The following is a 288,358-nucleotide window of genomic DNA, read 5'->3' as shown; positions in this document are numbered from 1 at the left end:
CCTGCCAGTTCTCGAATGACAATGTGACTTCCAGTGTTTTGCCGATTATGCCATTTAAATGCAGAATGGCTTAGCATTGTCAGCACTCTGAGGTTTCTGACCCCACCAGGTTTGCATACATTGATTTATTTATTTCAGGTACTTATATAGTGCTGTCAATTTATGCAACGCTTTACATATATATTGTACATTCACATCAGTCCCTAACCCTCAAGGGGTGTACAATCTAAGGTTCCTAACTCACATTCATATACATACTAGGGCCAATTTGGAAGGGAACCAGTTCACCTACCAGCATGTCTTTGGAGTGTGGGAGGAAACCAGAGTACCCGGAGGAAACCCACACAAGCACAGGGAGAACATGCAAACTCCAGGCAGGTGGTGTGGCTGGGATTCAAACCAACAACCCTAGTACTTACAGGTGGAAGTGCTAACCATTTAGCCACTGTGCTGCCCATAATACATGTCAGATGCTTCCTTTAATGCCCATGGGCAGTCACTCCAGAAGAAGCTCTAACAGTGCCCAGTTGGGATCAGCCCTGTACAGCACGGGAGCTTGCCACTTGCAGGCTTGTTCACAGTCTCTGTCTACCACCCACAGAGTGAGACATATTATTTGGGGGTCACATGACTGCAAATAAAGCCATTAAAAAAGCTACTTAGTTAAAACGGTAGTGAAGTTTAAAAAAAAAATCCCCCTGCAAGGTAAAGGCATAATGTAAAATAATATGTCTCACTCTGTGGGTGGTACGTGTTACATACTAGCACATTATGAAAGACTTACCTTGAAATAAAGCCCGCACTGTCACCGCTGCAGAGGCTTCCATCTTCACTTGGTCTTCCTTCCGGGTTACCAGGCTGCAGCCGCTTGAATGGCCGTCACTCCCACGCATGCGCCCAGGAGTCACAACCGCGGCACAGAGCTCTAAAGGAACGGCACAGGTATGCACGTTTAGGAGATATTCATTTTACCTACAGGTAAAATAAATAAGCTTCCCTATAAGTAAAAACAAAAAATAGAGTTTAGTACCACTTTAAGCACTTGCCCTCCTGAGGATTTACCCCCCTTCCTGGCCAGGTGATTTGTTTGTGTTACGGCGCTGCATTACTTTAACTTACAATTGTGCGGTGCCCGAGTACCCTAATGGTCAGTCCGCCCCTAGTAGTAAGATTACAACGTAAAAACAATATGACCCGGTTTACACTTAAATGAGCAGAACCACATGGCAAAATATGCGGCTAGCTCAGTGTAAATCAGCCTCTCTCAACCAGGGTGCCTTGAGGTTTCTTCAGGGGTGCCTTGGCAAAATGTCTAAAAATTGCCAAAAACTTGTATACAAGCCAACCGATGGAACAAGCCTGTCTGTTAGTTACACAAAGCCACAGGTTTTCATTGTGCACCATTACAACCTTCTAGCTGCCGGCATCCTGACAACCAACAACATTATCAGTTGATAAGGAGGATGTCAGCTGCCTGTACAGTATCCTAGTTTGACCCTTCCCTGCCCCTCTCCATCAGGGCTGGAGTCACATTAGCTTAGTGATGGAGAAAAACTGAGGGAGAATAGAAACATGGGGATACTAGTCAGTACCAGTGTGCAAAGGTGCATTTGCTTTGGAAAAATAAATCACCTCTAATGTTGGGCGTCCTCCATGTGTGGATGTTTTGCTGAGTTATATACAACTATTAGAAAAGCTTTTCACATTTTAGAATGGGGTGCCTCAACACTGTCTATAATTTTAAAGGGTGCCTCGGGACTGTCCATAAATTTAAAGGGTGCCTCGGGACTGTCCATAAATTTAAAGGGTGCCTCGGGACTGTCCATAAATTTAAAGGGTGCCTTGACTGAAAAAAGTTCGAGAAACACTGGTCTAAACTTTTGAGGAAAGCTGAAACGTTAGATTTGCAAGGAAATGAATTTTCGCCGAAGTCACTTCACTCATCCCTTATACCAACCTATACAGCTTTCATAATTGTATGTTTAGATTGCTGTCCAGACAGATGGTTATCTTTGTGTGTTCTCTGTCCTGTCCAGGCCACCAATGCAATGCTGCTAAGTTCTATTTTTTGCCTACAAGTCACCCTCCACCAGATGGGAGAGACATTGTGTCCTGCATCTTTGCATGTCCAATGATGTCACGCATTAAATAGGTCGTTGCTGGTTCGCAGCCAGCCCAAGCCCTGTGCAGAACACACAGCCTTTATGAAATTCTTGGCCCGGTCAATAGACAGGAGGTAGTCATTGTGACGGGTGACTTTAATCCCTGCTTACCCCCAGGATTTCACTCTCTTCCTCGCCTTTCAGCACGCAGACGCTCAGAGAAAACACAGAAAGCCGAGATCACAGCATTTGTCCCGAGAGTAAAATTTTCAGGAAAAAAAACTTTTAGGAAACAGCGTCTGGCAGAGGGTCCCGCAGTCGCGGCCAGCCGCCTGGCGCTGCCAGGGTGAGGGCAGACAGAAGCCGCGTGTTAGTCGGCTTTCAGTCTGCGTCCCGGACGTATCACTGATGGATTCATAAAATTGCAGAGACTTTTCATCTCCGCTGCAGAACCTTTTGAAGGACATTCTTGAAGGGGAAGGGGACATCATTTGACCTCTAATTGAATAATTAGAAGACACTCAAAGCTGATCTTTGGTGTAAGTGACATAGTTACATAAACAGCAAAAGGCCAATTACAATATAAATGGATACAAAGTAAAACTGAACTTCAGAATAGGCAAATATTAAAGCGGAAATTCACCCTAAAAGGGAAGTTCCGCTCTTTCTGATTCTCCCCCCTCCTGTAATATTTTTGGCACTTTATTGGGCCTGCTTGTGGCAGGTACCTGCACCCACTTCCCACCTACCATCTAGCTGATCGGAGTGGAAGTTCACACTCAGGCCCCCCCCATCCCCAGCCACAAGCTCCTGGGATACGTCACCGGTCCCAGGAGGCTGTGAGTTTATTCACAAAGTAGGACTTGTGCATGCACAGTGGGTAGTTGGCTGTCAAGCCGCAGGGAGTGAAGAACCTGAGAAGAGCACTGGATCCCTAGACAGGCGAGTGTCCTTTTATTTAAAGCCGGCAGCTTCAGTATTTGTAGCAGTTGACTTTTATTTTTTTTTACTGACTGAAGAGCCTATTTAAATACAAAAGACTTGTGTGTTCCTACTAGTATCTTCAAGTGGGCAGCACAGTGGCTAAGTGGTTAGCACTTCCACCTGGCCATACTCGGGTCATTGGTTCAAATCCCAACCACAGCACCACCTGCCTGGTGTTTTCATGTTCTCCCTGTGCCTGCGTGGGTTTCCTCCCACACTCCAAGGACATGCTGGTAGGTGAATTGGATCCTGTCTAAATTGGCCCTAGTATGTGTATGCATGAATGTGAGTTAGGGACCTTAGATTGTACCAGGGGCGGACTGACCATTTGGAAACTCGGGCACTGCCCAAGGGCCCTGGGTCAGTAGGGTACCTTTTTCATAGGCTTTTTTGAGTTTGGTCAAGGACACAGAGGCCCCATGATCCCCTATTGCCTGGGGGCCCCATAAGTTGTCAGTCCGCCCTTGGATTGTACGGCCCTTGAGAGTTAGGGACTGATGTGAATGTACAATATATATGTAAAGCGCTGCACTATATAAGAGCTTTGTGTATTTCTTCTAAATCTGTGCAGTAATCCAGTGTGAGAGTTTGCCTCTGTGTAGGAGCTTCCTGTAAGGGCCACTCACTGCTTCTCTCTCTCTTCTTGTGCAGGGTGACTGGTCTTGTCTCCACCCCCTCCTATAGTTTTCTATAGACAGCTTGTAGTGGGTGGAGACTGCTGGGTCCCTCCCACAGCTCTACTCACTTCACAAACTATGTACAACACTATGATGATATTATGTCTACATTTACAAGGTAATATCTGGTTTTGTAAAGGTATTTGGTGCACGCAAAGTGGATGTACTACTGTATATATCCCTTAGAATCCTTCAGCCACCCTTACTTCCTCAGGACCCCTCTTAAAACCTTTGGTTCCATGCACCCCACAGAGAACATCTCCCAGTTCCCCTCCCCTCTGCATTCATCTGACATAGATGCTATGGCTGTCCTCCTCAGACTGACATCATGGACCCAGGGACATTTTTTTCCCCCACTGACACTGATACAGCACCATTTTTCCTTTTAGCAACAATACATTTTCCCTTCCAGTGACACCACTAACACAAGGATATTTTTTTCCTTTTAGTGACACCACTAACACAAGGATATTTTTTTCCTTTTAGTGACACCACTGACAGGGATATTTTTTCTTTACATGTCACCATAAGCCAGGAACATTTTTTTTTCTAGTGACACCAGTAACGCAGGGACATTTTTTCCTTTCACCAACACCATTGATGCAGGAACATTTTTCCTTCCAGTGACACCACTGATATAGCCACATTTTTTCCTTCCAGTCTCACCACTGATGCATGAACATTTTACCTTTCAGTGACATCACTGACGCAGGAATATTTTTACTTACAGTGTCACCACTGCCACAGGGACATTTTTTTATTTCACCGGCACCATTGACGCAGGAACATTTTACCTTTCAGTGACATCACTGATGCAGGAACATTTTACCTTTCAGTGACATCACTGATGCAGCAACATTTTACCTTTCAGTGACATCACTGACGCAGGAACATTTTACCTTTCAGTGACATCACTGACGCAGGACCATTTTTCCTTCCAGTGTCACCACTTCCACAGGGATATTTTTTCCTTACTCGTTGTACTGCATCTATGGAGGAGCAGTGTTGTCATTGTAAGGTAAATCTATGAAATATTACTCCTCTCCTCCCCTCCATTAAATGGGTGTGGGGTGGGGGGGGGGGGGTAGTCCCAGCACACTTCCTAATAACAAATTAAAGACTAATTGGTGCTGTATTATCTCTAGGTGATAAATAAACTCCTGTGATGTTAATACCCCACACAGTGTACAAACTTGTAAATAAATATACATAAACCAAAAAGTATTGAATAGAATGCACATGAAAACATCCAAATTGTGGATAATAGTGAATACCACCCAAATGTAAAAAGGTGTAACCTAGGTACACCACTAGAAATAAAATAGGTGACTATGGGTAAACAAAACACATAATTACACAAAACCAAAAAATTATTGAATAGAATGCACATGAAAACATCCAAATTATGGATAATAGTGAATACCACCCAAACGTAAAAGCTGTAATCTAGGTACACCCCTGGAAAGGACCTAGGTCACACCTTTTTACGTTTGGGTGGTATTCACTATTATCCACTATTTGGATGTTTTCATGTGCATTCTATTCAATAATTTTTGGTTTATGTATATTTATTTACAAGTTTGTACACTGCGTGCGATATTAACATCACAGGAGTGTATGTATCACCTAGAGATAGCGCAGCACCAATTAGTCTTTAATTTGTTATTAGGAAGTATGTTGGGACTACACCCCCCCCACCCCACACCCATTTAATGGAGGGGAGGGGAGGGGAGGAGAGGAGTAATATTTCATAGATTTACCTTGCAATGACAACACTGCTCCTCCGCAGTACGAGTAAGGAAAAAATATCCCTTGGTTTATGTATATTTATTTACAAGTTTGTACACTGCGTGGGGTATTAACATCACAGGAGTTTATGTATCACCTAGAGATAGTGCAGCACCAATTATTCTTCAATTTGTCATTTTCCATCGGGTATATGGTAAGGTGCTAGCAGCTTTTTAGTATAAACTAATAGGGGACCCAGAGCGCGGGAGGACCATACAGACACTTCCTAATAACATGACTTGAGACAACACAGGCAAAGTGTGTAGAAAACAACAGATTTTAGGCAGGATCAACATTTATTGTGCTTATAGAACAGATATAACAAAATGCATTTTATGATAAATTTAACATATCAAAAGGAAGCAAATAGAAAAATTTCATTGTTGGGGTATAAATACACTTTGGACAGAACTTTATCCTGACATAAAAGAATTACTTAGTGTAAAAATACCATTTTTGGATCATGGAAAGATTTATGTAACCAGAAAACTTTGATTTCATCGCCTCGTATCCTTTGCATTCTCATATCCACAGTACTTACTGAGACCCGCTTCAGTGACTCAGTTTCGTCTGGGACGGTTCCGGTCCTTGTACTTTTATCAGCAGGTGCTCAGAATCCCAGGAATTTCTTCTAAAAAGATAACACAGGAATTTGGTCTGAAAATATTTAATATATTTCTTTGTTTACATAAAGAAATATTTTTAAACTTATCTCTCATGGAGTAAATATGGTGCGATGTGTCCAGAGTAGAAATGTGTGAACTCACCTTCCTCGCATCGGGGTGTGCATCTTCCCGTGCTCTCATCTGTCTGTTATTTTGCTGCAGGTTACAGAGTACCTGTCACACCGGCTGAATGGAGACGGTCCTATTGCACTACAGTAGCTGAATATTAGTAGCTGGAGCTGAATATTTCAGAGGAGTGACACCACCACTTCACTGGGAACGTAAAGAATCCACTTATAAGACTGAAAACTAAATTTGTTTAGTTCTGTCTTACGTATCTGGGACATTGCTAGGATTATAAAAGGCTCGGGGACCCTTTGGGCACCATGTGTAGTGCAGTTGGCCACAAAGAATGTGGACAAATTTCGTTAGCATTGGGAGGGACCTCATGTTTAAATACAACCCTCACTTACACTCACCAGCCATTATATTAGGTATACCTTGGACCCCCTTTTTCCTTTAGAACTGCCTTAATTCTTCTTGTCTTAGATTCAACAAGGTGTTGAAAAAATTCCTCAGAGATTTTGGTCCATATTGACATGATGGCGTCACACCGTTGCTGCAGATTTTTCAGCTGCACATCCATAATGTGAATCTCCCGTTCCACCACATCCCAAAGGTTCTCTATTGGATTGAGATCTGGTGACTGTGGAGGCCATTGGAATACAGGGAACTCATTGTCATGTTCAAGAAACCAGTTTGAGATGATTTGAGCTTTGTGACATGGTGCATTATCCTGCTGGAAGGAGCCATCTGAAGATGGGGACACTGTAGTCACAAAGGGGTGGACATGGTCAGCAACAATACTCAGGTAGGATGTGGCATTTAAACAATGCTCAGTTGGTACTAAGAGGCCCAAAGTGTGCCAAGAAAATATCCCCCACACCATTACACCACCACCACCAGTCTGAACCGTCTACACAAGGATGGATCCATGCTTTCATGTTGTTTACGCCAAATTCTGACCCTACCATCTGAATGTTGCAGCTGAAATCGAGACTCATCAGATCACGCAACATTTTTCTAGTTTTCTGTTGTCCAATTTGGTGAGGCTTTGCAAATTGTAGCCTCCGCTTCCTCTTAGCTGACAGGAGTGGCACCCGGTGTTGTCTTCTGCTGCTGTAGCCCATCTGCTTCAAGGTTCTATGGGTTGTACATTCAGAGATGGTATTCTGCATACCTTGGTTGTAACAAATGGTTATCTGAGTTACTGTTGCCTTTCTATCATCTCAAACCATTCTGCCCATTCTCCTCTGACCTCCAGGGCTTTTTTTTAGCAGGAACGCGGGGAACGCAGTTCTGGCACCTCCAGTATTGGATGTATGTAATGGCAAGGGGATCTGGGATGTGCTGGAAAGTCTATTGATGCTGGCTGCTGGGGAGGGTCTATTGTCACTGGTGGGGATCTATTTTTGTGTGGTGGTCAATTGTTGCAGGGGAGATATATTGTTGCTGGCAGAGGATCTATTGTTGCTGGGGGTCAATTGTTGCTGGAAATGGTATACTGTTAAGACAGGGGTCTTTGCTGCTGTCTGCTGGACAGTCTATTGATGCTGGCTGCTGGGAGATCTCTTGTTGCTGCTGGGGTATATTGTTGATGGGGTGCTATTTTGTTGTGAGGCTCCATTGTTGCTGATGGATCTATCGTTGCTGGGTTAATTTTACTGCTTATCTTGTTATCATTAACAAATTCCATGCAAATTACACCACAAAATGATACTTTTGTATCTCTCCAAATGGAGCGGTACTGGAAGGTGGGTAGGGGGTGGAACCAAGGGACGTTGCTCAGAGGTTGGTGGGGAAGAAGGGGAGACAAGAAGTTACTCAGAAGGGGGGAGTTCCTGCATCTATTATCTGGAAAAAAAAACCCTGCTGACCTAAGACATCAACAAGGCATTTTCATCCCCACAACTGCCACTCACTGGATATTTTCTCTTTTTCGGACCATTCTCTGTAAACCCCAGAGATGGTTGTGCGTGAGAATCCCAGTAGATCAGCAGTTTTTGAAATACTCAGACCAGCCTGTCTGGCACCAACAACCATACCATGCTCAAAGTCACTGATAACCCCTTTTTTCCCCATTCTGATACTCGGTTTGAACTTCAGCAAGTTGTCTTCACCACATCTGCATGCCTAAGAGTTGCTGCCATGTGATTGGCTGATTAGCAATTTGTGTTACCAAGCAATTGAACAGGGGTGCCTAATAAAGAGGCTGGTGAGTATTCTATGCACAGCACACATGTCAGAGTCTTCGGCCCATAAGATATGCTTTAATTGTAGTGCCACAAATGACAGTCTCACAAACATGTATAAACCTCAGAACAATCATTTTATAAAAATTCAACATTTCCCTTGCCGGTGCCAGTATCTTCTCCCTGGCTTCTTCTGGGTGTCTATATTCGGTAATCTTGATTGGCTGGTGTAGGGTGATGTCATTCATCCCTGTACACTGGCACTGTGCCAGAAATGTAAATGGATGTGCCAATGTGCAGCTCTGTGTATATTCTTCAGAAGACAGCAAATAGACAGGTAAGTGAATTTTATTGTAGAGGACACATCGCATGACTCTACCGCAATAAAACCTGCCTGCTTGCATTTTATTTGCAGCTTAACTCTACTTTGAAGCCCCACTCCGGGCAAAAACTTCTTATATACCAGCTCTTCCTCCCACCCCCCTCTAACCTATTCTATTCGTTTTTTCCCCTTACATCAAGCCAGGTATGCTCAGCTAAATCTCCCATTCAGGTCCCACACTGTCACTGTTTCTGGGTCAGGGGACTGCTGTGCCAGAGCTGCAATGCACCCCTGAGACTGCTAGTCTTCTCCACTGAAATCTGTCTTTTCTTTCATCCTGAGAGGATCCTGCCATGGCCCATCCAATAGGAGACCTTTCAGGGCTGGAGCATCATGCTACCATGGCTACAGGTAAGTAAAAAGGGCTTTTAGGTTGTGTGTGTGTGTATATATATATATATAAAGGCCTCTTTCACACTGACGTTATGTATGTCCTTTTTCATCTGTCCGTTTATGGAAAAAAAACAGACCCCCATGTATTTCTATGGACTTGCAGTGTAAACTGATGAACATCTTTTTACATCCGTTAATGTCCACATCCGTTGACATCTGTTTTTTTTTTAAAGGAATTAAACCATATTTTTCTTCTGCAAAAACAGGGAATGGATAAAAAATGGATGTAAACGGAAGTAAATGGACCAAAAACAGATGAAAAAACGGATGTAAACTCATTTGTTTTTCCTTTGAAAAAGCGTGACTGAACTGAAGAAAAAAAAAACGGAATGCCCGTGTGAAAGGACTTATATAGAGAGAGAGAGAAGAGAGGGAAAGAGAGAGAAGAGAGGGAGAAAAGAGAGAAAGACGAGAGAGAGCGAGAAGAAAGAGAGGGAGAATAGAGGGAGAGAGGAGAGATAGGGAGAGAAGAGAGAAAGGGAGAATAGAGAGAGAGAATAAGAGGGAGAAAAGAGAGGGAGAGAGAAGAGAGGGAGGGGAGGGAGAGAAGAGAGAAAGAAGAGAGAAAGAAGAGAGAGGGAGAGAAGAGAGAGAGGGAGCGAAGAGAGAGAGGGAGAATAGAGAGAGAGAGGAGAGGGAGAGAAGAGAGGGAGAGAAGAGATGGGGGGAGAGAAGAGAGTGAGGGAGAGACGAGAGGGAGAGAAGAGATGGAGGGAGAGAAAAGAGAGGGAGAGAAGAGAGAGAGAGGAGAGAGAGAGAGAGAGATTAGTTAGACGCTGGTGGGCAGTAGGAGTAGGAATGGGGCTTCAAAGAAGAACTTCGTTAAGGCCCCATTGATATGAGCATTTTTGATATGGCAAAACCAGGTGGTTAAGGTGGCACTGCAGCTGCCAGTCAGAACCCATCAGCAGCCACTGGACTCCTCCATACTCACTGTTCCCAATAATTCAAAGCCCTAAAGCTCAAATGCCATTTTTAAATCTTCAGCCTTCAGTAAGATAATCCCTGGTGATCCTGCCATTGAAGGCCTTTGTTCAGACACTTACTGTTGTAGTGACAATGCTCTGTCCCTGTCTCCCAATTGTACTCCTATGTTGTCAACTTGTCACATATGATTTCAGATGGAGACTGCAAGTGACCATTTCACCACACATCACACAGGCATGGCCCACTGTTGTCACCATCAGAAAATACACCCTGAGAAATGCCATACAGACATACATGTGAAAGAGACTCCAGGAGATCACCGGTGCTGAAAAGCCACAAGGGATGAATAAAATTGGAAACTAATTAATTTAAAAAAATTACTATCATTTATGACACACGGGGTGGTTTACTAAAACGAATGCACACAGAATCTGGTGCATCTGTGCATAGTAACCAATCATTTTCTAAGTTTTACTGTCAAAACTTAGAGTGGAAGTAGACCCTCGTTTGTATCTTTTACCTACAAGTAAGCCTAAAATAAAGCTTACCTGTTGGTAAAATGTCTCCTAATTTGCACCATTTAGGAGATATTTGCTATTTTGCTATTTATGACAAGTGGTGCATGCATTTTGAAGAAGTGGCTCCTTCAGAGCACTGTGTCGTGGCCTGAGACTCCCACGCGCATGCATGGGAGTAACATCATTGCGGCTCGACCAGTCAGATGACCAGGGAACCCAGAAGGAAAACCAGGAGAAGATGGATAATGTGCTAGTATGCGATGCGACAATACCTTGCAGGGGATTCTGTTTTTTTTTTTTTAAAGTTGCAGTTCACTACGGCTTTATTTGTACAAGTTAGAAGCTGATTGGATACCATGCACAGCTTCACCAGATTCTAAGCGCACCAGTTTTTGTAAATCTCCCCCATAGTGAATAAAGCAAACTTCATGTCATTCATTTACGGTTTACATCTGCTTTAATTACATCAACTTTGATCAAAGCTCAAATATGTGTTCCTATTGCTTCTGGCTCATCACCTTCACTCTGCAGTCCAGAGCCATGTAATGGGAATAATATTTCCTGTTTTTGACTGCAAAATGATAAAGACTTTCTTTTCTTTTGTATCTCTGATCTGCATGTACAAGGACAGGATGATACCAAAGCAAACACCCCCTCCAATGAAAACTGAGCACCTTTCTAAGAGACTGTCCATGTGTCATTGCACACAATCCTTACTGCATGTTCTCAGGAGCCCTGGAGGACTTTATGTTCCCAATTTCCTGTAACAGAACATTCAATGTATTGTGCAGAACATGCAAAATATTTTCAGATTAATCTTATGTGTAGACTGCAACATAAAGACAAACTCTGCACAACTGCTGTGCCAATTATGAGGGGGTTCCCACCCTCCCTGCATTGAGCTGAAGATTCTGCACTCCTGTTATGACCATCATGAGGGGTTCCCACCATCCCTGTTAGATTTGTATTTATTTTATAATATGCAGAATGTAACATCTGGAAGACACAAAAGGGTGGAAACAAGCCAGGGACTATGGAGGGCAGCTCTCACTGTTGCAGTCCATAAAGATATGTGCAAAGTCAATGGGTAACTTGGCCTACCAAACCTTATAAGTGTCTGAGAATAAATGTGTTTACTAGCACTCAATGTTCATCCACTGGTATTAATCAGAAAAAAATAATATCTTAAAGATTAAGTTTAATCTGCATATATTTTCCTTCACTGCCCCCCCCCCCCCCATGCTGTTTACAGTGCTAATAAACCCCGGACCCTGCATTCACTATCTCTGGTCTCCCACAGTACACACAACATGGAAATGCAATTATCTTAGTAATAATAAACTGATAAATACCTTTTCTCATTAGCAGTATATAGCAATCTTGTGACTTCTATCAATGTCCAGCAGAGCACTGATTAAAGCTTGTAGGAGGAGTTTTCTTTCTCCCCTCATTGTTCTATGAGACTGCAGCACCCCGGACCCTATGTTAGGACAGTGCTTATTGGCCCTGTGTTGATCACATGCACCCCCCCAAGAAAAAAAAACCTCTCTAGCAATACACACCAAACTGAGAATGTGCAGCTTGCCCCCAAGGCTCTGTTCTATCAGCAGATGGATTGGGGACAGTAGAAGAACGCCACTGGGAGACTAAGTCAGCTGCTCCCATCCCCTTCACAGCCTGGGGCTCTATGTGCACTGGAGGGGCAGAGCAGAGAGCTGGTGACTGATAGTCACCGATCTCTGCTCAGAGAAGACTGAGAACTGAGTGATCAGCGGCCATGTGATTGATCGATTCTCAGTCTTAGAGCCATCGGGGGACAAATGTAGCATCAGACTGATACTGCAGCCACATCGGTGAGTATGTGTGTTTGTTTTTTTGATATCTCAAACTTCTCTTTTAGCCACTTCAATACTGGGCACTTTCACCCCCTTCCTGCCCACGCCAATTTTTTAGCTTTGAGCGCTATCACACTTTGAATGAAAATTGCACGGTCATGCAACACTGTACTCGTATGAAAATGTTATCCTTTTTTTTGAGACAAAGATTTCTTTTGGTGGTACTTAATCACCACTGGGTTATTTTTTTTTCTAAACAAACTAAAAAGACTGAATTTTTCTTCTTCAATGATGAGGCTACACTGATGGGCACTGATAGACAGCACTGATGGGCACTGATAAGCTGCATTGATGGGGCTGCACTGATAATCAGAGCACTGATTCACAATGTAGATGTGTGCTTTCATAGGATTGCCGGTCATCGACTTTTCTTTCCTCACACAGTGACATTGCGTGAGAAAAGGAAATAGGCCAATAACCAGCATTTGTTTACATATGATCAGCTGTGATTGGACACAGCTGATCACATGGTAAAGGGCCGTTGTGATTTGCCCTTTACCTCAATCTGTGATCAGCTGTGTCCAAAGGATACAGTGATCACAGAGCGCTCCCTGGGGGGCGTGCTGGAGAGTGGGGTTCTGGAAAGACGTCGATAGATGCCCTCCCAGAACTAGATGACGTCATTGTAGCCGTCTTTCGGCTATAGTGCGCTTGGCAAGTGGTTAACCTTTTAAGTCTGTATAAGAATCTCAATCTTTTAAATATCATTAAAAAGAAACCCTTTAGCTCCAGTCAATGACTGTCTAGGCTGAAATGATGTCATCAGTCTGCTGCAGGAAGGAAAGAACATTTCCACAGTCTCCTCTCCCCCAATGATCACACTGCAACATTGTAGCTTTGTAGTAAATAACAAAGTGAGAGGCTACAGGGGCTGATCTGTCCTTGTGCTTATGCTTGTGAACATAGTCAGGAACTGCACAGGCACCAGGATTTACATGATTGTGCCATCTCTGAGCCAACATCTCCAGGAAGTAGAAGGTGACCCTGGATGATGCCTGAACAAAGATGGCTCTGTCCTTCTGGTGAAAAAATGTTTTACTGAGTGAAGACTGAGGGACGTTGAAGCCAGGCATGGTGTTTCATTTCATAACTATTTTATATTGAGAGAAATCTATATCACATAGTGTGTCCAGGTGCTGTATGGAAACAAACAGAAATTATGATTTCCTAGGACAGTGGTGGTGAACCTGTGGCACTCATGCTGGCACTCTATCGGCACGCTAACCCAGCAGCTGAGCATCGGATAATGGCACACATAGGGGCTAATGCGCATGCTCGGAAAGGAGTAGCAGCACCAGGCGATGACGTCATGAGCCGTGACTCATTAGCCGCAACTCATCTGGTCACTGCGCTGCCAAGTAAATTATATATATATTTACTTTGCCCCTTGTGCTGGTGGTCAGTGGAATATTGCCTCTCTGTGCTGGTGGTCAGTGGAACTTTGCCCCCTTGTGCTGGTGGTCGGTGGAACTTTGCCCCCTTGTGTTGCTGGCCGGTGGAACATTGCCCCCTTGTGCTGCTGGTCGGTGGAACTTTGCCCCCTTGTCCTGGTGGTCAGTGGAACTTTGCCCCTTGTGTTGGTGGTCAGTGGAGCTTTGCTCCTCTGTGCTGGTGGTCAGTGGAACATTGCCCCCTTGCGCTGGCGGTCAGTGGAACATTGCCCCCTTGCGCTGGCGGTCAGTGGAACATTGCCCCCTTGCGCTGGCGGTCAGTGGAACATTGCCCCCTTGCGCTGGCGGTCAGTGGAACATTGCCCCCTTGCGCTGGCGGTCAGTGGAACATTGCCCCCTTGCGCTGGCGGTCAGTGGAACATTGCCCCCTTGCGCTGGCGGTCAGTGGAACATTGCCCCCTTGCGCTGGCGGTCAGTGGAACATTGCCCCCTTGCGCTGGCGGTCAGTGGAACATTGCCCCCTTGCGCTGGCGGTCAGTGGAACATTGCCCCCTTGCGCTGGCGGTCAGTGGAACATTGCCCCCTTGTGCTGGTGGTCAGTGGAACATTGCCCCCTTGTGCTGGTGGTCAGTGGAACATTGCCCCCTTATGTTGGTGGTCAGTGGAACATTGCCCCCTGATGTTGGTGGTCAGTGGAACATTGCCCCCTTATGTTGGTGGTCAGTGGAACATTGCCCCCTTATGTTGGTGGTCAGTGGAACATTGCCCCCTTATGTTGGTGGTCAGTGGAACATTGCCCCCTTTGCCCTCTGATATTAATGTATGAGTAGTTTTTTCCAAACTAGAACCTCAGTATTGAGGTTTAATTGCAGTGTTGGCACTTTGCAATAAATAAGTGGGTTTTGGGTTGCAAATTGGGGACACAGTCTCTAAAAGGTTCACCATCACTGTCCTAGGACAGTGGTCGGCAAGCCGCGGCTCGCGAGCCACATGCGGCTCTTTACCCACTCTAATGCGGCTCTTCTGTGTGCCGGGCGCCTGCTCCCCTCCCTCCTCTCGGTCGGCCGCTCCCCTGCCTCCTCTCGGTTGGCAGCCCCAAAAGTCCGCGCGGACCTTTTAATCTGGCCCGCGGATGTGGCTGTCAGGATGTGTGTAGGCGGGGCAGCGTGCCGAACGTGAGGGGAGGGGAGCTAGGCTCCTCTCACAGTCCGCCCTGAAGACCCGAACGGCGCGGGAAGACAGCGAGAGGAACGCAAAAGGTAAGTGAATTGACACGGGGGACTTGGCTTACTAGAAGGGGGGGGGGGGAATAGTACTGTGGGGGATGAAATACTATATGGGGGGATGAAATACTATATGGGGGGATGAAATACTATATGGGGGGATGAAATACTATATGGGGGGATGAATTACTATATGCGGGGTGAATTACTATATGCGGGATGAAATACTATACGAGGGATGAATTACTATACGGGGGATGAATTACTATACGGGGGATGAATTACTATACGGGGGATGAATTACTATACGGGGGATGAATTACTATACGGGGGATGAATTACTATGGGGGATGAATTACACTATGGGGGATGAATTACTATGGGGGATGAATTACTATATGGGAGATGTATTTTCAGTTTTAAAAATGTGGCTCTCAAAATAAATTTCAATCATGGTTTTGGCGAGATTTGGCTCAGTTGAAAAAAAAGGTTGCCCACCACTGTCCTAGGACATCTCTGCTGATACAATGTATCACTGCACTACTAGCTTTTCCCTGATACTTTATCATAGCTAGACCCCCACTCAAGAGCTCCCCCTAGGGAACAAATTTGTCAAAACAAAGAATGGAAAAGAATATACTGTAGTCAGTTTACCGTTATATACTGTATAAGTGTGTTCAGATTAAACTAAAGCAAGGGTCTGCAAACTACAGCTCACGGTCCAAATCAGGCCTGCTGCAAGATTTTATCCGGCCCTCTGATGTAAGAGAGAACTCTGACCTGTACCCTGATGTAAAGGGGGCTCGCAGACTCTGATGGGGACCCTGATGTAATTGGGGACTCCGATGGGGATTCTTATATAAGAGAGCTCTGATAGGGACTCTGATATAAGTGGGGACTCTAATGGATTCATGTTTATTTGGTTTTTCTTTGCTTTGCTTAATTAAGTTTTTTCTCCGTTGTTCTAAATCACATCATGCTAAATTAAAAAAAAAACTCCAAGTAAAACATATTATTCTTTTAAATTTGATTTGTACATTTATTAAAAAAAAAATTCTTGGCCCATGAATGTTTGTATAATATATGATGTGGCCCTTTTACTGAAAAGTTTGAAGACCCCTTGACCTAAACAACCTCACTAATAAGTATCAAGATCCATTTAGTTTTGTGTGGTGTGTTAATGTGTGTTATATCACACTTTTATGTACAGTGCATTAAGGGGGCCCATTGAAATCAATGGACTTCCCACGCACCAAAACATTTAAAAAAAAAAAAAAAAGGACATCACAAAATATTTGCCTCAAAGCACACGGTAGTGCTTTGCCATGCATTTCTCAAAATAAATGGCACCTCAAAGCATCAATGCATGTAACATGCCTTTCTATACAGGTGAAACTCGAAAAATTAGAATATCGTGCAAAAGTGCATTTATTTCAGTAATGCAACTTAAAAGGTGAAACTAATATATGAGATAGACTCATTACATGCAAAGCAAGATAGTTCAAGCTGTGATTATCATAATTGTGATGATTATGGCTTACAGCTCATGAAAACCCCAAATCCACAATCGCAGGTTCGTCAGGTAATAATAAAGGGAAAAAAATTGTTAACAAAGAAAATGAATGCATCACCACATTTAAGAACTGGTAAGTCACAATATAGTACATTGTTGTTCCTGGACTTAAAGTAGATGTGCTTTAAAAATGTAAACTAATGTAAACTTTGTATTCTAACAAAATGTTCCAGAAGCCATCCACACCATCCAGTGCTGGTCCTCTTCCAGATTAAGTAAGGTCCACCATCATTCAAACTGCCTCCCATTTGCCAAAGGTATTAGGAATACACTACCTATGGTGCATCATCATGTGACTTTGGGCTCACAGTACAATGATTCAGAGACAGGCACTGATGCCATGGGATCAACGATGTTCTATTAGGCATAGAGACCTGCCCACCACCGCTGCCAGAGGAAAAAAAGAAAGGACCCAGAGACTTCACGTGACCAGCCAGCAGACAGCTGGGAAAAAGGTAGTTATGAAAAATGTTATGTCAGGACTGAGGGCATTGTAAGGGGCACATAGGAAGACTTTTGTAGCAGCATTTAATCGCTGCTAAAAATACTAATGCCAGAGATCAACAGCAATTTGTATTTGTATCAGCTAAAGTTGTTGACGATTTTTTGCTAAGAAGCGATTTGTCGCTGCTATAAATTAAACTAGTGGTACAGCATAGGGTTGGCGTGCTATGCTACAAATCGATGTCTTTCAGGCATTCGTTTAAATTCTATAGTTGGGAAGTTACTAGAGATACTGGAGAGTTTAATACCAGACCACATAGATGAGTTCTTGCTGGAAAAAAATATTTTAAGCAACAGACAGCATGGATTCATGAAAAACAGACGTTATCAAACCAATCTGATTTCTTTTTATGAAGAGGTGAGGAAAACCTTGGACAGAGGGGTGGCGGTGGATGTGGTATACTTGGATTTTGCAAAAACGTTTGACACAGTTCCCCACACACGGCTAATATGTAAGGTAAAGTCTACGGGCTTGGAAAAATCATTATGTAAATGGCTATAAAACTGGCTAAAAGATCGTATTCAGAGAGTAGTGATTAATGATTCATACTCTGAATGGTCTAGGGTTGTCAGTGGTGTACCCCAAGGTTCAGTGTTGGGACCCTTACTTCTTAATATAGTTATAAACAATATAGGGTCTGGAATTGTAAATCCCATTTCAGTCTTTGCAGATGACACCAAGCTATGCAGTGGAATAACGTCATTACAGGATGTCTCCAATTTACAAGCCGACCTCAATGCACTGTTTAATTGGGCAACTATGTGGCAAATGAGGTTTAATGTTGATAAATGTAAGGTTATGCACTTGGGGGCTAAGAATATGCATGGCTCATACATACTAGGGGGGTACAACTGGGGGAATCAATGGTGGGGAAGAATCTGGGAGTTCTGGTAGATCACAAGCTTAATAATGGCATGCAATGCCAAGCCGTGGCTTCTAAAGCGAGCAAAATCCTCTCTTGTATTAAAAGACTCCAGAGAGAGAGATATCATCCTACCCCTGTACAAATCATTAGTTATACCTCATCTGGAATATGCAGTTCAGTTTTGGGCACCAATTCACAAAAAGAACATTGGGGAACTGGAGAAAGTACAGAGAAGCGCAACCAAACTGATAAGAGGCATGAAGGAGCTCCACTATGAGGAAAGATTAGAGGAACTGAATTTATTCTCGAGAAGAGGATATTAAGGAGGATATGATCAAAATGTACAGTATAAATACATCAGTGGTTCATATAGTGAACTCGGTGTAGAGTTATTCACCCTGAGATCATCAGAGAGGACAAGGGGGCACTCTTTACGTCTGGAGGAAAAGAAATGTAATCTCCAAACACGGAAACGTTTCTTCACAGTAAGAGCTGTGAAAATGTGGAACAGACTCCCTCAAGAGTTAGTTCTGGCCAGCTCAGTGGATTGTTTTAAAAAAAGCCTGGATTCTTTCTTAGATACACAGAATATAACTGGATATAACATTTATAGGTAAAGTTGATCCAGGGAATATCCGATTGCCTCTCGGGGGATCAGGAAGGAATTTTTACCCCCGCAGGAGAAAATTGGATCATGCTTTGCTGGGGTTTTTTGCCTTCCTCTGGAACAACTGTGGGTATAGGATTCTAACTTTTTTTTTTTCTAAATGATTGAACTGGATGGACTTTTGTCTTTTTTCAGCCAGACTAATTATGTAACTATGCCATAGAGGTGAAAGAGGAGAGATTGTTGCTGGTAAGTTGATTGGTGATATGAAATGCTACTCAAACTCAATTGCTGAGCTACTGAACTACAAACCGCTGTAAAAAGATTGGATTAGTGATTCCATAAATATCTATGATTTCCTTAGTGAGAACTCACTATTTAAAAAATGGATGATTGCTGCAAATAAATCACCTGTCTGACATGGCCTAGAGGCTATCTGGACTTATCTCAGTAGTCTAATATAAACGTCCATTCAAGCGAAAAGAATAACCTGTGCATGTACTTTTTACTTCTTTTAACATTCTACAGAGTTTTTCTGTACTTTAAAAAAGTTGGGTGCTTGGTTCAGGGATGTTGGGTAACTCAGCTATTAGTGTATCTAAAACTAAAACCAAAACCAAAAACACAATATAATGCAGCGTACCTGTCCTTAGATGTGATGGCTGCATTATTTTTTTTTCAGGCTCGTTTCTTTCATTTTCACCTAGTGATCCTGCCAGTAACATACTTCTTGTCCTAAAATGACAACACTCACTCTGAATTTATGGAGAAACGGTGTTGTCACTACAGAACACCTCCAACTCTCCTCATCTCCCATAACATAGAGGACCCATCCTGAATACAGGTTCTTTTTGAACAGTATTGCCAGGCAACAAATGAAACCCACTGACAGGGATTACTATGAATCAGCTTTTAATCCTGATCATATAAAGGTTTTCTGTCTAATGACATAGTATTAGAGAGGGCGAGCTATGTGCAGCCCAGAATGCTCTCTTCCTAACATTCTTGGAAGTATTGATTTTGTAGTAGGATTTCAATACAGATATTTCTGCTGATCGAGGCACATCAGGCAGTGTTTTCATAAGTACTCCTGCTTAGCTTAGAAAAGCCATTTTAATATAGAAAGTGTTCACATGTCTCATTCCATAACATATCCCAAAAATAAAAGGATTATCCCCAAACCCTACTTCATAGAAACAATGGGTTCTGTTCACCGATAATGGCAAAAAAGCCTGAAACAGATATATGCAGTTTGGAAAAAATACTTCTGTAATATTAGGGCCCTTTCACCTTGCAAGAAAAACGCAAGAAAAAGGTTTCCCTTTAAATCCTATGGGACTCTTCACACCACTGTGCTGCGGTTGCAGTGCATTTTGAAAAGTGCTGCATGCTGCATCTTTGGTGGGGTTTTCAAAACCTCACCAAAAATGCAGCCCCCCATTAAAATAAATGGAAATCAGGGCAAAAACATAAAAAATGCACCACTCTTTTTTAATCACATGTCCATTTTTCACAGGTGCAGGCAACCAGAATGCGCACCAAAAACACACTGGAAATGTAATTAAAACGTGGCAAAAACACATAAGCACTTTTACCACAATTTTGCTACAGAGCAGTGTGAAAGTAGGCTTAGGCTAGATTTACACTATATGTCTGTGGTTATGGATTGTGCATCTTGCTAATGGGGCAGAAAGGAATTATTTGCAAGGCTCTGTGCACTGCATTGAAATAAGGAATAATCCTCTTATTTTTGAATATGTGATGGAATGAGACAGGTCAATACCTTTACTGCAATAGACTTTACTGCGCTATGCACAGATCCATTTGTAGGGTTTTTGATTCCTATAATCCAGCCTTTTTTAAACTTTTTAACATGGAGGAACCCTTAAAATAAGTTTCTGGGCTCAGGGAACCCCTGCTGATAATTAATATATCTACAGCTCACAGTACATTAGTAGCTTCTTACATTTGTGGCAATTGAGAAGAATCCCCTCTTACAGATAGCTACAAATACAATTGCTTTAGTGGTTACCAGGGGCGGACTGACCTTTTGGAAACTCAGGCACTGCCCGAGGGCCCGGGGTCAGTAGGGGGCCCCATGAGATGACCCTGGTACCTTTTTCATAGGCTTTTTTGAGTTTGGGCTAGGACACAGGGGCCCCATGATCCCCTATTGCCCAGGGGCCCCATGAGTTGTCAGTCCGCCCCTGGTGGTTACTCACCTTAGAGATAGAAATGGCTAATTTCTTAAGGAAACCGTAGCAACCTAGAGTTCCACGGAACCCTGGCTGAGAAAGGCTGTTTTAGTCCTTTTTCATCATAACCTGTATGGTAACAAGTAGTCCTGATACAGATAACCTGCTTGTTTGAGGAGTACCAGTGGTAACAGGTACTCCTTTAAGCACCATTTAGCGCACCTTAAGTGCAATTGCAACTTAGTGAACCTATGAGCACTAATAGAGTGAATATAAACTATTAACAGAAAATAACAAATATATATACACTATACAGCCAAACGTTTATGGACACCTGAACATCACACCTATATGAGTGTGTTGGATATCCCATTTCAAAACTACAGACATAAAATAAGCACATAGCCATGCAACCTCCATTGAAAACATTAGCTTACAAGGACATTTTAGACAGTTGTGTTCTTCCAACCTTGTGGTAACTGTTTGAGGGAGGCCCTTTTTTGTTCCAGCATGACTGTACCCCATTTGTACAAAGCCAGCTCCATAAGGACATGGTTTGAGCAGTTTGGCATGGAGGAAGTCGAGTGGTCTACACAGAGCCCTGACCTCAACCTTACTGAACTGTGATGAGTTAGAACACCAATTCTGAGCCAGGTCTTCTCCGCCAACATCAGCATTTGACCTCATATATGGGCACTAATTCCCACAGTATTGTGGAAAACCTTCCCAAGAGTGGAGGATATCACCACAATGAGAGGGGAGGAAACACCATATTAATGCCATGGGTTTTGAATAGGATGTCCAACAAGTTCATATAGGTGTGACTGTCAGTTGTCCACCAATTTTTGGCCATAGCAAGCTAAATTAAATATTCTGTTTCCACCCTTGTAAGACTAAAGTTCCACAGTCTAGTAATTTATAGTGGGGAGCACACAGCCTTCTGGAGGCTTTACTTCCAGAGCAATTAGGCATGTGGTGAAACAAACCTAAAAATTAACGTGCCACGAAAGAGGGGGAACTCCAAGTCTCTGGCTGGTTGACATTTATCGTCCACCATTAAACCCAAGATTAAAAAATTCCCCCTAGGGGCCCCCGGCCAGCATTTTCCAGGATCTTTCAGCGCTGCCCTGTGTATTTATCTGTTATATAACTCGGTAACTCCATCCCCGCAGCGTGTGTGTATAGTGTATGTAACCCGTCCCGGCAGGCCGCGCACAAGTCTGTATATATTTGTGTGAACCGTGTGCTCTCTCTCTCTGCACCGTTGTTTGTTCTGGACGCCGGGGCCCTGGCACAGCCGCCTGTAAGTGATGAGAGGTAAAATTGTGTCCAACACACACCTGGGGAGGAGAAAAGACAACATGCAAGCACTGCCAGGAGCCAGGAATAGATTCTATAAATAGGGGCAAGGCCCCCCCTTACACTCGCTATATACACAGCGCTATTTATCGTAGGCTGTGAGGTCACCCCTGGGAGGGAAGGTTATAAATCACGCAGAACGGGATTTCCTGATGGTACTGCTCCGATTTCCTCTCCCTCCATTTGTGGATGCCATGTTGCCCCATTCCCCCGGGCAGCCCCATCGCCTGTTGGAGCTCCAAGCCCCCTTGTTCGATGCTCTGCAGCTCGGGGGGCCTTTGCATGAGCTGCAGCCTATAAACTTGTGTGAGTTATTAATCCTTGCTTGCAGAGGCCGCCTGGCCTGTGGGTGGCTGCAAATAACTTCTTCACTGGCCCAGCAGCCGTGCCAGCAGAAGCCTCACACTTCAACTGTGTACACAAGCTGGCTTGGATAAACACCCCCCCACCCGTTCACTCTGCAGAGGCAACCTTTTTGGAAGTGAGGGAATTCAGCTTCTGCAAAGTATTGGAGTTAAAGGAGGACTCTAAGAGAGAGAAAAAAACTTTGATTAGTGGCCTTTTCATGCTTCTGTACTTTAGGCACACTTTGCCCAAGCCACAAGCACCACAGAGAGTACTGTACCATGTACATATCTATCCAGTGTGGTTTGGTGAAATGTGTCTTTAAAGAGACCTTGCTTATTCAGGGCAAAGTAACAGGATTTGTTTAAAGCTCACTCCGTTACAACTTTCTACTAACCATCAGAGCATTTCTGTGCCATTCCACCCACCTTTGCAGGAGCTGCAAAATACAAGGCGTTGACTGTGTTAACGGTAGCACAATACGATGATGTTAACACCTTCAATATGTTACTGTGTTGGGACTTAACAATTCGCCCAACCATTATATCATTGTCAGGGTAGGAGCCGAGGAACGGCCAGGCAGGCCTAACAATGTAACGCACTGGCTGACGACAACCACCACCCACAGACCAAAGTCCCTCAGTGCGCGGAGTCTAAGTCCCAGGCTGCCCTTCACCAGGGCCCCTGATGGTGGGGATGGACTTGACGCAGCCAGGAACCAGGTCGCGGCCCCCGAGACACCTCAGCTGCGGTAATGGCCGCCGCCAATGGCGTGTAGCTGGTGGAAGAGACAAAAGAGTAGTCAGACAGGCCGAGGTCAACAACAACAGGACAAAACAGTACAGGACAGCAGACGAGAATCACAGGTCACGAGCCGGGTTCAGCAACAGAGGGTCAGATCAAAGGAGAATACAAAGAATAGTCAAGTCACAAGCCGAATCAGATACCAGGAGAGTCACGAGAGTCAGAACAGAGTAATAGCAACACAAAGACACAAGACACAAGTGCAAAGAGCATGTGCGGGCCACAGGCTTATATGTCATCAGCCACGCCCCTCTGGGGGGTGGACCTCAGAGACCTGAAGGCATAAAAGGATTCCCACCATGCACAGCAGAATCCAAGATGGACGCCAGCACATGGAGTAACATAACCTCAGGGAAAAGGTAGGACCTTGACAGTACCTCCTCCTCAAGGGCCCCTCCCCCTCCACGGCTCAACAAAAGGTTTCTGAGGAAAGCGGGTATGAAAAGCGCGGAGGAGGGCAGGAGCATGGACATCCGCGGAAGGAACCCAGGAACGCTCCTCAAGACCATAACCGCGCCAATGACCCAGGAACTGTAATCGACCGCGCACCAATCGAGAGTCCAGGATCCGGCTCACCTCATACTCCTCATGACCGTCAACCCGGACAGGACGGGGCCGAGGCAGAGAGGTAGTGAAGCGATTGCAATCAGAGGTTTCAACAGGGAAACATGAAAGATATTGGAGATCCGCATCCCAGACGGAAGGGCAAGGGCATAGGCCACCGGATTCACTTTGCGGAGAATGCGGAAAGGACCGACAAAACGGGGAGCTAGTTTGGATGTGGGCACCCAAAGATTGAGGTTGCGAGTAGACAACCACACCCGATCGCCGACCTGGTATGAAGGAGTGGGCAACCGTCTGCGATCAGCCTGGAACTTCTGGCGCTGAGCTGAGTCCCTCAAGGCCCTCTGGATCTGCCCCCATGAAGAACGCAGGGCAGCAAGATGGTTCCCCACAGCCGGAATGTCCTGTGGTGAGAACCTCTCAGGTAATACCGTGGGTTGGAACCCATAGTTGGCCATGAAGGGAGACATCCCGGAGGAGGAGTTGACCGCCGAGTTCCTGGCAAACTCTGCCCAAGGCAGGAGATCGGCCCAATCGTCCTGATGGTCTGAAATATAACACCGAAGGAATTGTTCTAAGGCCTGATTGGAACGCTCCGCAGCCCCATTGGACTGCGGGTGGTAGGCTGAGGAAAAGGAGAGACTAATACCCAACTGGGAGCAGAAGGCGCACCAGAATCTGGACACGAACTGACTCCCGCGGTCCGAGACAATCACCTTAGGCAACCCATGCAGGCGAAAAATCTCCCTGGAAAAGACCGTGGCCAGTTCTTGCGCTGTTGGTAATTTCCTGAGTGGAATGCAATGGCACATCTTGGAAAACCGATCGACGATCATGAGCATGACCGTATGACCCCGAGACACCGGGAGGTCTACAATAAAGTCCATACCTAGGTGTGACCAAGGACGCTCCCCATTGGGAATGGGTTGCAGAAGACCCAAAGGGAGATGCCGTGGAGACTTATTCTGGGCACAGATCAAACATGCCGCTACATAAGAGGCAATGTCGGCACGGAGGGTTGGCCACCAGAATAAGCGAGAGACGACCCAACACAGCTGGTTCTTCCCCGGATGCCCGGCAGTTTTGGCGTTATGGTAGGTACGCAGCAGGCGGGTGCGCAATCCCTCGGGTACAAAACATCTACCCTCCGGCCTCCCGGGAGGAGCATCAGATTGAGCCGCCAAAATCTGCTCCCCAAGAGGAGAGGTCAGACTGGTGCGAATGGCAGCCAGGATCTGATCTGGAGGAATAACTGAGATTGGCTCAGAGTCTTCCCTGGACAACTCAGAGTATTGCCGTGATAACGCATCAGCCCTGACATTCTTGGAACCAGGCAAATAGGAAACCACATAGTTGAAGCGTGACAAGAACAGAGCCCATCTGGCCTGGCGGGGTGTCAATCTTTTGGCCTCCGAAAGATAAGTCAGGTTCTTATGATCGGTAAGAATGAGAACCGGAACCGCGGAGCCCTCGAGCAGGTGCCTCCATTCCTTGAGAGCCAGAATGATTGCCAACAACTCCCTATCTCCAATCTGGTAGTTGCACTCTGCAAAAGAAAGCTTCCTGGAGTAGAACCCACAGGGAAGTAGGGGTCCATTGGGCGACCGACGTTGAGACAGGAGAGCACCTACTCCCGTCTCGGATGCATCAACCTCAAGGACGAAGGGCAATCCAGGATTGGGATGAGACAGTATCGGAGCCGACGCGAAGGCGGATTTCAGAGCCTCGAAAGCTACGATGGCCTCGGGTGGCCACTCGTGAGGATTACTGCCCTTCTTGGTTAGGTCTGAGAGAGGCTTTGCCAGCGTGGAGAAGTTCCGGATGAACTTCCGATAGTAGTTGGCAAAACCCAAAAAGCGCTGAATGGGCCGAAGACCATTGGGACGAGGCCACTGCAGAACCGCCGAAACCTTCTGAGGGTCCATGGAGAATCCCTCCGCAGAAATGATGTAGCCTAAAAAGGCAACTTGGGATCGATGGAATTCGCACTTCTCAAGTTTACAAAAAAGTTTGTTCTCACGTAATCGTTGCAGCACCTGCTTGACATCCTGGATATGGGACTCCATGGAGGCAGAGTAAACCAGGATGTCATCCAAGTAAACTACCACGCACTGCTGCAACAAGTCACGAAGGACATCATTTATGAATTCCTGAAAAACTGCGGGCGCGTTACACAACCCGAAGGGCATCACCAGGTATTCGTAGTGACCGGTTCTGGTGTTAAACGTGGTCTTCCACTCATCCCCCTGTTTGATCCGTACGAGGTTGTACGCCACCCTAAGGTCAAGTTTGGTAAAGACTGTTGCCCCCTTAAGGCGGTCGAACAACTCAGTAGTCAAGGGAATCGGGTAGGCATTCTTAGTGGTGATTCGATTAAGACCCCTATAATCAATGCAAGGCCTCAATTCACCACCCCTCTTTACAAAGAAAAAGCCCGCTCCTGCTGGGGAAGTAGACTTACGAATGTGCCCCCGGGAAAGCGCATCCGCAACGTACTCCTCCATGGCCTTATTCTCCGCAACCGAGAGAGGATACACCCTGCCACGCGGAGGAGTGGCACCGGGTTGCAAGGATATGGCGCAGTCGTAAGGACGATGAGCAGGTAAGGCACCAGCGCGTACCTTATCAAACACGTCCTGGTACTCCCCATAATCAGTGGGCAACGCAGAGTCCGAGGAGGCACACAACACCTTAACCGGCCCACGGATGCACCCGGCCCCACACTGTGGAGACCACGAGAGAATCTCGGCTGTTTGCCAATTGAAGGTTGGATTGTGCATCTGGAGCCAGGGATACCCCAAAACCACCGAATAGTGCGGAGAAGAAATCACCTGGAAACAGGCCAACTCCCTGTGAACAGCCCCAATAGCTACTTCCACTGGCACAGTCTCGTGGGTAACCTGCGGTGGTTGCAGGGGCCTGCCATCTATCGCCTCGAGAACCAATGGGGTAACTCGAGCCTGCAGGGGAATGGAGTGCTGGGCAGCAAACGAGCTGTCCATAAACAACCCGCCGGCCCCAGAATCTACCAACGCCTGGGCCGTCACCGAGCCCTCCGCCCAAGAGAGGACAACGGTGATCAGTTGCTTATTTCTGCGGAACGCCGGGGACGAGGAGACTCCACCCAAGATCTGTCCCCGACAGGATCTCAGGTGCGAGTGTTTCCCGGACGGACCGGACAGGACTGCCGAAAGTGCCCACCAAGACCACAGTACAGGCAGCGACCCTCCCGACGCCGAGCGGCCCGCTCTCCCTCGGAAAGGCGAGCAAACCCCAGCTGCATGGGCTCACCACCAGACAATCTATCCCCAGGAGGCGTGGGAGGAGAGGGAGGAATGGGTGGGACAGAAAACGCAGGTGCCAGTCGATTGGAAGGCCTCCGCAGGCGTTCCTTGAGTGAAGGCCTCTCCCTGAGCCTGGTGTCAATCAGGATCAGGAAAGAGATGAGCTCCTCCAACACCACAGGCAGTTCCTTAGCTGCAATCTCGTCCTTCAGTGTGTCAGAAAGACCATGGGAAAACGCAGCCACCAGAGCCTCATTGTTCCAACCGACCTCTGCCGCCAGGGTACGAAACTCTATGGCGTACTCGGCCACGGTCCGTGAACCCTAATGCATGGTCATGAGCAGCTTGGCCGCCGAGGCGGAACGAGCCGGTACGTCGAATACCCTACGGAAGGCATCGACAAAACCGGAAAAATCTTGAATCACCAGGTCGTTCCTCTCCCATAAGGGATTTGCCCAGGCCAAGGCCTTGTCTGAGAGTAGTGAAATTAGGAACCCAACCTTTGACCTCTCAGGCGGGAAGGCGTGGGGTATTAATTCAAAATAAATACCCACCTGGTTGAGGAACCCACGACACTGACTCGGCTCACCCCCAAAGCGCTGTGGAAGAGGGGCAGAACCAGTCATACCTATGGGTGCTGCTGATGCAGCCGCCGAGGTGGTGGACGCAATAGGCGGAGAAGCAGCGGGAGAGACCACCGGAGTGACTACCGGCCTAATAGCACCAGGAGCAAGGTGTGCAGTGCGTGCAAGCAGAGTTTGCAACGCCTGAGCGAACTGATCCAACAGGTGATCCTGTTGATCGAGTCTGGCGACTAGCGTTGGGAGCGAAGGCGTGCCTGCACTTGTGTAATGTCAGGGCAGGAGCCGAGGAACGGACAGGCAGGCCTAACAATGTAACGCACTGGCTGACGACAACCACCACCCACAGACCGAAGTCCCTCAGGGCGCGGAGTCTAAGTCCCAGGCTGCCCTTCACCAGGGCCCCTGATGGTGGGGATGGACTTGACGCAGCCAGGAACCAGGTCGCGGCCCCGAGACACCTCAGCTGCGGTAATGGCCGCCGCCAATGGCGTGTAGCTGGTGGAAGAGACTAAAGAGTAGTCAGACAGGCCGGGGTCAACAACAACAGGACAAAACAGTACAGGACAGCAGACGAGAATCACAGGTCACGAGCTGGGTTCAGCAACAGAGGGTCAGATCAAAGGAGAATACAAAGAATAGTCAAGTCACAAGCCAAATCAGATACCAGGAGAGTCACGAGAGTCAGAACAGAGTAATAGCAACACCAAGACACAAGACACAAGTGCAAAGAGCATGTGCGGGCCACAGGCTTATATGTCATCAGCCACGCCCCTCTGGGGGGTGGACCTCAGAGACCTGAAGGCATAAAAGGATTCCCACCATGCACAGCAGAATCCAAGATGGACGCCAGCACATGGAGTAATATAACCTCAGGGAAAAGGTAGGACCTTGACAATCATGGGAGGAGGTCACATGCTTCCCCATACTCCGAAGCCCTGGGTATTTTGCATATGTAGAAGAAAGGGATAGCTGAGGGGAGGTAGTTATGTGAAGGTGAGTAAAAGTGGTTGGGATTTAAACCGACTGTCAAAATTCCATAAATAGGCAAAATGACAAAGTCTCTTTCAAGCGTATTTCCAACTAAATCTGTTTTGTTTTAGTTGTGGATGAAGTGTGCTAGGGTTAGAACCACTGTCAGATTTTTATTGTTCTCTTTTTCCCCACTGGAGAGAGTTGGATTTCCCTTATTTTGGAGATTTTCTGTCACTTCCTGTATGGTCTCTAGGACAGGAAGTGAGAGAAAATCCCTTCATGGGGGGACAGCCAAGGACCAGGGAACTGAACACTATCCAAACCAGGCCAAAACAGCAGAGGTGCCTTTTGAAGTTAAGGTGCGCCTGTCTGCAAAATACAAATTTTCCAAATCTTGGAAGAAGGGGGTGCCTCAGATGTATTGATCCAATTCCGGCCTGTTTGTTAGCAAAAAAATTAATTGACACGTCACAGGTGCTTAGGGCAGGGACGGAGCACTCGGGCACTGCCCGAGGGCCCAGGGTCAGTAGGGGCCCCATGAGATGTCCCTGGTACCTTCCATTGGCTTTTTAATAGGATTTTTTGGGTGTGGGCTAGGACACAGGGGCCCCATGATCCCTTATTGCCCATGGACCCCATGAGTTGTCAGTCCGCCCCTGGCTTAGGGATTTAATGCATTTGTTCCATATTCACACTGCAAGAACCAAACAAAAAACAGAGCCCCACTGTTGCTAAACTTAATAGGTTTGTAGTTTATTCAAAGAATGAGTATATCTTCTGCCAGACACAGGTTCCGCCTACAATGCATTTCACCAGTGATTGGAAATATGGGTAAAATGCGTTAGAGCTTGCATCAGGCAAGAGATGTACTCATTCACTGAATAAGCTACAGACTTGCTACATTTAGCAGTAGGATCTATATTTCTTGGTTCATGAAAACAATTGGCTCTTTCCATATACAAATGTCCATAAATGATGGCATTACTCACTAGAATTATTCCTAAATTTCTGATGAATTCAGAAGGAAGCTGAGCCATCAGTTTTGGATAAAATATGAAAAGCTAAATAAGGCCTCAGATGTAAACCTTTAATCAGTGATCATGCTCAAATGTGTTTGGATGAGTATTTGGATTCTTGGATGAGTTCAATTACAACAGATTCTCTTTAAAGAAAATCTATCATCAGATATATTTTTTTCGTGTTAAAGCGGAGTTCCGCTCACTCTGTAAAAAATAAAAGTCAGCAGCTACAAAAACTGTAGCTACTGACGTTTAAAAAACAGCCACTTACCTGTCCAACGATTCTGCGTTGCCCCCCCGCCACAGCCTGTTTCACCGGCCGTCCTGTATTCCAGGCGCTGGCATCTTCAGTGTGGGCACCCGGCTGTGACAGCGTTCGGCTTCACAGCCGGGTGCCCACTGTGCATTCCTGAGTAGCGCTGCGTTTCCTCAATGGCCCCGTCGTCTTCTGGGACCTGTCACGTGTCCCACAAGACTTCAGGGAGATAGGGTAGGAGGACAACTTCTGTTTCCGATCGCCTAGGCGATCGCAGAGGAAGTGGAAGCGGGTACCTGTCAAATTCGGGTACCCCTCCCCCCCCCCCTGCTCCCCAAAGGCGCCAATCCTTAATGGGGATCGGGGGACCAATCTTTAAAGCGGAACTTCCCCTTTTGGGTGGAACTCCGCTTTAAGTGTATCATGCTTAGTACCGTCTGAGTGTAAGGCTTCCAGGTATTTATTACGGAGATCATAGTACTCTCCGACAGTTTATTTAACTGCTTTTCTCTCTAGAAGGATGGTGCCATCTTTACTCAGGCTTCATCTAGGGTCAGCATCAATTTCCTGGACTACAATGCTGGCTCAGAGATGCTTCTGGAGCTCTTGGCCGTGTTCACAAATGTCAACAGTGCCACAGATAAGCCTGTGCTGCCAATTTTCACCTTGTGACATGCAATAATGTTACAATGTCTGGTCTGGTCCCTAGGGGAGAGGAAACTGAGGGAATGCTTCCTCTTGTCTGCAGCAAACTGATGACATCATTGAAGCCTAGGCAAATGTACTGGACTAGAAAGTTAGGATGGCTTTTTAATGATAAAAGGTGGAGCTTTAAAAAGAAAATTATATTGGTGCATATTGTGAACTGTATTCTGACTTTATTCATACACATCTAGTAAGTTTATTAAAAGGTCCACTTCAAGTTAGAAGAAGATGAAGAGTTAAGTTAGAAGAAGGAAAATCCAATTAAGGAGTCTAGAGTTTCAGGCCACGGTGAGTCTGCGACCTTTCTTTTGTGATGGAGTCATATGGAGTTGTTGTTTTGGTTGAGTCATGGAGTCTGTGGCCATGTTCCTGCGTACTTATTGTTTTATGTCTGTTTGGGTTGGTGAGGGAGAAGAGGGTCACTGGGAGGCGAGGTGTGGACCTTCCCTGGTGATGTCATGTCAGAAATAACAATTATTTCAGATCGCACACAGAGTCTGTTTGTTCGGCACTATCAGGAGGATTAATATTACCGCTATTACGCGGCATTGGAAGGAATTGGGAGGCCTATCTCACGGTTCCTCTGTTCATGTGTCATCCTTAGGAGGGACAGACCAGATGGCCATAGACAGACAATGAAAGCTAATTTTGAAGGAGGTGTTCAAGTTAAAGGTCATTGTGTGTAAACCCTGCCAACACGTCAGTGTAATTTTATTAAAAAGCTCATTACGGGACATGCTGTAATCCAAGGGTCACCCTGAGGCTGAGTGTCACCAGGAACCAGCCATATGCCTCAATATTGGCTCCTGCATTCTACTGCTGGACCACTGGCATCATAAGTCAAGGGGGAAAGCAAGGTGTGACTTAAATCCATGTAAACTAACATACCATCTTTATATGGACATTGTTGGTTTATATCTCCTGCACGTTTTTTCTTTAGATCAGGTCCTCCAGTGGCGAGGTTTCCCCATGGTAATCCCGTCCCACAATCAGTGTTCATTTTGATGTCAAATTTCGATCTAATTTTATACATAGACTTTTGACTAAAATGCCATTTTAGTTCTAGTCGCATTTTAGTCATCTGAATCGTTTTAGTTAGTCATATTTTAGTCGACTAAAATCTCCAGTACATTTTAATTGACTAAAATCTAATGGGTTTAGTTAAATTGCAATGCATTATTTAAGCATTTCTATAGAATTTCCAAACTCCTGGAGTAAAAATCTAATAACATGCTGTTGTTTATGGTATTAAGCTTTGAACATGCTCTACAGAAACAGATTTAGTCATTGTGATATATTACCAATGTTATTTTTAATTTAATTTTGTTGTAGTCATAGTCTTTTGACTAAAATGCTACAACGTGATGAATGCTGAGAGCAAGGCTTGGATTAATTCTCTTAAGACAATAAAGCTTCCCATCTGGAGTGGATGGAAAGGTGTAATATTAATCCTGTACAGTTTAATAGTCAGAGGAAATATGGTTTTCCTCCTGCAGACAGGGTTGAAGAAGTTCCTCCACCTGGGACAGAAATATATATCAACAATCTCCCTTAGGAAATCTATGAAGACAAATTATTTCCACTTTTTCAGACTGTAGGAATATATTAAATGAGTTTTGTCTTTTGATGACTTTTCTAGTGGACAGATTATACAAGTGAGAGTCAAACACCGGAAAGACAGCATGTGTAATGTACTTTTTGTATTCAGGGTTGCGGTTGCCGTACTTTCTCAGGTGGACTTCCTGACTGGTCTGGGTGCCTGGCTGTTGATTAGCTTATTGTTAATTAGATCACTGTTTAATTAGGTTACTGTTAGCTGCCAGCTGTTTATTAGCTGTACTGTTAGATATACTGATGATAAAAATGGATAAAGTTTTCATTGTTTAGGATCATGTTTTGTGTGGTTTAAATTTTGTGTGAATTTTCAATAAAAGGGCTCGTGTTTGCACCTAAGTTAGTGTTGTCTTGTTCTTGGGTGCAGTTCTCAGCTATAATACCTAGTTCTTGTGTTCCAACAGTGAGGAAGCAGTTCTCTGATGGAAGTACCTAGGTGGGGTACCAGACGGTCCGTAAAAAATGCCATTTTAGTTTTAGTCGTATTTTAGTCATTTGAATTGTTTTAGTTGTATTTTAGTCAACTAAAATAGTGTTAATTTATTTGAAGAAAATGTTTTAGTCGACAAAATTAACACTGCCCACAAGACTATAACATAGGTTCTACTATTTTCCACAAATTAGTTGTGGAGAATCTATGTGGGGAGAATAACACCATCAGTAGTACACCCAGCTTGTGGGTAGGTGCAGTCTACATTCTCCACTGCAGGTGGCACTTGATCAGAATGCAGCTGAAGGAGGAAGTCAGGAGAAACTTGATTTCTCTGATTCCTTTGATCCCCTGGCGCAGAGTTCTGGTTGGCTGTGCTGCATCCAGGTGACCCTGGAGGACATCTTGGGTCACACAGAGTTTTTAAAAGTACCAGACTCCGGGTTTTAGCACACAGTTGTGAAGTGGCTAGTGTAGGGACAGGACACCCGTCTGTCAAGGACAGCATTAGTGGCAGGGAGAGGTTCCAGTGCTGGAGGGAAAGCTTATGGCCTTCGTCTGCAACTGAACAAGCTCCCTTTTGGGTTGGACCGGCCAGGCTGCACTCTGCTTTCCTTGACAGGCGCTGTCTCCAGCTTGGGTCTATTCTCTGCTTACTCTCCACTGTATACTGTTTTGCAACTTCTATGATACATCGTTTGCTGCAATCCAGGACTCTATATGTGCTCTGCCGCTGCACCACGCTGTACCCACCTAACAAGCTGGCTTTGGAACAGCGGTTAAATTTTTTTTACATTCTTTAACATGAGGTTAGGGGCCACACCAGCAGTAAATGTTTGAAATTCACATAAAAAGTATTTGCTTGATTGCTCAGTTATATTATTGGCGATCTGGTCAGTAAGAGGATTGAGAAGAGTCCTATAACGGGCAGGAGCCCATAATTCACTGGACTTAAAAATATTGTAGCACTGGTAAAAGGATTAAAATCCTAATTTCTTTTGCTGTAAAAGTGAAACATAGAGAAGGATCAAGGGTGATAGGTTAGTGAATCAATGAATAAAACCAATGGCTGAAAGTGGCTATGGCTCCAAAGTGACCCAACACAGCAAATGTATCATTGACTGAACTATATAAATACAACCAATGTTATTGAGACTTGAATTTGCCATGAAGAATGGGAAATTCAGACATTTGACAACTGTGAATATAAATATAGCAATTCTACTGAAAAAAAATTGGTGGCAAAAGAAAGAATAAACTAATCGAAGAATAAATAATTCACTTATTTTTTACAGTTTATCTAAACCCATTTACTATGTGGTGGGGTTTAGAGTGAAAAAATAGGAGCACTCAAGGAGTTCTACAACAGAAGGGGAAACTGGGAAGACCAGTGCGACCTTATGGTATAATATTGGGATATTGCAAATGCACAAACACATAAGGCACTCGTGACAGTTTTATTTTATGAATGTTATTATTCATAGGGAATTTTTTCTCAATACCCTATGGTTCCCAATATTATGTAGCAAATCCACCAATGGGTACCTCTTCTACACAAAGCTTCTGATTTGTTCTACTGGTTTAAAGTGGATCCTAACCCAATGACTAAAATCTCACATAAACTTCATGGTAATGTAATTCCAAAAACTGCCTTCATGTGCAGACATGGTCCATTTGATCCATTGTTGGCACTTAGATATGAAAATGCCAATTCATTCACTCAGAAATTAAATGATTAAAGATTTTTGTTTAGTTGTTATGTCACATTGCCCATTCAGAGAAAAAAATGATAGGCTGTTTTGTAACAACCCCCCCCCCCCATTATCTAATACTCATCTTTGCTGCATGCCTCATTGCTTCACGGTAGCCTTCATTAGCCATTTCCCCCCAGGTATGACCTCCTCCCAGTATTCAGGGCTCGAGCAGCCAAATGCAAGGCCAAAACACCAATGTGTGATGATGATCAGGATGAATTTTTCCTTGTGTAGGCACTGGCACCATCTGATATGGGGCTTTCACAGAGTTAGGACTGAGAGTTCTACCAGATGAATTGGGAGGTGGGATAGCATAGGGAGCACCTGTCCCTTTACCCTGAATAAGCAGGATGATATGGACTCTGAGTGTTTGATATCAGACCTTCCACACAGCAGTACCCAATCTGGTAGAGGGAGGACAGCACTAAGATCCAATCAGGTGTCCTACATGCACATGTTTTGCTGAAGAACTTACTGAGAGGAGGATGTATGTGCAGTCACAAGTTGGTAATGGGGAGGTGACCAAGCTGTGTTACATACCTGTGCAGATAAATGTCAGCTCTTCAGTATGGCTCTACTTTCTAGCAGGGGTTTACTGGCTGGGCAAAATGACAAATCCTTCAGCAGGTAAAACAGCTCCATCATTTCCTGCAGATTTGGTGGGAGTGTCCCAAACTACGTCCGTTTTTGTCGATATTAGGGCCCAATTTAAACTTATCCTAGAAATAACATTCCTGATTTACCAATTCTCTTTTGTTGATTGTTCCATCCATTCCTACCAGTAATTATAAGAAGTGGAATTTGCCTCAAATAGAAAAGAAAAAATGGCTGATCAAGGGTGACTAGCTGGCAATAGAGGAAAAGGTTACACGTATAAAAAATATAAATGTTTATTTACAAAAAATTTGTTGTCACAATGTCCATGTCAGTAGAATAACAATCCATATCAATCCCTCCTAGATTGTAAACTCCAAGGAGCAGGGCCCTCCTATCCCTCTTGTATTGAACTGTATTGTTGCTGTATTGTCTCCCGTTATATTGTAAAGCGCTGAGCAAACTGTTGGCGCTATATAAATCCTGTATATTAATAATAATAATCACATATGTATTAACAATAAAAAACTTCTGTTATATTGCATAAATCATGGGTTTACTGTCAACACGTTTCGCGGGGAGAAAACTTCTTCAAGAACTTACGTTTCCCTATGACAATTATTGTATACAGATCATTTCTAAAAAATAAAAACATAGACATTACAAACAAGCATGGATAAATATGCAAATACACTTAAAACATAAACATTCAAAATCTAGCAGTAGAAAGCTCGGAATGGGATTGAGGGAAAAAAAAACCAAAACCATAACAAAAACCACTATTGATATTTACAAAAACACCACACAGAAAAGAAGGCTAGGGGGTCATCATGTCTCTCCAGGCTGTGGGGAGGCAGTTGGCAACCAATTAAACAGGGGAAGAGTATTGCATATGTCTTTGAACTCATGGTCTACTATCGTATAAGGAATAAATATACAATTAGATGTAAATATGTAAAAATATATAAATAAAGCAACTGATCTAAGATACAGGGGGAAAAAGAATCCTCTGCAGAAAAATAACATTTCTAAACATGGTTATCCAGGTTTGAAAGAAACCTCAGGTCCCTAGTAGCACAGACTGGATGAGGTTGGTGTTTGAGATAATGGAAGCTAAGGAATGATAGCTTCTACTTTATTTGGGCTGCTTGGATCTATTGCAGTTCTGGATCATCTGGGATTTTGTCAGTAGATCCCGGCCAATGATTCACGGCCAGGACCTGCTGATCAGCTGTATCCAATCACAGCCCAAGGCAAGGAGAAGGAACAAAAAGATTTTAAGTAAAAAGTAGCACACATTACACAGTAATTAGAACACAGTATGGCCCGTGCACACAATAAGAAAATTGTACGAAAGTGTTTGTACGGGGACTGATTGTTCGATAATCTAATTGTCAGTACACAGCTTTTGAGAGCCGATCACAATTAATGCGACAATATCTGAAGGGACAAGTTACCAGATCGTACTATTTTAATTTAATCAGTACAGTAGTCGTCCGAAAATAAAATACAATACATTACATCACTTTCTAAATGTTTTTCTTTCATAAGAGAATTTTTGTAAGTATAGTACCCTCTTCATTTTTAATATGGAGACTAGCATGCAAAAGAAAAAAAACGGATGATCATTCATCTGACATTTTTATCGTGTGTACATATAACACTGCTTAGACACACACTTAAACCCCTTGATTACCCCGAGATGTTAACCCCTTTCCAGCCAGTGTCATTAGTACAGTGACAGTGTGTAGTATTATCACTGATCACTGTATTAGTGTCAATGGTGATTTCAGTGTCAGTCAGTTCTCACCCAGTGTCAGTGTTAGATTTCCTGTCGCACTATCACAGTTCCACTATAAGTCTCTAATCACCACCATTACTAGTATTAAAAAACAAAATAAATAAAAATTCCAGTTAATACAGTATACCATAGTTTGTAGACGGCAGGGGCGGACTGACCATTTGAAAACTTGGGCACTGCCCGAGGGCCCGGGGTCAGTAGGGGGCCCCATGAGATGCCCCTGGTACCTTTTTCATAAGCTTTTTTGAGTTTGGGCAAGGACACAGGGGCCCCCATGATCCATTATTGCCCGGGGGCCCTATGATTTGTCAGTTTGCCCCTGGTAGACGGTATAACTTTCATGCAAACCAATATACACTTATTGGAATTTTGTTTACTAAAGACATGTAGCAGAATACATTTTGGCTTAAATTCATGAAGATTTGATTTTTTTAAAAAAATTTTATTGCATAGTAAAAAATATTTTGTTTTTCAAAATTTTCAGTCATATTTCATAAAAAAAATTAAAAACCTAGTGGGGATCAAAAAATACCAAAATTAAGCTCTGTTTGTGCGCTAAAAAAATGGTATACGTTTTGTTTGGGTACAGTTGTTGCATGACCGCGCACGTACCAGTTAAAGTAGCACAGTGCTAAATAGCAAAAAAAATGGCCTGGTCATGAAGAGAGTAAAACCTTCTGGAGCTAAAGTGGATAACTTGAGATGGTCTCTGCAACTCCTCATAAGATTGGATTCATGGCCTGTTTTGTTTTGACTTATTAGTTGTATGTTTTGCTTTCTCTATGGTTTTAATATTTCCCCTCCCTTTTACCACCTGGGTGTCTCATGGAGAGACGCAATGGCTGTCACAGGCCCACGTTTACACCTGGGTTTGATATGGTAGCCAAGGGTGCAATTAGGTGCAATTAGACAAGGGGCAAGCTCCTTCGTAGTTCATACTAATGTTGTTAATAATCGTCCCCACATGCCAGGGTGCTAAGTGTAATTCTGGACTCTGAACTATCCTTTCGGAACCAACATTCAATCCCTGTCTAAAGCTTGCAGCCGCAACCTCCCCAACATCTCCAAAATACGCCCCTTCCTAACCAATGACACCACAAAGCTTCTACCTCACTCCCTGGTCATCTTCCACCTTGCCTACTGCAACTCCCTCCTCACTGGCTTGCCTTTGCATAGGCTATCCCCCCTCCAGTCCATCATGAATACTGCTGTCAACCTTATCAACTGTTCAGTGTCTGCTACCCCTCTCTGCCAATCCCTCCACTGGCCTCCATTCAGTGTCCTCCACCCCTCTCTGCCAATCCCTCCACTGGCCTCCATTCAGTGTCCTCCACCCCTCTCTGCCAATCCCTCCACTGGCCTCCATTCAGCGTCCTCCACCCCTCTCTGCCAATCCCTCCACTGGCCTCCATTCAGCGTCCTCCACCCCTCTCTGCCAATCCCTCCTCTGGCCTCCATTCAGTGTCCTCCACCCCTCTCTGCCAATCCCTCATCTGGCCTCCATTCAGTGTCCTCCACCCCTCTCTGCCAATCCCTCCACTGGTTTCCACTCACCCAACGAATAAAATTTAAGATACTTACAATTTATAAATCCATCCACAATTCGGCCCCTAGTAACATCACTAACCTAGTCTTAAAATACCAACAAAATAGTTTTCTTCCTTCCTCCCAAGACTTCCTTCTCTCTAGCTCCCTTGTCACCTCCTCCCATGCTTGCCTCCAGGATTTCTCCAGAGCCGCTGCCATCCTCTGGAACTCCCTTCCCCAATGTGTCTGGATTTCTCCATCTCTGTCCACTTTTAGACGATCCCTGAAAACGCATCTCTTCAGAGAGGCCTATCCTGCCCCCACCTAATTTACTAACCTAATTTATTCTCTCTTGAGAAGAGGAGATTAAGGGGGATATGATCACCAAGTATAAATACATCAGTGGTTCATATAGTGAACTCAGTGTAGCATTATTCACCCTGAGCTCATCACAGAGGACAAGGGGGCACTCTTTACGTCTGGAGGAAAAGAAATGTAATCTCCAAACACGGAAAGGTTTCTTCACAGTAAGAGCTGTGAAAATGTGGAATAGACTTCAAGAGTTGGTTCTGGCCAGCTCAGTGGATTGCTTTAAAAAAAAGCCTGGATTGTTTCTTAGATACACAGAATATAACTGGATACTAACATTTATAGGTAAAGTTGATCCAGGGAATATCCGATTGCCTCTCAGGGATCAGAAAGGATTTTTTTCCCCTGCAGGAGCAAATTGGATCGTGCTTTGCTGGGTTTTTTGCCTTCCTCTGGATCAACTGTGGGTATAGGATTATAACTCTTTTTTTCTTTTTATATGGTTGAACTCAATGAACTTTTGTATTTTTTTTCAGCCAGACTATGTAACTAAAAACAGTACATGTATTTTGTCCATCAGCCCATCCCCCAGTTACTACCTTTTGTATCTCTCGACCCCTCCCTCTTAGATTGTAAACTCTAACGAGCAGGGCCCTCTGAATCCTCCTGTATTAATTTTTATTATAATTGTACTGTCTGCCCTTATATTGTAAAGCGCTGCGTAAACTGTTGGCGCTATATAAATCCTGTATAATAATAATGATAATAATATCACCCAGTCTAGGTTTAGCTTTTTTCCCTTTTTTATTTTCTGTACTAATACCTCATTTGGGTGTGCCCTTAACCTTCTCCAGTCTTGCGGGGCACTATTAATATGTGGTTATTATCAGTGTATTTACCACAAGGCATTTGCCTAGGGCAGCATGTTTCAGGGGGGCAGCAGCAGCTTTCACGGGGGCAGCAGCATTTTTCAAGGGGGCAGCACCACCTCCCCAAAAGAAGGGATGGAAGAAGGGACACACGCAGCCAGGGGCGGACTGACCATTTGGAAACTCGGGCACTGCCCGAGGGCCTGGGGTCAGTAGGGGGCCCCATGAGATACCCCTGCTACCTTTTTCATAGGCTTTTTTAAGTTTGGGCAAGGACACAGGGGCCCCACGATCCCCTATTGCCCGGGGGCCCCATGAGTTGTCAGTCCGCCCCTGCACACAGCATAGGGACCAGGTGGGATCTGAAAGAGACTGCGTGCTGCTTTATGGGTTATGCAGAGCCTGACTCTTGTTCCTGGGATGTCCTGAGCCATGGGGGGGTTGTCAGTGTATGGGGGGGGCAGTGTAAGGCTATCTCGGGTGGGGTGGGGGGGGCTGGGGTGTTGCTGGTCAATGTCAGGCTCTCTTCATGGGGTGGGGAACCAAATTTTGTGTTGCCTAGGGCAGCACAAAAACTAAATACACCACTGGTTGTTATTAGATTTTGTATACAGTGTGCAGCTGCCCAATGTTATTCACGCTCTGTTGGGGGTACCTTCTTGTAGGTTCTCTGATAGTCTCCCTTTTATGTTTATGTGTATTTTTTGTATGAAAATATTTTTCTTAAATAAAGATTATATGAAAAAAAAAACAGTCCATCAAATCTACTTAGTGGTTTGCCTGGAGTACAGATTTAAAGCCCAGTTGAATATTCAGTTTAAATCAGCTAAATGCATTCTAGGTGCAATAAAAACAGAAGGTACTCATTATCTTACAGATCAATTTTATTCTAAAGTAGCCACAGCTGGAGTAGAAAATCCTGTCCCCCAATGAGTCAGGCCTAAGGCAATCAGCAAAACTCTTGCTCCCTGCTGATTGGTGTGCTGTATCTCTGACACAGGCAGGGATCATATCAGACCTCTACGAGGGGACCACTGCTTCCACACAGAGAGCAAGGGTCCTTCTTTGCAGCATGCAGACAGGGGACAGGCTTTTCTACTCAGGTTATGCTTTCTAAAGCGAACATACAGTAAGACATTGCACACCTTTTCCTTTGATGCACTTTTAAAAGTTTTTAGCTGATTTAAACTGAAACTTCAGTTTTAAATCTGAGGCCCTGGGGTTTTTTCCCCCTTGCATGCTGTGACACACAGCGACACTGGTACACTGAAATGCTTTGCGCAGAGAGCAAATCTCTCCCACCACCCCCCCAGCCAGTTCCACGAATGCATAGCTCAGCGCTCAGCGTTCCAGGACCGCTTCCACGGGCAGCGCACGGATCCAATGGCTCAGGGCTGAGCCCTCTAACAAGCACAGCCTTGTTGTAACCCCCCTGGCAGGTTGTGCCGAGCGCCCAGCGCTGTCAGCGGTGCCGAGGGGGCTCCTTCTCCACTGACGCGCGCTCCTCTCTGATGTGGCGGCTGCCCCGCGCCTCTCTGGTTTCGCTCTCGAGTTTCTCATTTATTTTTCCACAAATTCTCCCATGAAATAGAATCATTCTTGACGTTGTCCCGCTTCTATACCTAGAACCCAAATTATGCTGATAAAACATTCGTGGCACACAAGAGCCTCACTTGAAGGAAGCACAAAAAAAAAAAAAAAAGACGAATCAGCCTCCTCTGTGCGCAGACCCTTTACAAGCTGCCTCGCAGGGGCTGTTTTGCTGAACAAAAATTCTGTCATTCCATCGTATGTCAAGTGGAAAACTTCACAAACGAGGAGCTGTAGAATATTCCACAGCATGGAGCACAGGATTCTCTGTTTTGTTTTTTTTTGTAGAAACACAAAAATTCTGATTCAGAGCTGAAGTTCTTGAAAAACACTGGGCACTTGGATTCTTATGCCAGCTTTAACAATAAATGATTAATCAAAAAGAGTCAGTTGTTTTAAAGTCAATCACTAAAATCTCATGTAAGTCTTAGAATGTGATCTTTCAGAGGCAATTCTTACTGCCCTCTGAAAAGCAATCCGTGGTGGATCACTTTTCAGAGGGCAGTGTAGCAGTGGCTGACAGATCTTCAGGAGCAGGTACTGCTGCTCCCTGGTGCCTGTTTTTTTTTCCTCTTCTTACTTTCATTTTTTAAATTGCCAAATGGCAATTTTACTTAGCGAGACTATGCCACAACTGCAAGCTGAGCATATGGCTCGTGGTTGCAGCGTGGCACCATTAAAATCAGTGGATGCATCTTGAGTTAAAAAGGCCATGGGCTTGAAGCAAAGACGTGGCATTTACACAGTCCTATCCAGCTGTATTGTGACAGTTCAGGTGTGTGGCCGAGAGCTTGGTAAAACTGCGTCAGAGACCATGTGTGTCCAAGACGACTATGTGGCTGACCATGTGTGTCCAAGATGGCCGCCAGTGGCCGCGTGACATCAAGATGCTGTAGCTCCTCCTTGACCCGTTTCGTGCTCTAGCACATAGTCATAGGGGGTATGCACACCTCCTACGACTATGTGCTAGAGCACAAAACGCATCAGTCCATGTGTGTCCAAGATGACCATGAGACTGACCATGTGTGTCCAAGATGGCCGCCAGCGGCGGCGTGACATCAACATGCTGTAGCTCCTCCTTGACGCATTTCGTGCTCTAGCACATAGTCATAGGGGGTATGCACACCTCCTATGACTATGTGCTAGAGCACGAAACGCGTCAGCACCATGTGTGTCCAAGATGACCATGTGACTGACAATGTGTGTCCAAGATGGCCGTCAGCAGCGGCGTGACATCAAGACGCTGTAGCTCCTTACTGACGTGTTTCGTGCTCTAGCACATAGTCATAGGGATATGCATACACGTCAGGGAGGAGCTACAGCGTCTTGACATCACGCCGCCACTGGTGGCCATCTTGGACACACACGGGCAGTCTCTTTTTGTTTCTGTTTGTGCACCCTGATTTGGGAATAAAAATCCTCTGATAAATACAGTAACACGCTTTGTGGCATCCTTTCTTGGGCTCTCTGTGAGTCTAACCATTCACGGAGCCTGATGAGGAAACCTGATGTACTGTTACCAATTGGAGGACCCTGAAGGGAGCAGGAACCTGGCTATGCACACTATTGGATGATTTGGCTGACCTGATGAGACAGTTGTAATCTCAAATGAGTGATTAAATCGCACATCTGGTGAGTGCGCAATTTACTTATTACCAGTCACACCATCCATCACTCTGGAATAAGAAATTGGAACACCTATGCTGAGATCTTTTATGATCCCCACGTTCAATAATTGGACTTTCACATATCTATCACTTGAACCACTTTGTGTGGTTTTATAATTTTGCACTTTATATTTAATGAATTTTATATGTGCTATATCGTCGACACCTATGTCACTGTTTTGATTTATTATTTGCACTATTGGTATTTTATGTCTGTTATGTGATTTTGAATGAGCCATCATTCTCCATCCGCATTAAGCACTTTGCATATATTTATTTATTATTAGCGCTGCACCCGTTTCTATTTCATTTACTCCTAGGAGGTTTTATGGTTACCTTTTGGTGTCTCAGCAGCTTTGTTTTGTAGCACTCGCTTAGTCCTTCTTTTAGATACCATATATGTGTATGTTATTTGTTATTTGTACCCGTAGTACAGCCCAGAAACAAGAGTGCACATTTTGTTTTTGTCTTTTTTTTTTTTTTATACCTAAAACACACTGACACTGACATTAACTGATACCAATTTTTTTTAAATCCTGACCTTTGACCTTGACATTTGACCCTGACCTTGATCCAAACACTAACCCTGGCACTGAACTAGATCAAACCTTGATCTAGGTATTTATCTTTATTTTTTATTTTATTTTTTAATATTTATTTATTTATCTTCTATTTTTTTTTTTTTTACAAACATTTTTTTCTCTCTATGCCAGGAGTTAGAGATACAATGTATCTCTCTTCTCCATTCATAGAGATAAAAAAACAAGGGGGCCAGGCTGTACAGTGACTGATCACTGTGATAGCCAATCAGAGGCTATCACAGCAATCTTGTGACCTGGAATTGGGAGTCCTGGGTCCCAATCGTTAGAACGGGACACGGGGCTCTCAGTGACACCACGGTCTTTGTGCTGGGAGCACGCCAAGTGGCGCGCTCCCAGCACAAAGACAGGTACGTAAATATGCGGCCCCATGGAAAAGAGCCCAGTTCCACGAGGCCCCATATTTGTGTGACGTCGGTGTCAAGGGGTTAAACCTAACTCTGGGTTTATTTTCACTTTAAAAAGTAGAGTGTTTGAGTCAAGTTCTCCTCTTCTAAAAGATGTCAGAGCTGTATAAACTGCATGTAGCATCAGCCAGTGCCACCTTAATAGCATCATGGGCTCCTGGGCAAAGTAATGCATTGGGGCCCCTACCAGGGAGATGGCAACCTGCGGCATGCTACACGCTTCATGGCAAACAATGGATGTGGCTAAATTATGCTACATAATGATGTGACTTTTTAGTCTGATTACACATTTGACAATTTTTACACTTCTTTATTTATTTTTTCTTAAATAATTGTTTACAATTTTTTTCACAATGTTGTTGAGGGGTCTATGGTGAGATATCAGGGGTCTAAACAGACCTCTGAAGTCTCACTTTTGAGACAGAAAGGGACTGAGGAAGCTCCTGTATATGGCTTCTACTATGCTTCAGTTATGAATGAACTCAGTGAGTGATCAGCAGCAATCACTCACTGTGTTCATTTAGAAAAGGAAGGGTCCAGTAAATGACAAGAAATGGCCACTGCTCCAGTCTATAACTGGCCTCACAGCAAGGAGCACATGGAAAGGCGACACATATCAAACAATAAAAGAGAGAAATAACCATCTCAACTAACCAACCAGCCTGCAAACAACCCGAATTAACCTGTCTAACTGTATGCGTTAAAAAACGGGTTTAGTTAGCACACATTTGCAAATACATACGTAAGCTGCAAAGCCTCGCCACGGCATCTTGATATGCTGTAGTTCCTAACTCTACAAATTTTGAGAAACCCCATAGTAGAGGCACTTGTATTTAATGGATAGACTGAGGGCAGGTGAACCTGAGGGAGCCCACCCCTCCTTAAAGGTACAGGAGCGCACTGGACACCCAGCATGTAGCACAATGGCAGCTAAGGTATCCAGTACAAGAAATTCCCCCTACTGGGGGGGGGGACTGCAGTGGCTACCTAGGCACCTGGGGCCCCTGGGCAGTGACCAGTGATACCAGTGTGAAAAGATGGTCGTGGAATCAGCTATATACAGTATGCAGAGCTGTATTCCTGGAGCAGTACATGGACTCCAGTCTGCTGCCAGAAAACAAAATTGAGTAAGGCTGAGCGCCTCTCAGCCATTCACAGGAATCCTTGCATTTTATCAGTGAATACAAGGCTTCCAATGATTCCACGTTGTGACTGAGCGACTTCTCCTCTTCTACCCTGAACACAGGGGGTCACTTGTTCGTCACCTCTGCCATTTAAAGAATGTTTTATATTTTTTTCAACGACTATGGTGTTCTTTGATTGGATAAGGCCTCTTCTTTCTGCCTCATAGGTCCATTTAAGTCCTGTAAGTTGAGAGGTGGAGCCACTATGGAAAGGACATGGATCCAGCATATCACACGGATGCTTGATTGGACTGGGGAATTTTAAGGCCAATACAACACCTCAAGCTCATTGCTGTGTTAATCAATGTACTCTTGAATGATTTTTGCAGTGTGGCAGGGCCCATTATCCTGCTGAAAGATACCATTTCCATGAAGAATGTACTTAGCCAGCAACCACGTTTTGGTGTGTAGTACATCCAATCAACATCCACATGAATAGTAGGAGACCCAAGGTTTCCCAGCAGAATTTTGCCCAAAGCCCAAAGCATCACACTGCACATTCACCCGGCCATCCACATGATGTGATTGATCAGACAAGGCCATCTTCTTCCATTGCTCCATGGTCCAGTTCTGGTGCTCACATGCCCATTGTAGGTGCATTTGGCTGTGGACACCGATCATCATGGACCCCCTATGCAGTCTGCGGCTATGCAGTTCCATATGCATCAAACTGTGATGCCAATTTTTCTGCTGTAAATACATCAACTTCATGGAAAACATGTTCACCTGCAGCCTAATATATCCCACTGACTTTCAGATGTAATGAGATAATCAATGTTATTCACTTAAATTGTCTGTGATCATAAAGTGATGGTTTATCATTGTATTTTTTTTAATACGATTTTTTATGAGCCCCGTTCACACCATAATGCTGGTGTGCAGTGTGGAAAAAATGGAGGAATGCTGCTGTGCAGAGACGTGAATATTTGTTTACTTCAAATAAAGTTAAAAAAAAAGTAAACAGTCAATGTGTTGAAACGGTATTTGCACCACCCACTGCTGGACCTCACAGTAAAACACTGTTTTACTGTACAAGCTAGTAAAAACGAGTCTTAGAAATGGACTTCCATTTGTGTCTCTTGTACTTACAGTACATTTCATTTCGACAGCATGTCCATCTAAGAATCCCTGTCCAAAAAATAAAGAAATGGGAAGCAGTGTGACGTGCTGAAAAGAGCATTAGATTGCTGCCTTTACAGCAACTTACTGTGGGGAAAAGCTGACAGCTGCCTGCACACTGAGCCTTTAGCATGTGGACAATGCCATTTTAACCACTTGCCCTCCAGAGGATTTACCCCCCTTAATGACCAGGCCTCTTTTTGCTACTCAGCGCTGCACTAATTCAACTGATAATTGCGCGGTCATGCAATGCTGCTTCCAAACGAAATTTATGTCCTTTTTTTCACACAAATAGAGCTTTCTTTCGGTGGTATTTGATCACCTGTGCGCTTTTTATTTTTCACGCTATAAACAAAAAAAGACCCAAAATTTTGAAGAAAAACTATATTTTTTACTTTCAGCTATAAAAAATATATAGTAAACTCAAAGTTAGTTATAAATTTAGGCCAAAATGTATTCTGCTACATGTTTTTGGTAAAAAAAATCCCAATAAGTGTATATTGATTGCTTTGTGTGAAAGTTATAGCGTCTACACACTATGGTATAGATACTGCAATTTACGCCATTTTTTTGCTATACAGCGCTGCGCTAGTTTACCGGACAATTGCACGGTCATGCAATACGGTACATAAATGAAATTTACATCCCTTTTTTCCCACAAATTGAGCTTTCTTTCAGTGGTATTTGATCGCCTGTGCGGTTTTTTATTTTTTGCGCTATAAAAAAAAAGGCTGACAATTTTGAGGAAAAAAAACAATATTTTGGACTTTTTGCTATAAAACATGTCCAGTAAAAAAAAAATTTAAAAATCAAATTTAGTCATAAATTTCTGCCAAAATGCATTCTGCGACATGTCTTTGCTACAAAAAACCCAATATGTGTAAATTAATTGGTTTACATGAAAGTTATAGCGTTTACAAATGGCGGGAAAGATACTGGGATTTTTAATTTTTTTTTACACTAATAATGGCGGCGATCAGCGACTTATGGCGGCGATCAGTAACTTATGGCGCCGATCAGCGACTTATGGCGGGACTGCGACGGACATTCTGACACTGTGGGGGAACTGACTTGGGGTCACTGACATCCCCAGTGACACCAATACAGTGATCAGTGCAAAAGAAAAACACTGACACTGTACTAATGGCACTGGGGAGGAAGGGGTTAACTTTATTATTCAGTGACAGGGTTAACTGTGTGAGGGGAGTGATTTACTAGGGGGCGGGGGTGTGTACTGCAGGGAATACCGCTGATCACTGATCGGGACAGATAAACTCTTCTGTCCCGATCAGCGTGTCAGGAGCTGTCAGGGAACTGACAGAAAGCACAGCTACTGCAGCTGTGCTCTCTGTCACTGATTGCCGCTAATCGCCGGGACATAGCCGGTAATGACCGGCTGTGACCCGGCGACTGACATCCGCGGCCGTGATCGACGGGACAGGTAGGGCGGCGGCGCGACTCACGCACGCCCCCTACCTGTTTTAAAAACATGTTTTAAAACATGGTTTTGCCCAGCCGTGCCGCCCTTTCGCCGTATTTCTACAGTGGCTGGGCGGCATGTGGTTAAAAGTGATTTTAAATCTTTAAAAATCTTTACCTTTCCTTAAAATAATACCTGGTGATCCTGCCATGAGTATCTTTGTTTAGGCACTTCCTGTTATGGGGTGATAATGCTCTGTCCCCAGTTGCACATCCTTGTTGTCACCCTTCTACATATGCCCCCACTGTAGATTATAAGGCTGCATGTTCACGGGACATTTGGAAAACACTTCTGAACGATGGAAACTGACTGCTGGAAAACGTAGGTTAAAAACAGTCTGTTTAGCCGCGTTTGCATACCGCGTTTATGCACGTTTATGCGTGTTTGTGTTTAGAAGCGCTTTTTAAAAATAACCTCAGGAGACCTTCCAAAATGCCCAGAATGCACTAAAAAACAGTAAAAAATGTACTATTTCAGACATTTTGAGAGAAATAGAGAGAGCAGAAGCAGAGAGAACAGTATGTGTTGAGATGACCTGTCTTTTCTGGTTGTATTTACTATGGATCCCATCATGAGCAGAATGCGGCACGTTCTACCATTTTCTCCTTCATGCAAAACCTGGAACTGACTGCGCTGGTGTACCGGGACCATTTGAATACATGGAAAACGCTTTGCATGCATTTCTGATGATGAAAAAAGGCTCTGGACAGCATCAGGACATGGAACGGTTAAAAAAACGCTACTAAACACAAATGCTTATAAACACGGTTAGCCACGTTTACACGCGTTTGCAAGCATTTGGCGTTTGAAACGCTGATAAAATCTACTCCTGAACGCAAGTTTGGTGCGTTCAAAAAAACGACTGTAAACTCAACTGCCTGTAAACGACTGTAAACGACATAATGTACATGGACACATAGGAAAACATTAGGGAGCGTTCAGGGGCTGCTGAAAAAAACTCAGAAAAGCTCCTGAACCTCAGTTTATCAGCTGCAGAGTACATGAACCCTAAGGAGTGTGGTGACTCCTACCTTGTGACTTGCTACAAAGTAATGTTGCAGTCTAATCAGGGAAAAGGAGACCAAGGAAATGCTTTCTCCTGCCTGCAGCAGACTGATGACATAATTTCAGCCTAGGCAAAGTCACTTGAATGAAGCTGCTAATAATAGCTGTAGCTCTATTGAGAAAGTATAGTTATGTTTTTACATCAGGAATGTATTCATGAAGACTTATAAAGTTACTGAAAGGTCTACTTTAATGTTTTCCGCAGGCCTTCCTATTGTATTGCACAGACTCCTCCAGGAGTATCCGATGTGCTTCAGAAAAATTCCAGATGTCTCAACTATTCAAAGAATGGGCAAGGTGCATTTGTCAAAAGCTATTTTTGAACTCTTCTGGAAGAAGGCAGGTGGGGATTAAGAAAACAGGAGAAAAACAACTACAACATGTGGAAATGAGAAATGTGGAGTGAGAATTTTGAAGCATCTTAGACCCACAAAAAACTGGTTGCAACCCTTTACTCACCATGATAGAAATAGCTAGATGTTACTTTAAAGCAATAACTCCAGCCATAAATAAGATAACATGAATAGTCCATTGTAAGATAACACAAACGAGTGTCTGCTGCAATATTCAGTTTCCCCCCCACAGTTCTTTTTTACAGCCACTAGATGTCACTAGATAGCCAGTTTATTCAGCCCAGTTCCCCTGAGCCCAGGACATCCTGATCCAGTCCCCAGGCTGTGACTGTGCAGTGAAAGAAGAAAAAGCACAGTGATGAGCTCATTTCTCTGTCACTCTGATTTCTCCAGCTATCAGCATGCTTCTTGCTAGATTACAGTCCACATTGCTCCTAGTGTGGCTGCTTCCTCTTACACCCAGACCTGCTGTACAGGGAATGCATAAGGATGATCCCAGGTCAGGTACTTACAATGCTTGCGGGACCAGTGGTCCTGCATTGTACATGAGAAAGTTGAGGGCTGGAGCAGGAGTGAAGAAAAGTGCCACCTGGAAAAAAGTAATAAGTATTCCTCTCTATTATAACCTTCTAGACCACAGGTGTCAAACACAAGGCCCGCGGGCCAAATCCGGTCCTGCAGGCAATTTCATGTTGCCCTTGCACCTCTCCTGAAGGCACCCCCTTGTCTTCGCCCCCACCTTGTCTCAGCAGTCGGCAGCAGAGAGGAGAATAGAACTCCTCTGTCAAATCCTGCAACTCTCAGTGCAGCTGCAGCACCCCCTCATCTCTGCCTCCCCTGGTTTCAGTGTTCAGCAGACTCTGGTAACTGACTCCACTCCTCTGGTCCTCCTCCAGACCCTGCACTTTCTGCTTTCTAGCTCTGCCCCCAAAGGGGGTGCACGGTGATGTTAGGGAGGGTGTGGGATTCTTGACATCTGATGTAATGGGGGGTGGGGTGCTCTGGACATCTAGTCTTACAGATACAACCGGCCATTTGAGGGCAACCATAATGCTGATACGGCCTGCCATGAAAAGGAGTTTGACACCCCTGCTCTAGACTAAGCATTGTACCATTACTATACAAGGGCACATTACTTGTCAACACATTTGTAGGCAATACACATTACTGGCTCATAGTACTGCCCAGGGGTGGACTGACAACTCATGGGGCCCCCAGGGATTTAGTGATCATGGGGCCCCTGTGTCCATGCCCTCACAAAGTACACCCAAAAAAGCCTATAAAAAGGTACCAGGGGCATTTCATGGGGCTCCCTACTGACCCCGGGCCCTCAGGCATTGCCGAGTGCTCAAATGGTCAGTCCGCCCCTGGTACTGCCCCTCTCTCTTTGAAGCGAAGCTCTGCTGTACAGGTATTACAAGAGGTACTTACACTTGTTGCATGTAAAAAATACTCTTAGATGTAGTTTACACCTGCAGCAGCCTTTGAAAAGCGACTCACAGTTAATCACTTTTCAGAGACCAGTACAGGAGCGGTTGACAGGCATTTTTTTCCCACAGGCTATATCACACTGCAACCACAAGCCTGTGTTTGGCTCGTAGTCGCTGCTTTGCTCCAGTCACTTCAATGGGTCATGTTCAGGGGCAGTACTTTTATTTATTTATTTTTTTTTATTTCAGGTACTTACATAGCGCCATCAATTTACGCAGCACTTTTTACACATCGTACATTCACATCAGTCCCTAACCCTCAAGGGGAGTACAATCTAAGGCCCCTAACTCACATTCATACATACACATACTAGGGACAATTTAGACAGGAGCCAATTAACCTACTAGCATGTCTTTGTAGTGTGGGAGGAAACCGGAGTACCCGGAGGAAACCCACGCAGGCACAGGGAGAACATGCAAACTCCAGGCAGGTGGTGCTGTGGCTGGGATTCGAACCAACGACCCTAGTACTGCCAGGTGGAAGTGCTAACCATACTTCCCACTGAATGTGACAGGAGGTATAATTTTGCTGTGGCATGACATTTGTAGAACCCCGTGGAGTCGCTGTATGGTAAGGTAAGAAAAAGTCCCACAGGCAGCATAGGCTCCTTCTGCTGTCAGTCAAATCTTATTGGTAGGAAGCGGGGGGCATGGCCAAGCCATGTTGTTTGTAACTATTAATGAACACAGTCCAGCTTGGGAGTGCGTGCGCATGGGGGCCCCCTCAGCACAGGGGCACTCGTAGAGGGAGGAGCAGAGAGCACCGGTGGGGGCCTTCAGAACAGAAGGTTAGGGACCACTCTGTGTAGTACCATTGCACAGAACTGGTAAATATAACATGTTTATTATTCTAAGAAGAAAAAAATGTCCCTTTAAAACCACTTTAATTATTTTTTGTAAATGGACTGGAGTTTAGCATTAACCAGTTCCCCTGCAGAGCAATTCTTTGATTTTTTGCAGATGTTAAAAATCTGCATTTTTGTCAGTAAAATTACTTAAATCCCTCAGAACATTACATATTTTCTGGAAGCAGACGCTCTTTAGAATTAAAAGATGGTAAGTGCAACTTTTTATTTGTGCAACTGTTCCTCAAATCTATATTTTCAGGAAAAAAAACCCAAAATGAATTAAATCGCACACAAACACAATTTAACCCCCTATTGTTTGTACAAAGTAAATTATAAGGTTGTGTGGAATAAATATGTACCAAATATGTCAGGCCTTTAAACTGCGTGTGTGCATGAAACTACGCAATATTATTAATAGGTGATGCTTTAAATGCCTTTACAGCTCATCAGTTTACAGTAAAAGTGATGGTGAAAGGAAAAATATATATTTTTTTAAAATATGAACATGATATATTTTTCTGCTCTGTGCACTGGTTTTGCACCAAGCAGCCACCTCTTCTTGGGTCCCCTGCCAGTGCGCCTGGCGCTCCCTGTCTTTTCCTGCTGAGTGCCCCCATAGGAAGTCATCTGCTATGGGGGCATTCATGTGGGCTCGCTCCCCAGCCACACTCTGTGTGTCCATTGGCACACAGAGTGCAGCTTGGCCCCTCCCCTGCTCCCTCCTCACTGGCTGTGATTGATAGCTGTGGGGGCCAATGGCTCCCACTGTTCCCTCTGAGCCAGTGAGGAGAAATACTGCTGGGGGGGGGAAGCTGCACACAGGTTTTTTCCCTATTGCAGAGAATGTATTCTCTGCATTAACGTAAACGGTCTTTCCAATATTTGTTTCCCCCAACCCCCTCCCTAATACCCAAGTCCTGTATCTATCCAGTGCTGTGCCCTTCTGCAGCTCTTCTCTCCCCTCTCTCTGCTCTCAAATGTAGGCAGGAGGCAGGTGCCTACAAGGGGAATGTTTTGTGGTGATAAGTTAGTCTGCCCAGGTTGGGAGCGGATTATACATGAAATGCTGGGTACCTGGACTTTTTGGGTCCTGCCTTCTTTCCATATAGTATAAATAGGGGGATTGCTGGAGTAGAGCTCCTGCCCCACAAGGAATCCAAAGTCCCAAAAGGAGGTCACTAGAACTGCATGGCACCATTATGGATTTGCACCTTTATAGGTATACCTGGGCAGCCACCATGTAAATGTGACAGCACCCAGATATTTCAGAGTTTCCCTTTAAACTTTAACATTTCTAACAGCCTCTGTTTGCAAGGTTATCAGCTCACTTCCCCCCTCCCTTATTTCCTGTGAAGTAATGTGTTCCAGTCTGTAGCTGGTATTCTTATCTGTAGCTTGTATTCTTATCTCTAGGCCATATACTGCACAGTTTAGAAAGTCTTTTGAATGCACACAAAGTGAAAGAGGAAATATATGCATTGTGACGTAATTGTTGGTATATACATAATGTAAGAGGCTTTTCAAGGCACTTAGCTTTGCAGACATGAGTCTGGCTAGGTCAAACTAGCTGTTGAATAAAAGGTTTGTTTTCCTCAAGTTCGTGTCTGGAGTTTTACCTGGTATTCCCAAAGTTGAAACTACATAGCTAGTTAAGAATGGGGACTATGTTGCACTTAACTCTGTACTGCTACAGAAAGTTCTAGTAAAGTTGGTTAAATTGTTCCTAAACCTGGTCTGAAGTTATTCTAAAGAGGTGGTTTCTGGCGTATTGGAAGAACAGGGCCTGTAAAGCACATATGGGTTACAGAAGTTAGGTCACTACAACAGGTTGGCAAAAGGTGTGGAGAAAGAACAGTTGTCACGGGTAGCCAAGAACTGTTGGAGAGTGAACAGCAGCCTGTCCATAAGTGTGGCACCTAGCTTAGGTGACAGGTCTTCTGGTAGCAAGGGGGTCAGTTTCCCAAAGTAATTGGGACAAAACCTGCGGTACCAAACCTCCGAGACCCACAGCCTGGATGCATGGTACAGGAGAGCAGAAGGAGTAAACCAAGTGCACACATGAGGTCCGCGCTAGTGCACAGTGGGACCCAATTCTGTCACTAGGAGGGAGGTGGCAGGGTTACGCTGGATGGGTGGAGAGGACCTGGGCTCAGCGGTGTCCCTCCTAAAACTCTATTGGTCACACAACTGCACATGGTGTACAGCTCATCTCTAAGCCGGGGTACCTCCATAATGTTGACTTTCATATGAATTCATCCCCGCCTGGTCCCAAGCATTGATAAGCGAAAGGTACCTCCACGTGCAAAGCGAGAAGGCCCTGCCCACACAAAGGCTTTGCTGAGAGCAACAGGAGCCATTGGCTCCCGCTGTTGTCAGTCAAATCAAGTGAGGACGAATCGGGGTGGCACTGAGCCACACTGTGTGTGTCTATGGATGCACACAGCCTGGTCGGGAGCAAGTCCACTTTTTCTGGGAGCATACACAGAAGAGGAGGGGTGGAGAGTGCTGGCGGGGAACCCCAGAAGAGAATGTAAGCAACTGTTCTGTGCATTACAATAGCACTCAGCAGGTAAATATAAACCTTTAAGTTTAATTTAAAAAAATAAGGGTTTCACTTTACGCTTGCTGACCACTTAATGATTTAATGCGTCAGGGCTGTGTGTATTGCTACTGAGAAAGCGTACACATACCCGTGCCCAGTCATTTGTTGAAAAGCTTGCCCTCCTCACATCCTCTCCTCTCCTGCCCGTCCTTTGCTCTCTAATCCCTTTTCCAGGCCTCCGAGCTCTCCCTCGCTCACTCCGCTTTGGCCTGCATCCACCCTTGCTGCGTAGACACAAGAAGCACCTCATTGTCCGGCTGCAATTTTACCTGGAGCGGGTTTTGATCGCTAATTGAAAAATTGAGGTTGAAAAGGCCAAAGCACACATGAGGCGCGGGCAGCAGCGGGCATCCTGGCTTGGTAATGGGTACAATCTGTCACTACCTAAGCCGAGTGGGGGGCAATCGCAGCCCCTCGGCTCCAGTATGCCCGGGATGGTTTGTTTTCACCACTGCTATCTCGTCAGTCGCTGGCTCTGCTTTGAACTGCTTTGCCAAACAATAGGCACTGTATCAAAAGATCAATCGCAGCAACGCCCTCCGAAATGATATCATATCATTTGGGGAGGGGGCATAAAGCTATTGAGCCCGAACAGGAGAAGTGCCAGGACAGATTTTTTTTATAACAAAAAAAGGTGCAGGGGTGCAGGGGTTCTTCACGGGGGTTTGGGGGACAGATTAAAGTTGGGCTCTAAGGTTTGCATTTACTTTGGCCGACTATGCCGAGATCACAGTACTCCTCAGACGCTGCTTTCATTTGTTTTTTCTCTCCAGAAGCACAGCACCATCTTCCAGGGTTTCCATCTACTTCATGGACTGCCAACTCAATGGCGCAATCAATAAAATGTATATAATTATGGGATAACCTACAATAAAAAAGGAATACTCATCTAGGTGGATGCAGCATTGGTTCAATGCTGCATCTGTCCCCTGCCACCTCAAAGACCACTGATCACACCATTCTCAGTCATCATTGAGCAGAGAGCCGGTGACCTCAGTCACCGCTCTCTGCTCCTCCAGTGCTCACTAGAGCACTGACCTGTGGAATGGGTGGGAGCAGCTGCCAGTCCAGGCATCTGGGTGGATCCCAACTGTAAAGGTGGGATCTTTCCTGAGCCCAGACCGGCTGAGTGATGTCTGAAAAAGGGTCATAGGGATGCAGAACAAGCTGCACTCCTGTGATCCATAGGAGGAGTATAGCCAAGAGTGCCTGTGCAGTTTTTGGCTGTGTTCACAAATGTATGACACAGATAAGCCCCTGACGTAGCTTTTCATGGTGAGACCTGCAACACTGTAACTTTGTAGTAAGCCACAAGGTAAGGGCTTGCAACAAAGTTACAATGTTGCTGTCTGAAAACTGGGTGGGAGGAGACTGAGGAAACGGCAGACCACTGATATTATCTTAGCCTCATAGCCTAGGCACAGTCCCTGGACTAAATCACAAGAACATTTTTTAAAATGATAAATGGTGGAACTTTTACAAACGATATAAGGAAATGATTCATATAGACTTGCAAAATTACTAAAATAGTCCACTTTATCCTTTCCTAGTACCTGCTGTTAAACTTGGGTCTAACCCTTTGAAAGTATCCATATCCTGGTTCCCGCCTCGGCTGGTTCCCCCTCTGACTTCCACTCATTCCATGATATAGTAGAAACATAGAGGTCAGAGGAAAGAACCAGTGAGAGCTGGGGTGAACCAGGAGATTAACACTCTCGAAATTGTCAGTTTCAGTGTGGACATCACCATCACATGAAGACTTCTCAACATCAGAGCAGAGTTCAGAAGCGTGGATAGCAGAAAAGGTGAGTATTTCTTGTCTTCTTTTAACCACTTGCCCTCCAGAGGATTTACCCCCCCCCCCCCCCCCCCGTCCTGACCAGGCCATTTTTTGTGATGCGGCGCCGCGTTACTTTAACTGACAATTGCACGGTCATGCAATGCTGCACCCAAATTAAATTTATGTCTTTTTTTTCCTCATAAAAGGAGCTTTCTTTCTGTGATATTTGATCACCTCTGCGGTTTTTTATTTTTAGTGCTATAAACAAAAAAAGACCAACAATTTTGAAAAAAAAAACATTTTTGACTTTTTGCTATAAAACATCCAATAAAAAAATGTTAAAATCAAATTTCGTCATAAATTTGGGCCAAAATGTATTCTGCTACATGTCTTTGCTAAAAAAAAATTCCCATATGTGTAAATTAATTTGTTTACGTGAAAGTCATAGCATCTGCAAATGGTGGTACTGTAGATATACTGGAATTGTTTTTTTTTTAAATACTAGTAATGGCGGCAATCAGCGACTTACAGTGGGACTGCAACGGGCATTCTGACACTGGGGGGGAACTGACTAACTGCCAGTGACATCCCCAGTGACACTAATACAGTGATATGTGCTAATAAAAAGCACTGACACTGTACTGTACTGACACTGTACTAATGACACTGGGCAGGAAGGGGTTAACATCTTGGGGCGATCAAAGGGTTAACTGTGTGCTGTGTGCTGGTTTACTATGTGTGCTGTGTGTGTTTTACTATGTAGACATGCTGCTTTGTATTGCTCTGCTATTCAGAGCAATACAAAGCAGCATGTCGGTACTGACAGGGGAGAGATCTGTGTTGTTTACCTGTCACTATCCCTCGGCGATCGCTGGGAACTGGTAGGGAATTTCCAGCCGGGACCCGATGATCAACAGCTGTAGCCACCAATGGCGGCGCGGGTAGGGCGGTGCGCGCTCCGTACCCGGAAATGCAAAATCACACACACACATATACACGTGATTTTGCGCATCTCTGCCGCCCTTTAGCAGTAGTTCTGCTATAAGGTGGCCGGGAACCGGTTAAAGATATGGCTGCAGTAGTGCAATTTTAGTCTTCTCCTCTAGTGATCAGAATGTAACATTGTAAATTTTGTAGCAAATCACAAGGTGAGAGGCTGCAGCAGGGGTTGCTTTGTGTCAGGCATTTGTGATCAAGCCAAGAACTGCAGAGACGCCAGAATTGACATGATTGTGCCAACTCTGAGCTGGCATTTCAGTCCAGGAACTAGATGGTGGATGATGCCTAAACAAAGATGGCTCTGTCATTCTGGATAAAAAAGCAGATAGATGAAATTGTCATAAGAAGTACAGTCATCTATGTGAGAGGTGATAAACACCTAGAAGTATTACACTGACACATTCCATAGCATCCATGCACTTAATATGATAAAATATATCTGGTGACAGGTCCACTTTAAATCTCACAAAGACATTAGCGGGGAGATTTCTCTGTGGCATGTCTATGTCTCTGCCCCTCCAAACTGACCATAATGGGGGTGTCACTCTCATGTAACTGAATTCCCAAATCATTTGTTCATTCTGCGCTCTGGAGCCTCACTTGGCTTTGTAATTGTTATGTCAGTTGTGCAGATTTGGCAATTGTGTTGGATATACTTCACTAACGGAGACCTCAAAAGATATAAAGGGTCACCATGTGATACAGCTCACCAACAACTGAGCAAAATTGAAACATTCATTTTGGGGGACATTAGCCTTAAATTTACCTATATGGGAAATTCACCACTAGATTTCTATCCATGGTTGTAGAAAGACACAGTACTGGCAGTACCATCCATGACGTTTAGGATATTTCCTGGAATGGGCAATGCCTGGCACCACATGCCTCAGCTGTGGCTATTCCCAGAAGGTGATAAGTCACTTGTAACACATTCTAACATTTGAGGATTAGAATTGGCACCCACAAAGACAGACTTGGGTACTTTTATACCATGCCCACACTTGGTCAGCACAGTTTATAGACGTCGTTTTGCAGAGGTGAATTCAGGTGTCTGGAATGCCTGCTTGCCAAAAGGCTTTAAAAACAGAAACTTCTAACTGAACCTTATTTAGAAAGCAAGAGAAGCTGCTGTATAACTTGTGACCAGCAGATGGCAGAACTGAGCTACTGAAGATCCCAGATTTCTACAATGTAGACTGGGGTCTCCAATCTTTCTATACAAAGGGTCAGTTTACTTTCAGACATTAGGGAGGCAGAAAATGCCCCATCATTGGATTTAGTGAGAGGAATAGTGCCCCATTGTTGGTATCATTGGGAGAAATAGTGCCCCATCCTTGGTGTCAGTGGCATTAAGCGTGCCCCATCTTTGGTGTCAGTGCGGGAAATAGCAAACCATCGCTGATGTCAGCAGGAGAAAGAATGCCCCATCATTGAATTTAGTGGGAGGAATAGTGCCCAGTTGTTGGTATCAGTGGGAGGAAGAGTGCCCCATTGTTGGTGTCAGTGGGAGGAAGAGTGCACCTTCATTGGTATCTGTGGCAGGAAGAGTGCCCCATCTACTAACTGCTAAAACCAATGGCCACTACTCTGTACTCTTACTACTTGACCTCCTCAAAAAACTCCACTCTCTTGGCATCCAAGACTCTGCTCTCTCCTGGTTCTCCTCCTACCTACTGCAGCACTCCTTCAGCGTTACCTATAACTCTGTCTCCTCCTCTCCACTTCCTTTTTCTGTAGGGGTCCCTCAAGGTTCCGTCCTTGGACCCCTTCTCTTCTCCATCTACACCTCCTCCCTTGGTCACTTGATAAACTCCCATGGCTTTAAGTACCATCTCTATGCTGATGACACACAAATCTATCTTTCCACCCCTCACCTCACCCCTTCAGTCTCCTCTCGCATTACTAACCTACTAAGTGACATATCGGCATGGATGTCACTCCACTTCCTCAAACTCAATCTTTCCAAAACTGAGCTCTTAGTATTCCCTCCAGCCCGTGCCCCCTCCCCTGACTTCTCCATCAAGGTTAATAACACAACCATCAGTCCCTCCCCTCTTGCCAGGGTACTAGGTGTAAGATCCCCATCTGTCCTTTCAGCCCCAAATCCAATCACTGTCCAAATCTTGTAGACTTCACCTCCGCAACATCTCCAAGATACGGCCGTTCTTAACCTCGGAAACCACTAAGCAACTTATTCACTCCCTTGTTATATCTTGCCTTGACTATTGTACCTCCCTCCTCATTGGCCTATCTCATCGCAGGCTATCCCCTCTTCAGTCTATCATGAATGCCACTGCCAGACTCATCCACCTTACTAACCGTTCCATATCTGCCATCCCTCTCTGCCAATCCTTCCACTGGCTTCCAGTTGCTCATCGCATAAAATTCAAAACATTAATCTGCCCCAAATTACATCACCAATCTTGTCTCCAAATATCACCCAAACCATACTCTCCGCTCCTCGCACGACCTCCTGCTCTCTAGCTCCCTTGTCTCCTCCTCCCATGCTCATCTCCAGGACTTCTCCAGAGCTTTCCCCATCCTCTGGAACTCTCTACCCCAATTTACTAGACTATCGCCTACTCTGCTGACCTTTAGGCGATCTCTTAAAACCTATCTCTTCAGGGAAGCCTATCCTGCCCTCAGCTAATAATGGAATCTTCTACTCCTCCTACGAGTCCATCCCCCACAGTTCCTACCTTTTGTACCACCAGCCCCTCCCTCTTAGATTGTAAGCTCCAAGAAGCAGGGCCCTCCTATCCCTCTAGTATTGAACTGTATTGTTGCTGTATTGTCTCCCTTTATATTGTAAAGTGCTGAGCAAACTGTTGGCGCTATATAAATCTTGTATTATAATAATAATAATCATTGATGTCAGTACGAGGAATTGCGACCCATGGTTGGTGTCAGCAGGAGAAAGAGCACCCCATCAGTGGTATTGGTGGGATAAATAGTGCCCCATTGTTGATATCAGGGAGAGGAATAGCGCCCCGTCATTGGTTTCAGAGGAAGGAATTATGCCTCGTCATTGATGTCAATGTGAGCAATAGTGCTTCGTATTAGTCAGAAATAGTGCCCAAAGGACCAGACAAAGGCAAGCAAAGGGCCACCACAATTAGAAACTGCTAATGTACACCATTCTGGGTTAGGATACATGTAAGATTTAGCAGTGCCATGTTTATGATTGGATTTTTTATTTCTGCATCCCACTATATTGGCAAAAGTATTGGGAAACTTGCCTTTATACGCACATGAACTTTAATGGCATCCCAGTCTTAGTCCGTAGGGTTCAATATTGAGTTGGCCCACCCTTTGCAGCTATAAACAGCTTCAACTCTTCTGGGGAGGCTATCCACAAGGTTTAGGAGTGTGTCTATGGGAATGTTTGACCATTCTTCCAGAAGCGCATTTGTGAGGTCAGGCACTAATGTTGGATGAGAAGTCCTGTCTCACAATCTCCGCTCGAACATCCCAAAGATGTTCTATCAGGTTGAGGTCAGGACTGTGCAGGCCAGTCAAGTTCCTCCACCCCAAACTCGCTCCTCCATGTCTTTATGGACCTTGCTTTGTGCACTGGTGCACAGTCATGTTGGTACAGGAAGGGGCCATCCCCAAACAGTTCTCGCAAAGGAACATGAAATTGTCCAAAATGTCTTGGTATGTTGACGCCTTAATAGTTCTCTTCAGTGGAACTAAGGGGCCAAGCCCAATCCCTGAGAAACAACCCCACACCATAATCCCCCCTCCACCAAACATTACACTTGGCACAATGCAGTCAGGCAACTACCGTTCTCCTGGCAACCACAAAACCCAGACAAGTCCATTGGATTGCCAGACAGAGAAGCGTGATTTGTCACTCTGGAGAACATGTCTCCACTGCTCTAGTGTCCAGTGGTGGCGTGCATTACACCACTGCATCCGCTTTGCTGTGCACTTGGTGATGTAAGGCTTGGATGCAGCTGCTCGGCCATTAAAACCCATTCCAGGAAACTCTCTACGCTCTGTTGTTATGCTAATCTGAAGGACACAAAAAGTTTGGAGGCCTTTAGCTATTGACTCTGCAAACAGTTAGTGACTTCTGTGCACTGTGCACTTCAGCATGCACTGACCCCGCTCTGTCATCTTACGTGGCCTACCACTTCATTGCTGAGTAGCTGTTGTTCCCAGTTGCTTCCACATTGTTATAATACCACTAACAGTTGACCGTGGAATATTTAGTAGCCAGGAAATTTCATGGATGGACTTATTGCACAGGTGGCAACCTATCACAGTACCACGCTTGAATTCACTGAGCTCCTGAGAGTGACCCATTCTTTCACAAATGTTTGTAGAAGCAGTCTGCATGCCTAGGTGCTTGATTTTATACCCCTGTGGCCATGGAACACCTGAATCACATGATTTGGAGGGCTGGCCCAATACTTTTAGCAATATAGTGTATTTCAGGACATATAAGTATAGCTGTTGAAAATTTGGAAAAAATGGGCAAATAAAGTTAAACCGCAAAATGAAAATCACACATTCAATTTTTAACTTATGTGATAGTTACACAATCTTAAGGACCTTTAACTATATTACAAAATTCAGACGTTTCCCAGCACCCAGCACTGTCATCCTGAAAAAGAATACTTATTTAAACAGCCTTTTTTCAATGAAAAGAGATCTAGGTCTTCAGACTTGACAGATATATAGGAATGCCACACACCAGGATCAAGGCACCTCCATACAGTGTTGTCCTACAGCAAGCACACCTAATCTTGAGATAAACACTGATCAGCCATAACATTAAAGTAAAACTATAGGCCAAATTTTTTTTCCATTTAGGATAGAGTAATGGCGGGTTATTATCCCTCTCAGTTTATTTTTTTGCCATCTGAGTCCCATTGGGGAGATTTAACTTCACTTCGTGTCCCATAAGAAAAACAGGAAGTGAGGGAAAATCCCTGCAAATTAACGGAATTCCTTGGGGACCCCCAGGTCACCAGAACTAGTTTCCGCTCTATTACTTTTCTGGGGACAACCCAAAATTTGGGGTTTTTTGCTTTCACTTTTGATGATATTGGTAAACAGGACAAATAAAGAGGGGGAATCTTCCTAATGGGGACACAGACATTAATAAAAACCTAAAGGTGTTCTAATCATTCTCCACTCTATCCAAAACTAAAAAAAATGTTGCCTTTAGTGATACTTTAAGATCACTGAATGATAAAGTGAATAACATTTACCTTGTTACAAAGGCGTTCAAAAGTCAGTGCAATATTTAAGGCAGCAAGTAAACATGTTGTCCCTGAAGCTGTTGAAAACAGAAAAAATAGACAATGCCGTTTGTTGTGTATGAGGCTGTGTAGCCGCAGACCGGGGCGGACTGACAACTGATGGGGCCCCCAGGCAATAAGGGATCATGAGGCCCCTGTGCCCTTGCCCAAACTCAAAAAAGCCTATGAAAAAGGTACCAGGGGCATCTCATAGGGCCCCCTACTTACCCCGGGCCCTCGGGCAGTGCCCGAGTTTCCAAATGGTCAGTCCGCCCCTGGCCGCAGACCAGTCAGGGTACTCGCTGAGTCGCGTCCATAGGTAAAAGGGCCTACAATGGCCAAGTGAGCATTAGAACTGGACAAAGGAGCAATAGAAGAAGGTGGCCTGGTCTGATGAATCAAGGTTTCTTTTACATCATCGCTTACTTGGGAAGAGATAGCACCAGGATGCAGAATGGGAAGAAGGCAAGCCAGTGGAGACAGTGTGTTGCTTTGGGAAATGTTCTGCTGGGAAAACTTAGGTACTGCCATTCATGTGGATAATACTTGACATGTACCACCTACCTAAACATTGTTGCTGACCAAGTACACCCTTTTATGGAAATAGTATTTCCTAATGGCAATGGTCTCTTGCAGCAGGAAAATGCACCCTGCTACACTGCAATGGACACACACATCTGGCCTCGGAGGTGTGCCACCATAGGCAACAGCTTCCTATGGTGGCACACCGAGAAGAGGGGGAGCCAAGAGCGATGGTGGACCCCAGAAGAGAAGGTTCTAGGTTACTCTGTGCAATACCTTTGAAGGTAAGCAATGACAGGAGAGGGTAAGTATACCATGTTTATTAGTTTAATAAAAAAAGAATAATCTTTACGACCGATATAAAGTTTCATGGTTGCCCAAGACCAGTGCAGACTTTAGAACCCAACTCTAATGGGATCCACCCCCATGCAGTCCCCACACTCTCCTTGGAACACCCCTTCCCCCTTTTTGATTAAGAAAAAGTTATACATACCTTTCTTCTTCCTTCTCTTTTGTACTAAGGCTACATTCACATGTCTGAAGGGGCCCAACACCAATTACATGAAGAACCCGAGCGGGGGTTCCTGGTGATTAGCTCTGGAAGGCAGGCCCATTGAAAGCAATGGGAGGCTGCCAGCTCCTGCAGCTAATCACAGTTGCTTGCATGTAATCGCTCATGCAGCAATCACTTGCAAGTGATTGGCCCTGGATGCAAATGGGCAGCTGTGCCAGTGAATGTGGCCTAAATGCTGCACTGCTGTAATGTGCCACTCTGTACAGCTCTGTGAGCCCTGAGTACATGGACAGGGGCGGACTGACAACTCATGGGGCCCCCGGGCAATAGGGGATAATGGGACCCCTGTGTCCTTGCCCAAACTTAAAAAAGCCTATGAAAAAGGTACCAGGGGCACATGGGGCCCCTACTGACCCCAGGCCCTCGGGCAGTGCCCGAGTTTCCAAATGGTCAGTCTGCCCCTGTACGTAGATAACATTCCTGACACCCTGATCTCAAAGGATTTAGGTTGAATGATGCTGAGTGTCATTCAGACTGGAAGAACAGCACCATCTTCTGGTGTGAATAATTTATTACGGGAACAGGAGTATCAGGGTAATCCGTTTTTTTTGTTTTTCTTTTTAATAATGCATTAAACTGTAGTTGAGCTGCATGTGCCAGTGCGACAAAAAGACAAGTGCCCATCTGTTTATAATGCACATGGTGCCATAAATGAGTCTCGCCCTTTGCCCCCATTTTAAGATGCTCCATTTTCCTTTTGATCCAAGCTAATTTCATGGAGATCTCCACAGATGTGGAACCCTTAAATCCAGGGAACAAAATGGTTTTCTGGGATTTCCCAAACCTAACTGTCAACAGCCATGCACAATGCAGCTCAAAGCATCCTCGGAAGTAAAGCAGCACTTAGCTCCACCCACAAAAGAACCACACCTGTAAATGACAGAATCATATAGCCGTGTAAAACAACAATATCATATTAACATAAGGGATATATCCAAATAAAATGTGTGAGATCAGTTTCAATTTAAGGATCTCACCCCAAGGGCACACAGGCTCCCTCCTCCCCCCTTCTGTTGCCCATAGAAAGGAGTCACTTATTGCTCCTTGGCGTCTTCTCCCCTAGCCTTCGGCCATCCCTGGTCATAAATCCAGAGCTTGGGGCCACTCCTTCAGGCCCCTGACGCCCTCCCAAGACGACGAGCGAGAAGAGACTTGGCAGAGGCCTCACCTGCAAATCCAGTTGCGCGGCTCGGCTCCCGTGGGAGTTGGGAGCTTCAGGCCTCTGCGAGAAGCCACCGTGTGAGCTCAAAGTCCCGCTACATAAATTCTACATACGTGTGAAATGATTCTTTTCATCCAATTCCTGCTCTGTGTTTTTTTATTTTTTCACTTCTCGCCGTGTTCTGAAAAGCAGCCATTGATAAAAAAAAAAGTCACGCAGCCCAAGTGCTGTGTGTGCTTGTGGGGGGCCCGTGCTGTAACACGGCTCTTTATACGCCGCGCCGTTCACCTGCCCTGGGCACCTAGGGCCCGCCACCCCCGTCCTGTCGTTTTTTTGTCGACCTGCCTGTGTCATGTGATTTCCAGACACGGAGCTGGAACAAGCATCTCTATTAACCTGGAAGAGAGACTCAAACATTCGAGGGAACAAACACGCTGAGAAATATTTCAACATTTATGGCAAATAACGGGATCCCAGTTATAAAACGTCTTTCCAAGAAATGAAGCGATCTTTTAGAGCAGGGGTAAAGACGAAGGCCATCTGGCCTGGTTAAGGAAGGACTCCAGTATTAAAGGAAAATAGATATATAATAACTTTTATTCATTTTTGTTTCTTAAATATGAACTCCAGCCTTCCCTTCAGTCTTGCATAGTTGTACAGATTCCTCTCCTGTACTAATATTGCTTACTCTGATGTTGCTGCACACTGTAATCTTCTCACAATGTGCATTAGAAGCTGCAGAAAGTCAGATAGAGCCCATCTCCTAGCTGGAAGACACCCAGCATCATCTAACTCTTTCCTCACCAGTCTGACTTTCCCTGGCCCACTCCTTTCATTCACTGAATGTCAAGTTCTTTTTAATCAGCATCACACATGGCATTACCTAGGGTGGTCTACGTGCAAAGGAAGCCCACTCCTCCAGAGTGACATCCACACATGAAAGCATTGGGCATGAGTCCTCCAGCCCACTGGGGTCCATCAGCGTTCAGGACCCTTAGGAGGACTCTCTCTATGCGTTGCATAGAGAACTGCACAGACCCAGTGATGATGTTGTTGGGTATAAAGCAAGGTATGTAAAGAAAATGTAAAGTTTTTATTTAATAATGTCAGTAGCATGTTGATGAAATGATTTAATATGATTTAATATAAACTTTTACTTCAGCTTTAACTATATCTACATCTAAACCCATGAACAAAGATGTAATATATTGCAGCTTACTAGTTCATAGATGTGGGGCTGCATTCAATGTTTTTGTAGGCTAAGTACATTTTCTGCAAGTACAGATTACCAGTTGATCCTGCCAGAAAAGCAGTGCACTTTTCAATTCCTGTAAACTGAAATTAAATGTCAGTGTTATCTTCCTTCCAAGATATTTTCTGGAAACTTCAAATCCCCCACTTCTCTGTAATGGAGATGAGGAGAACGGGACAAGTTAGTAGACTAGCAGGTTGAACCAAAACAAAAAAGAAAGCTCATGGATTCTGGCATCCGCACAAGTGACAACTAGGAAAGAACAATCTCTCCAGGGCTCCGGACTATTTATCACCTTCCCAGCTGCCTTCTGGACACTCTCCTCCAGGGATTGGCTAGGGAAAAATAAATATTCAGACTGGTCATTTGACTCTCCAAGCCCCATTGTCAGGGCAGGGCTGTGGAACGGACAGGTAGGCCTAGTGGCAGGGTAACGCACTGGCTGACGACAACCACCACCAACAGACCGAAGTCCCTCAGGGCGCGGAGTCTAAGTCCCAGGCTGCCCTTCACCAGGGCCCCTGATGGTGGGGATGGACTTGACGCAGCCAGGAACCAGGTCGCGGCCCCCGAGACACCCCGGCTGCAGTAATGGCCGCCGCCAATGGCGTGTAGCTGGTGAGAATGACAATAGCGTAGTCAGGCAAGCCGGGTCGACAACAACGGGACAAAACGGTACAGAACAGTAGACAGAGAATAACAGGTCACGGGCCGGGTTCAGCAACGGAAGGTCAGATCGAAGGAAAACACAGAGAATGGTCTTAGTCACAAGCCGAGTCAAATACCAGAAGAGTCACGAGAGTATACACAGAGCTGTAGCAAGACCAAGACATAAGACACAAGTGCAAAGAGCATGTGCGGATCACAGGCTTATATGTACTCAGCCACACCCCTCTGGGGGATGGACCACAGAGACCTGAAGGCATAAAAGATTCCCACCATGCTCAGCAGAAATCCAAGATGGATGCCAGCACATGGAGTAACATAACCTCTGGGAAAAGGTAGGACCTTGACACCCATATTCTAGAAACTTCAGGGGGAAGCAGTCAATCTCTCAGCCTGTGATACCCTGAACAGACCAGAGCAAACAATGAATGCTCCTTGCATTGATTTGACTGCAGAAGAAGACAAAATCTAAATTTGCCTAGCATCCCATGCTAGGAGGGTACTACATCTTAATAAGGTTTAGAGAGTGTAATGACATTAAATATGTTTTTATATTTGCATGCCACTGAGCAACTGAAAATTAGAATCAGGCTTTGTAGCTTTGTCATTGCCCTACAAAGGAATACTGTACTATACAGGCCCTAAGTAAGATCTACACTCATTCCTTAACCACCTGCCCTCCGGAGGGTTTTATCCCCTGCCTGACCAGGCCATTTGTTGCTACTCAGCACTGCGCTACTTTAACTGACAGTTGCACGATCATGCCATGTTGTACGCAAATTAAATTGATATAATTATTTCACACAAATAGAGCTTTCTTTTGGTATTTGATCACCACTGGGTTTTTTTTATTTTTATTATATAAAATTAAAAAGACTGAAAAAAACAGTATTTTTTACTTTCTGTGATAAAACACATCCAATAGAAAAAATTTCAAAATCAAATTTCTGAAAACATTTAGGCCAAAATGTATTCTGCTACATATTTTAGGTTAAAGAAAATCCCAATAGCTGTATATTAATTGGTTTGCGTGAAAGTTATAGCGTCTACAAACTATGGTATATATGCTGGAATTATTTATTTATTTATTTATTTATTTTATCAAGTTTATATAGCGCCAAAGGGTTTGCTCAGCGCTGTACAATAGAGGGGGGGACAATACATGAAACAGTACAGTAACAGCATACAGCACACAAGGGGTAAGAGGGCCCTACTCTTTCGAGCTTACAATTTATTTTAGCAATCCTAGTAATGGGGGCGATCAGCGACTTATAGCGGGATTGTGATAGTACGGCGTGCAATCTGACACTGACAGTTTGTAGGAACTGACACCACCAGTGACTCTAATACTGTACAGTGATCAATCAATGCTAATAGTATACACTAACACTGTACTAATGACACTGGCTAGGAAGGGATTAAGATCTAGGGGCAATCAAAGGGTTAACTGTGGGCCTAACAGTGCTTAGTGTGTTTATTGTGTGCTGATTTTACTATGGCATGTGTCGGTTTTTATTCTCTGCTTCGCAGGGAAACAAAAACCGGCACATCCCCAGAACTGTCTTTTTTACAATCAGTCTATTGACCAGGACCTGCTGATCGGCTGGTGCTGTAACTAATCACAGCACAGCCAGAGCAGCTAGCGCACGTGTGCACGCCCCCTACCTGCAAGAGCTGGATCATGTATCAGAAATGTGATCCAGTACAGAGAGACAACTTTGCCGCAGTTCTCCACTCCGTAATAAAAAATCCTGTAGCTGCTGACTTTTAATAACAGAACATTTACATGTCCATGGATTCAGCACCGTCTCACCCAGGCTAGTTCTTCACTAGCCTTCGGGTTACTGGTGCCAGCATTTTAAGTGTGGGTACCTGGCTGTGGCAGCTTGTGGTTTCACAGCCGGCTGCCCACTGTGCTTTGTGAAAGGTCCAGCAGTCTTCTAGGACCTGTGATGTGTCCCAGAAGACCGGAGGCGGAAAGGAGAACGCAATCCTAGGTGATCCGAGCAGAAGTGGGAGTGGGTACCTTTCAAAACTAAGTGCCTGCTCAAACCGTGAATCCCAACTGGGGTGGTTGTGTTCACTCATCACCAAAGTTTTTGCTGTATACCCAGCTAAAATGTTTTGGGATTTCATTCTATCCTCATTCTATCCCATGTTATTTACAGTGCCTTGAAAAAGTATTCATACCCCTTGAAATTTTCCACATGTCATGTTACAACAAAAAACATAAATGTATTTTATTGGGATTTTATGTGATACACCAACACAAAGTGGCACATAATTGTGAAGTGGAAGGAAAATGATAAATGGTTTTCAAATTTTTTTTACAAATAGATATCTGAAATGTGTGGCGTGCATTTGTATTCAGCCCCCTTTACTCTGATACCTCTAACTAAAATCCAGTGGAACCAATTGTCTTCAGAAGTCACCTAATTAGTAAATAGAGTCCATCTGTGTGTAATTTAATCTCAGTATAAATACAGCCGTTCTGTGAAGCCCTCAGATGTTTGTTAGAGAACATTAGTGAACAAACAGCATCATGAAGGCCAAGGAACACACCAGACAGGTCAGGGATAAAATTGTGGAGACCTTTAAAGCAGGGTTAGGGTATAAAAAATATACCAAGCTTTGAACATCTTACAGAGCACTGTTCAATCCATCATCTGAAAATGGAAAGAGTATGGAACGACTGCAAACCTACCAAGACATGGCTGTCCACCTAAACTGACAGGCCAGGCAAGGAGAGCATTAATCAGAGATGCAGCCAAGAGGCCCATGGTAACTGGAGGAGCTGCAGAGACCCACAGCTCACATGGGAGAATCTGTCCACAGGACAACTATTAGTTGTGCACTCTACAAATCTGGCCCTTATGGAAGAGTGGCAAGAAGAAAGCCGTTGTTGAAAGAAAGCCATAAGAAGTCCTGTTTGCAAGAAGCCATGTTGGGGACACAGCAAACACTGGTCAGATGAGAACAAAATTGAACTTTTTGGCCTAAAAGCAAACCATTATATGTGGCAAAAAACTGCACACCACCCTGAACACACCATCCCCACCGTGAAACATGGTGGTGGCAGCATCATGTTGTGGGGATGCTTTTCTTCAGCAGCAACAGAGAAGCTGGTCAGAGTTGATAGGAAGATGGATGGAGCCAAACACAGGGCAATCTTAGAAGAAAACCTGTTAGAGCCTGCAAAAGACGAGACTGGGCGGAGGTTCACCATCCAGCAGGACAACAACCCTGAACATCCAGCCAGAGCTACAATGGAATGGTTTAGATCACAGGTGTCAAACTGGCGGCCCTCCAGCTGTTGCCAAACTACAAGTCCCATGAGGCATTGCAAGATTGAAAGTTACAAGCATGAATTCCAAAGCTAGAGGCATGATGGGACCTGCAGTTTGGCAACAGCTGGAGGGCCGCCAGTTTGACACCCCTGGTTTAGATCAAAGCATATTCATGTGTTAGAATGGCCCAGTCAAAGTCCAGACCTAAATCCAATTGAGAATCTGTGATAAGACTTGAAAATTGCTGTTCACAGACGCTCTCCATCCAATCTGACAGAGCTTGAGCTATTTTGCAAAGAAGAATGGGCAAATATGTCCCTCTCTAGATGTTCAAAGCTGGTAGAGACAACAACAAAAAGACTTGCAGCTGTAATGCAGGGAAAGGTGGTTCTACAAAGTATTGACTCCGGGGGGGCTGAATACAAATGCAGGGCACACTTTTCACATATTTATTTGTTAACAATTTTGAATACCATTTATCATTTTCCTTCCACTTCAGAATTATGTGCCACTTTATGTTGGTCTATCATAGGGGTCTCCAATCTTTTGAAACTGCCCTTCAAACTTTAGGGAGCCGGATTGTGGCCAGTGGGAGTAGAAAATGCCCTGGCATCAGTGGTAGTAAACAATACCCTAGGCTTGGTGGCCAGTGGAAGGAACAGTGCCCCATCATTGGTGTCTGTGAAATAATTAGTTCCCCATTTAATTGGTTTAATTTAATTTGATTTAATTGGCATTGCTGAATCTTGGCTTCATTCTTCGCATGACTGGGCCATTAATATTCCTGGCTATGTTCTCTTTTGGAGAGACAGAGTAAATAGGAAAGGTGGTGGTGGCTGTCTCTATGTGAGAAGTGATCTCAGAGCGATTGTGAAAGAAGATCTAGTTGATTGAGAGTGTGATGAGGTTTGCTATAGGCCTCCCAGTGTTAATGGGGAGGTGGAAACTCAGCTCCTTGCACAGATCGAAAGGGCTGGGACAGTGATAATAACGGGGGATTTTAACTACCCAGAAATTGACTGGAGCAATGGTAGTGCAGGAACAGTTAAAGGGCAAACATTTTTAAACCTACTACAGGACAATTTTATGGTACAGTTCATAGAAGCCCCTACTAGGACTGATGCTCTGCTGGACCTGGCAATCTCAAACCATGCAGAGCTTATTATGAATGTCCATATTAAAGAACATCTGGGTAGCAGTGACCATAACATGATTTAATTTATTGTTAGCTGTAAACAGCGAGCACATACGGGAAAAATAAAAATGCTCAATTTCAAGATAGCTAATTTTCCAAGGCTGAAAGCTGCTCTCCAAGAGTTAGTCTGGGAGGGAATATTGGCATCGATGAACACAACACAGAAATGTGTTCTTCAAAAAGACTGTATGTGAACACACTGCAAAATATATTCCCATGGGCAACAAGTTTAAAAGGCTAAAAAATCAAACCTATGTGGCTTACGCCCAAAGTTAAAAAAGCTATAGATAATAAGAAAAGAGCTTTTATTAAATATAAAAATTAAGGCACACTATCATCGTTTAAACATTACAAAGAATATAACAGAATATGCAAAAAGGAAATAAAGGCCGCAAAAATTGAAAACGAACAACATATTGCAAAAGATAGCAGGACCAACCCCACAAAATTCTTCAAATATATTAATAGTAAAAAGGCCCAGTCCAAGCATGTAGGCCCTTTACAAAATAATCTAGAGTGGGTGACTGGGGACAAAGAAAAGGCAAATTTATTTAATACCTTCTTCAGCTCTGTCTATACAAAGGAGCATGAGGGAGCTCTTGTCCATAATGGGCATAATATTGACACAGCTCCAGATGATCCACATTGGCTCACAACTGATATGATCCAAAAATATTTAGACAGAATAAAAGGTGAATAAAGCACCTGGACCGGATGGCATACACTCACAGGTCCTTAAAGAATTGAGCTCTGTCATTTCAAAGCCATTGTTTCTAATTTTTAGGGACTCTTTAATGACTGGCATAGTACCACTGGATTGGCGTAAGGCCAATGTGGTGCCAATATTTAAAAAGGGATCAAAATCTTTACCAAGTAATTATAGACCTGTTAGTTTAACTTCTATAGTTGGGAAGATACTGGAGTGTTTAATAAAAGAGCACATAGATGTGTTCTTGCTGGGAAAACATATTTTAAGCAACAGACAGCATGGATTCATGAAAGACAGAAGTTATCAAACAAATCTGATTTCTTTTTTTGAGGGGGTGAGCAAAACCTTGGACAGAGGGGTGGCGGTGGACGTGGTATACTTGGACAGAGGGGTGGCGGTGGACGTGGTATACTTGGACAGAGGGGTGGCGGTGGACGTGGTATACTTGGACAGAGGGGTGGCGGTGGACGTGGTATACTTGGACAGAGGGGAGGCGGTGGACATGGTATACTTGGATTTCACAAAAGCGTTTGACACAGTTCCCCACACACGGCTAATGTGTAAGGTAAAGTCTACGGGCTTGGAAAAATCACCATGTAAATGGATAGAAAACTGGCTAAAAGATCGTATTCAGAGAGTAGTGGTTAATGATTCATACTCTGAATGGTCTAGGGTTGTCAGTGGTGTACCCCAAGGTTCAGTGTTGGGACCCTTACTTTTTAATATATTTATAAATGATATAGGGTCTGGGATTAAAAATCCCATTTCAGTCTTTGCAGATGACACCAAGCTGTGCAGTGAAATAACGTCCTTACAGGATGTCTTCAATTTACAAGCCGACCTCAATGCACTGTTTAATTGGGCAACTATGTGGCAAATGAGGTTTAATGTTGATAAATGTAAGGTTATGCACTTGGGGGTCTAAGAATATGCATGCATCATACATAGTAGGGGGGTACAACTGGGGGAATCAATGGTGGAGAAGGATCTGGGGGTTCTGGTAGATCATAAGCTTAATAATGGCATGCAATGCCAAGCTGCAGTTTCTAAAGCGAGCAAAATCCTCTCTTGTATTAAAAGAGGTATAGACTCCAGAGAGAGATATCATATTACTCTTGAACTAATCATTAGTAATACCTCATCTGGAATATGCAATTCAGTTTTGGGCACCAATTCACAAAAAGAACATTGTGGAACTGGAGAAAGTACAGAGAAGGGCAACCAAGCTGATAAGAGGCATGGAGAAGCTCAGTTATGAGGAAAGATTAGAGGAACTGAATTTGTTCTCTCTTGAGAAGAGGAGATTAAGGGGGGATATGATCAACATGTATAAATACATCAGTGGTTCATATAGTGAACTCGGTGTAGAGCTATTCATCCTGAGGTCATCACAGAGGACAAGGGGGCACTCTTTACGTCTGGAGGAAAATAAATTTATTCTCCAAACTCAAGACAGGTTTCTTCACAGTGAGAGCTGTGAAAATGTGGAATATTTATTTATTGCTTGCAGGTACTTATATAGCGCTCTCAATTTATACAGCACTTTACGTATATATTGTACATTCACATCAGTCCCTAACCCTCAAGGGGCGTACAATCTAAGGTCCCTAACTTACATTCATATATACACATACTAGGACCAATTTAGACAGGAGCCAATTAACCTACCAGCATGTCTTTGGAGTGTGGGAGGAAACCGGAGTACCAGGAGGAAACCCACACAGGCACAGGGAGAACATGCTAACTCCAGGCAGGAGGTGCTGTGGCTGGGGTTTGAACCAATGACCCTAGTACTACCAGGCGGAAGTGCTAACCATTTAGCCACTGTGCTACCCTCAAGACTCCCTCAAGAGTTGGTTCTGGCCAGCTCAGTGGATTGCTTCAAAAAAGGCCTGGATTGTTTCTTAGATACACAGAATATAACTGGATACTAACATTTATATGTAAAGTTGATCCAGGGAATATCTGATTGCCTCTCGGGGGATCAGGAAGGAATTTTTTTCCCAGCAGGAGCAAATTGGATCATGGTTTGCTGTTTTTTTGCCTTCCTCTGGATCAACTGTGGGTGTAGGATTATAACTTTTTTTTCTATGTTGAACTGGATGGACTTTTGTCTTTTTTCAGCCAGACTAACTATGTAACTATTTCTGGTATCATTGGGAAGAACAGTAAACCATCACTGGTGTCAGTGGGAGGAACAGTGCCCTATCACTGATGTCAGTGGGAGGAACAGTGCCCCATTACTGGTGTTAGTGGGAGGAACAATGCCCTGTCTTTGGGGTCAGTGGGAGGAAGAGTGCCCTGTTGTTGGGGTCAGTGGGAGGAACAGTGCCCGTTGTTGGGGTCAGTGGGAGGAACAGTGCCCCATCAGTGTCAGTGGGAGGAATAGCGCCCCATCATTGGTTTCAGTGGGAGGACTAGTGCCCCGTCATTGGTGTTAGTGGGAGGAATAGTGTCCCATCATTGGTGTCAGTGGGAATAATCGCTCCCCATCATTGGTGTCAATGGAAGGAGTAGTGGTTTGTATCAGTGGAAGGAAAAAGTTCCCCAAGGGTCAAATAAAAGCAAGCAAAGGGCCACATCTGGCCCACGGGCCGCAGTTTGGAGACCCCTGGTCTATCACATACAATCCCAATATAAATTTACATTTTTATTTTGTAACATGAAAAAAATGTGGAAAATTTCAAGGGGTATGAATACCTTTTCAAGGCACTGTAAAAAAAAATGTTTTGGCTGGATAGATTAGCTGTAGATCTATGTCCCGAAAGTGTCAACCAAACAGTTAGATCCACTGTTCAAATACATATATTATATGCCAACAGTTTTGACTGCTAAAATATAAGACAATCTGTTCAGCCAGTCTTGTGGTTCACACCCCCCCCCCCTTTCCTTGTGTATTCGCTGAAACAGTATAATATAACTGTCAAAGTTCCCCATTTGATCACTAAACTTCCTAAACCCTTCTCCTCCATCTCCCAAGGTATTAGAACAAGTTTGATTACCAGCACTGTTAAAGTGGAACTATGGGAAAAAAAAACACATAATGCAGTATGTAAGTAGCATTAACACAGTATAGTATACATAAGTCTTTCAGTGGAATTGGGCTTTTATTTTTTGTGTCTCTTACTTACAGTTCAGTAAGTCCACACACCTCTGCCCACAGGGTGACAACAGTTGTCACCTTGATACAGAAAATGGAAAACTAATAGATCTACTGGCAGAATTCACTAATAAAACTATGCCAGTGACAGATCATATAATACACACTGCTCAAACAAATTTAAAAAACACTTTGAAAACACATCAGATCTCAATGGGGAAAATCTCATGCTGGATCTCTATACTGATATGGAGTGGGTAATGTGTTAGGAATGTAAGGATGCCCCATCGTTTGATGGAAATGAAAATTATCAACCTACAGAGGACTGAATTTAAAGACACCCGAAAATCAAAGTGTAAAAATGATGCAGCAGGCTAGTCCATTTTGCTGAAATTTCATTACAGCAACTCAGAATGGTACTCAGTAGTTTGTATGGCCCCCATGTGCTTGTATGCATGCCTGACAACGTTTGGGTATGCTCCTAATGACACGACGGATGGTGTCCTGGGGTATTTCCTCCAAGATCTGGACCAGGGCATCACTGAGCTCCTGGACAGTCTGAGGTGCAACCTGGCGGCGTCGGATAGACTAAAACATGTTATCCCAGAGGTGTTCTATTGGATTTAGGTCAGGTGAGCGTGGTGGCCATTCAATGGTATCAATTCCTTCATCCTCCAGGAACTGCCAGCATACTCTCTCAACATGAGGCCGGGCATTGTCGTGCACCAGAAGGAAACCAGGAACCACTGTACCAGTGTAGGGTCTGACAATGGGTCCAAGGATTTCATCCCAAATCCTAATGGCAGTCAGGGTGCCATTGTCTAGCCTGTAAAGGTTTGTGTGTCCCTCCATGGATATGCCTCCCCAGACCATCACTGACCCACCACCAAAACAGTCATGCTGAACCATGTTACAGGCGGCATAACGTTCTCCACGGTTTCTTCAGACCCTTTCACGTCTGGTCACGTGCTCAGGGTGAACCTGCTCTCATCTGTGAAAAGCACAGGGTGCCAGTGGAGGACCTGCCAATTCTGGTGTTCAATGGCAAATGCCAATCGAGCTCTATGGTGCTGGGCAGTGAGCACGGGGCCCACTAGAGGACGTTGGGCCCTCAGGCCACCGTCACAAAGTCTGTTTCTGATTGTTTGGTCAGAGACATTCACACCAGTGGCCTGCTGGAGGTCATTTTGTAGGGCTCTGACAGTGCTCATCCTGTTCCTCCTTGCACAAAGGAGCAGATAATGGTCCTGCTGATGGGTTAAGGACCTTCTACGGCCCTGTCCAGCTCTTTTAGAGTAACTGCCTGTCTTCTGGAATCACCTCCATGCTCTTGAGACTGTGCTGGAAGACACAGCAAACCTTCTGGCAATGGCATGTATTGATGTGTCATCTTGGAGAAATTGGACTGTTTGTGCAACATCTGTAGGTTCCAGGTATCACCTCATGCTACCAGTAGTGACACTGACCCTAGCCAAATGCAAAACTGGTGAAAAACAGTCAGAAAAGAAGAGTAGGGAAAAAAATGTCAGTGGTCTCCACCTGTAAAACCATTCCTGTTTTGGGGGTTGTCTTATTGTTGCCCATCTAATGCACCTGTTGTTAATTTCATTAACACCAAAGCAGCTGGAACTGATTAACAACCCCCTCTGCTACTTAACTAACCAGATCAATATCCCAGGAGTTTATTTGACTTGATCCTATACTCTGACTAAAAAGTGTTCCTTTAATTTGTTTGACCATTGTATGTATTTTTTTATTTTGTCCATAATTCCACTTTACCTGAGGTAGAGCGCCATTGGCCAACAGTACGGAAACCGCCACTCGCAGTGATTTGTACTGTGCACATTGTGGGTCAGTGAAAACAAATTTCAGGCAGTTATTTTTACTTCCGTGTGATGGTTTTGTGATAAATATATGCAGTAATTGGACTGAAGGGTGTTTCTGATATCAGCCCAGAGTTCCGCTTTAAGAGCTACCAAAAAATGCTCTAATTGTTCATTTCTGTGCAGCAATTTTCTCTTACCGTCTGCATAGATCTGACTGCACAGAGACCTCTATAATCTCAGCCCTGTCACCCCTGGATTAGGGGGTGATTTACAGCTCCGCCATGAAGTGTCACCTCCCACTGAGATAGAAATCCAGACGACAAAGGGCCATTGTCTTTCCTATGTTTTGATGATAGGTGGCAGAGGTGCCAAGCCACTCCGCCGCAGTGCTGGCACGGGGCCCGACGTCACCAGACTGCAGGTGTGCAAAGCGCTGTTATTCCACTGTGTGGTCACATTGCCAGGACTGCAATAATCACAATATAATGAGGGTGTTTGGAGGATGTCGTTGTTCAGGGTCACCAGGGGATCACAGCAAGAGAGGCAAGCATAGAGGTCTGAATAACAAGCGCAGTAAGTCAGCTGGCAGCATGCAATGTCCACAAAGGCTATCAATATTACGAAGTCAAATGGTGATCATCACACCATCCACTACGGATTTAAGGGTCATCTATAACAAAAACATTTTGCTTTAAAAGTCCTGTCATTTAGTTTTTTGCAGTTATGTCCTTTTGGGGAGATTTCCAGCTCACTTTCCATACTTGCCAACTTATTCGCACAGTTCCCTGGGCAATGTCACCCCCACCCACAGCCCACACTGAAAGTAGCGTTAAACCCTCAGCCTTTTTAGGTTTAGCCCACTGAGCACAATAAGATAAACATTCCCCAGTTACCTCTATGACTAGGCCCTGTGGACAGGGCGAAATGCATCAGTGGATGTGGCCTAGGAGGAGCCAGGCTGAAGCCACATCTCAATTCCTTGTACATGGGCTGTGTTTCTGGTGTGCAACATTTCACTGGCTGTTTGTGTATATTCCCTAGTGAACTATTTATTAAAATTATCATTCGAGCAGTTGCAGTTTACAGCTTTTAATGCTGCTGGCTCCTGCTCTCTCAGTGCTACTTTCCTTAACTTCCAGTCTTCACAGGAAATGGTTAACTGTAGACAGTGCAGTCTGAAGGCAGTCTGTTAGCTTGGAGGAGGAAGAGAAGAGCAGGAAAGTGCCTTGCCATCTTAAACTACAAAAGTTGTGTTTTGCTTGATGCACACAATCTAGGGAGACACAGCTGTAGTCCCTGCATACAAGACTGGCTCCATAGGATGCCACAAGTGACTGGAGCTACCCTGAAAAAAGAAACATGTAGCAGTGGTCATGGCACCTGCTCAATGATAACATAATCAAGGATTAAAAGATAAAGAAGCTGCATACTTAAAACTTGATTAAACCAACCACTGAAAGAGGTGTAAAACAAATGAAGGTTTATTATGACTTTAAAACGGTTGTAAACTTAACCAAAAAAGGGGTCCCCCTGCTGGTTAAAGCCATAATGTGCTGCACCGCATACTAACAGATTATGTCAGACTTTCCCATAGAATAGGTCCCTCCAGCCGCACGCTGTCACCGCTCACAGCAATATTATCTTCACCCAGTCTTCCTTCCAGGTTCACAGGTTCTGGCCATTTGAATGGCCGAGCCCGTCGTGGCTGCAGCACAGAGTTCTAAAGGGACAGGCATACTCATGCCATCCCTTCAGATCGCATATGATGATGATATCACCGGCTGCTGCTCACCGAAATATCTCCTAAATGGTGCAAGTTTAGGAGATATTCATTTTACTTACTGGTAAGCTTTATTATAGGCTTACCTGTAGGCAAAAGTTGCAAAGTGAACTTTACTGCCGCTTCACCATGCCCGCCTTCTGGGTGGTAACATTCAGTTCATGCCCACTTTTCAGGTGGTCTTGCCCATGTCATGCCTACTTTCTGGTCAGTCCTGCCCCTAATTATGGTGAAACTGCCCACTTGTGGCTCGTGATCTCCTCAGTAATACCCTTTTTGAGTTACTGTGCATGCTCAGTAACCAGGGGCAAACTGACCATTTGAGTACTCGGGCACTGCCCGAGGTCTGTAGGCTGCCCCATGAGATGCCCCTGGTACCTTTCATTTGCTTTTTCAAAGGCTTTTTTGGGTGTGGGCAAGGACACAGGGGCCCCATGATCCCTTATTGCCCAGGGGCCCCATGAGTTGTCAGTCCGCCCCTGTCAGTAACTGAAATAATAGTGATGCTGTGATCTTGGGACATGACATAATTGGTGCAAGACACCTAGATATGGGACTATCCTATCAATAAGCAGTGACAAAACACAGAGTGAGAGGACATCTCTTCAAACTGAGGGTCAAAAATTAAGAGAAAAAAAACAAACTGTAAGTTGTCAGCAGATGAGGAATAGAGAGAACCTCTTCCAGTGATAGATAATATAATCCGTGAAAAAACAATAATTAAATCTACAATAAATTCCTACTTCCCATTCAATATTTAAAGTGAAAATTAATGATCAATAATTTAAAGTGAAAAAGTGTATATGACAAACATAAACCTTTCAATGTGCATATACAAAAAAATATATATATAAAAATTATATATATATAAAAGGTCCATGCAGGTGTAACTTGTGACAAAACGGTGATCTTCACTTCTAGTGCTCAAACAAATCCTCAAATGGCAGCAGTGCCTGCTCACCTCCCCGCACTGACCCTCAAGGGGCCAAAAGGCTACTGGTCTCCTCTATGGCCAATCTTTATTTCCAGGTAGCTCAGCAGGGGATCACAGGGTTTCCACTCCACCTCCACTCACACGTCATATAGGACACAAACAGAGCTTCCCATAGTGTAATATTGTTTAATACAAAACACTTCTAGAACATATTGGTTACACTCACATTTGTTTCCTGGTTACAAAAGCCTTCCACCTCATCCCATAGGTGTATCTCATGAAACAAGGGAAACCAATATGGCCGCTACGTTCGGACATGCGTCCCCACGTGACCGGAAGTGACGTAATTCCAAACCGGATATGGCGTACCGACGCGTTGCGTCACGTGCGTCGTGACTTCATCAGGGTTAACGCCCACCCGTGTCAGAATGCATTTAAATAGGATCCAGCCTAATCACTATTCCCAATTAGAGGGCGGGCTCCCGGCGGCCATTTTCCCGAAGCCCGCTAACCTCACTATTTGGAACGGAGGAACTTTATTATAATGTCCCCCTATGGGAATGTACATCAACCTGTACCACTATTTAATACCGCGGTTCAAGTATCCTGTTAGTATACAATAATTTTATGGAGTATAACAATATAATTTAAACCCAAATTAAAACCTACATTAAAAATCTCTTTATTTATTTAAAAACCCATCACTTTAATGCACATATATAAATAAATAAATATACTATATAAACAAAACCAAATTATAAAATTAAATAAAATGAAACCCTAAATAATCGTATATAAAAAAAATATATATATATAAATACATATATTTTCCTCATCTTATAAAAATGCCAATATTTTAATAATTAATATCCTTTAAAAATCCCTTACTATCATTCTAACCTCCTTTAACCTAAAATTCCTTCATATAGACCATCCTAAATTTTAATTTATCATATATTAGAATCATGCATTACTCAAAGATTTCCCGTATATATTAAAACCATAAAAACATTGTTAATTAGCCCCTAATAGAAACATCTCTACTATATATAAAACTCGTATCGTATATATTATTACTATAAGAATCATTTTAATACACCTATGGCTTGAGTTTACAATATTTTCATTTTATATATGTAAACCTTATATTCATCCCTACCATTAAATCCATATATAATATAAATCTATTAAAACTAAAATAATCATGTTAATATACTCATAATTAATATACTCATAATTAATACATATTTACTAAATACATATATCCAAAATATTTTGTGCCCATGTCTATTATGTTAGTACACCCATAATTTGTATTATCAAATATTTCCATAAAAAATGCATGTATATGTCCATAACCAGACTACCACCACTAGGGGCTTCCTAAAAAAATAAGTTTGATTTATCTCACTAATTAAAAGTCACTAATAAAACAATTTAAATCAAATTCCACATTGAGTCCATAAGGTGCCTGCGTATGCATAATAAAAATCCATCGAGATTCTGCCTGGCTCAAGGATTTAATCTTATTACTTCCTCTCCAGTGTTTAATATATTTTTGGATCCCCCAGAATCTCAAACCCGAAGGGTCCTTATTATGGTTTTTTAGGAAGTGTTTAGAAACACTGTGTTTCGGGAAACCATTTTTTATGTTCTGAACATGTTCCCTAATACGCTTCCAGAGCGGTCTCTTTGTTCTTCCTATATATTGGTAGCCACAGTCACACTCCAAACCGTAGACTACACCTTCCGTACGGCAAGTAATAAAATCTTTAATTTTAAACTCCATTCCATCAACATTACATTTAAAAGTTTTACGTTTACCATTTTTTCCTTTCGTTTCCCTGCATGCATAACACTGCTTGCATGGGAAAAAACCTGTTTGATCCAAAAACATTGATTTCTTCTAGCACACTCTTAACCAACCTCATCCTCAATGTAGGTGCTTTTCTATAAATAAATTTTGGACAGTCATCTAATATTGAATTCAACACAGGATCTGATTTTAAAATTGACCAATGCCTCCTAAATATTTTTTCTATTTTTTTATAATGGACATTAAAATCCAGAACAATGGCCATCTGACTATCAAAATTATCATCTTTCTTTTTATCCAATATTAATGATTTCCTCTCCAAATTCCCAACTTCATTAATATTTCTTTCAATTTCCTGTTTTGAGTACCCTTTATTTATAAATTTATTCCCAATCTTTGGGAAAATGGCCGCTGGGAGCCCGCCCTCTAATTGGGAATAGTGATTAGGCTGGATCCTATTTAAATGCATTCTGACACGGGTGGGCGTTAACCCTGATGAAGTCACGACGCACGTGACGCAACGCGTCGGTACGCCATATCCGGTTTGGAATTACGTCACTTCCGGTCACGTGGGGACGCATGTCCGAACGTAGCGGCCATATTGGTTTCCCTTGTTTCATGAGATACACCTATGGGATGAGGTGGAAGGCTTTTGTAACCAGGAAACAAATGTGAGTGTAACCAATATGTTCTAGAAGTGTTTTGTATTAAACAATATTACACTATGGGAAGCTCTGTTTGTGTCCTATATGATGTGTGAGTGGAGGTGGAGTGGAAACCCTGTGATCCCCTGCTGAGCTACCTGGAAATAAAGATTGGCCATAGAGGAGACCAGTAGCGTTTTGGCCCCTTGAGGGTCAGTGCGGGGAGGTGAGCAGGCACTGCTGCCATTTGAGGATTTGTTTGAGCACTAGAAGTGAAGATCACCGTTTTGTCACAAGTTACACCTGCATGGACTTTTTATATATATATAATTTTTATATATATTTTTTTTTGTATATGCACATTGAAAGGTTTATGTTTGTCATATACACTTTTTCACTTTAAATTATTGATCATTAATTTTCACTTTAAATATTGAATGGGAAGTAGGAATTTATTGTAGATTTAATTATTGTTTTTTCATGGATTATATTATCTATCACTGATATATTATGGATTAAGTTTGATTTTTATATATATTAATATGAGTTTGTTAATTTGGTAAATATCAGTTATAGTGTTTCATTGATTAGTAAGGAATTATTAACACCAAAGCACTATTATTCACTGATGGCACTTTAAATATATGTATAGATTTATTAATTTAGCGCTTCACTAATTTAAGTTATATAATTGGTTACTTAATGGTTTAAGATAGAGTGACAGCAGCTGTCAATTTAGGGACCTTGCCTGTATTAAGCGCAGGAGGACATTTCCATTTTCAACCTCTTCCAGTGGTGTCAACTGTTCTGGTGAAAACTGTTTTAGGTTGGATACACATCTTTGCATTTTTGCTTGATGTGTTTTCCATTGAAATCAATAAAAATGCATCAAATTACAGCTTAATACATGCATTAAGACATCCGTCAGCGCATACCATAATGCACATAAATGCATCATGATACTGTAGGGAACTGTTATTTTATACACTAGTTGTGGTTTGTTTACATTCATATACAGTCACTACCATAGAGGTCCCATTACAGACAAGTCCCTAGGTGTGCTTCCTGCCCCTACAATGAGGTCAAGAAACCCCAGGATGTTATATAGTTTGTTTTTCCAGGAAGTATCAGGCAGAGGGTGCCAGCCTGCCATGTATCTGGGGAGAACTGTATGGCGATTCTGTGAGTAATGATCCAGATTAACAAGGCTGCTATCTATCCAGTTGTTACTGAAGCAGATTAGGTCTGCCTCTTTTATATTTCAATTTCTTTATAGGAACTCTTAATATCTCTGTAAGAGAGAGATTTGTGGTTCATTATCATTATTCTATTTACACACTGCAGGAGAGAGAGAGAGAGAGAGAGCGAGAGCGAGAGCGAGAGCGAGAGCGAGAGCGAGAGCGAGAGCGAGAGCGAGAGCGAGAGAGAGAGAGAGAGAGAGAGAGATCAGTGTTTTCACCTGCATAAGACTGTCAGGTGAACTTTCTGTTAATTGCAGTGTATCTTTGCAGCCTCTTTGCTTAAAGCCATAGCACCCTTATTGGTCTGGATCTCCCTTTAGCTAGGATTAGCATAGGGAGCGTTGGATAGACTAGGCTAGAGGTAGGTTAGGCATCCGACGGCCACTTAGACAGATAGAGGCCCGGTTGCAGTGACAGCCCAGTTTAGGGATAGGGACTAAGAGTAAGGAGAGATAGGGCATTTTATCCTTTTAGGTGATGCATTGCTGATCTTCAGACAAACAGTGCATTCATCCGCATAGAACGTGTTACTTGGACGCCATTGCAGCATCTGAAGTAGAAGCGTACATCTTATTGACTCTCACCTCTCCAGGGGCCCATGCAACCGGACTGCGCTATAACCCATAGTTGGAGGTATTCTGTATACTACATGCACATATACCCGGGTATAATTGCAACCTCCCAATTTATGGTAAATTGTAATTCCTGAATGTTATTCTTATGCATCCTGTTTTATGTGGCTGGTTTATATAAACTTTGCATTAATCTCATACAGGTGTGGTGACATGTTTTCATGTTAGAAATATAAGCTGGGTGCATTACTACTGCTACAGTGGGGATCGAAAGTTTGGGCACCCCAGCTAAAAATTTGTATTAATGTGCATAAAGAAGCCAAGGAAAGATGGAAAAATCTCCAAAAGGCATCAAATTACAGATTAGACATTTTATAATATGTCAACAAAAGTTAGATTTTATTTCCATCATTTACACTTTCAACAGAACAGAAAACAAAAAAATGGCGTCTGCAAAAGTTTGGGCACCCTGCAGTTAATATCTTGTACTGCTCCCTTTGGCAAGTATCACAGCTTGTAAACGCTTTTTGTAGCCAGCCAAGAGTCTTTCAATTCTTGTTTGAGGTATCTTTGCCCATTCTTCCTTACAAAAGTCTTCCAGTTCTTTGAGATTTCTGGGCTGTCTGTCACGCACTGCTCTTTTAAGGTCTATCCATAGATTTTCAATTATGTTGAGGTCAGGAGATTGTGAAGGCCATGGCAAAACCTTCAGTTTACGCCTCTTGATGTAATCCCCCATGGATTTCGAGGTGTGTTTAGGATCATTATCCATTTGTAGAAGCCATCCTCTCTTTAACTTCAGCTTTTTCACAGATGGCATCAAGTTACCATCCAAAATTGCTGAAATTTTATTGAATCCATTTTTCCTTCTACCTGTGAGATGTTCCCTGTGCCACTGGCTGCAACACAACCCCAAAGCATGATTGATCCAACCCCATGCTTAACAGTTGGACAGAGGTTCTTTTCATTAAATTCTGTGCCCCTTCTTCTCCAAACGTATCTTTGCTCATTTCGGCCAAAAAGTTCAATTTTAACCTCATCGGTCCACAGAACTTGTTTCCAAAATGCATCAGGCTTGTCTATATGTTCATTTGCAAAGTTCAAACGATGATTTTTGTGGTGAGGATGTAGAAGAGGTTTTCTTCTGATGAGTCTTCCATGAAGACCATATTTGTACAAGTATCTCTTTATAGTGGAATAGTGTACCACAACTCCAGTGTCTGCCAGATCTTTCTGGAGGGATCGTGCAGTCAAACGTGGGTTTTGAATTGTTTTTCTCACAATCCTGTGAGCTGTTCTGTCTAATATTTTTCTTGGTCTTCCAGATCTTGCTTTAACTTCCACTGTTCCTGATGACTGCCATTTCTTAATTACATTCCGAACAGAGGATATTGACATCTGAAAACGCTTTGCTATCTTTTTATAGCCTTCTCCAGCTTTGTGAGCGTCAACTATTTTCAGTTTCAGTTTTCTAGACAACTGCTTAGAAGAACCCATGGTGCTGATTGTTGGGGCAAGGTCAGATGAGTCTGGGCATTTAAAACCTTTGAGATTGACATCACCTGGTCTTTCCAGATGATGATTGAGAACAATCCATGACACTGGCAGGTCTCAGCTTTGTAAAGGGGGCAGTGCATGCTATAAATTCTGCAGGGTGCCCAAACTTTTGCAGACGCCATTTTTTGTTTTCTGTTATTTTGAAAGTGTAAATGATGGAAATAAAATCTAACTTTTGTTGACATATTATAAGAATGTCTAATCTGTAATTTGATGCCTTTTGGAGATTTTTCCATCTTTCCTTGGCTTCTTTATGCACATTAATACAAATTTTTAGCTGGGGTGCCCAAACTTTTGATCCCCACTGTATGTATAGTTACTTTAAGTTGTCTACCTGTTACATTCCTAGAAAGGGGTGAGTCTCCTCAATTGCAGGATCCCTATTCTAGGTGGAGGCACTGCCATTTGTATTATCACAACCACCTCTTCCATATAGCGAAGGCTCAGGATTGCCTACTCATATACATGTTAGCGCCATAGCTTGTTTGGTGTGGGCCATTTCACATAACCCACCCCCCAAAACAGGGCTACAATACATATCATGATTTGTGTTGATATTCAGGGCTCATCCACACTTGGGTGTTAAGATTCGTTGCATTAAGGCAGACCATTGCAGAAAAATGTGTATAGCCTTTTTTTTTAACAATGCGGGACACCACAACGCATGGTATACAGTATGTGTTAAATGAATGGCACTGCACATAAAGCAGATGCATTGCCATGGGTTGTAGCAGTTCAACAACTATTAAGACATTATAATTTTCAAAACTTCTCCAAAAACAAGGGCGCTGTTCATCAATGTACCAGAATGGGTGAAACTGTGCAGATTGTAACAAACAGATACCATGATGTCTTTCCAGGAAAAGAATGACACAATGTCAACTTAGCACGAGAAATAAACCTCATTTCACATAGAATCAACTATGCCCTATTCATGCCTGAGCATTTTGTAGCACAAAGCTAGAAGCTCCAAAGAACTTGCCTGAAGCTCAAATACATTTTGGAGCTACTTTTTGGGCAGGTTGGTGCGTTTTTTAAGCATTGTTTCCCCATAGAAATTCACTGAATTGTGCAAACTGTGCATGTATGCATATTTTTGCACATTTGTCACCCGTTTAGGTGCGTTTTTCTGCTCATACACTATATTGCCAAACATACTGGGATGCCTGCCTTTACACACGCATGAACTTTAATGGCATCCCAGGCTTAGTCCGTAGGGTTCAATATTGAGTTGGCCCACCCTTTGCATCTATAACAGCTTCAACTCTTCTGGGAAGGCTGTCCACAAGGTTTAGGAGTGTGTCTATGGGAATGTTTGACCATTCTTCCAGAAGCGCATTTGTGAGGTCAGGATCTGATGTCGGACGAGAAGGTCTGGCTCGCAGTCTCCGCTCTAATTCATCCCAAAGGTGTTCTATCAGGTTGAGGTCAGGACTGTGCAGGCCAGTCAAGTTCCTCCACCCCAAACCAGACTCGCTCATCAAAAAGCTACCTTTCAAAAAACAGATTTATAGAACGGAGATACGAAATGGAACTAATATAGAGAGTGGTTGTTGAGTGGTGTTGGAATACAATGCAATGTATTTTTGTAAAACAACTACATCAGTCAGTGTTCAGTAGAGATATATATTCTTCAACCAGATGTTTATACAGTAGGTTTGTAGCTGCATCTATGGGTAAATTCTTCTTTTCTCTATAATAAAGTTCCTGTTTGCAGTGAAGAAGCAAAAAAGTACACGTGGACTGTGCACTGTCTGTTCTGTAGGGCTATATACAGAATTTCTAACACCAAGATCTTTATCTGGATGATGAGGGAGCACCCCTGTCTGTACAGTCCTCAGAACTCACATTACAAATCCAGAGTGAGCAAGATTCTGTGGTGGTGGTGCTGACCAATCAGAAGATGTCTAGGCTGTACAGTCATTCCTGCAAGGAGAGGAGGGGGAGTTGTGGGGATTTCAAATCCCCAGACATGTGAATGAGCTTGTTGTGTGACAGCATGGGATCGGTGCAGGGGTTTCCCGAACCGCTCCTGTGTGAACTCAGACTATGACAAGCCTGGGTTCACACAGGAGTGGTGAGGAAACTGCCAACGATTCGGACAGGAATCACACCACATCCCTATTCAAAGTGCATTCTATTCTTTGCAGTGCAATTTGCGCCTATTCATTTTGTATGGACACAAATAGCACCGCAAAAAGTATCAGTGAGTACTTGACTGAAAGTATCGGTACTCATACTGGCCGATTAAAAAAAAAAAAAGAAGGGTATCAGTGCATCCCTGGAAATAGGAAGAAATTTACATCTAAATGTTATATATAATATCTATAAACTTTTTTGTGGTAGATTTCTTTTGATAATAAAAAATAAATAATGAGATACAGTATCTATTACCGCCAAATGAAAGCCAAATTTATGATGATATGTACATTGTTACTAATACATGTGAATGCTGCCAAAATATGTTCAGGAGTTTGTATTTTTTTACCCTCTTCATAAAGGGGTTAACATATTTTTAATACAACAATAAAAAACAAGAAGAAAAAAAAATTAAATTGACATTCGAGTGAGTGTAGGTTGTATATGACCCAGAACTGGCCTCTCTGTTCTCGATCAGCAATGACAGGATGGACCCAGTATCTTCATGTCCTCCTCATCTTTTTCCAAATATGAGGTTACTGCTGCTGCCACCATTAAAAATCCATTTCATCTGTCATTGTTTGGAAAGCAGCACAGAACATAGCGCAAACCAAGAAGATGAAAATAACTCAGGAAACAAAAATACATAGCAACGAATGATGTCACAGATGATATTTTTCTCAATTACATAGTTAGTCTGGCTGAAAAAAAAGACAAAAGTCCATCCATTTCAACCATTAAAAAAAAAAAAAAAGTTATAATCCTACACCCACAGTTGATCCAGAGGAAGGCAAAGTAACCCTGCAAAGCATGATCCAATTTGCTCCTGCAGGGGAAAAAAATCCTTCCTGATCCCCCAAGGGGCGATCGGATATTCCCTGGATCAGCTTTACCTATAAATGTTAGTATCCAGTTATATTCTGTGTATCTAGGAAAGAATCCAGGCCTTTTTTTAAGCAATCCACTGAGCTGGCCAGAACCAACTTTTGAGGGTGTCTATTCCACATTTTCACAGCTCTTACTGTGAAGAAACCTTTCCGTGTTTGGAGATTAAATCTCTTTTCCTCCAGACGTAAAGAGTGCCCCCTTTTCCTGTGTGATGACCTCAGGGTCACACCGAGTTCAGTATATGAACCACTGATGTATTTATACATATTGATCATATCCCCAACTTAATCTCCTCTTCTCAAGAGAGAATAAATTCAGTTCCTCTAAACTTTCCTCATAGCTGAGCTCCTCCATGCCTCTTATCAGTTTGGTTGCCCTTCTCTGTACTTTCTTCAGTTCCCCAATGTTCTTTTTGTGAATTGGTGCCCAAAATGTAACTGCATATTCCAGATGAGGTATTACTAATGATTTGTACCGGGGTAATATGATATCTCTCTCTTTGTAGTCTATACCTCTTTTAATACAAGAGAGGATTCTAAGTCTTCAGCAGCCAACCTGGCCAAGGCAAAGAGCATGCAGGCCCTGAGCACACTGTGATGTAAACCCCACCGGGATACGGACCACCGTCCCTTTTAAAATGCCACAGGATCAGTCGGTTGGACCTCAAAAGCCTACCAACAAATTCTGAGAGCTGCGTCAAAAAGAATTAACCTCTTGCCTCCCGCTGGGGCAGCCATACTAGCTTACTACCATATGCAACCTGCCTACAAACGTAAGCTTTATATGCTACCACTCTATGGCAATACACAGAAAACAGGCCACAAACAGCTGGTGTTAGATCAAATGGATGTATTAAGGCAATGCAGTTAAACAATGCATGAACAGAAAAACAGGCAAAGAGGTCTAAAGATGCTGTACTAGATAAATGAGCACAGACCCATAAACTGGCAATTAACTGAACTAAAGCAAAGTTCAACCAACAGGGTTAAAGTACTGACATCAACTAACCCAGAAAAAGATATAAAAGGCTCCTTGTGTGCACACTACGCATACAGCCCCAATAGCGGGTGGGCATATGCGTTCCTGACAAAAGGGTACCCCTGAAGGTGTTTGCTCGGTACCTGGTGCCTAAATGTCAGTGTTGGCTGGCTTTCAGTGGGGCCCTTCTGTAAGGTGGTGCACATGAAGCTGTCCCTTTAGGAGTGTGTAATAGATTGCTGCTGGGCTGCTAAGTAAAGAGCAGTCTCTGTTGCACTAACTGTGTGTAACAAGGAATTAAGTGTTGTATTTCCACTCACCAGTCCTGGCAGGCAGAGAGTCTGATGTGGCAGTCAGCTGTTCCAGAAGTCACAGTCCTCACGATCAGTTCCTCGGTGGCTCTCACCAATTGTAGGCCCACACGGCAAAGAGTCCCTCCAGCTTTGGGTTCCGGAAAAGCAGGAGAACTCTCAGTGTCTCAGTTCTTTGATCCTGGCACAGCAGTGTACACTATTCCAGGTTCACGCACACAAGAGGCTCACAGTAACTCAGTCTCTCAGCACTCTGGTGTGTATGCATGCAAACAGTCCAGGTAGCAGGTCCTCACAAGGCTCAGTCCTTGGATTCTCTCTCTTTCCGAAGCTGGCAGACAGGTGCCAATAGCAAGTCCACTCTCTCTGTAAGTGTGTGCAAAAATGCTTGTAGAAACACACGAAAAAGCCTGAAAAATGACCGAAGACACTCAAGTGTGAATGAATGGGGCTTAAGGGGACCCCTTACTAGTTCACTAAACAGAGTGTGGATTTGGCCTGGTGTATTCGATCTCAGCCACCACTCTTCCAGATCGTTGGTGTAATGGCTCAGTTCAGATAGCACTGACATCCAATCGGATACGGCACAAAGTTTTCAAATCTAAAAAGTGCAGTCATATAAACCAGCAAGGGTTCAAGGGAGAGATCACAAGACTGCACTCACTACTTTACAATGCTCTTGGCTTTTCAGACAGCTCCATTCTATGTGTATATTTCAGCTCTGTTTTTATCTGTTTGGCTGCAACCGACCTTTTCTCTGCCTCTGCTGGCTGTATGCGAAAGGCTCTCCAAGTCATGGAAAGAGCACCCACCAACTGCAGGTCAAGAGTTGACATAAAACACAGCTTTTCTGTTACCTGCAGCCAGTAAAAATCAGCCTAGAAAGGAGTGCGGTCAGCCTGAGGTTCTGCAGAACAGGTTTCCTCTAAATTACACTTCCACTTAGAACCTATCTCATGGCGTGGAGTAAGTGTACTCACGACCATCAGCCTGCACAAAGAAACCTGTGTGCCAGCAGCCAAAAAACCCCAGGCCTAAATCTGCTGACAGTCAGCGGGCTGGGAGAGCTACAGAATGTTACAAGATGGGGCCGAGGGACTTACATCAAGATTTAGAGGACGCTTGTTTAGACGGACTTATAACACAAGTCATAGGCCAGACCTGCAGGCCGTCCACAAGGGAGGAAGTGGCAATTATCAGGGGTTTCATCATAATAAACACACTTCATTTCTCCTTTCATGTGGTCTCCTTTAATGGCTCACGTGAATCTTTTTGTAATACCATTTTTGTGCTTTACCCTAATAGGAACATTTTTTACAAGACCATTACTTATTTCAGAAGCGACCTATGCTCCGTGCAAGTCATGCTAAAAATTGAAAAGATACAAGAAACAAGGGTGCTTCCAAGAGTATTGATTCACAGATACATCCAAATAAATTTGTACCGCGTATATCGCGTATTGTACCGCGTATATCGCTCACCGTGGTGTGTGGCCTGGATCACACCTAACTTTGTATCGCAGCAATCACACTTTTTGACCATGATAACATTAAAGTGTACTAGGGTATTCAGGATGGTGAAGACCGTCTCCCGCAACGGATTGCTTCACGTTCATCTTCTGGAAATATATATATAGTGATAAATCTTAGGCTCCATGTACACGGGACATTTGGAAAACACTTCTGAACAATGGAAACTACTGGAAAACGTAGGTGAAAAAAACGTATGTTTAGCTGTGTTTGCATACTGCATTTATGCGCATTTGCGTTTAGAAGCGTTTTTTAAAGATAACCTCAGGAGACCTTCCAAAATGCCCGGAAAACTATAAAAAAATAACTGGAAGTTGAAAATAAGTGAGCGCTCAATCAACACAGGGAATAGCAACCATGCACCAAAGGCACCATATAAGACCTTCAGGTAAACCGTAATATACTAAAAGGGTGCAGCGCTGGTAAAAATCACAAATATAATGTATATATGCTAAATTCATATATAGATAATTAATCATCAATAAGGTGACATTGTGCAAATTCATATGCAACTAGAATCTGTGACTAATATTGCAAAAAAATAAAAATTTGAGCATACCAAAAGGTGACAGTGTGGTTGAAATCACAGACGGATGCATAGACGTCCACAAATTAATGAGCCTTGTATATAAATAGATAAGTAAGGTGACATTGTGCAAGCATATATGCCACTATATTATGTGGCTAATATCGTGAAAGATCTATAACCAATCTAAATGAGTCCAAAAAATGAGAACAAGATCGCTGATGATCTTCAGGCGTCCAATAACCGGAAACGTGAAAAAGGTGCAATATTAGTCACAGATTCTAGTTGCATGTGAATTTGCACAATGTAAAAAAATAACTATTTCAGACATTTTGAGAGAAATAGAGAGAGCAGAAGCAGAGAGAGCAGTATGTGTTGAGATGACCTGTCTTTTCTGGTTGTATTCACTATGGATCCCATCATGAGCATAATGCAGCACGTTCTACCATTTTTTCCTTCACGCGAAACCTGGAACTGACTGCGCTTTGCATGCATTTCTGATGATGAAAAAGGCTCTGGACAGCATTTGGATATGGAACTGTTAAAAACGCTTCTAAATGCAAACACTTATAAACATGGTTAGCCGCGTTTACAGGAGTTTGGCGTTTGAAACGCTGAAAAAATCTACTCCTGAACGCAAGTTTGGTGCATTAAAAAAAAATGACTGTAAACTCAACTGCCTGTAAAGGACGATGTGTACATGGACACATAGGAAAACATTAGGGAGAGTTCAGAAGCTGCTGAAAAAAATGCAGAAAAGCTCCTGAACGTCAGTTTATCAGCTGCAGTGTACATGAGCCCTTACTGGAAATAAAAGGAGATCTTCTTTTTTTTTTTTAATGTGTTTACACACTTTTTTCAGCATGCGTTTTCTGGAATCGTGCTCAGCATCTAGGGAAGTGTGAGAAGAGCCTGTCATTTTCCAAATGTAATTAGGGTGAGAAGATATGACCTGTTTCCTGGGTTGCATCTTTGTAACCATGCATTTACAGTGCATGAAAACGCACGTGTCGTGCATTCTCATGCACTCCAATTGATTTCTATGGGCCCAACAACACACAGCAATGGATAAAACAAAATGTGTACTTGAACTATTTTCTATGATATGCCAAAACACATATATATATGTGAGCCAGGCCCATTAAAAACAACGGGATGCTAAGCAAAATACATATTGATGCAGTCAGGTATGCGTTTGACGCATAGGTAAGAACAGGTCTAGGTAACACCAAATGCGCTGACCTGCATTTATCAAGGCAGACTCAACACATGGACACAAAGACAATAATTGTTTTCTTTGTGCCCTGTTCACCCCATACATTTGCATTACATAAAATGCATTAAAAAAATGTGTATGAATGCAGTGATTTGCAATGTACTGTTTTCATAAATTTGAGAAAGTGTCATTTTGTCTCATTTCAATAACGTAACAACATAAACATGTTTTAACAACATATCACACCATCCCTATACAACACACACCATCACACATGCTTTATATCAGGCATAATGTGTACCTGCTGGTGTTAACACTACGTTCACACCTATGCGATTTCTGCAGCATTTTGCAGAAATGCAGTACAGTCCATTTAAAATTATTTCCTATAGGACATGTTCACACCTGTGCGTTTTCACCCGGTGCATTTTTTTGGAAAGGGTCAGGGACTTCTTTGAACACAAGTTGCGTTTTGGTTCTATAGACTTCAATGGAAACGCTGCAGAAAAGCATGTAGTGTGTTTTTAATGTGTTTTAAATCTGCCTAGCAACAAGAAAAATAAAAAAATGAAAAAAAAAACATGCAAAATGCATCAAAAACATGGCAAAAATGCATCAAAAACACAAGTGCAAAAACGCTACGCAGAAACGGCTCAAACGCAACCTGCATAGCTGTGAACCTAGCCTAAAGAAAGGGCTGCGCATCTACAAGAAAAGGCACACTTGGACACTTGGAAGTGATGATAATTGATGTGGTGGTAGCTTTTGAGGACTAAAGCCGGCCATACATGGGTCGAATTATGAAATAGTTTTCTTTCGAAAATCTTTTCCAAGAACTTTCTTTAGAATTTCGCATCATTAGTGGGCCACAGTAACGGCCGATTTTCAAGCGACCATCAAATTTGAGTGATCGGGCATGCAGGAAATTTTTGGAAAGACTAATGAATTTCTAATTAATGATGAGAGAATCGTTTAAGAAGTGTAATTGAAAAAGAAATGAGCATGAGCTGTGACCTGGAAAGAAAATTCTTTTCTGTAGCAACATGAGATGAAATTAACGGCTTGGTTGCTCGAATTTCGAAACCAATGGTGGCACCATCAGATTACAAAATGCACGAAATTTCAGTTTTTCTAAAGAAAATTCGTACGGAATTCAACCCATGTATGGCCTGCATAATTGTGGAGAAAGACTGCCCTAATTTTGGACTACCCTGCTCCTCCAGTACAACAGCGGTTTTTATTGTAGTGGACACAGGGGCGGACTGACAACTCATGGGGCCCCCGGGGAATAGGGGATCATGGGGCCCCTGTGTCCTTGCCCAAACTTAAAAAAGCCTATGAAAAAGGTACCAGGGGCATCTCATGGGGCCCCCTACTGACCCCGGGCCCTCGGGCAGTGCCCCAGTTTCCAAATGGTCAGTCCGCCCCTGAGTGGACATTAACCACTTGCCCTACAGAGGATTTACCCCCTTTCCTGACCAGGCCATTTTTTGCGTTACAGCGCTGCGTTACTGTAACTGACAATTGTGCGGTCATGCGACAATACACCCAAATGACATTTATGTTCTTTTTTCCCACGAATAGAGCTTTCTTTCGGTGGTATTTGATTGCCTGTGTGGTTTTTATTTTTTCTGCTATAAAAGAAAAAAAGACTGACAGTTTTGAGGAAAAAAACAACAATATTTTTGACTTTTTGCTATTAAACATGTTCAGTGAAAAACATTTTAAAATATCACATTTCATCATAAATTTAGGGCAAAATGTATTCTGCTCCATGTCTTTGCTAGAAAAAAAAAGCCCAATACATGTAAATGAATTGGTTTACATGAAAGTTATAACGTTTACAAATGGCAGTGTATATATACTGGAACATTTTTTTTTTTTACTAGTAATGGTAGCAATCAGCGACTTATAGCGGGACTGTGGCGGGCATTCTGACAGTGGGCGGAACTGACGTGGTGTCACTGACATCCCCAATGACACCAATACAGTGATCAGTACTAAAAAAAAGCACTGCCACTGTACTAATGGCACTGGGCAGGAAGGGGATAACGTGGGGTGATCAAAGGGTTAGCTGTGTGCTGTATGCTGTTTTACTGTAAGCTATGTGTGTTTTCAACTGTAAGCACACTGCTTTGTATGGCTCTGCTACGTAGAGCCATACAAAGCAGTGTGCAGGAACTGACAGGGAAGAGAACTGCATTGTTTACATACAGGTCTCTCCCCTCATCAGTAATGCTCGGCAAACACCAGGTGTCGGAGAGTAATCACCAGCTGGGACCTGGTGATTGACAGCCGAGGCCGCAAATAGTGGCGCGGGTAGGGCACGCGTGTGCCCCCTACCCAGAAATACAAAATCATGTATATATACGTGATTTTGTGCACCACGCACAAAGTGGTTCATGCTAAAGATAACACAGACATTCCTGAATTGCCAGCGTTTTTGCTGCAACACATTTCTTGGAGTCCTCTTCACCATGATGATATCTCAGTTCTGCCCTGTCACGCTATACTGATGCACAAGCCAAGGCATCTACAATATATTTGTCAACATTCCTGAGTAACAGCCCGAGACAATTCCATCATTTACCCGTATCACTCATCAATTGGTCCCTATTTTCTGTAAAGGGGAGAAACAAGTTACAGTTGAACTCCAGGCTAAACTTGTATTTTTAAAGTGGCCCACAGGACCTGTGCTTAAAGTTGGACTTCAGTCAGAAAATGAAGTCCTACTTGGTCACTTCATGCTGGTCACTTTTCAAGGTATAGGCAGTGGTGTATTTAGGTTTTGTGCTGCCCTGGGCAACACAAAAATCTGCACCCCCTGCAGAGAGAGTCTGACATTGACCAACAACACCCCTGGGTCCCACCCGAGAGAGCATTCCACTACCACTGTCCCCCATACACCAGCCATCACCCCCATGGAAAGAGAGAGAAAGACACTCACCTTCACAGCTCCGGACATCCCTAGGAACGAGAATCGCGCTGTACATACACTGTCATGAAACTTGCAGCCTCTCTCGGAACCCACCAGGTCCCTATGCTGCGTGTCCCTTCTTCCATCCCTTCTTCCAAGGGGAAGTGCTGCCCCCCCCCTTGACAAATGCCGCCCTAGGCAAATGCCTTGTTTGCCTTGTGGTAAAAACACCCCAGGGTTTAGGTATGTAAACATTAAAAAATAAGTGCCTATACTGTTAAAAATCCAGTAATATACTGTCTCGCCCTTCTCTACACAAGCTCAGTCATTCTCAGACAAAATGATTTACTGCTGCTGAAGGGCTCTGGGCTTCAGCAAAATGGCAGCCTCCAGCAAGAAGAAAAAGGAGCAATGCTGGAGGCAATTTACAGCACACACTAATTTTGGTAGTAGAATGATTAATGTGGAATGAATGTTCCTTGTTAAAGAACACTATTTTGAATCATGTTGAAAAGTTCAACTTTAAAAAAAAAAAAAAAACAGCTCAGGCTTCAATACTCATCTTTGATCTGGACCTGTGTGCCACAGTACCTCTTCTTAGGCACAAGATGTCCTCAGTCTTCCAGGTTGAATGATGCTCAGTGTCATTCAACCCACAAGACCGAGGACTGTGTTGAGATTGTAGGGTTTCATGGCCCATGGACATGTCACCAGGACACTCTTCATATACACTGTACTGGTGCAGAGAATGACGCTGACGTCATCATGTAAGCACTGCTCAGCCCAGAGAAGAGGCAAAGTTCAATAGGGCCCTGCATAGTTACATGACTGGCCTGGAGACTCTGCAATAGGCAAGTATTCAAGCAATAATGGTTCAAACCCCTGCCCAAGGGAACAGAGATAAAAACAACTGACAGAGTTTAACATGAAGTTAGAGTAAAGGAAGGAAAGGGAAATCTTCTCTTCCATATTTGGCACTGCAACAAAATTCCCCATTGGAAGATTTCCCCCCTATTTATGTCCTGGTGAAAATTCAAATATTTGTTTGGTTTTTTTACTTTCAGACCCAATGATGGTCACCAGAGCACATAAACAGAGTAAATCTCACACCTGCAGCAATAAAGACTTGACAGTTGTGGTAACCCCTTATCACTCCATTGGAAAAAGAAAGTGTTGCTTTTAACCACTTCCCATCCGGCCCATGTACATAAACGGCCGGATGGGAGCAGTGCAGGAGTGGGTGGCCATTGATAAACGTCCTCCCGCATTCCCTGCCTGTGCGCGCTCCTTGGGAGAGTGCGGCACCGTGATCGCTGTACAGGACCTCTGTGTGAGGTCCAGAACGTGTGATCACCGATTGGGCCAATCAGTGATCACATGAATAGTAGTAAGCAAGATGTAATTTCCTGATATCATTGCTTACTACATGTGAAATCTGAAACGATCACAGAGGTCACATGGTACAAGGCTATTCACATGTGACAAGCTGTGACCAATCACAGCTCTCACAGTATTTTTCAATGGCTGCAAGAATGCAGCCAGACAGAAGGAGAAATTATTGTTTTTAAAAGCAATCAGTGTAAAAAAAAAAAAAAATCTACATCACCCCCCACAAGTAGTATAGTGTCACTATGGTGACACTGCACTGCTAGGGTGACGGTATGTTAAAAAATATATATATAAAAACATTTTTGAAAAATTATAATTTTTGGTTATAAACTAATTTGGGTTATTTTTTTTTACTAAAAAGATAACTGAATACATTTTGGCCAATATTTATGAAGAAAGATTATTTCTTTGCAAAATATTACAAGAAAAACACTTTTTTCCCAAAATGTTTGGACTTTTTCTCTTATACAGCAAAAAAATAAAGTTTTATCTGTCTCAAAAAATGCTAAAAAATTCATATGGGTACAGTGTTGCACGACCGCGCAATTGTTAAAGTGTGATAGCACGGAAAGCTGACAATTGACCTGGACAGGAAGGGGTAAAAGTGTCCAGACTTGAAGTGGTTAAATATACTTTAATCCTACGTTGTGTTTTCCAGAGTTAAGGCAGAACTCCAAAAATATCAAGATAAAAATGAAAAGCACATTGCTGCAATATTCACCTGCAATCCAGAGATCCCCCCCCCCCCCCTCCAGTACTTTCTCTGTCATTAGATGTCCTTGGTCTGATGGTTACTATCATTCATCCAACTTCCCCAGGTTGTCCTGGACCTGCCCCCAGCTTGTGACTGGACAGGTAAAGAGCTCATCCCTGTCACTGTGCTTTCTTCTCCTATCAGCGTGCTTCTTGAGCAGATTAGCTCCTTGTGCTGCAGCTTCCTCTCATACTCCAGGCTTGATGTACAAGACCTTTGAGAGGCTGATTCCAGTACTTATACTGATGGCATTAAAACAAAGAAATGTAATGGTGTATTAGTGGTTAGAGAGCTGTATTAGTCTGTGTCTTTTAAATCTGCCTAGGGTTCAACTTAAAATTCAGAAGAATTCAAGGCAAAATAACATGAAATTGTCAAAGCTAGGGGTGCTGGGACTTGTAGTTCCCCAGAGGTTGGAGGAACAGATTATTGCAGCCCGGTATAAGGAGCTTGCAGCTTGCATTTGTTAGGATATATAAAGTGAATTAAAATACACGAATTAAAGAATATTCTGAGATCTTACATTTGTTTGAGGAGCTCACAGTCATCATCACTTTAATGTAGCAAGACACAGAGAGCACAGAGACGGAAGTGTACGGGGCTGCACTCTGCTCCCTGCCCCCAGTTTTGTCCCCAGGGGGAGGCTCTGCCGCTGATGTGGAGGCGGCTTCTGACCACGTACCACAAGTGGTTAGGAGGGAGAGAGGCAAAGATCCACAAGTATCCGTGTGCTCGACGGAGCCTGAGAAACCCAAACACACAGCGACCGCAGCCAACGCCACTGACAAAGTGTGCGCACCGCAGAGACACCCGAGCATATGGGACCAAGACAGAGACTTACCCATAGCCACCAACCAGATGTCACTGATCATTTCAAAAGAAGCTCCACTTTTGCAGGTTTTATGACCGTCACATATATTGACCTCTCCGAGACGTAGATACTGTATTTAAAAACCTTAGTAACTGGGATGACGGAAACAGCAATAGAAAAGGTGTTTCCCATATTTCAGCTATGGTAAAAGCCTTGCTGGGAAGAATAAAGAGTAATGGCAGGACTGATATACTTAACTTTTCTAGGAGAACATGCTGCTGCATGCTCCCTTCAATTGCTGAATCCAGTGGTTGTTACAAGATATATGTAGTGCCCTCTAGCTAGATGAGATTTTTTTCTGTGAGTCAGAGGCTTACTAGCAGCCCGGGATGAGTCAGTCTGGGAGTGAGGCAGTGAGGTTACCTCAAGTCAAGCTGGAAGGCTGTACTGGTCAGGGCTTCTGGAGCCCTCCCACCCTTCTAGAAACTGCTGAAACTTTCTAGAAGGCGGGGTGGAGGAGGGGAGGAAGCCTGGATTTAAGGCTTGTCTTGGCCACTATGCCAAGCCTCCTGCTTGGGTGCTGGATGCAAATCCAGACCTCCTCCCCACCTTCTAGAAAGTTCAAGCAGTTTCTAGAAGGGTGGGAGGGCTCCAGAAGCCCTGTGGTTCTTACAAGGTATATGTAGTGCCCTCTAGCTAGATAGGATTTTTGTCTGTGTGTCACAGGCTTACTAGAAAATCTGGGATGAGTCAGCCTTGGAGTGAGGCAGTGAGGTTACCTCAGCCAGGCTGGGAGGCTCTACTGGTCAGTACATTTGGAACCCTCTCACCCCTCTAGAAATGGCTGGAACTTTCTAGAAGATGGGGTGGAGTTGGGGAGGAAGTCTGGATTTATAGGTTTGAGGAAACCTGACCAATTCCCAAACATGAGGCTTGGCATGGTGGCCAAGACAACCCTTAAATGTGGGAGAGCCTAATCAGCAGTTGTTAGAGTGGAAGATGGAATGTGCTGGTGTGCGGGAGGGGACCCCAGTGGAGGGAGGCCTACCTACAGGCTGAAGCTGGACAGAAGAACCTTCACTGTCCCACAGTCTATTGGGAAACACAGAATGTCAGCAGGGAAGCAGCCAGCCCAGCAGAAGACCTGAAAGCAGTTGCAACCCATTAGGCTACAGGAAAAAGACAGCGAGGGTACTTCTACACCCCCTGGGTCAAGAAGGGAGAGGGCGGTCAGGTGCAATACCCAACTAGTTCTAACCGGGACTATTTCACTGACGCTTTTGGAATCCCTTGCTCAGGGACACCCTCAAGATGGCCAGGTGGATGAGGAGAGTTTCATCTGGGGTCTGCTGAGGTTCACCAAAGGGGACTCCGTGCTCCCTACTAAGACTGTTGCTGATTTTTTGTACCTTTGCTAGGAAGTTGTCCTCTAAAGTTGTCCAGTTCCTTGGGTATCCCATATACCCCTAGACCCCACCCTAATAAAACAATAAAAACCAAGCTCAAGGACTGTTTTACTGACTTCAGATGAGAATGCTGGAAAATGCGTGTTGCCTGGCTGTGCAGAGCTTAGGGGGGGCCCAAAAACTCAGCGGCCCTCAAGAGGGTAGCACTACATATAGGTGGCCTCAGATGTGGCCCCTGATGTCTCCAAAGGGCTGCATCTAATATTTCTTATAAGTAATGATATAGAAGACTGTCATAGACTGAAAGCTTACTGGAGGAAATGGTCGGCAACTGTTCTATAGAAAGATGTGGAGTCATTCATGTATTTATTACAGGTACTTTCAGTATATAGAGATGACAATTTACACACTATGTAAATTATACATTCACATCAGTCCCTGCCCTCAAGGGGTGTACAATCTAAGGTCCCTAACTCACATTCACACCTGTATAGGGCCAATTAACATACCAGCATATCTTTGGTGTGTGAGAGGAATCCAGTATACCTAGAGGAACACCACACAGGCAGAACATGCAAACTCCATGCAGGTAGTGCTGTGGTTGGGATTCAAATCAACTACCCTGGTGCAGATGGAAGTACTAAACATTTAGTCATTGTGCTGCCATGCTTTAGGAGACAGAGACTAGAGGACATGTTACATGAAACTTCTAGAGATTAAAAGTTTCCATACACACCAGTATTTTTGTTAGCTGGATATAAAAACGCTGGTAATAGCATTTTTTTTAGTAGAATTTTAGTAGTGTTTTGGAGCGTTAGCATTTTTACAGTACATGGGGGGGGAAAAAAAAGCTAGAAAAAAAGCTGATAGGAGCGTTTTAGTAGCGTTTCGTAGCATTTAGGGGCTTTTGGCGCTTTTTTTTCTGCTGGCAAATCACTCCCAAAAATGCCAAAAAAAGATTTTTTTTTGCTGCTAGAAGCTGAAGCTTGATTAACTCTTCTAGCCTACAGTAGTGTGCATGGACCCATAGGATGACACTATTTGCTTCTAGGGGCAGAAAAGAATGCTAATAATTACCGCTTGGAGCTTAAAAATAAGCTAGTGTGCATGGAGGCTAAGTAATAAAAGGCTGTGGCCTGAGAGACACGCATGGAGGCTAAGTAATAAAAGGCTGGGGCCTGAGAGACACGCATGGAGGCTAAGTAATAAAAGGCTGGGGCCTGAGGGACACGCATGGAGCCTAAGTAATAAAAGGCTGTGGCCTGAGAGACACGCATGGAGGCTAAGTAATAAAAGGCTGGGGCCTGAGAGACGCATGGAGCCTAAGTAATAAAAGGCTGGGGCCTGAGGGACACGCATGGAGGCTAAGTAATAAAAGGCTGGGGCCTGAGAGACACGCATGGAGCCTAAGTAATAAAAGGCTGGGGCCTGAGAGACACGCATGGAGCCTAAGTAATAAAAGGCTGGGGCCTGAGAGACACGCATGGAGCCTAAGTAATAAAAGGCTGGGGCCTGAGAGACACGCATGGAGCCCAGGTAATAAAAGGCTGGGGCCTGAGAGACACGCATGGAGCCTAAGTAATAAAAGGCTGGGGCCTGAGAGACACGCATGGAGCCTAAGTAATAAAAGGCTGGGGCCTGAGAGACACGCATGGAGCCTAAGTAATAAAAGGCTGGGGCCTGAGAGACACGCATGGAGCCTAAGTAATAAAAGGCTGGGGCCTGAGAGACACGCATGGAGCCTAAGTAATAAAAGGCTGGGGCCTGAGAGACACGCATGGAGCCTAAGTAATAAAAGGCTGGGGCCTGAGAGACATGCATGGAGCCTAAGTAATAAAAGGCTGGGGCCTGAGGGACACACATGGAGCCTAAGTAATAAAAGGCTGGGGCCTGAGAGACAAGCATGGAGCCTAACTAATAAGGCACCCTCTCAGCCTAGGCAAAGTCACTGAGTGGAGACTGAGGAAATGCTTCCCTCTGCCTGCAGCAAACTGAGGACACCCTCTCAGCCTAGGCAAAGTCACTGAGTGGAGCTCCAGGATGGCAGCCCTTACCGCACCTCTGAAAAGTGATATTCAGTGGGCAGTATATTGCCTCCTCTCATCAATTTAAATCTGAAAAGCTCACACCACAACCGTGTCCATTACATGTGGTTGGTTTTCAATTGAGTGGGTCACGTTTGGCAGCAAACGTGACAGGGGGTAGAATTCTTTATGTGGCCTCCAAAAGCATTATGGCTGTGGCGTGTCCTCCTTTCAGGTTGGTGATTGGGGCTCAGTAAAATGTGGCTGGACCACCTGTTTTTTACTGCCATCCCCAAGCCGCCCATGTGAACAAGGCCTAAGAACTGATTGAAATCTCTCCTACTGAGCTCAAAAAGAAATAATATTTTTTGTGAAGTGCTGCTTTAATCCACTCAGTTTAGTTTTACTTAGACCACAGTGTAGCCATCGACCGTTATCGCTCCACCTTTGTAACAGCAGCGATTTATCCACTTGGCTAGCTCTGCACCCTAAAATAACGCACCACGACCAAGAGGATGTGGATGTCAGTTTAAAAGGCCTTTAAAACCACTTGCGCCCTTGTAAATCTTTCCAAATGTGTTTATGCAGATCCAGAGCAAGCCATATCTGCGGAATATCACGCACTGGCATCGGCAAAGCTCAGCTCCATCCAAAAAGTGTCACTCCAGAATGAAGAAAAAAAAGAATATTTATGCCTGTAAAAATAGCACCGTAGAGTCAGAAAACGAAATGCCCGGCCTGCATTAAAAACCGCAGGGCGTACAGGGGCCTCCGTGATCCTGTGGACTGAGCCTGACGGATTAGAGCAGATCATTCAGGCTGTATTTAACGTTTGATTTATAGCGGAAACAAAACACCTGCAGCCACCTACATTGAGGAGATCAAAGCTGCCCTGAGGGGGTATTTTGCCTCCCAGAAGAAAAACGAGACCCCCAAATAATGGCGCATTGAAAACACCAAATGTTTTACCGGAGGTTGGCAATGACAAGAGATGGATACATTGGTTATTTGCAGCGCTAGGGTCATGCCTTCATTTCCCAATAGGCAAACTATGTACATGAAAGTTGCAGGTTCTCCAGTAGACTGATGGATTTCCTCCCACAACCAAAAAATACTTCTAGACCACTTGGTAGTTTCTGGCCAGCCAGGGACCAAATAAACATCTAAGAAAACGTGTAACTTTGCAAGAATACATTCCTGATATGGAGTAACAGTATAGGTTTTCAGAAAAGCTCCATCTTTTATCAATTAAAAAAAAAAAGCCATCCTTGAGTTCTAGTGAAAGGATGATCAGTCAGCTGCAGGCATTTCCTTTTCTCTTCCAGAGATCAGACTGCAACATTGTAACTTTGGAGTAAGTCAAAGGGAGAGGCTGTGGCAGGGGCTGATCTGTGTTACACATTTCTAAAACACAATTAAGTAAATAAAGCCCTGTATACACGATGAGAATATCAGACGAACAATCGCCCGTTTTTTTTCGCCTGCTAGTCTCACATCAAAAGTGAAAAGGTTATTAAATATATTCTCCTATGAAAGAAAAGAATTGCGAAAGTGATGTCATGTATTGTATTGTATTTGTATTGTATTTTCGGATGACCACTATACCGATTAAATGAAATACGCACGATCTGGTATCGTCCCGAGAAAAATTTTTTGCGCTTGTTCCTTCGGATTTCATCACACAAATTGTCGTGATTTGCTCTCGAAAGCTGTGTACTAACGATTCGATTATCGGATGATCAGTCCCGTACAAAAATTTTCGTACAATATTCTTATAGTGTGTACATGGCATAACTGAAATAAATAAAATTTAAAAAAAAATTTAAATTAAGACCTGCACAGGCACCAGGATTTACATGACTGTCATCTGCGAGTCTGCATCTCAGTGAAGGAAGGAAATGGTGACCTTGGAGTATGTCTGAACAAAGATGGCTGCATCCTTCTCGAGAGAAAAGCAGATGAAGGCATTGTTAGGGGGAACACTGTGATCTCCGTAATAAATAGCTGGGCATACCTTAAAGTGTTACTAAACCCACAACAGTAAAATCAGTCTGTATATGCAGTAAAGCATGTTTGTTATACTCACTGTGGAACCTAAGGGGTTAATCCTCTGCATTGTATAAAAAGGCATTTGACACTGTTTTCTCTGCCCCTCCTCTTGATCAAATGTCCACCTGACTGAACTCGTAGCTACATGCTCAGTTTAGTGCGTATTGCTAGAGTTTTTTTTCTTGGGAGAGTGCATGTGATCAGCACAGGACCAATCAGCACTGTCCAGACAGAGGTCAGGGGTTCTGCATCCTCCTAGAGCAGAAAGAAAACTCCTCCTACAATGTTTAACTAGGGCTCTGCTGAACACTGATAGAAGTCACAAGCCTGCTCTAACTGCTGATGAAAAAAGGTATTTAGCAGTTTATATTTACTAAAATAATTGCATTTCCATTTTGTGGTTACTGCGGGAGACCAGATATAGTGAATGCAGGGTCCTGGGTTTAGTAACACTTTGAAGTGTAAGCTCCTTAGCAGTCAGGGACTGATACACCCATTCCTATATACTAATGCAATAGCACTAAAAGTAAAATCTTACATGAGTACCTTCCTGACAAATGCCATTTTCACCAGTACTGCTTAATATTCCTGAATGGCTGCACATGCTTTTGAAGTTCCCAATAAGACTCAAAGTGACGCACCATCAAGATCAGCCGGTGATTCCAACCCTACTGGGTGCTAGTTTCCCAAGGCCCCGTCTTGACCTTGAAAAAAAGGAAAAGTGAAAGCACACATCAGGAAGCCGCAGTTCAAAGTGTATCAGAAAGGCTTCAGCTTTGCCTGTGCCCAAGCCACACCTCCCTAACGCATTTCACCCACTCATGGGCTTAAAGTGTCACTAAAGTTTTTTTGTTTTTTTTTCTAATTAACCACTTGCCCTCTGGAAGATTTACCCCCTTTCATGACCAGGCCATTTTTTTGCTATTCGGCATGTCACAATTTCAACTGGTAATTGCGCGGTCGTGCAATGCTGTACCCAAACTAAATTTCTGTCCTTTTTTTCACACAAATAGAGATTTCTTTTGGTGGTATTGATCACATCTGCGTTTTTTACTTTTTGCACTATAAACAAAAAACCGCCGAAAATTAAAAAAAAACAGAACAATATTTTTCACTTTTGGTTATAAAAATATCCAATGAACTCAAAGTTAGCCACAAATTTAGACAGAAATGTATTCTGCTACATGTCTTTGGTAAAAAAAATCCCAATACGTGTATATTAATTGATTTGTGCGAAAGTTATAGCGTCTACAAACTATGGTATATATATTGGAATTTACACAGCTTTTACTTTGACTGCCTATCACATTTCTTGAGGTGCCAAAATGCCAGGGCAGTACAACCCCCCCCCCCCACGTGACCCCTTTTTGGAAAGTTGACACCCCAAGGATTTTGCAGAGAGGCATGTTCAGTCCATAGAACATTTAATTTTTTGGCACAAATGTTTCAAAAATGATTTTTTTTTCTTTTTTCACACAAAGTTATCACTTTAATGATATATTGCTCATGCATGCCATGGGTATATGTGGAGTTACACCCCAAAACACATTCTGCTACCTCTCCTGAGTATGGGGATACTACATGTGAGAGACTTTTTGGCAGCCTATCCACATACAAGCCCCCAAAATCCAATTACCACCTTTAGGCTTTCAAAGGGCATATTTCCTCATATAACTTCCTCACTACCTATCATAGTTTCGGAGGCCCTAAAATGCCAGGATAGTACAAATTCCCCCCCCCCTCCAAAAGACCCCTTTTGGAAAGTAGACACCCCAAGGAATTTGATAAGAGGCATGGTGAGTATTTTGAGTATTTTACATATATTTTTTGCCACAGGGTTTTGAAGAAAAAAAACAAGAAAGGAAAAAAAACATTTTTGTTTCCTTCATTTTCCAAAAATATGTGGCAACAATTGAGATCTGCAAAACACTCACTATGCCTCTTAGCAAATACCTTGGAGTGTCTACTTTCCAAAAAGGGGTCATTTGGAGGGGGCTTCTACTATCCTGGCATTTCAGGGTCAACATTAGACGCTTATGCCACACATCACCCACTCTCGAAGACCAAGCCTTTTCTGACACTTTTTTTCACATGAAAAACAGTTTGTTTGTTTTTTGCTAGAAAATGACTTTGAACCCCCAAACATTATATATTTTTTTAAAAGCAGAGGCCCTAGAGAATAAAACTGTGGGTGTTGAATTTTTTTATGTCACACAGTATTTGCGCAGCAATTTTTCAAACACAAATCTTTTGGGAAAAATACACTTATTAGAATGTTAATGCACAAAAACACAATATATTGCCCAATTGTTTGATATAATATTAAAGATGATAGATACCAAACATGACATACTTTAAAATCACGCATGGTGCATTGTGCAATGGCGACAAAATGCATACATAGGCGAGGGTGCTTTATTTTGATTTTTTAAATTATTTTTACACTGTCCCTTTCATTTTTTTTTTTATCACTTTTATTGCTATCACAGGGAATGCAAATATCCCGTGACTGCAATAGGCATTGACAGTTTTCTTTTTTGAGAAATCTAGGTTCTATTAGACTCTAGATATCCCCTCTGCCCTTACATCATCTGATCTCACCTAGATTGGTGTGATTAGATGCTTTCCAAATTCAAAAATGGCGCTGTTAAAGTCCGGCGAAACAGAAATGATGAAATACTTGTAGTTTCTGGTCTCTTAAACCATAGAGATGTTTGGAGCCATTCTGGTCTCTGATCAGCTCTATAGTCAGCCAGCAGAACTACCGCCTGCATTCTCAGATTCCCCTGTATGACAGGAGAGCCCAAGAAAACTGTGGAAGGTGGCAGGAGGGGGATGTCCCTTCCCACTACTTGTAAAAATAATTCAGCAGCTAAGTGGTCACTAGGACTTCTTTTCCTTGAAAGCTGACTGCAGGCTGAAAAAAAAATGATACCAGGATGATGCCTGCTCTACAAAGTTTTAAATTCTGAAACCGTGATAAGTTTCCATGCAAATTGTCTGGTAAGAGCTGAATTTGGGTAGGTGACTATGTATTGTGTGTATAAATTTCCTTGGCCCACTTTCAATTGGTACAAATCTTCTGTGAAAACCAGTGGAGGGGCTAAACGCTAGTTCTGGCAGCCAACGGGGCCAATCCTGCTAACACTGCGTTTTTGGGGACACTATAAAAAGGAAGTACTAGTATAGTTCTGTTCATGATCATTATATTGATCCGTACAAACACTATACTAGTAATGGGGGTGATCAGCGACTTATAGTGCGAGTACGATAGTGTGCGGGCAAACACTCGCTGACCCTGGCTGGGAGGGGTGCTAACTGACCCTGATGCCATCTGATGTCGCTAGTGGCAGGAATACAGTGATCAGTGAACAATTCTATATACTGATACTGATCAAACGGTTAAATGTGCTAATCTAACGTGTGTGTGTAAAATGTAGTGCTTTTACTCGGTGTGGTGTTCTCTCTTCTCTCCCTGGACTGAGCGAGGGGCACAGGCGTGTTCACACATTCCGAAATAGGAAGCGACATAAGATTATATCGCTTTACCCAGAGCCGCTGCTCGTCCGCAAAGTAGTTAAAAACAAAAAAAAACCCTTAAAATGTTTTTTTTTGTAATTCTCAATAGGGTATTTTTTATTTTATTTTTGAAACTTAATATTATTATTTTTATACTTTTATCAGAATAGTAACATCATAGTAACATTGTACTACTGTGGGGGGCGATCAGAGATAATTTCTCTTGCAATGCAAAGCTTGCTGTCATGAACCTAACTCATCTATGAACTGTCATAAATGAGTTAGGGTTTTGACGGCTGAAGATAGTGATCTGTGATTGGCTGGAGCTGGTCACATGGTACAGGGTACTGTGATTTGCCCAATATATCATATGACAGCTGTGGGCCAATCACAGCTCACTAGGAAGAGAAGCAGAGCTGTTATGAATTAGATTGATTCATAACAGCTTTGCTTACATTGTGATCATGTGATCACATAATCACCGGGTCACATTCACCGGGATCTTCATTCCGCTGTCCCCCGGACACAGCAGTCGCTGGTGGGGAGCACTGCATGCTGTGTTAGTACGGCCAGAGCGACATACCTGTACGTCGCTTTGCCTGTAGCAGCTGCCCAGCCGCAGTACATTGCAGGAGGGCGAAAAGCGGGTAAAATAACAAACATGTTATACTGGTATTGCACAGAGCGGTCCCAATCCTCCTCTTCTCAGGTCCCCTGGCTACGATCTTGGGTCCTCCTCTTCTTAGTGTGTCCCCATAGCAAATTACTGCTATAGAGGCATATGGTGACGCCCCCATGCACTCTTCACTGCATTTGATTGTCAGCAGCAGGAGCCAATGGTTCTTGCTGCTGCTTGAGTCCCTGTATGAAGAGGAAGAGAAGGCAGAAAAGATGCAGCCATGCACAGCGCTGGATCTACTTGGCCCTCTCTTGCCACTCCCACGGGGAAGGGGGAGGTCAGAGAAACTAAAAATGTTTGTTTACCTTATTACAAGGAATGCATTATGGTAAAAAAAAAACATTTTTAGGTTTAGTATCATTTTAATTGTAGAGACCAAGAGTGAATGAAACACATTAGGGGAACATTTCACGCAATAAGAACTGTTCGCACTGGAACCTGCTGCGAGAAACCCGTGTTTCATGCACATTTTCCGCACTGCATTCCAATCACACTGGGTGTGCAATCTGCTGTGGATGGCAAAAGATTCCCATCGACACCCCAAACGCAGAGCAAAGTGTGTATATGGTCAAAATGTAAAATCATATATTCATCTCCACATTGTATTTCAAGGATTTCTAGCCTACTCCTATTAATCTTGAAGTTTGTAAACTTACTTTGTAAAGATCCTAACACATTAATTTCCTTGAATTCTGTGACAGGTAGTCACTATGTCCTGTGAGTAGGCACTGCAGTGTCACACATTTCACAGAGCCTGCCTTCTGAGCTACAGAGGAGCTAAACAGGAGTCGCCTCAAAAGGCAGAGTCAGTACAGGAATGCATACAGCAAGGTACCATGGGACATATAGTCATTAAAAATTGAAAGTAAGCATATTCAATGAAAATAAATATTTTGTCTAGAATTCTGTATCTGTTCCCTACTCTGCCAATAATGATAAACATGCCTGACTTGGGCATCTTTCAACAGAAGATACTAAAATACATATGGGGAAATAAGAGACCCAGGGTGAACAGACATATGCTTTTTGCCCCGAGATTGAAGGGAGGATGGAGTGTCTCGGACCTATCCAAATATTTTTATGCGGCACAATTAGTCCCATTGATAAGCTTTCACTCCAAACATAGCTGCCCGTGTGGATGCAATTAGAATCATCACGTCCCCAATACTCCAAATAGCCATATGATGTGGCTGAAAGCAAGGGACAGACCTAGAATTTTGTGTCCCATGTTGTCTTTTTCCCTTACCCCATGGGATAGATTAGTGAGAAAACATGCTGTAAAAGGAGAAGCATCACCTCCCCACTAAGGAGCCACGTCGATTCTTTCTACCCACCTCCTCAATACTCTTAGCCACACCAGTGACAACTCCATTGGAACATCTTTGGAGAACTTTAGATAAGCATGAAGGTCATATATCTAAGATATATACTATCCTGCATGAAGACTCCACCAAATTGCTCTATATGGAAAGATGGGAATGAGACCTAGGGGAAGTATTGGAGGAAGCAGAGTGGAACAAGCTGGCTCAGCTTAACTCTAAAAATTATATCAATACATCACTGATTGAGGCTAATGATAAGGTCTTCCTACAGTGGTATTTGGTACCATCCAGTCTGGCGTCCTTTGTTCAAGGGGCTTCCTCCAGTTGTTTCCATGGATGGAAACAGGAGGTTCTCACATGTGGTAGACCTGCAGCAAAGTAAATCTATTTTGGATCTGCACCTATAATTTTATATATTCACTTACCCAGGTGAATCTTGCCAAGTCTCCACAAAAGACCCTTCTAAGAAAATCGGTGGAGAGAATACCTTAACATGTGAGACGCCTGATTGCATTTATATTTACTGCTGCCAGAATATCCATTGATTGATCATGGAGATCCCCCGCAGTTCCCTTTGACCTCTTAAAGGCCAAACTGACCTGGATAATGGTCAATGAATGTCTGACCGCTATTCTCCATGATAGGGTGGCCTACTTTAAGAAAGCATGGGACCCCTGAAAGGAATATCTCTCAGGACCCTCCTAGGTCAGACTAAGGGTAACGTGTAGAACCCACAGAGGGTGCACACTCTACGTCCTAAATTCTTCTCCCCCCCTCTTTTATGTTTCTCTCTCTCTACACTTTTCTCTCTTTTTTAAAGCGGAGTTCCACTCACCCCGTCAAAAAATAAAAGTCAGCAGCTACAAAAACTGTAGCTGCTGACTTTTAAAAAACAGCCACTTACCTGTCCCTCGGTCCCGCGTTGTGTCCCCCGGAGCTTGTTTTACCGGCCGTCCTGTATTCCAGGAGGCCGGCATCTTCAGTGTGGGCACCCTGCTGTGATAGCTTGCGGCTTCACAGCCGGGTACCCACTGTGCGTGCGCGAGTAGCGCTGCGCTTCATGAATGGTCCTGTAGTCTTCTGGGACCTGTCACATGTCCCAAAAGACTACAGGGAGGAAGGGAGGACACCTCCCGCTTCCGATCGCCTGGAAGTGGGAGCAGGTACCTGTCAAATTCGGGTAACCGCTCCCCCGCCCCCCAAAGGTGCCAATCCTTAATGGGGAGCAGTCCTTAAAGCAGAACTTCCCCTTTTGGGTGGAGCTCCACTTTAAGTTTTTTTTATAGGTGCAGTTAGCATAAGGCCCCCCCAATACGCCATACAATGTTCCAACAAATGTTCTATTTTTAGTTTCTTTTTGTTGTTGACCTCGCATCCTCAAGTCGCATTTGGGACCCCATTTTGCTGAGCAAAAAATGCTCTCTGGTCATGAAGGGGGTAAACACTTCAAGCGGGTAAAATGACACACATTGATGCACAATATAATGCAAAATACAACAGTCTGCACCATCCTGGAAAATACTAGGCAAAGGCAGAAAAAAAATACTTACCTTATACCCCGACTTCTGGCATGCTCGCTAAGTGAAAACTCCAAAACAAACCATCCAAAAGCTGGATGTAAGGTTTTGTGTTTTTTTTTTTTTTTTTACTTTTTTTCTTCCTGATTTAAATTTTTTTTTTCTCTAACATGGCATTTTTGAAATTGGGTTAGGTACTATTTAATAAGGGGACCTTGCATTTTCATGCATGGCTGTCTTTAAATCCCGAAGTCAAGCGCACAATCACAGCTAGTTTTAAAGGTCTTTTTGAGGTGAGCAGCGCCCCCTGGTGCCACCACACAAGCCTGATCACGTCAGGCAGGAACACCGTGTGCACTTAAAGATCAACAAAGCGTTGTGAAAAATATTTCAGAGTAATCCACCATCTGGGTGGGCTTCCGCCCCAAACACCGTATATTCACAGCTGCACTAAGAGAGTTGAAAACACAACACACACAAGTCAGAAAGAGTGCGGAGAGCAAATTACCTGTCATTCTCAGATTTGTATTTTAAATTCTTTGACTGCTGCTACAAATAACAGATTATTAGAATGTCGATGTTTAAGGATGGAGGTCGCCCACCTTGTTCTCATAGAAAGTCACAACTAAATGTTAAAATCTTGTGTAACAGGAAAGAATAAAAGAAGGTACTTGCTCCATGCAAGTATGACCAGTTTAAAAAATACTCTGCTAAGGAAAATGTATTAATATCCTTGAAAGTTCATCTATGTCAACCTAAGGACCCAGATGCCATTTCTCTTTTTAATGGGAATAAGGAGTTCTTTTTCTTTTAAGCCAATTTGCCTTCCTTAGTTCCTTTCTTTTCCCTCCTCATCAACATGCTAATGAAGGTTTTAAATAAAACATTTCCATTTTCATTACATACCTTATTTCGGCCCAGTGATGTCATCACCAGGTCCCTGTGCCTCTCTATGCAATGGGCAAACTATGGCTGGTGGGAGGGGACCAGCAAAATACTGTACGCAGCTTAACATGCGAATTACATTTTTAAAGAACAGCTTAATGTATCCAAGCCAGCAGGGTATTGTACATAGATTCCTGAAACATCCCAGCACCCTACCTCAGTACTCCTCTCAAGAACTTTCAGCCCTGATTCAAGCAGTGAGCTGACTCCTGGGAGGAGTTAAGTAAATATCAAAATACCTTGATGAATGGATGTCAGTCTGGAGAAGTGGCTGTTCCTAGGCATACTGCATTTGCATACAGATAACATCCACACATGATGCAGAGCCTCCATAACTGAAGGAACCGAAATCCAATAAATTAAAGGGGCGGGTCAGGGACAGTCAAGCTGGGGAAAAAGTCCTAAATGATGCTGGAGGTCCTCCAGGTAGAAAATGAGGCATGCCCTGACTTGCTGCAGCTTCTAATGCACATTTTAACCGCTTGCCCCCCACCATATAGTAGAAGTACTGCTACAGAGCAGCAGGGCTGTGCAAAATTATGTATATATACACGTGATTTGCATGTCCGGGTAGGGGGTGCGCGTGCTGCTATTAGCGGCTAGAGATGTCAATCACTGGGTCCCATCCAGCAATTCCCAGCTAGCACTCGGCGATCACCGGGGAAAGCTGACGGGGAGAGACCTGTGTGTAAACAACACAGGTCTCTCTCCTGTAAGCAAGGACATGCTGCATTATATTTCTCTACACAGCAGAGAAATACATAGCAGCATGTCTCTGTAGTAAAACACACACAGCACATAATGTAAACCACACAGCACACAGTTAACCCTTTGATCTCCCCAGATGTTAACCCCTTGCTGTCCAGTGTCATTAGTACAGTATCAGTGCTTTTTATTAGCACTGATCACTGTATTAGTCTCACTGGGGATGTCAGTGGCAGTTAGTCAGTTGCCAGTCAGTGTCAGTATGCCTGCCGCAGTCCCGCTAAAAGTCAATGATCGCCACCATTACTAGTTAAAAAAAGTTCCAGTATATATATACCGCCATTTGTAGATGCTATAACTATCACATAAACCGATTAATTTACACGTATTGGGATTTTTTTTTTTTTTAGCAAAGACGTAGCAGAATACATTATGAAGAAATTAGATTTTTTATTGGATGTTTATAGCAAAAAGTCAAAAATATTGTTTTTTTTTCAAAATGGTCGGTCTTTTCTTGTTTATAGCGCAAAAATTTAAAACCACACAGGCGATCAAATACCACCAAAAGAAAGCTCTATTTTTCGGAAAAAAAAGGACAAAAATTACATTTTTGTACAGCGTTGCATGACCGTACATTGTCAGTTAAAGGAAAGCAGCGCCATATCGCAAAAAATGGCCTGGAGGGCAAGTGGTTAAAAAGCTCACAGTGTGCCGTGAAATCAGAGTAAGCAATTTTCGTACAGAAGAGGAGCATGTACAACTGTGGAAGAGTGAAGACAATGCTGGAGTTCAGCTTTAACATACTTATGATCTTTGTCCCATTTGTGGATATTCCCATTACTTCCTGTCCTGCAGGAACAACAGAATGAGAAAGGAAGACTCTTCAAACTGAAGGTAATCCCCTCTTTGGCAGTTGTCACCTGTACAAAATGTCCTCACTGGACAATTTCTCCTATATCTCTGTTGCAGTGACAACTCAAACTTTTAGGCCTCATTCACACAAGTGTACTAAAGTGTGCACCCATGTATGGGCTGTTTTACCTGCACAGGATGCGCAAGTGTTCTGTACACTGGAAATCCGCCTGTCCCATTCATGTCAGCTTGGACACAAACACAGCTGCTGCTCCATAGCTGACATCTCTGTGACTCCCCAAAAACAGACTGTGTGTTCGGGGACCCGCACCTGCACAGATCTCAAATTGGGAGCAGCTGCCTTTTTGCAACAGTGCACCACAAGAGGATTAGCATTATTTTCACACCGCTGCATTCCATTGGCATGTCTTGGATAAAAATAAAAAAAAAAAAAAATACAGGTGCTTTTTTGGTGCGACAATGCACATTTTTAGAAAGCAGTCTTATTGTGAATGGAAAAACCTTCCCAGAAGCCGGCTGCTGCAATTAGCAGGGAGTATGAGCTTTGCTGATTGCACAGCTATAGGTCTGACTCCGCAGAAATGGGGAGCTTTAGGTGAACATACTTACCTCTACCCCTCTTCACCAAGAACTTCAATGTGCAGCCTGCCCGACACCTCTTCTGCAAAACTCCTCTAGGTCAGCCAGTGATCCTCCAACAGATTTGTGTACTGTGGGCTCAATTTATATAAAAAAGGAAAAATACCCCATTCCTCTTCCCTCCACATCCTATTTCTCCGTTCACTGCCATGCTGCTGCCTTGGCTCCTAAGAGACTGCCCATATACTCTGCGTAGGGAAAGGGTTCTTGGGAGTGTTGGTAATGTAGTTCTGGGGGCATGTATATGTCAGTAGCAACTGCCCTCCCAGCAGCTGTCTCTGGTAAGATATTTCTTAAGTTTGCTGATGTCATAGGGAGTAATAAAAGATGTTTCTTGCTGCAAGAAAAAGGCACAAGAGAAAATAAATGCTGGGACATGATCTAGGAGGAGGGAGGGGGTTGGAGGCTAAATTTGGGTTCTGTCTGGCCATACAATAGAAATCTCCCAGTACTGAGGGATTAAATTGCCTAGCAGGTTTTCCTGCTATACTGGAATTAGATATTCAGCATGCTTCCTTACACGTTCTGAAGGTAGACCAATGGTACCGAAAAGGATACATTTTAGTTGATACCCTTCACATCACTGAAGGGAATACCACAGACAGATACGGATGTCTTAAAGCTGAACTCCGATTCTATATCTAAAAGCAGTTTTGCAGAATGTCACGTCTTGCTTGCACTAATATGGCGTGCTTTTGTCAAATAGCGCTGTAGCCACTGAAAAATGTGTTTCTGCTTTCCATGGTTCACTCTCTTTCATGTTTGTCAGACTCATGGCCACTATGCCCTCTCCCGAGGCCACCAGTCTGGTTTAGCCCAGCAATGTCATTTCTGCAGTGGGAAGAGCTGGTTTGCTCAGATTCCTGGTCTGTCCAGCCCACCCATGCTTGATTGTCAGGTTTTGCCAACCCACTTGAGCACACTGTAAATGCCCATGATTCTGCCCACTATATCGCTAGTATAGCGATGCATCATGGAACTTTTACTAGTTTACTTGGGCACATGAATAGGAAATGGATGTGACCACAGGCATCTCCTTCCAGCGGCTAGTGACATTAGTGCTGTAAAATAACAACCGATGACATCACAAAAAAAAAAAAAAGATTTTACCTAAAAGAACTGAAAAACAATTGTTTGTCGTATTTGAGGTAGGGAAGTTTAGAGTAATTTTTCAGAGCATCTTGAAGTTCAGCTTTAAAAATAAAAACTGCATTTCTGAAGATTGTTCTTTGCTCATTGTAGCTAATCATTCATTAGCCAACAATGACAACTCACACATAGATCCAGATACAACGTATATATAAAACACCAGATATGTTTATTATAACAAAAGTCCTGATCATTTACAGAGGAGGGTCTGGTCTCAAAGTCTCTGAGCAGTGGTTGGAGGAAATGTTGTGCGCGTGGTTCTCCTAGCAAAGAAAGATTTAAAAAAAAAACACACATTTAAAATAGTTCAGTTCTGTTGAAGGGAAAATGCAGAGAGCAGGTCTAGGCATACATCAATGTTCTCTAAATGTCAGCTGGAGATCCTGCCAATAACTACATTTCCTGTTGCAGGCTGACAATGCTAAGCCACTACCTTGCAATAAACAGCAGCATTGTCAGCCTGCTGTGGCAGCGCTCCCAGTTGGCTGTTGGGCTCCTTACCTGATACATATAATACACAACCAAACAGTCAATATCTTACATTGCATCAATAAGGAGTGATTTTTTCAAATTGTGATGCAGCCACTGAATAATCAGGTTCTTATTCTCAGCTTTTCATGGCTCACCATCTAATTATCTGTTTGTAAGACCAGGAGCCACTATGAACTCTCCTCCCCCCAGGCCACATGGGAACGAGTGCACAGGACAGGCTGACAATACTGCTACCATTCAAGAGGCAGTGGCTTTGCATTGTAAACCTGCAACAGGAAGTGCCATTACTAGAAGGATCTCCAGGTATAAAACTTTTCAGTAAATTTACAAACAATCATTTACTTAGGAAAGCTCTACTCAATGACACGTGTTTACATCTTTATACACTTTAAAGATGGCCTACCATGGCCAATGAAAGGTCCACATTTTTTGACAGTCACCTTCCCTGATCAACAAAAAAGGCTTTAAGAATCCATTTGTGAATAAACCATTTGGACAAAAAAAAATACCTTTGAGTGGCAGGGACTGTGAAAAAAAAAAAAAGGGGGACTTTCCGGTTGCTGTGGAAGGTCTACTTTATGATTACATTTTGCCTTACAGCCAGATGGAATTGTCAATCCATTTATACAAATATTACTTTGTTTTGTTTTAAAATACGCCAACAGTAAATCAGAAGATGTAATTTCTGTCCAAGCAAAAATATTTTAGTGGTAAGTGGTTTTGCCCTAATATCAACGGCTGGATAATCTATTTTTTGTGTGGTCATAAGGTCTGAACTCACTTCAATGGGCCGATATGCTCCCAGCCTGAAACGACAACATACAAGGTCCACAAAGAACTCAGCTAACCCGTGGATCATACCTGCAACCAAGGAGAAGCACCAGTGAGTGTGGGAGCGACAATATGTTTAATGCAACTACAGACAAATTTTTTCTTTTATGCCACATGTAAGCCTTCCGCAATCCAGATACAGGCAAGCTCAGACTAGGAGAGAGAGAAGCAGGACAAGGAGCCAATCAGGTGTGCCATAGTGCAGAAAGCATGTCGATAGGATTAAAGAGCAGAGTGACAAAAAAAGATGAGCCTTCAATCAGGGACCTGATTTTTATTCACTGCAAGTAAGTAACATCCATGGGTTGCTCCCCAACCCCGTGACTGGACAACAATAGAAGCAGGACACAAATGAGCTCATGTCTGTCACCCTGCTCTCTACCCCCTTTTGCCCCTTGAACTGCAAAAATCTGGCTCCTTGTGCTGTTTTAACCTCCTGTAAATGGACTGAGAGGCTGATACTTAGATTCAGATAGTAACACTGCATGCAGTAACAAAATACATTTAATGGATTCCTTCATACACAACTGCATTCATTTCTGTCTGGAGGCTAGTTGATCAATTCCATTTTCAAAACTCACCTGTGGTAGTGAATATGCCGCCAATGATGCCACAGAGCTGCACAAGGAACTTCCACAGTGGCATGTGATCTTCTGTGACTGTCACCATCAGGGAACTGATGTCATACTTCATGAATATACCGGAAACGCCGTGGCTGCCCGTGGCATGATTGATCACACGCTCCTGTAGGGGAAGACACAGATAACACAGAGTGTCAGTGAGTCTATGATTGGTGTGCACAATAGATGTTACCAAAAAATTGGATGAAAGGTAATTCTGTTACTCATGATGACCAATTACATTCCTCCTTTTATGTATTATCCTTCAACAACTCCAATTAAATAAAGAATTCCAAATTATTCACTAAACAATTTCTAGAGTCACTTTTTTAGATTTGTTCTGTGCAATTATTTGATTTAAAGGATAAATTCACCTTTGGAAAATGTTACATGCTCCACCCGTTATTAGCCGCTTTCTGTCCGCCCTATATCAGAAATACTGCTACAGGGCGGGGCGGGTGTGCAGAATCAGGTGTATATATATATATATATATATATATATATATATATATATATATATATATGTGATTTTGCATTTCCAGGTTGGGGGATGGGCACGAGGCGTGCCCTAACGATGACGCTGTCTGTGGCAGCGGCTGTCAATCACCGGTTCCCAGCCGGTGATTACTCGCCGGCGCCCGGTGATTGATGAGCATCTCCGACGTGGAGGGGGGGGGGGTTGATGAGAGAACAAAACAGTTCTTCTCTCCAGTCAGCTCCTGCACACTGCTTTGCATGGCTGTGCATAGCACAGCCATGCAAAGCAGTATGCTTACAGAGAAGCACAAACACACAGCCCCCTAGGAAAACAGCACACAGTTAACCCTTTGATCACCCTACATGTTAACCCCTTCCTGCCCAGTGCCACTAGTACAGTGTCAGTGCTTTTCATTAGCACTGATCACTGCATTGGTGTCACTGGGGATGTTCAGTTCCCCCCCTGTGTCAGAATGCCTGCCGCAGTCCCGCTATAAGTCGCTTATCGCCACCATTAATAGTAAATAAAAAAAAAAAAATCCCAGTATATATATACCGCCATTTGTAAAAGCTATAACTTTCACATAGTGTCCTTAGGTGATGGACCTCTTCTCCTTTAGAGAAGTTTATGTTTTTAACCATTCCTTTTGTCTTCTGACATTTCTATTAAGATCTGCCTGCTTATTGTCCTAGGCTATCCAGCAGTTTCCAGTACTGCTCAGTGCTATACCTTGGGGACTATACCAGAACCTCACTGTTTGGGGCCAGCCTGTAATCCTGCGTTAGGCACTCAACCTTGGCATGAAGTGTAAAGTGTGCAGTCAGCTATACAGTTGGTCCATTTTTATGGTTACCAGACCCCAACTACCCCTTTGGGGGTATGACCTCAGTGACAGCAAAGCCTGGAAACCTAACAGTCCCAGCAACATGGATAAAGGCAAGACAGAATTACCATGTAATTTTGAGACCGGTTCCTGGTTAATAATTGACAGCCCACAAGGCTAAAGAATAGGGAGTTATGCACTTTGTGTTACTCCATGTTTTAAATTGCCTGTAATGTTTTTGTCACAATAAGTAATATCTACCAAATTTTACATATGGCATTTTCCCCCATTTGGTCTCAGGATGATGATGTAGTTATGACATGCCTCCCGGCTGATGCACTTCCACCTGCCATATCTGCCGAAAACACACAGCACATTTGCTGTACTTCCCTGCTGCCTTCTGGGAAACCCCATTCATTCCATTTCCCATTCTTTGAGTACCCCACCGGGGATCCCCTCTTTTTAGCAGCCACAGATTGCTGCACAAGGGAGCTGGGAGAAAAAGGGCTGAGAATGATGCATTCTGGTGATGGCCTACAAGAACACTCGGTACACCACTGTCACCCTCCACACAGGGGGATTCCTTTTCCCTTGTCCCAAAGCAATGTTCTATTATGAGAACACTCCCTTCCTCTGACTCCCTCTCAGTCACACACAATGCACAGCCTTTCAAAAGCTGATTTCTTTTGTCTGAATTATTTGGAAAATTTTCCCAACCCATAGCACCTTTAGTAACCAGGTTCCAGAAAAGCAACACATCCGCTCTTCATAAATTATAGTTGGAACCATCAAAACTGTTTGAGGATAAAACAGAAAACAGCGATGGAATGCAGATTTTGTAGCAGAAGCAACAATGTCTTTTTTAAACCCCTGCATTTTATGAGCCACAGGCTATGGCTAAACAAATATTCTCCACTGTTGACACACTAATCAACGTGCTGCAAACCTGCCTTGAAGCACCCTATTCTCCACAGTGAGAACAGTTCCCTATGGGCACAAAGAGGGTGGCAAAAAAGGATAAAAAAAGGACTTCTCATCTGTGCACAAATTGAATGTGCACTACACAAGGACCAGCCTTATCCTGAAAGGATATTCACTCCTAAACTGAAATTAATCCAAAGGAAAAGAATTTTAAGAAAAAGGAGTTTGTTCTGGTAGTGGATCCTGCAATTTCAGTCCTCAATAAAACAGCATACAGTTCCTATTTTGAAGTCCTCTTGAAGACCACTAATCAGGTCTAGTCCTGCAGCCGAAAATTGCTGCCATATCTATTTGCCAGAGTTCTGCTAACTGGACAAGGCAAATAAATAGAGAACTGGTCTCTGATGATCCTGCTCTTTTAGAACAACTGCAGATGAGACCCTCGACACTATTGTTTTGTGTGGATGATCTAGAGCAGGGGTCTCCAAACTTTTCATTCAGAGGGCAAGTTTACTGTACTTCAGACTTTAAGGGGGCCAGTCTGTGGTCAGTGGGGGTAGAAAATGTCCGTGAGAATAAACATGGCCTTATGGTTGGTGGTCAGTAAAAGGCTGAGTATTGCCCCATCATTGGTATAGGTGGAAGGAATAGTAACCAGTTGTTGGTATCAGTGGAAGAAATAGTGCACCATTGTTGGTGTCAGTGGGAGGAATAGTGCCTTGTATCATTCAGAAGAATAGTGCCCCAACGGCTGGTTAAAGGCTGGCAAATTTGGAGACCTCTGATCTAAAGTATGTACTAGTCTCTAGGATGTCTCTTTTGTAGTTAAAAGCTTAGTCTGCTGAACCTGCTTGTAAAAGAGTCTTATAGACATGCTTTTTGACAGTGAAAGTCTATATGGGTAATTCCTTGATAAATGTAAAGTACTCTTAGCTCACAATAAACAATCTAAGTCACCAAGTTCTAAGGCTTCTACCTCTACTCAGTGAAATAGGTATTTTTGTCCCCCCCTCTCCCCCATGGCATCATTTCAAAACCATGGCTTAGTGCTTCCTTTCATCAAGTCTTGGATCCACCAAGCCTGCCCACAAAGCCTAAAGTTCCACTTTAAAAATGTCACTAGCAGGTTTTCTCTCTCTGTTTGCCATGCCCCCCCCTTAACCAACATCCTTTTTATTCCAACTCTCCCACATAGTTTGCTTTATAGCCTCAGACTGTCTTGTGCTCGGGCCTCTTTATTCCAATTACACCACCTAGTTCAACCAGTTACCTGTAAACTGCATGATTTCAAAGACCTACACTCTTCCAAGCACCTACCTGCTAATTACCATTATTTCTATCTACAGGTTAAACTTTTATTAATGTCAAAAGTGCAATCTCTTACCTTAGATAAACCTACTGCCTTTGAATGCCTATGCAACCAAGGACCCACCAACCACCCCTTATCACTGCTATTTACATAATTTTGCAGGAGTCTTCCCCAAAAATGGTATATTCACACTTATATATGCGTAAATAGGCCCAGACTATACAACGTCCAATTTCTCTCAAATGTTGGGACAAAATCTGGGAGTCGGTCTCGTAATCATATTGACGAGTGGTGCGCAGTGAGAACACATACAAAATCTTTATGCACTGGTACCAAATGCCTGAAATGCCCCATAAGCAATGTCCCTCACTATATGGCTTTTGCTGTCACTGTGTTCGAGAACAAGGCTCGCTATTCCATATTTTCTGGCAGTGTAGGTTTATTCAACCCTTTTAGTCTCAAGTAGTTCACAATGTTTTTGATGATTTTTTCCACTTGCTTCTATCCATCTTCTGCTTGGCCTTATTATCCAGACATTTCTAAACACTCCAAATGGTTGATTTCCCACATATTAATGGCTGCCAGGAGAGTCCTTCCCCCACGCTGGCTTTCTCCTAGAGTTATATCTTACAGAATTTGTGTCAATTGTTTCAGACGTCAGAACTATGGAGCATCTTAATTCCTTTGGCCACTCTCCTTTTCAAGGTTAAAATATTATTAACATACTATATGTTTACACCTTTTGAATATATAATGTCCTATTATCTCTTCCCTTACCCTCATGGTCACTTATGTGTTTGTCAGCAGATTATTTCGGACAGCTGGTTGGAGGAGTTAGGACTAGTTCCCCCCCTCATCCATCTGTCTGATTTATTATATACTGAAATGCTCTTCTCTAAATGTTTTTTTGCATTTTTATCTATTTCTGGATATCTATTTTGTTATTACATTTGTCGGTTCCCCGATTGTATGGTACAAACATGCAACTTCAGCAACTCTTATTGTACAGAGATGTTTATTTTACTGTACACTGACGGTATTTTCTGATGTACCTTATGTCTGGATTTTTACTTCTTTTTGTATTATTTTGACTGAAAACTTTCAATAAAAATACAAAAACAACGTCACTAGTTTGTTGATGAAGAGGATGGATGGATTAGGAAAAATATTGCATATTGGAAATAAGCAGATTTGGCCTTAACATTTAGACACCCTCTCCAGCCCATATAAAAAAAAAAACAAAACAAAAAAAAAACACACAGAGTAACATACAAAAAAAAAAAAAAAAAAGATAAATCGAACCTACATATTAGTGAAAAAAAAAAGTATACTTACATTACATTTGTATTTGATAACAGTTCCATTTCAAACTTTAAATAGATGCCCTAAATGATCATATGTGAGGAAAAAAAAGGGGCCAGCCCTTCTGACTTTCCTGAAGTTAACATTTGCATATTGGAGCACCCCAAGATTCAGGAAAGGGTTGCTTTCAACTGTCCCAGAGGAGTCAAACTTTCATGGTGCGATAAAACTTGGGTGATCGGATGCTCTCCTCCCCAAATCACTATGATGTCTTCTAAGCGGCCTTGTATCTGAGCCTGTGAATATGCAATTGGGGAGTTCTCTGGTTCCACCTCCACTTTCCACTCAGCCCCGCCAAGCCCACTACAGCTGCCCTTACAAACATTGGAGCATGAAAGCGAGTTTATACAAGAAGCTGCAACCCCCATCAAAAAGCCACATAGATATTCTGTGTCCACTTATAAACAATTGCAGAGATTCAAATTTTTTTTGCACCACTTTACTGCAGGCATAACAAAAGTGCAATCTGAATGGCTGCCACACAAACTTTTTACTTCAATTTTTTTTGTTCAGCACTTGACATCCTAACTGAAGAAACACCTTTTTTCAAACTCACCCTTTCTGACACTGAAAACTGGTGGGTGTCTCCATAAACTTTGCGAGTGTGCAGTTTGGTTGGGACGATGGTGATGAAATACTGGTACATTTGGTTACCTGCAAAAACCAAAAATATTTAGGAATTCCGATCCCAGACATCATTTCTCCAGTGCAGGTTAGACTACTGAAGCACAGTGAAAGAAGATATACCACTGTCAAATCACCTACTTTCAATTAACACATTTCATTCCAGGAAGCACCTAATCGTACTGCTATATTTGAAGTCACATCGCCAGCTGAGAGTGCCAAGGCTACAGGGGACCTGTTCTCATCCCAAATACAGATACCGAAAGAACCGAAAGTCACATTTGGTTTGTGTACTTGGAGCTAGGATGTGTCCCCTGAAGCCTTGGCACCCATAGCTGGTGGTGGGGCTGTAAGCCTGCCTTGAGCAATTCCCCTTATTACTGAATCCTAGATTATTGGAGGTTATTCTGGTTTGTCTGGTAGGGTCAGCCCTGCTACTAGTCCTATCCACCACCCATAAGAGCTAGTGAAAAAACTTTTGATCAGAAAGCAACACTTTTCCAGCTGCTTACCGTTGCATGCTACTGGTCTGAACGCCTAAGTTACACTAGTGATCCCACTGCTAGTGACAGCTGAACAGCATCAGGATCACTAGAGAGGGCAGAGAAAGCACTCTTAGTGACAAGGGAGAATATGCTGAATTGAGGGAGTGATATAGCAACAGGTGACTAGTTTCTCTGCCCTGCTTAGTGTGACTATCACTGGTGAGTTTTGCAAGACCCACAAGTGTGATAAAGGCCTTAGAATACAACTTTTCATTTTTATCTCCTACACAGGAATGATCTGTTTAGAATTGTGCCTGCACCATCTAGTGGCCTTCATTAGGTACTGCAGTGCCTTGTCCTGACATCAGACACCAACTCTCCCAGGACTGAGCGTCACTCACGTAATGATGTGCAAATACTGCTCAGTCCTGGAGCACATCCTATGTGATGAAGTGCCCCCTGGGGGTAGGTGTTGGCTGAGCTCTCAGGACATGGACAGAATGACTGTCATTACTGGTACTGAAAAGAGAAAGCAGCCGGAGACATTGCTGGTGGGTGGGTGTTTTTATACATACAGTTTATATTCAGGAATTGTATACTTATTATTGCTTAACGTGTGAAAAATGTATTTGTGGTACAGCAGATGGCCAACAAGAAAATTTACTTTATTAAAAAAAAAGATCCACTTACTTTCTTGTGCAATTTTTTCTGTACCATCCAGGGGGTTTATAATTCCCGGCATGAGTTCTCCAAAGGACAAGTGGTCGATACGATGAGAGAAGTTGTAGCCTAAATTAGGGAAGGGACATAAACAATCAGCAGATTCAGTTTTCACATTAAAAAAGTGTACCTGACACAGAAGTCCAGGGACTGCTATTGTTGACTCCCCTGGTTGACCCTAGTTGCCTGGTTGTCATGTTTTTGGCTTCAATATTCAATACTTTGAGCCAGCAAGAATAGTAATAAGGAATTTAAAATTTTCTCTGAATTTCTGCTGCTGCATATTTATTTCAGGCTTGTGTCTCATGATTTTTAGGAGACCAAAATTTGCAAAAAAGGAGACCAAAAATTGCAGCCCATATATACAGTGGGGAATATAATTATTTGATCCCCTGCAGATTTTGTAAGTTTGCCCGCTTACAAAGAAATGAAGGGTCTAAAATGTTTATCATAGGTGTATTTTAAATGATAGAGACAGAATATCAACTAACAATCCAGAAAAAACACGATACAAATGTTATAAATTGAGTTGCAGTTCAGTGAGTAAAATAAGTATTTGATCCCCAAGCAAAGTAGGACTTAGTACTTGGTGGACAAACCCTTGTTGGCAAGCACAGAGGTAAGACGTTTCTTGTAGTTGGATACCAGGTTTGCACACATCTCAGGACGGATTTTGGTCCACTCTTCTTTACAGATCTTCTTTACATCCTTAAGGTTTCTTGGCTGTCGCTTGGCATCTTGAAGTTTCTGCTCCCTCCATAAATTTTCTATAGGATTAAGGTCTGGAGAATGGCCTGAATGTGCTTCTTCTTGAACCACTCATTTGTTGCCTTGGTGGTATGTTTTGGATCATTGTCATGCTGGAAGACCCATCTTCAGTGTTCTGGCTGAGGGATGAAGGTTCTCATCCAAGATTTTACAATACATGGCCCCGTCCATTGGCCCCTCAATGCGGTAAAGTTGGCCTGTACCTTTAGCAGAGCATAATGTTTCCACCTCCGCGCTTGACTGTAGGGATAATGTTCTTATGGTCATAGTCAGCATTTTTCTTCCTCCAAACACGGCGAGTCGAGTTAACACCAAAGAGCTCAATTTTGTTCTCATCTGACCAAAGCACTTTCTCCCAATCCTTCTCTGAATAATTTAGATGTTCACTGGCACACTTTAGACATGCCTGTACATGTGCCTTCTTGAGGGGGACAGCAGGATTTCAATCCATGGCGGTATATTATGTTACCAATGGCTTGTTTGGGGACTCTGGTCCCAAACTACCTTGAGATCATTCACAAACATCTCCTGTGTAGTTCTGGGCTGATCCCTCATGATCATCCTTACCCCATGAGGCAAAATCTTGCATAGAGCTGCAGACCGAGGGCGATTGATGGTTATTTTGTATTTCTTCCATTTGTTGAGTTTTTCTATTATGGGCTCCGGATTTATCATTTTTTTGGCTCATCTTGCATGGTGCAGGGCTTGTTCACCAGTTTGGTTGTTGTTCTCAAAATTGAAATAAACACAAGCAAACCAACAAGGTGAAAAAAAGGATCATACTTACTGTCATGGCTCACAAGAGCTGCCAGGTGGGCGTGACCCCTAGGATGCGGGATTGCTCTGCAGATAGATTAAAAGGTAAGTGATGAGGTGTTCAGTAAGAACTGGCCAAGCACTGACAACAGATTAGAACACACAGGACGTCACCAGGAATTCAGTATATGGACTTCACAATTACATTTTATACACAGCCCAATAGTAAAAAGTTAGATAATTCTATGAATTAGTAATACTAGTCATAAAACTCTGCAGCTGTGCTAAACTCATCAGAAGGATCACTCAGTTTACTGGTAATTGCAGCTCTAAATTATCTACTTCAGCTGTTCAGGGGGTGCTATGCTGTGAAATATTCCTGAAGTACTTGACCTACACATTCACATAACTCAGCAACTGGTTTTCCAGGCCACCAGATTGGTGCAGTGAAGTGCACTGATGCAATAGAGCAATACCTATAGGAAAACAGAAGCTCTAATTCCATGAGATTGCTGCCTTAATGCATTTCAAGGTTTAACTGTGACCGCAGGCCAACACTGAACATTCTCTATTAACCCTCTGCACACTGCCATAGACTCTTCCATACCTCTAACAAACCTTTCCATATATTGTAATACATGTTCATGCTTGATGACTATGTCAAAATAATCAATCTCAGTAGCTACTCTGCTGTGCAAAATGCAGAGTACCTATTTGCTTATATTATACTTTAAGGTATAACTAAAGGCAAAAGGTTTTTTTCCATTTTGGATACAGTGCAGAAAGATTAGAACCCCATTAGCTTTTTATTACGGTCTGTGTCCCTATTAGGGAGATTCACCCTCTCCATTTGTCCTCTTTACCATTATCATTGAAAGTGAAAGTAAAGAAAACCCCAAATTTTGGGTTGTCCCCAGAAAAGTAATGGAGGGGAAATTTTCCATTGGGGACACTAGTTCTGGTGACCTTGGAGTCCCCAAGGAATTCCCTTAAGCACTTGCCCTCCAGAGGCCTTGCCCACCCCCCTTCCTGACCGGGCCATTTTTTGCCTTACGGCGCTGCGTTATTTTAACTGACAATTGCGCAGTCATGCAGCGCTGCACCCAAATTAAATTTACATCCTTTTTTTTCCACGAATACAGCTTTCTTTCGGTGGTATTCGATTGCCTGTGCGCGTCTAATTTTTGCGCTATAAAAAAGACCGACAATTTTGAGAAAAAAAAACATTTGACATTTTGCTATTAAACATGTCCAGTAAAAACAAATTTCCTCATAAATTTAGGCCAAAAGGTATTCTGCTACATGTCTGCTAAAGAAAAATACCAATACGTGTAAATTAATTGGTTTACGTGAAAGTTACAGAGTTTACAAATGGTGATATATATACACTGGGCTTTTTTTTTTGTTACTAATAATGTTGGGACATTAGCGGGACTACGGCGGGCATTCTGACACTGGGGGGGGGGGGGGGGATTGACTTAGTGTCACTGACATCCCCAGTGACACCAATACAGTGATCAATGCTAATAAAAAGCATGGACACTGTACTAATTACACTGGGCATGAAGGGGTTAACATCTAGGGCGATCAAAGGGTCAACTGTGTGCAGTTTGTAAGATGTTCTGTGTTTGTGCAGTGTGCTGGAGCTGATAGGAAGGAGAACTGTTTTGTTTACTAACAGTTCTGACTCCCCCCATCGGAGATCTTCGGCTATCACCCAGCAGCGGTGAGTAATCATTAGCCGGGACCCACTGACTGACAGCCGCGGCCACGAACTGCGGTGCAGATAAGGCATGCGTGCGCCCCCTACCTGGAAATGCAAAGTCACGTATATATACACGTGATTGTGCGCACAGTTGCCGCTCTGTAGCAGTATTTCTGCTATGGGGCAGAGCTGAAGCAATTAATTTGCGGGTATTATCTTTCACTTCCTGTTTTGGCTATGGGACAGGAAGTGATGGTAAATCTCCCCAATGGTACACAGATGGCAAAAAAAAAAAAATATGACAGGGGTTATGACCCTCCCTTACTCTATCCAAAATGAAAAAAAGTTTTGCCTTTAGTTCTACTTTAATAGACATATAGGGGTTTATTTACTAAAGCTGGACAGTGCAAAATCAAGCTCACTTCTACACAGAAACCAATCAAGCTTCCAGGTTTTATTGCCAAAGCTTAATTGAACAAAGCTGAGGTTAGAAGCTGATTGGTTTCCATGCAGAAGTGATCCTGATTTTGCACTCTCCAGCTTTAGTAAATAAGCCCCATAGTGACAGAATTGCTATTGTGGAACAAAGCTTCACCTGCTGGAAGCATGTGATAAACTTAAAATATTCATGTTTGCTTAAAGAAAGAAAATACATAAAAGCCTATAAACCCTTTTAAAATACCTGCTAGTAAAGCTGAAAACTGAAAATGATGAAACGTCCATCAGGCTCACTAGTGCAACACAGGTCTTCACATTTTTAGGTCTACTCAGGCTTGTTCTATCTGGGTGTGTGCCTGAACTGTCTAGTGGCCTTTATTAGATACTGCAGTACCTGGTTCTGACATCAAAGACACCATTATAAGAATCCCTACGCACTTGAATATTGCCTCAGCCTCAAGGTCACTCATTGCCCTTTTGTGGCGTTTTAATATTATTGCTAATTTCTGTCATTTCTAGTTATAACCTCATCCATTCTTCTGGATTCTGCTGTTTGACTGCTTGCTGCTGGCTCTAATATATGCTTGAGCTATGACTCTGCCTGACACTAGCTAACCATACCTTGTTTCCTTTCTGTGACATTAGTTCACCCTTCCCCTGCGTCTAGCAGATATGAGAATTAGAGCCGCCTACCAAAAAGCATGCAGATGGTGGTAATATTTCTTAGAAAGACACAGAAACTACCTATAAGCAATGTTTATTTATGAAATAAAGATTTTATAAGTAAATTAAACAAAAGAAATATACAAGATATTTATAACTGTGTTTGGGCACTCCACTTTCTTGCCATATCAGCAAATGAAAGCCTGAACTAGGAAAATACTCATCTCTCTCCATCCAATGGGAACCAGCCCTGGTCTGCTCGGCACTAGAAGGTGAGCAGGATCTTTATATAGGACAGGCACTAATACACATTCTGAGAGTAACAAAAAAAAATAAGTACATTTCTTTAATAATCCCTCCATCACTTCCTCTCGGCCTCTGGTGACATGCAACACAGATAGACATACTTGCCCACAGTGATGTGGAAATTTCCAGCCACTTTATTAATTTCCAGGTGCCCATGGATCCGGCAGGCGCTCAGTGGCTCTGTAGGAGGGTATTCCCTGCAATCACACGTGAAAACTATTAGTCTGGATCTTAGGCCTTATATATTAACATGGCGCAGTTCTCCCCCACCAACCAATTGGCTTCTTTAGTCAGCAGTACATTAGGTGTTTAGTTTTAAAGTTCATACATTTTTAAAGTACTGACCCAAAACCTTTAGTTTCCCTTTCAAGGGAAAAATGTCCTTCCGGTCAGGACTCTGCATGTTCCTCCATGCTTTTCATGGCCTCTGCCTCCATCAGAGCCACCACCTTGCTCCCAGACACACTGCATCCTCTCCTTACCCAGCTCCGCCTCTAGCAGGGGAACCTCCTCCTTGAGTTTTAGAGAATCTGCTGCAGGGGCTTGGACACCTGCCCTGCTGTAGGGAGGCAATCACTGTTCTCATGGTGAGCACAGTCAGGACCCTGCACATTTCATCAAGTTTTATACCGCCTCTTTCTACTACACATCACACCCTCTTTATGCTGCTTTGCCACCTCCAGCGACAGAACCCCAATTAAAAAACCCTGCTGTAGGAGGTTGGAGACCTGCCCTGTAGGAGGTCATACACCTACCCTGTACTTCCTCTGAACTTCACACTACCTTCATTTTCACCGCCCAAACCACTAACGTCTTCCATTGGAGTTGATTTACTAAAACTGGAGATTGCAAAATCTGGTGTAGCTGTGCATAGTAGCCAATCAGCTTCTAATTTCAGCTTGTTCAATTAAGCTTTTACAAAAAAAAAAAAAAAATTGATTGGTTTCTATGCAGAGTTGCACCAGATTTTGCACTCTCCAATTTTAGTAAATCTGCCCCATTGTGTCCGCTTTTCATTTTGCTCTTCCAGCTCCAGCAGCAGAACCCTGGTTGAGATTCTGTGTTGTAGGGGGTCAGACACCAGCCCCTCACTTCCTCTGGGCTTTAGCCCTGAGTTACCGTGGGGGGGGGGGGAGGCATAGTCAGGACCCTGCACATTTCTCCAGGCTTCATACTGCCTCTGTTTCTACCACACATTGCATCCTATTCTCAGCCTGCCACCTCCATTGATTTAGAAGCCATACTGTAGGGGGTCAGATATATAGCATCCCCTCCCCACTTTGCTCTGCCACCTCCAGTGGTGAACCACCAGTTAAGAAGCCCTGTTTTAGGGGTTCAGACCTTTGCCATGTAGGGGGTTGGACACCTGCCATATAGAAGGTCAGCCACCTTTCCTGCACTTCCTCTGAGCTTTAAATTACATCTGTTTGAGCCAGTGCAGCCACCATCTTCCTCCTGGACACATCACTTCCTCTCCTCATTTTCTTTCTGCCACCTCCTGTTTTGGAACCCCTTGAAGAGCTCTTGCAGAACTCAAGGGTTTTGCGGAACTCTAGTTGAGAAACTCTGCTGCAGGTTGATCAGACCACTGTCCTGTTGGGGGTTGCACACATGCCAGGTCACACAACAGTCCTGTAGGGGAGGGTCAGACACTTACATTGCAGGGTGTTTCCCCACTTTCTGGCTCCTCTTGGAGGAGAGGAGGATGTCACTTTTCTCACAGGGCACAAGCACAGTCAGGCCTCTGCAATTCCTCCAAGATTTACACTGCCTCTACTCTGCCAGCTCAGCCACCACCTTCTTCACAGATACATTGCAACCTTTTCTTACCCTGCTTGGTCACCTGCAGCAGCAGAACCCCCATTGGGAACCCTGCTATAGGTCAGCATAAAAGTCAGGTGCTAGCATTTTCAGTAAGAAGTCAGCAATGACAGACTACATAGTTCTCCCCTGACAGACCTGATTTAAACAAAAATGATTTGAAAAGAATGATTCGGGTGTTGATTTGGATGAGTTTTTCACATTGGTCGTTTTCTCACCTGGGTGGAAGGGCAGTGACCGAGCTCTTCATAGCACTTTTAAAGAGAAGATCCTGTAGTGAGATTTCCTCTTGTAATCGGTTCTGGATCTGCTGCAGCATCCTGCATACAGAGACAGGGGATCTCAATGTGACATCACTCAGCAGCCCGTCATCATAAATCCCTCCTTAGTCCCTCCCCATACTCATCCTGCAGTTTTTCCAGATCCTCGACTCACACAGCAACCCCAAGTTTTGCAGGTCCTTCCCCATACGCTCCCACTCATACATCCTTCCTGCAGTCCCCTCTATACCCCCCAATACACTTCCCCATACTTTTTCCCTGCTGCAGCCCCTCTCTATACCTCCCCTACCCATACATTTTCCCCTGGCAGCTCACCCTATACTCCAACCCCTGTATACCCAGTCTCCGGTAGCCCTTACACACATAGTTAACTACAGCCCTTCCTGTAAGCCCCATACTGATCCCTTAGCCTCCTGTCTCACCTCTGCCACAGCCGCTGCTGAGGGGTCAGCTCAAAGATCACCTGGAAAATGAGAGGTTTACAGTTGTTGAGTTTTATTGTCTTTGTGAAAGAAAAAAAAAAAGAATGTGCAATTTTAGCTTCAGATTTTGAGAATTACAATTAATTTACATAATTGTATACTTCTCCTCTTTTGGCAAACTGTAGATTAGACAGTGCAATCACCATCAGTGCTAAAAGTCATGATAAACTTAGTCGCACAGAGATTCTATTGTTTACAGTTTAGGTAGATTACTATGTTTGTACTGAAAATTTGTGCAACAGATTGCTTGTACTGTGAGCCTGAGCAAAATGTCACAGAGGAGCAGAATTATTGCCTGCATTATGTATTTTAGGAGAGACAGCCCCATTGGTGATCAAACATTTTTTTTGTGGTTTGGTTAAGTAATGGTCACCTCCCTGCCCCCAGCATAAGAATGAACAGTGAAGGAGCAGCAGAAGACTGATAAGATGATCCCTCTCCTCCTGTCAGCATGCTTTCTGCCAGCACTTGTGCATGCCTCAAAGCCTGATTGACTGTCAATGCTGGCCCTCCCCCTCAAAGTCTTCTAGTTCGAATGTACAGTACATGAGAATCACTGGAGGGTGAAATAAAGGTGAGCATCTGCTGCTGGGAGGAGGCCATCAAAGGGAACCTGTTGCTCTGCCCTAGGTTTGCTTTAAAGTAGCCATTCCCAACCAGGGTTAATCCAGAGGTTGCTAGGGGTTCCTTGAGCTGTGATTGATCGGCCTCCCCTTTGATTATGCCCACATAGTTTCAGGGCCAACACCACTTGTCCCAGACAAAGGCATGACATCAAGGATCTTTAGTGGTGACATTCTGACCACCACTGTAGGGCTTTCTTCTGACCCTTGATGAACTGGTTTAATGGGGTTACACCCAAGGACTAAACATTTTTTTCTAGAGTAAAAAGGTTGGGAAAGGCTGTTTTAAGGTGTCCATTCACCAAAAACTGACATCTCAGTGTATAGTAGATAGCCCTATTCATAACAAAATGCTCCTTGTCCAATAACTAAATAAAAATTCTATGAGCCCGATAGTTTATACAAAAAAACACGAAAAACAAAACACATTGCATTTACCGGCTCATATACAAGCCCCTCTGCTGACGTCACCATGGTCTCAGCCAGATCTAGGACATCGGCACCAACATCTAGGGAACATGAGAGATATCATAAGCAGGCAGAAAGAGGACAGAACAGTGCCACCTGCTGCCAAAGACGATACTTACACTGACACCTCATTGCTACAGTGATGTCAATATTCAGCCGAAGTTTACTGGAAGAAAAAAACAGAGTACTAAGTACATATTAAACACTCATTTTGGAAATGAGACCAATGGAAAAACTTGATAATGGACACAAGCGAAAAATGTAGAGAATTAAAAATGCTGGTGGCATGCCATGAATAGCTTTATTGTTATGGACAAACAAATATGAAGACTAGGAACTCCTCCTTTGACAGGTTTCACCCAAAGACTGGGCTTTATTGTAAGAAGGGAGAAGCAGATATATATTCAAAAACCTAATAAAGGACCCTGCGTAAATAATACAAAATGTAATATATTATAAACAATGTTGCTGGGGCTTGTTCACACTGTTGCTGATCTCTGAAGAGTGATCCACATTTGTTGTATTATCTGCTCACCACCTGCTTTAACCCACTGATCCCCACACTAGTGCACAAAAACTGCATGCACTGCACGTGGTTGCAGGGCACTTGAAGGGGCAAAAGAGACAGGGGGTATAATTCGTTACAAGGCACAGCAACAGCATGTGTACACCCCGGGCTGCTGCCTCTGCATTGTACTGTGATTTGGTTGTAAAAGCATATTTTACATAAAGGGGACTGCGGTGGGCATTCTGACACGGGGGGGGGGGGGGGGGGGACTGACTGTCACCGACATCCCCAATGACACCAATACAGTGATCAGTGCTAATAAAAAGAACTGACACTGTACTAATGACACTGGGCAGGAAGGGGTTAAAATCTGGGGCGATCAAAGGGTTAGCTGTATGCGTTTTACTGTGTGAGTAAGCTACATTGTATTGCAATACAAAGCAGTGTGCTAGAGCTGACAGGGGAGAGATCTTTATTGTTTACATACAGACCTCTCTCCCGTCAGCGATACTCGGCAATCACCAGGTGCCGGCAGGGAATCACTGGCTGGTGATCGACAGCCAAAGCCAGCACGGGTAGGGGGCGTGTTATATATTTTACACATACATACACACGTGTTTTTGCCCAGCCCTGCCGTCCTGTAGCAGTAGTTCTGCAATAGGGCGATCGCGAAATGGTTAAAGATATTATAATCAACATATATAAAAACATTTAAATATGCTAATACAAAAACTAATATTATAAAGGAAATATATAAAAAGGGGAAAATTAAGGGAAAGGAAAGGAAGAGGGGGGGGGGGGTTCTGTATTCCACAAAGAACTGGGCAAGGTTGACGTGAGCTTTCGCGGTCTTCTTTAAAAAACACACTGAGCTGCACATGCGCAGCTTAGGGCACATTCTCGACAAGGTACCAGGGTGTATGAACTCCTGTATGTGTGCAAGAGTTACATCAATCTATGTCAGCCTATCAAGACAGCTGAAGACCCAGCACATAAGAGGAAGCAGAGGAGAAGAAGCCAGCAATGGTGAAGAACCTCACAGACTTCATATCAGAGGAGGAAGGAATTATTTGTAGAGAAGTGTGTACGGAGTGCAGAGATTTACTGCAGAGGTTTTTTCTATTGCTCTGACATACACTTTTATCCAATTGGTAAAAAACGAAGTACAGTGACCAATCCAGATTGATTACTCTTAAATTTACATAGACTTAGCAGTTTAGGCATGCAGAAAAAATCATCCCTATTGATAGCCAATCAGTCTTAAACCCAACATTTCATATTCCTGTTATGTGCCTGCTGTACCATGTACTTGTATAAAAAAAAAATCCTGTTCCGTTCCTGACAGACCCTCAACTATTCTATTAAAAACTGACTACACTAGGCATGAGAGCACATTGTGGTCAGGTATCTACCTGTGCTGGGAACTCAGTGTGCTCTCTAATAATCTGACTTCTGTTGACACCCCCCCCCCCCCCCCACACAGCCATTCACTGTGAAGATCCATGTCCTGCTGTTTCTCCTTCCCCAACTCTTATGCAGCTGAGAACAGAGGGTATGTAATCACTTATAAAACAACACTATATACATATTTTCCCTTTTTATATCTATACAGAGATATTTTACATTTCATTTCTATTTTAAACTAATTGGGTTGTTTTACAAGGTGAGGGTTTACAACCACTTTACTGATTAAAACTGATCTATTTTGATGGATATCTGATGGAAATAAATAGTTTTATGCTGAAAATCAAACTTTGAAAATCATTCTAAATCAATTGGCTGTTCTACAGCTGACCATTATCTGTATGTTCGCTATTACAAATGCATGTTTCATACACTGGCACTGCACATGCAGCCCACAGCCACCAACCACATTTTGACTTTTAGAAGTTTTACCTTGATTAAATTGTAATAGTGAGTGTCTGTTCAGATATAGTGCAGTGACCAGTGTCTTTCCACACTGGAAGAATGCAAAGTAACGACGGAACACACAAAAAACAAATAGTTTTCTATGTGTACTATTCATACTAGAATGTAACCTGGAAATGCATTGCAGTGAGTTGTGATAAAATGAAGACATGCGGTTTAGTGTGTGGGCAGTGTGAACTGGCTTTAAACCTGAGGTGTATTTTGATGTACAGAGATTTCTGTCACCTTGTAAAGTCTTTATCCACTTCATACTCGTATCTCATCCAGGTCTCTCGATACACCAGGAATTCCAGCACTGTCAGAATACCCATGATAGTGAAGGCCAGGAGGGATACTGGGATGGGTGATAAGAGATACCAAGTCAAACAAGGGAAATGCAAAACAATGATCTATTAAGAGAGCAAAATTCTATCTGCTGAATGAAGATAATACAATAATCCAGGGGTCAGCAATCTTGGCACTCTAGTTATTGTGGAACTATAAGTCCAAGTACAAGTGGGCAAGATATATCTTAGTATATTAGTATAGATGATGTCCAGGGTCAATTGTTGGGGTTTTTTTCCCCTTTTTATATTGTCCTTGATGGAAGTCCAGGATGGGTGTGCCCAGGATCCTTGACGTGACCCCATTTCTTTACCCCATCATCGCTGTTGGCAACGAGACTGGACTAAATTCTACACACACTAAATTATATACACACTGCTCAAAAAAATTAAATGAACACCTTGAAAACACATGAGATCTCAATGGGGAAGAAATCTTATGCTGGATATCTATACTGAAATGGACTGGGTAATGTGCTAGGAACGTAAGGATGCCCCATCTTTTGATGGAAATGAAAATTATAAACCTACAAAGGACTGAATTCAAAGACACCACGAAAATCAAAGTGAAAAAATTATGCTGCAGGCTAATCCATTTTGCTGAAATTTCAGCAGCACAAAATGGTACTCAGTAGCTTGTATGGCCCCCACGTGCTTGTATGCAATGCCTGACAACGTCGGGGCATGGTCCTAGTGAGACGACGGATGGTGTCCTGAGGTGTTTCCTCTCAGATCTGGACCAAGGCATCACTGAGCTCCTGGACAGTCTGAGCTGCAACATGGCAGACCAAAACAGGATATCCCAGAGGTGTTCTATTGGATTTAGGTCAGGTGAGTGTGGGGGCCATTCAATGGTATCAATTCTTTCATCCTCCAGGAACTACCTGCATACTCTTGTCACATGAGGCCAGGCATTGTCGCGCACCAGGAAGGAACCCAGGACCCACTGCACCAGCGTAGGGTCTGACAATGGATCCAAGGATTTCATCTTCATACCTAATGGCAGTCAGGGTGCTATTGTCTATCCTGTAGAGGTCTGTGTGTCTCTCCATGGATATGCCTCCCCAGACCATCAGTGACCCACCACCAAAATGGTCATGCTGAATGATGTGAAAGGGTCTGGAGAAGCCGTGGAGAATGTTATGCTCCCTGTAACATCTGTCACATGTGCTCAGGGTGAACCTGCTCCCATCTGTGAAAAGCACAGGGCGCCAGTGGCGGTCCTGCCAATTCTGGTGTTCAATGGCAAATGCCAATTGAGCTCTATGGTGGTGGGCAGTGAGCACAGGGCCAACTAGAGGACGTCGGGCCCTCAGGCCACCCTCTGGTACACATATTACTACTCTCCCAAAATGCATCACTTTCTGTAAATGGAGGAGGAGCCACTAAATGGCAGGATCTCCACACATTTACAGAACACGATGCATTGTGGGAGAGTAGTAATATGAGTGCTGGAAATGGCGGAGAAGACAGAAGGCAGCGCAAATTGTCATTGCAGCAGCCGCTAATGTAAATCTTCACAGCACCGAAAGACAGCTGTTCAGGGAAGTATTCAGCAGCTGTAAAGAGATACTGCAGAGAAGATTTTTACCAGAAGCAGGTCATTTGGTGCTGTATCCCAAAATAGAGGAATAATAAAAAAAGAAAAAAAAAAATTACATACTAAACTTTAGCTTTGAATGTTCTGTTTAATGTCATACTAGGAATGTCAGGGAGTACTGCACAGCAAATAGCAGCATGTGACTTACCAGTTCCCCGACTCACTGATGTCTCTACATAGCTCTCAGGAACCTTGGGAAAAGCATCAAGCTCTTTGACCAGACTCAGCGTCTTCTTGCGGTTCAGGCGCCTCATATTTATGACCACCTTCCCTTGGTGCCCACGACGGCCAACCAGTGATGACCGTCACCGGAGAGATCTGTTAACAAAATGTAATAACAGTGCTTAGTAAAGGGTTTTTCCACCCAAAAGAGATATTTTGGTGATAGGTGGGGCCTTATGGATTGATCAGACCCTGGATTACTACGTCTTAGAATAAGAACAAAAGAAAGCTCACCAACCTTGCGCATTACCTCAGCGATAAAAGCGGTTTTATTAAAATAAGACGTATACTCACAAATGTAGCAATATAAAAAGCACATAATGTCCAAGAGTGGATCACAAGAGCTCAAGTGGCGTGCGAATCCCACTGGAAGGGAGACTCTCTGTATAAGGCTGACGCGTTTCGAAGGGAGATCCCTTCTTCCTCAGAGAGTCTCCCTTCCAGTGGGACTCGCATGCCACTTGAGCTTGACATTATATGGACATTATATGGTTTTTATATTGCTACGTTTGTGAGTATACATCTTATTTTAATAAAATCGCTTTTATCGCTGAGGTAATGCGCAAGGTTGGTGCGCTCTCTTTTGTTCTTATTTGCAGTACTGGTCAGGCTTCCCCAGCCTTGCTTAAGGGCTGCACAACCTTTGCTCCTTTGGTGGGCAAGTTTATATGGAGGTCGGTCAATCCACCTATTCCTGATCTGGGTCTCTGAGTGCAGGAGATGTCATCTTGGTTTTACTACGTCTTAGATCAGGGGTCTCCAAACTTTCTAGACAAAGGGCCAGTTTCCTGTCTTTCAGTCTTTAGGGGGGGCGGACTGTGGCCATTGGGAGTAGAAAAGATCCCCATGTCAGTGGGGAAAAAAAATGCCCCATCTTTAGTGTCAGTGGAAGGAATTGTGCCCCATTGTTGGTGTCAGTGGGAGGAATTATGCCCCATCGTTGGTGTCATTGGGAAGAATTGTGCCCCATCATTGGTGTCAGTAGGGGAAATTATGCCGCATTGTTGATATCAGACAATGAAATAGTGCCCCAAGGGCCAGATATAAGTAAAGGGCTGCATCTGGCCCTCGGGCCGTAGTTTGGAGACCACAGTCTTAGATGATCTAACAGTAAGGTCATAATGAAATAAATTCCTGGTTCTTCTCCTGTCTGTTGTCATATAATATAAGACAACACTATCCACCTGGGAAATCTGGGTGTCCACTCCCACCTTGGTGTGTTTCAGCTTCTCTGGTTACATTGTTCATCATCTCAATTAAACTTATCCTTTAATAGAGAAGACATCCTCACTCAAACTAAAATCGAACCCATAGGCAGCACCAGGTTGTGGAAAAATCAGCACAGTCTGGCAGGACTTCGAACATCCATTTTCTGAGTCTTGGATGTGAACAAAATGCCAAGCGAATGTCTTTGGAAGCTCAATGCTATAAGCAGAAACCTCCAGCACAGGCAAACAGGATGTAACAAGTGATGCGTGCACATGGACAGGAGAGGAGGCAGGGCTGTAGTCACCATACAGGAAATACAGACACCTGACAAGACTGCTACTGTTTCTAGAAACATACAAAACAATGTTACTCCTTTACCCTTTCACTGCCCCCATGTATATCAATGTATGTCGTATGGCAGGGGGGAGGGTCTACACACATTCCCAAGGGCTGTAGCCGCTGGACTGTGTAAAGCTGTCAGAAGAAAGCAATTCAGCACCTATGCATCTGCCCAACTGTACCCTATTGGATGGAAAAAAAAATTTACTGGAAAAAAAAAATTTAAAATAGACGTTCCACCCAAGCACATAAATGCACAAACATAAATGCATGTGTTGGGGTCATGAGAACGTTGTGTGTGCTACACGTTATATATTGCCATGCGTCTCGGAGTGAGAACAATAATTCTAGGCCCATTATTCATGGTTTACTCTAACCGCACGCCCCGTACAGCCTTTAAAGTGTCGCCAATGGAAATATAGCACCACCACCAAACTGCAGCAGCACACATTGTTAAGGCTTGACATGTTGGTTATTAATTCACTCGGCATAACCTCATCTTTATATTTTACAAAACAATGTAGTCATTTAGACTATTTGTGTGTCCTAAAATTAACTTTAGAGTATTTTTGTTACTGAAATGTTGTATTTCCTAAATCAGGGATGAGCAACTGTGGCCCTCCAGCTGTTGTAGAACTACAACTCCCATGAGGCATTGCAAAACTGACAGTTACAAGCATAACTCCCAAAGGCAGAGGCATGATGGGTCTTGTAGTTCACCAACAGCTGGAGGGCCACAGTTGCCCACCCGTCCTAAACCATCACATGACATAAAAAAATTGGAAAGTCCACTATTTTATTCTCTAAGGTGTCTGCTTTCAGAAAATATATGTTTTGGGGGGAGTAATCTTCGGGCCTAGGATGATTTTTTTTAAACGAATGCAAAAACAGCTCTGGCAGCTCAAGGGTTAAAGCAGACCTCCAGGCATCAATAGGCACGAAGACGAAATACATAAGGGAGCCGATTTACCTGCCAAGTCATTTGTATCTCTGTCCATCCAGTCCTGAGATTTATAGCTTTACCACACAGCACAGCCCTGTCTTAACCCGCAGTTCACATGTATGCGGCTGTGCGGGCTGCGTTTTGCACGGGCATGAGACTCCATTCATTTGAATAGATTCCAGTGCCCGTGACACGCAGGGAAGAAGTCCGTGCAATTCTTTGGAAAACACAGCATGCACGGGAACCTCGGATCCCAGTACGGTTCAGTTTTCCAGTGTGAGTGGCGTGCCATTAGAACTAATGGCACCCACCCGCAGGTCCGCATTCCTCTGTGCGGGTGCATGGATTTTCGTACGGATCCACAGCAGCACCACCCGCACAGATGTGAACCTAGGGTAACATGGAAGAAGACCTGAATTATTTTTTCTTTACTGTAGTTACATAGTTAGTCTGGCTGGAAAAAGACAAAAGTCCATCCAGTTCAACCATTAATAGAAAAAAAAGTTATAATCCTACACCCACAGTTGATCCAGAGGAAGGCAAAAAACCCAGCAAAGCATGATCCAATTTTCTCCTGCAGGGAAAAAAATTCCTTTCTGATCCCCCGAGAGGCAATCGGATATTCCCTAGATCAACTTTACCTATAAATGTTAGTATCCAATTAAAGTGGAACTTCACTCTCTCAATCTACATTGACTATTTGTAATCCCTTTGCTGCTAGCATTAGTAAATGGATAGGAAAGTATATCAGATTTACTTGTTTTAAACCTTTATTTCATATTTATGCAGCTACTTCCTGCTTTCTATGCCTAGGCAAATTATGTCATATATCCCAGGAGTCTTCAGAAGGGGTTTTCTCAGCTAGGCACACCCTCCTGTCTGAATGCCTGAGCAACGGGCAGATGGATTCCAGGAAGTAATTGCTACATGAATCATCTGCCCTTCCTCAAGATGGCCACCGCCAGACATGCTAGGGGGTGTTTTTCAAAGTGATTTTGCTGGAAAATAAAGCATGGAGACATGAATGGATGGGAGAGTTTGCTTTGAATATTAAAAATAAATTAACGTCTTCACGCCGACCGCACGCAAATGTGCAGCCTCCTGGCGTCTGGGCGTTGACGCAGAGCGGACGCACATTTTCATGCAATTAACAAAAACATATGTGCTGAGCTCCCAGCACACATATCTGGTACTCACGGAAAGGTCCCAATCTCCTCTTTTGATTGGGACCTTTCCCGATCATGTGACATCGAATCACAGCGGTCACATGACCTTAAACCCCGCCCCACCTCCTGGCTTCTGAAACCCTTAAAGGGTTGGGAGGCACCGGTGCCAAGGGGTTAAATAGCATTTTTGGTTTGTGGTCCTCAGATGCAGTGCGGTTCTGCTTTAAGTAACACCTACAGGTCTTGTCCCTCCCCCAAGCTTGTGACTGAACAGTGAAAGGAGAAGCAGCAGACTGTTGAGCACATCCCTCCATTCTCGCCTCCTACCAGCTGCTTCTGCCTCTCCCAGTCTGGGCTCTGCTATACAGGATACATGAGGCCGACACCAAGTCACAATGGTGTAACCAATACAGAGCTGCAGCCAGTTTCAGCCTCCAGTATTAGGGTGTCTGCCATCCTCATGTTACAATGGGGGGATGGGTAGGTGGACCACATTTGCAACCAGAACACCGCAGAAGCTATTTCAGCTTCAGGCTTTGAGGGATTCTGGATGGAGTGGAGCTGATCTGAGGATACCAATACACATCTGGAGAGAAGAACCACACATAGGTCCCCTTTATTCTGCAGAGGGAGGTCTGTGCTGCACAGGGGCCAGGCCTTAACCCTCGGGTTGAGGGATCATGGATAATCCATGCTGGGTACAAAGCAGAGGAAGTGTCTCACCTGGTGATATTCTCGGGCTCCCCCCTCCTCAGGTAACAGAGAAGCTAGCAGTCGGATCAGGGAACATCCCTTGCAGCTGTAGCTTGTAGTTACTTCCGGCCTCGTCAGCACTCGCCCGTGAACAGAGCCCGGTGCCTCCTGTCTCCATTACCGGAGCCATTTTTCCTGAGCTGTTCCTTCTATCCTGGTAGGAAACGGTCTTCAAGAAAATGGCGGCAGCGCTAATCATTTCCCGGAAGCAAAGACAATAATTTCCACTAAATAACTCTAGTTTCAGGAACTAAAGCTGGCGTTTCACTGCATTCGCAGCAGGCGCCATGTTGGATGTTGGCAAACCGGTTGTTTTTAATAAAAATAAATGGAGTTTTATTTGATATATAGCTGTAGGACTTTGTTTTTATAAATATGAAGCTTGCTACTGATGTCAAGTCTGAACATTTCTATTTACTTTGTGTATGATTGTGCTGGGACTGGGGTTTTGCAAGGATAAATTGGTCCTGCAACTGCGATGCCTTATGTTGTGGTCAAAGCAGGTCCAATGGTGTCTCTGCTGCATTTTGTGAGCAAGTATCCATGTGTATAAATGCAGTACAGATAACTACATCCTGTCTCCATAGGATCCTGTAAAGAGACAATGCCAATCAGAAAAAAAAAACATCTAGGTGAAAGTCCCAAGCAATAAAGGTTGCTACCTTTTCTGACTAAAATAAACTCCATAAGGTTCTGTTTGCAAGTCTGTTGGTACCAGCCAGAGGATATTCCCCTCTTTGAGTCTCTTCACTCTCCTCCTTCCAGCCCCTCAGGCTCAATCAAACTCTGGCATTCAACACTTCCAGGACTGTCAGATTCCAGTGTCCACTGCAAAATGCTGTGGTTCCTTCCTCCAACCCCTACACCCTGCTGGGTCCTGGTGAGATGTAGGGGTCATAGGATGGAACCACAGCACACAGTGGGGGACACGGAGATCTGACACTCCTGTAAGTGGAGAGTAAAAAGACTAACGCAAGCTCCAGAATGGAGGGGAGACAGAAGACAAGGGAAAGGAACTTCCATCTTTTTGGTTTGACTTTTTGTGACTGACAGGGTCAGCAGTGGAAAACTAAGGACAGTCTAGCATGATGCCTAACAAAGCAACCTGTATTATGCCACTTGTAGGGTGGGACATTGTGTAGAAAGTCAGGGTGCAAGACAATTTGCAAAATGGGATGGGGGGGGGGGGACTGTCCTGCAGAAAGAGGCACACTTTATACTGTGGCAGCACCCAAATATTGTAGAGTTCCCCTTTAAACATTAACATTTCTAGCAGCCTCTGTTTTCAAAAGCAAGGTCACCAGCTCACTTCACCCCTCCCTTATTTCCTGTGAAGTAATGTGTTCGAGCCTGTCGCTGGTATTCTTATCTGTAGCTGGTATTCAAGGTTATATTTTGCACAGTTTTTAGCAAGCCTTTTAAATGTACAGAAAGTGAAAGAGGAAAAATATGCATTGTGACGTAATTATTAATGTGTATACACTGTGAGATGTTTTTAAAGCCACTTAGCTTTACAGATATTTTCTGGTTAAATCCCAGCTGGTAAATAAAAGGTTTGTTTTCCTCAAGTTCGTATCCGGAGTTTACCTGGTATTCCCAAAGTTGCTACTACAATATTTTAAAAGGCAAATGATCATGAGTGTATGTAGCATTGGGTTACCTCAGGTGAAAGGAAGCAGGATACCACTGCACTGGGGTTGATTTATTAAAACTGGAGAGTGCAAAATCTGATGCAGCTGTAAAGGAATTCCTTTGAGACGGCTGGTGAACAGACGTGCGCATGTGCACAGAAATGCATGATCACGCATAGTGAAGATTGCCGCCAAACGGACTATTTAAAAGGTGCTTCTGCCTGTGCGGAGTGCTGACTGGTCTTCAGCTGTTCCCCGTTTCCTGCACGTTCCTGTGTGAATTCCTTGTTGCTGACCCGGCTTGTTCCTGACCTAACTGATTACTCTCCTACTTGATACTTGTTCCTGACTTTGGCTTGTTTATGATTTGGTACCTCGCTGTCCGCCCGTTGATGACCCTGGCTATTCCTTTGACACTGCTCCTGTCTCCTATCCCTGCTTCGCTCTGGTGCACACCTGGCGATCTACCATACCAGCTCTGCATATTACTACTGTGCCTGAATCAGAGGGTTATCAGTCTTCCAAAGTCACCAACTGCAAGAGCTGCAAACAACATCTGCTGGCGCTCTTGTGCCCCTGGTCTCTAGACACACTCTGTTCTACTTACAGTGGGGTTAGGGCTAGTGCAGGGGTAGGCAACCTGCGGCTCTCTAGCTGTTGTGGAACTACATTTCCCATGAGGCATTGCAACATTACAAAACTGACAGTTACAGCTATGACTTGCAGAGGCATGATTGAACTTGTAGTCCTGCAACAGCTGGAGAGCCGCAGGTTGCCTACCCCTGGGCTAGTGAAACAAGTGAGGCCGACCTCATCATTTCAGTCTCCAATCAGGTACATGACAGCAGCTGTTCATGAGAGCCAATCAGCTTCTAACTTCAGCTTGTTCAATTAAGCTTTGACAAAAACTGGAAGCCGATTGGTTTCTATGCACAGCTGCACCAGAGTTTGCACTCTCCAGTCTTAGTAAATAAACCCCAGTGCATCTCTAATAAAGAACACCAGTGCACGGTCTAATCATTCACTGCTCTCTGTAATGAGGAATCCTCTGGGGCCTACCACAGCACTTAATTTTTTGTGGTTTATTTTAGACATGTTTACCATCTAGGGCAATCAAAGGGTTAACTGTGTGCCGTTTTACCCCTGGTTCACATATATGTGGCCTTGCGGGCCGCATTTTGCACAGGCTCAAGAGCCCATTCATTTGAATAGACTCCCATGCCCCGTAGAGAAGTCGTCCCTGTACTTCTTCTAAAAACGCAGCTCACACGGGAACCTAGGTTTCCAGTGCGGGCAGCATGCCATTAGAACTAATGGCACCCGCCCATAGGTCCGCATTCCTCTGTGCGGGTGGTGCGGCTGCACGGATTTTCGTGCGGACCTGTAGCAGCAGCACCCGCACATAGGTTGCAGTGCTGCATGACCATGCAATTGTCAGTTAAAGTAATGCAGCGCCGTATCGTGAAAAATGGCCTGGGCAGGAAGGAGGGTAAATCCACTGGAGGGCAAGTGGGTGTTATCATTTATGTATCATGCAGAATTTTTTTAAGACACTGCTCTAAAACATAAGGATGTGAATGCTGGCTAAGTGTTATTAAACTACTTTTTTTTGTAACGCTACTCTCGTAAGGGCCACTTTGGAAAGGATATCCCTAAGCCTCTCTCCGCACAGCCAGGCAACATGTATTTCTCACACAAACCTGCATCCAGAGACCAAGACCAGTCCATGGGCTTGGTTGTGTTGTTTTATTATGGGTAATTGACTTGGATGGGGAATAGGGATTAGGGGATGCCCAGTTTAGCTTGAAACAATGGAAGGGGGGCACTTCTCTATGTACAAAGACAGATCCTTAACCTTTTCCTGAAAGCCGGCAGGCATTGCGGATCAGTAACAGCTGCCCTTTATGGGCGAGGAACTAGCAGTCCCTCCAAAAGCACTTTTACTTCTCAGCTACATGCAGAAACATCTTCTCTCCCCATATAAAGCTGGTCCCAGCTCCACAGCCTGCAAGCACTACCAGCCCACCTGGTTTCTTGGAAGATCTCCCAGCACAAGGATTAAGGATTGAGGCCAGTGTTGTCCTTAGAAAGCTTACTATATGTGGCAGGCTTTCCCCTTGTAGATCCCAGAGTGTGCTACTGTATTCACACTGCCTTCTTTGCACCCTACTGCTCCAGGTATCGATCCAATTCACACCTCACCACTGAATATATCCTACTGAGCGCAGGCTGGAGGCCATGCCCCCTCCAGACCTAGAGGAAACCTCCTAGGCATTGACAGTCTCCTCAGCACTCCACATTCTATCCAACTCCTCTGTCAGCTTGACTCTCCCATAGTTATGGGTCAGTTCACCATTCCACTAGGGTCTCCAAACCTGGGATTGGCCAGACCCCATGAACATGCAGATCAGGTCTCCACTCCTTCCTGCTTACCGACTTCTGGAAGGTTCTATGGTCCTCCAGCGTCAGGAATAAGCGATCGAGCCAAAACCTGTTAAGTCATCCAGATGACCTGCAATAACCTGACCTCAATCACGACTCATACAGCTACCATGAGTCTTACACAATACTTTTTCCTATAGTACACTGTTCTAGAAGCACACTAGAAGCTGCTACATTTTTAAGAATTGGACTGGGCCAATCCTCACCAAGCAAGTTTTTTCCATAATCTCAAAGTGACCAGTGCAAAAATCTATCAAATACCACTAAATCGCGCCGGATGCAAAACAGTGACTCAAAAATATGTGCAAATCATATAAATCCCCTTGCTGCCACTATGTGATCATCAAAATGAATAAATCTAGTTTACAGTAAATTAGGGAAAAAAGTGGTGCATGCACTCCACAGTGCCAAAACTTGATAAAAAAAAAAAAAATTATATATATATATATATATATATATATATATATATTCTTCTGTCTCAACTTAATTATATATCCTCAAAATACCCTCCAGTGAAAATTATATAAATATATAAAATAAATAGATAAATACTATAGTGAGCAAAACAAACCGTGATAAAACTAAGTCCAGTGATACAAAAACAAATAAATGAAGTCCAGTGATGGAAATGTCCCGTGATAAAAATCATACGGTGTTGAAAAAACAACAAACACAGTGCTCACAGTGCGCCCCCACTCGGGTGTGCACTCACCAAATTTATAATATCCTCTGCATTTATTATATAGAATACCGAAGAGGGCTTCCACTGGTGAGTACCAGGAGTTCCTCCAGAATTAGCTCATTCAGTGAACAAATGCCAGGGTTGTTCAAGTATCCACTCCATTATTACTTCACCATACCATGAAAAAGAGAACAAGACCCACTCCAATCGTATATTACCCAAGATAAATCACTTTATTACTACAAGTGTTGTACTTACAATGTATAAAATCAAAAGAAGCCCATATTGCAAGTATTAGTGGTCAGTAGAGACCACTTGGTGCTCTCACCACCTCCGGAACTGTTGGACAGAACGCCGTTACACCACTTCTGGTCACGGACCCACGCCACTTCCGATTTTCCGCAACATCACGCGTTTCGTCATTTCCTGACTTACTCATAGGGGTGACGGTGCGGCTTACCGCTTATATCGGAGACCCATAATTGGAATCACCAGGTGATAATTCATTCCCAATTAGTTTATCCGCGTCTCACAAGAAGTGATGTAAACTAATGGCAACCCACAGGCTCCATCTGTCATCTTAAAACAGGGCAATACACAGAATACTAGTAATTACAAAAACAATTATTAATAGACCATATATAAATTGTTACACAATATAAATAATATATCCAAATGAAATATACATGAATGAGTTTGCCGCCCATCAAAAAAAACATTCTTAAAATTATATTTAACTTAATAAATCTAAATTAAACAAATGAATCACTATGACCTTTGCACCTCAACTCCTCTCTTATATATGATGCCTCAAAACTCTATAATTAGCTAACACCATACAGGATAATGGAGTTACAAAATTTTTAATGAAAAAATAATGTAAATATTAATAAAATTAATCTTAATTGTATTAATATTAATTTTTTTAAATTTTTAATTTTATTATATATTAAAAAATAATTTTGTAACGCCATTATCATGTATGGTGTTAGCCAATTATAGAGTACTGACCCCTGTCTGATTTGTCTACCCTGTTATAATCTAATTCTCCCTCCCCCCTCGATCCTAGTTTAAATACTCTTCCAGCCTTCCCATTAACCTCTCCCCCAGCACAGCAGACCCCCTTCCATTTAGGTGCAGACCATCTCTAGCATATAGTTTGCACCCCAATGAAAAGTCAGCCCAGTGCTCTAGATACCCAAATCCTTCCCTCTTACACCAGGTCTTCAGCCATGCATTGAGTTCTCTAATCTCCCCCTGGCACAAGTAATATTTCAGAGAATATCACCTTGGAGGTCCTTCCCTTCAACTTGCAGCCTAGTTCTCTAAATTGATTCTTAAGGAGCCTCCACCTTCCATGTATTCTGTCATTGGTTCCAACATGAACCAAGACAGCTCAGATCATGCCCAGCCCCTCCCAGTAATTTATCAACCCGGTCCACCACATGCCAAACCTTGGCACCAGGGAGACAGCAAACCATTCAGTTGAGGCGATCCTGGCAACAAATTATTCTATCAGTCCTTCTGATTATAGAATCCCCTACTACCACCAGCTGTCTAGTCCTTCCTGCACTATCCTCACCACCCCTCCCAGATGGTCTCCCCCCCCGTGCTGTTAGGGATAGCAGTGACATCCAGGGCTGCCACCCCCACATCTTCATCCAACTTGGCAAATCTGTTTGGGTGCTCAAATCCAGCCCCTTCTCCCTCCACATCAATCCCATTAGCTACCTGCTCAGAGAGCAGAAGACCCCTTTCAAGGTTGTCAGTTCTGCCCAGTGTTGCAACTTGCCCCTCCAGATCTCTAACGTGAGGTTCCAGAAGGGCAACCCGCTCACATCTGTTGCAGCGGTATCCATCATGGAGCTGTTGCTCCATAGCTGTATACATGCGGCACACTGTGCACTGCACAAAACCTTCAACCCTGCTAACACTCATATCCCAGTTACAATATTAACAGGGAATATCAGTTGTCACTTACAGGTTAGTAGACTCCTGTTTTTTAACTCCACCCATCAAATGTCCACTTGGCCAAAAGGTCCGGCAAGAAAAATACAGGCAAGCTCAGAGTGAGCTCTACAGCAAGTTAAATAGGACCTGTATCACCTGTGACCAATTAACCCCTCCCCTTAATTAGCAGACTGAAGGAAGACAAGGAAAGCAAGAAAAAAAAATGCTATTTAAAAAGTGACAGAAAAAGGGATTTTAAAAAATAAATAAAAGCTTTTAGCAAGACCCAAAGAAGAAAATAAAACTACAAGCACCAGCAATCAAAATTAAAACTTTTTCAAATTTCCCACTCTTTTTAGCTATCAGCCAGCAAAAAATAATAATAAATGAAATAGTGTAACACAACAACTCCACTCAGTGCTCTTAGGAAACCAGTGTTCTACAACCGTTTTTTTGCAGAAACCATTTCCTCTAGTGCACCAATGTCTTCAAGAGCTCCAATGTGGCCGACCGATAGACTTGCTTTAACGTCTGAGTTAGATTATCTGTTATCCTGCATAGCCAAGAGTTTAAAGTTACCTTGCAGTTATTGCATTATAGCCTCTGCCCTAACCTCCACACCCTAAGTGACTCTAGGCGACTTAGCCATTATTCTAGCCAGTAAGTTCACGGTTGTCTTATGTTGCTCATTTCCTGTGGGGAAAGCTACAGTGTATGCGGACCTTACCAGAACCTAAGGTGGCACTCCTACTACATTGATATTCGAAACTGTATGTCAAAGTGTTCCGTGTTGTAATCTGTGATTTTTGAATACTCATATTCTCAATATATTTTACACCACGGTTTAAAGTCTCATTCCAGTGTGACCCTGAGGCACTAGCCAAAAAGTCATCAGTCTGTGTCTATTGATGTGCATGCCCGAGGTGTGAGAGGTGAAGAGGTCTATGCAGGGGCAGACTGACAACTCATGGGGCCCCCGGGCAAAAGGGGATCATGGGGCCCCTGTGTCCTTGCCCAAGCTCAAACAAGCCTATTAAAATGGTACCAGGGGCATCTCATGGGGCCTCCTACTGACCCCAGGCCCTCGGGCAGTGCCCAAGTTTCCAAATAGTCAGTCTGCCCTGGGTCTTTGTAAAGGTCAAGGTAAGAACAGAGGACCCAATACAACAGTAGCAGAAAATATATGCTTCAAAATATAGGAATATACAGCTAGCTTATGGGATGAAAACACAGCTGCCATTTACCTAAAATATCAAGACAGAAAATTTTAATTTAACATATAGGAATCATAAACACCCCGACAAACTACAGAGATTTGAGCATTTGCTAGTAAAACGTAGCTAGAGTATCTTGTCGGATGAACCATTGATGATGTGGTATGTATAGAGGCTTGTGGAGTAGAGTGATGGTGTTGTATCCCAATATGGAACAGAAAGGGTATTACCAGACTACTTGGAGAGAAGGACAAGTCCTGGTGTCTCCTAAGGCATGCCGATGATAAGTGACATCACTAGGGTTGGCGTCACCTGGTGCGGTAAAACAGTGTCACCACTGCCCCCCAATAATGTTTTACCACACTGCCACATCAGCATGGCTCTGCCCCCCCACAGCCTGCCACAGTGCTCTGTCCTGCCGCTACGGAGTGAAAGCAGGAGCAGGACAGAGAAGTAGAGACTGGGCAGGCTAGAGCATCAGGCTCTCTCCTGTCTGGCCTGCCATAGTGGCCTGCAGAGTGCTGGGCAGGCTAGTTTCAGGCTTGATAGTGCCCAGGGCAGCCATCAAAAATTTTGGAGCCCTTTACGCATCTTTAGGTCTGACCACCAACATTTCCCAGGGGCTGCCCACTGGCTGTCCCACTGAATTCGTCCACTAGCCATCCCACCTTCAGTCTACCCACTTTTATTTTAACACTCTTACAAGATAATATATGCAAATGAAACATGTATTCCAAGTCATCAGTGCTTTCAAGATTTAACAGTAGGGAATTATATTTTGGCCAAAGAGAAGCAAAGAGACAGCACCATACATTCAGCAAAGAGATGGCCCTGTCCAGTAGAGACATCCCCAAATATTCAGCAAAGAGACATCCCCATATATCTGCATTCCTGTTTGAACAGGCCCTAAAAGACACACATTAATGCAGCTCTGTATTCATTAATATAATCACTAATTTTTTTTTTTTTTTTTAAATGTAAGCAGTATAAATTCCTGGGAGAGGGAGAAGCAGCACAAGGAGCCAGTGAGGTGTGCTGCAGTGTTAATATGCTAACAGGGGGCAGGCTAGCAGGAGGAGAGGAGAGTAGAATAACAAAAATGAGCTAATCCTTCTGCTGCCTTTCTTTTCACTGTCTAGTCACAGGCTGAGGGAGGCACAAGACCTTTAGAAGGACTGCAACTAACTGCCCAGCCTATGTTCAAATGGGTGTTCATTTGTGTAGGTATGTAGTCCAACAGAGCCTTATACTTTTAATACCACCATCCTCCCCTTCCTCCTGGAGTCAGAAAATGTAAGCCCTTTTGTCTGGAGCTGCTTAGTCCTGCCTTCTCCTTCCATTAAAGATGAACTCCGGGCATAGCAAGTCATAGGGTGGCAGCACAAAGGAGCTGGCCTAGTGGAGGGAAAATGTAAACCATGCCCTGCCTACAACAGTTTGTAAACTGAAAAATCACTAACCTAAGGGGTCTGAATGACACCTTTCAAATGCCATGCAGATGGAGGCAAACCAAACAAAAGACAGAATACATTTTTATTATACTCCAGTGTGTTGTTTTATCCAGTCTCTGTATTTAGCTAATAAAGTGTAAACAGCTGGTGTTTTAGGTTCACAAATACCGCTCCCCCAGCTGACTATTCCCACCAGCATGTACTTGTTCTTCATTTTACAAATCAGTGGACCTCCTGAATCCCCCTGAAAAAAAAAAAAAAAGTCAAGCTGAACACAATAATATCATAGGCATATGGATTTGTAACACAGTAGTAATGTTCTCATAGCCAGGGTAAGTGGTTAAAGTGTAACAAACATCTTTTTTTGTTTTGCAAAATGTAGGGAAGCATTAAAACCTGTGTGAATTTATTGGAGTGTTTCATTGGGGAGATTTCAATAAGTATCCCCCCCATTGAAAGAGGTCCCATTTCCTCTTGGTCTGGTGGTTTAGGAATGTTCTGGCATGGTGAGAATGGTCACCAGGGCAAATATAAGTGAGTGAATCTCTCCAGTGGTGACATAGATAGGAATAAAAAAACCTAGTTAAATGTAGCACCCTCCTTGTTAGCTATTGGGAGCTAATTATTTTTTAGTTAGATGGTGGAGTAGCAGCCTGGGTGATAGAGGGTTAAATCTGGGTCAGGGCTGAGAGGCTTTGCAGATTAGCTCTCCGATACTTCCCACTGATCTAGAAGACTTGGAGAAGTCTCTAGAACTCAGTGGGCAGGGGTGAGGAGGAACTGATCTGCTTGGGGATTGGTCAGGATTCCTCAAGAGTGCAGGAGGCTTGGCATGGGGTAAGGACCGCAATTAAGAGTGATAGAGCCTGCTCAGAAGCAGGAGAGTTCGGGTGGAAGATATGAGAGCAGGAGCAAGGAGCCTGGGAGGGGGGGAGGAGGTCTCAGCCTCAACTGTCCCCTGAGAGAGGACAGCCTGGGAAGCAAGGAAGAAGCCAGCCCAGCATAAGGCCTGAAGACAGCCACCAACCCGTAAACTTTCAGGAAAGGACTGAGTAGGTAATCCCACACCCCTTGGGCCGGATAAGGGGAGAGAGCATCCTGGTGGGAAACCTGATTACCTTCATCTGGGACTGCTGATTTTGAAGTAGCAGATTATGGGTCCCCTTGCCAAGAGATTCCCTCAGGCAGCTGGGTGAAGAGGAGATTTCATCTGGGGTCTGAGGTGGTACACCTGGAGGGCTGGAGAGCTCTTCTGACCAAGAGACTGTCATCTAATGGACTTTTACATAATTGCTAAGGAGTTTGTCCTCAGTTTACATTTGCCCTGAGCATCCCACACACCCCTCAACCCATCCACGTTCAATACCCCAAATTTTTCCCTTCTCTATCCGAAACTAAAAAGAAAGGTTTTGACTATACAAATACTAAACCTGGCACCAATCTAAAGCCTAGTACGCACAATCAGAAAATCGGACATAAAAAATACCACTTTCGAAGCAATCCTATGATAATCTGATCATTGGTATACATCTTTCATCTAAAATTATTAGAAGGGACAAACACAAAAATGCTTTTCTTACGATACCAGATCATACGATTTTCATTTAATTAGTACAGCATTCGTCTGACAAAAAAAAAAAAAAAATATATATATATATATCGGAAGAGCAAGACCACGCATGCTCAGAAACGAAAGAACACATTACACCACTTCCGAAGTTCTATTCTGTTGTACAAGAAATTTTGTAACCTCTTCACTTTCAATATGAGACTAGCTAGCATGAAAAAAAACAACCAAATGAAAAAAAAAAAAAAAAAAAAAAAAAAAAAAAAAAAAAAAAAACACGATTATTCGTCCGATATTCTCTTCTTGTGTACCAGGCTTAATTCATAAAATGCCTTTGAGTAAACTGGTAACCATCACGGAGAGGCAGATTCCTAAGACATTGCGATTCAAAGCTTCTGGAATGTTTCCAAATACTTGAACTTTCAAATAACTCAACTGTATTAGACATTAGATGATCATTGCCTGGCTGATAGCAGACCACAATTTCCAACCTTCTAGAAACACCAGCAGTCATGTTTTATTTTTTGCCTTTTATGAACAAACTGGAACAAGTACTTAGATCAGGAGTTTTGTGCAACTGGACTTTAACTCTTTGACCTATTTCTGACATTTCTGTCATACATGTAAAAATCGGCATTTGCTAGAAAAGTACTTAATTTGTTCAATTTGTTAATGTCACAGTATTACAGTATTTGTGCAGCAGTTTTTCAAACAATTTTTTTAGGAAAAAATATACTTTCTATTTTGAATGAATTTTAGTGTACACAAACACAAAATACTACCCAATTGTTGTTAAAATATGAAAGATGATGTTATGCCAAGTAAATAGATAGCAAACACAACATCCCTTGTGATAGCATGGGCCATGACAGGTACAATTTATTATTATACAGGATTTATATAGTGCCAACAGTTTGCTCAGCACTTTACAATAGAAGGGAGACAGTACAATTACAATACATTTCAGTACAGAAGGTCTATTAGACCCCAGATCTCTCCTCTGGCACCCAAATCAGCAGATCAAACCAACCACAAGCCAGGAAACAAATAAACCAAAACTGGAAATGACTAAAACCTTGTCGCTTCCAGTTTCTGAAGTCACACAGTGGGAGGAACGGTGCCAGCTTTTCTCACGGTGTCCGGGGAAGCCAATGCCATCAGTTGCAGATTTACCAGGCTCCCTGGTCACTCGGGAGCCTGATAAAGGCGGCGGCAGCGCGTTGGGGGTGGGACCCTTCCGCTAGCAGCTGTATACAGTTAGGTCCATATATATTTGGACACAGGCATAAGTTTAGTTTTTTTAAGGTATTTACCAAAACATATTCAAGTTATAGTTATATAATGGATATGGGCTGAAAGTGCACACTCTCAGGTTTAATTTGATAATGTACCAAACTGTTGATTTGGCCACTCCCAATGTTGCTGCTATCTCTCTGATGAATTGGTTTCATTTTTTGAAGCTTTACAATGGTCTGTTTCACTTGCATGGACAGCTCCTTTGAACGCTTGATGTAGGTTCACAGCAATAGATTCCAAATGCAAATACCACACTTAGAATCAACTCCAGACCTTTTACCTGCCTAATTGATGAAGAAATAAGGAAGGAGTAGCCCACACTCGGCCATGAAACAGCTTTTGATTCAATTGTCCAATTACTTTTGGTCCCTTGAAAAAGGGGGGATGGCTACTCTTACGAGCTGTAATTGCTAAACCCTTCCTGCAATTTGGATGTACATACCCTCAAATTAAACCTGAGAGTATGCACTTTCAGCCTATACCCATTATATAACTATAGCTTGAATATGTTTTTGTAAATACCTGAAAAAAACCCTAAAAATTGTGCCTTTGTCCAAATATATATGGACACTTCAGGATTACTTTAACAAAGTGCAGAATCACTGGATCTAAGAAACAACAAGACCATGAATCCAGCTGCAGTCATGATCCCAGCATACCTGCTTCAATAAGAAGCCATATACAATACGTACTTATAGCGGTACTGAATCAGTTAAATCAGCTAAATGTATTCCAGGTGCATAAAAACAAAAAGGTGCAAAGTTTTATGGTTCATGTTCTTTAGAAAGAAGCCACAGCCCGACTAGGAAATCCTATGTTCTGCCAGTATGCTGCAGAATGGAATCCTTGATCTCTGTGTGAAAGCAGTGGTCTCTCTGCTTTTACACAGAGCTCCATGACATCGCTTTTACACAGAGCTCCATGACACTCCTGATGAGTCAGAGCTAGAGCTCCCCCCAATCAGCAGGGAGCATGAGCTTTTCTGATTGCAGAGCTATAGGTGTGACTCAGCAGGGGATGTGTTGGAGCTCTGCAGAGAGACCTCTGCTTCCACACAGTGTGCAAGGGTTATTCTCTACAGCATTCTGCCAGGGAACAGGCATTTCTACTTAGACTGTGGCTGCTTTCTAAGATAATCAACTGTAAGACTTTGCGCACATTTTGTTTTGATGTACCTGAAATTAATTTTGCAGAATTAAACTGAAAGTTTATTTGCACTTGAAATCTATATCTATGACAGTCTGGCAACTAGCATTTTCAGTTGCAGCAGTCAACGATAGTAAGTCTGTGGCTTTCTTTGGACTAAAGGAAATGTTCCTGGCAGTCATGTTAGCAGGAAGAGAAGATGAGCATTAGCAACATTTAATGTAATAATTTCGCACCAAACAAGATGAAGCGCCTGCTCCCCCTGCACACACGTTTCCCTCGGTTAGATCTTCCTTCCAGAATTTCATGCACTCTTCCTTAGACACCAGAGGAATCCTTGCTTGCTGTAGTACCTTAGCATACTGTGAACCTAAAAAAAGGGCACTTTATTATACCCAGCTTGAGTATTGTAGAAGGCAACACTATGATATCAGGAGGACAATGGGGCTGGATTTATCACCTGGTGATCCTGCCAGTAACTGTACTGTATCTTTGGAGAAGCAGCCCTGTCACCTTAGGAAAGGACTACAGAAACACATGCAGAGATAACTGGGAACAATGTAACTAACAGAAGTGCAGAACAGGCAAAGAGCATAGAAAGTTATCAGCCCATAAAATTTCTGGCAGGAACAACTTTTTTTTCCTTCTTTTCTATTTTTGTGCTTATTGAACAGACATAGGCATACACTCTCAGTGGTATATTTAACAGACAAACAGGGAGAAATATTGTCTTATCTTGGAGCTTTAACGTGTACATAAACCCCAACAATGAACAGATCATATTGTCTTAATACAAAAGCCATATGTATACATACTTGGATATTGGTGTGCTTTTTAGATTTCTTCTAGATCTGTTCAGTAATTCAGTGTGAAAAGCTTTGCCTCTATACAGGAACGTCCTGTAGTAAAGACCAGTCACTGATGCTTTGTCTGCTTGTGCAGGGTGACTGGTCTCGTCTCTGCCCCTTCCTGTAGTCAATAGCAGGAAGCCTACTATAGTAGGGGTCAGTAGGACAGTGGACCGTGTCTCTAATTTTTTTCTTCTTTTTTATTTTTTACAATTTTATTTATTTTTAGCAGTCTTGTTGGTGGGCTTTGGTGAAATATCAGGGGTCTACACCCCTGATGTCTCAATTTTGGAGACAGAGAAGGAAGATTGAAGACAGTCCTCAATCTTCATTTCTGTAACCTCAGCTGCACAGAATTAATGAACAGAAAAAGCTCTGTGCTGTCTCCTGTTCATTCACAAACTGAAGCTAGTAAACACAGTCGGTAGCAATCACTTACATTCATGTTCATTCAGAAAAGGAAGTGGCCAGCAAGTGACATTTACTGAACCCTTCCCCAATCTCCATGCTGAAACGATCCCCTGCAGCAGCAGCGGGAGAAGAGGGGAAGCTGGTAGCACTGCGAGAGGAGCACACGGAGGTGGGGCAGCAGAAGGAAGCAGAACATGGACAGGAGGAGCGGCGGATGTAGCATATACTGGAACCAATCTCTATTATTTTCCTCTTACAGCCACTGAATGCCGGCGGGAGGGAGGAGGAGGAGAAGCATGCTTTCAGCAGCTGCAGGAGGAAAATACAGGAATTGGTTCCAGTAAATGCCACCACTGCTGCTGGTTCGGCACAGGCTATGTGCAGCTTAGTGGTGATGGCATCAATATTTTTTACAAGGTTTGAAAAAGCATGTGGTGCACACACTGGGTCCCTTGAGGTTTTAAATATTTAAATGAAAGTACTTGTACATGGAGTTGTTTACCTTTCAAAACACCCCACCCTGCTGTCAGACATCCATTATCTGTAGGTTCTTCTTTATTCTCAGGTAAACATATTACACCAACTGATGCACCTAAAAAGAAAGTTGAAGGTTTTCTATCTCTAAAGTGTTGCTAAACCCACAACAGTAAAATCAGTCTGATTTGTATCCTCCTAGAGCAGAATGAAAACTCCACCTACAAGCTTTAACATGTGCTCTGCTAGACCCTGATAGAAGTCACAAGACGGCTATATATTGCTGATGAGAAAAGGTATTTAGCAGTTTATATTTACTAAAATATTTGCATTTCCATGTTGTGTGTACTGTGGGAGACCAGAAATAGTGAATGCAGGGTCCTGGGTTTAGTAACACTAACATTATCCTGCAAAATATTTGAGAAGTGTAGTTGTGATTCCCCATAGAAAAAAAGAGCACTCACATCTAGCAACAAAGATTTCATGTCAGAGACACTGAAGGTAAAATTGCCACACATTATGTCCACCATGTTATCGGGGTGTTGGAAACAGGAGTACCTTCTGAAAGTAGTGGGCTTCTGTGCAGGATCAGAAGTTGCATTCTACTTGAGAAAAAGAAAGTGTGGTGCACACAGAGTGATGCAGCATTCTGAAGCTGGAGCAGAGTTCAGAAGCCATGAGTGACGTAGAGTTCAGGGGTCAGGAGTAAATGGCACAGAGTTCAGGGGTAATTAGTGATGCAGAATTCAGGGGTTAATAGTAAATGCAGAGTTCAGGGGTTCAGTAGGAAGTGATGCAGAGTTCAGGGGTCAGTAGTGACACGAAGGTTAGGTAGTGACACAGAGTTCAGGGGGTTTAGTAGTAAGTTGCACAGAGTTCAGGGGTCAGCAGTAAGTGACACAAATGTTCAGTAGCAACTGACACAGAGTTCAGGAGTCAGTAGTAAGTGACAGAGTTCAGGGATCCCTAGTAAACGCAGAATTCAGGGGATTCCATACTAAGTGGCGCAGAATTCAAGGGGTTCCGTAGTAAGTGACGCAGAATTCAGACTCAAGATTAAGTGACAGAGTCCAGGGGTCAGTAGTAAGTGATGCAGAGTTCAGAGGTCAGTGACACCAAGTTTAGGGGTCAGTAGTGACACAGAGTTCAGAGATTGTAAGTGACGCAGAGTGCAGAAGTCAGTAGCAAGTGATGCAAAGGTTCAGTAGGGACACCGAGTTCAATGGTCAGTAGTAAATGAGGTGGAGTTCAGAGGTCAATAGTAAGTGAAACAGAATTCAGGTGTCAGTAGTAAGTGGACTGCTATCCCAAAATACAGTCACACAGCCCTTGCCTTACCATTCTATCCAAATGTAATAGCATGTCTTTCTCCACTTTTAGTCATCTTCTTTATTGCAACTGACAATTGCAACGGCAGCGAAGACATTAAAACTGGCATTTCCCCATTGTTGTGCAATGTGTGAGGGCACGGTTGCACCCCATCCTTGGAGCCAATGTGCACTGCACACAATGCACCCATTGAGGATATGCCACTGTATTGAGGGAATTGGGCCCCTTTGCTTCACTAGGCAAACTAATCTGCTCCGCACACTAGTTGAGGGGTTCTAACGGGTACACTTTGTAATCTCCAAAACAGAACCATTTCATAATGACCTTGAGCCTACCGACCTATTCTTTCAGCCAGTAGGGAACTATCTAGGCCTGGAAGCAGAAGACTCCGGACCCAGAAGATGGCAGTTGAGAGTTGTCACAGAAAGCAAGGTTAAACCTTTGAATGTGAACACTATGACAACTGTCAAGGGGTGTAGATAAGGGGGGGGGGTTTAGAGGGGTCTGAACCCCCTTCCCCAGAGGAGAGTTGCCAACTATCCCTGCAGGCCTCGAAATTTGAGCTGGGCAGTGAGAAGAACACAGCGGCTGGAACACTGTGGCAGTGGGAGGGAGCGGGGGCAGAAAGAAAACCGTTCTGTGCAGTGGTGGAGGCAGCGAGCAGTGCTGGGGCTAGGGGTGGTTGGGAGGGGTGGTGGTGGTTGTGGTGACAGGCAGCGATCTCCTGTATGTATATAAAAAATGCAGCGCTATCTGGTATTATTATGCTATAGGCAATTATGATGAAGAAAATCTTAAATGCAAATGAATAAAATAAATCACAGTCCAAAGAAAGTGCTCACTAATTCCCAGTGCAGATGGTAGAAATGCACACTAACCAGAAGCGTATTGGTAATACGCATATGTATAAAATATCCTGAAGATTCCCCTCTTTTCTGGTCTGGTCATGGGCAGGAGCTGGAAAAATGTGAAGATGAAGCGCCCTCGTGTGGAGAAGATGAGGTCTAGCAGGTCAGAGAAATCTTTACCAAGATGTAGTCCGCCCTCTCAGGAGCTGGTACAGAGATCACTCTGGGGCTGCAAAAATTGAAAAGGCTCCTTTTTTGTTCCTTTTCTTAACTAAACATTTTCATCATGTCCTGTTCTCTGGCAGGACAAGGTTTGGTTCATTAACCACATGGTGGGAATCAGCAAGCACTTTCTTTGGACTGTGATTTATTTTATTCATTTGAATTTAATATTTTATTTTTTCTTCATCATAATTGCCTATAGCATAATAATACCAGATAGTGCTGCATTTTTTATATATATATTCTTTGGGACTTTTTATATGGTTTTTCCTTTAATGCTCAGCTGCTAAATATTGAGAGCGCTCACTGCATTTGTATATTTACTCCGATCTCCTGTATGGCTCTCAATGAAGCAGCTGAAAGCCGCAGGAGGGAGAGGAGGAGATGCAGCTTCCAGCTGCTTCATTGAAAGCCATACAGGAGATCGCTGCCTGTCACCACAACCACCGCCCCTCCCACGCACCCCTAACTGCGGCGCTGCTTGCCGCCTCCACCACTGTACAAAATGGTTTTCTTTCTGCCCCCGCTCCCTCCCACCGCCTCTGTGTTCCCGCCACTGAGTTCTTCTCACTGCCCAGCCCCTCCCTACATCCTCTGCACCAATAGGAGAAGAGGGGAGAGAGGCTGGATCTGCTCTGTCTCCCCCCTGTGCCCGCCCACACTCCAGTCCATGCAGCTTCAGAGGAAGTGTGGGCGGGAAACTCAACACAGCAGCCGACAGTCACAGCTCTGATGCTTCTGAAGGAGTCATGGTGAGTTTGACCCAAACTTCCTTCCACCCCCCCCCTTCCATCTTTCTACCCCCCCCTTCCTTCCATCCATCCCTCCACCCACCCCTCCCTTTCTTCCACCCATCCCTCCACCCTCCCCTCCCTTCCTTCCACCCATCCCTCCACCCTCCCTTCCTTCCACCCTCCTTTACTTCCTTCCACCCATCCCCCCTCTCTTCCACCCACCCCTCCCTCCTCTTCTTCCTTCTACCCACCCACCTCCTCCTTCCTTCCACCCTTCCTACCATCCACCTCTTCTTTCCTTCCTTCCTTCTTTCCATCCATCCACCCCTTCCTTCCTTCCACCCATTTCTCTAACCTTTTGTTGTTTCTACAAGAGAGGAAGTAAAGGGAAATCTCCTGAATTGTACACAGCAAGGGAAAAAAACCTGACACAGTGGTACTGTAGCCAAATCTAAAAATCAAAAAAATTCAAAATAAAACAAACATTTTTGGCTTTAGCTATACACCAAAATATTTAAAACAAATGTCTGTTAAAATACAATATTTTCCCTTTAAAAATAAATATTTGTTACCCAGAACAAGAGGTGTCTCAAGCTCCAACAGGCGGAGGTCATGCTCAGGAGGAATATATTCAGTATCATAAAGATCGTGCGTAAAAGTACGTTTTACAAAGGCTTCTGTTTGTTCTTGCTGTGTCAGGTCAGTCACTCCCACAAACACTTTATCTGACCCAACTCTGCGAATACAAATTTGAAAAAAGTTATCTTCATGCTATTCAGAAGAAAGTTTTACAATTTCACATTACACATTGTCACATCTTTATCTTATATTATGAATCCAACACTATCTTCCTTTAGACTTAGACCATTCTTTTTTGGCATTCTAACTGACAAGAAGCACTTATGATGGTTTCCCGAGCCTGGCATCTTTACACAAATGCAGCCCCCTGAATTCTCATTACCACTTTTTCTCCCCATTTCTTTTCTATTATAAACAATATTGTATTCTTTTGGCACCCAGTAAAGCCCCGCTGGATCAAATTCCATACAGAACGTCATGCTCTGGAATAGAAAACTGGTGTTTGACTAAGTGTACTGCACTTTGCAATGTTGGACTACCTCTAACTTGTTTACCTGAATTCATTTAAACCTTTCTATAAAAATATTGAACAGAAATCAATGATAAATCACACCAAGCTCCAAAAATATGTATTAATGAGCAGAAAATGATGGAAATTGATGCAGAATGGTTTGTGAAGGCCCTGGCATGATGAGAAGATGAAACAGCAATGTGAGCCACTTCCTTTAAAAATCCTACCAGGGATACTAAGCCAGGAGGATGAGACCAAATGGTAATGGCAGTCAAGCTAAGGGTGCTCAAGCAGAAAATAAAAGCCAGAAACAGCATTTGGAGCAGCCTTTGGTCCCTTTCTTTCAGAAGCCTTTTTTGAAATCTGTAACACCAAAAATAACACTGAAATTCAGATTCAGCTATCAAAATCCATTGAATTAATTCTTAAAAAACATAATTCAAAATTTGCTTTCAGCTCTTCTCATGAGTGAAGGTTCTTTCACACCTAATGCAGTGAGCTGCAGTTGGATGCATTTTGGACTGCACTCCAAATGCATAGACAGTCCAAAATCCAGGCTATCCTATGGGCATAGTTCACACCATTGCAATGCAGAAAAGTATATCATGCTGCATTTTCCAAACATGCAAAAACACATGTGAACATACTGCAATGTATCACAGTACACATAGAAGCCCAAGGAAAGAAAGAAGAAGGAAGTGACCTCACAGATCAAATACAGATAGAAAAGCGTGCATCAACTGCAAGTAAATGGCACATCAAATGCATGCATAGGTACAAGGAAAAAACACACAGTTATGTGCAGTTTCTGGTGTGAATGTCCCCTTAGACATGCCATAGCATCATGTAGCTCCTGGAAAATAAGGTCTACAGAGATAAAGAACCATAATGTATCTTTTTTTACTTGAATCTGCAGTGCGCGGCAGTCACCAACCACATCTCATTAATGATTGTTGCCCCGCAGTAATGTTTTCCATTCTTGTTCTGGATTTGGGCTATCCATGGCCATGACCTCCAGGTGGCGGCCAGCCCTCCAACCACCCGCACCGTCCCTCTTTCATCTGTAACAATCTCAGGTATTGTGATGTGCCCACCTCTCAGAATAGGATCGATCAGTGACTTCCCACAGTTTCCTGAAAAATAATAAAATAAATGTATAAGCCAACTTTTTACTTGTTTAGCATTTTTGGATGTTAATCCACAGAGCAAAAGAGGTTATGCAATTAGGTCTTCCTGTTGGTGTGCCCAGTGGTTCCCTAATAATTGGATACATTGGCTACAATAAGGTCCATGCACCTCAAAGCACTTATAGACTACCTATAATTTGGGGTATTACGATCTGATAAGAGGCTGTGTGTGACATGGTGATGGAATTTAATGGTGACACTACAAGCTCAATATTCTTTTGAATGGGTTTTGGGGGGGGGGGGGGGGGTTTATTCGTATATTGTGTTATTGGACTCCTATATTGACTGCACTCCTGGCAGTGTAGCAAGACAGGCCCATAAATATGAGAGAGCTTGGCCAGCAGAGGAGTTGGGTGGAAGATTGAGTGCTGAAGTGTGCTGCTGTGTAGCCTGGTAGGGGTCCCCGGAGGAGGGGGGGGGGGTTCTGCCTCCAAGCTGGAGGCTGGAAGAGAAGGAAGCTGACAGAGGGAGCTCCACTGCCCTGCAGCCCACTGAGGAAGGAAAGCCTGCTAGCCTAGAAGGAAAATAATTCTGCTACAAATGCCTGAAAGCAGTTTATCCAAAGTTAAAGGACACAAAATTACAGTAAGTACCTCTACATCCACAGGACCTACAGGAGAGAGAGCTGCTATGTACTATACCCAACCAGTTCTCACTGGAACAGTGGTACAAGTCTGTTTCGGAATCTCTTGCTCCAGGATACTCTTCAAAGAGCTAGGTGGATGGGCAGTTTCTAGCTGGGGTCTGAAGAGGGGACCAAGTGCTCCTTACTGAGACTGTGTTATGGATTTTCCAAGAGATTGTTGCCACTCAGGAAGGGGTAGAGAGTACAGTCCAGTATCCTTCATTTTTGTGGAGAACTTAGGAAGTTTGTCCTCAGAGTATTGGTTTCAAGTCAAGTTGGGCATTCCATATACCCCTATACCCAAGTTGTTTCCCCTAAATAAAACAAAAACAAGCCCATGGACTGATTACGGACTCTGACTGAAAGTTGGAAAATGCATGTTGCCTGGCTATGCAGGTAATAAGGGGGGCCAGAAAACAGAGGCTCTCAAGGGGGGTAGCGCTACATCTAAATTAGATTTAGAGCAAATAATTCTACATTTATTATATTAAAAAAATTAAAACATTTTCACAGTAAAATTGTTTTTCGGTGTTTACTAAAAAAGACAAGGTATGAAAGGGAACTTTTGAGTGTACAAATATAGCAATCTCTTATTAATGCTAGGTCATCCCCCTATAAGAGGGTTTTTTTTTAGAATTGGACGGAGATGAATTCTGTTCCTGGGTGACTAATTTTTTCTACATTTTGGATCTGGTAAGGGAGGGTTATAACCACTTGTGTGAATTTTTTTAAGGTCAGTTTATTTATCGTAAGTACTAAACAAATCTAAGCAAGCCTAAAGCCTTAAAGGCCAAAACTAACCATTTTCCTTGGCAGTTTCCAGGGACCGCAGTGTTTCTGCAGTGCCATCATGATAATAGAGGTGAAACCCGCGTCTGGTCCCAGACGAATCAGTGTGAAAATGAAGTGTTAGGTGGCTTCCGCTGGATTGCAAGGTCAAATTGGAGACATTTCCACATAGAGTAACTAGAACAAGATAAATGTCATTATACCAGAAGAAGATGAATGGCGACCACCTATGCTGTACCTCAATATAGAAGATGTAAAGCCAAAGCTCTGTTGGTTCTGCACTCCTGTGACCTGTTTTCAGCTGACAGCGGGCTGAAGCGGACCAACATCACTCAGCCGGTCCAGGTTGGGGAAGGATCCTGACTTTAAAGTCAGGATCCACTCCAGAATCTGGAGTGGCACCAGGCTCAGCCTTTAAGCAATCTGCTGAGAGACTGAGCCAGCCGCTCCCTCCCCCTCCAGGGGTGAGGGTGCAGAACGGACAGCGGTGACTGATAGTCACCACTCTCTGCTCAAAGCAGCTGTGGCAACTCAGCGACCAGTGGTCATTTGAACGCTGAGTTCTCACATTTAGAGCTGGCAGGGGACAGATGCAGTATTGGACCGATGCTGCATCCACCTAGGTAAGTATCATTTGGGATAATGAAAAAAAAAAAAAAAAACTTCTCTTTAAAAGTTGAAATCGTTAATAGATAAAAAAAAAAAAAAAAAAAGATTTAAAAATGCAAGCAGTGCAAATATATGAACTTGACATACTGTAGTATCAGCATCTCTCAGTCCCTGTACAGCAGAGTCCAGAGAGGGAGAAGCAGCACAATGAGACAATCAACTATGCTGCAGCACAAAAGGCAAGTTGATAGGAGGAGATAGCAGTGCGTATTGGAGGCTCAAAATAAGATAGGAAATCTGACCAAAACTAGAGGAACTCACCTTAGCTACCACCACAATAGTTATCCCCTTTGGATACTTTACAGTACCTTCACTTCTTGTTCTGATAAGTTATATATTGGGTTTTCCTTCAGTTTTTATCTTGATGACAGTGGTCATCAGGACATACAGAGAGGGTGAATCTAACCAATAAGGACATAGACAGCAATAAAAAATGTGGGAGAGCGTCTTACCTCTCTAAGACTAAAAAAATATAGCCCATTTACAAAGATTCTGGACCAGGGGCGGACTGACCATTTGGAAACTCGGGCACTGCCCGAGGGCCTGGGGTCAGTAGGGGGCCCCATGACCTGCCCCTAGTACCTTTTTCTTAGGCTTTTTTGAGTTTGGGCAAGGACACAGGGGCCCCATGATCCCCTATTGCCCGGGGGCCCCATGTTCTGGACACACACCTTCAGAAGCGTTTACCGTGTCTGATCCGTCTAGATTGGATGGGCTTCATTCCCAGGTGCAAGGCTCGGGACAAGATTAAAGTACTGAATCTGATTCATCAGGCCAATTTCTCAGCTACCCCTTGTGTCTTCCTTGCGACCTATGCGGAGAAAGCTTTTGGTAAACTGGCAGTTTATGTTTACCATTCTGCTCCATGTTGGTGTCAGTTAAAGCGAATAGGACCATTTCAGAACCTTTTTTCCCCATTTCTAACGGCACAAGGCAGAGCTGCCTCCTTTCCTCACTCCTCTTTGCCTCAGCCCTTTTTGCTGCATGGTCAGATGAAATGTGGACATTACTGACCTGTGAGTGGGTTCCACTCAACATAAGGTCTCCACCAACGCGAATGGTATACTTTTTTCGCTAACTAACTCAGTCATCTTGCTACCCAATATCCTCAATGAGTTTGAAATTTATGGCACTCTGTCCCATCTGAAAATTAACTTCTCAAAATCAGGGGCGAATTGACCCTAATGCTTGAACTGCTCTATCACTCCATTCCACATTGCCAGTGCTCCTCTTACCCATCTCTCCACTCCCCCCCCCACCCCCTTTTTTTCCCTTCTTTCTCCCCTCCAGGAACCTCTAGCCTATTCGTTTTCCCAGATATGCACCATAATACCTAAGAAAATGAGTACTTCAAGCATTTTTCTACCTTCTGTGTTTAACGGTATTGTAGAACCGATGTCCCTGAATTCCATCTTGATAAATCTTTGGTTAACTTTTGAATATCTATATAAAGCGATACCTTGTGTCGGTGATGTAGATCTTCAACTGTTCTGTTAAGTATTGGGTCATGTTTTTACCCTGTCAAGTCAATAATTTTCCATTTTATGGGTTATTTATTGTGCCCTTGTTACCGTTATTGAATGCTTGGTACTCTATACATAAATTTTATTTGCAAAAAAAAAAAAAAGTTTTTCCTTGAAGCACGTAAAGGAAAAGAACCTCACACATCTGGATGAGAGTTGATATCCCCTCATTTAGTCCGGATAGTTACACTTCAGTATAAAATTGGTACTAGGGAAGAAGTCTGAAGGTTCTCACTTATCCAGGTCATTGTATAGTTAGTACTGATTATTACCATAACTAAACAAGTTTAATTAAATGTGAATAGACATTTCACCACTCATCCAAGTGACTTCTTCAGTTCAAATGAGTTTTGGGAACACTACCCAGCATTTATAGCTACATTGGTAAGTCAGTCACAAGTAATCCAATTACTGTGCCCTTTCGAAAAGTGTTGACACACATCTACCTTTAACATCCCCTATAAAACACATACTCAATAAATGTGTTCTATTGTTGGCTCCATCATAAATATTCAGAGCATCCGAGGTGCAGTTTGGAGACTCCTCCAAGGCCAGATCTATGATGAGAACCTGTAGCCGCTGGCCAGAGGACGAGTTGAAAGTCCACCAGCAATTTAGGCCATTCATGTAGGTTAATGGATAGCCAGGAGATTTGAGATCACCGGACCCAGCTGAGAGGACCTTTATGCTTGGACAACCTAGAGATACAAGTAGATGCAGTTGTGACAAGTTTGTAAACTTAACCTTTGTGCCATTCCAAGGCTTTAAAATACATTTTTAACTCTATTTATTTGAAATATAATGGATGTTAACTGAAAAGTGTCCCTTAGATGGACTTACCAGACTGGCCCCCAACTCTCTGCACCGATTCTACAAACAAGAAAAACAGATTAGTAAAGTCATGTGGGCATTAAAGTGATATTGAAGCCACTTTTTTTTTAATGATACCGATAGCTGGACTTAAATGATCTTTGTTGTGTTACACTATTTGATTATTATTTCTCTGTGACCATCACTTGTTTATTATGGCTCTGTGTCTTTAAGCTGTCTCCTGTCTAAGCTGAACTCTCTCACCGTACCTATGTATAACCCCCTCCCCTCTCTGTAGTCATTCCACTGTATCCTGTCTACCTGTATGCATCTTTCCATGAGCCTTACAACATTAACATTTTTCTACCTATGATTATCCTCTGTTAAAATGGAACATTCAAATAGTTTTCCTCATCCGACTTCTTCAACATGTGAGATTATTTATTGAGTTAAACTGTCTGACCTGATGCAAGAGATAGATTCAACACCACGTGGTATAGCTGTATACATCGCTGGAAATAGAAGTTTATGGTCTTGTAGTTGAGTCAAAACAATCTTGCTTTTTTCCCCCCCCAATCTTTCTCCTTTGTGATTTCTGCTCATACACTCCCCTGGCTGTGCGGTCCAATTTCACGTATGTGGGTATCCCCTGTGCCTGCCGGACCAATATTTGGTTGAACTACAAGCTTACATGAAGCTGCTGCCAATGCCGCCTACCCCCCCCCCCCCACACACACACACACGTAGAGCGAAAGAGACAAGGCCAAAGCTTGAGAGCCATTATGAATCGCCACTGTGGAGGTGGACAGGCATGACTTTGGTTCTGTGTCTCCGACACTGCCCATTTCTGCTGCATTGGGAGCAGCTGCACATAAGCTTGTAGTTCAAAATGGGCATGATATAGAGACTCCATTATGTCCCAGCAGGAACAAGGGGCACCCACATACCTGAAGCCATGCAGCGTTGCTGGGGGACAGTATGAAGAGCAAGGACAGAAGGGAAAAAGTGAAAAAAACATTATTACAGCGGGTAAGCATTAGTACCCTAGGACAGAAATTTGTTCCTGGCAGGATCAGCAGGTAAAAATAGGGTGGAAAAAATGCAGCCTGGATAAAGAAATGCAGCCACTACATCTATGGACTGCTATGTTGCAACATATTACATTTTTGTTTTTGGAGTTGAATCAGTCACCTACCAATAATGTCGATAGATTCAAAGCAGAACTCCAGTTTTGATTTTTTTACACTAATCTTTGCTGGGGGTCCTGACTCCAATTATTTTCCTCTGCATGCAGAGCACCTTTGTATATTCTCAAGCAATAGCCTTGTAGAAACTTCCAGGTGTGACACTGTGTCATGGCCAGCTATCTTTTAACATGCCCAGTAGTTCTCAGTACTAAAAGGCATGATGTAATGATGTAGCTGCCGAAGTCAGTGGCCTTTAATATTGGTCAAAATGGCACAATGACAAGGACCAAAACAGCTTGAACTGCACACATACTGTAGTCCTTGCATCACCACTGCACCTTGTCCACCACCATGCCACAGGTTGGGGACGAATGGGACTGCATTGTGCCAGCTGCATTTCATACATTTAGAATAGAGTGTACATTGTCTGGGGGGGGGGGGGGGATTACTTTGCAGTCTAGAGGTTTGATTTAAATTCTCCGGTCTCTCTGGCAGGGTCAGTTGGTCTTTAACTTGGTTGTTCCTTTCTAGAACAGATCCAAAAAAGGAAAATATTACAATGTAATCAAGCCACAGTAACACAAGCATTCTCTCTCCATTATGTCACTCCACCTTTGAACCTGTTACGATTTACCTTGTTGAGTATCTTCTATCCACCTCAAGAAAGAACGAACTCTGGCATACACTCCTGGCTTCCGGGGCCTAGCACATCCAACACCCCAACTGACAATACCATAAACCACATAGGAGTTGTTATTACGGCAGACCAACGGACCGCCAGAGTCTCCCTGGAATGACAGTGTTCAGGATTATTCAATAGAGCAGAAGATATAGAGCAGTACCCCAAATCAATCACAATTTGCCTCTCACTGATCCAATTTAAATCTGGATACTAGGGGTTACTGTGCTTTGCACAGCATTGTTTCGTTGATTTTTCACTGCTTTATTGAGTAAGCCCAGGTCAATTTAATATAGATATGAACTCAATCTCTAAAATATTAATTGAAAATAACTTTTAAAAATTATTTTAACATGTTAATCTTTTTACACTGTAGCTTTCATTAAAATAATACCTGGTGATCTTGCCATGAAGGTCCTTGTCCAGGCACTTCCTGTTATAGAGTGACAACTGTCTCCCAATTGCTCTTGTGCATGATCCGCCATTGTCACTATAAGCAACATGACATGACAAAGTACACAGTACTTACGTCCAAGTTAGGATTCTACTTTAAAGCCCTATTTTCCTTTTTTTACATTCATTCAATGAGAAGCTTCCCTTGTACTGGCAATTATCTATTATTACATTGCTTTAGCAATAGAAATGTCATCCAGTTGGGGTTTAGTTTAACTAAAAAAATATTTTTAGAATGTTTCACTACATAAAATGTATTGGGCAGTTGTGCACACTAGTGGAGCACCCCAAGGTACAGGAATATGGTTGTAGAAAAGATGTTTAAATACGATCAATCCTATGTAAGTGTTTTGCTGTGCATATAGCGGTTTGACTTCAATGGCATGACTTCATGTTAAGTGCAGTATGCTAATACATCATTGTCACACATTCAGATTTATTATCTTTCACTGATATCACAGTACTCCCCCTTGACAATGCCATTATCGGTTTTTCTCTTCAGAAGAACTGTAGCAGTTTTATTCAGGTATCATTCAAGATCATTACCTACTTACTGGAATGAGATCATAGAGGCTTAGCATTCATACAATCATATATACCCTGTACCTGTGCTGTTTTTGATTGTGCTCACGAATGTCAGACACAGATCAACCACTGATTTAGCTCCTTAACCACTGTAATTGTAGTCTGATCACTGGGTGAAAGACTTCAGAAATGCTTCCTCCTACATGCAGCAGACTGGTGGCATCATCTCAGCCTACGTAAATTAACATGGCTGGAGCACAAGGATGGCTTTTAGTGATAAAGGTGGAGAAAAATGATACTGCTGCTGTATACTTTGACACGTCAGGAATTTATTCATGCAGACTTGTAAAGTCACTGAAAGTTCTGCTTTAAAGGATAAAATCACTTTTTAGACACAAATAAAAAAATGATAATTTTTTTGCAGGTAAAAAAAAAAAGTGCATTTATTATTTTTGTCTGCAGGAGCCTGGAAAGGATTGCGCCAGCAATCAGTAGGTCGCTGATGTCCTGCAGGTCTCCTGCAGACCTGTCAGAATATCTGCATGCCGTATGGGATGTACGAGCAAGCATATATTCTGACAGGAAGCTTCAATGAACTACCACAGCGCTCCACAGCACCAAGGTAGTTCATTGAAAACTACAAACCAACATCCGCTAAGGATGTCGGGACTTGCAGTTCATTCATTCATGGAAGTCCGTGAATGAATGATGTGGATGTGTTCGCAGAGCCCTGCATGGCCTTCAAATTTGACAGATAGTACAGGGAGAAGTCTCCTCTTACCATCTGTCAGAGGGAGGGGGGGCAGCATGCAGCGGCTGCGTCTATGGGAACAGGTTACATCTTCCACCTTAAAAACAGGTGGAACATGTAGCATGTTCCCAAAGGTGAACTTACCCTTTAATTAATGCACTTGGTCCAGACACAGTATTGATAATCTTCTCACCTTGCAGGCATCCTTTCCTTCAGAGTCTGGAAACCCTGCGCAGATCATGCGCTCTGAAATCCTCCCAGCATGGTAGGTAGTATTACAGACTTCAGCATTGAGGATGGGTACCTGTAGCTGTTGCAGGCGTCTGGAAAGCCCCCCAACTAGATACAAACAAGAGAACAACCTGAAAGTGGAGACTGGAAGTAAAGAGCTTTGTTTACACTGACATAAGTGATGCAAGTAGGGGATGCATCCTACCAGCATCTATCTGTAACCAAAATATTGTTTTTGGCTGACAGTCCCTTTAAATTCCCATAGCTATAGTAATAGTACTGTAATCATTTCAAACTGGAAAGCTCTATGTCAGTCATTCTGTAGGCAGTCACCTTCTCTTGTGTTGCCCCAACCTGTGACCACACATAGGGAGGAAGGCTCGAGGGGTTCATCCATTCTGGGCAGACAGATTGGACGCACAAAGTCATTGAACACAAAGGGCTCTTCCACACGAAGCAAACCAACATCGTAGTCAAAGGTGAAGAGGTCAAAGTTTTCATGAGCTGTGATTGCCAGCACATTCCGTCTCTGAAGGTGGAAAAGAGAAAATGTGAAAATGCTTGCAATGGAACACCATACAGTTTTTGTTGAGCTGTCTTTGGTTCCACCATGACTGTCAGGGTTTTACTGTCAACTGAGCTTCCAGTCCCCCTCTCTGGAGAGCATTCTCTGTAGATCTGTATGGTGAATCCTGCAGGGGTCAATGACCTCATTACGGTACCTACGGTAAGGTTATAGATGAGCAAATTCACCTGTTTGGTCAGCAAAGATTCATATGAAATACGTGACTATTAGACATGTGCATGCCACAAATTCTCATGTTTCGGATGTATTTCTGGCCAGGATTGTGAGGAAGATGGAGGTCCTTGTCCCCCCCATGTCAGGGGCATGTGGCTCAATATGGTTCAGGAGGCTGTGACCACTTGCTTGTGTCCCCTCTTTTCTGGCCTACCGGGCTGCTACTGCGATAAAGGCCTGGTATGAATTTTGGGGGGACCCAACGCCAGTTTTTGGCATGGGGTTCACCTCTAAATCCTTACCAGATGTGAAAGGTCCCCCATGATTTTTTCTTTAAATTTTTTTTTTTTTTTTTAATGCCGACATGTGAATCAGCAGCAGCAGCCTTCTCCTTAACCAGCTATTCACAATGAATCTGAATTAAGCAAAACGCATTTGTTAATTTCGATATAACTATTTCGGATTGTTAACATTCATTACCATGTCAATTCGGAAATTCGGATACATTTGAATCTCCAAAAATACAAATTTTGTCTGAATAACTAATCGCATCCTGTGTATGTTCTGTGTTTTTACTGAATGAAGAAAGGGTCCTTTTGGACCCCTGACAAGTTCACTTGAGGTGGAGCATGGGCTTAAGGCCAATTTCAACTGAACTCTGGTCAGCAGTGACAAGGAACCAATTGGCATCAATTTTATTTTAGGTGCAAAATGTTATTGATCAAAAGAATTATTGGGCAGGATTCCCCACCCACTAAGATATCATTACTGTAATATAGTATTGCCATTCTTCAATAAGTTTGACAGTTCCATATTTGGGCAATGATGCCACAGGACCATTATTCTCTGACCATTCTGAGGAATAGGGCTCCCATAAATGGCAGCCAGCAGAAGTAATCAGTTGAGTGGCTCAGAGGATCCGTTACCACATCATAAAGAAAGGAAACAATTTGCCCAGGAGGATTGGGACATCAGGAAAACATCTTCTCAGTGAACATCACTCCAATGCATATCCAGTTCTAGACAACAAAAATTAATTTCTCACCAAGTATGGTGTAACTGGCCCATTAATGGATAGCCAATAAAAATGCCAGAGGGACCAAAAGTAAAGTCAACTCTGTTCCTGTTTTTTCAAAAGAATAACTAAATTGTGAAAGGGGAATTAAACTGTTTGATGCAAAGCAAATAAAACTATACTTGACTGTGCTGTTGCCTACACTGACAAATTTTAGCAGGGTTAAAGATGGTTTATATAAAGATCTCTGGTTTTGACACTTCTAGGAGTGCCGGATGTCAGCATCTGCTGTTGCGCATTTCAGTTCCTTCCACTGGTCCACGTGTCCTGTAATGATGTAGGGGCTGATGTAGGAAACCGTAGCAAACAGTAGGGGATGCCTGCATCCAACACTTCCAGATGTGCCAAATGTAGAAGATCTTTCAGTAAGAATCTTTTAAGCCCAGAATTATTTGTCAGGACAGGTAAGTATTGCTTGTCTGCAGTAAAGACTATTTCCGCTTTTGAAAAAAGTGAAAGAGGTGCTTCTAGCTCACAGATAAACATAGGCTGTCCTGGGGAGAGAAGTGGGAGGTCATGGACAGCAGTAAAGTCCCCCAGGACAATAAAAAGTATTACCTAGATTACCAAAAATGTACAAAAATTGAATGAAGTTGCACAGCAAACTAGTAAAATCAAAATGGCCTTCCTGCATGAAATAAAATAAAATTAAAAAAAAAAAGAAGCCGACCTGTTGACTTGATTCGTTTAGAAATCGGTCATGGATGCCACCATTTATCACATATAGGGAGGGATCAGGGGACCTGCGCCAGTATCAGCAAGAAAATAAAAAAACAAAAAAAAAACAAAACACTGAATTAGTTACTCGCTCGGAGGCATCTTTTGCTTTCATATTTTAACACAAATGAAATTGTTCCATTACAGTCTTTTCATTTTCAATTGTCTTACTAAGAGGTTTTTTTTTCATAACCTTAACAAGTTAATGATAAACAAACTTGTATCTATTTGTAGATTGGTATTGTATTGGTTGTATAGCTATGTGGAGGCTGCCAAATTTGTTTGTCACCTAGGCATACAGTTTTATACAGTGACTGTACTTTGCTTTTTCTCTGTCCCAGTACACATTTGTAAAGGTCAGGTTGATTCAACTGAACACAATATATAGTCTGTCTTTAATGCTGGCCATATATGTAGAATCAGGATTGTTCAATTCCAATTGACTGAGCACAGGGCTTCCAAAAACAAAAAACACAGACACTGCTACATAGATATTCATTTTACAGGTTAAAAATGTATTTAAAGACAATATTTTTCAGTTTTGGATAGAGTGGGGAAGAGTTAGAACAGTCAGTACTTTTATTATGTTCTGTGATTTACTCTCTTTGTTTTTGTGACCATTGTCACTGGGACACAGAAATAATGAAAAACTAAAAAAAAAAAAAAAATACACTTATCACTTACTGAACTAAAAATTACACTTATCTCCTGAACAAGAGTGGAGTGGAAATCCAAAACTGTATACTTGTCACTGAGACAGGAGATCAGGAAAAATACTTCTGTGGGGGCACCTGTTTCAATGACAACTTCCTAAGAGGGGATTTCTCCTTGTCCTGAAGAAATTTTCACATATATCCTGCTGGGTCTCTGAGGCAGGAAGTGAAGAGAATCACAGACATAAAAATAAGAAGCTTGGCTTTAAAAGGATAAAGTTTACCTTTTAGTAAAATATAATAAATGCACATTTTTTTCCCCCAGGTAAAAAAAAATGTGCATTTATTATTATGTTTATCTGCAGGAGCCTATAAAGCATTGCACCAGCAATGAGCAGATCACTGGTGCCATGCAGGTCTCCTGCAGATCTGTCAGAATATCTGCTCGCTTGTACTGGATGTACGAGAAAACAGATATACTGACAGGAAGAATCATTGAACTGACACAGCGCTCCATAGCACCGTGGTAGTTCATTGAGGACTACAACCTGATAGCTGCTAAGGCTGCTGGGACTTGTAGTCTCATTCACAGAGTGAGTGATGCGACCAGGTGGGCCTTTTAATTTGAAAGCTAGGGGGGGTCCTCCACTAGCTGTCAATCGGGGGGAGTGGGTGCTGGTTAGATCACAACATGTTACACCCTGAATATAACATGCATGTAACAAAAAGGTGAACTTATCCTTTAACCCTTCTAGAAGTTTGACTTTAGATATATGTCAACCACGATTTCAATCTTCTCCAAGTGTTTGTAATTTATTTACATTTTTACAAAATAAGAAGCAGGCATTGCAACACTTACAGTAAGCAGTGGGCCGCTGTGAGCACCCAGTCCGGTGACAGAATCACCCCGCTGCACAGAAAGCTTCCCTGGAACATCAGCTCCACATTCCATGGCCAGCAATTGGGACAAGCTTCCTCCCCACCAACAACTCGATTGAGAAGCCACTGGGCGGAGAGAGGGGCCATACCACAGACACCTGAGACTCACAGAAAGCACAAAATATGGAGCAGGTCTTTTAGTGTATGTGATGCTAACATGATAATCATTTTAACAAGTCTTTCCCGACATGGTGATGGCAATATCTGAGATGGGATCTTTAGGGTTTAGAAAAAAGGAGTTAAAAAAAAAGTCCGGTAAACAGAGCTTGTGTGATGAAAACACTTTAATGACAAAAAGGTCAGAGGAGAAAGGTCAGACCTGTTCCAGGTGACAGAAAATCCCCAAATGATTATATAAAGGCTCTTTGTAACAGTAGTAATTAGGAGACAATATTTGAACCTCAAAACACAGACAACCATGAAGAGGATATGCTACAAAATGGGTAACCACGAAGAAAGTAGCTACAACATGAGTACCCTTGAATAGAATGGGCTACAACCATGACAAAAATGAGATCTAAAACACAGGGAACCAAAAAGAGAATAGGCGTCAACACAGACAACCACAAAGAGCACTGGCTACACCACAGGGAACCGTGAACAGGCTACAACACTGTGACCCATGAAGAGAATAGGTGTCAGCATAAAGAACCACAAGGAAGAATGAAAAGACCACAGCGAATCATGAAGAGGACGGGCTACCATGAACAGAATGGACTTTAATACAGAGAACCATGAAGAGGACTAGCTACAGCACGGGGAACAATTATGTGGATAGCTACAACATGGGAGACCATAGAATAGGCTAAAATATGGAGAAACCTGAAAATGAACAAAGAATCGTAAATCGGATGGGCTACAGCAAGTTACAACATGAAGAGGATGGACGCCAACGTGGGGACCCATGTAGAGGATGGACGCCAACGTGGGGACCCATGTAGAGGATGGACGCCAACGTGGGGACCCATGTAGAGGATGGACGCCAACGTGGGGACCCATGTAGAGGATGGACGCCAACGTGGGGACCCATGTAGGGGATGGACGCCAACGTGGGGACCCATGTAGGGGATGGACGCCAACGTGGGGACCCATGTAGGGGATGGACGCCAACGTGGGGACCCATGTAGGGGATGGACGCCAACGTGGGGACCCATGTAGAGGATGGACGCCAACGTGGGGACCCATGTAGAGGATGGACGCCAACGTGGGGACCCATGTAGAGGATGGACGCCAACGTGGGGACCCATGTAGAGGATGGACGCCAACGTGGGGACCCATGTAGAGGATGGACGCCAACGTGGGGACCCATGTAGAGGATGGACGCCAACGTGGGGACCCATGTAGAGGATGGACGCCAACGTGGGGACCCATGTAGAGGATGGACGCCAACGTGGGGACCCATGTAGAGGATGGACGCCAACGTGGGGACCCATGTAGAGGATGGACGCCAACGTGGGGACCCATGTAGAGGATGGACGCCAACGTGGGGACCCATGTAGAGGATGGACGCCAACGTGGGGACCCATGTAGAGGATGGACGCCAACGTGGGGACCCATGTAGAGGATGGACGCCAACGTGGGGACCCATGTAGAGGATGGACGCCAACGTGGGGAACCATGTAGAGGATGGACGCCAACGTGGGGAACCATGTAGAGGATGGACGCCAACGTGGGGAACCATGTAGAGGATGGACGCCAACGTGGGGAACCATGTAGAGGATGGACGCCAACGTGGGGAACCATGTAGAGGATGGACGCCAACGTGGGGAACCATGTAGAGGATGGACGCCAACGTGGGGAACCATGTAGAGGATGGACGCCAACGTGGGGAACCATGTAGAGGATGGACGCCAACGTGGGGAACCATGTAGAGGATGGACGCCAACGTGGGGAACCATGTAGAGGATGGACGCCAACGTGGGGAACCATGTAGAGGATGGACGCCAACGTGGGGAACCATGTAGAGGATGGACGCCAACGTGGGGAACCATGTAGAGGATGGACGCCAACGTGGGGAACCATGTAGAGGATGGACGCCAACGTGGGGAACCATGTAGAGGATGGACGCCAACGTGGGGAACCATGTAGAGGATGGACGCCAACGTGGGGAACCATGTAGAGGATGGACGCCAACGTGGGGAACCATGTAGAGGATGGACGCCAACGTGGGGAACCATGTAGAGGATGGACGCCAACGTGGGGAACCATGTAGAGGATGGACGCCAACGTGGGGAACCATGTAGAGGATGGACGCCAACGTGAGGAACCATGTAGAGGATGGACGCCAACGTGGGGAACCATGTAGAGGATGGACGCCAACGTGGGGAACCATGTAGAGGATGGACGCCAACGTGGGGAACCATGTAGAGGATGGACGCCAACGTGGGGAACCATGTAGAGGATGGACGCCAACGTGGGGAACCATGTAGAGGATGGACGCCAACGTGGGGAACCATGTAGAGGATGGACGCCAACGTGGGGAACCATGTAGAGGATGGACTCCAACGTGGGGAACCATGTAGAGGATGGACTCCAACGTGGGGAACCATGTAGAGGATGGACTCCAACGTGGGGAACCATGTAGAGGATGGACTCCAACGTGGGGAACCATGTAGAGGATGGACTCCAACGTGGGGAACCATGTAGAGGATGGACTCCAACGTGGGGAACCATGTAGAGGATGGACTCCAACGTGGGGAACCATGTAGAGGATGGACTCCAACGTGGGGAACCATGTAGAGGATGGACTCCAACGTGGGGAACCATGTAGAGGATGGACTCCAACGTGGGGAACCATGTAGAGGATGGACTCCAACGTGGGGAACCATGTAGAGGATGGACTCCAACGTGGGGAACCATGTAGAGGATGGACTCCAACGTGGGGAACCATGTAGAGGATGGACTCCAACGTGGGGAACCATGTAGAGGATGGACTCCAACGTGGGGAACCATGTAGAGGATGGACTCCAACGTGGGGAACCATGTAGAGGATGGACTCCAACGTGGGGAACCATGTAGAGGATGGACTCCAACGTGGGGAACCATGTAGAGGATGGACTCCAACGTGGGGAACCATGTAGAGGATGGACTCCAACGTGGGGAACCATGTAGAGGATGGACTCCAACGTGGGGAACCATGTAGAGGATGGACTCCAACGTGGGGAACCATGTAGAGGATGGACTCCAACACAGGGAAAGCATGAAAAGAACAAGCTACATCAAATTGAAGATCACATCATGTTCTTCTTCTGTCAATTAAGTATCAGGAGATAGGGCCACAGGATCATTAAAACTGGGTAAGCAAAAGTTTCAAAATATTGTCTGTCTGATTAGATGAATCTTGATATCTGCTGAACCTGCAGATTAAGGGTCAGAATATTTCATACACAACATGAATACATGGATCTAAGTCTTATGTCATTGGTTCAGGCTAGCAATGGCAGGTAATGTTTTCTTGGAACATATAAGCCTGCTAATACCAACTGAGCATTGTTAGAATGCCACCAACACAGGAGCATTGTTGAGAACTGCGTTAACCATTTTAAGAGTACTAGAGAATTGTGCTGAATAAGCACTCATTCAGAGGGCAGCTTAGTGCCATCCTCTGTACAGAGCAACTGGCAGATGTGTGTGCATTCATCTCAGACATGCGTGCAGGCAGCCTATAGAGGACGGCATTAATCTGTCATCTGAATGAGCACTAAATTGTCCACCGAGTCTGACTGACCACTCTTAACAACAACGTCCTCCTTTCACAATATGTTTCATAAACAGGTCTCTTTTTCCACCCAGACCCATCTTCCCAATTACTCACTTCTGCGGATTTGTCCAAGATTGGAATCCTGATGTAAGCCAGGTAATACCTGTGATTTAACTTCCTCTGTAAAAAAAAATAAATAAATATGAACATAGGGTACAAAACTATTGAAACTAAAAAAAAATGCTTTTATCTGTATTTCAACATCATTTTTGTAAAGATTGAAAGAGTAATTAATGGTTAATACTTTTTTTTGTATGTGTTCCTTCATTTCCAATCCAGTAGACACTGCAGGATCTGAGATGACATATCCCCAAAGTGAGGAAAATCCCCTTTTAAACAGCTGTCAGCGCTAAAACCTTCCTTTTGGAGATGTATAGCCACCATATAGGGGATGCAGGCCACTAATACAGCTGCTCGGGACAATCCACTAGGAGTTGTAGAAAAACACGCACGCACACACACGCACGCACAGCCACTAGATGGTGATCAAGTCTAAGATTGATATGCCAATTAGCATATTAGTTCATCTTGGACTATCACCATCTTGTGGCCACTCTCCATATTAGTACTCAGATATGCATGTTCTTTTTTTTGTCACCAGCACAAGTATCTCCATTTGAAGGATACGTTCACCCACAAACTTCTTTGTTCTCTACATACCCCTTTAGCTCCAGTCTTTTGTAACCCTGAGTTTACTCCTTGCCTATCAGCATCTGCGTTTCAATGGTGGATCAATAAGGGGTTTTTTTTTGCGTATTAAGGACTACTTAGATGGACTTCATCCTCGTTCTCTCCAATACTTTCTGACAAAATGCCAGATGCCCTCCAGTGAATTGTTTCCATACTATCAAATTATAACTTTTATCACCAGTAAACTCAAATTACTTGTAGAACCTTGCATACTTACCCCTCTAGAGATCTTCTGTGGGACTAATGGGATGATGAAAGGTTGATTATCCATTATTTATGCTTCCCTTGTTGATCCACTTACTAAGCTATCCTATATGATTCAGTGGGAAAGGGAATTGAACAGCTCTCTAGATCTGGACACTTGGCGGACTACTGCCAATACTCGATCTAAAATTTTGATTAATACTACTCTTATCGAATCGAATTATAAAACACTTCTTCGCTGGCACTTAGTTCCTTCACGTCTTGCTAAAATGTACCCATCTGTGTCACCTAGTGGCTTCCGACACTGCGGCCAAGAGGGCACTATGCTCCACATATGGTGGAAATGTCCTGTGGTTCATAGATTTTGGATCCGAATATTTCATTTACTCAGTAATGGGAATTAATATTCATAGATCACCAGAAATAGCCATATTTCATCTGTTGCCCACTGATATTCCCAAGAAATCAGTTAAATTAATTCTTTATCTTTTGTTGGCAGCACGTATTACTATAGCTAGATGTTGGAGACAGTCAACAATACCATTAAACTTGGTCAAACAGAAACTTAATTGGATTATGATAAATTTACTAGTATTGTTAACAATAATAGTTTTAAATTTGAGTTTACATGGGAACCATGGATTAGGTACAGTCAGGTCCATAAATATTGGGACATCGACACAATTCTAACATTTTTGGCTCTATACACCACCACAATGGATTTGAAATGAAACGAACAAGATGTGCTTTAACTGCAGACTGTCAGCTTTAATTTGAGTGTATTTACAGCCAAATCAGGTGAACGGTGTAGGAATTACAACAGTTTGCATATGTGCCTCCCACTTGTTAAGGGACCAAAAGTAATGGGACAGAATAATAATCATAAATCAAACTTTCACTTTTTAATACTTGGTTGCAAATCCTTTGCAGTCAATTACAGCCTGAAGTCTGGAACGCATAGACATCACCAGACGCTGGGTTTCATCCCTGGTGATGCTCTGCCAGGCCTCTACTGCAACTGTCTTCAGTTCCTGCTTGTTCTTGGGGCATTTTCCCTCAGTTTTGTCTTCAGAAAGTGAAATGCATGCTCAATCGGATTCAGGTCAGGTGAATGACTTGGCCATTGCATAACATTCCACTTCTTTCCCTTAAAAACTCTTTGGTTGCTTTTGCAGTATGCTTTGGGTCATTGTCCATCTGCACTGTGAAGCGGCGTCCAATGAGTTGTGAAGCATTTGGCTGAATATGAGCAGATAATATTGCCGAAACACTTCAGAATTCATCCTGCTGCTTTTGTCAGCAGTCACATCATCAATAAATACAAGAGAACCAGTTCCATTGGCAGCCATACATGCCCACGCCATGACACTACCACCACCATGCTTCACTGATGAGGTGGTATGCTTAGGATCATGAGCAGTTCCTTTCCTTCTCCATACTCTTCTCTTCCCATCACTCTGGTACAAGTTGATCTTGGTCTCATCTGTCCATAGGATGTTGTTCCAGACTTGTGAAGGCTTTTTTAGATTGTTTGGCAAACTCTAATCTGGCCTTCCTTTTTTTGAGGCTCACCAATGGTTTACATCTTGTGGTGAACCCTCTGTATTCACTCTGGTGAAGTCTTCTCTTGATTGTTGGCCAGATCAAGAACACTCTCCAGGAGGTAGGTGTATGTGTGTCAAAGTCAACTGTTGTGAAGGGTGTTTTCTTCACCATGGAAAGAATTCTTCGGTCATCCACCACAGTTGTTTTCTGTGGTTTTCCGGGTCTTTTGATGTTGCTGAGCTCACCGGTGCGTTCCTTCTTTTTAAGGATGTTCCAAACAGTTGTTTTGGCCACTCCTAATGTTTTTGCTATCTCTCTGATGGGTTTGTTTTGTTTTTTCAGCCTAATGATGGCTTGCTTCACTGATAGCTCTTTGGATCTCATCTTGAGAGTTGACAGCAACAGATTCCAAATGCAAATAGCACACTTGAAATGAACTCTGGACTTTTTATCTGCTCATTGTAAATGGGACGAGGGAATAACACACACCTGGCCATGGAAAAGATGAGAAGCCAATTGTCCCATTACTTTTGGTCACTTAACAAGTGGGAGGCACATATGCAAACTGTTGTAATTCCTACACCGTTCACCTGATTTGGATGTAAATACCCTCAAATTAAAGCTGACAGTCTGCAGTTAAAGCACATCTTGTTCATTTCATTTCAAATCCATTGTGGTGGTGTATAGAGCCAAAAATGTTAGAATTGTGTCAATGTCCCAATATTTATGGACCTGACTGTATATCTCTATTATTTAATGGACCTATGGCTGGCCCTGTTCTCTTTTCTTTCCTTCTTTCTTCTGTCTTTTTTTTTTCTTCCCAATATATTCTTTATCCTCTTCTTCGTCTCATTTTGTTTGTTTTTTTTGGTCTCCTTATTTTTGTTAGTTGGTTACATGAAACGGCCCATCCCTACTGACCGATGGAATATTTGCTACCCTATTGGGGTTGTGTTTTATTGTATACAACATCATTAGTTGATGTATTCTTATGTGCCTATATATTCCATGAATCTGATTGTTTGCCACAACTCGCCATGTAGGTGGGCTATGTTTTCTATTTTTCTGTATACTACTTTTTCAGATTTTCAATAAAAAATATTGAAATATAAAAGGATTTGTTCACCATTTAAACAAATACTAAAATGTACTTTTTTTTGCAGGTAAAACAATGTGCATTTATTATTTTTTGCTTCTGGAGCCACTAAAACATTGCACCAGCGATCAGGTCGCTTGTCCCCCGCAGGTCTCCTGTAGACCTGTCTGTACATCTCATACAGGCAAGGAGATACATACTGACAGGATGACCCTTGAAGGCTGTAAAAGCAATCATTTCTCCTCCTCTCTGGCTGCATTCTTGCAGCCATTGAGAAATACTGTGAGAGCTGTGATTGGTCACAGCTTGTCACATGGTACAAGGCTGTTTTGAATAGCCTTGTACCAGGTGACCTCTGTGATCATTCACAGATTTCACAAGTAGTAAGCAATAATGTCAGGAAGTGACATCTTGTTTGTTTACTACTGTTCATGTGATCACCGATTAGCCAATCCATGATCACATGAATCGGGACCTCACATCGGTGTTCCGGATCGCGGTGCCGCGTTCTCCCAGGGAGCGTGCACAGGCAGTGAATGCAGGAGGACGTTTATAAACGGCCACGCGCTCCTGCACTGCTCCCGTCCGGCTGTTTATGTACTTGGGCCAGATGGGAAGTGGTTAAGGGACACATGCTTTATATAGCCTCACTTAGCGGTTTGGTCATACACACTGGTGGAGGTGCACAAGTATTGCTTTGATTACATCACAAGAGGTGAACTGAGGAGCACCCTATCGCTACATTACAGTGAATTTAGTGAATCACGGATTTCTTTGTGTGAACACTTGAATAATTTGTTGGAAGACGTTATTTATTTTATTTAATATATATTTTGTTTATTTTTTAGTTAATTTTGCATAAAGTGGAGTGCAGCACTGTTTTGGTATTTATAATTATTGACACATTTGTATGGGTATGTGTATGGTGCGAGCGATCCGTTAACATCCACATAGGACACTATTCATTTTCGGTATTTTACACTTGGAATACCAGCTCACAAGGCTTTACTTATTAATTCACGTTACGAAAGGTGAACTTATCCTTTAAAGATTATGCCATATTCTATTTTCTCTTGTTATAAAGTACTGCACTAATGTCTAAGTTTAATCAGGGAAAAAAAACAAAAAAAAAGGGATGTGACATGACTATCAGTGTGATGTGTCCTTGTGTGGCTGTCTCCATGTTTAGTAGAGTTCTTCCTCCTCCTACCCCCTTACCCCCACAATATTCTAGTATGGCAGGCATAAAAAAGGAGGTTGCTGTGGCAAGCACTCATCAAAAGTGCCTAACTATACCCGCCCACCTCCTCTATTCATAGAAGCTGCATTATTGCTTCTAAGAATGAGAGGAGATTTATGAATGGAGGAGATTTTTCAATATTCCACCTGCCCTCCATTCATAGACTACTTTACATTCATAGAAACTAAAGTATAGCTTCTATGAATGAAGAGGTGGGCAGAAAGAGCGGACATTTTTTCAATTTAGAAACAGCCCAACTGGAGGATGCCCAACCAGGAGCACTCACAGTAAGTCTCGGCAATGTAGAACAGAGTGGGTCTCGAGGGTGTTGACAGCATCTGTCTCAGAGGGCAAAATGCAGCCTGGCCAATCTGCAAACAAGGGGGAGGATTCCAGGAGGATGGCGTGTCCCTATCCTGTACCTACTTGTCTGGAGCCTTTCCCTACCACTTATCCTTGTCCCAGACAGACAGGAGACCTGTCCCTACACTACCCATTTGCAAAATGCGTGCCAAGCTTAGGAGCCAAGGTCTCAAAAAGACTCTACCTGACCTGAGATGGCCACCAAAGTCACATAGGGTTGGATCATACAACCGAAAAACTTCCGCAGTGACCCAGGAAACCATAGAGGAGTATGCTCCTCTTGACTTTCCCTCCCTTTGCAATGCCACTGTGGTTGAGTGCCACCTGCAGTGGAGGGGGAAAAAAAAAAAAAAAAAAAAAAAAAAGGGCTGCACCTACCAAACTAGTAGTACCAAAATGCTTGTTACACGAACATAGGTACCAAGAATATATTTCTGATAAATTTAAACTGTACACTAACATCATATTAAAAGTTGTGGGAAAGAGCTAGACCCATTACAGATTTTGAATGTAATCTTTGTCCTTACTGGTGAGGTTTCCCATTACTTCCTATCCTGGTGACCACACAGGAAGCGGGAGGCTGTTTCTCACCCGAAGGCAGGTCTCTGTTCCTACCTTAATTTCTCCACACTGCAGATCACAAAATATTGTCCATATCTATGATCCCTCTGTCTCAAAGAAGGCTGCCTTGATCTTAGGAAAACTGTGTCCAATCAGACACAGGATCTTCCAAGATGGCACCCAAGGTCTAAGGCAGAGGACACACTGGTACCAGGCCTATGCCCTGTTAAAGCAGAACTAAACCTTCCTTTTTAGCCAAGGAAGCTGCCATCTCAACCTCTGAAGCAGAAGCTTTGAATCTTCAATTGACATGATGCTGCACATGTGATCAGCTATGATACCAGCCATTTAATTGTTTTACAGTTTGGTTGAGAGCACCAGCATGTGTCGGGAATATAACAACTTTTTTGAAACCGTTAAATTGATAGGATAAAGAAAAGGATGGTTGGCACTCAGGATGACATGCAAAAAGAAATATTCCTGTATTGAAGAAACATGTACAATGCTGTAAACACATCCTACGAGTTTCAGATGTCAGTCCTTATTCATGAGTAAGGACTAATGTCTGAAACGCGTTGGTGGTTTTTACAACGTTGTACATGCTTCTCCGATAAAGGAATATTTCTTTTTGGATGTCATCCTGAGTGCCGACCATCCTTTTGCTTATCCTGGTATGGTGGAGGTGTCGGCAGCCTCGAGGTCTCAGAAGAGCAGAGCTGGTATGTGGGAAAGTAGAAGTGCCTACGCACCTGGTTTCCCATTTAAATTGATAGGTTTAGTTCTGCTTTAACACAACAAAAAAGGAAAGTACTTCTATTAAACCTTATTCTCAATTCTGAAACTAAGGATAGGTGGGACATATCTGGTGGGAAATAGTGAGAACTACAGCAGAAATCTCATGAGAGGTAAACAATCTTAAGCCAACACCCTGTTACATGTGCAGTACACTACTAGGGACCAGTGACAGAGATAAAATGGTGTACAGATTTTTGGTTAATGATGGCTTTGGAAGAAGATCTCCGTGGCTGACTAGTCTTACCTGGATATAAAAACCTGAACTTGGCTTTAAAGCCATAGAAATTATTCTCAGCGTCGCTCTGAAATACAATGATCATAATGTTCCCCGGGCTGTAGATTGGCCGAATCACAGAAAATCCACATAAAGTAACTGTAAGCAGAACATATAGGAAACGGCTAGAATAACTGGGCTCTTTAGTGGTTAAAGCAGATAATCACAAAACCCACAAGTTATCTCAGCTATAAAGTCATTCACTAATCCTTACATTCATTTCAAACTGAATTCCAAGGAAAAAAACAAACAATGAAATCTATTCCTCTACATGCACAAATCATTATCACTCAATTCTGCAAGTGGTTCTGATTTACTATCGCTGTTCTCTAGCTGGTCTAAAACCGATTTTGACCTAAAAGGGACGCTTTTTGGACGCCATGGACATTTCTCAGTTTCCAGGCACAAAGAACAGTAAAAATGCAGGCAGGGCACAGGACAAAGCACTAGGGACAAAATGTATGTGAAATGGTTTGATACAGTTATGTTTTACTATGTGATTTTAGTGTATTTAGTGAATGTCACTTTTTGTCATTTTCAAATATCCCGCTGTCCCGTCCCCCGTACGTCCCGACGCTCGCAGGGGACGGAACCCAGATGACAGATTCCGGCATCCGCCGGATTACATTGCCGGGGACACTGCAGGAGGGACATCGCGGGAGCGCAGGACAAGGAAAGTGAAGAACAGATGCTGGAGCAGCACCGCATGGTAAGCCCGAGTGTAGCCCAGTCCCCTTCAGCTCAGCAGTGGGTTGAAGGGACAGAGAGGGAACTCTGGAAACATGCACAGTAATCTCACAGGTTATGACTCTCGGCAATTAAATAAAAGTTCTCCAGAACCCATTGATTCAGCAGCAAGGGTCAGGGACATGCCTTGGTTCCCAACAATTAAAATTACATTTTCAGCCTCTTCTTTTATATCAATCTGCTGTGGCAGGTCAGAACTTGAATTTAAATTGTTGGGCTAGGGCTGCTGTTAGAAACCACGGAGCCCCATAAAGCCAATATTACAGGTGTCCCCCACCCCCCCCCCCGCCCCATAAAGCCAATATTACAGGTGTCCCCCCGCCCCGAAAAAAAAGCACAATTTACTAGGCTTCAGTTATGAATGAACACTGTGAGTGATTGGTACCGCTCACTAACGATGGGCTGCATGTTCAAATTGAACACAAGTTCGACTCGAACATGGGCCATTTGTGTGTTCAGTGAACACACAAATGGTATGGACATTCAGGAGGCTGTTCGTCGCCGTGCCCTGACAGTGCATTGTGATTGGCCAAAGCATTGCACCTGACCCCAGGTCAGGTGCAATGCTTTGGCCAATCACAGGGCAGGATGACGTCACAAGGGGGCGGGGGTGATCCTGTCTCCTTGTGACGTCATCACCCTCTTTAAGAACGGTCATCGCAGTGCAGCTGTCAGATGGTGGGAGCCAGAGTCTAGGGCGGAGCAGGGTTTTTTCACCATTTTTCTGGTTGGCGGTCATCATGATTGACATTGGATCTACTTCGGAGGACTTATTTTATTTTTAATAAAAGGACTTGTCAAAGACTGTCTCTTTTCTTTTTTTTTTACACTACATTTTTTTTGTGAATGGGTAGCAGTACTATCATTAACATGGAGGGCTGGGATCTGGGGGTCTCCCTTGTTAAAAGGCTTCCAGACTCCGATAAGCCCCCTGCCCACAGACCCCCACAACCACCGGCCAGGGTTGTGGGGAAGAGGCAAAAACAAAGAGGGTGCACTGGCCTAGTGCATTACCTTAAAAATGTTTAATGAATGTAAATAATAAGTATTGTACTCACAAATGATCAATAAAAGGCACATCATAAAGAAACAGCTCTGTCCCATTCACACTGCAAGTCTATCTGTAGTGAGAACTCTGGAATCCAAAAGGCCGACGCGTTTTGAGGACTAGCCTCTTCCTGTGAGAAAGAGGCCCATGTCCCCATCAACAAGGTGCTTTAGGAGGGGTATGAATGGGAGGGGGACCCCATGCTGTTTATTAAATAGTCAGGCAATGCAGATAATTCTTGACATTCAGCTGTTCAGCAACCCCACTAGCAGCTGAAACATGAACGAATGTTTCTCTACTAAAATACTGCATGACTTAATATAACTCATTCAGTATGTTAGTAACTGAGCGGTAGTGGTAACTTCCCGCATACTCATATGTGGCAAGATACCACTCAGTAAATTGTCCCTGTTTGAAGTCGATCTTTTGGTAGGTTCGAATGTTCGGCCACAAACCGACCAAGGGGGTGTTCAGCCCATCACTCATTGTGTTCATTCAGAAAAGGAGAGGGCTGATAAATGTGACATTTACCGGCTCCCTTCCTCCGCTCTTCATCGTAAAGGATCCTATTGTGTGCCCGCAGCTGCCAATGGGAAGGAGAAGAGGAAAGTGCCAGCACTGCAGGGGCACATAGGGAGGCCTGGGCAGCACTGGGAAAACGTATGGGGCACAGGGAGGGTGATTAGTGCACCAGGGGGCAATTACTGGAATTGATCCCGTGTATGGCTCTCTCTGCAGCAGATGAGAGCCAGTGGGAGGGAGAGGAGAAGAAGCCAGCTTTCAGATGCTGCAGAGAGAGCCATAGGAGGTCAGTTTCAGTGACTGCGCCCCCCCCCCCCCCCCACCGTGCCACTCCCAGCCCAAATCCGATTCACCCAGCTGCTTGGACCCCCCTGCTGGCCGATCCACGGCCCAGGCCAAAGCAGGGGTAGATTACTCCACCTGATCCCAAAAATGAGTAAACAGCTTCCCCTCTATCCCTGGCCACTGCTACTGAACTGATGAGGCCCATGGAACATTTATTTAGTTCTGGGAGAATTACGGTGCTTGCAAAAGAAGGTATTTAAAGTCTGTTCTTTATATGGGATGAAGGGGAGGGGGCCTGTCAAGCAGGCTGTATGGGGCACCTCGATTTCTACTGGCAGCTCTGCTTGTGTCAACGTCTTGGCTATGCAGTGTGGAAGTGGGATGTAGATCATAAGACTGGCTGAACAAAATTAAAAATGTTTTGGCAGACAAAACAATGAATACATACTGTACACTATGCATTTCAAATATTTGTGTTTGGATGGAGTCATGCAATTAACGGAGAGCTCCTACCAATGAGTTGTTTTTGGTCTCTGTCTCCATACACCAAAACACGATCATATTGGCATTTCTCCTGGAACTCCACAGCAAAGTCTTCAAAAAGCAACTGAAAATAAACACAAAGAACATTGAAAAGCAAAGAAGTTTCAATAAAAGGTGGGAACCCCCCATGTAACTTGCATGTCCTGATAGTAACACCTCTGTACCCAACTCTCTGAAGTTCCCAGTATGTACTTGAATAATTTTGCCTTTTGGTGCTTCAATGACCCAGCGACACGTAGAGTTACTGGGGTACAACATTGGGTAATTGCGGGTGTAGATTTTCCCTTCTTTCGTTAACATTGCCACGCTACTACACCCGGAACCTGTGACAAAAACAAGTGAGAAAATACTGAATGTAACTTTTGCAGAATAAAAGGGTAACACTGACGGAATGCCTGTCACCCTGATTGGGCGATTCCGTCAGAGAACTGCTTCCTTGCCGCTAGGACATAGAACCAAAGTATTATACTCGGGCATCACACCCAAGACTAGACAAAACTAGCATAGATGCCAAACTGGAACTACTCCAGTCTCCACTCGCATCGCTAGCCTACTAAGTGACATATCGGCTTGGATGTCACACCACTTCCTCAAACTCAAACTTTAAAAACTGAGCTCTTAGTATTCCCCCCAGCCCGTGCCCCCTCCACTGACTTCACATAAATATCGATAACACAATCATCAGTCCCTCCCATCATGCCAGGGTACTAGGTGTAATCCTAGACTCCCATCTGTCCTTCCAGCCCCAGATACAATCTCTGACAAAATCATGTAGACTTCAACTCCGCAACATCTCCAAGCTACGCCCATTCCTAACCCCGGAAACCAGTAAGCAACTTATTCACTCCCTTGTCATATCTCGCCTTGACTATTGTAACTCCCTTCTCATTGGCCTACCTCATCGCAGGCTATCCCCTCTTCAGTCTATCATGAACGCTGCTGCCAGGCTCATCCACCTTACTAACCATTCTGTATCTGCCACCCCTCTGCCAATCCCTCCACTGGCTCCCAGTTGCCCAACGGATAAAATTCAAAACACTAACAATGACATAAAGCCATCCACAACACTGCCCCAATTTACATAACCGATCTTGTCTCTAAATATCACCCTAACCGTACTCTCCGTTCCTCGCAAGACCTCCTACTCTCTAGCTTATCTTCTCCTCCCATGCTCTTCTCCAAGACTTCTCCAGGGCGTCACCCATCCTTTGGAACTCCCTACCCCAGTCTATCGCCTACTCTGCCTACTTTTAGGCGATCACTGAAAACCTCTCTCTTCAGGGAAGCCTATCCCGCACTCTGCTAATACTGGAATCCTCTACTCTTCCAACCACTCCATCCCCCACAGTTATTACCTATTATACCATTCACCCCTCCCTCCTAGACTGTAAGCTCCAAGGAGCAGGGCCTTCAAATCCCTCTTGTATTGAACTGTATTGTTACTGTATTTTCTCCCACTATAATGTAAAGCGCTGAGCAAACCGTTGGTGCTATATAAATTCTGTATAATAATAATAATAATAATTTATTGAACAGAAACACCAAATTTTAATACACTTCAGGAATACAGCAGTCCCCATAAGAATACAAACAAATATTATACATTGTGATAAAACGTCCCACACTGATTAGGTAAGAGCTTGATCACATTTTCCTAAACAGTGCAAATGGTAAACAGTACAGCCAACAACTAACAGTGATCTAATTACCAGTAAGCTAATTAACAGCCAGGCAACCAAACGATGCTTTGATTAATCAGGGAGCCCACCGCAAACAGCCCGGCAACAATCCCATCCCTGAATACACTACACATGCTGTCTACCAGGTGTTTGCTGTCACTTGTATAATCTGTCCATCATAAAACAAAACTCATACAATATTCCAACAGTCTGAAAAGCGGAATTAATTTATCTTCATAGCAGGGGCAGACTGACAACTCATGGGGCCCCCGGGCAATAGGGGATCATGGGGCCCGTGTCCTCACCCACACTCAAACCACACCCAAAAAAAGCCTATGAAAGGGCATCTCATGGGGCCTCCTACTGACCCCCGGCCCTCGGGCAGTGCCAGAGTTCCCAAATGGTCAGTCCGCCTCTGATTCATAGGATTTCTGTTCTAAGTGGAGGAGCTTCTCCAACCCAGTCCGCATGAGGGCCACCACATATCCTCTGAGCATTAACCTGTACAAGATTAATAATACGTCTTTCCATCCACTCCAGCAGGGAAGAGTTATTGTCTTTATGCAGAGAATTAATCCAAGCCTCACTCTCAGTGGTCATCACGTTGTTGTCCATGATTAGAGAATGATTTGCTCTCACCAAGAAGCATAATCAGTGGGTAGAAGTCTAGCTCCTAGTCCCCTTCAAAAGCCCCTGTCCCAGTTTGGTCTGTCACACTAACACAGTGTTTCTCAACTCCAGTCCTCATGGACCCCCAACAGGTCATGTTTTCAGGATTTCCATTTTTTTGCACAGGTGATTTGATCAGTTTCACTGCCTTAGTAATTACCACAGCTGTTTCATCTGAGGGAAATCCTGAAAACATGACCTGTTGGGGGTCCATGAGGACTGGAGTTGAGAAACACTGCACTAACATTATCATTTAAATTTTTGCAGGAGGTACTGTCGGTAGCATTTATTAACACTCCACTGTCCAGCCTAGGGAGTCTCCACTATCCATCCAGTTTTTAGGAGCCTCCACCTAACATTCACTCTAAGTTGCTCCAACTTACCATTCACATTAAGCATCTCCCACTTACCATCCACTCTAAGCAGCCACTACATAACACTTACAATCCACTAAAAGCAGCCTCTACTTTCTATCCACTCAAAAGTAGCCTCCATTTACCATCCAAACCTCTGCTAATTACCATGCTGCTGCCAAAGCACAAAGGTCCTATGTAAGTTTTGATTTAGAAAACCCCCAACAGCACTCAGGCCTGCCGATTGGCCACTCAGTAGAACTGATATCTAAACTCACCATTCACTGAAGCAGCTGGAAGGGCCAAGAATTTCAGCTCAAAGCCACCGCCATTGATGGTGGCATCTGAAAAGAATGTGACGGTCACTTCATTGGATTGGATAAGGAGCGGAGATGGCAAGATGGATCCACATACTTTCCCTAGAAAAAATAACAGTGTGACTTAACTGAACTTTATGCAGAAAAATAGATTATGAAAATTTCCTGTACCAGTAAAATTGACAGCTGACAGTTCATTGGTTGCTTTGGACCAGCAGAATCTGCTCCATGATCAACTTCCCTTAAAAAGGTCAGCAGCATCCAAAACTCACCTTGATTATAGGTGGAGTGAGCCTTTAAAATGCTGACACACGGGTAGATTTACTAAAACTGGTTCAATTAGAATCTGGTGTACCTGTGCATGGTAGCCAATCAGCTTCTAACCTCAATTAAGCCCTGGCAATAAAACCTGGCAGCTGATTGGTTTCTATGCAGAAGTTCACCCGATTTTGCACTCTCCAGCTTTAGTAAATAAACCCCACACTGTCAACAATTTCACATATCAAAATTCCCAATCTTCACATGGGTATCTCATATGACATATCCAATCCCAACCCTAATGCACCTAATCCCAGTCCAGTTCAACTAACCAACATTCTCAGATACAAAATCCCACTCAGTTTCCTGTATGTAACAGAGATTTTTTTCTGGAGGGCAACCGTCAACGCATATACTCTTATGGTTCTCCATCAGTCCTTTGCAAAATTGTGACAATTTCAAAGTTCTCACAAATGGTTCTCACAAATGGTTGTTCTAGGCCTCATTATGAAGGGATAATCCTGGAAAGACTATGTCAATGCTAGCTTTCTGCACTGCTTCATTGAAGGTCTTCACACTTTTGGTGGTACTAAGTTAACATCCCTGACAAATTATTTGTGAAGGGTGTCAAAACACACACACACACACACACAATATTTTAACTTAAACATTTTTCAATTTCTGCTGCCTAAGCAGTTAAGCATGGTATGTTCCAAAGTTGATTTAGCCCCTTGTACAGAAATCTACCATCACCACTTTTCCATTTGATAAAAACTGATATACTCACTGATAATCTTTTGGTTTACAGTAAAAATTAGCGTATCAAGGATGCAGGTCACATGATCTTCAATATTCATCCGGATAAACTGGATTTGGATTATCTCCTCTTCAGGTACAGTAATTGTCCAGCGACACAGGCTAAGAAAAAAAAAAAAAAAAGAAGGAAGAATCTAAATACAAAAAACATTTGTAATCAATTGCAGCCTAGATGTGCTGGCTGCATGAGTTTTCTTGACTAGTGCACCCGAGATAGGTTAATCCAGACCCCACTACACCACCGTTACCCTTTACCCTTCCATACCAATCCCCTTTACTTACTATACTTACAGAAAACACAACACCAATTTTGGAGTAAAATGGCCAGCACGGCCTTTTATTAACAAATCAAGTTTAAACACATCAACCATTCCTTAGAACAGAAAACAAAGAGTTGCCGTTGGTCTTTGAAGGCACCCCCAAAACGATCCGAAATGCACCTGCGGACAACCATATTCCACTAGGCCTCCAGCCGCAACCAACTAGCTCGGAGACAACCATACCGTCCGCAGTGCAGCACCACCACCTTCCAGTTAAACCTCGGTTAACTGGGAATGTTCCCGGGCACACCATACCAACGATGGGTCTCACACCATTTTGTACCTCCAAGATAAGAACCGCCTCCAAAGACCAACCACCGCCCAGGAACCAAAATAACCCCCCCCCCCCCCCCGGAGGAACACAACATTCACCAAACAGGGCGGGCGGGAGGGAAGCTCTCTCTCCCACATCCAGCTCCCAACTGACGCCCCTCCCCAGAACACCCCACCCTAAAGTGCAGGAGACCCCACCTACACTCTCCTCTACCAACCAGATCCCCCAGCTATCCTTTACCAACTCTAAACAATCATTAACCCTCACATGTCTTCCTTCCCACTCTGGGCCTAGTCATGCCTGCCCTTCGCCAATTCTTTTCTTCTTTTATCGCTGCGGGCATTTCTTTATTCAGGCATTTTTCACTTTTTCACCTGGTGATTAGTGATGGGCCAAACAGCGGTTGAACATTCAAACCTAATAAAAGTTAGACCGCGAACTTCGAATAGAGGGGACAATTCACTAAGCGGTATCTGACAGCTGAATGTAAAAAGCATCTCTAGCATTGCCCAGCAATCGAAATAACCAAAAAAAAAAAAAAAATTAGATTATTAAGTCATGCAGTATTTTAGTAGTGAAACATTCATTTATGTTTCAGCTGTCAGTGGGGTTGCTGAATAGCTGAATGTCAAAAGAATTGTCTGCATTGGCCAAAAATTTAAAAACTGCATGGGGTCCCCTCTCCTATCCATACCAAGCCCTTTGGCCCCCAAAATTCAACACCAGACCCTTATCTGGGGGAGGGAACAAGTTAGCGCCCCCCTTTCTGAACCATACCAGGCCACATGCCCTCAACATGGGGGGGGGGGGCCCATGTTGATGAAGACAAGGGCCTCTTCCCCACAACCATAGGAAATCTGGAAGCCCCCTTTCAACAAGGGGGCCCCCCAGATCCCGCCCCCCCATGTGAATGAATATGGGGTACATGATACTGCTACTCATTCACAAATAAAAAAAAAAAAAAAAAAAAAAGTCTTTTTCCAAGTCCTTTATTAAAAATAAAAAAAACAAGTCCCTTAAAGTAGATCCAACATTAGTCATGATGCCCACCCCCACTTGAGAAAAAAAAAAAAAACCTGCTCCACTCTCCACGCTGGCTCCCGCCATCTGACGGATCTTAAATACTGTGATGTCACAAGAGGGTGGGGTCACCCCAGGCCCTTTTGATATCATCATGCGTTGTGATTGGCCAAAGCATTGCACCTGACCTGTGATCAGGTGCATTGCTTTGGCCAATCACAATGCACTGTCAGGGTGCAGTGCATTGTGGGGCACGGCAGGTTCGACTCGAACATCTAGCCCAACACTACTGGTGATCCTGCCAGTAACATACTTCCCATCCTAAGGTGGCAACACTCAGTCTGTGTGCTGTATGTAATATCAGGGTTGTCACCCACAAGAACACAGAACACCATACCCCCTTTTCTTTAACACAGGTGGATATGTTTTGTAGTTCACATAAGAAAAAGATAAATAGTTCAGGGCAGGCAGACTCAAGAAGTTACAATCTCAGTGGATTTCTGGCAGGTTTTTTTTTGCATATACTAAACAGATACAAAACACTTCCAATGGTATTATTCACCAGACCAAAAGGGAACAAATAAGAGAAGTTGTTAGGATTTACATACAATCCTTCCCATTCTTTCAAGTGGTTGTAAACCCTTGCATATACCCAGTGAAGGGACTGGCCTCAGGCGATACACAGAAAAGAAACAAATCCTCCTACATAAGTTGTACCTGTTTATCTGCAGTCTTCTCTACATCCAAAGTGCAGAATTGTAAAGTTGTCTACGAATTCAGAAAAAAAGAAGGCGGCGAGCTGAAGCTACACTCTACAGAGCTCATTGAGGAGAGCTCTGAAAACTGATTGGAGGAAAGAGACTCCCCCCTTCACACAGGAACAGAGCTGAGGCTGTCAATCTGCTGGAGGTCCCTCACCATGTTGCAATTTTTCTCTTGATGTCAGTAAAACTTGTCAGAAGTGATTCATGCTGATAGAGGAATGAAGCAGCATGCAAAAATGACACTTAGTGCCTTGAGACAAGTATACACTATAGAGGGATATGCTTTGTTCATATTTCATGTCTGAGGTTTATAGCCACTTTAACCATATAAAAGGTAAAATGATATTTATATTTGCTCCATCAGGTGGTTTAACACACTTCTACAAAAACATGCAGTCAAAATCAGACAAAAAACAATGCCAAGCCAACATACCCAGTCAGACTACAATAGCACAGTTGGGGATATCGCTGTACTAACACTGCTTGGGTTAGTACAGCAATCTGTCAGTTCTTTTTCGTTCAGACTGCTTGGTTAAACCAAAAAAAAAAATTGATGGTGTGTACAGGGTATTCATCAAACCAGCAAGCTCCCAAAACAGCACATTAGCAATCTCAGTTTGTGAACATAAGGGATAAAATAGACTGTGTAGATTAGTTTATAAATGCATGGAGACTGTATGCCAGGAAACTGATAAAATATAAATAAAACTTCCTAATTTGACCATTTAAAAAGGCCTCTCCACCTTCAAGTATTCAGGTCACATAAAAATAGATGACATCACTTTGTCCAAGCGGCATCCTTTTAAAAAATTATATGCAAATGCCAGGACATTTGTACAATACTCTGACCCATAGATCCCCACAGGTAATAATAGGCTGCACAGGTGGTCACCAATTAAAGTCTTCTCATAAGGTCTTCCCTGAGTACATCTAGTAATCCCACTCTCACCTTTTGCTGGAATAATTGCTGGTGGCATCCAATGGATACTTGATAACCCCATTTGTGCCTATAATAATCAGCGGGTTGGAGCTACAACCACCTACAAGATAAATTGGTATATTTGTAACATGCTGCAAACATTTATCTTACTTGAGGAGATACATAAAATTGTTATATGTTATATCATTGACCAGGGGTGGACTGACAACTCATGGGACCCCCGGGCAATAGGGGATCATGGGGCCCGTGTCCTTGCCCAAACTCAAAAAAGCCTATGAAAAAGGTACCAGGGGCATCTCATGGGGCCCCCTACTGACCCGGGCCCTCGGGCAGTGCCCAAGTTTCCAAATGGTCAGTCTGCCCCTGGTATTGACAGAAGTCAAAATGTGACGACAAAAAAGGGAACTTGGTTTAGGCTCACCAAAAAGTAAACCTGATGCAAACATTAAAAAGGCATAGTCCACCTTTTGCAAAAATGAAACGCACTTACATTCATAAAAGAAAAATTATATTTTTGCAGTTTTTTTTAGGATAAAGGTTTCACATAAATAACCTGGTATGCACCCCTGTGAAGTCTATATTGTATGTACCCCTGTGAAGTCTACAGACTATTGCAACCACAATACGTGCATTGCTAATGCAATGCTCAGGCTCCTCCATTGTTTACTTCTTCCAGCTTCATAACAGAAGATCTGATATCCCGAAACAGATCTGGGACTGGAATGTAAACAGTGGACTATACGCATGGAGATGTCACCGCACTTACGCGGACACAATCTGATTCCCTCTGCTGCAGTGGCAGATGGGAGCTGTAGTCTTTCCATTCTTAGATCCCTGTGACTAATTGATACATTGTACAGGTGAAGCCATAGGCAGCCATGCTAAACGTAAACAAGGAGGAGCATCTCATGATTTGGGTAGGTGGGCATGGCAGTTTGAGGGTGGGCAATGCAACCATGTTTCATGTTACACCCTAAATATGGGTGCAACGTGAAACATGGTCCCAAAAGGTGGACTAAGCCTTTAATAAACTTATGCTAAGCACATGATGAAATATTCATAAGCAGAGATTACTTTCAACAAAAACAGCATGTCAGACTGATGAACAGATCTGGAAATGTAGGCAGCTGAAGCTATATGGCGATCTTATTTTAGGGTCTGGTCCTGCACTCTCCTAGCTTTTTATTCTCCCCATTAGTCCTTTAACCTGATTGGTGGCATGAATGACCAATAACAAGCCTCAACAGATAGGAGGAATGAAGACAAAAAAAAAAAAAATCAAGATCTGCACATAATTTAAGCAGTTTATAACTCTGGAACTACTAGGAACTTTGACATGAGGTTTTCCCTGACGGTAATCATTGCCCTGTAGTGGTGGATCTCTTCACTCACTGTCAGCTGTTGAGTTTCTCAGAAAATCCAGTACAACAGATATTCTTGTAAATATTGCTGGGGAACCCAGAGCCTCACTGGCAGTCGCTGACTTTATCCAAGCTCTTCCACAACCAACACCCCAGGAGGTACTCCCAGCCAAGAACCAAGTCCCAGATCTCCGCTGGCATACCAAGGGACCACCAGAGTCTCCCTGAATTATAGAAAGCCATCAAGAGAAAGAAAATATAGGAGTAAAAAAAGGACTGTTATTTGCAATGCAATGATTATCAGAAAATAGTTTGCAGAACACAATATGCACTCACTGACTTGGTGCTTACAAAAAAAAAAAACAAAAACCTGAATATTTGCTGTGTTTTTGGAAACATCTATAAATGTCTGAAATGTTACCGTTTGTCTGAAATTTCTTCTAAAAACATAGAAGTCCATACCTTTTATGCGAGTGTGCCAAGGCACTCAGGTGTCTTGTGGCTGTTTATCTTCAGTGTGAGATTTAAGGCACTGCTGATTGTTAGTCTCAGAGTTGGAGTGAGATTTGGTGAGGTCAGTATTGTGGTGCTCACCATTTTCCTAACTGGAGACCCTGACAGAGGAGGCAAAACCTTGCCTCTACCATTATGGCCTCCTCTACACATACATTGTGTAGAGCAAGGCATGGGAAGTCAGAAATGGATAAAAGATCAGCTGCAGGGAGAACTGTTGCTGACTAATCCTTTACCCCTGTCTATTTTGGGGTACAGCTTCCAGAGTTCAGTTTCTCTTTAATAATTTTTACAGTTTTTTGGCTACTGGGCAGGATGAAGCCAGAGGGTCTTGGCAAAATTGAAACATTTGTATTCATGAATTTTTGATTTAGACACAAAACAGAAAAGCATGTAATTTGCCTGAGCACTCCTTGCTGCTCTTTGTGAAGCTCCCTTCTCTCTATAAACTAATGCAGGGGTGTTCAACCCATGGCCCACGACCTCAAACTAGGTAAGTGCATGCCCAGGACTGGCAGCGCATTGATCGCAATCTGAACTTGCTGACCCGCCATCCCAGACCATCAGTGTACATCGAGCTGGCAGAGGAAGAAGCAGGTGGCCACGTGGGGAGCAGGAGTCGCATAAGCTGATGCTTCCTCTGTAGTGCTGGCTCCTGTCCTAGGCGGAATGATACCAAGTGCTCTTCACCTGGAACCTAGCAGCCTGGAGAGCTATGCCAGCAGAAGTTAGAAGAGGAAAAGAAGGTCAGTTCAATAAAAAAAAACAAAAAAAAAACAAAAACACAAAACCACATGCACGGAACTTTTGTAATGGGCATAACAGCACCTATAAAAAGGTTAATAACTATTAGGACATTTTCACACTGATTTGCAGGCGCAGCATAGGGTATCTACGTCTTTTCTGTGGATAAGTTGCACTGAGCCATAGACTTCTATTATATCTTGCAGATGCGGTGCACTTTCTGAAGCTTTCAAGTTTCAGCAACACCAGCATCATTCACTGGCTCATGCCATTTCTTTACTCCTATGCTCACTGTCCTTCTATCCAGGCATGTAGAGAGGAAAGGATAGCTACTACTCCTGACCAACCCAGGTGAAAATGAGATAAGGAGTGGCCTCAGCCTACGTGTCTCCACCAAACCACACACCCTAATGCATTTCACCCCACCCACTAGTGCCTAGTCAATGGGTCCTCCTATCCAGGGGTATTTAGAAGGCAGCTTTAAGAGAGGCTGCTCTCATCATTTCTGGTTCCCTATCCAGGTACCTGACTGCCATGTAAAACTGGACAATAATGTATGAAATACACTTCACTGACGACCATGCCAACCCTTTGGCATGTTTTTGAGACTAATATGCACTTACCGACTACTTTACTAGGTACACCTTGCTAGTACCAGGTTGGACCCCCTTTTGCCTTCAGAACTGCCTTAATTCTTCATGGCAAAGATTCAAAAAAAGGGTTTGGAAACATTCCTCCAAGATTTTGGTCCATATTGACATGATTTACGGTTTCCAATCATCTTTAACCATCTTCCCATTTTCCTCTGACATCAACAAGGCATTTTCGTCTACACAACTGCTGGTCACTTGATATTTTCTCTTTTTCAGACCATTCTCTGTAAACTCTAGAGATGGTTGTGCGTGAAAATCCAAGTAGATCACCATTTTTTTTTTTTTAAATACTTAGACTAGCTTGTCTGGCACCAGCAACCATGCCACGTTCAAAGCCACTTAAATCTTCCTTCTTCCCCACTCTAATGCTCGATTTGAATTTCAGCAAGTTGTCCTCACCACGTCAAGATGCCTAAATGCATTGAGTTGCTGCCATGTGATTGGCTGATTAGCAATTTGTGTTACTAACAATTGAACAGGTGTACCTAATAAAGTGACCGGCAAGTGTATAGTGCATATACAAGCCTTTAAAATAATATTAAAGCCAAGTATGTTTCTTTTAAGTTTTGTAAAGAGAGAAGGGTTAAAACCCCTGTAAGGATTTTTGTGGTCAGTGTTCCATTGGGCATTTCTCTTCACTTACTGACCTAGCATCAGAGCAGGAAGTGAGAAGAAATCTCTAAAGTAAGTGGAAATAGGTGTCCCCATTGGAAGATTTCCCTTTTTCTCCTGTTTGAGGGAAACTAGAACATTTTGTATACTCCATCACTTTCTGTTCTTGTGATCACCAGCCAGAACAAATAGAGTGAATTTCCCCAATGGGGGCACAGGCAGATAAACTAACCACTACGTATGACATATGGCTCATGTACCCACCTGGCAAGCATCTTTTCCCCCATCTGGGAAGCCTGCACATAGCATGGAGTCATGTAAAGCTGGCAGCTCCATGGAGTCTAGTATTGAGCCACAGATTTTGGTGTCTAGAATTGGAAGAGTGACTACTTGCAGGACATCTGACAACTCTGCATCTGTAAACATAAAATACAGGATTGTTACACATGTGGTCTATAGCAATGATTCTGAAACGCTGGGCCATGGCCCACTGCTGGGCAGGGGCCTCCCCTCTCCCAGGACTCCAGCCAGCTGCAGATATCTTAATCTCTCACAGTGCCTTACAGCTCCCATAATACCCCCCAACTTCCCATAGTGTCCTACAAAGATCCTAGACCCCCTGAGAGTCCTCAGCCATTGCTAGCCAGCATTTGCATTCCCATACTTTTATTGTGCGAGTACAAACTTTATTCTTTACTGTTGGGGCATGGAAGGTTTTGGAAGAATTTACAAGTCCCTGGTATCAAAAAGTACAACTTTTGTTCAAGTTGTTAAAGCGTTAAAAAGGGAAGCAGTAGTTATTTTGCAATTTTATTTTTAGGAATGTGACTGTGATCACAGATCAGCTTAAAAGATAAGTTCACCTTTGGGAAAATGTTACACATTTCACCCGTTTTTAGGATGGAACATGTAACATGTTCCCACTCCTGCAGCCTCCCCACAATCCCCCCTCTGGGCCAGGGATCTACCCCATCACTCGCTGTCAGAATTGTGGGGCTCCATCCATGTGTGAATGAATGCCTACAAGTTCCATCAACCTTGCAGCTGAAGGCATGTAGTTTTCAATGAGCTGCAAGGGTGCTGGTGAGAGCTCTTGTGGTCCATTGAGAATCCTTTGTAGCTTTATGGTTCAGTACATCAGGTAGTGAAATGTAGGCATGCAATGCCTCTTCTGTAATAAAATAAAGCCTACCTGCCTGCACGCAGTCTTTAGAATGTACACTGGAATGGGAACACACAGCTCAGTTAACATTCTGGCACAGATCCTGTGTGTTAGGATGATGGAAATCCGGCACATGTGCAGAAGTGATGTCACTGGCCAATAAAGATGGCTGCGGCCTGGCATTTAGAAGAAGCTAGATAGGAGAATAGGGGATGCTGGCGAGGAATGGCTGACTGATGAAGGAGAGGCAAGTACTGCAGACTTATTTCCACTTTAACATTTTTTCAAAAAGTTTGATAACTCAAGTTATCCCAAAAATATCTCTTTAAAAGTTAGTGTTACTAAACCCTGGACCCTGCATTCACTATATCTGGTCTCCCACAGTACGCACAACATGGAAATGCAATTATTTTAGTAAATATAAACTGCTAAATACCTTTTCTCATCTGCCGTGTATAGCAGTCTTGTGACTTTTATCAGTGTACGGTAGAGCACTAATTAATCTTGAGGGAGGAGTTTTCATTCTCCTCTGACTGTCCTATAAGGCTGCATGACCCCTGACCCTCTGTCTGGACAGCACTGATTGGCCATTCACATGCACCCTTCCATAAAAAACAACAACAAAATTCTCTAGCAATACACAAACAGTATGTGCAGACTTGCCACTATTGCTCTGTACAATGGCAGATAGACTGGGGACAGAAGAAGGGGAGGAGCAGAGAAGACGGGATCAAAAACAGCCTTTTTACACAATGTGGAGGGTTAAAACACCCCTTAGGTTCCACAAGGAGTAGAACAAGCATGCTTTACACAAATGATTTTACTGCATACTGTGGGTATAGTAACACTAAGTTACACCAACGATTCTGGATGCACAGAAAGCTAAAAGGGGTAAAAAAAAAATGAATAATTGGCATGACTGTGAGACGCCATAACTCAGAGAACAAGTTAGTTGTTTTTGGATTGTGTGTGGGAAGTGAAGAAATTCAGGTACCTTCTAATATAAAAAGGTCAAGCTCTATCTTAAAGAATGTGAACCCAACATTTTATACTCCTGATATATGCCTGCTGCACCATGTACTTGTATAAAAAAGTATCCTGTTCTCTTTGTATTGCCTCCTTTGTGGGAAATAACTGGTGTTCCAGGCAGTCTCTCAGCTTTTCTATCAAAAAATTACTACACTAGGCATGAGAGCACAGTATGGTCAATTTTCTAGCTGTACTGACCAAACTTGTGCTGACACACCCTCCTTCCACAGCCATTCACTGGGAAGATCAGTGTGTTGCAGTTTCTCAACACCCACCTTTCTATGCAGCTGAGAACAGAGGGTATATGATCACTTATTTAAAAAAAAAATAAATTAAAAAATGGGGGTTAGTATGTTTTTTTTTTTATATATTTATACACAAATGTTTTACCTTTCATTTCAATTTTAAACTGTACAGGCTGTTTTACAATGCGAGGGATTACATATAATTTAAAATACACAATACTTACTTTCCCCGACTCTCCCCCATCCACTGGAGGTACACAACATCCCAACTTCAACCTTCTCTCCCACCTGTGGAAGACAGATCTGCTGTACCTCAGAACCTGTGAAGGGGAGAAAATTTCAGTGTTTTGAAAAATAATCTACTTCGAGTTAAAGAGATAGTCATCACCTGGGCTAGTTCTTCACTAGCTTTCGAATTCACAGCATCGCATCCTAACTGTGGGAAGCTGACTACGCTGCCTTCGGCTTCACAGCTGGCTGCCAACTGAGCGAGCCTCGCTGCGGTTTGTGAATGGTCCTTCATTCTTCTGGGACATGTGATGTGTCCAAAAAGACTGCAGAGGGAGGAGAACTTCCGCACAAACTGCCTAGGCCATGGGTGTCAAACTGGTGGCCCTCCAGCTGTTGCCAAACTGCAATTCCCATGAGGCATTGCAAGATTGACAGTTACAAGCAAGACTCCCAAAGGCAGAGGCATGATAGGACTTGTGGTTTCTCAACAGCTGGAGGGCCACCAGTTTGACAGCCCTGGCCTAGGTGATCCAAGCAAAAGTGGGAGCAGGTACCTGTCAAAACTAGGTATCCGCTCCCTCACCCCAAAAAAAAAATTACATGCCCAATATGGCAGAGAAGGGGGGGGGGGAGGAGAGGATTTAAAGCAGAACTTCCCCTTTTTGGGTGAACCCCCTCAGATTGAACTGAAGAAACCAACAATCCTACGTGTAGTTCTGCACTTGGCCGAGAAGCAAAACATCTCCAACATTACAGAACAAATCCAATGTGACCAACTACTAGTGGCTAGACCAACTAAAATCTTTCTTTGCTCACCCAGGCTGATCTGCTTAGAGAGGTAAAGCAATGCAACATCATAGCTCATACTTCCATCAGGACGGTATTTTGGGTGAACCTTTACACTCGAGACTGGGACATCTTGCTGCTCAGCATCGATGGCGGTCCGATCGTATTCTCCAGCAACAACAGTCAAGTGAATGACCTCACTGAAAAACATTCAGAACGGTTACATCGAACCCTCAGAGGGGGAACACATCAGCTGCAGATCATTCAGGTGCCTTTAAATTATTTCCAAAGACAGCATGGATATCTGGCAAAACAATGAATGTATTTGGAGTTCAGGAATCTTTATTAGATCAGATGTGATAATTATGGTGCAGGTTTGGTCATATTTCAAGGAGGTGTCATTGATCTTTATGGATAGTCACTTAAAACACCCAATTTAGAGTCTTGACTGTTTTTTTTTTTTTTTTTAATTCTCTCAGGTTTGTATTTCTGTCTGTGACCCCACTGGAGGGATTCCACCCTTCCTTTTAAAAAAAAGGAAGGGTGGAATCATCACCAAGTCAGGAATACATTCACCAGTAAAACAACACTGTCAGAAGTTCTAATAATTCTTACTCTACTAAAAACGTAGATTTGTTTCTCATGGCCCTGTTGGAGAAACAAATCCCAACACTTCCTGCCAGGTGTAGGGAAATCTCCTGAGTGACAAAGGGATAACAACAACAACCTACCTGAAAAACGTGGGAGATCCCATTTGCCTTTAGGTGTTCACACTTCTACTATTGCATAATAAATAAAATATCCAATGCAGAGAGCATCCAGTCTCATATCAGCCATGGCAGGTCTGCAGACTGGGGAACTCCTAGACTTTGCCACCAGACAGGCATGGCAACTCTCCAGTATCTACTAAAACCTGAAAGCTTGGTTCTGGGTTCGGCAGCAATACAATATATAGGTCCAGCTTCAGCACATCATTACATATAATCAAAGTGCACCATTTAATAAGATCTGGACATACCTGCTCAAAGAGTAAACACAATGTGCAGAAGTCACCACCTCAGTTGTCTCCACGATGCTTCCACCACAGATGTGTTTACCATGATACCGCAGAGACACCTGGACAAGAAAGGCCAAAATTATCTACTTGGTCTTCAACAAAGCAAAATGTCCATAGCATAAGAAAAGGTCTGCCATACATCAGAATCTCTTTATGGAGATGGAGAGTAACCTTAAGGCATCACCATTGGAACAGGTCTACAGTAATCCTGAGAGGGCACAATACTCTTCTGGGTCACAGTACATCTAATGGGAAACTTACAGAATATTCTCTGTTCACTAAACATTTGGAGTGAATGTAAATTCAAAGCCCATCTGCAGACTTTTTTTTTTTTTTTTATTTAATTTGGATGGAACGCAGAAGACTTAACCCCTATTAGGTTTTATTGCAATTTCTTGATGCATTTATGTGGTGTTGCATTATTAGTATTGTTCATATGTGATGTCAGAAGGTCTCATCTCAGTCCATTACTGGCAATTTTCTGTGGGAAATAGAAAGAACCAACGGCTGTGTTTTGAGAAGGAGAAGCTGAGGGTAAAGGCCTCTGTGACATCACTACTTGGGTAAATTGGGATGCATTTTGCAGTCTGAACCATCATTACCACACACAAGGCTGTCAAAAACTTGTATTGTTGGCCTTTCAAAACAAAACATAGGTGCACAATATGATTATTATTACTACTACTACTGATACTTATATAGCTCTGTCAATTTGCATTTATATTCTACATTCATGTTGCCTTATATTAATTAAGAGAATGAATGATGATGAGGAGTGTATTTATTTATAAATGTACTTTCCCGCAGCAACTAGTCCAACTGTTCTTTTCCAGAGAGATGCATTTATTCGGATAAAGATATTTGCAACAGATGACAGAAATCCTGCTTAATACTTGTAAATATTACAACGAACAACAGCCCTCAGAGTCCCATTTAAGATACTTCATATCAAGCAAGGAGATACTACACCGTCCAGCATATGTCCAACCTATAATATGCACCTAGGTAGCTACCATGCATGCAGTAATGCGAGTTATGATCTATACCTGTGCTCCCATATTAATGAAAAGAAGAAGCTCTCTCATATACACATTCTCCCAATTCAGTAGAATGACAAGGACTCTGATTGACCACTTTTAGTTGCCTCTTTGATCTTCTGGGCGACAGGTAATGCCTTTTGGGCTTGGACAGATGCAGTCATAAATTCTAACAAAAGTCCTAAACTGCGTTCTTTTACCATTAATTAGATAAACAAGAATGCCATTTACCATACTTAATTCTGACTGACCAATCTGCATTTTATCGTTCTTGCAAGTTTGCAAATTACCTCCTTTGAAATGTAACAAGTTGGCCCCTGAGTGCCAAGGCGATCTTACACAAAATTAACATAGCAAAGAGTTTTTTTGAGGTGTAAACTGGTTTGGTCACAGGCCTGTCCAAGAATGAACAGTATATGTTTCAATATCTTCAAAAGAAATATATCACACAATATACTATAATTCACATCGGTCACTGTCCCCAAGGAGCTTACACATACTGAGGGCCAGTTCACAGTGAGTAGAGAAAATAAACTACATCTTTAAAATAGTCACATTGTTGCTTTGCACCCTGAAATGGAGACATACACAGTTTTTGTTTTATTCAGCTGTATGTACTAAGGGCAGGAGTTAGACCAAACCTTATTGCTTGGCTTTGGTTTAGTGATGTGGCAGGAATGCCTGGATAACAAGACTGGCTGGGCCAAGTTACAAATCTTTGGTCAAGCAAAACAGTAAACATCTATTTGAATTAGTTGTGTATTATTGGATTGCCTGGAGCTAAGCTTTAAGGGAAATGGGGTCGACATCTGACATTTGCTACATTTCCTGGATGCAATTATTTCATTCATGTCACAGGTTCCTTGGGCATATTTTCTTTTAATGCATTGTTTCACCTTCACAGTAGAACATCCATGTTTCTCTCATTCCACCTACCGTCCAAGGCTGTCCACCCGCCTCAGCATCTTCTCCCCCAATGATACGAGAGTTTTGTTGGAAAAAGCTTTTAACTATTGGATTCTTCTGCTGAACGCCGCACTTCACCTCTGACAGTAAGACAAAACCAGAAATTGAAAGAATAACACCAAATTTAAACGGTTTATAGTGGTTGTAAAGACAGAAGGTTTTTCACTTTAATGCATGCTCTTCTCCACTAAATATTTATGTATTTGTTGATCCAAAGTGGATCCAGATAATAGCAGCGTTGCTCTCTCCCTCCCTCCTTCAGAGGACTCAGATGCAACTGCAGGAGCCATTGGTTCCCACTGCTGTCAATCAATCCCCATGAGGAGGTAGCAGGATTGGGGCTGCTCTGTGCAAAGCCATTACACAGAGCAGGTAAGTATAAGATGCTTGTTATTAAAAAAAAATTAAAAAATAATAGAACGCTTACAAACACATTACGACTGAACTCTCAGCACGAAAACATTCATTATTATTCCTCAATAGCAACAAAGAATATAAATCCACTTTGTGTGTATCAAATGGCTTTGTAGAAGTAGCAGCAACATCATCACTGTGCTGTACAGATCCTTTTCAGAGAGTAGAGCTGTGGGAGGGACCCAGAAGACCCCACCCACTACAGACTGCTTGCAGAAAACTACAGGAGGGGCAGAGACCAGAACAGTCACCCTGCACAAGGAGAGAGAGCAGCGGTGACCGGTCTTTAGAACAGTAAATTTCTGCAGAGAGGCAAAGTTTCACACTGGATTGCTGCACACATCTTAAAGAAATACACAAAGCTCACCATTCAATTAGGAATACACAGGACACTTGTATTTAGACAATATTTGCTCTTACCGGAGTTCATCTTTAAAGTGTAGGTCAAGCCAAAAAGTTTATTTTGTGAGTGAGGAAGGACTGAAACTTTTCCTGCCATGCAGGGTTCAAATCTCCTCTCAATTCCTTTCCTGCCAACAATGTTTTCACCAGATAGCATGTGAGTGTAAAGCTACAAACGGGGATACAGGCAGAAAATAATAAAAAAAAAAATTGAATAAATAATGGCTAGGGGTTCAGGGGCGTACCTAGTGCGGTAACACTTGGTGAAACCCCCTCTGACAATCCCCCTCAGGATGGATCGGATCTGTGAATTGAGCATAATGGATCGGAGTCCGATCCATTATCCTCCCCAATCCTCAGATCCGATCCATCCCGAGAGGGGGATTGTTGGCTTGCAACCTATACGGGGTTAACTGATCTCTCCACAAGCTTCACGAAAAGGTAAGTTTTAAAGCAAGCGGACGATCCCCGCAGGATGGATCGAATCTGCAGATTGAGCATGACGGATCGGAGTCCAATTCATTATGCTCCCCAACCCGCAGATCCGATCCATCTTGCGGAGATCGTCGGCTTGCTTTAAAACTTACCTTTTCGTGGAGAGATCAGTTAACCCCGTATAAGTTGCAAGCCGACGATCCCCGCAGGATGGATCGGATCTGCGTATTGGGGAGCATAATAGATCAGACTCCGATCCATTATGCTCAATCCGCAGATGAGATCCATCCTGAGGGTATGTTGGCTTACTTTAAAACTTACCTTTTCGTGGAGTGGGTCCGGTGTCACCCCACGCAATAGGTGTCACCCGGTGCAGCACACACCCCCCACACCTGCCTAGGGTCGCCCCTGCAGGGGTTTTAGTCTTCTACTCTACTAAAAAGAAGCACTGTAATTTTGGTCCCTGTTGTCGAGTTCCCCTTACTTCCTGTCAGGTGAAATTGTCAACAGGACAGGAAGTGAGCAGAAATCTCTGTATCAGAACTCCGGATAGTAAAATTCTGTAAACCTGAAAGGGATTCTTTTCCTTCTCCACTTTATACAAATCTATAAAACAGGGTTTGACTTGACATACTGTACACTTTCAGAATTTCTGAATACTTTTGGGGGATGGGGGGGCAAACAAGGTGCCTGGATATCAGGCAATATATGTTCAACTGGCTCCTAAGGTTCAGGGGAGACTAGGCGGTGAAGGAACTGAGGTACAGTACATCACCATTAGACTCCTTCAAAACAGAAAAGAAGTTATACTGTGTGGATTTGTCCATAATGAAGGAGTACATCCACTATTCACATCAGTTTTTTTTCCCGCTCCACCAGGACTCACAGTATAGATTCCAGCCTCGGTCACACATACGCCACCTTCAAATTTGCTTAGCTCTGCTGCATGAAGGCTGGATTCTTTAGCGTGTCTTGATGCGTTCTGATATCTGTCTTTTCGGGTACCAAAAGAGCTTTATTGGCACTTCCAGTTGAAATGTACAAAAGTATAATCTATATTTGCATTAATGAACACAGCATCCATGAAGGTAGAATCATGGACCCACACAGGGGTCTCAAATAACAATATTGTAGAAAGGTTGCGAGTGTGATCCATTACGATAGTCATAAGGTCACGTATTCTGCTATGTAACCTACGCTTCATAGTGTACAGTGCTCTGACCATCGTACAACCCAGTCCGACATCAGTCTTTTCAATACGTTGCATTGCACTGCATTGATGTGGTATTTTCCACAGCAAGGTTTACTTTGCTTACCTTGATGCACATTGTAATGTACTGCCCTGCATTTAAATGCAGCATGTCCCATTTTTAATCAGGGCACACCAACACAGCACATTATGAGCTGGGCCCATTGAAAACAATGGATTTAAGCTTGTAATTACATTGGGCCTATATTGAGCAAAGCAGCCCCGCAGATTTGGCCTGAATGGGTTCCAACACCAAGTCAGTAACTCAAGGATTTACATCCAGATAACCAAGAAGAAAACAACATTTTCATAAGGATGAGATTACTATTAGCAGCTCCCATAGTTTTCTCAGACCAGACTACTTAAAAACTGAAGTTTATTAAAGAAAAAAGAAAAAAAAAAAAATCAGCACAAGGGATTTACTATCAATGTGACATGTCCCTTGTGCTGATGGCTCCTGCTGTAGTTTAACTTTTCCTGCTCCAATCTCCCTCTACCACTGTCGCCTGTAATCTTCTGGGCCACATTTTAATAAATATGTCTCTATTTAACCTATTATCCTTTTGTTTACCCTAATGAGCCCTAATTAACTCCTTGTTCACCTTCTCTTTTCAACTTTATATTTTATCATCTATTTTTATTCATTTTGATTGTTAATTCTTCTTAGTGTGGCTTTTTAAAAAGCACAACATTGGAAAAAAAAAAAACAAAACACTATTTCATTTGTGAATAACTTTGCACTGCTTTGTACCAGAATGATAAATTTACCATCATTTTAAAGTGATCAAATTACAGAATAAAATGTATACATTTTCTCTACTTTAAAGAGAAGCTCCAGATAATTTTGTGTTCATTAAAAAAGTCAGCAGCTACAAAAATGGTAGCTGCTGACCAGGGGTGGACTGACAACTCCTGGGGCCCCCGGGCAATAAGAGATCATGGGGCCCCTGTGTCCTCGCCCACACCCAAAAAAAGCCTATGAAAGGTACCAGGGGCATCTCATGGGGCCCCCTACTGACCCCAGGCAGTGCCCGAATGGTCAGTCCGCCCCTGCTGCTGACTTTCATTAGACACTCACCTGTCCCAGGGTCCATGGATGTGCACACCCAAGCTGTTCCTTTCCCCCAGTCTTCTGTTCCCAGTGCCAGCATCTCAACTCTGGGCACCCAACTGTGACAGCTTGTGGCTTCACAGTCGGGTGCCCACGCCTCATATGTCCTCATGCACACTGGACGTTTTTACAGCGGCTGTTTTTGGCTTTTGACATTTTTTTCTACAGCATGTTATCCTATGTATTCATGCACACAGACTGTAATCAGCGTTTTTTGGCTGGAAAAAACAAGAACTAATGGGTTTCTAGAGGAGTTTTTTAGCTGGAAAAATGCTCTAACGCTGAAAAACGTGGCAAAAACATGGTAAAACACCACATACCGGCGTTTTGAACTTTTTTTTACCAAAAAAAAAAAAAAAAAACACGGGAAAACACAGCTAATCGCGGCAAAACGCTGCTAAACCCTAATGCAAAAACACTAAAAAACCTCACATTTTTAACATGACTTTACACAGCTAACGCTACCAGCATTATCAAAATGCCCAATGTACATGGAGCCTTAGAGAGCAGCGCTGTGCATTGTGAATGGTCCTGAAGTCTTTTTGGACCTGTCATTAGTCCCAAAAGACTGTGGGGAGGGAGATGGGGAGAAGAACTTCTGCTGCAAATCACTTAGGTGGTCAGAGCAGAAGTAGGAATGGGTACCTGTCATAATCAGGTACCCCTCACAAAAAAAGTGCCATTTGGTGAAGAGTAGGGGGAGGAGGCCTTACAGCAGAACATCTCCTTTTGGGTGGAGCTCTGCATTCTAATATTTTTAAATCAACACTGGTTGAAAAAAACAAACCAAAAACATAAAAAGGGAATTTTTTGTTATGACACCTGTTTGTAATTGCGTTAACACACACACACAAAAAAAAAAATTGGCAAGCAATTATGAAAAGAAAGCCTTGGTTGTCCTAAAAAACAAAAAAAAACACAACTATTTATATTGCTTTGTTATCTAAAGCCCTGACAAAACGATGGCCGAATAGACAAGTTCATAGGAGAAATTGCTCTGGTCCATAGGGGGTGCACAGGTGTGAGTATTATGGCTACAAAAAAAATACACTACATGAACTTGGATTATCTGAGAATTTGTAGGTTTCATCTCAAAGCAAGATTTAATTTTATGTATGGAATTCGAGACAAAGAGGCCAAACATACAGCAGACACTTACCATGAGTATCACGCGATGCAAACCGCCTGCTGGAGATCAGTGGAGGGGACCCATCAGATGGTGTCAGGTTGAAGATAGCTGCATGTAGGTAAGGATTAGTGAGCTCTCTTGTTGGAAACAAGCAACATCTAATCATTTTGTTTTGGACATTTACCAAGATAATTGTGTGTGTATGTATATATATATATATATATTTGCTTGCAAATGTTCAGCAATGATGTGTACAATATTGTTTGAAATGGCATTTTAATACCAGTAGCTTATTTTGAAGAACCTGTGCAGTTAAAGCAAAGATTATCCTTTCCATATAGTTCCTTTTCCTCAATAAATGTAATTACCCTTCAAAGATACACAAGAGACCTAATATATTATCTTACCACCTGACACAACCAAGCTAGCAAGGAACAACATACAAAATGCCATAGTTCTGAAGAATTGGGCTGAATTTCCACATTAATCAGGTATGGGGAGTACAACAGATGGCACTCAGGTGCTCCAAATCTCAGGGCTGTCTTAAAGTGGACCTGTCATTAAATATATTTTCGTTAAATGTATGCATACAAAGTGAGGTGTCAGTGTAACACTTCCAGGTATTTATTAACCCTCACAGAATTTATAGTAATCCCCCTGACAATGCCTTCATCAGCTTTTCTCTCCAGAAGGACGACACCATCTTTGTTCCATCATCATTCAGACTCACCATTTACTTACCGGATTGAGAGCTGTTCACAAATCACTGATACAGATCAGCCCCTGCTGTAGCTTCTTACCTTGTGACTGACTACATTTTTTGTAACTGAAATTTGGATTTAAAGGTTTATTTCCATATAATATAGTGCATGTTCCCATATCAGCACTGCAGTGAAGTGCTTTTGAAAAATGCAACATGTTTTTTTTTTGCATTTAGTGTGTTGGGAGGCCCAAAGAAGTCAATGGCAGCACACCAAAACACATATAACATTTGATAAGTTTTGATGTGTTGGGAACAGGTATTACCAAGCAGTAGTCAATAGCTGTTAACCCTATCCACTTCAAATTCTAATTTAAAAGATGCATTGAAAATGTGCATCAACACTCATCCAAATGCATCTCAGCAAACATAGGAAACACATGCTGTTGCATAACAATGCACCTGCGTAACGCTACAAAAAATGCACCTCTACGAACATGCGCAGATATAAATGGACATCGAGTAATTTCCAAAAAATCACTTACACATCTCAGAATAACATTCTTGCTTTATTTGACATATCACAAGATCACATGACACAGCCATCTCTTTAAAGGTAAACAGAAAAATTAATTTCTTAATATAAAAATTCATCAAATACTCTTCCTCCAACAAAAAAAAAAAAGAAACTATTGCGCTGTTGAAAAAAGTAATTCTACATAGCAAACTTTTTGAATAAATAAAACCTAAATGTAATAATCAGATGTGCTCTAGGCGGTGACCTGCATTACGTTTTGACATTCCATTATATTTGTGCTACATCTGCTAATAGAAGCTGTATCTCTACTGTATTATGATATATATTTCTTTCAGGAAAAATATTCTTTACTTTGCATGTTTAGACATTTTAAATAGATCAATATGCCACTGTAAAAAAATAATTTCAGCAAAATGTATAAAACTTTACATATTCCAATAAAATACATACATATAACATTTAATAATTTATGAGGGTAGCAATACATCTGTAGGGTTTTTGCTGTGCTTTGGAAATAATTAGGATTTTCTGTCACTGTAAATTGGACTTTGCACGATAATGTAAAAAATACTTTCCTTGCACCTTGGCACAGTTACCATTTAAAGTGTGATATCACTGAGCCTTACGAGGGATCCCAGGAACACTAAGGAGCCCAAATCCCATAAGAATGCACAATTGAACAGTTCTGTAGCATCTTGAAGTGGGATTTGGGATCTTCAGCCTACCAGGGTTCCAGCGATGAGGTTCAGGGACAGCACTGTCTTCTAGGTGAGCACATGGGAAGCCAGGAATAAAGCAAGTATTTTTTATAGCTTTAACTAAGTAACATTTGTTGATGAGATGCAAAGTCTGCTTTAGTGATATGAATACATAAAGCAAAATGTGAGGCTCATTGGAAACATTGCTAAATTCCAAACTCCAGGCAATTGAAAAAATGCAGGTGAAATATATATTCTCATAAATGGAGCAGCGTTCGGCAGAGCCGGCAGTGGGAAAGGTGTTCACTCTTTTTTTTGCAGAAACAGCATTAGTCCTCGTGCACACTTGACGTTTTTACAGCGGCTGTTTTTGGCCTTTGATGTTTTTTTCTACAGCTAGTAAGCCCCCCAACATGTTATCCTATGTGTCCATTCACACATAGGCTGTAATCAACGTTTTTTTGGCTGGAAAAAAAACCCAGGACTAGTGGGTTTCTAGAGAGAGTTTTTTAGCTGTAAAAATGCTCTAATGCTGAAAACGCAGTAAAATGCCGCAAACTGGTGTTTTTGGACTTTTTTTGACCCAAAAACATTTTTTTTGGGGGTAAAAAAATGCTAAAAAACACAAACTCGGAAAAACTCGGCAAAACACTGCTAAACGCTAATGCAAAAACACTAAAAAAAAGCTGAGAAACTCACGTTTTTAGCGTGACCTTAGACAGCTAACATTACCTGCATTATCAAAACGTCCCATGTGCATGAGGACTTGTGGACAATTTGAATTTTGTGCCAGACATGCTTTAGAACACCTATGTGTTCCATTGCAGTGTGTTAATGCACGCATGTTAACCTCGTTTTTTTCATGTGTTAACATGTATTGCGTTAAGGCAGATTATTCATTATGAATGAGCTTCCAACACACTACAATGACTGGAAAAATGTGCATGGTCGTTTTTTTACAACATAGCACATTACAATGCACAGGCTGCAATGTGTCAGGCTCTCTTGTACAATGCATTGGAGTGCCACTGCAATGCACTGCACAGAGTAGGTGAGTTACCCTGCATTGTGGTAATACACACTAATGTGTATGTTTTCTCACATGTTGCCATGTCACACAAGCATGAATGGGCCCTCAGTTGTATTCTGAATAATTACATAGCTGGACTGAAGGGTAGGTTTTTATATCTGCCTGGCTGTATTCACTGAGCCACATAATATTACAGAAGATTACAAACAGAATGCTTAAGGAAGGTTTTGGCTAAATTCATCTGTCAGACATACAGGTTTAAAGCCTCTCACTTAAGTGATAAAAAAACCAGACACTCCGCATGCACTGAAGGGAACACTTTGCTCACAACACACAATGTTAGGGAATCTGATTGGTATCAATGCTGCAACCAAAACACATTAAAGGAAAAGCTTTGGGATTTCATCTTTTTTTTTTTAAAGCTCTTGTGCGATATACATTTTTCTTTCGTCATCCCAGAACTTTTACTGCCATTTGGCATTAACTCCACATCAAAAACTTTGTATTTACATATATACACTTGTATAATTGTCATCTATGAACATCCTGGTGTCTTTGACACTCTATCTCCATGTTCCATCAACTCTGCAAAAACTGAAAATGTAACAGCAACCAAAAGTTTTTTTTTTTTCTCAAAAGGGTTACAACCATTTTATTGCTGTCTGTTGCCGCGATTGGGAGGTTCATCCTCAATTCCTGTCTTGGTGACACCCTGTTATACCCCAACATATGCATACCTTCCAACAGTACCGAATGTGCAGAACTGCATTTTCACCTTGGTCCCACTGTCATGTGTACAGAGACTTTGTTCCACTTAGCCCTCCTTGCTGTTTAATTACAACCCCTTTATTTGTCATGTTTCTCCTCTCCTACTGAGCATTTTTTTGTGGTCACTCCTGTCCCATTAAGGCAGCCATACATGGATTGAAATTCGATTTCGATTCATGTATGGGTAGGCTGGTTGTACTGAAGTCAATCTACTTGCTTTCCCAACTGATCAGTGCCGCCAGCTATAGCCGGCAACACTGATCAGCAAGTTCTGACGGTGGGGCAGACTTGCCGCTATAAGAACACATAAGCACAGCAGCAAGAATTCCTCCATCCACCTCGAATGTGTAGATGGGGGAATCGGATAATTTTTTTTCATTCAACCCGCTGGCTGAACGAAAAGAAAATGATTAATGTATGGCCAGCTTTACAATGTGCCCACAGCTCATTTATCTGCAAATCACCGCCAGTGCTGTTCTTTCCATGGAGGGAGAGGGAGGAGAGGACTGAGTCCTACTCTGGAGCAGAAGAAGCAGTAAAGCAGCTTGTGTGAGGGAGAGAGGTGTGATTGATGCTGCTCACCCACACTATCCACACTTTGCACCAACACAGTCATCCAGGCACTGGGGGTCCTGTCCTTTGTGAAGACAATGAGAGGTTAGCCATTTTTGGATGGACATGAGGGTTTACTATTCCTCCTTCTTACACCAACCTTGGGGCATATATTCTCTCGCTGACCAGCAGTTATATTACTGGCACTTGTACTCTGCACACAGTGTTATATCTTGCATAGTCCTGACCCCTGCACGGCATTCACTATGTTGTATGTTATACTTCTGATCCCTGCACTGTATGTGCTGTGTACATTCTACTCTTGCCCTGTATATACTATGTTTTACTATATACTCCTGACCCCTGCACTGCATACTCTGTCATACATTATATTACTGATCCTTGATTTTTTGTTTTGTTACCTGTTGGTTGAACTGGATGGACTTGGTGTCTTTTTTCAGCCAGATTAGGTATGTAACTATGTAAAAATATAGTCACACCCTTTTTTCACTGGATACCCCCACTATTCACCACTATATGACACGTGCACTACATTCTGCCCATTAACAAGTTGTCTCTCTTTGTGAAGTCCAAAAGTTGAGAGGTATGTTCTGTATATGGTATAACAGGATGGTCAGGGTGAATCTCCCAGACAGCAATTAAAACTGGCAGGGGTTCTAACACTTCTCTAGTCTGTTGTAAAACAGGGGTTACACTTTTTTTTAAAAAAAGGAATACAATCTTCACGGTCTTTGTACTTCTCATATGTACTTGACTAAAGCCGCTATAAAAATTTAGAAGCATAATATTGTTGTAGTAGGAAATATTTTAACTTCTGTGAGCCATAATTAACTCAAGCTGAGTAGTAAATCTTGCCCTTAGGGTGACCATTTTGCTTTTTTGCCAAAAACACCTTATCTTACTGACAAGCCTTAAAAGGGGGCCATATAGGAAGGCTGTTAACCATTACAGTTAAAGCTCCTATCCAGTGTAGAAGTGCTTACAGGTATGACAGAACAACTAGAAAGGGCATTTATATGTTAGTAGGCCCTGCTTTGGCTCTGGTTGACAATTCCTGGCCAAGCCTGCTTGTGGGAAACAAGACAGCCTAGGATGCTAAGTTTAAGCCGATCACTAGAAATAGGTAGAAACCAACTTCATGACACAAATCTACACCTTTACTCAGAATTTTGAAAGAAGATATTTGTTTAAATGTCATGCATGGTTGTGGATACATATCCTGGTGACAAAGACATTAACCTGTTTAATAATGGTGCATATTTAGCTTATTGTAGGCCTACATGCTAATGTTAACTGGTCATGGTTCATTTGTGTCATTAAACATTCTCTCATTGTGGGTAACAAAAGAATGTGTATATGTTTTGTGTATGACAAGGACATCTTGTAAGAAGATTATGGATGGTGCCACAGGTCGTCTTGTACCCTGTGCTACTATTTATGCCTGGTGTACCACCATTACCTTGACAAACTGTTTTAATAAATTATAATAAACTAATAATATAATAATGTAATTTTGTAGAGATATGTTCATACCTCTCCTTCAATGCATGCATTGTATACTCCAGTGTAGAGGAGTGTGCATGTAAGACAAGAGGTAATGAATGAATTTCCCAACATTGGCCACCATTTAATGTCTGTAGACTGCTTAGAGCCTGCCACTGTCAAACCCCCAAAACCAGAGCACCCTCTACAGCATTGTCAGACACTTGTAGCCTCCTTCACAGGATGGGAGCATGGGTCATGACTGACAACAGAGCCGTTATGACAAGTTTAGCCCCTCTCTGACAATATTAGACAGCTGTATGTACTACTGCAAAATGTTGAGGTGGATAAGTATCTGCTCATCTCATTCATCCCTCATTGTATCTGAAAATGATAGAGGTGATTGCAACTTGTGACACCGAATGGCATCGCTAAAATTTGGATAGCCGCTGACAGAAAGTCCTATATGCCTTATTATGAGCCCTACACTGAATGGCCTCCCAGTGTTTATATAATCTTAGCCTATTGGTGGCACTGAAAGTAGCATGTATTAGGAAATGGGACAGGATGTCACTGAGGATAAGTTCAAAATAAAAGTGGTTTAAAAGATGGAGAGCTCCTTTTAATATTTCCAACTGCACTAATATAAATAACAGGGATGTCATCTCAGAATGACCATATAAAGGCTGATGTCTTGCTAAAATCTAAGCATTTAGTCACCTTGTCAAGACCTCCTGCGAAATTCTTCTTAATTTGCATGGTATATGCAGTGTGAAAGATTTGATCCCTTCTCTTTCTCTCTATTGAAAAGGAAATAATCAGCCATAAACAAAATTTCCAGCATCTTAGAAAGTCTCATCCTGTACTAAAGATTAGAATCTTACACAGCCCATAGTTCTAAATGGCTTCCATTCTTCATATGGGCATGTGGAAGGGTGTGGTGGAGCATGGCCACTCCTCCAGCTGACTCATTTAGGTCCTTTAATGTCGTCTCACTGACCAGCAGGACAGCGTGGAGGCTGGCAGGGGTGGGGCTACAATAGGCTTTTACAGGAAAGGTTAAGATGCACGTGTACCTTCAGCTGCCTTTATCTTGATGGCTTCCACTGAAGATAATCTCTGTTTAGGCAGCTTTTTTATCATATGGCTTATCTGACTTCCTCTCAAAGAAAAAAATGAAAGAACTGATAGAAAAAGGTAATGTTTTCCCTCCATGCTGTCATTGTCGGTTCATCTGGTGCTTTCCTTCTGTCTTCCATATCTGTAGGATCATTAGTGTCCTGTCCTGTAGCATTATCTGAATGTTGAGTATATTACCCATCTAATCCTGTGAAAGAATCTCTTAAATTTCTCTATCAAACCTGTCCTTTTGTTCTACTCTTTTTTATCTTCTGTTGACTTGTCCCACCAGATTCTTTATCTTGAACAGTTCTTATATATGTCCTGCTTTCCCCTATGCTGAATGTCTTTTCTTCTCTCTCCGTGCTCCCTCTTGTTATGTGTTGTCCATCAGAATCTTTTGCCTTTACTCCATGTATTTTGCTTTCCAAGCGCTCCAATTTTGCCAGATTCTCTTTTAGCAATTTGCTTTCAGGTTCCAAAACTGCGGCCTTCTCATAATAGATTCGGGCAGCGGTGTAATCACCCTGCAACAATCAAAGAGTGAGTGTAAAGACCAATTACAAATGACCACTGAAGAATCTTCTGTCTGCCCTACCATCTGTATAACCCTTATGAACCACAGCAATGTTTTTTTTTTTTGTATTTTACCTACTGGTCTTGTGATTTCGCTGTAACTTTGTCATTACTTATGACACTAGTAATACATACAGTATATATTCTTTGGTATTAACAATGTATTTTTTGGAGATAGCTTCAAAAAAGTAATTATGTTTTATACTACATTTTATAAAAAATAAAAGAAGAATATAAAAAAAGAAAAAGTATGCATTTTCTTATTTGAACTTTGCTAGCTTTACCACAACTAATATTAGTAGGAAAAGAAAGCAGAGGTAATTGGTAGAAGAGTTAAAGAATAAAGCATTAGTGTAAACTAGAAGAAACCAGATGTAGAAAGTTAGGCTGTGCTAGGAGAAGGGTGAGATGGGTGAGGCACACAAACAACAAACACCTTCAGGTTATACTATTGTCTACATGAGAATTGGACACTGGCAAACAAAAAGCAACAGTGGACCAGCCCATGATAACCCCTCCCTCTGCCAGTATGCCCTAGTTTTGCAGCAAAGAATTTCCAAGAGCATGATTATAAAAACAAAGAGGTGAGACCCATGTCCATCAATTGACTCCAAGAAAAAGATTTCACGATGTGTACAAAAATCCTGTCTATTTTCTTTCTGAACCGTTGAGGGACAAAACAAGTCTTTAATCTTCCAAAAGCAGCCAACTGAAGGGTGGGCAATACAGCAAAGAAACACTAACAAGCCCAAGAAAACAACTGGGGACTGGGGCTCAATGAGCCACCTGAAGTCTAAAGCTGGCATCATATGAAGCAGAAACACCAACCTGATAGAATGTGTGAACAGAGGGCCAGGTGGCAGATTTGCAAATCTGGAAACAGTGCCTGATGCTGAACAGTTCAAGAAGCACTCGCAGATCTAGCAGAGTGCTCCTTGACAGGAAAGGGCAGAACCTGATCCTTGAGACCATAAGCTTGGTGAAGAAAAAATAATGCTAGTTAAAACAGTTGGCCTTTATACAGTGGAGCTGCAGAAAAGGCTTCCATCCTCCTAGGAAGTTAGCAAAAAATGGCTGCTGTACTGGTATTCTGGGCTGGTCTACAGTTTTTTGTTTGCCAATATCAATTTCTCCTGTATAATCCATATGTGTCCCTGTGTCCCTCAATGGATGAAAAAATAACACATATTTAAAACTTACATAAGTTGGGATTGAAAACACACAAACACATAGGGGTTTAATTACTAAAGCTGGAGAGTGCAAAATCAGACTCCCTTCTGCATAGAAACCAATCAGCTTCCAGGTTTCATTGCCAAAGCTTCATTGAACAAGCTGAGGTTAGAAGCTGATTGGTTTCTATGCAGAAGGGAGTCTGATTTTGGACTCTCCAGCTTTAGTAAATAAACCCCATACTGCCATGTGTATAGAAGGAACATTACAGTATGTGCTTTGGTAAAAAAAAGGACTCTAAAAGGAAGAATAAGCTCAGACCAATTGTACCAAATTCAATATACTGTTCTTCTACTATCACATCCCCACATCCCTCATATTACCTGTATGTGTTTGATGCCTCCCATATTCATCCAGGCCTGTGCCTGTTTGGGACTCAGATCAGCTACAAGGCTGTAACTCTAAAAAAAAAAAAAAGAAAAGGAAGGGTTAGGAAGGATTAGGATTAGATCTCCTCTCAGGTTTTTACTGCTCTCCAGGGCTCCATTAGAGAGATTTACACTCACTTCCTGTTCTGCTGACAACAGTTTTTAAACAGACAGAATGTTAGGGAAAATATGCAACAGGGACACAGACAAAAATAAATAAAACTGACAGGGTCTATAGCCCTCCCTTACTCTACTAAACAAAAGCCTTTTAATTCCTTTCTCCTGAAGAGTTCCCCTTGTTTCTTGTCTGGTAAAACGTCAGCTCAGTGAGGAGAAACCTCTCTATTAAAAATGGGTTGTGGATGGGTGTTCCAGCATGACAATGACCCAAAACACATGGCCAAGGCAACAAAGGAGTGGCTCAAGAAGAAGCACATTAAGGTCCTGGAGTGGTCCAGCCAGTCTCCATACCTCAATCCGATTGAAAATCTATGGAGGGAGCTGAAAGTTTGAGTTGCCAAACGTCAGCCACCAAACCTTAATGACTTGGTAAGGATCTGCCAAGAGGAGTGGGCCAAAATCCCTCCTGAGATGTGTGCAAACCTGGTGGCCAATTACAGGAAACGTCTGACCTCTGTGATTGCCAACAAGGGATTTGCCACCAAGTACTAAGTCATGTTTTGTGGAGGGGATCAAATACTTATTTCCCTCATGAGCATGCAAACCAGGGCATCATTTGTTAGACATGCATTTCTTTTGAATTTTTTGTTGCTATTATGTCTCTCGGTGTTACAATACATCTACCATTCGATTTTTAGACTGATCATTTCTTTGTGAGTGGGCAAACATTCAAAATCAGCAGGGGATCAAATACTTATTTCCTTCACTGTATATGGTAACAGTTTGGTAGAAGGCACTTTTCTGTTACCTATGCGCAATGACAGCTTCATAAAGACAAAGTTTGACCACTTTGGTGTGGAGTAACTCAAGTGGTCTGCAAAGAGCCTTGATCTCAACCATACCTAACACAACAGGGGTGAGTTGGAACACTGATTGATAGCCAGGTCATCCAACATCAGTATTAGAGATGAGCGAATCGAACATGACGAAGTGGAATTCGTTCCGAAGATTTGGAAAAATTCTATTCGCGACGAATCCGAAGATTAGCAAACTTCGGATGCACGAATCGAATTTTCCCAAAAATGGCGGCGACATGTGTGGCGACGGAGAAAATGGACAGAGAAGATGGGGCGGGGATCTCTGGGAAGGCGCGCAGACAAGGCGCGCTGACCCATAATGCATTCATGACATGTGATCGCATTAGCCAATCAGCAGCCAGCCAGCACTGTGTAATGGTGGAGCTATAAATCGCGGCCATCTTAGAATTCTCCATTAGCCTCCGGTCATTCAAGAGAGACAGACCTGTGTGTATTAAGGGACAGAGTTAGGGCCACAGAATCGTTACTCAGGGACACAGAATCGTTACTCAGGGACACAGAATCGTTACTCAGGGACACAGAATCGTTACTTAGGGCCACAGCTATCAAAGAATCGAAAATTTAAAGTGACATACACCCTTTTTTTTTTTGGTGGCTGTCGTGCACAGTTGGTGCTGCAGTTTGCCGATTGTGCAAAATAAACTGACTTTCTGCTTCACAACCACTATTGTACGTTCAAAGAGTTAAATCCATTTACACGCCGGCTGGCGGTAATATTTTTTGGGTGATTAGTGCATTCCAGTGACACAAACGTACAGTTTCCAGCCAACGGCAAGCTGCAATTGACCGATTGTGCTAAATAAACTGACTTTCTGCTTCACAACCACTATTGTACGTTCAAAGAGTTAGATCCATTTACACGCCGGGTGGCGGTAATATTTTTTGGGTGATTAGTGCATTCCAGTGACATAAACGTACAGTTTCCAGCCAACGGCAAGCTGCAATTGACCGATTGTGCTAAATAAACTGACTTTCTGCTTCACAACCACTATTGTACGTTCAAAGAGTTAAATCCATTTACACGCCGGCTGGCGGTAATATTTTTTGGGTGATTAGTGCATTCCAGTGACAGAAACGTACAGTTTCCAGCCAACGGCAAGCTGCAATTGACCGATTGTGTACAATAAACTGACTTTCTGCTTCACAACCACTATTGTACGTTCAAAGAGTTAAATCCATTTACACGCCGGCTGGCGGTAATATTTTTTGGGTGATTAGTGCATTCCAGTGACATAAACGTACAGTTTACAGCCAACGGCCAGCTGCACCTCGGGAATTGCTTTGTATATCTGTCGCCTTAGAGGCCGCTGTCTGAACAGCTCATGAATTGCTTTCTATATGTGTCGCCTTTGAGGCCGCTGGCTGGACAGCTGATGAATTGATCTGTATATATGTACTTATTGTCCGCTGTCCGGACAGCTCATGAATTACTTTTTGTATATAGCCTTCCAAACCACTCTCAGAATAAGTCATGATATTCATGCTGTGTATAGCCTTATAGGCCAATGGTCAATCAAGTCATGATTGTTATAGTGTGTATAGCCTTATAGGCCACTTTCTGGCATCCAGTTGCTGTAGCCCCCATCACCACACTGTGCCATGGGCCCCTGTACCGCCTTCTCATACTGCTGCCAGATCCATCCTCTGCCATGTGCGTATTTGTCGTCTGCTCACGCTGCTGGGTTCCAGTTTTAAACCTAGGCCTGTGTATGGCTTCCGAATACTGCTGCCTCCACCGCCACCCTGCGCCATGTGCCTCTGTCGTCTGCTCACGCTGCTGACGGCTTCCCCTTTTTAACCTAGGCCTGTGTATGGCTTCTGAATACTGCTGCCTCCACCGCCACCCTGCGCCATGTGCCTCTGTTGTCTGCTCACGCTGCTGACGGCTTCCGCTTTTTAAACTAGTCCTGTGTATGTCTTCCGAATACTGCTGCCTCCACCGCCACCCTGCGCCATGTGCCACTTTCGGGTCTCCTCACACTGCTGCCAGGTCCATACTGATTCATGGCCCCCTGTACCGGCTCCTCATGAACGTGGTTCAGCGGGTTTGCATCACTTAACGGCAAATCGTTGACAAATGCTGGGACGTTCAGTGTTGTGCGCATTAAGCCAGACACCAAAGGGCAGCACAGACCTGTTATTACTCGCTCAAGCATGGCTGAACAAAACCAGTCTCTACCACAAATTGGACCCAGACCTGCCCAGGGTCTCGTAACTAGATTGCACGGAGGAGTAGAGTCCGTTATCGGAATTAAATAGACAAAACGCCACACCAAAAAGAGTGGCCATTTCCAACACTTATTCCAGAAAGGGGAACAACCCGTTTCATATACGGCCCGTAGACGTTTCACGTCTGCCACATTCAGTCGATTTAAGACGCAAGCTCCACTTCCTGTGGTCTCTGACCGTCGATATACCTTTAAGTGTCAGCTTTGAAGCTATATTCCCTCCGGAGCACTGACACTGGTGCCCTTCCGTCAACATGCCTTTAAGTTTCAGTTTTCAACCATATTCCCCACAGAAGCCAAACTCTTGGGTATCCCAGAAGCTGCTCAGCGGGTCAGGGCAATAAAGCTCCCGGTTCGCAGGTTGTTCCGTCTTATGGATGGAAGTACGACGGTATATGATCTTCTTCGCACCCACGGCATTACCTCATAAAATTTCTGCATTGCATCTGCAATCACAACGCTGACTTCCCGGATCGCCACTCAGCCATTGGACTCTTGATAGTCGTCTCCCCACACTGCTGCTGGGGGGACTTTTTAACCTAGGCCTGTGTATGGCCTTCAATTGAAGCTGCTTCCGCTCCGCCACTCTGCCATTGGACTCTTGATAGTCGTCTCCCCACGCTGCTGCTGGGGGGACTTTTTAACATAGGCCTCTGTATGGCCTTTAATTGAAGCTGCTTACGCTCCGCCACTCTGCCATGGGCCTCTTGGGTATCCCAGAAGCTGCTCAGCGGGTCAGGGCAATAAAGCTCCCGGTTCGCAGGTTGTTCCGTCTTATGGATGGAAGTACGACGGTATATGATCTTCTTCGCACCCACGGCATTACTTCGTTGAATTTCTGCATTGCATCTGCAATCACAATGCTGACTTCCCGGATCGCCACTCAGCCATTGGACTCTTGATAGTCGTCTCCCCACACTGCTGCTGGGGGGACTTTTTAACCTAGGCCTGTGTATGGCCTTCAATTGAAGCTGCTTCCGCTCCGCCACTCTGCCATTGGACTCTTGATAGTCGTCTCCCCACACTGCTGCTGGGGGGACTTTTTAACATAGGCCTATGTATGGCCTTCAATTTAAGCTGCTTACGCTTCGCCACTCTGCCATGGGCCCCTGTACCGCCTCCTCATGCTGCTGCCAGGTCCAGAGTGTGTCATGGGTCCCTGTACGGCCTCCCATTGCTGCTGACTTCATCGCCAGACTCTGCCATGTGCCACTTTCAGGTCTCCTTACACTGTTGGTGGGTTCCATTTTGTGATAGGGTGCTGTATGGCCTTCCATTGCTGCTGCCTCCACCGCCACCCTGCGCCATGTGCCTCTGTCGTCTGCTCACGCTGCTGACGGCTTCCGCTTTTTAACCGAGGCCTGTGTTTGGCTTCCGAATACTGCTGCATCCACCGCCACCCTGCGCCATGTGTCTCTGTCGTCTGCTCACGCTGCTGACGGCTTCCGCTTTTTAACCTAGGCCTGTGTATGGCTTCAGAATAATGCTGCCTACACCGCCACCCTGCGCCATGTGCCTCTGTCGTCTGCTCACGCTGCTGCCAGGTCCATACTGATTCATGGCCCCCTGTACCGGCTCCTCATGAACGTGGTTCAGCGGGTTTACATCACTTAACGGCAAATCGTTGACAAACGCTGGGACGTTCAGTGTTGTGCGCATTAAGCCAGACACCAAAGGGCAGCACAGACCTGTTATTACTCGCTCAAGCATGGCTGAACAAAACCAGTCTCTACCACAAATTGGACCCAGACCTGCCCAGGGTCTCGTAAGTAGATTGCACGGAGGAGTAGAGTTCGTTATTGGAATTAACTGTGAGGGACTTTTAAACCTAGGCCTGTGTATGGCCTTCAATTGAAGCTGCTTCTGCTCCGCCACTCTGCCATTGGACTCTTGATAGTCGTCTCCCCACGCTGCTGCTGGGGGGACTTTTTAACATAGGCCTCTGTATGGCCTTCAATTTTAGCTGCTTACGCTCCGCCACTCTGCCATGGGCCCCTGTACCGCCTCCTCATGCTGCTGCCAGGCCCGTAATCTGCCATGGGCCCGCGTACCGACTCCTCATGCTGCTGCCAGGCCCGTAATCTGTCATGGGCCCCTGTACCGCCTCCTCATGCTGCTGCCAGGTCCAGAGTGTGTCATGGGTCCCTGTACGGCCTCCCATTGCTGCTGTCTCCATCGCCACACTCTGCCATGTGCCACTTTCAGGTCTCATCACACTGCTGGTGGGTTCCATTTTGTCATAGGGTGCTGTATGGCCTCCCATTGCTGCTGCCTCCACCGCCACACTGTGGCTCCACACTCTGGTTTTGGCCCCGTGACTGCCCAAATGAGTGAAGTGTGCGGTGATTCTAAGATCGACGGCACTCATCTGCATGTCATACTGACTGACAGTATTATTTCTCTTCCCCAGCAGACTCCAAGGGCATTTAAATTAAAGGTACAGTGTTCTGCACTATTATAAAGGCTCTCTGAAGCCTAGAAACACCCTTTTTATAAGTTAAATTCGCAGCGAATATATTCGGCTCGAAGCGAATTTATTCGGCGAATTCGGCGAATCAGCCGAACCGAATTTTAGAATAATTCGCTCATCTCTAATCAGTATCTGATCTAAAAAAATGTACTTTAGGTTCAATGGTCACTACTCCCTACAGACACTCAAAAATCTTGTATAAAGCCTTCCTAGAAGTGTGGAGGCTGTTATACCCACAAAGGAGGAGTCAATTCAATATCACTGTCCATTGGTTTGACAGGAGATGTTTAACAAGCTTATATGGGTGTGATGGTCAGGTACTCACAAACCATTGTCTATAAAGTGTATCATCATGCAAGGGATACCTGGAAGGCTTTGTCCAGTTGGTTAAGCTCTCGCAGTTGGTTGCCTTTTGTAAAATGAAGATCAGATATGATTTTAGGGTCTTTTGGCTTCATCTGCAGGGCAATATCGATCATTTCTAAAGCCTGCAGAACAGGAAGAAATTACATTTTAACTCACAGAAATAAATGTGACTATCTACCTGCTGTTTCTGGTGATATCCACATGTCTATGACAGTTTTGAAAGCCTAGTCTAAAAGGTATCAGATTTGAGGATGCCTAATTGAGCTTCCTTCTCTCCATAGACATTAACACGTATATGCAGTAAAAGTATATTAAATTTATATTGTTGTTGTCATTCACAAGTATGGGGGAGGAGTAAATATAGAGAAACTGAATATGTGTTCTGGCAGCTTCTACACACCAAAGGATTTCCACAATCAGATCACCTTGGGCTGTGCCAAGGATGAGTGACAATAAGATTTAAGTGCCACACCCTGATATTTAAATCCAGATAAAGGTTTATTCCAATGACAAGATGTTTACAAAGCCAATGTGTTTCTGCAGCTGTAGCTCTGCCTCCTTCATCAGGGCTTAAGATGTATGTGGACTCAGCATTAAATGTATTGCTAGGTGTTATGGCAATGGTGTGGATTTACACAGCATATGTCAACAGCTGCTTCTAAATTACTACTGAGTCTGCATACATTGTTTCATTTTCTTAATCCCTGATGAAGGGAGCAGAGCTGCAGCCTTTAAAATGTGTTGGGTTTTCAAAAAACTGTCCTTAAAGTCAATTTGTATCTGGATTTGAATACCACAGTGTGGCACTTCAGTTGTCAGTTAACACAGCCTTTAATTGTATCTAAGGGGTGAGACGCCACTCTAACCGGACCCTGTGCTCAGTGGCCATGAAAACACGTTTTCATGGCCAATTAGGCTAATATAAGTCTCTGTCCTGCTTGTATCTCTCACCTCTGTGACCAAGCCCTGATGGGCAGGAGGAAATGTGTTAGTGCCCATGGCCAGAACGGCACTGGCTGAGGCCATATAAACTAACATATTCCAAGAGCACAGGGTCCAGTTTAGAGTGGCATCTCACACCTTACATGCAGCACTTCTGGATTATGTGAATGGATGCCTGCTCCCGCTTCATAGATACCGGTAGGGAAGGATTATAGCCTCTGCTTGGAGCAGCGCTTCAAGCCTTTCATGACCACAGCCTTTTATTGTGGTCTGTTTCCTGCTGAACATATTTTCTCTGGCTTATTCTCTGGTAAAAGGTTGTCCTCAGAGTAGGAAGAGAGCGGGCATCTCTCTAATATACCTTTGGATAGCAGTAAAGCTTGCCAGGGGTTCTAAAACAAGTTCATCCAAAAATATTTTGGGTACAGATACACTCTGAGTCAAGTATTCATGTTTATGGAACACACCTATATGGGACTGTTGTATCTGGGATTACATGAATGCTAGGATTTGTTGTTTGTCTGTCACTGTAGACTGGGAGTGGATAATCCATCTGAACGGCTGTAAATTAGTTTTTCTGGTTAGAGTTGTCTGTCTTTCTCATCGGTTAGAGACATTAATAACTTCCTCCTAAAATATGGATGCTTCTTTAAACTATATCTCTTGAGTACCAGAACACAAATGCTGAGTTGTGCACGGATCGCTAACTACTATATCTTGTGTCCAGATCATGTCTGTGTAGCTGGAGATCCCTCAAATTCAGCAACACAACTGTGTGTGTAGTCCTGAACTTTGCTCTAACTTCAAACCACTGATTACCTCACTCTTGGCCACTTATATGTCTAACTAAATGGTGAGATTTATTTATTTTTATTTATTACAGGTACTTATATAGCGCCATCAATTTACACAGTGTTTCACATATATTGTGCACATCAGTCCCTAACCCTCAAGGGGTGTACAATCTAAGGTCCCTAACTCACATTCATACATACACATACTAGGGCCAATTTAGACAGGATCCAATTAACCTACCAGCATGTCTTTGGAGTGTGGGAGGAAACCGGAGATGATGGGGATTGTTGCCATGGCAAGTCAAAGCAAAGTCAAGGCCTATATCTTTTGGTTTCAGGGAATCTTGATGCTGGTAGTGGGTTCTTTGTTCGGTTGGGGAACTGACTGGCTGTCCTGACTGATTTTATCAATTCTAAGGGACTAAATGTCACATAAGAGTACCTTGATATATTTCTCCTGCTTGCTGTAGATGGCAGATAGGAGACGATAACACTCTATACAGTCTGGTGCATCTGCTGCTATACGGTGAGTTAGAGTCTCTGCCTCATTTGACTGACCCATCACTGCCTGGACTTGGGCCTGCAGGGCAAAGTGGACATCAGAGAAGGAGAAGAAAAACAGATCCAAAGCTAGATAAAATACATAATGGATTAGAAAATGCAAAGCATGCAAAAGGAACATGAACAGTAGCAATACTGAGAAAAAATTAATTATATAGAAAATATTAAGAAAGTTTAAAATGGGGTAATATTCACTAAAAGAAATGTGGACAGTGTCTAGGGCAGCAGGAGAAAGGCTTGGTTCACACTAGAGATGAGCGAATCGAACCAGGCGAAGTGGAATTCGTTTCGAATTTCAGGAAAAATTCGATTCGCGTCGAATCCGAATATTTGCATAATTCGGGTGCGCGAATCGGATTTTTCCCGATCAGCCGGCAAAAGTGTCCCTGCAGAGAGCTCCGCTATTTCTGACAGTTCTCTGACAGTTCCTTCAAATGTACAGCGGTTGAAACATTGTATCTATTTGTTTCCATTTAGGATACAGATGTTTTTATTCGGAAATAAATAGATACAATGTTTCAACCGCTGTACATGTGAAGGAACTGTCAGAGAACTGTCAGAAATAGCGGAGCTCTCTGCAGATACACTTTTTGCTGTACTGGAATACTTCTTCTTTTCATTCTTCTTTTCATTCTTCTCATTCTTCTTTTCATTCTTTTTTTCATTCTTCTCATTCTTCTTTTCATTCTTCTTCTTCTTTTCATTCTTCTTTTCATTCTTCTCATTCTTCTTTTCTTCTTCATGAAAAGAAGAATGAGAAGAAGAATGAAAAGAAGAATGAAAAGAAGAAGAAGAATGAGAAGAAGAATGAGAAGAATGAAAAGAAGAATGAGAAGAATGAAAAGAAGAATGAAAAGAAGAAGAAGAATGAAAAGAAGAATGAAAAGAAGAAGAAGAAGAATCTTTTCATTCTTCTCATTCTTCTTTTCATTCTTCTTTTCATTCTTCTTCTTCTTCTTTTCATTCTTCTTCTTCTTTTCATTCTTCTTTTCATTCTTCTTCTTCTTTTCATTCTTCTTCTTCTTTTCATTCTTCTTTTCATTCTTCTTCTTTTCATTCTTCTCATTCTTCTTTTCATTCTTCTTCTTCTTCTTTTCATTCTTCTTCTTCTTTTCATTCTTCTTTTCATTCTTCTTCTTCTTCTTTTCATTCTTCTTCTTTTCATTCTTCTTTTCATTCTTCTTCTTCTTTTCATTCTTATTCTTCTTCTTTTCATTCTTCTCATTCTTCTTTTCATTCTTCTTTTCATTCTTCTTCTCATTCTTCTTTTCATTCTTCTTCTTTTCATTCTTCTTTTCATTCTTTTCATTCTTCTTTTCTTCTTCATGAAAAGAAGAATGAGAAGAAGAATGAAAAGAAGAATGAAAAGAAGAATAAGAAGAATGAAAAGAAGAATGAAAAGAAGAAGAAGAATGAAAAGAAGAATGAGAAGAAGAATGAAAAGAAGAATGAGAAGAAGAATGAGAAGAATGAAAAGAAGAATGAGAAGAATGAAAAGAAGAATGAAAAGAAGAAGAAGAAGAATGAAAAGAAGAAGAAGAATGAAAAGAAGAATGAAAAGAAGAAGAATCTTTTCATTCTTCTCATTCTTCTTTTCATTCTTCTTTTCATTCTTCTTCTTCTTCTTTTCATTCTTCTTCTTCTTTTCATTCTTCTTTTCATTTTTCTTCTTTTCATTCTTCTTCTTCTTTTCATTCTTCTTTTCATTCTTCTTCTTCTTTTCATTCTTCTTCTTCTTTTCATTCTTCTTTTCATTCTTCTTCTCATTCTTCTTTTCATTCTTCTTCTTCTTCTTTTCATTCTTCTTTTCATTCTTCTTTTCTTCTTCATGAAAAGAAGAATGAGAAGAAGAATGAAAAGAAGAATGAAAAGAAGAAGAAGAATGAGAAGAACAATGAAAAGAAGAATGAAAAGAAGAATGAGAAGAATGAAAAGAAGAATGAAAAGAAGAAGAAGAATGAGAAGAAGAATGAAAAGAAGAATGAGAAGAATGAGAAGAATGAAAAGAAGAATGAAAAGAAGAATGAAAAGAAGAAGAAGAAGAATGAAAAGAAGAAGAAGAATGAATGAAAAGAAGAATGAAAAGAAGAAGAATGAAAAGAAGAATGAGAAGAAGAATGAAAAGAAGAATGAAAAGAAGAATGAGAAGAATGAAAAGAAGAATGAAAAGAAGAAGAAGAAGAATGAGAAGAAGAATGAGAAGAAGAATGAAAAGAAGAATGAGAAGAATGAAAAGAATAATGAGAAGAATGAAAAGAAGAATGAAAAGAAGAATGAAAAGAAGAAGAAGAAGAATGAAAAGAAGAAGAAGAATGAAAAGAAGAATGAAAAGAAGAAGAATCTTTTCATTCTTCTCATTCTTCTTTTCATTCTTCTTCTTCTTCTTTTCATTCTTCTTCTTCTTTTCATTCTTCTTTTCATCCTACTTCTTTTTCTTCTTCATCCTCATCCTCTTCTTCTTCTTCTGAGGATGAGGATGAGGATGAAGAAGAAGAAGAAGAAGTAGGATGAAAATAAGAAGAATTCCAAGCCGGCAAAAAGTGTATCTGCAGAGCTCCGCTAAGTGTATCTGCAGAGCTCCGCTATTTCTGACAGTTCTCTGACATTCACTCCATACAGCGGTTGAAACATTGTATCTATTTGTTTCCATTTATGGAAACAAATAGATACAATGTTTCAACCGCTGTATGGAGTGAATGTCAGAGAACTGTCAGAAATAGGCTATTTCTGACAGTTCTCTGACATTCACTCCATACATTCTGCAGATACACTTAGAGGAGCTCTGCAGATACACTTTTTGCCGGTTTGGAATTCTTCTTATTTTCATCCTACTTCTTCTTCTTCTTCTTCTTCTTCTTCATCCTCATCCTCGGAAGAAGAGGATGAGGATGAGGATGAAGAAGAAGAAGAAGTAGGATGAAAATAAGAAGAATTCCAAGCCGGCAAAAAGTGTATCTGCAGAGCTCCTCTATTTCTGACAGTTCTCTGACATAGAACTGTCAGAAATAGAGGAGCTCTGCAGATACACTTTTTGCCGGCTTGGAATTCTTCTTATTTTCATCCTACTTCTTCTTCTTCATCCTCATCCTCATCCTCTTCTTCTTCTGAGGATGAGGATGAAGAAGAAGAAGAAGAAGAAGTAGGATGAAAATAAGAGGAATTCCAAGCCGGCAAAAAGTGTATCTGCAGAGCTCCTCTAAGTGTATCTGCAGAATAGAGGAGCTCTGCAGATACACTTTTTGCCGGCTTGGAATTCTTCTTATTTTCATCCTACTTCTTCTTCTTCTTCATCCTCATCCTCAGAAGAAGAAGAAGAGGATGAGGATGAGGATGAAGAAGAAGAAGAAGAAGTAGGAAGAAAATAAGAATTCCAAGCCAGCAAAAAGTGTATCTGCAGAGCTCCGCTAAGTGTATCTGCAGAGCTCCGCTATTTCTGACAGTTCTCTGACATTCACTCCATACAGCGGTTGAAACATTGTATCTATTTGTTTCCATTTATGGAAACAAATAGATACAATGTTTCAACCGCTGTATGGAGTGAATGTCAGAGAACTGTCAGAAATAGGCTATTTCTGACAGTTCTCTGACATTCACTCCTCAACCGCTGTATGGAGTGAATGTCAGAGAACTGTCAGAAATAGCCTATTTCTGACAGTTCTCTGACATTCACTCCATACAGCGGTTGAAACATTGTATCTATTTGTTTCCATAAATGGAAACAAATAGATACAATGTTTCAACCGCTGTATGGAGTGAATGTCAGAGAACTGTCAGAAATAGCGGAGCTCTGCAGATACACTTAGCGGAGCTCTGCAGATACACTTTTTGCCAGCTTGGAATTCTTCTTATTTTCATCCTACTTCTTCATCCTCATCCTCTTCTTCTTCTTCTGAGGATGAGGATGAAGATGAAGAAGAAGAAGAAGAAGAAGTAGGATGAAAATAAGAAGAATTCCAAGCCGGCAAAAAGTGTATCTGCAGAGCTCCTCTAAGTGTATCTGCAGAATAGAGGAGCTCTGCAGATACACTTTTTGCCGGCTTGGAATTCTTCTTATTTTCATCCTACTTCTTCTTCTTCTTCTTCTTCTTCCTCTTCATCCTCATCCTCATCCTCTTCTTCTTCTTCTGAGGATGAGGATGAAGAAGAAGAAGAAGTAGGATGAAAATAAGAAGAATTCCAAGCCGGCAAAAAGTGTATCTGCAGAGCTCCGCTAAGTGTATCTGCAGAGCTCCGCTAAGTGTATCTGCAGAGCTCAGCGGTTGAAACATTGTATCTATTTGTTTCCATTTATGGAAACAAATAGATACAATATTTCAACCGCTGTATGGAGTGAATGTCAGAGAACTGTCAGAAATAGGCTATTTCTGACAGTTCTCTGACATTCACTCCACACAGCGGTTGAGGAGTGAATGTCAGAGAACTGTCAGAAATAGCCTATTTCTGACAGTTCTCTGACATTCACTCCATACAGCGGTTGAAACATTGTATCTATTTGTTTCCATTTATGGAAACAAATAGATACAATGTTTCAACCGCTGTATGGAGTGAATGTCAGAGAACTGTCAGAAATAGCGGAGCTCTGCAGATACACTTAGCGGAGCTCTGCAGATACACTTTTTGCCGGCTTGGAATTCTTCTAATTTTCATCCTACTTCTTCTTCTTCTTCTTCATCCTCATCCTCTTCTTCTTCTTCTGAGGATGAAGAAGAAGAAGAAGAAGAAGAAGAAGTAGGATGAAAGTAAGAAGAATTCCAAGCCGGCAAAAAGTGTATCTGCAGAGCTCCGCTAAGTGTATCTGCAGAGCTCCGCTAAGTGTATCTGCAGAGCTCCGCTAAGAAATAGCGGAGCTCTGCAGATACACTTTTTGCCGGCTTGGAATTCTCCTTCTTCTCATCCTTCTTCTTCTTCTCATCTTTTTCTTCTTCTCATCCTTCTCCTTCTTCTCATCCTTCTCCTTCTTCTCATCCTTCTTCTTCTCATCCTTCTTCTTCTCATCCTTCTCCTTCTTCTCATCCTTCTCCTTCTTCTCATCCTTCTTCTTCTTCTCATCCTTCTTCTTCTTCTCATCCTTCTCCTTCTTCTCATCCTTCTTCTTCTTCTCATCCTTCTTCTTCTTCTCATCCTTCTTCTTCTTCTCATCCTTCTTCTTCTTCTCATCCTTCTCCTTCTTCTCATCCTTCTTCTTCTTCTCATCCTTCTTCTTCTCATCTTTCTCCTTCTTCTCATCCTTCTTCTCATCCTTCTCCTTCTTCTCATCCTTCTTCTCATCCTTCTCCTTCTTCTCATCCTTCTCCTTCTTCTCATCCTTCTCCTTCTTCTCATCCTTCTCCTTCTCCTTCTTCTCATCCTTCTCCTTCTCCTTCTTCTCATCCTTCTCCTTCTTCTCATCCTTCTCCTTCTCCTTCTTCTCATCCTTCTCCTTCTTCTCATCCTTCTCCTTCTTCTCATCCTTCTCCTTCTTCTCATCCTTCTCCTTCTTCTCATCCTTCTCCTTCTCCTTCTTCTCATCCTTCTCCTTCTTCTCATCCTTCTCCTTCTCCTTCCTCATCTCCAAGGGCATTTAAATTAAAGGTACAGTGTTCTGCACTAATTTAAAGGCTCTCTGAAGCCTAGAAACCCTTTTTATAAGTTGAATTCGTAGCGAATAAATTCGCATCGAATCGAATTTCTTCCTCAAATTCGGCGAATCACCCGAATCAAATTTTTGAATAATTCGCTCATCTCTAGTTCACACCTATGCTTTTTGCTTTTTATCCATTTTATAATGCTGTTTGCATTGTGCTTTGCAATTTTACATGGATGTTTTTGCCGCATTTTGTTTTTTTGTTGTTTTTTTTTTCAGCTTTTGTTTGTTAAATTGGAAATTTTGCTTGCTGCTGGGCAGAAAAAAAAAAACACAAAACGTGGCAAAAACACACTACAGCAACCTCTCTAATGTAGAAAAACACTGCTTTAAAAATAGTCCCTGACTCTTTCTGCAAATGCAGCAGCTCAAAAAGGCATACATGTGAACATAGCCCATAGGAAACCATATTAAATGGACTGCACTACGTTTTTGCAAAAAGCACTAAAAAATGCACTGGTGTGAACCAGGGCAAAATGTGAAAGCAGCTTTATTTTTCTTAGTCTGGCCACCAAACCTAGCAGCAGTATTAAAAGTGAAGAGAGGGGTACTAGAGGAGGAATCACAAGACTCTTTAGATTAGGTAAGATTTGATAATGTTTTCCTTCTCTGTGGGTTTTTGACTGGACTGTGTAGTACTTTTAAGCCTTCCCTCAAGTCTTGGACAATTGTACAGGCACCTTTCTTGGACTGAAATTGAAACTGTGCATGACTGCACACAGTGAGCTTCTCACAGTGTTTATTAGAAGCTGCAGCAAGTAAAATGGAGCTAACTTCATTTCCTTGCTGGAGGACTTCCAGCATTATCCATCTCTCTAGCTGACTGTCCCTGACCCTCCCTTTTCTTTTGGATTTCTGTTGTTTGTAGGTTCAGTATCTAATGTGGGTATTATTTAGGCTAGTATGCATGCAAATACCGCCTACCCACTCTTCCAGACTGATATTCACCTAGCAAGGCATTTAGTTATATGCCTAATGCCTGCTTACACCAGGATTGAAGGCTCTTGGGAGGAGTACTGAGGCAGACTGCTGTGATGTTTTCAGGAAGCTTTGTACATCACATAGCCTGTCCCTCTTACCAACCATGATCTATATCACCTAGCCTGTCCCTCCTACCAACCATGATCTACATCACCTAGCCTGTCCTTCCTACCAACCATGATCTACATCACCTAGCCTGTCCTTCCTACCAACCATGATCTACATCACCTAGCCTGTCCTTCCTACCAACCATGATCTACATCACCTAGCCTGTCCTTCCTACCAACCATGATCTACATCACCTAGCCTTTCCCTCCTAACAACCATGATTTACATCACCTAGCCTGTCCTTTCTACCAACCATGATCTACATCACCTAGCCTTTCCCTCCTACCAACCATGGTCTACATCACCTAGCCTGTCCTTCCTACCAACCATGATCTACATCACCTAGCCTTTCCCTCCTACCAACCATGGTCTACATCACCTAGCCTTTCCCTCCTACCAACCATAATCTAAATCACCTAGCCTGTCCCTCCTAGCAATTATGGTCTACATCACATAGCCTTTCCCTCCTACCAACCATGATCTACATCACCTAGCCTGTCCCTCCTACTAACCATGATCTACATCACCTAGCCTATCCCTCCTACCAACCATGATCTACATCACCTAGCCTGTCCCTCCTACCAACCATGATCTACATCACCTAGCCTTTCCCTCCTACCAACCATGATCTACATCACCTAGCCTGTCCCTCCTACTAACCATGGTCTACCTGCATTGCAGTCAAGCACAGAGACCCAGTGAAGACATCACTGGGTTTGAAATAAGTTATGAACTGAAAACAAGTTTTATTTACAAAAAAATCAGTAGCATGCTGATGAAGGGGGACAGGGAGGAACCAGAGAAGGCAAAACATAAGCAGATCAAACTTCTCCTTTAAGAAGTTTGCACATAACAGAGAAAATCACCTCTGAATAATAATAAACCTTCAGATGTTCAATGGAGCTAGATACATAAAAAAGCGATCCATCTTCTGTGCGCGTACTTTAAATATGTTCAGGGACCCCTTCCAGATACTATCCTAAGCACTTACCAGTGACAGTCGTAATAGGACATTCTCTTGGTGAAGTCCCACTGCCTCTTTATACAGACGTAAGGCCTCGTCATATTTCCCTGTATTATAATACAGGGCTCCAAGAGGGGTGATGACATCAATGTCCCGAGATATCTGTAAAGCCCTGGTCAAGACACAGAAGGAAAACCCATATATCTTTACACTTATTTTATTTTTAATATAGGTAATGTGACACAACTGACTTTACTAGCTTTCAGTGATATCAGAGGTGATATCAATGCTTTCCAAGAATAAGCAAAGAGGATAACATTTCCGTACTGTATTTTCATCTCATATTATGGACAGTAAGGAGTGAGTCAGATTTGAAGCCAATAAGATGAATCCACAGCAATCAGATGTTTAGGGATCTGACTGCGAAGTAAGGAAGTACTTTTAGGCCTCTTTCACACGTGCGTTCCCGTATGTCCGTTTTTCATCTGTCCGTTTATGGATGAAAAACAGACACCCATGTATTTCTATGGACTAGTGGATGTAAACAGATGATCATCCATTTACTTCCATTAATCTCTGTATCCATTACCATAGGTTTTTTTAATGGAAGAAAACCCTATTTTCCTTCCGTAAAAAAACCCTGGAACGGACAAAAATGGATGTAAATGGACAAAACTGACATAAATGGATGTAAAACGCATGTACATGGATGAAAAACTGATAAAAAAAACAGGTAAACTGATGAAAAACGGATGTAAACTGATGAAAAACGGATGTAAACTGATCCTTTTTTTCTTTGAAAAAAACGTCACTGAACTGTTGAAAAAAACGGAATGCCCGTGTGAGAGGACCCTTACACCCTTTCTGGTTCACTCTTTGCATGCAATGAGCAGTGGCTCTCACACCCATTATCATTTTTTTTAACTGACATCATGACAACATAACATATCCCTAAGACTGTGTTGCCTATTTTCCAATAAGTGGGAGCTAACATTCACCTTGAGCAGGAGAGGGACTGGGACCCATGTTGCTAAATAAAAGGAGCTTAATTATTAGACTGCCAAGGGGTGCAGAGGATACCTTCACTAGTTCACTAAATTTCATGATTGAATCATAAAAATGAATTGCAAATTTGTATTTGCCTAATCATAGGAGAATCACTTGTTAATAATTATGGACAATGCAACAGGAGGACTGGGAAAGCTCTGGAGTGGGCATGTACACCCTGAGGTGGGTGGGAACAACTCACACCAAAGTGGGCAGCACCAAAATGGGGCAGGAACATTTTAGTGACTTAGCAGCCCATAGATTATGCAATTTTTGGGTGAAAGGAAAGAAAATTGCTCAACACAGTCAATGTTCACAGGGTAATCCCTCCTGAAGCACTATTGTGTTCTGCCAGCTGCTAGCCTTCCATGCCAGCATAACACAATGATCACTGCTGGCAGCTATAGCCGCTGGCAGTGATTGCATGAAAAAAATCCAACAGGCTGGTCATATTGAAGTGGATCGATGGATGACTTCAGTAAAACCAGCCTGCTCATAGGTGGATTGAACCTCGACCGTTCCCTGCTGAACCAGCCAAGATTCCATCCATCTATGATCGGGTTTAGCCTTCAAGATATACTAGAAGCCAGCAAATCAAATAGCCCAGCAGAATCTACCTATGTGCAAAATATTATGGATGTATGTCTTTACCATAGACATTAGACAACAGCTGAGCTGGTATAATGAGGCTGATTTACTAAAGGAGTTAATAAATACATTCAGTAAAGATTCATTTGTATTATCCAATCATGCAAAAGCATAATCCCGTTTATTTCATCTACACATGATTGGGTATTTAAAATAAAAGCAGCTACAATTTTCTTGATTGAGGATTCCTAATTCCTTTAGTGAATCAACACCAATATGTTTGAGTTAAAGATCCCCCCCCCCAAACCCAGAAGGTGCCTTACTTTTTGTACCACTTCTCAGCCTCCCTATTTTGGTTCAGAGATCGGTAAAGGCGGCCGAGGTTCAGCATGGCCACATGGTGATTTGGACGCAGCTGTAGCGCTAGGAGATAATGAGATACAGCTTTCTGCGGAGCTCCTGGAACAGAAAGTCACACTGATTGACATATAATTAGCTAAAGCACTGTCTATCATAGACAATTGCCATTTTTTATCAATAAAATGCTTGTTTTACACTTTTTCATCCATTTTTGCATCTCTACCCTACTGATCTCCTGCAGCCTCTGTGCAGACATTTCTATTCCCATGTCCTACACTGATGAATGCATTGCATTTCCATTCTGTTTCCTGATACTGATAACAGGGGACCGTGCCTGTGCAATGTGCATCCGCACAACAACTTGTATTCTTGACTGGGTCTGCATGTGACAGGGTGACAGCACAGAAGGACAATTGAGAGACAGGGACAGAGTGTTGTCACCCAATACCATGAAGTGTCTGAACAAGGACCTTCATGGCAGGCTCACCAGGGATTATTTTAATGAAAGCTGCAGACTTTAAAATATTGAAAATGACTTTTAAAATGGCATTGACATATTGAAGATCGTTTAATATTTAAATGATTGAGCTTACATCTACTTTAGGTCACATAACCCTTCAAAAATCAAGGCTGAGGCAGCCAAAAATGTAGTAAGGATCCACAGCAATGAAAACATTTTTATCATTATTCATATAGTAGCAAAATATTCTGCAGTGCTGGAAAAATCATAAAAAAGATAAGAAAAGGTAGAAACACAGGTCTTGTGCACAGGAGCTTATGATCCAAAGGAAAAGAGGGAAATAGAATCATGAGAAGCAAGCGCTTATTTTTACAAGGGTCCAGCCAAATCTGAGTACAAACCAAAATAATTTTTTAACAATGGTGCATGAAGAGGCCCCCCAGCTAGGGAGAGAGGCTGTTAATAAAGTGCAGATGTGCTGGATTTTGTTGAAATGGGATAACAATGGCTGGAGGGAATGTAATGACTGAGTATAATAAGTTGTAATGAAAAGCAGAAAAGATAAAGTACTTAAGGCAGGACTAAAGTCTGTTGGGTGGGGGTGGGCTCTTCTCATAAAGTAATCAGAGCAAAAGTGCACATTATGGCACAATTACATACAAGAGTTCACAGCCTCTGCTCCACCCTCGCTGCGTCTTCAGGTTCCTGCGTCACTCCTTTCTGGCCACTGTGCAAAGCTAATGACTATCCTCTTCTCTGTGCCAGTGCTGACCAATCCTTACTGATACAAATGATGCCAGTTGCATTCTCAGGATTCTTACACTGAGAGTGCAGGGTGCTGCGGTGACTCCCTTTAAAAGCGTAGGCCTATGACACCCGACACTCAGAGGAAGTGGGTTAAATGAATCTTGGCATCATTTAACCCAGAAGACCAAGGATATCAGTGGCAAAGGAACTACTAAGCAGGGCTATGCAGAGAACAAATTAGTAGGACATTGCGGGAGACATTGTGGCGGTAATGGGGAGAGCAGACTAGGGACAATTACTATAGGGACAAGCAAATTAGTATGTAGGGATCTGCTGTCCTGTACTGTTAGCTGCTAATATCACAGTGTTATGTTTAAAGTGATACTAAAGGTTAATTTTTTTTTGTAAACTAACAAGCATGTCTATACTTTCCTGCTCTGTGCAGTGGTTTTGCACAGAGCAGTCTGGATCCTCCTCTTCTCAGGTCCCTCACAGTCTCTCCTGGCTCCTCGTTTCTGTCGGGTGCCCCCAAAGCAAGCAGCTTGCTATGGGGGCACCCGCTGCTCCAAGCGTCCATTCACACACGGACCTGTGCCATGGCCCCGCCCCTCTCTCTCCTCATTGGCTGAATGAACAATGGCTCCCGCTTGCTGTCTCAGCCAATGAGGAGACAGAGACCCGGGACAGCCAAGGCTGTATTGCACATCGCTGGATCTCGATGAGGCTCAGGTAAGTATTGAGGGGGCTGTGGGCACTGCTGCACTCAAAAGGTACCTTAAGCCTTTACAACTGCCTTAATATGTATTAAAGCGGAACTTCACCCAAAAGTCCTGCTTTTCCTCCTCCTCTCTCATATTTAGAATTTTTTTTGGGGGGAGCAGGTACTTGTTTTGATGATTTTAACAGGTACCCACTCCCACTTTCTCTCCGACCGCCTAGGCAAATGAAGTGGAAGTCCCTCCCCCCTCCTTTCCCTGCAGCCTCTTGGGACATGTCACAGGTCCCAGGAGACTGCAGGACCATTCATGGGGCACAGCACTGCTCAGGCATGTGCTGTGGGCAGCTAGCTGTGAAGCCGCAAGAAGTCACAATTGGCTACCCACAGTTAAGTTGCCTGCAGCTGGACCCAAAGACCAACAAATAGCTGGGTCGAGTGAGGACATTGCTGTATCCTGGGCCAGGTAACTGTGTGTTTTTTAAAAGTCAGTAGCTACAGTATTTGTAACTGCTGACTTTTACATTTTTGTTTACAAGGTGAAATCCTCTTTAACACTTTCTGTCCCTGATGGATGGCTTAAAAACCCCAGAAAGAGGAAGTGGAGAGAGAGAGAGAGAGAGAGAGAGAGAGAGGAACTGACACCACATGTCCACACACAGGAGCTGCATTATTGCAGTACTGTATTTTATCCAGTCCAGAAACTGAGACTATTAGATAATTGTTCCTATGTTCTGGCTGTTTTACTGCAGCTGTCCATAACTTCTTGACCAGAATGCTACGGAAAGACAAGTATCTGTCCTATTGTTATTATCTCTCATGCACAGTGCATGAGCTAGGTTTGTGCTGCTGTACGTATGGTTTGTAGTGGTCAACTTACAGTATATTAGCAGATGAACTTGTTTATTGCAATATTGCTGCAGTGCTCAGGGCGAAAATGGCAAACTGGACCCTTCCCCCCCTCCCCCTATTCTTATGGTTCTCTACTTGAAAGCGGATCTTCTCTGTACAAAACTTTATCCCTTTGCTGTACCCCTCCTCTGGTCCTCTACATGTACAGCAAGCTTTTTTCTCTTTATTTACTTTTTTTTAAGGAAATGTTTGGCTCCACCTCCCTTGCCTAGGCAAATTATGTGCACTGTGCTCCCTTTGCATCCTGGGATATGCACATTTCATATCCCAGGAGGCATTGTCCCTCTATTCAGTAAAGGAGGAGGGGATGGGCCTATTGGCACGTCGTCGCTGTCATTGGGAGGTGTGCTGGCTGAATCCGGAACAACTGGAAGCCTACATCACTGTAAAACATGGCAGCTTGGGACCGAGCACTGCCAGAAGTGAAGAAGTTCTCAGCTGGACAGCGCTGGATCGGCTGGGTGGGTGGGTATCTGATAATATGCTAAACACACCACCAGGTAAGCAGAGGTTGTTATAAAAATAATTAACAATGTTTTTAGTAATATGCAGCATGAATGGGTTAATGTGCTGCCACTGGTACTGATGCATCAGTGACCAGTGGCAGTTAATTAACCCCTCTGTGCTGCATTAGTGGCACCAGTGTCAGTGTTTACTAACCCCTTCATGCTGCAGTACAAAGGGGTTAATTAACAATTACCCTTTGCTGATAATACCTGCTTGTACTTTCAATGTACTGTATGTACTGTTATTAATCTTTTCTTATATAAAGTTTGTATTATTTCCATCCTGGTGTGCATCTATATATTTATAGTTAATGTTATAGTAGGAGCAGCAGTTCCTCTGTGTTCCCAGTGTTTAGATTACTAGTTAATTTCCCTCCACCCAGGACAGGGCCTCTGTGAATGTGCTCACCTGTCCTGGGTGTAGGCATTACCAACTTTATTATCAAACCCACTCTTCCACTTAGAGAAGGTTCTGGTTCTTTTATTCACCAACAGGTTTAGCACACTAACCTGTTTGGGGGGGTCATTTGTCATAACACTCTCCCCCCGCCCCACCAAAACAAAGAGGGCAACAAGTAATACAGAAAAAACTGCTTTAAAAAAACTCTTGAGGGACTTGGGCTTTAATTACATTAATGAGAAAGGTTACTCACCAAAATCCACCAAGAATACTCCATAGTTGTTCTGCAAATCCGAGCTGTCTGGACAGTTCTTGATTCCTGTCATATAGACCTCCTCTGCTTCTTGCTGACGTTTCTGAGGAGATTGAAGGAGAAGGTAGAGCAGGAGAAAACAGGAGACTTGTTTAAGGAAAAGTTGTAACACAGTGTGACCCAATAGTAACACCTTCTTAGCTGTAGTCTCAGGATTATTTCAATCTCAGTGAAGCCCCAGAACAAGTAGAGACAACTGGATTGAGTTGCATTTGTCTATCCATACTATAAAGAGGCTTGCAACATCTGTTAAAAATTACCGTTGGTACTAGTAATAACCTATTCCATGCCAAAGGACTCTTTTTTTCCTACAATAAATCCTCGCTAATCGGGTGCCTCATGGCGCTGGGGCTTTGGGGTCAATTTTTGCCTTGGATATTGCATGAAATTGATATGTTCTCCCTGGGTGTTTCTTCCCATAATGCTGAGACTTATAGAATAATTGGCTCCCATCCAAAATTGGTGCATTTGTGTATTTACATGGCTGAGTACATGAGACAAGGACTGAATATTTGTTTACTAAGAGACCTCAAATTTGGACTTTCAAGTGGAGCTGGAACCCATAACCAAACCCAGTTCATTTTTCTCCACACAGCTTTTTCAGATCTGGCAGACACTGTAGCCATCTCTGTTCCTGGCTTTTTTCAGGAATAGAAAGCCTGCCCTCAGACTACATTAATGAATTCCAACGCATATGCACAAATTCAATATAAGGACAATTCCCAGGTTGCCCTCTCTAAATCCTTGAATAATTATCAGAGAAGTGCTTGGAACAACCTTAATCAGTAATGCAATATTGCAGAATGTCAAACCAATTTCTAAGGCTCCAGATAAGAAGATGGATAATTTAGAGTGCCAGACCAAACAAGGAAGCTTTAATCGCTCATCAAATAATTAAATAAAACAGCCAATGTATTTCAGAGGTCTGAACACTATTTCTTTTTTCAGGGCTGCATAAAGTAAAAAGCAAATACAACAGAAAATACACTTTTATGAATGGGGAGTTTTCAGATACCCAAAACACGTTGACTGTTTCATTCATTAATTTGATGAACAATTAAAACTTCCTTTGACTCACTTTTGGTCTTTCCGCCATCTTTTTTTTCTTTCTTTATAGATGCCAGGCAGGCCCCAGGGCACTTGACAAGAAACCCAGATATTCACTTCTCATGGGATCACCACATTTTTGAGTTCTCCTCCTTTTGCCATCAGAAAGATGCTGAGAAGCTGAATTACAAGATGTGTGTGCAGTAGTCAGGGTTAGATTCTAAAAAGTAAATGACAGGCAGATCAGGAAGGTGAGAGTCTACATACTTGTTCGGGGCCAGTGACTCAAAGTTCCAAAGCAGTAGGGTTAGCGTTTTCTGTAGTGGTAGAGCTCAACAATGGCAGGGCCTGTGTCAATGGGCTTTTTTTGGTTTTCAAGTGGTTTTGCATTCACATAAAACTCTATAGGAATGCAAAATCTGCTTGAAGCAAGTCCAAAAAACCATCACCACTACTTTAACAATGATAGGGACAGAAGGAAGGAGAATATTAAAAAGAGAGTCTCACTTGATCAGCCAGCAGCGATCCCAGGCTGGAATAGGCATCTGCAAAATATGGTCCGTAAAGAAGGGATTCCTTCAGACGAAGCTCTGCTTCCTCATTCCGCCCCTGCGTCCTACAGCAGAGACACAGACACATGACAAACACCCTTTACCCTCTAACATTTTCATGACTACCTGATACAATGACCTGTCACAATGTTAAAAAAAAAAAATCACAGCACTATCTCATTGTTTAGATGAACCACTGGCACCAAGCAGTGCTTAAAAGGTGCTATGAGCTATGAACATACACAGAAATAATCTGAATTTTGGCCAGTGTGGGTCTTCAGTTATGCCAACAACAGTGGCTCATGGAGATAACTGTCTTCAAGCAGTGAGTCATGTTGAAGGCTATGCAGATCACTTTAGGATTTGAAATGTATGTCATAAGATATCTACTTCAAATTAGCAAAAGAGCAGTAACAGAGTGCACTGACCTCCAACAACCAATAGAAAATTAACTTTCAAAGCCCTGATGGTTCTAAGCTAATAAGAAGTTATATCTGATTGGCCTGTGTGGGCCATGAATTTTGGCCATCATTGCTGCCATCTGGAATAACCCAATGATTAGCAGACTTCCTCACCGAAGCAGGTTGCCTAGATTGAAGAGCGCCCGGCTGTGTTGCGGGCTGATTGCTAGGGCTTTGCGGTAATATTCCTCGGCTGCAGTGGCATTGGTGGTCAATGTGCCAAGGTTGTTGAGGGCGCTTGAGTGCTGTGGGTATAACCTGGGGATAGGGAAACAAGCAAAAGACTAAAGCAGACCTTATAATGCATGAATATAAAAATGCAGCCTGTAAGTTAACTTTAAGGGTCCATGCACACTGGACTTAAAATCTAGCAGTTCTTCTGGCAGAAAAAAAAGCTCATATAGAGAGTTTTTGGACATGTGCTTAGGGGTGTTTGGTGTTTTTTTCTGCCAGAAAAGTCCTCTCAAAAACGCGAACCAGAAGGCTTCTTTTTTCTACCTCTAAAAAAGCTGAGCCTAAAATATGCATCTAAACTTCCTAATGTTCATGGACACAGGATAACATTGAGCTGCTTCTAAAAGCAAAACAAAAACTACTGTAGAAGCATCGGTTATTAAGCACATTGTACATGGACAATTAAGCTGAATTCCAGGCACACTAATGTTATTATGCCTTTGTTTGTACTCTAAAACTATCCTTGCAGCCATCTCAGTAAAATATTGAGGTCTGAGATTTGGTGTGCTGGCTTTTTCTCCACAGTGTGCTGGATTTTAAACATGACTGGCCTTGTTCATCTTCATTACATGATGGATTGATGTGGTTAGTAGTTTACACAATAAAGTCTATTTTTTCATCTCATAGAAAGTCACAGTGACACTGTGGGGTTTATTTACTAAAGATGGAGAGTGCAAAATCAGGCTCACTTCTGCATAGAAACCAATCAGCTTCCAGGTTGTACTGCCAAATCTTAATTGAACAAGCGGAGGTTAGAAGCTGACTGGTTTCTATGCAGAAGTGAGCCTGATTTTGCACTCTCCAGCTTTAGTAAATAAACTCATGTGTTTCAAGTAGGATCAACAGGTATTTTCTGTACTTGATGAAATTGTTCATAGCCTGAAAAATTACTAATGCAGTCCAGTCACCACATCTAAGAACTGGTAAGCGTGAATATATATATATTTTCCTTTGTTTAAATGTCGCTTTAAAAGGACAAATTCACAAATTATATAAACCTTGGTGTAAAAATCACAATAAAATAAATAATTCAATATACCAAAATACATACTTTTCTTTAAAGTGGACTTTCTGTAGCAAATAGAAGGCCCTCTTTTTAACAACCCCCTATCTTGCAGCACAATGAACCTCAAAAAGGCATTTGTAAACAAAACATTAATCCAAAAGAAAAAAAATTTACCTTGGCTCAGTCTCCAATGCTCCTGGAAGGCATGGGTGACATCCTTGTGCCTTCTAGAAGAACTGGTAACTCGAAATCCCTTAAGAAGGCACTCTTGCAATAGGTTGGAGTGCACTATTGCAAGATTTTGAACTCCCAGTTCTACTAGAAGGCATGTCGATGTCAGTTTGTTTACAAATGTTTTTTTAAAGGCATATGTGATGGGGGGGAGGACAGGAGCTGTCAAAAGAGTGGACTTTCCATTTATCCATAAGGAAAAATATTCTGTTGCCGATCAGTTTTGTTTCTTAGCCAGCTGAATGAATGCCCAGGGGTCCTACTTGTATAATAGAGAATACAAACATCTGAAAAGTTTGATCAATTGTGGTTCCGCTAAACATTTAAAAAATTTGCAAACCTCCACAATTTGGCATTTCCAAACCAGAGGTCCCACTGCACTGAAGTCAATAGAAACTTGAACCAAATGTGTATTACAGAGCAGCAAATAATTCAGAATTGTACAGAATGGTTTGAGAAGCTCTTGGGAGCCTGTTTTCTGAAATGATGGGTTCAAAAACCAGCATGAACTACTTTCTTTGCATATTCAACCAGGGTTAGTAAGATAGGAGGGTAGAACCTGGAGCACTGGTAGTCAAGCTAAGGGTTCTCAGGCAAAAGTGGAAGCAGATATAAGGCAGAGCAGCTTTTGGTCCCTTTCTCCCAGAAGCCTTTTGGAATACTAAATTGCCAAAAATACCACTGTCATTTTGATTTGGCTCAGGACATTCAAATCTATGAAAATAGGTAGAAATCTAACATTTCAAATTCCTTGACACCTGATAAAGATGGGACAAGGGGCGGACTGACCATTTGGAAATTTGGGCACTGCCTGAGGGCCCGGGGTCAGTAGGGGGCCCCATGAGATGCCCCTTTTTCATAGGCTTTTTTGAGTTTGGGCAAGGACACAGGGGCCCCATGATCCCCTATTGCCCGGGGGCCCCATGAGTTGTCAATCCGCCCCTCGACGGGACTTACCTCAAGACAGTCCTGTAGTGGTTTACAGCCTCCTGTTTTCGGTTCTGGTCCTTCAGAAAATTGGCGTAGTTATAGTGCACTTTAGCATTGTGTGGCAGAGTCTGCACACCGGACCTGGGGCAAGAACAACTGTGAGGAAGGTAATGGACTGAGATCAGATAATCAGGTCAATCAGTACACTGCATACCTGAACAGAGACTCCCGTGACTGCCAGCACTTGCTTTGTGACACAGATTTCCAGGAGAAGAGGAGCAACAGAAGAAAAAAGCTAAAGATGATAGCTGAAGATCCACGTGGGCTGCTTCGGGTGTAAAGGGCCCTCATTCCGTAGACACATAAAATGCAGAAGCCCATACTGCAAATAACAAAGCAATCAGGTTTGCCAAAAGAGGTTTTCTAGTGTTTATGTAGATGTATACATTGTATTCCTGAACATATAATCCTTATCCTTCACCCAAATCCTTAAAGTATATGTAAACCCTAAATTGTGTATGGCATCATGCCTCACTTTATACAGGTTTATCAACCATTTGAGTCCCCAGGGCTGTTTAAAAATAGCATTGCGACTCTGCGGATCTGTTGGGTCCCATCCAATATCACTTGTAGCAGATTACATCAAACACAATTCTTGACTATATATATATATATATATATATATATATGTATGTATATCACAAGTTTTTGGTAAAAGAAGAATGAAAACAAAAATGTATTTTTTTTATTTTCATTTTTCAAAACTACATACGGGAGCCAAAAACCAATGACCCCTGTCAGGCTTTCAAAGGGCATAATTTCCTCTTTTCACTTCCTGACTACCTATCACAGTTTCAGAGGCCCTGAAATCCCACGATAGTACAAACTCCCCACCCCCATGACCCCTTTTTAGAAAGTAGACACCCAAAGCACCCAAGAGGTATGTTGAGTTTACGGAAGGTTTTATTTTTTTCCACAGGTTTTTGGAAAATAACAGAACAAAAATTTTTTTTTCTTAAAGTTGTCATTTTAATTAGATATTTCTCACACATGTCATGGGTGTATGTGAAATTACACTTCAAAACACATTCTGCTACTTTTCCTGAGCATGGGGATACTACATGTGTGAGCCTTTTTGAGAGCCTAGCCTTGTATAGAGGCCCAAAATCCAATGATCACCTTCAGGTTTTCAAAGGGCACAATTTCCCGTTTCACTTCCTCGCTACCTATCACAGTTTCAGGGGCCCTGATATATGAGAATAGTACAAACACCCCCCAAATGACCCCTTTTTGGAAAGTAGACACTTCAAGGTATTTGCTAAGAGGCATGGTGAGTATTTTGCAGATCATTTATTGCAACAAGTTTTTTGAAAATGAAGAAAGAAAACAAAAATGTATTTTTTTTCTTTTTCCAAACCTTGTGACAGGTATATTGCTGTGCCTGTTCGGGTCACCCATCAGCAGTACATTGTAGGCGGGTGGTCCACAAAGTGGATATATATTTAGATATCACAAACCTGCAAAGTAGTCACTATTGTGCTATATTGCATTCTCGCAAACTCAACATGATCTTACCTGAGTTTTAACAATTTACGCAAAAATAATATTTTCTTATGTGTGGGTTGAAATGGAAATAAAGGTGTCCGAAAGTAAAATGCAAACCTTCACTTTGGTCTTTACCATTTTGTTATGTTACACATGTTTTCACACTTATTATCTTTTAATCAGCAGACTTTGACAGTTCTATTTTGGGTTACAGAGGCTGTGCTAATTACTTAACTGTTTTGTTGGGAATAATTACAGGAAAAGACATCTTTTTTTTAAATTTCTTGCTTCTTGAAACATAGAAACTAAAAATATATGTATCCAAATCTGTCCTAAGAAAATGTACTGTACTATAAAGGTACACAGAGGCGTAACTAGAACCTTCAGGTCCCTGGTTCAAGAAACCAGCCCTTCCCTCCAAGCCCAAGCCCTTCCCTCTAAGCAACACCAGGACCTGGATACAAGTGCGAATTTTGTGACCATGGTAGTTTTGGGGTTTTTTTCATTATTTAATTTAATTATTTAATTATAACATTTTATTTTTTTTTACAATATTATTTTAAATTATTTTACACTTTTTTTTAGGAGCCCCATTGAGGGCTTTGGTGAGATATCAGGGGTCTAAACAGACCTCTGATGTTCCACCTTTGAGAGAGAGAAAGGAGAATGAGACAGCCTTCAACCTCCATCTCTGCAGCCTCAACTGCACAGGATAAATGGACAGGAATAGCTCCTGACACATTCACTGCAGCAGCCATCGGGAGAGGGGAGGGGGAAACCCAGCAGCACTGTGGGAAAGGAGGTGGGCCAGGAGAGAGCACAGGGGGCCCGGAAAGAGAGCACAGGGGGGCCCGGAAAGAGCACAGGAGGGCCCGGAAAGAGCACGGGGGGGGCTCGGAGAAAGCACAGGGGACCAGGGGGCAGCAGAAAGAAGGTGGATAGCAGGACCAGCATATAGAGGAACCAATCCCTCCATTTTGTTCCTGCAGTCATCGAATGCCCACTTCTGCTCCTCTCCCTCCCGAAGGCATTCAGGCTGCAGGAGGAAAATGGAGGGATTGGTTCCTCTATATTCTATAAAAAGTGTAAACCTCCTGCGCTACTAAGCCTATATTAAGAATATCAAATGAAGCTGCCAACCCCCAACCTCTAAAAAATACACTCATAAACGCATGTAAATATCCACAATAAAACAAATAAAATGAATACATTGAAAACAAACCACAAATAGTGTAATACTGTTTTTATTAATAAATGTAGGTAACAGTAAGATATGCACTCACATAATCCTCCTTCTTGTGAACAGCATAAACAGATATTTCCCTTCACAATGGGTGTAGCTGAATGGGTGCACAAAGATGGCGTCCGACTGGAAGTACGTCACCGCATGCCTACGCATTACGTCACGTGTGTCTCGTGACTTCCACTGGGCTGTCCAGATTGGTGTGAGTGTTGTGTGGTTTGTTTTCTATGCACATACACTGCGTTTTTGCATCATTATCAGCTTATGCATGTTCCTTTTTTCACTTACATAGTTGGCATTTATCACATGCACTATAATATCACTTTATTTGTGTATTCATTTTATTTGTTTTATTGTGGATATTTACATGCGTTTATGAGTGTATTTTTTACAGGTTTAGGGTTTATTCATAGGTAGCAGCGCCACATCATTTCTTTTTTCATTCCTCTATTTTCTGCCCCCATCTCCCCATCTATCCAGGTGTGCAGGGGAGCCACACAGGCAGGACTGTAGGCATTTTGCACATGCTCAGTTTGGTGTGCATTGCTAGAGATGTTTTTTTTTCTTGGGAGAGTGCATGTGATCAGCACAGGGCCAATCAGCACTGGTCAGACAGAGGTCAGGGGTCCTGCATCCTCCTAGAGCAAAATAAAACTCCTCCTACAAACTTTAGCTAGTGCTCTGCTGGACACTGATAGAAGTCACAAGACTGCTATATACTGCTGATGAGAAAAGGTATTTAGCAGTTTATATTTACTAAAATAATTGCATTTCCATGTTCTGTGTACTGTGGGAGACCAGATATAGTGAATGCAGGGTCCTGGGTTTAGTAACACTTTAACAAAAAAAAAAATCACTCTCAACACACAAACAAGAAATCTGTGCCAAAGGTTTGCAGGAGATATCTGTCCTATATACAACTGCTCTGAAAAAAAATGTCTATTCGGTCACATAGATAACACGGATGCTCATCACAGTAAGGAAGGAGCAGAGTCTCAGGTCCTGGTAAATATACTGATAGCTGTGTGCTATTGGAATAGTAATGATGCTTTGTTCGGTGTTGTGTTTCTGTAACTGTATCTGGAGCTGGGCCCCTGGATTACACATATCATAACATCCTGGCTGGCGATAATCCCACATTGGCAGAGCTGTACTCCTTCCCGCCAAGATAGAACACAGAACAGATCTTCTTCTGAAAGATCTCCAGAGACATTGAATCCGACCTCCAAAAGTCTGTTTGTTTTGCCCTCAGCTCAGACAGATGAACGTGTTTAATTGTAGCAACTGGAATATAATTAGGAGTATGTGAAGACATTAGTCTTTTGGGTGTTGCTTTGTTTTTGTTATGAAATGAACCTATCACAAAACTGTGCAAACCAAACAGAATATGATAAAAAATACATAAAAAGAGGTGACCTCTAGTGAAAACCACATTTCAAAAGTATCAGTTGATATGGACATATTGTTATATACAATTTTAAACATTTACCATTAAAAGTAGGTTTAGCTCAGCCATCCTGGCTGACCAAATCTCTCCACTGGTCAATGAGTATAGTCATCTCATTAACCACTTCAACAACGGGCACTTTTACCCCCTTCCTGCCCAGGCCAATTCACACTTCAAATGACAATTGCGCAGTCAAGCAACACTGTACCCAAACTAAAATGTTAGAATTTTGTTCACACAACTAGAGCTTTCTTTTGGTGGTATTTAATCACCGCGGGGGTTCTTATTTTTTGCTAAATTAACAAAAAAAGACCAAACATTTTGAAAAAAAAACCCACATTTTTCTTTCTTTCTGTTATAAAAGTTTGCAAATAAATAATTGTTCTTCATAAATTTACGCCAAGATGTATTCTGCTACATGTCTTTGGTGAAAATAACCCAAATCAGTGTTTATTATTTAGTTTGTAGGAAAGTTATAGATTTCACAAACTATGGGATATATCTGAAAATGTATCAATCCTGAAGTACTGACAGCCAATCTAATTTCTTGAGGCCCAAAAATGTCAAAACAGTACAGATATCCCCCAAATGACCCCTTTTTGCAAAGTAGATAGTCTGACGTATTTTATAAGAGGCATGGCGAGTTTTTTGAAGTTGTAATTTTCAGAAAATGAAGAAATTAAAACAATTTTTTTACAATTTTTTTTTTACATACTGTCACCAGTGCAGTACAGCGTCAGTATATAACTGGTGTGGCGGTGATCAGGAACACTGACTGGTGGCAGTATGAAAAACAAAAAATTATAATATTATTTAAATTTTTATTTTTATTTATTATTTTTTTTATTGTTATTAAAATTTTTCTCTTTTTTTAAGATTTTAATGGTAAGATTGTACTACTTTGGGGAAGTGATCAGTATTTTTTTTTTACACAATTTGATTGCTTATAGCAAAGAATTTCTTTGCTATAAGCAAGCATTTAACTGAATGAAATCGATTAATTCAGGGTTTTTTCGTTGTGATTATCTGTGATTGGCCATGGCTAATCACATGACACAGATGGGCTGTGATTGGCCTAGCCTGTTTTATATATTTATGACCTTTTGTGGATTTTACTAGCGCTGCACCCCCTCTTTTTATTATTGATGGCACTGACTGGCGGCACTGCTGGGCACTGTTGGTTAGCACTGCTTGACAACACTGATGGGGGGCACTGCTGGGCACAGATGGGTGGCACTGCTAGGCACTGTAGGGCACAGATGGGTGACACTGCTGGGCACAGGTGGGTGGCACTGCTGGGCACAGGTGGGTGGCACTGCTGGGCACTGATCATCAGGGTACTCTGATGATCAGTGCCGATCTGTTTTTTGACAATTGCCGGTTATTGGCAGTACTTTCCTCACGTTGTGACAGTGTGAGGAAAGTGCAGCCGACAACCGGCAACTGCATTAACCCAGTGATCAGGTGAGTCTGCTGGGGACTAATGGGAGGGCGCGTTCTGGGAGGACGTCATATGATGCCCTCCCAGAACTGGACGACCACGCTGTAGCTGTCATTCGGGTATAGCCCGGTTGTCAAGTGGTTAAACTCTTGCATTCACTATCAACTTGTCCTCTCCCTAGAGATCCTTGGCATGTCCTTTTACACCTGAAACCCCCAGGTCTTTCAAAACACCAATTCAAGTTGACTACATACGTATTATTGGCGGCTAAACAAACTATAGCAAAAGCCTGGAAACAACCATTCATATATTTTAAGGAAGTCCTTCGTCACCTAGATTTTTTCCTGGTTTTCCTGGTTGAAAAACTCTCTAGCATCCTCTCTGATACCCACAAGAGATTCCTCAAAATATGGATTCCACGGATCCAACATGCTATATCAATAAATAATTTCACTTCGCTATAATTCTGGAAGCCCCATAATCTGGACTCGTGCTTTTAACGTTCTCCTTTCCATCCTTTCTTGTCTCCCTCCCCTCTTCATCTTTCTCTTCTTTTTTCTTATTATTTTATTGGCTCTTCTGCAAGGATGATTCATGATACGTTCCATATTTTTTTTGGTTCAACAATATACTTTATTAATTTCAAATGTCATTATCTTTTTCGCTATTGTCGGCTGTTTGGCAATGTGTGTATAGTTCTGCTTTCACCCTTATGCTGATTTATTGACTTTTATGTTTGATGTTTCTGTTATCTCTCTTTTGACATGTAAATTACTTGTCTCTATTTATGGATATGTTTTCTAATATACGACCGCCATGGACTGTCACCATTTGTTACGTCATTGTCTATATACATGATAGCGGTTGCATCTGTATCTTTTTAACTTAAAACTATTCAATAAAAATGTATTGAAAGGAAATGTATTGAAAGGAAATGTATTGAAAGGAAATATGATGTCAACCCAAATTTTGGGATTTTCTTTTACTTACACTTTCGATGATATGGTAAATGGGAAAAATAAAGAGAGTGTCCTCCCTAGCAGGGACACAGGCAGCAATAAAAACCTGACAGGTGTTTTGATCCCTCTCTGCTCTATTCAAAATTGTAAAGAAAGCTTTGCTTTTAGTTACAGTTTAATTAAGAGCGTTGGATCCAAGCTCTGACTATTCAGACTATAATCATTAATATTAATAGACCAGTGTACTTGTTTAACTCCCCCTTTATTAAGCTTTACTTGCCTGCCACCCCCCCCCCCCAGCTCCTGAATGTGCATGATAGTGTCAAATAACAAAGCTCTGTGCTTGTCTATATTATTCCTAATTAGGCTCTGCTATTTAATGCTGTTATGCACTCTCAGGGGCTGGGAGACAGGATACTTCAAGTAAAGTTTTTCAGCCTTCTGGTGAGATCTCACCCCCTGACATTTCATGCTCAGCAGAAAAGTATATAAAACACAGTACAACTTCCACATATATTTGTAAACTTTGTGCAACTAGAACCTCTGTTTTTTACACAGATTAAGACAATGTCATTTTTTTTTTGCTGGCTAGCTGGTAAGTGTGCTGGAAAAACATTTAGTTTGCTCTATGCAAAAGCCCTTCCATGTGCACCTTACTTGAAAAGCTTGTTAAAAATTTGGCAGCTGCCATTTTTAATTAGCTTGCTGGAATTAGTGCAGGGATGCACTGGATGCCTTCAGCTGCCATTGTGTTCTGCTTCTGGTGTGTCTCTGTACCTTTAATTAGAAATGGGCTGTCTAGGGCTGTGCTATACAGAGGAACCTTGATGAGGAAGTGCGGCTTCCACATATATTTGAAAATGTTGTGAAATTATAACCTCTGTTTTTGATGCAAATTGTTAAACAGTGTATTTTTTTTTTATCTTTTGCTGGCTATCTGGTACATTATGTTTTGTTTGCTCTGTGTAAAGTCTCCTCATGTGCACCTTACTCCAAAAGCTAGTTAGAATTTGGGGGGCTTTCCATTTTTATATACCATATTTTCCGGCGTATAAGATGACTTTTTATACTTAAAAACATACCCCAAAAATCGGGGGTCGTCTTTAACGCTGGGTATACAATGTGAACTTTTAGTTCGTTTGGGCCAAGCTGGCTCAAAACGAACATCCCTAATCTGTCAGCCCGCTGGATGTGCGGTAATACTGTATATACGGTAGCTTCAGCTACATACAGTATACAGTTATACAGTATACCGCGATGAGCCAAGTTGGCTCAAAATGAACGTCCCTACGGTTATCTGTCAGCCCGCTGGTTGTGCGGTAATACTGTATATACGGTAGCTTCGGCTACATACAGTATACCGCGCTGAGCCAAGCTGGCTCAAAACGAACGTCCCTACGGTAATCTGTCAGCCCGCTGGATGTGCGGTAATACTGTATAAACGGTAGCTTCGGCAACATACAGTATACCGCGCTGAGCCAATCATGGCAAGCAATGTATTCTATTAATGAATACAAAGCCTGCTCGGATTGGCTGAGATTGTGACATCATCAACCCACCTCTCTGACTCTGCCAATCCGAGCAGGCTTTGTATACATCCAGTGGGCTGACAGATTACCGTAGGGACGGTCGTTTTTAGCCAGCTTGGCTCAGCACGGTATACTGTATACTGTATGTAGCCAAAGCTACCGTATATACAGTATTACCGCACATCCAACGGGCTGACAGATTAGGGACGTTCGTTTTGAGCCAGCTTGGCTTAGCGCGGTATACTGTATACATACTGTATACTGTATGTAGCTGAAGGTACAGTACATACAGTATTACCGCACATCCAGAAAGCTGACAGATTAGTGGGTGTATATTTAATCAAATGTGATGTTTATTCAAATCTGATGTTTTTAAATGGTGTTGCCTCGGAAGGGGGGTAGTCTTATATGGCGAGTATAGCCCAAAACCTATGTTTTAACTGGAAAATTAGGGGGTTGTCTTATACACCCAGTCGCCTTATACGCCGGCAAATACAGTACGTATATAAACATGCCCTTGGCTAACATGAAGAGTCATGGATATACCTTGGCATGTAGAGGACTCGTTCTGCCACCACAAAGCCCACTCTGAAGAAAAGATTGCTGGCTGGTATAAATGGGAAAACCAGGAAGAGGAGACCCACCAAAACCTCCCGATGTCCAGTCCTCTGCAGAACAGACAGAAACATTAGTTAAAGTAACATTCCAACTAAAACTGATATTTTAATGTTTGGTAGGTGCTGGAGAGTTAAACCACCTGATTTTCTGACTTTCTTCTATCTCTCAGTGACTCTACTGGTGAGATCTCTTTACTGAGTTCTCAGTTTTGGACCCCCGCCCTTCCCAATTTGTAATTTATTTTATATTATGTAGAATGTAACAGAAGGAACTGGGACACACTAATGTGGACAGGAACACAAAAACTTACAGGGTGTCCATTATCAGAATAATGAATTATGGTAGTAAGATCTCATTGTTAGTGTATCCAAGACATAACAAACCAGGTGGTGACTCAACCCAACTTACACTCCATCTATAACTAAAATATCACGTAAGGATGGATTATTTCTTTAAACATGACACACATACAACACAGAACTAAAAACTGCAAGAATTGCTCCACAATATCAATGGCAATGTGAAAAGCTCAACAACCAATTTGATTTTGGTGTGCTGTAATCAGATCCCTAAAAAAATAATCAAAATAATACTGGCTCCTGATCATCAGTAGATAACCAAGCTGTCATTGCTATCTTGGTAACAGCTTTGGGAAGTGCCAATGGTGTATGCCTCAGAACAAGACAGTGTTGGGGCCAGCCTGCTATCCTGCTGCATTACAAAATACGCAAACCCTCACCTTGTAAAACAACCCATTAAGTTTAAAATAGAAATGAAAGGCAAAACATTTATGTATAGATATACAAAAAACATTCTACATACGGTACCTTTTTTCCCCCTTTTTTTATAAGTGACCACATACCCTCTGTTCTCAGCTGTCTAAAGAGCTAAGGGAGGAGAAACAGCAGCATACAGATCCTTGCAGTGAATGGCTGTGCGGGAAGGGGAGGGAGAGCATGTCAGCACAAGCCTGAGTACTGGAATAGCTCCCAGCACAGCCAGAAAACTGACCATGATGTGCCTAGGGTGTTCAGTTTTTAATAAGAAAGCAGGGGGACTGGCAGGAACACCAGGGATTTCACACAAAGGAAGCAATGTAAAGAGAACAGGATACTTTTTGATACAGATACTTTTTGATACAAGTACATGGTACAGCAGGCACAAACTAGTAATATGAAATGTTGGGGTAACATATTCTTTAATGCATATTGCTAGTGCGGTTAATGTTTGAACATGCTCATAGTTTTCAGACACAATGCCCCATCCCATGCCAGGATGGCATTAATTAATGTTGCTGCAGAGAACAAGAACTGCGCACTTGCACATATTTCCAGTACTCAGACCCTGCTGTCAAACCAAATTTTCTTTAGAAAAATGATTCTGCTTGGTTGTGTATCTTGACGTTTTACTAATCCTGTTCAGTTCATTTTGAAAAATAACAGTAAAAAAAATGCATTTTCTACATCAGTTTGCAAAATCAATTAATTTCTGTAGTGAAATTGAACAGAAGGACAGTTCTGTTAATTATTTACACATAACCAGATCCTTATTGCACTGCTGACCTGGGTTCCCAGCAACACTGATAACTGAGCACTGACAGCAGCACGGAAAGCTGTGAAATAAACTCTTATGTTCTGGCAGCAGGAGAGAAAGTTTCCAGGAGTTTGTTTGAGAGAAATGATTGAACAAACTTCCTGCTGAGATGATAATGATCAAATATAGAGGCGTGATGGCAGGGGGGGGAGAGAGTGAGGAAATGTCCTGTACTTATTGTAAGAAATTGCTATAAATCAATCCTGGTGCCTGAGGGCGTGGTGCCCTTGTCCTGTCCAAATCATGACAAGTTAGGGCTTTTAAAGGGAATTTTCACTGAGCAGTTTCTAAGTTAATATTGTTATGTTTACTTGACAGGAAAAGAATATCCTTTCTCATTAAAGAGAATTTGCATTCATTTAATGAGTCAGTGGAGCCTATTAGGCTGGCTTCATATACTTACTGTATGTCTTGGATTCTCCAACAGCAAGATCTCTGTACCATTATTCCTGACTCTATTCCTGCCCATGTCAGAGTTTTGGTTGTTCCCCTCCACCGTTTGTGTTTGCTGGCCCGTTACATTCTCAAAAATGTAGAATACATTTAAAAATTCACCAGGGATGGTGGGATGCTCCTCTTAATGTGCACAGCACAGACCCAGGAATAGCATTAGGGTTTGGGTTGGCATCAGAGATATTATTAAGGTTGGCTTTATTATCAACAAAGATTTAAAGCAGCATTAGGGTTAGGTTGGCCATACACTGAACACTGAACCAAATGAAGTGGATGGAAGAATCCCCCATGCCAGGATATTGCAATCTGGCAACAGGACCTGTTACAACCACTAATCGACAAAAGTTTTACAGCATGTCCCTTCAGCTTCTATTAAGTGGGGATGGCACAGCAGGTTCCTAGTCATCTAGCTGAGTGTATGGCCAATTTGTGAGTTGGTTTTGGTTATCAACAAAGCCATTGATACTCATGTTAGCGCTGACATGGTGATCACATGGCTCTGTTAGAAAACAAAATTACGTGATTTTTCTTTACAAGCACATTTTGCTCAAGTAGCCCACATGATAAAATTTTAGACTAATGGTGGCAAAACTGGTGGGAGCCCCTTATCATAATTCCCCATTGGGCTTGGGCTGCCAATCAGATCTCAAAAGGGGACAACTACCCCTGACCGTTGCTACTGAGCTACAGTTGTCTTTGGACCTTGGCATTCATATATTCCCTGCTGAATATCTAGAGCACTCATCTAACCATTACATGATAGGATACCAATTGCTTCTCTTTAATTTCAGCTCTGGGAGAACCAGTTTCATCCCGACTCTCTGTAGGGGAACAGAGAAAGACTGGACTGTACTAAACTACACTTAGTTCTGTGCACTCCTGAGAATTTTTTACAGGTGACTGGTTCTCTTTGATAAATTCAGGAGTACCTTTCTTGCCACTAGGCAGTGCAGGCCAAGGGATAGGAGTACCACCAACAGGACAAGCGTCTCCAAGTTCCGTCTGTCCCAGAGGGAATGAAGAAGGGGTATACTGCCCACCTGCCAGTCATAGCACAAGGTGATGGGGGACAGAAGCAGGCAGGCATTGAATGCCAGGAGGTAGAGGAAGGTCAGGAACCTGCAAGACAGAGGAAGAGCAGTCAATGATGCAGAAATCTTTTCGTTTATGGTCATGTGACACTTGTTAAGGGGCCACTAATTCCAATTTCTTATTTAAACAGTGTAGAGAAGCTCAGCCTATGTGGAGTATTGAAAATATTCTAATCACCAAATGTTGTGATGTGCTCTGAGTTATCATCAGTGGAGGTGTATTTTATGTTCTACCTCTCTGAGATGGTATAAAAGGGTGTCTTGTCCCTCTCAAAATTGTAGGAAAAATACACATCCATCCCACACCTCATTTATGCACCCAATACCTATTTACAAGTGGATTCTGACCAGCCCTCATTTATAAAGACTGGCAGTATTTGACCCAGGAAGAGTTAGCACATCTGCAAGCAATGCTGGAAATTGCAGCTCAAGACTTCCAGAAGCGTCAGATGTCTGTGACACTGACCGCCGCCAAGAAATATCCCATAGGACAAAATGACACACAGAATAGAGGGGCTGCTGCTACACTGGCCTCTGAAAAGCAATTCACCATGGATCATATTTTAGAGGGTGAGAGGCACTGCCACCAGCATGAAAGAGGCATTAAAGTCCATCTAATCATTCAGTTTAAACAGCTAAATATATGCCATGTGCATAAAAACAAAAGGTGTCCAAAGGCTTACAATTAATTTTCTTTGGAAATCCATCTTAGTAGAAAGCCTGTGTCCTGCCAAATGCAGGAGAGAAGGACCTTTGCTTTATATAGGAAAGCAGTGGTCTCTCTGCAGAGGTCCAAGATGCCTCCTGCTAAGTCAGAGCCAAAACTCTCCAATTAGCAAAGCTCTTGACTATTCTAGGAGAAATAGATACACTATGTTGTATTTTAAATAGATACAATATGTTGTATTTTATCAGTAAGTCTGTGACAGATCTTCTTTGCCTATTCACACCCAAATGTGGCTGTATTCCACTTTGCATTCTTGACAACTGTTAATACAACCTGCAGAGACAGGACAGAGCTCCTATCCCACTTCTGGAGACAAAGAACTGTGTTGGCCCTAGGCCACGGCTCTTCCACATACCTGGTGAGGATGTAAGGCGAGAAGGAAGCCGGATTGTCTTGCTCGGAGAACAATGGCATAGAGCCTCCCATGATGTGGACACGGAAACCCAACACCACCATCACCTGCAAGAGAAAAAAGTTCTGATCAAATGTCCTTTTTATAGGTGACAGTCAGTGACTACTGCTGAGCTGAGACTTGGTGTAGCCAGCATATTTACCACTCCTATTGTCCAGTCCACATAGAGACGACAATACAAACCATTGAGTATACACATAGCTATGTGATGGGCACAGCCTGACAGTGCAAAGGAGCCAGATATTGATATATATTTAATACATAAGGGTTTATGATTTTTTGAAAACATTGAAAGTTTTTTGTTTTTTTAGTATAAGAGAGAGAGAAATGGAGGAAAGAGAAACAAATGATACAATCAGGAATCTTTAAGCCAGTCATAAAGGCCCTGCAAGGCATGTAGAAGCTTCTATGTCATCAGGTGCCAGCTGTGCCACCTAAAACCACCAGTAAGAGTGGTCATTCATCCAATCCCCCTTTATGGCAGTGAAGTATTGGGTTCTCTAACCTACCCATACCAACCCAACAAAAATATTCCATCTAGAATGCTGTAATCACCTCTTTCAAGCCCATTGGAGCACTGCCAACATTTCTTGTGGGACTATGCATGGGAGATTCCACCTGGGCTACAGCACTATGGAGAAGACATTACCTTCTATTCTTCCCTCCCTCAACTGAGATACTGATGTTATGCTGCACCATTTTCCTCCAGCCAGAAGGAGGAGAGCTAAAGCCAATAAATCCTATGGACTTCTAGGCAGAGCACTGAGAAGGAAGAGAAGTGGTAAAATGGGTTTTGTCAAACTGCCCAGGAAACCTCTTCCTCTTGAAGCTGTGGGAACTGTGAAGAGCATGTCTGCTGCACAGTGACCAGATTGCTGAGAAGCCAGACCAGCGGAGATCAAGCCTGAGACCTGGGAAGAGAGATCCCAGGGCAGTGCAACACAGACCACAGTGATCACATCTGCACCATTGTCACAGGGAGACACAGAGCTTCATCTCACCCAGAGCTTTCCATTGCTGATCATCAGAGGCATCCTGTGGAGAAACAAAGCCCCCACCCCACCTTCTACAGCAAGCAGTCACTGCAGCTTCTCAGGGACTGGTGGGAGGGCTATTCGCCATTGCTGATACTGCTAGCAGAGACTGAGCCACTGAGAGCAGGACACCAAGTGTATGCAATCTATATCACACCCATACTGCATTCTATACCACACTTATTCCAAACGTAGACTGCACCTATAACAACCCTATAGTGCATTATACCATACCTTTACCGCATCTGAACCACATCTACCTTGCACCTGTGCCGAGGGCTATACCATACCTATACTGTGCCTATACTGCATGCAGGTTAACTGGAACTTTCATTAAGTGCACCAGCGCTCTTAAAGGGCCCCAACAACAGCTGGCAGAAGAATATCTCAATGGACTGCCCCTCCCATAATAATTATTCTGTGAGTCCCCTTTGTTCCCCAGTTGGTCTAGGACTAGCATTGCCACTATAAATGCACTCTAGCATTCAATGGATTAAACTTAACTACTGCCTGCTGCTGCACTTCAGGTGGCTTTGCTACTGTTTATGCTGATCTGGATGCCAGATATATTTTGCCTAGTCCTTACTGTTAACCACTTAGTAAACTAAATTGTGTTATTACCATTGTTAATCCACTTTATGCTTGCTTAGTTACCAACCAAATTGGGAGACAATATATTAAGTTTGCCTATACTACCTGGTTTGGTGCCTATTTTCTTTGATATAGTGCTACTATTACCTTCAGTGATTTCCTGTGATATTGAATGTTTGTACACTTAAACTGGTGTGTTAGAGGGGCTGAGGTTTTTTGGGAAAGGTCAAGGCAAAGAAGAGAGGACCCATCCTAAACAGTAGTGCTACATTCCCTTTACAGTTTAGAAGGCACTATCATAGTGGAACCACCTATAAAACAGCAGCCCCAACCCATACCACCATAAAGTCTTACTGACCAAGGAAAACCAGGCCTGCAACAAATAAGCCCCTTGTCCAACCAAAACTCTCAACAGCACAGTCTGACAAAATCTCAAATAAACGGCATAATGAACAATTCCATAGTAAAAAATGTCAGAGAATCCAGAGATGAAAAAACAAACTAAAAAAAACCTACATATTAGTCGATACAGACAGAATACAAACTGATCCCCCAAAGACAGACAGACTCTGAGCCAATACACACCGCCTGGAAATAGAATCAGGATGGCACAGACAGACCTGCAAGACCAAGAAGAGTAGACTGTGCCAGCAATGTGATCAGGGGGTCTTGGAGGATGTGGCCCACATCCTGCTATGGTGCCCCATCTACTCATCAGTGAGAAACACTCACTTCCAGAGACTCTCCGCTCTCATTCTAGACCAGACTTAACTTCCATAGAAGAGAAAAAGAAACTCCACATACTAGTAGCAGAAGAGCCAACAGTCAACACAGCTGCACAGTGTGTTACAGCATTTCACACACTGCGAGAGACATTAAACATTTTTGACTAAACCCCCTACCTGGACTCGTATCCTCCTTTATATTACTCCTTAACCGCTTCCCCGACGCCCTATAGCACAAATACTGCTACATGTATATATACATGATTTTGCAATTCCAGGTTGGCAGGCGCGTGCCATGGGCGGCTACGTCTGTCAGTCACTGGGTCACAGCCGGAGATTCCCAGCGATCGCCGAAAAACACTGACAGGGGAGAGGTCTGTATGTAAACAATACAGATCTCTCCCCTGTCAGCTCCAGCATGCTGCTTTGTTTTGCTCTGCTATACAAAGCAATGTGCTTACACAGGAAACATAGTAAAACAGCACATAGTTAACCCTTTGATCGCCCCAGATGTTAACCCCTTCCTGCCCAGTGCCATTACTACAGTGTCTGTGCTTTTGTTTAGCACTGATCAGTGTATTAGTGTCACTGGAGATGTCAGTGGCAGTTAGTCAGTTCCCCTCCAATGTCAAAATGCCCACTGGAGTCCCACAGTCCTGCTATAAGTAGCTGATCACCACTGTTACTAGTATAAAAAATAGAATTCCAGTATTATACCGCCATTTGTAGATGCTAAGACTTTCACATAAAGCAATTCATTTACACGTATTGGGATTTTTTTTTTAGCAAAAACATGTAGCAGAATTTTTAACTAAATTTATGATGAAATTTGATTATTAAAATTTTTTTACTAGATATGTTTTATAACAAAAAAGTCAAAATTATTATTTTTTTCCCAACATTGTCCGGTTTTATTGTTTATAGCGCAAAAAATAAAAAAGGCAGAGGCGATCAAATATCACCGAAAAAAAGCTCCATTTGTGGAAAAAAAAGGAAATACATTTAATTTGGGTGCAGCGTTGCATGACCGCGCAATTGTCAGTTAAAGTAATGCAGCACCGTATCGCAAAAAATAGCCTGGTCAGGGAGGAGGGTACATCCTCTGGACGGCAAGTGGTTAATATGATAGAACTCCTGGTATCATCTGATTTTCCCTGTATATTAGGTAAATATGAAAAAAAGATAAGGGGAGGAACAGACAGATAGAGAGATAAGTGGGGCTGGGGATGTGGAGGTTGAGAGACTGAGAAATAACTGGACCTTTTGATTAAACCACAACTGCTGTAGTAGCTGGATAGTATTGGGTGCACATTGATTTTGTTATTTGCCTAAAGCTGTTTTTAAAATTGATTGTGACTTTATATATACGCACAGATTGGGCTATACCAGAATATTATCAGCACAGGAGTGGGCCCCCAGGATACATCATGTAACTTGGCTCCGGCTGTCACGGTCCCCACTCACTCAGTGCAGGCTCAGGCAGAGAATTGGCTGAACACAGAGTGATATCCCACATTCCACTCACATGGCAGGAAACCAGCGCTGCTCTCCTCAGGAAGGGAACGGCCGCAGCCCACAGATCCTTTACAGGGCGCTCCAAAGACGGCAACCTAAAGGTCAGGGAAATAGAGAGGTGATACAGGGTGTACATTGACAGGCGAGGCACAGGGAGGACCTGTCACCTCTGAATGGAAATGTTATTGTTAAGTCAGCTGACCTCCCACTCTGAACAGCATGTATCTTCCAACTATTTATCCAAACGCTCAGCTGGGACGTCATAATTGTTTCTGCTAAAAATTATTACCCCAGCTTAAAGCGGAGTTCTAGTCAGTTTTGTGTTTATTAAATGTCAGCAGTTGCAAAAACTGTAGCTGCTGACCCTTTGCCTTGGTTCACACTGATGTGGTGTGGAATTTACTGTGTTTTCTGTGTGAATACCGCACCGCATCACAATCACACCCCGTTCATGTGAACCGCTGCGGGTGTGTATGTTAAGTTAACAACACCCCAAAATCGGTCCGCAAAACGCAGTGCGCTGTGCAGATCGGATTGCATAGGTGTGAATACCCATGCGATTTGATTCTAGTGCGGACCAAAAAAGGGTCCTGCACCTTTTTGGTGTGGTGCGATTAGAGCCATACATAACATATGGCTCCAATCGCACCGCACACAAATTGCATGTGATTTGCACAGGACTGCAGTGTGGTTCCTGTGCAAATCACATGTGATATACCACACTACACATATGTGAACCTGGGCTTAATAAACACACACTTACCTATCTCAGGGTCCAGCAATGTGCTCACCCACGCCATCCCTTCTCTGCCTCTTCTCTCCCCGGCGCCGGCAACACAACTGTGGGCACCAGGCTGCGACTGCTTGCGGCTTCACTGCTGGGTGCCCACTGCGCATTCACGAGTCGCGCTGTGCATTCTGATTGGTCTGGCAGTCTTCTGGACCTGTGAAGGTTCCCAGGAGACTGCGGGAGGAAAGAGGGGGGCCAAATTCCCGCTCACTTTGCCACGGCAAACTGAGCCAGAAGTGGGAGCGGGTACCTGCCAAAAACAGGTATCCGCTCCCTCCTAAAAGGTGCCAAATATGGAAGTAGAGGGGGGAAGAAGGAAAATACTACTTTTGAGTGCAATTCCGCTTTACAGTGTATGTAGATTCTAACAATGAACTTCTCCTATTCGCTCCCTTTTCTTCAATTACCATTGAAACGTTTGAAATTTGCAAATAAAAAAAAAAAAACAACTTGAGGATTGCACCAGAAATCTTGTGAACTGATAACTCTCTCCAGCTGTATTGCACTCAGTCACATTATTTTCAGTCTATGGAATTTAGAACACCGTTTACTGCTGGTTATACAAGAGTCAATCCAGTCCTTTGAGGAAACCGTTGTATTGATATGGTCTAATGCCCCGTACACACGATAAGAAAATTGTAAAAAAAAATTCGCAGAACCACTGATCAAACGATTTTCTCTTCGTTGATGAGCAGGATGTTTTAACCGATAACGATATTGTGAACCAAACAGTCAGGTTGAAGTACAGTGAAAAATGTTGTTGTACGAACGACCGATTTTCTATGCGGTGGTATGACTGTTGTACAAAAAAAATCTGTCAAGCGCGGAAACAGAAGATGACCCGGATGTTTATGTCCAAGGAATCTTTGTAATCATGAATGAAATATCCAAATGTTAAAAGTAGATTGGCCTAATGAGATAATGAAACCAGAATTCTGCAGATTATATTTTATGTATCACTATTTATGTATATAGGTAATGTAATAAACTATATTATACTCATTGCTGTTAATTGTTGTGTATATCGCTTGTTCCCGGGCGGCAGGGCGTGGCTACAAGGTCACACGCACACTGCATCACTTCCACTTGTACAGAAGATGTCAACACTACGTATTGCCCAACAAACAATTTTTTTAGATTGGTTAATGTGGGCCACAATTTTGACCACTAACGAATGCCTCTTGGTCCTCAGATAACCGATCGGTCGATTTTCTAACCGTGTATTCCCAACTTAAGAATTATTGACTGTTTTTCACTATCATTTCAGCTATCATTAGCAATTTGATGGGATGGAATCAAAAGGAAATGCATTTGGTTAACTGGAAGTCTTAAAAGGCCCATTCAGATATAACCCATGTTATTGTACATTATGTCATGCATTATTATGCTTGCCTCAAGGCAACCCACGCCGTTGAACGGGCTGCCAAAATAGCACAATGCAGTCAAAATCAGACCTTCACAATTTTTTGTGACACAGTGCATCACAAAGGTAGTCTGTTTCCAGGCATTGTGGTGTACTGCAACACAGGTGAGCAGGCTTAGTACTTTGATTTGCCATTTGAATAGCACCACAATGCACCACACTATGGTATATGCACATGTGATATGTATTGCAATAACACCTGTTCTGCCATGCATTACTGCTGTGCATTAATGTGAATAGGTCCCATATGTTTCCAAACCAAACGTAAGGTATACCAAGCAATTGACTGGCTCTGAAACAATTGGGGAAGAGATATGGAGGGTGTGCATATTGTTCAATATTCTTCATTAAAAGTGATGTTTTACAGTTTTACACTGATTAATCACTTTAAACAAACATACTCACCTGCTGCCTCTAAGACTGAGAAATGAGTGAACAAAGACTGCTGATCGCTTAGTTCTTGGTCTTTAGTGAGCAGAGAGCGGTGACAGTCACTGGCTCTCTGCTCTGCCCCTCTACAGCTCACTAGAGCGCAGGGCTGTATAGGGGGTGGGAGCAACTAGCTCACCCTCTCAGTGGTGTAATAAAAGGGCTGAGCCAGCTGCCAGTCCAGGCATCTGGTTGGATCCCGACAATAAAGTCAGGATCTCTTCAGAGCCTGGACTGGCTGAGTGATGTCAGCTGACAATGAACTTTAGCCTGCTGTCAGTTGAATACGGGTGACAGGAGTTCAGGACTAAGTGCACTCCTGTCACCCACAGGATAAGTAGGCCCAAAAGAATCTCTGTGTGTATGACCGACAAAAAAGCTTAAAAAAATAATCAACATACAGAGATAAACAAATATGCTGTCATCACCAACCACTTCCTGAAAATGCTAAGTGCCTGGTTGCCATGGTTATGCGTCGCCTTCAATACCATTTGAGCTACTGACATTGTAGCCAGGACTTCTGATAGTCTGCATCTTAAAATGTTAGGTGCCTGTCAGTCATGTCCATCCTCTAGCTTAGGGGTGTATTTGCCACAAGGCAAACAAGGCATTTGCCTAGGGCAGCATTTTTCAGGGGGGCAGCAGCGCCCCCCGGAAGAAGGGATGGAAGAAGGGAAACATGTGACATGGGGACCAAGTGAGATCTGACAGAGGTTGATGTCTGCTTGATGGTGTATATCGAGCCTGACTCCCATTCCGGGGGATGTCTGGAGCTGTGAAGGTGAGTGTATTTCTCTCTCTCACCATTGGGGTGTTAGTGGAAGGCTCTCTCGGGGAGGTGGGTAGGGGTGTTGTTGGTCAATGTCAGGCTCTCTACATATGGGGAAACCCAATTTTTGTGTTGCCTAGGGCCTAGCACCACTGCTCTAGATATGATGTTTTCTCAGTCACTGACCCACAGCAAGCAGACAACAAGGGGCTTCAAGACTCCAGATCTTCAAATGTGTTCCAGTTCAGTCATTTAAAGTACTGAAGCCTGAGGATACGCATAAGTGCCAGGAAAGTACAAGTTCAGAAGGAGGTGACGTTGACAGCCCCACATATTTCAGGAACGGCTCAGTTGAAGAACAAAGATAAGATTGAACTTGGCTGAAACTAGTAGAGCTGGAGGCCAGAAAACTTTGGTGCAGAAATAAATGCTGAACAAACCTTTTCAGCCTTCGCAGGCACAGCACCTGGAGGTCATAAACCAAGCACACGCCGAACACTGTAATTCCAGTCTCCTTCACCAGCATGGCACAGGTGCCCAGGAGTAGACTGAGCAGCAGGAGGAAAGGTGATCTTATACCGGGAAAACAATCTGTGGCCGCATCCATCTCCACACTCCTGGAACAACAAGACATACATGGCAGATGCATACAAGATGTTGTCAATGCGATGATCCAGTGCTGGGCTGCATCCCACGGTAACCATTCATCTATCATTGTTCTCAAAGTGAATTCTGATTGTATATCATTAGCAACAGGTAACCTAAGTGCCCTTCTCCTCACTGGCTGTCATTCACTTTTGATGGTTCAATGCGAGAATAGATCTGTGTTCTCCTCCTTCTGCTTTTGTTGCAATGGGGGTTATTTACTAAAACTGTAGAGTGCAAAATCTGGTGCAGCTCTGCATAGAACCAATCAGATTTCAGGTTTTATTGTCAAAGCTTAACTGAACAAGCTGGAGTTAGAAGCTGATTGGTTACTGTGCACAGCTGCACCAGATTTAGTAAATCTTCCCCAATGTATCATTGGTAATGTCAAACTGATACAAGAGCACTAGTCTTATTTTCATTCTTTATTGACTGAGCTCTATTTTATTCACTTTTAAGCTGGCCATACATGGATTGAAGTACAATGGGGATCATCCGAATTTCGATCCATGTGTGGGCACAGCGATTCCAACCAGCCTCTTAGAAAAAATCCACTTGATCAGCGCTGCAGGCTGTAGCCTGCAGCGCTGATCAGTGTACTCTAATGACAGGGAAGTCTCCCGTTGTCAGAATACAAAGACACAGCGGGAGGGTAACCCTATCCACATGGAGAGTGTGGATGGAGGAATCTCTTCAGTTTTTTTAGTTTAACCCACTGGTTGAATGAAAAAACCAGACTCATCTATGACGAGCCTTTGCAGTTCAATCCAGAAAGTGATCTGTGTTCTGTTCTTCTGTTGCAACATGTATCATTGGCAACATGTCATCTGAGACAAGAACACTACCCTTCTCTTCTCATGTTATTGGCTGACTTCAGTGTCATTCACCTGTTAGTACAAGAATAGGGCTGTGTTCTTCCCCTTCTTCTATTTTGCTTCTGTTACAATGTATTATTGGTAATATGTAAACTGTCTCATGAAATACACCCAGGTTTACATAGAAGACATACCTTATGTATGACAGAAACGCCAAGAGGAACAGCAAACAAGCTAAGACATCCGCTCTGCCCACAATGCCCGCCACCTGTGTGGGAACCATAAAAGATGCTGATCAGAGACATTTGTGAATTCAGTCATTCTTTATTTTATACTCAGTGTCAGAACTGTAATCTGAGAGGAAGTTATTGTTCTCTGTGCACTGAACTGGCTGCATTCAGAGTCACTCAGCTGTCAGGATGGGGATTTGGTGTTGAGTTTTCTCCATTGTCTTCTACTCCTACTACCGTGTATATATGATAATATGTACCCTAAGACAAGAGCATTCCTCTTGCCCTCACACGCCTTTGGCTGGTCTCTATGCCATTCCCTTATCGGTTTTCATGTCCTACAAGTGACCCGTGTCTTCCCTTATCTTGCCATGAGCTTCTGTTACAATGTATCCTAAGAGAAGAGTATTCCTCTTGCCCTCACACTCCATTGGCTGGTCTCTATGCCATTCCCTTATCGGTTTTCATGTCCTACAAGTGACCCGTGTCTTCCCTCATCTTGCCATGAGCTTCTGTTACAATGTATCGTAAGAGAAGAGTATTCCTCTTGCCCTCACACGCCTTTGGCTGGTCTCTATACCATTCCCTTATCGGTTTTCATGTCCTACAAGTGACCCGTGTCGTCCCTCATCTTGCTATGAGCTTCTGTTACAATGTATCGTAAGAGAAGAGTATTCCTCTTGCCCTCACACTCCATTGGCTGGTCTCTATGCCATTCCCTTATCGGTTTTCATGTCCTACAAGTGACCCATGTTTTCCCTCATCTTGCCATGAGCTTCTACTACAATGTACCTAAGAGAAGAGTATTCCTCTTGCCCTCACACTCCATTGGCTGGTCTCTATACCATTCCCTTATTGGTTTTCATGTCCTACAAGTGACCCGTGTCTTCCCTCATCTTGCCATGAGTTTCTGTTACAATGTATCCTAAGAGAAGAGTAGTCACCTTGTCCCCTCCCAATATTGGCGGGCCTCTATGTCATAAGTCTAGAATTGTGCTGTGTCTTCCCCCCTCTTCCATTTTGCTTTTGTTATCATATATTACTAAGGCAGGCTATACATTCATCTTTTTTTTTTTTTTTTTTCGTTCAACCAGGCTGAAGGAAAGAAAGGAGCCAATTCCCCCATCCACACACTCATTGTGAATGAGGGAATCCTTCCTGATGAGCTATTGTATTCTGGCAATAAGTAGACTTCCCCACCATCAGAATACACTGATCAGCATAGCAGGCTATAGCTGACAGCACTAATCTTTCAGGGAAAACCCAACAGGCTGGTTGTACAGAAGCTGACTGATAGATCGACTTCTGTACAACCAGCCTGATCATACTGTACATGGAAAAAAATATGTCCGGTCCCTGCTGAATCAGCCAAATTTTGATCCATGTAGGGACGCCTTAACATTCATTACCTGAGACAAGAACGCTGGTCTTCTTTTCACACATTATTGGCTGGCCTCTTTGTCATTCACTTTTAGTGTTTGAGTCTAATGCATGCTATACATATTTAGTTTTTTATTTTTTAACCTAGCGGGCTGAACAAAATGAACTGAATAAAACAATGTTAGCACAGCGATCTCTCTTGCTGTGACCCCCCCCCCCCCCACCAGAACACACTAAGCAGCACTCGCAGACATTGGCTGTGAACTCTGATCAGATGCTGGTTTTCCAGCATGTCCCTTCAGCAAATGCTGGTCCTTAGACTATCTTCTATCAGAAGGACAGCTATACACATGGTCTGAATGTCTGCTGGTTACTGCTGAATCAGCCAATATTCGGACTGTGTGTACCAACATTAGAATTAAGCTATGTTCTATTTCTTAAGACATTATGCAAGAGTCTTTAAATTTTCTAAACAAAAGGCCAGTTTACTGTTCTTCAAGCTTTAGGGGGGCTTGACTGTGGCTGATTAGAGTAGAAAATTCCCTGACGTCAGTTGCAGTAAATAATGTCCCAACATTCATTTTAGTGGGAGGAATAGTGCCCCATTGTTGGCATCAGTGGGAGCAATAATATCCTATCATTAGTGCCCCATCATTGGTGTCAGTGGGAGGAATACTGCCCCATCATTGGTGTCAATGGGAGAAAAAGTGCCCATCACTATTGTCAGTTGGAAGAATGGTGCCCCATTATTGGAGTCAGTGGGAGGAGTAGTGACCTATCATTGATGTCAGTGGAAGGAATTGTGTCCCATCATTGGTGTCACTGGGATGAATAGTGCTCCATTATTAGTGTCAGTTGGAGGAATAGTGCAGCAAGGGCCAAATAAAGGCAAGCCCAGGGCTGCAGTTTGGAGACCATTGCCCTCATGAATCTGTTATACTGTGCCATTGGCAATATGTACTTGAGACGAGCACTCCTATTCTTGTGATATACTATTGGTTGGTCTGTCTGTCATTTGCTTGTTAGTGATGAAGTTCTTCAACTGAACATTGCCCTCCCCCTTCTTCCCTTGTGTTTCTGTTATACTGTATTATTGGCAACATATAGTCAGAGAAGAGTGCTACCCTTCTCCTCCCACATTACTGGCTGGCTACTGTGTGATTCACTTGTTAATTATTTTTCTCTTTTATAAGGCTATGGTGGGTGTGCAAGAACTAAATACCAGTAAAGCATGGAATGAAATTTGGCCAGTCCAGTAGGGATTTTCTAGGTTCTGGATGTGCATCTAGTCAATAGGGTGTAAGGAAATGACAGGGCACCCCACACAATTCTGATATAAGGATTACTTATCCTTTTTTTGCAATATTTGATAGAATGAGACATTGGAATACCTAATTGGTAAGATGTAATTTATGACATGAGAATTACCCTTCTCACACGTTATTGGCTGATCTTCACTTGTTAGTGATCATGTCCTAGAACTGCATTCTAGCTCCTCTCCTTTGCCCATTTCTTCTTTTACAATGTATTGTGTAACCTATTTTCCTTACTCCGTGGATGCAGAGTCCAGGCCTGAGCGGTCAATCATCAGGCCCAAACACTCCCACATGGAGTAAGGAAGCAGGTCCTTAGCCTAGGCCTGAGCTGTTAATCATCAGGCCCAAACACTATCACATGGAGTAGAGAAGCAGGTCCTTAGCCCAGGCCTGAGCGGTCAATCATTAGGCACAAACACTGTCACATGGAGTAGGGAAGCAGGTCCTTAGCCCAGGCCTGAGCGGTCAATCATCAGGCCCAAACACTGTCACATGGAGTAGACAAGCAGGTCCTTAGCCCAGGCCTGAGCGGTCAATCATCAGGCCCAAACACTGTCACATGGAGTAGGGAAGCAGGTCCTTAGCCCAGGCCTGAGCGGTCAATCATTAGGCCCAAACACTGTCACATGGAGTAGGGAAGCAGGTCCTTAGCCCAGGCCTGAGTGGTCAATCATCAGGCCCAAACACTGTCACATGGAGTAGGGAAGCAGGTCCTTAGCCCAGGCCTGAGCGGTCAATCATTAGGCACAAACACTGTCACATGGAGTAGGGAAGCAGGTCCTTAGCCCAGGCCTGAGTGGTCAATCATCAGGCCCAAACACTGTCACATGGAGTAGGGAAGCAGGTCCTTAGCCCAGGCCTGAGCGGTCAATCATTAGGCACAAACACTGTCACATGGAGTAGGGAAGCAGGTCCTTAGCCCAGGCCTGAGTGGTCAATCATCAGGCCCAAACACTGTCACATGGAGTAGGGAAGCAGGTCCTTAGCCCAGGCCTGAGTGGTCAATCATCAGGCCCAAACACTGTCACATGGAGTAGGGAAGCAGGTCTTTAGCCCAGGCCTGAGCGGTCAATCATTAGGCACAAACACTGTCACATGGAGTAGGGAAGCAGGTCCTTAGCCCAGGCCTGAGTGGTCAATCATCAGGCCCAAACACTGTCACATGGAGTAGGGAAGCAGGTCCTTAGCCCAGGCCTGAGCGGTCAATCATCAGGCCCAAACACTGTCACATGGAGAAGGGAAGCAGGTCCTCAGCCCTGTGTAAACTCTGACCATGACACGGAGCTTACACATGGATTAGAACCAGGGCTTCAAAAGACAAATACAGTGGTGAGGGAGCATGGCAACGGTGATCAATTTGTGAGATGAGCTATTAAGAGCACTTGTCACTTTGCTGCAAATCGACAAAATGGCAGATTCCCTTTGAGGTATTGATTTTCTACAGAATAACAAATTAAATGTCTATACAAATGACTCTTACAGCCTCCGTGTGAACCGGGTGCACAGCAAAAAGGAGTGCAGCACCCAATGCCGGTCTGCGGTCTTCAAATACGGTCCTACTGCACACGTAGCAGAGCAAGGAGCTGACCAGGCAGTGTAACACGACATTCACCATATGGAAATAGAAGGGATCCAGACCCCACAAGTGGACATTCATTCTGCGACAGGAGAAAAGAAAAGAAAAAAAAATGTTAAAGTGCATCTAAACCCAAGAATAAAAATATAATATATGGCAGTTTACCCGTCCTTAGATGTGGTGGCTGTGTTAGTTTTCTATTTTTCAGGCTAAATGCATTTTCTGCAAGGATGCAGGATCAAAATACCTGTTGATCCTGCCTGAATTCCAGTGTGGTTGTAATTTCCTCTGATGTGAACTGGACTGAAACCTGTAATAGTGTTATTAGCCTTCCCAGCTATTTTCTTTGAATTATAGACAATCTCCTGCTTACTGTAAGTTATAGAAAGGGGGCAGTGTGAAGTCCGAATCAGGAGCAAGAAGGGTGATGACATTACTTCTTGCTAGATACAGTACAGTGAGCTAGTGTTGTCACCTAGCACAGGAAGTGCTACTCACAAGATCACCAGGGGAAAATAATGTAAAAGAAGGCTTAACAAAGAAAACTAATGCAGCCTTCACACAGGTAAGCTGCAATATATTATTTTTTTTGGTTTAGATAAGCTTTACATTTGAGATATAAGAACATATTAAGATATATGGAGTGTTAGTGGGTAGTCTATATATGTATAGACAGAACTTCATTTTTTTAATCTTATGAAAAAGAATATTTAAAAATTGTCAAGTTTATATTATGCAATTTGTTCCCTGTAAAGAAAAACTTTCCTATGCATCCATACAAATATCCCCCCACCTAAACCTAAAGGGGAACTTTGTCTTGTGTGCAGGTAACTTTAACCTGTTGCTACCCACATAACACATATGTGTGCTAGATGTACTGTTTGCGTCGCAGGGAAGCCTATGTTTCAGTGCTGAGTGCAGGGCTGCTATTAGAAACCACGGGGCCCCATACAGCAAACCTGACAGGTCCCCCTCCCACCCAAGAAAAACACAGTTCATTATGCTTCATTATGAATGAACACAGTGAGTGATTGGTACCAATCATTTGTTGTGATCATTTAGGAAAGGAAGGGGCTGGTAAATGTGACATATGTCCCACTCTCCATCCTGAAGGATCCTATTGTGTGCTTTCAGCTGCCGGTGGTAAGGAGAGGAGGGAAGCTGGCAACACTGAGGGGGTGAGGACACACGGGGGGCCTGGGCAGCAGGGGGAAATGTATGGTGCAAAAGGAGGGTGATGGGTTCAGTGGGGGGGGGGGGAAATTACTGGAACCAATCCCCTGTATGGTTCTTTCTGCAGCAGCTGAAAACCAGTGAGGGAGTGGAGAAGAAGACAGTTATCAGCTGTTGCAGGGATAGTCATACAGGGGATCGGTTCCAGTAATTTCCCCCCACTGCACCCATCACCCTCCCTTTGCACCATATATTTCCCCCTGCAGTAATTGCCCCCCCCTCCCCACTGTGCCGATCACCCTCCCTGCCCACATTCGGTTCATCCAGCTGCCTGGGCCCCCCTACTGACCTGGCCCCCCTACAGGAGGACTGGTGGTACCCCCTTATCCACAGCCCTGGCTGAGTGCGCGCTCACTGACCACTCCCAACACAGAGCCAACCCTGACAGCCAATCCTTTTGATTGATCATTTTTGCCTCCTTTTCCTCTTTTAAAACTTTATAAAGGTGAGCAAGCGGGAAGGGGTTACATTTATCTGGCCAAGTGTATTATCCCACTATATCAAATGCATTCATCGTGAAAGTCCTTTTTGTTTTATATTAAAAAAAAAAATCACAAGCGCCACAAATTTTTAGGATTTCCTCCAAATTTCAAATAAGAGCAAACATGGCAGGTCTTAGCATTCCCCCTGAAGCCTTAATGCAGGCGAAATCCCACAGAGGGGATCGTATTACATATCGCACAGCACACAACTGTGGCGGGCTGGAGGCGCAGCCTTTGATAATATGTTTACATTTTCAGTGCGGTTTAGTTCTAATTTAAGCCTGAAAGAGCGCATTGTGATCTCCCCGCAGATGTCTGTACTATTTGTAGCTTAACCAGCAATTAGCATCTTCAAAGCACCCCATTTCATTTGAAGCTTGACGCGTGAAATAGCGCTGCCATGATGCCGTGTTCAAAACTCAATCAATTCTTTTTAAAGGGAAAGTGCAGCATGCGTTCACCGAGCACACATTTGAATGTCTTCTTTAAGGCCCCATTTACAGCTGCGTGTCACGTAAATGCGTGTTTGCAGAACATCCATATGACAGCCTTCACTTGAATGGGCCGCACTACATGCGACAAACATGCCAAAGAAACTCCTGCACTTTTTTGGGTGTAGATCTTTGTGCGTTTTGTTGCACGTTTTATCACAATTTTGCGCACAAAAACGTGTCTGCTGGCCACTTTTGGTGTTTCATTAACAATGTGTGCTTTTGTGTGCGTTCACTGAACACACAGATGTCAATGGAGCCTCAAGCTGAATTACAACCTTCCCATCAATCTTGAACAGTTGTGCAAGCTCCTCTCCTGAACTGAAATTGTTTACTCTGATTTCACTGCACACTGTGAGCACCACACAGTGTGCATTAGAAGGAAGTCAGAAAGAGCCCGCCTATTTTCCTGGGTGGATGACATCCAGCATCATCTAGGACTTTCCTCCCCAGCCTGACTGCCCCTGACCCACACCTTTTATCCATAGGATTGCACTTCTTTCAATCATAGCATCACAGTCTGTGAACGAATTCCCTCTCCTCCAGGCAGACCTCCACCCATCAAGACATTTTGACACTAAATAAGGGCATGTTTCCACTGATGCGCTTTTGCTGCACTGGTACGCACCTTACCAGCGGGACAAAAGCACAACAAAAATGATTTGCCTATAAAGCCTATGAGACGTTTCACATTGCTGTGCTGCGTTTGTACTGTGGTTTCAAAAGTCCTGCATGGTGCATCTTTGGTGAGCGTTCAAAGAGCTCATCAAAGATGTACCTTCCATTGACCTCAATGGGAGCCACAACAAAGCTGCACCAAAACGCAGGGTGCGTTTTTACATGTACTATTCCTGACTGTTAAGGAGCGTTACCCTTAACAACCAGTAAACAGCTGATTGTTAAGGAGCTGGCACATGCCAGCTTCCTTAACAATCAGCGAGGATGTAAACAGTGCAAACCCCCCCCCCCCACACAGCCTCCTGTACTTGGTGCTCACCAGTAGCTCAGTCCGGCCTTCCCGTTGCCTCCTCCCCTCAGATTTTGGGAGCCGATGCTCCCTGCTATACTGCAGCTGTCTCTCCATCTCCTCCCCCCTCCGGTGGCAGCATCGCTCTGGAGCTGTCTCCTTAACAACCACTCTCCTGCATCCTTAACAACCAATGAATGGCTGATTGTGGAGCTGGCCCAATGGAGTCCTTAACAACCAGCTATTCACGGCTTTAGGTGTTGCCTGCAATGCATATGATATGCGCTATGTGTTTTTTTAAAAACACAATGGAGACAATTTACTAAAGGTTATTGCATGCGTTATGTCGGTCATGTGACCAAATATCACATGCGATACTGAAAATGTCAATTCACTTTTGCTAGTATACAGTATTAATGCAAATATCAACGCTTGCTAATAAGACATTAAAGTCAATTCACAGAAGGAAAGAAATAATTAAATGCATGTGTTAATTAAGTAGTGGTTGAGGCATGCGGTACGCACTGGTTGTTAAGAAGCAGGTGGTAGCTGGCATCCTTAACATCCAGTAACTGTCATGTTGTTAAGGAGCGGGTGGCCGCCGCGTCCTTAACAACCAGTGAGTCATCAGCTGTCAGTGGGGTTCCCCCACAATCATTACCAGGTCCTTTGAGTCTGGCAGGGATTTGGGGGGACTCCATTACATTTTTTTTTTATTTTGGCATGGGGGTTCCCCTCAAAATCCATACCAGATCCAAAAGGCCTGGTATAGATTGGTGGGAGTGCTCCACACCATTTATTTTTCTTAATGTTTTAATTGCCTTTTTTTTTCTTTTTTGTTTTACATTCAGCTGTCAGCACTCACAGCTGATCAGTCGTAACATTACTGCATGTTTCTCTACTAAAATACCACATGACTTCATAAAATAACTCATGTGGTATTAAGGTAGTGTTTTTTAGTGAATGCCAACAAACATTTGGAAAAACACTTCGTGGTATCTTATTGCATACTTGAATGCGGCAAGATACCGCTTTGTGAATTGTCCCCATAGTGTGTTTTTTTAAGTGCTGCAATGTAAAAATGCATGCACTGTAGTGTGAAAGCAGCCTAACGTTTCCCAAGATCCAGTCCACTGCTTAAATCAGCCAGCCCTTCCCATCAGCCATGATCTGCCTACATTGCATAGTGATGCAGGTCGATGCAGTGATGACATCACTGGGTCTACAATAAGGTATGTGATGAAAATGAAACCAATAAATTTAAAATTGCATTAGCGTGTTGTTGCGGGCAGAAAGAAGGAACCATGGAAGGCAAAATAGAAGCTGATTAAATTTCAGCTTTGAAGCAAACCTGTGCCTTGCTTTTCCAGGTTTGCTTACTTCCCTGATCCTCAGCACATACTCATTATTCTTTCACTCTGCCACTCCATTCAGCACCATAGCTGAAACACATACCTGATACTTCCAGGTATGGAGGAGCATGTGGCTCACATGACTGATTTGGGTTGGAGAGCCCATCACCCTGTGTAAGCTTTTATTCCAGAGACTTGAAGGTAAATCCTAGTACTAGCTTTTTTTCATTCAGCCCAGAGGAGCTCAGAAGGAGCTGCTGTGCTAACTATCCAGTGTTAGTACAGTGATCTCCCCTGTTGTGCTATTGTGTTCTGACAAGGGGAACGCACACCCCCCCACACCAGAACACTCTGTTCGGCGCTCTCAGCCACTGGCCGGCTTCTATCGGACTGGCTGCCATATGCACAAGCCGAATGTTGGCCAGTTTCTATTGAACCGATCGATGCCGTCCGACATTCAGCCTGTGTATACTATGCTTTCAGCTGGACCCTCCTTTGCTTTTTACTGTTCAGGGGTTGGGGCAAAAGGATGGTAAGTATATAGTTACATAGTTAGTCTGGCTGAAAAAAGACAAAAGTCCATCCAGTTCAACCAAAAAAAAAAAAGTTATAATCCTATACCCACCATTGATCCAAAGGAAAGCAAAAAAAACCCAGCAAGGCATGCACCAATTTGCTCCTGCAGGGGAAAAAATTCCTTCCTGATCCCCCAAGAGGCAATAGGATATTTCCTGGATCAACTTACCTATAAATGTTAGTATCCAGTTATATTGTGTGTATCTAGGAAATAATCCAGGCCTTTTTTAAAGCAATCCACTGAGCTGACCAGAACCAACTCTTGAGGGAGTCTATTCCACATTTTCATAGCTCTTACTGTGAAGAAACCTTTCCATGTTTGGAGATTAAATTTATTTTCCTCCAGACGTAAAGAGTGGCCCCTTGTCCTCTGTGATGACCTCAGGGTGAATAGCTCTACACCGAGTTCACTATATGAACCATTGATGTATTTATACATGTTGATCATATCCCCCCTTAATATCCTCTTCTCAAATGAGAATAAATTCAGTTCCTCCAATCTTTCCTCACAGCTGATCTCCTCCATGCCTCTTATCAGTTTGGTTGCCCTTCTCTGTACTTTCTCCAGTTCCCCAATGTTCTTTTTGTGAATTGGCCCCCAAAACTGAACTGCATATTTCAGATAAGGTCCTACTAATGATTTGTACCGGGGTAATATGATATCTCTCTCTGGAGTCTATACCTCTTAATACAAGAGAGGATTTTGCTCGCTTTAGAAACGGCAGCTTGGCATTGCATGCCATTATTAAGCTTGTGATCTTCCAGAACTCCAGATCCTTCTCCACCATTGACTCCCCCAGTTGTACCCCCCTAGTATGTATGATGCATGCATATTCTTAGCCCCCAAGTGCATTACCTTACATTTATCAACATTAAACCTCATTTGCACATAGTTGCCCAATTACACAGTGCATTGAGGTCGGCTTGTAAATTGGAGATATTCTGCTGAAGAAAGCTAAGTTAATGTGTGAATGCACCCTAAAGCTGAACTCCAAGCACAAAATAGCAATTACATTTCTCTATAGCCACAAGGAATATGCGTCTACTTTGTGTGTCCCATATGCTTTTACAAACCCAGTTCTTATTTTGTAAAAGTAGCAGTAACATCATCATTGTGTTGTACATAGCCTGAGCAGAGAACAGAGTGGTGGGAGGGACCCAGTAGGCCCCACCCACTATGGGCTGCCTGCAGAGAACTAAAGAAGGAGGTGGAGACAAGACCAGTCACCTTGCACAAGGAAAGAGAGCAGAACTGAGCGGTCTTTATTACAGGAAGTTCCTGCACAGAGGCAAAGTTTCAAAGTGGATTACTGCACAGGTCTGGAAGAAATACACAAAGCACACCAAGACTCAATTAATAATCCACAATCCTCTTGTATTTAGGCAATATTTTCTTATCCAGGAGTTCAACTCTAAAGGGAATTTACAGCTGACAAGTTGATTTTTCAGACTGCAGGGTGGTATAAGGTGGAATTCCCCCTCTCATTTCACATTCAGTTACAGTAACAAAGCCCAGTACAAATGTAACCGGAGAAAGTTGTTCAGAAGAAAAGCCTCTGTGTTATCCATACCACGCTGAGAGGAAAGGGGGGAAGACATTGTTTATATACTGAGGCCGACATCTGAAACTATTTTACTCTCCAGGCAGAGGCGTGCTATCGGGTAATAAAGTGTGAGCCTTGTTTATAGTCATCCTGGGCCATTCATTGGCCAACCACACGCTTGTCACTGCGCACATTTCTGAAATATCTTCACAATGAATCCACGCAGCTCCCCAGTGTCTGCCGTCATGGCTGAGAAGTTACTGCGGGAAAATAACTCTCACTTTTCTATATTTCTCTTTCTTTCTCCATTTTCCTGATTCCAAACCTTACTGGGTCTTTCTGTGCCCAGAAACTACTTTAAAATTTGCTGGCCCCTGTGGGCGATCTGAACTCAGAAACCCCAATGTGTGCAGAAGCAAACATCTGCCAGTGTCCTCTGCATTGTAGTTGTTGGTCATTTACAGTGCAGCTCGCAGCAGCCTCAGGAGAGCAATACAATGTCCCTGTTACTGCTGTACCTGCTCAGCAGCATAATGTCCTTGCCACTCCTGTCTCTTATCTCTTCTTAAGCTGGCCATACACGTAAAAATTTTCATTTGAGAATTTTCATTTCAGGAATATTCGTTTGATTTTCAACATGTTCATTTTCAACAGCAGTGATGGGAAAATTTGAAGGGGTGGGAAGGAAAACTTTTCTCGATCAAACAAATTTCCAGCCAGTGTATGTGGTTATCATTCAGAAATTACATTCATTTTAAAGTCGAATGCTAAAAGCAAAAGACAATTTTCGATTGAGATTCGTCCATTCATTGAATGTTCAAAGAATTTTCGTATGACTTTTCCTACAAATATTCTCATCGGAAAATCTACATGTGTATGGCCAGCTTTATATATAAGGGCCATCGCCTTCTCAGCAACACAATGTCCATCACTGCTGTCTCTGATCTCTTCTTGTAGACATGTAACCTCCACTACTCAGCAGCACAAAGTCCCTGTTACTGCTATCCCTGAGCCCTTCCTATAAATAATGTGATATCCATGGCTCAACATTGACATTAACTATATGAGCATTTCCTATATGTATGTGACATCCACTACTCAGCAACACCATGTCCTTGACATTAACTATATGAGCATTTCCTATACAGGGGCAGACTGACCATTTGGAAACTCGGACACTTCCCGAGGGCCCGGGGTCAGTAGGGGGCCCCATGAGATGCCCCTGGTACCTTTTTCATAGGCTTTTTGGAGTTTGGGCAAGGACACAGGGGCCCCATGATCCCCTATTGCCCGGGGGCCCCATGAGTTGTCAGTCCGCCCCTGTTCCTATATGTATGTGACATCCACTACTCAGCAACACCACGTCCTTGACATTAACTATATGAGTATTTCCTATATGTATGTGACATCCACTACTCAGCAACACCACATCCTTGTCATTAACTATATGAGTATTTCCTATATGTATGTGGCATCCACTACTCAGCAACACCACGTCCTTGACATTAACTATATGAGCATTTCCTATATGTATGTGACATCTAACTCCACTACTCAGCAACACCATGTCCTTGACATTAACTCTATGAGCATTTCCCATATGTATGTGACATCCAGTACTCAGCAACACCATGTCCTTGACATTAACTATATGAGCATTTCCTATATGTATGTGACATCTAACTCCACTACTCAGCAACACAATGTCCTTGACACTGCTGTTTCTGCTCCCTTCCTATAAATAATGTCACATCCACTGCTCAGCAGCATAATATTCCTGACACTGCTGTCTATGATCCCTTCCTACACTTATGAGACATTCACTATTCAACAGCACATTGTCCCTGTCAGTGCCGCCACCAGGGATGGGACAAAGGGGTGGGCAGGAGGGGCGGCTGCCATAAGCACTGTGGTATAATGTGAGGTGGTGTGGGGGGGTTCTGCGTGGAGAGTTCCTACATACAAGTTGGCAGGAGTAGTTACAGCAGCTTCAGAGTAACAGACATTTGTGCTGGAGATGAGAGTATCTGTGCTAGGAGTGGGAATTGTGTGTGGGGGGGGGGGGGGGGATTTGTACTGCGAAAAGGAAATTCAGTGACTACAGTGATGTTCAGCTTGTTTTTGGAGGCAACATTAAGGAGTGGGGAGAGGACATGTGCTGAGGGTGATTTTTTTTTTTTTGGGGGGGGGGGGTGTGCTGGATGAGGTAATTTGGGGAGATTTGTGCTGGGTGGGTGGATGGGGAAAAAGAATTTGTACTAAAATGGGGATTTGCATTAGGAAGAGGTATTTGAGGGGGAGCGGATTTATGCTGGGGGGGGGGGGGGGCCTGGAGGTGGGGGGGGGGATTTATGTTCAGAGGGGAAATTTCAGGTGTGATAGAGGATTTGTGCTAGGATCGAGGATTTGGAGAGAGAAAGGATATGAGCTTGAAGGGGGGATGGTGGGGGCAAAGATTTGTGCTGGTTTGGAGATTTCAGCAGGGGGGTGGGATTGGTACTGGAAAAGGGGAGAATTTTGTTTGGGGGTAATTTTGGATTGAAAAGGGAATTTATGCTTACGGCAACACAATATCCCTAACATTGCTGTCTCTGATCCTTTCCTATATGTATGAAGCAGATAATACTCAGCAATACAATGTCCCTGACACTGCTGTATCTGATCTACACAGCAACACAATATTCCTAACACTGCTGTCTCTGATCCTTTCCTGTATATATGAAGTGGATACTACACAGCAACACAATGTCCCTAATACTGCTGTCTCTGATCCTTTCCTATATATATGAAGCAGATCCTACTCAGCAATACAATGTCCCTGACACTGCTGTCTCTGATCTACACAGCAACACAATATCCCTAACACTGCTGTCTCTGATCCTTTCCTATATATATGAAGCAGATCCTACTCAGCAATACAATGTCCCTGACACTGCTGTCTCTGATCTACACAGCAACACAATATCCCTAACACTGCTGTCTCTGATCCTTTCCTATATATATGAAGCAGAAACTACTAAGCAACACAGTGTCCCTGACACTGTTGCCTCTGATCCCTTCCTATATAAATTAATCAGATACTACTCAGGAATACAATGTCCCTGACACTGCCATCTATGACCCCTTCCTATATAAATGAAGCAGATACTACTGAGCAACACAATGTCCCTGACACTGCCGTTTCTGATCTCTTCCTACATAAATGAATCAGATACTACTCAGCAATATAATGTCCCTGACACTGCCGACTCTGATCCCTTCCTATATAAAGGAATCAGATACTACTCAGCAATACAATGTCCATAACACTGCTGTCTCTTATCCCTTCTTATACATATTGCTTATTGAAGCATCCACAATACATCAACACAATGCCCATAACACTGCTGTCTCTGATTACTTCCTATTTAAAGTGATTGTAAAGTAATTTTTTTTTCCTAAAATAAAAAGGGGTTTATACTTATCTTCTCCTCCCCTACTGCATGTGCCCCCATATCAAGCTGCTAGCTATGAAGGCACACATGCAGGCGAGCTCCCAATCCAGGGTGTATGCGCCCATGGACACACACAGCACAGCTCAGCCTCGCCCCCTGCTCCAACCTCACAGAATTTGACTGACATGAGCAGGAACCAATGGCTCCTGCTGCTCCCAGTCTGTCCTGTGAGAAGAGGAACAGAGACCAGTACTTCTGTAGATGGGCGCCATCTGGGGCCCCAAGCAACCACTTAATCAAGAGAGGGTTCAGGTATTTGTGTGGGGGGGGGGGGGCAAGCAATGGGACAACTTTTATCTTAATGTAGGATCTAAAATTGTTGACTATTTAAATACTTAATAAGAATCATATCAATTCAACATTATTATAGAGCATGTCAGAGATTTATAAATGTACACTGCAGTAATAATGATGCACCTACTCTAAGGATCAGTGTTGAGGAAATTTTGTTCGCTTTAAGCAGGATTTGCATTCCCATAAAGGACTAATAAAATGCAAAACCCAATTGAAGCAGGGCAAATGCAAGTTAGAAGCAGGCCAAATGCACTGATCAATCAATTGTGGATGATCTCAGAAGCATCTCAAACTGATCTCATCAGCACAAGCCAAAAGCCCATCAACCCAAGCCCTGGCCCAGCATCCTACTGCTACATAAATATCAGAAAATGTGGAATAATTAATACATCATGCAAGAAAAATATTACTGGGGACACGGTATGTCTCCATTCCCATCTAGCAGTAGGGACATACTGGGATCTCCCAACAATTACTGAAAAATACTTAGCCCCTCCTGGTTACCTGAAGCTCAGCACACACAGAGGTCGGTATGACTTGTGACTCGTGTTGTCATTCATGGCTTTGCCCCAAAAGTCATTCCTGAAGACGCTGCTGAGGTTGGTCTCTCCTCGGCTGTCTGGATTATTGAGGATGGCCCAGATGTCATCATGGACGAATTCTCCGAACAGAGACTTGGCGAAGCACAGACCTGCCACCAAGGCCGGAAGGGCAAACGTCCATGCACCAAGATCACCTCCTTTGGTAAAGAGAGAGTTTCTGGTTCTTCTGAGTCCAGCTTTATGGCCATCATCCTTCATCCCACTTGCACAGTGACTTTTTCCAACCCCATTAGTTGCGTTCCTGGGGCTCTCTCTGTGGGTACTCATTACCCCACCGTTGGAATGGCCTTTCTGGATGAAAGCTGGGACACTTCGCCCATTCTTCATGCTCAGGTCTGTAGGTGAGTTCTGGAGGTTCCTGGACCCCCTATGACTTGGGGGGTCATTTGCTACCTGTTTAACATTATTTTGGTTTCCACTGTTAGCCATACTTGTCCCTTGTACCAACTGTTCCACATCATTAGGAGCATTTGGGCATGCCTGATTGTCAAAAACCCGTCCAGCACTTCTCATACTCTTCACAACCAATAGGTGCCTCACATCTTGTTTGGAGCACCTCACTTTGTCTAGGGTAGACTTACTGCTCCACCCAAAACAGTACATCCCAAAATGTCCTCCTTTTTAGGGTCTTCTGTTCCTGAATCCTGTCCATCTCATCCATCCACTTGGTCAGCAGGCTGAGGGATCTCTGCAAAAAAAAAAAACCAAGAAGATATCTTATACATTGTCAGTCGAACTCACTATGCTCTCTCTTGGCCTCTGTAGGGTAGCTGTCTTTAATGAATGTTCCTCATTGGTAGGAGAGCTGTCTCATTATCCATACCACAGTAATAATGTGTTTCTTCCTGCCATCTCTTAGGCCATCACACTCTTCTATCTGTCTCTACATAGCAGCTTTGAATGTCTCTTTATCAGCTATCAACTTTATATAGGATCTGCAGATCAACTGACTCTGTCCTGAGTTGGAAAGTCTCTCTAGATCAGTGTTTTTCAACCTTTTTTGTGCAAAGGCACACTTTTTTCATGAAAAAAATCACGAGGCACACCACCATTAGAAAATGTTAAAAAAATTTACCTCTGTGCCTATATTGACTATATATAAAGTAATTCTCTTGAATAGGAATCAAACACAAAGAAATTATTTTATAATTACTTTATTATGAAATAATAAAGTATTTTATAATTGGACCCGGGGGCCGGACCAAGAGTAGATGAATGATGTGTATGTGTCATCCATAGTAAGTATAGTAATATTCCCCCATAGTAAGCATAGTAATTAATCCCCCATATAGTAATTCATCCCCCATAGTAATTAATCCCCCATATAGTAATTCATCCCCCATAGTAATTCATCCTCCATATAGTAATTCATCCCCCATAGTAATTCATCCCCCATAGTAATTAATCCCCCATATAGTAATTCATCCCCCATAGTAATTCATCCCCCATAGTAATTAATCCCCCATATAGTAATTCATCCCCCATAGTAATTAATCCCCCATATAGTAATTCATCCCCCATATAGTAATTCATCCCCCATAGTAATTCATCCCCCATATAGTAATTCATCCCCCATAGTGTAATTCATCCCCCATAGTGTAATTCATCCCCCATAGTAATTCATCCCCCATAGTAATTCATCCCCCATATAGTAATTCATCCCCCATATAGTATTTCATCCCCCCATATAGTATTTCATCCCTCATATAGTAATTCATCCCCCCATATAGTATTTCATCCCCCCATATAGTATTTCATCCCCCCATATAGTATTTCATCCCTCATATAGTAATTCATCCCTGATATAGTAATTCATCCCCCATATAGTATTTCATCCCCCCATATAGTATTTCATCCCTCATAAAGTAATTCATCCCTCATATAGTATTTCATCCCCCACAGTACTATTCCCCCCCCCCCCTTCTAGTAAGCCAAGTCCCCCGTGTCAATTCACTTACCTTTTGCGTTCCTCTCGCTGTCTTCCCGCGCCGTTCGGGTCTTCAGGGCGGACTGTGAGAGGAGCCTAGCTCCCCTCCCCTCACGTTCGGCACGCTGCCCCGCCTACACACATCCTGACAGCCACATCCGCAAGCCGGATTAAAAGGTCCGCGCGGACTTTTGGGGCTGCCAACCGAGAGGAGGCAGGGGAGCGGCCGACCGAGAGGAGGGAGGGGAGCAGGCGCCCGGCACACAGAAGAGCCGCATTAGACTGGGTAAAGAGCCGCATGTGGCTCGCGAGCCGCGGCTTGCCGACCACTGAATCATTAGATTCTAATGATTGGTCTATTTGTGAGCCGAAGCCACATGTTACAGATGAAATTGGAATTTTTCCCACGGCACACCAGACAATATCTCACGGCACACTAGTGTGCCGCGGCACAGTGGTTGAAAAACGCTGCTCTAGATGATGCTACTGTTCTCTCAGCTCTCTGACTGTCACCTCTCCCTTATAACAGGTCAGATGAGGGATCAGCGGTCTCTCTGCCAGGTATCTCACATCTCTCTGTATAAGCAATCTGTCATGTCTGTGTACTGTACCTACCTGTCTGGGCAGTCTCTCCTCTCTCTGACACTGTGTGCAGCCCTTCCTGTCATCCCTGGATTGATTACTCCACCTGACCTAATATTTACACTGATGTCTCCACCTCTATAGCAAGTGACGCTCCATCAGCACTTCTGACATCCCACCCCCCTCCTGCATACTCCATGCAGTCCCTGCTGTCAGCGGCGCAGGTGGAGGTGTCATGGAGTATGAGCAGCTATGACATTCGCAGTGCGGTCCCCGGCTGTCAGTTCTGGCAGTGTGCGGTGCGATCTCTATACCGAGGTCTCCCTGCAGTCAGCGGAGTCTCGGCAGTGCGGTGCCCGGCTGTCACCGCTGTGTACGAGGAGGTCTCATACCTCTGGGGGAGATCTGACAGTCTGTAGGATGTCTCTGATGCTGACTGTCTCTGCAGTCTCTCCTCCTCCCTGGACTCCGCACAGCTGCGAATAAACATCAGCAGCCGCCTCCTCCCCGCGCATCCTCAGTGCTTCCTATCCATGCCTCCATCTATCCCTCCTTCTCTACACCTCCTTGACTCCATCTATCCCTCCTTCTCTACACCTCCTTGACTCCATCTATCCCTCCTTCTCTACACCTCCGTGACTCCATCTATCCCTCCTTCTCTACACTTCCGTGACTCCATCTATCCCTCCTTCTCTACACCTCCGTGACTCGGTCTATCCCTCATTCCCTGCTCCTCCGTGCCCCCGTCTATCCATCCTTCTCTACTCCTCCTTGTCTCCGTCTATCCATCCTTCTCTACTCCTCCTTGTCTCCGTCTATCCATCCTTCTCTACACCTCCGTGCCCCCATCTATCCATCCTTCCCTGCTTCTCCGTGCCTCCATCTATCCATTGTTCTCTACACCTCTGTGACTCCGTCTATCCATCCTTCTCTACTCCTCCTTGCCCCCATCTATCCCTCCTTCTCTACTCCTCCGTGCCTCCATCTATCCATCCTTCTCTGCTCCTCCTTGCCTCCGTCTATCCATCATTCTCTATACATCCTTGCCTCCGTCTATCCTTCCTTCTCTACACCTCCTTGCCTCCGTCTATCCTTCCTTCTCTATACCTCCTTGCCTCCTTCTATTACACCTCCGTGACTCCATCTATCCCTCCTTCTCTACACCTCCGTGACTCCATCTATCCAGCCTTCTCTACTCCTCCGTGCCTCCGTCTATCCATCCTTCCCTGCTCCTCCATGCCCCGTCTATCCATCCTTCTCTACTCCTCCTTGCCTCCGTCTATCCCTCCTTCTCTACACCTCCTTGACTCCATCTATCCCTCCTTCTCTACACCTCCGTGACTTCATCTATCCATCCTTCTCAACTCCTCCTTGCCTCCGTCTATCCATCCTTCTCTACTCCTCCGTGACTCCATCTATCCATCCTTCCCTGCTCCTCCGTGCCCCCATCTTTCCATCTTTCTCTATACCTCCATTCCCCCATCTATTTATCCTGCTCTACTTCTCCATGCCTTCATCTATCCATCTTTCTCTACTCCTCCATTACTCCATCTATCCCTCCTTCTCTAAACCTCCATGCCTCCATCTATCCATCTTTCTCTACTCCTCCATGCCTTCATTTATCCATTCTTCTCGACTCCTCCACGTCTTCATCTATCCATCCTTCTCTATACCTCCATGTCCCCATCCATCCCTCTCTACTCCTCCATGCCTCCATCTATCCATCCTTTTCTACTCCTCCATCTGTCTATCCTCCTCTACTCCTCCGCGCCCCTACCTATCAACCTTCTCTATACCTGCATGCCTCCATTTATTCATCCTTCTCTATTCCTCCATGCCTCCATCTATCCGTCTTTCTCTGTACCTCCGTGCCCCCATCTATCCATCCTTCTCTACTCCTCCATGCCTCCATCATCTATCCTTCTCTACTCCTCCATGCCTCCATCTATCCATCCTTCTCTACTCCTCTATGCCCCTATCTATCCACCCTTCTATACTCCTCCATGCCTCTATCTATCCATCCTTCTCTACTCCTCCCTGCCCCCATCTATCCATCTTTCTCTATACCTCCATTCCCCCATCTATTTATCCTGCTCTACTCCTCCATGCCCCCATCTATCCATCCTTCTCTACTCCTCTATGCCTCCATCTATCCATCCTTCTCTATACCTCCATGCCTTCATCTATCCATTTTTCTCTATAACGCCATGCCCCATCTATCCATCCTTCTCTATACCTCCATGCCTTCATATATCCATCCTTCTCTTCTCCTCCATGCCGTCATCTATCCATCTTTCTCTACTCCTCCATTACTCCATCTATCCCTCCTTCTCTAAACCTCCATGCCTCCATCTATCCATCTTTCTCTACTCCTCCATGCCTTCATTTATCCATTCTTCTTGACTCCTCCACGTCTTCATCTATCCATCCTTCTCTATGCCTCCATGTCCCCATCCATCCTTCTCTACTCCTCAATGCCTCCATCTATCCATCCTTCTTTATTCCTCCATCTACCCAACCTTCTGTACTC

At 43.2% G+C, this 288,358-nt stretch overlaps 3 protein-coding genes across 5 annotated transcripts; all 3 read right to left on the bottom strand.

Moving 5' to 3' along the window:
- Positions 1–113,058: 113,058 nt before the first annotated feature.
- ERGIC2 (ERGIC and golgi 2) lies at positions 113,059–141,373 on the bottom strand. 2 transcript variants are annotated; one of them, XM_089671738.1, is made up of 14 exons: positions 141,228–141,373; positions 136,774–136,943; positions 134,928–135,036; positions 132,385–132,431; positions 132,236–132,306; positions 131,115–131,155; positions 130,630–130,731; positions 128,692–128,787; positions 125,510–125,565; positions 123,925–124,023; positions 122,682–122,779; positions 117,194–117,356; positions 116,563–116,642; positions 115,440–115,552 (listed from the first exon to the last, which is right to left on the bottom strand). In XM_089671738.1, exons 2-14 carry the CDS (start codon positions 136,877–136,879, stop codon positions 115,484–115,486), a joined length of 1,137 nt encoding a protein of 378 aa, XP_089527864.1. In that variant the 5' UTR covers positions 136,880–136,943; positions 141,228–141,373; the 3' UTR covers positions 115,440–115,483. The 2 variants fall into 2 exon arrangements, with proteins under 2 accessions (XP_089527863.1, XP_089527864.1); XM_089671737.1 differs by lacking the exon at positions 116,563–116,642 and having other exon boundaries at positions 113,059–115,552.
- A 9,339-nt stretch (positions 141,374–150,712) lies between these two features.
- OVCH1 (ovochymase 1) lies at positions 150,713–209,274 on the bottom strand. Its single transcript, XM_089671679.1, has 30 exons — positions 209,202–209,274; positions 205,594–205,703; positions 203,582–203,679; positions 203,237–203,239; positions 202,594–202,763; positions 201,771–201,866; positions 199,375–199,526; positions 196,620–196,812; positions 195,237–195,327; positions 191,881–192,011; positions 190,797–190,937; positions 188,010–188,140; positions 187,788–187,881; positions 184,643–184,771; positions 182,966–183,050; positions 177,959–178,074; positions 174,065–174,242; positions 172,506–172,578; positions 170,355–170,550; positions 169,984–170,129; positions 168,017–168,170; positions 167,832–167,909; positions 166,251–166,255; positions 165,859–166,147; positions 163,206–163,370; positions 161,497–161,725; positions 160,075–160,238; positions 156,398–156,487; positions 154,873–155,006; positions 150,713–150,871 (listed from the first exon to the last, which is right to left on the bottom strand). Exons 1-30 carry the CDS (start codon positions 209,272–209,274, stop codon positions 150,713–150,715), a joined length of 3,873 nt encoding a protein of 1,290 aa, XP_089527805.1.
- A 2,339-nt stretch (positions 209,275–211,613) lies between these two features.
- Positions 211,614–286,381, bottom strand: TMTC1 (transmembrane O-mannosyltransferase targeting cadherins 1). 2 transcript variants are annotated; one of them, XM_089671735.1, is made up of 20 exons: positions 286,221–286,381; positions 283,222–284,007; positions 272,189–272,366; positions 267,977–268,050; positions 266,763–266,939; positions 262,922–263,006; positions 258,990–259,093; positions 257,746–257,935; positions 254,699–254,820; positions 246,203–246,370; positions 246,016–246,129; positions 243,702–243,845; positions 243,083–243,191; positions 241,469–241,571; positions 237,439–237,574; positions 235,508–235,652; positions 227,686–227,823; positions 225,507–225,629; positions 219,401–219,478; positions 211,614–217,798 (listed from the first exon to the last, which is right to left on the bottom strand). In XM_089671735.1, exons 2-20 carry the CDS (start codon positions 283,920–283,922, stop codon positions 217,508–217,510), a joined length of 3,180 nt encoding a protein of 1,059 aa, XP_089527861.1. In that variant the 5' UTR covers positions 283,923–284,007; positions 286,221–286,381; the 3' UTR covers positions 211,614–217,507. The 2 variants fall into 2 exon arrangements, with proteins under 2 accessions (XP_089527861.1, XP_089527862.1); XM_089671736.1 differs by lacking the exon at positions 286,221–286,381 and adding an exon at positions 285,862–286,196.
- Between the last annotated feature and the right edge of the window lie 1,977 nt (positions 286,382–288,358).

The sequence above is a fragment of the Staurois parvus genome, unplaced genomic scaffold (assembly GCF_062004578.1).
Source record: "Staurois parvus isolate SC_StPar_1 unplaced genomic scaffold, SC_StPar_1.0 ptg000114l, whole genome shotgun sequence".
Classification (NCBI taxonomy): Eukaryota; Metazoa; Chordata; class Amphibia; order Anura; family Ranidae; genus Staurois; species Staurois parvus.
This window is presented reverse-complemented; position numbering and strand designations above follow the sequence as displayed.

Excerpts from the sequence above, each read along its gene's own strand:
- OVCH1 (XM_089671679.1), bottom strand. The coding sequence starts at position 209,274 with ATGCTGGCACTGGGAACAGAAGACTGGGGGAAAGGAACAGCTTGGGTG. Across the intron at positions 187,882-188,009 it reads CAAAAGGCAAAATTATTCAA|TTGCTTTTTGAAGACTTTGC; the intron begins GTACATACTGGG and ends GTTTATTTTCAG. Across the intron at positions 178,075-182,965 it reads CTACATTGCCGAGACTTACT|TTTCAATAGTTTTGTACCCT; the intron begins GTGAGTGCTCCT and ends ATTTTTTTTTAG.
- ERGIC2 (XM_089671737.1), bottom strand. The coding sequence starts at position 136,879 with ATGAGGCGCCTGAACCGCAAGAAGACGCTGAGTCTGGTCAAAGAGCTT. Across the intron at positions 130,732-131,114 it reads CAGCAGCGGCTGTGGCAGAG|GATGCTGCAGCAGATCCAGA; the intron begins GTGAGACAGGAG and ends CTCTGTATGCAG. Across the intron at positions 128,788-130,629 it reads GTCACTGCCCTTCCACCCAG|GGAATACCCTCCTACAGAGC; the intron begins GTGAGAAAACGA and ends GTGTGATTGCAG.
- TMTC1 (XM_089671735.1), bottom strand. The coding sequence starts at position 283,922 with ATGTACTGTTTTGGGTGGAGCAGTAAGTCTACCCTAGACAAAGTGAGG. Across the intron at positions 268,051-272,188 it reads ACCCGGTTCACACGGAGGCT|GTGGCGGGCATTGTGGGCAG; the intron begins GTAAGAGTCATT and ends GTTCCCACACAG. Across the intron at positions 227,824-235,507 it reads TCCTATTACGACTGTCACTG|GCCCAAGTCCAGGCAGTGAT; the intron begins GTAAGTGCTTAG and ends TTTGCCCTGCAG.